Source organism: Sander lucioperca, chromosome 2 (assembly GCF_008315115.2).
Source record: "Sander lucioperca isolate FBNREF2018 chromosome 2, SLUC_FBN_1.2, whole genome shotgun sequence".
NCBI classification, from domain to species: domain Eukaryota; kingdom Metazoa; phylum Chordata; class Actinopteri; order Perciformes; family Percidae; genus Sander; species Sander lucioperca.
In genome coordinates, this window is record NC_050174.1 from 39,630,002 (window position 1) to 39,918,359 (window position 288,358).

The 288,358-nt window shown below is 40.0% G+C and overlaps 6 protein-coding genes and 1 long non-coding RNA gene across 19 annotated transcripts in view; 3 read left to right on the forward strand and 4 right to left on the reverse strand.

Moving 5' to 3' along the window:
- Nucleotides 1-2,795: 2,795 nt before the first annotated feature.
- Nucleotides 2,796-137,106, reverse strand: rasgef1ba (RasGEF domain family, member 1Ba). Of its 3 annotated transcripts, none has more exons than XM_031305173.2 (16): nt 136,796-137,106; nt 116,489-116,536; nt 105,584-105,637; nt 28,262-28,444; nt 27,798-27,920; nt 27,488-27,625; nt 20,255-20,470; nt 18,313-18,387; nt 17,157-17,252; nt 16,297-16,399; nt 13,856-13,935; nt 12,175-12,270; nt 8,261-8,356; nt 7,570-7,693; nt 6,161-6,237; nt 2,796-4,455 (listed from the first exon to the last, which is right to left on the reverse strand). In XM_031305173.2, exons 1-16 carry the CDS (start codon nt 136,862-136,864, stop codon nt 4,423-4,425), a joined length of 1,611 nt encoding a protein of 536 aa, XP_031161033.1. In that variant the 5' UTR covers nt 136,865-137,106; the 3' UTR covers nt 2,796-4,422. The 3 variants fall into 3 exon arrangements, with proteins under 3 accessions (XP_031161033.1, XP_031161034.1, XP_031161035.1); XM_031305174.2 differs by having other exon boundaries at nt 6,165-6,237; nt 136,796-137,105; XM_031305175.2 differs by lacking the exons at nt 105,584-105,637; nt 116,489-116,536; nt 136,796-137,106 and adding an exon at nt 36,464-36,773.
- LOC116053948 lies at nt 44,370-48,874 on the reverse strand. Its single transcript, XM_031305176.2, has 3 exons — nt 48,740-48,874; nt 46,519-47,157; nt 44,370-45,924 (listed from the first exon to the last, which is right to left on the reverse strand). Exons 1-3 carry the CDS (start codon nt 48,786-48,788, stop codon nt 45,419-45,421), a joined length of 1,194 nt encoding a protein of 397 aa, XP_031161036.1. The 5' UTR covers nt 48,789-48,874; the 3' UTR covers nt 44,370-45,418.
- Nucleotides 83,804-87,547, forward strand: LOC116053949 (probable DNA double-strand break repair Rad50 ATPase). Of its 2 annotated transcripts, none has more exons than XM_031305177.2 (2): nt 83,804-84,360; nt 86,914-87,547. In XM_031305177.2, exons 1-2 carry the CDS (start codon nt 83,903-83,905, stop codon nt 87,455-87,457), a joined length of 1,002 nt encoding a protein of 333 aa, XP_031161037.2. In that variant the 5' UTR covers nt 83,804-83,902; the 3' UTR covers nt 87,458-87,547. The 2 variants fall into 2 exon arrangements, with proteins under 2 accessions (XP_031161037.2, XP_031161038.2); XM_031305178.2 differs by having other exon boundaries at nt 83,804-84,449; nt 87,018-87,538.
- Nucleotides 119,205-130,406, forward strand: LOC116053950. Of its 2 annotated transcripts, XR_004896320.1 has the most exons (4): nt 119,205-119,293; nt 121,051-121,061; nt 126,630-126,633; nt 130,343-130,353. It is a non-coding gene; the product is annotated as an uncharacterized LOC116053950 (long non-coding RNA). The 2 variants fall into 2 exon arrangements; XR_004896321.1 differs by lacking the exons at nt 126,630-126,633; nt 130,343-130,353 and adding an exon at nt 130,396-130,406.
- Nucleotides 137,107-171,388: 34,282 nt separating the features above from the next.
- Nucleotides 171,389-182,159, forward strand: tmem175 (transmembrane protein 175). The gene is made up of 10 exons (XM_031305196.2): nt 171,389-171,725; nt 174,271-174,309; nt 174,496-174,593; nt 174,724-174,775; nt 176,224-176,259; nt 176,368-176,451; nt 176,731-176,895; nt 178,701-178,779; nt 178,940-179,075; nt 179,540-182,159. The coding sequence occupies exons 1-10, from the start codon at nt 171,522-171,524 to the stop codon at nt 180,210-180,212; spliced, it is 1,566 nt and encodes a 521-aa protein (XP_031161056.2). The 5' UTR covers nt 171,389-171,521; the 3' UTR covers nt 180,213-182,159.
- A 52-nt stretch (nt 182,160-182,211) lies between these two features.
- Nucleotides 182,212-217,332, reverse strand: cds1 (CDP-diacylglycerol synthase (phosphatidate cytidylyltransferase) 1). 3 transcript variants are annotated; one of them, XR_004105969.2, is made up of 15 exons: nt 216,980-217,332; nt 201,403-201,560; nt 196,764-196,860; nt 196,429-196,526; nt 194,434-194,573; nt 192,951-193,009; nt 192,004-192,086; nt 191,509-191,596; nt 190,784-190,852; nt 189,453-189,605; nt 188,987-189,106; nt 187,679-187,782; nt 186,433-186,627; nt 183,192-183,718; nt 182,212-182,762 (listed from the first exon to the last, which is right to left on the reverse strand). XR_004105969.2 is itself a non-coding variant. In XM_031305198.2 (13 exons), exons 1-13 carry the CDS (start codon nt 217,046-217,048, stop codon nt 186,492-186,494), a joined length of 1,374 nt encoding a protein of 457 aa, XP_031161058.1. In that variant the 5' UTR covers nt 217,049-217,332; the 3' UTR covers nt 185,348-186,491. The 3 variants fall into 3 exon arrangements, 1 of the variants encoding a protein (XP_031161058.1); XR_004105968.2 differs by having other exon boundaries at nt 182,212-183,718; XM_031305198.2 differs by lacking the exons at nt 182,212-182,762; nt 183,192-183,718 and having other exon boundaries at nt 185,348-186,627.
- A 3,889-nt stretch (nt 217,333-221,221) lies between these two features.
- Nucleotides 221,222-288,358, reverse strand: part of wdfy3 (WD repeat and FYVE domain containing 3) — a 110,972-nt gene continuing 43,835 nt past the window's right edge. For 2 of the 7 annotated variants that reach the window (XM_035997339.1, XM_035997331.1), the window contains exons 12-68: nt 287,748-288,019; nt 286,987-287,184; nt 282,981-283,064; nt 279,768-279,957; nt 279,220-279,434; nt 276,616-276,728; nt 274,257-274,494; nt 270,268-270,368; nt 266,131-266,349; nt 265,396-265,580; nt 262,947-263,178; nt 262,603-262,763; nt 260,390-260,501; nt 260,057-260,247; nt 259,169-259,321; nt 258,667-258,740; nt 258,334-258,495; nt 258,022-258,116; nt 257,714-257,834; nt 256,749-256,966; nt 255,553-255,749; nt 254,384-254,518; nt 252,863-253,042; nt 251,973-252,206; nt 251,740-251,839; nt 250,351-250,511; nt 247,689-247,918; nt 244,686-244,795; nt 243,698-243,880; nt 243,013-243,170; nt 242,833-242,910; nt 242,307-242,537; nt 240,351-240,416; nt 239,255-239,423; nt 238,951-239,114; nt 237,823-237,971; nt 236,341-236,461; nt 236,012-236,097; nt 235,356-235,436; nt 234,901-234,955; nt 234,674-234,793; nt 234,448-234,565; nt 233,883-233,989; nt 232,392-232,545; nt 232,177-232,268; nt 231,874-232,086; nt 230,864-231,005; nt 230,475-230,629; nt 229,757-229,915; nt 229,487-229,666; nt 229,148-229,330; nt 228,672-228,765; nt 228,378-228,521; nt 226,867-227,109; nt 226,521-226,632; nt 225,109-225,306; nt 221,222-223,567 (exon numbers count right to left, since the gene is read on the reverse strand). In XM_035997339.1, coding sequence (XP_035853232.1) covers nt 223,447-223,567; nt 225,109-225,306; nt 226,521-226,632; nt 226,867-227,109; nt 228,378-228,521; nt 228,672-228,765; nt 229,148-229,330; nt 229,487-229,666; nt 229,757-229,915; nt 230,475-230,629; nt 230,864-231,005; nt 231,874-232,086; nt 232,177-232,268; nt 232,392-232,545; nt 233,883-233,989; nt 234,448-234,565; nt 234,674-234,793; nt 234,901-234,955; nt 235,356-235,436; nt 236,012-236,097; nt 236,341-236,461; nt 237,823-237,971; nt 238,951-239,114; nt 239,255-239,423; nt 240,351-240,416; nt 242,307-242,537; nt 242,833-242,910; nt 243,013-243,170; nt 243,698-243,880; nt 244,686-244,795; nt 247,689-247,918; nt 250,351-250,511; nt 251,740-251,839; nt 251,973-252,206; nt 252,863-253,042; nt 254,384-254,518; nt 255,553-255,749; nt 256,749-256,966; nt 257,714-257,834; nt 258,022-258,116; nt 258,334-258,495; nt 258,667-258,740; nt 259,169-259,321; nt 260,057-260,247; nt 260,390-260,501; nt 262,603-262,763; nt 262,947-263,178; nt 265,396-265,580; nt 266,131-266,349; nt 270,268-270,368; nt 274,257-274,494; nt 276,616-276,728; nt 279,220-279,434; nt 279,768-279,957; nt 282,981-283,064; nt 286,987-287,184; nt 287,748-288,019 — 8,757 coding nt within the window. In that variant the 3' untranslated portion in view covers nt 221,222-223,446. The remainder of the gene's footprint in view (nt 223,568-225,108; nt 225,307-226,520; nt 226,633-226,866; nt 227,110-228,377; nt 228,522-228,671; nt 228,766-229,147; nt 229,331-229,486; nt 229,667-229,756; nt 229,916-230,474; nt 230,630-230,863; nt 231,006-231,873; nt 232,087-232,176; nt 232,269-232,391; nt 232,546-233,882; nt 233,990-234,447; nt 234,566-234,673; nt 234,794-234,900; nt 234,956-235,355; nt 235,437-236,011; nt 236,098-236,340; nt 236,462-237,822; nt 237,972-238,950; nt 239,115-239,254; nt 239,424-240,350; nt 240,417-242,306; nt 242,538-242,832; nt 242,911-243,012; nt 243,171-243,697; nt 243,881-244,685; nt 244,796-247,688; nt 247,919-250,350; nt 250,512-251,739; nt 251,840-251,972; nt 252,207-252,862; nt 253,043-254,383; nt 254,519-255,552; nt 255,750-256,748; nt 256,967-257,713; nt 257,835-258,021; nt 258,117-258,333; nt 258,496-258,666; nt 258,741-259,168; nt 259,322-260,056; nt 260,248-260,389; nt 260,502-262,602; nt 262,764-262,946; nt 263,179-265,395; nt 265,581-266,130; nt 266,350-270,267; nt 270,369-274,256; nt 274,495-276,615; nt 276,729-279,219; nt 279,435-279,767; nt 279,958-282,980; nt 283,065-286,986; nt 287,185-287,747; nt 288,020-288,358) is intronic. The other 5 variants (XM_035997333.1, XM_035997336.1, XM_035997345.1 and 2 more) reach the window with 5 other exon arrangements.

The window sequence follows — 288,358 nt, forward strand, 5'->3', positions numbered from 1 at the left end:
TTGTTGTTCCTGAGTACTCTCAGGAAGTGCAGGCGTTGCTGTTCCTTTTTAATGATAGCTGTAGTGTTTGCCGTCCAGGAGAGGTCGTCAGAGATCATGGTGCCCAGGAAGGTGAAGGTGTGTATAGTATTTCATAAAAAAGTCATAGTACAGCATGTCATAAAAAGTCATAGTATAGTATGTCCTAAAATTCATAAAAGGTCATAGCATAGCATGTCATAAAAAGACATTGTATAGCATGTCATAAAAAAGTCATAGTATAGTATGTCATAAAAATTCATAAAAAGTCATAGTATAGTATGGTATAAAACGCCATAAAAAGTCATAGTATAGCATGTCATAAAAATTCATTAAATGTCATATACTGTATAGCATGTTATAAAATGCATAAAATGTCAGTATAGTATGTCATAAATATTCATAAAAAGTCATAGTATAGTATGTCATAAAAAGTCATAGTATAGCATGTCATAAAAAGTAATAGTATAGTATGTTATAAAAATTCATAAAAGTAATAGTATAGTATGTCATAAAGATTCATGAAAAGTCATAGTATAGCATGTCATAAAAAGTCATAGTATAGTATTTCATAAAAATTCATTAAATGTCATATACTGTATAGCATGTTATAAAAATGTATAAAATGTCAGTATAGTATGTCATAAATATTCATAAAAAGTCATAGTATAGTATGTCATAAAAAGTCATAGTATAGCATGTCATAAAAAGTAATAGTATAGTATGTTATAAAAATTCATAAAGTAATAGTATAGTATGTCATAAAGATTTATGAAAAGTCATACTATAGTATGTCATAAAAGTCATAGTATAGTATGTCATAAAAAAGTCATAGTATAGCATGTCATAAAAAGTCATAGTATGTCATAAATATTCATAAAAAAATAAAAGTAGTGTATGTCATAAAAATTCAAAAACGTCATAGTACAGTATGTTATAAAAAGTCATAAAAAGTCATAGTATAGTATGTTATAAAAAGTCAAAAAAGTCACAGTATAGTATGTCATAAAAATTCATAGTATAGTATGTCATGAAAAGTCATAACAAGTCATTGTATAGTAGGGATGTCCCGATCAGGTTTTTTTGCCCTCGAGTCCGAGTCCGAGTCATTTGATTTTGAGTATCTACCGATACCGAGTCCCGATCCGATACTTCTATAATAATTCAACTTTATAATACCTCCAGACCGCAGACATACTTGCGCTTTCCGCTTCAAGCTGCTTCCGTGTTCTACTTTGCCGGCATTTAACCAATAGCGTCTCTGCAACAAAGTGATGTCATGCCGCACGCGTTGCTGTTTCTGTGTGGAGTCAAAAGGGTCTAACTCTGTGCCACCGCATAACTATAGATGTGTTAAAAAATAATGAGAATATATATACATATATATCCGAGTCCTGATCGGGAGGTAACGTCCGATTCCGATCGAGGCTGAAACCACGTGATCGGGCCCGATTTCTGATCACGTGATCGGATCTGGACATCCCTATTGTATAGTAGCTCAAAAATTCAGAAAAATCATAGTATAGTATGTCATAAAAACTCATAAAAAGTCATAGTACAGTATGTTATAAAGAGTCATGAAAAGTCATAGTATAGTATGTCATGAAAAGTCATAGTACAGTATGTTATAAAAAGTCATGAAAAGTCATAGTATAGTAGGTCATAAAAACCCATAGTATAGTATGTTATAAAAAGTCATAAAAATTCATAGTATTGTATGTCATAAAATGTCATAGTATAGTATGTCATAAAAAAGTCATAGTATAGTATGTCATAAAAAGTCATAGTATAGTATGTCATAAAAAAGTCATAGTATAGTATATCATAAAAAAGTCATAGTATAGTATGTCATAAAAACTCATAAAAAGTCATAGTACAGTATGTTATAAAGAGTCATGAAAAGTCATAGTATAGTATGTCATGAAAAGTCATAGTACAGTATGTCATAAAAATTCATAAAAAGTAATAATAGTATGTCATAAAAAATCATAGTATAGTATGTTATAAAAAGTCATAAAAATTCATAGTATAGTATGTCATAAAATGTCATAGTATAGTATGTCATAAAAAAGTCATAGTATAGTATGTCATAAAAAGTCATAGTATAGTATGTCATAAAAAAGTCATAGTATAGTATATCATAAAAAAGTCATAGTATAGCATGTCATAAAAATTCATTAAAAAAGTCATAGTATAGAATGTCATAAAAATGCATAAAATGTCAGTGTCATAAAAATTCAAAAAAAGTCAGTATAGTATGTCGTAAAAGTCAGTGTAGTATGTCATAAAAGTTCATAAAAAGTCATAGTATAGTATGTCATAAAAAGTGATACAAAAGTCATAGTATAGTATGTCATAGAAACTCATAAGTCATAGTATAAATGATAGAAACTAAATTGTATTTGACTGAGCAATAAGTACTACTTACACATTTATTTTGAAAGTTATTTATTCCTTGGTAAGATATTAAGCTGTTCATTCTGTCAAACATAATGTAACATTTATCTTCATTTTTTTAATGACACCTGAGCCAGCTCTATTGCTTTATGAAGTCTGTGAGATGCAATAGAAATCTTAACTGTTGTATTTAAAAAAAACTCCTGAAACACCACCTGTTTACCACAGCCTACAACCTCCTTTAGCTTAGCCACAGTAATTCTGTAAAGTGTCTTGGGTTTCTTGAAAGGCGCTATATATTTATAAAAGTCATTATTATTATTATTACGTTATATACACTTCCATGCTCAAATCATTTAAGAAACCCACGATACACTTAATACTTTTGAACATTTTTTATTAACTTTCTCTTTTAAACACTACTAACTCATTTACAAATGGTTCCTCTTTCCATTTTTAACAGTCCAAATACAAATGAATGAACACAGGAAGGGGAAAAAAAAACAAACACAGTACACAATAAATCACAACAGCACTCTGTTGAGGGAGGAGCAGTCAAGGCAAAGCAGACATCAGTCATTTAACATCATACTCTGAGCTAGTACCTTGAAAAATAAGTCTCATACAAACTTGTATATAAAAATAATAGTTAACCCAATACCTGAGGACTACTTAAGCATGTTATGTACCTAGTACAAAATTAAATAATAAAATAATAGTAAATATTGGCATGAGGACATAATGTGACTACACAAATATATTTATAAATAAAACAAATATGGAAGAAACTGTACTTTTTTATAATATATAAAATAAAAACATAAAAAGGATATGATTTAGCATGTTTAGGGTTTAAACAGAAATCCTCAGTGCACATTATTCGACCACACAAAATCCATTCACTTTTCAGACTGAACCACCAGGGGGCAGCACAAGCACACTCATTTTCTACATTAGAGCAGGAGCAAAAGGGGGAAATATGAATGGTAGCCTACAGCCCAGCTTATCTTCTCAGCAGCACTGGGGCTATTTTAACAATAATTATCAGGAACAACAGGAAACACACCTTCCATTTAAACTCACTGCTAAAGGCCTCAGTAATGAAGTGCTCGTCAGAGCATCCAACAGTGTCTCAAACCCCAATTCCTATGTTGGAAAGATGCAGGGGACGGGGGTTTCAGATGCCGTTTAACCAAAGTGTTTCCTCGTATGGTTGAAGTTTACTGAGGCCTTGGGTGTGTCAAATATAAACGGCAAGGAAGTGTTACTTCCTGCTTAAGAAAATCACAAAAATGTATACCACACAAACAAAAAAAACTCATCACAACAAAAACTCAGTTACATCTTCTTTAAAATGCAGCCAGCGCATTTTCTTACACATCACGATTAACAAAACCTTCAGGAACATGAAGTGAGATATACTCAAAGGAAGGAGACAAAATAAAATGACAAATGATGGCTAGCTTAATGATAAACAACAGTGTTCCAAGTTTTGAGTTCTCCGTACAAAGAACGCTGGCTTATGAAACCAGCGAGTAAAGCGTTTCTGTTGAGTTAGCCAACCAGCAGCTAACTTTGTAGCTTCAGTGGGAAAAAAAAAACTTGTTGAAAACTAGCGGGGTGGACAAACAACCCCAACAACTCCATTTATGCTCACAGAAGGTTTATCAGGGTGAAATGCTTCAGAAAAGAAACCTTGGCACCCCTTGGCTTTTACTGTGAAGGTTTGTAGCATTTCTCTTTAAAAAAAAAAAAAAAAAAGACTACAAAGTCATACAAAGAGGAAAAACAGCTGTCCTGAAATATACAGCACAAAGAGCGAGAAGGTGAGGAAAAGCAGAGCTTGATAGAAATCTGAAGCTGGGGGGGAACACAAAAGATCCTCGCCAGCCAAAGTAGAGATTGTCGTTTCCCTTCCAACACGTGGATACTTCGTTTAGACAACGGCGGCGTTGACAGGGCCCGGCTCGCTTGTCAGGGGTTTGTCTTCATTCTGATTTCTTCAGATTAGAAGTTTAGACCCTGCTTAGCAGAGTGGATCTGTGGAGACAAGAAAGAAACCGCTGTTAGTCCTGTTAGTTAAGCTTATCGTATGATGCTAACTGAAAGAATTCAGAGCGTGTGTACCTCCACCACCGCAGCTCATAAAAGCAAATAATTGATTAATACTAGGCTATAGTATAATTCTATAGCTGACAAACTTGGTTTACAATACACTTATTGGTTTTACCGCAAGTGAACATCAACACATTTTATAAAGTACTTAAGATGTGGTTGTAGATCAATACTGTTGTGGACATTGGGGTTGAAACTCAAATTTAGTAAGTTGCCTAAAATTTTGGAGTTCTCAACTTTTTTTTTTTTTTTTTTTACAGTGTACTTAATGTTACAAATTGGACAACCGCTAAGAACGTCTCACTCTTTCCCTCCAGCGATTATATTAAAAAAAAAAACAGATAGATTCTGCTTTTTGAAATTGCTAAGTGGCAGCAACAGTTTGTCTTTAGTAATGGATTTCCAGAGTTGATTAGAGAGACTGTCTGTGTTGAACAGTCTCTCTGATCTGAGCATCACGTTTTGCTGACGCAGCTCGGCTAGAATAAAGTGACAGATCGTGGCGCAGCGGAGGCAAAGCTCAGGGGGATGCACAGAGGGTTGGCAGGCACACACACTCACACACACACACACACACACACACACACACACACACACACACACACACACAGGCTGGGTGTAACCCAACACTCACAGGGCTCTGAGTCCAAAACCTTCTCTCACCTCTGACCCCTGCCAGCAGATCTGAATTATACGTCTACATGTGGGCGGTTGTGTGTGGGGTCTGTCTTTGACAACCTGCATTAAATAATGTGTTCACTGTCCATAAATACTGCATTTATTTTTTATATGTCTGTCTTGTGTATTTTCACATTCCAGTTTCCATGTTTTGCTGTTCTTTATTCCTTCCTTGTCAGATTTCTAAATAAATAAATAAGGGTATACAATCTGTTCTGTGAGTAAAGCTTTGGGGAAACTGTATAGATGAGTTTAAAGAAATTACAGACAGCTTTGCCCAAAGGAGACTTGTGGCTGAAGATATATTTTTAATTACGAATATTAAAAATGTATATAATGCATCTTAAATTATTTTTTATTTTTTTTAACATTTTTTATATATATATATATATATATATATATATATATATATATATTTTAGAACAATTTTACAATAAAGAGATGCACAGCCCTTACTTGTGGGTACCTTGTTATGTGGGTATCACTACTAGAAAACTGTTCTACAAGCACAAAGCAACTTAGCATTAAACTGGAATTGTATTTCTGTCTTTTGTTTTTATATCAGTTTTGGCCTCTCCAGCTCCTGAGGGAAATATCTGAGTCTTTAGCTGCTGGATTTTTACAATTGTGCGTGCGTGTGTGTGCATAAGATGTAATTGTGTTAAAATGACTGATGTCCTTTGCGTATGTCTATGCAAGTGACGGTGTGACAAAGAAGAATGATGAGCACCTGTGTATGTGTTCAATGCATTAATTGAATAGCGTGCAGGTCAGCATCAGTGTGACCTACATCCCTCTGGGTCTGCCTGGTCAGCGGAGAGGCAGGATGGGATGTGGGGTGACAGCCATGATTGAAAGACTCCAAAGCCCAGAGGGGGTGTGTGTGTGTGTGTGTGTGTGTGTGTGTGTAGAGGCATACAGGGGTGGGTGGGGGAGAGGGTGGGGTTCTTACACACCTCAGAGACTTCCATCTGTCCTTCTCCATGTTGTTCTCAGGACCTTCGCTCTCGTACGATGCCAGATACAACGCTGCAATGAGAAAATCCAAGAGAACATTATTAGCTTTTCTAAAATGTCTTAATAATATTCAGGACTCTGGCTAATATTTATTATTATTAAAGGTTTATTTAGATAGGGACAGATACAAAAAAAACATAGATAAGCTTCAACAGTCATCTGATGTATGTATCGTAGTGTTTTTAGCCGAAGCTAATTCACGACACTGGTCCCTATTTGCAGTCTACTTGCATTTTCTTCAGCATTTTTTTGTGATAAATGGTGTGTAACACGGTGTGCAAAAGACAAAAACATTTTAAACTGCACTGATCCATTTTTGTGGTTATTTCTTTGTCCTTTTTTCTTCACTGCGACTGTCTTGGCTCCTGTGAGATGTATTTTTGTTCTCTTAAATTAGCAATTAAGCAATGAAATCAGTCCTTTACTCTCACTCGCTTTTCTTCATCCTCACTTTTACCGACTGGCCCATTACATGTACTTTCTGTATTGACAGGTTGAAGCATAACCATTACAGGAATTAAAAAAAAAGTAGTAGTAGTTACAGTAGATTCTTTACTAATTCTTACTTTATTTAGAGCCTAAACAGTTTACCTTAGAATATGTGCATCAGCGGACTTTTAGGAAACAACAGTAACATATCAATGAACCCTCATTTAAAATGAAAAGTCATCACTTTCTCCCACACTCTGAGTCTCTGTTTATATGCACAAATTGGTTGACAGAAGGATGTTCACTATCACCCAACACCGTCTCCCATGAATGATAAGTGTTGGCTGTAGAGGAGCAGAGCACTCACAGCTGATTGGTCAGTTCGGTTGGTGCACTTCAATGTCATGAGGATTTTACAGACCTTCCTGTCTCTCTCTGATAAGACGGTGATAAGAGCCGGAGCCAGTGACACACGACTTTGAAGTAGATTAAAGGACACCGAAACTATCAGTGCTGTTCCAGTATGAGAGCCAAGGTGAACTATAATGTGTGTGTGTGTGTGTGGGTGTAGGCTTTGTAGAAAAGAGTCAATCTGTTGTCTACTCTATTTATGGCATATGGGTTGAAAAACAAAAACAAATCTGATTAAAAATTTGATTTTAGACATCTAACTGACCAAAAATATTGGCATGATAACCATAAAAAGTAATGATAGTTAAGTAATAGAAGTTAAAGAGTATTTACTGACATGATAAAGTCACTCTGTTGATTAGCGTGAAGCTTTACTATATGTTTCGGTTTTACAGCTTAATTCCATCTTCTCCAGCCTTAATCTTAAAAGGAATAGTTCAAAATTTTGGGAACAATTAAATAGGTTCCTACATAATTCATGTATTCATTCATTGATAAACGTACCATCTTCAGTGAATACTGGAGCAGTCAGCAGGTACTGCAGGATCTTACGATCCTTCTCAAATGGACACTCAACTTTCTTCCAGGCCATGAACTCGCTCACTTGTTTGGCCAGTTCCCAGAATTTCTGAAATAAAACCCAAAACAGACACTCCAGGTTAATGTTCAGAAGGAATTAACATGTTTATGGATAGTTGACTTGACTATTACTCCTTTACTTTAACTGGGCATTTAGGGGTCCACTGAAGCTGCCCAGTGACCTAACATACTGTGGTTGTAGTCAGCTGTCCTGAATGTTAATGTGTTCAAATGTACTGTATAAACATCATAACAGAGAAGGACAGAAAAAGGAATCAGCAGTTTCCAAGAATAGAATGAATCCTTAAAATAGTGCCTGATTCAGTGTAGCTGTGACCGAAGACCAGTGGAAATAATCATGAGTCTTTGGTCACTGGTCAGTGTGTTTGTTCCATGGAAACAAAGCTGCACTTTACACATTCAGGTCTTACTTCTTCATTCTCTAACACTGTTTAGGGAAGTGGAAATAAATAGCACCAAATCCGTTGCCATGTGTAGTAAAATATAGTAGTAATACATTTCTGACAGAGAAGTCAGCTGTGTGGGGAAAAAGAGAAAATCTGGTGTAATCTGTTCAAGAGGAAACCCCCCCCGGGGATTTTAAAATTCTGTTTACCTCAAAGTTGATGTGTCCGCTCTGCAGCCTGTTGGCACATCCCTCGTTGAGGAAGTAGAGGTCTTTTATGAGCAGACTGAAGAAAGGGATGACAATCTGCAAGAAACAGAAAGAGAAAGGGATTTAATTTCACTGAGATGTGAGGGGGGATTTCCACTTGACTTACAGGTGTGGGCTCTCTATAAATATTGATTCAAAGGAAAAGGATTAAAATTGACAAAGAGGATCTCTTATAATGGTATTTCCAGGGAAGACAAACACACTCTTCTCTTCAGATCAGAAACACATTCTCATCAAAGAAACCCGCTACCTTTCCATTTTTACAAGCGTGTAGCATTGTGTACAAATACAGCCCCTATTAACCGAAACCCAATTACCCAGGACAAAGTGAGACTAGAGTAGAGAGGGTGTTTTCCAGAGGATAAGAACTCCCGTTTAAAAAAATCCCTTAAATTATTCATCGCCAACCTCATGCAATGATTTAGGTCATTGCGTGTCTGGGCGCAAACATAGAGGTAATGGAGAGCAAGGCGGGGAAGAAGCACCAGACTCCATTCAAATACCGGTAAATTTTTACGCTGGTAGGATTTTCCCTTCTTCTCAGGCACGGAATCAACCATCGGGAAATCAAACTGGCTGGCTGGTTAAATCTGGCATTTGCTAAGATCAGTTGCTATGGCTGCTAGATAAACACCATTTCTGTTCTTGAGTGTCGAGATTGCTGCAATCTGCCACAGTGACCAATAACCAGACAAACTTAACATATCCCCACCCAAGATTATCAAACATTCATGATGGTGGAGCTTTTAAAAGTTCAAATACCAGAGGGAGAGCAGCAGATTGAGCAATTTGTCACATGCACATTTTTGTAGCATTTTGTGCTTTATTTAGCCAAAGTCATTCAGATTGTGTCAGCAGTTGCTCTTGAATAAGCCACATACACCCGTTCCTCATTAGTTCTTTCCCCGAGCCAGTGAATCCTTCTGATGTGCTTGCCTTTAACTCTGTTCATGGTTGACCTGCATTGTAAGCTTGCTTGTGTTAAATTGTGCTTCCACACCATCCTTAAACAAAATGTGGGTGCAGCTGACAACTAGTTAACTCGGTGTCAGTGAAGTCAGAAAGTCTGCACATAGTGTACTCTGAGGGGTCTGTATGGGCAGGATGTTGTTTACAAGCACATGCTGCTTGTATGCATGATCTGAAGACTGTTGTCATGCGTGCAAACACGTCTGCACACACATGTTCTGCTTTTACAGAAGAAAGTGCCCAGCAGGAGCAGAGAGGAAGTCGTTGTCACAGCTGGGGATGTTGAGGGTCTGGAGCCAGAAGGGCACCAGGTCTGGATTTGTTGCAAAAATTAGATCTACTGTAGAGGACTTCACATGTCTATTTAAAACTGTTGAAATCTTTTCACTAGTATTTATTTGTGTTTATAGATGGTTCAAAAGATGTTTAAACAGCTGAAGTGATTTTTCCTTCTTTGTAGAGCTAAAACAAGTTCTTAAAAGATGTATGTATTAGCTGATCAACAGAAAATGTATCAGCTGCAAACTTGATAGATAATTTAAGTCATTTAAGAAGTAAAAACGCTTGAATTTTGGAACGTTTATTGGACGAAACAAGCCACCTTGAAGACGAACTTGTGATGAGCATTTTTCAATATTTTCTGACATGTTATTAACTAAACGGTTCATTGACCAAAAAAAAAAACAAGATTAAGATAAGATTAGACAATAATGAAAATATTCATTAGCTGCAGCCATAATTCTCAACTCTTTTTCCTGGTTTTATATGTGCTACCTGATCATAATCTTCACTGTTCCCATATGTTTTTTGTTGCCTTTTGTAAAGCGCTTTGTGATCAATGGTTCAGGCAAGTGCCGCACAAGTCCAATTTTATATTATTATTATTATTATTATTATTATTATTATTATTATAATAAAGTAATTGTCCACGGAGTGTGAATCTCCTCATGTGTTCACATAGAAACTATCTGCTGCTTTAGGGCCTTTCGTGTGTCCGTCAAACCGAGAGCTGCTCCTAAGTAAGTTTGCCGTACTTGGGCACATTATTTGGTGTAACTGGGTATAATTTGGATTATTTTCTACATTCTTGTTTGTAAAATATCTTTGCCAGCGGTTGCTGCACAACCAAACATGTGATACACCAAGTCTGCCTCAGATCAGCAGTTTGGCATCAAGTTAAAATGTTATTTCAAGCAAATTAATCAAAGTAGCAACCACTGACAGATCATCTAAAATCGTTCTGCCCTCACAGAAAACTACAGCAAAACAGGATGAACGAAGCATAAATGCCGGCTTTGTTAATGCTTTGACAAAGTCACCAGCCCAGTGGATGCCTAGAGCAGATCATAAACACCCCCCCCCAACCCTCCCTAAAAGGAGAGGTCACAAAGGCAAGAACATACCAGACTTCTTGGGAACTTTCTGTTTCACGACCCCGACCTCTTGTCCGGGTATGTTTGCATTTCTGAGCTCCAGAAAAGAATCCCTCACAAACCCTCAGGGAGCCAGAGACATATTGACAGTACACTCTGTCTCCTCACTAACACACTTACTCAACAAATGATGTATGAGGGGAGACTAACCACTAACTTCTGGCAGCCCACGAACTCTATGCTGGTTCATGTTCGGTCAGGGCGGGCAACTCAAGAAGCAGAAGAGAACACTATGTGATCTGGCAGCTGCCCATGTGTTCTTTTTCCTCCCTCATTAAAGGAGAACACAACATGTTTGATCAGGAGGAAACCAAGACCCTTCTCATATCTTGACCCACTTGTTGCGCACGCGCCCTCCTTGTCCCCTCTGAGCTACACTGTTATGCAACCTCTGTCCCTCGTCCAAGTCCACTACAGTGGCTCCTGATGCCGTAAACACGATGGGAACGCAGCTCCCAGACGATAACAAGGCACAACGAGGGACAGCGCTGTGGTTTGCTTTTCCCGCTTTGCTTCAAGTTCGTTGCTGCAGTGCGTGAAAATAAATTCGGTGTGATAACCATCTCAACTTCTTCTTACATTACTGTAATCAGCCAGAGTGCTTATTCTGAAATTGAAAAGTCAGTTTTGATTCCTCCAACAGCTGCCAAGTGCTCTTTAGCAAGACACCAGACCCTTGACTATTCACTGTAAGTGGCGCTGGATGCTGAAATGTAAACCAAAGTCTGGAGTGCAGAGGTTCAAACTATTGAGGTTTATATAAACGGTGGTTAAGGGATGTGTCACAAAAGAATTGTTTGTTGACTTTTTGGCAAATTGTTCTTCATTAGGTGCCATTGACTTGAGCAGACTTTCTCCAATACTTGACCTGGTTTCCCAGTGGTGGTGCTGGTGGTGGTTTAGCTAGAATTTCAACCTTTATTTAAATGTCAGCATGGAAATTTAATGTTCCCTCCACAGTGCATTCAGATGGGAGCTGAACTACAGGGGAATTGAAAAAGCTGAGACTATATTCGTATATATTCACAATTCAGAACAGATGTACTATGAATAGGTACTACCAAATGTGATCCTACAGCTCATTACAGTACAGTGTAGGGTTGGGCATCGTTTTATTTTTAACAATTCTGATTCCAGTCCTGATTCTTCCTTTTGATTCCGGTTCTCATCAATTCTCGATTGCGATTCTTTGAGGGGTGGAGTTGAAACTGGTCACATGCTTATTTCACAGATCAGGGGAACAATTTATTTTGATTCAATGATGATTTACAGTTGTACCGGGTTTATTCAATGTAAAATAAAGCCACACTTTAGAGTGCCGCTTACTGTGCTCCATGGCTGCAACGATTCCAATAAAAAACGATTCCATTGGAAACGTAATTTTTGAAACGATTCCAAGTTGGAACCGGTTTTCGATGCCCAGTCCTAGTACAGTGTGTGTTGGGGCCTCACCTTCTCTCTGCTGCTGTTGGCGGTGATCGACCGCTGTGTGGCTCCTCTCAGCGCTGTTCTGTAGTTGTAGAAATTGCTGGACGGATCCATCTGGTGCTATGGAGGGAGGAATACAGTGTCAGTTTGAGCACAAGCCAACCTCTGATCTAAACTTCCCAAACAAACAACAGGTGAGGCGATCAGACGAAAGAGGAGTGGACGTCAGGGGCCAACAAGTGGTCGATTAAACATATTTAGTTGCAATCCTGTGACTCGGACAGTACTGGTTTGCAAAGAAAGGAGAAGTCTGGGCCGCTAAGAACTTTAAATTTGCATTTCTGACAATTGTTTGACATTTCCTACAACAAATGATTCATTGACCGTTATGGATTTGAAATGATAATGAAAGTAATCGTTCATTGCATAATAAAAGAAAAAAAGAGAAAAAATGCATTACATTTGTTCCTTCCTTAAATTAAGTAGCCCAGTCCGGTACGCAATTTATTAACTCAAACCCTCCGTGTTATGACATAAGCCTGCCTGAGTTATGTGAAGGTAATCAGAGGACTCAGGAGATAGATGCCATCGAGTCTGTGCCCTCGAGCAAACTGAGAAGCACGTTAACTCCACACAGCCATCGCAGCAAATTATACGGCAGAAAGCTCAGGATTCAGCTCACATAAGGCTCACAGGGAAACAACAGGAGGCTAAAAGGAAATCATCAAAAGGGTAAAGAGCTGAGGTGTGTGATTGACAGACAGAGAGACAAACACAAGGTGAGGCACGGAGATGAACTCTGGTGGGACATGAAGGGGAAATAAAGAACTAAGTCTTTGAAAGCTCTCAGGTCCCACAACCTGACTCGCCTCCACCTCAGATCTCTTCTTTCAAAAGGGCCGACTGAAGGCCTGTCTTCCCTGCAGTATCTGGGGTTTCCTCGGGTACCATACGTCTGTATGTATGCATAGAGGGTGATGGTGGGTTAGGGATCTGTAATTTTTCTTTGGAAAAACTAATTTAAGGCTTCTATAATGTGATTTTTTTAACGAGCAATCATATAAAACTGGGAGAAAATTGTGCTTTTTTTTTTTTAGCTGAAACTAAATCTGGCATATGTTTCCTGTAAAGTAAAATAAAATGCTTTAGTACGACCACATCTTTTGATTAGTAACTGCAGAAGTTTCAACCAGAATATCTATGTCTTTAAATGTTCAACGATGCTGCCCTGAAGTAGTGGAAACACATCGATTCTAACTGTGTCACGGTCAAATCTTTGCTCTCCCATTCAGATCCATGATCGTATCAGCTTTCAGCACGACTGTGTTTCTGTCTCTGTCATTGCACTTAACCCAACATTTCACTGACAAAGGAAAAAGCTCCCCCACACGCCTACAACATGGTTAGTCATCAGTGTCGAACACAACAAAATCATAGCGCTGCCAATATGTGTGGGCACAGGAAAACACACACTAAGTGCGAGAGTTGGACAATTAAAACCGAAGAGCAGATAACATAAAATGTGGAAAACTGATGATTTTTGATAGGTTTTTCCTTGGCAGAGGGATCTATTATGTCCATAAATCTTTAACGTTAGGACATCTTTTTCCCCACTTTGTGTCTTTTAAGTGCTGCAGAACCAAACACATGCACATTTGTTGAGTTTCACAACTGTGTGTGTTTTAATCTTTTCAGGCAAACTTACTTCTAAGATGTCAAACTTGGCCGTTTTGACTTTACTCCAGGTCTTCTTGAGCCGAGACACAGGACTCATGTTCATCCCAGCTGCAAGGGGGACACAACAACAAGGGAAAAAAAAACAATGAGAGAAATATCACACATCCATGAAAACGCCCAAACATGGTTGCATTAACACATGGCATTTTCCCATTCCGCCAGACAGACGCACATCCCCTCTGCCCTTCCTCCCATGTCTTCCTTTAACATCCCTCCACCTCCCCTTTTCTTTCTTTCTACTGTTGTTTCTTCTGATGCAGCGAGGCAAAAAGGCCGCAGCAACAATGGAGTTAGCGCACGCCTCGTTTCCCCTCCCAGCGCTCTGCTTCCCATATGGTTATCCTCTGTGTGTGTGCCTGGTGCAGGTTCAGGCACCGAAGGTCACCGCCAGAGCAGAACAACAACACAAAACAAACCCTTGAGTACAAAAGAACTCAGATCAGCAGACAGAAATATAAAACTCTAAACCGCTAAACCTAATTTCCTTCCTGAACTCACTACATTTCCCAGGAGACAGTTTGAGTTTAACATGAAACTTCAGCGCTGCGGGGCCAAAATGAATAAAAGTGCGACCACAGCGGAATGTGAATGTGTGTGGCAGATCGTGTCTTGACTGGGAAACGGTCTCATCCGCTCACAAAGACACCAGTGTGTGTTTGTGAGGACAGGTGTTGGCTGTGGTAGTTGCCCCGTAGGGACACACACTCCCCTTTATGAGAACATTAATATAACGTTGAGGTCTTCTCCTTTTCAGCACCAACACAATGCCGCAGAAGCAGATAAGAGACACTGACGGGGCGTGTATTTTTCATTTTAGGTACACCTCAGTTAGGTTATTTCACCCAAATTCTCACTTACTTCTAAGGTATCTAGCCATGCAAATAGTTTGGGGGTCTTATCTGCCCAAGTTTTAAGAGATCCGTCTACACTAGAGGTCTTTACTGATCTAAGACACGAGTCGGGCTAAGCCCAAATTATATTCAGTCTAATTTATAATCAGGTAGGGTTATGGTCTTTGTGGGTCTGGATATCAATATGTCGGATCATCTAAGAACCAAAAGCTATCTTCCTGGCTATATACAGCTAAAGGTGAATAAGAAAATGTTCTCTCATAATTTGGGTGAACTAGCCCTTTTATTAGATCACTAATTCTCTCTCTCTCACTCTCTCTCTCTCTCTCTCTCTCTCTCTCTCTCTCAGAGAGAGAACAGCTGGCACTCCAATATCTTCTCCTCGCCCCCCTCACCCTCCCATCCTCCCTCTCTCCCTTGTGTGCTCTCACTCTCTGGTCAGTGCTGACCATCTGCCCGGATGGTTTGCTCTGCGTCCCCTTCCAGCTGCCTCCCCCCTCTCTGCTCTGGACACACAGATCCCCGCCCCAGGCCTGTGAGGATGACCAGATGCCCTCTCCTCTAAATACTGGGACATCTTTAGGATCCCCCGAGCCCGTCGGCTGGACCTCCAGCGAGGTCTCTAAACCGTCTGAGGTGCTTTAGGGCTCTACATGTGTCTTTTTTATGAACATATTTACACACATTCACACCTGGAAGCTGCACTTATAGTACAACTAGAGTTTAATCTGTGGCCTCTGAGCAACTCCACTGGAGCAGTTAATGGTTAAGTGGCTTGGGTAAGGGTGAGATGAGAAAGAGGCAAGAACTCCTTTTTCAGTTTTCCTTAATGAAATCAGCAACCAACTAAACTCGGATATTTTGTACTTGGATTTTATACTTTTGAGAGGTCACATCTCACACAACACACAGTAAACGAAATAAGTAGGCTCTGCACACTTGGCTGCAACTTAAGTATTTAACGTTCAAGTCAAGTTTTCGGTCACTTGACGTTCCTACAGTACCCATGACATTCAGCTGCAGCTACTGTGCGAGTGTATGTGTGTTTCGGCAAATACAAGCAGTCGAATGCCAATGCCAGAAATCTATGGGAAAAATCACTGAGAGAATTATCTGCATGAACTGCTGCTTCGTTCCCTCCGCTGACGCCGAGTCATCATTACACTCAAGTAAATCACGTATGTTGGAAATGAACTGGGACAGAGTCATGAGAGGATACTGCTACAGGGGGAGAATACGTCGCTGCACGAAACTCTCACTGAACAACAAATTGCATTAACTACGCTGGTCTGATTTACTGATGACCGAAAGAAAAAGTAGCATCGCAGTTCGGAGGGAACAAGTGCAGAGAGAAAGTCAACGAGAAAAATTTTTAGAAATGTGACACCCATTGGTGCAAATCATTTCTTGGCTGTTGAATATTTTCTTGAACCATTTAATTATAAAGAGTTCTAGACTTCTGAATGCCTTCAAGTTACAAGGAGCTGTCCTGACTGACAGAACAATAAAAACATAAATCACGTCATGTTATCTCAGAGGAAAGAAGAACACAACTCACATATGATGGCCATGAGGGAGTTAAAGTTGCCGATGTTGAAGCATTCGCGCGCCACGTCGATGAAGAACTCGACGACTCGAGCTCGGTGTTTCTTCTTCACAGGCTGTTAACAAAATGAGAACATTAGAAGACTGGATTAGCCCTCAGGATTGACTGCACTGTCTGGTAAATGTGTTTGTTGGAAATCAGGTTGTTTACTAAAAGTGCATTACCATTTAAGTACTATGCAAAAATAAAGTTTGTTTGTAGGCCTACTTAATGGGACATTCAAGTTTTTTTTGGTCATGTATTTGAGGCGGTATTGTTGCTTTTATTACCCTTTTGATGCTGAAACAAATAACTTAATAAGCAAAAACATTCATTGGTTCCAGCTTCTCTAATGTGAAGATTTGCAGATTTTCACTGTTTTATATAATTGTACATTGAATATATCTTAAATATTCTCTTTTTTTGCACACATTTCATGCAACTAGTAGTAATGGGTACTTTGCCTCTGTTATGTGTACTTTGCCTCTGTACTGGCCCAGCTGTATCCAACGGCAACAGAATCAATCAATTAATCAGTCAAGTCAATTGTCAAGCAAGAAATGCAACATTTGTTGTTTCGAGCTTCTAAAAAGTGAGAATCTGGCATGTGTCTCTGTTTTTAAATTGAATGTTTGGGTTTCAGACTTCTGAGCTGACAAAACAAGGTTTTTTTTTTTACTTGAGCTCTGGGTACTTGTGATGAGCATTTTTCACTATTTTAATTTGATGAAAATCAAATCAGCAATTGTAGTCCACTCTTCTTTTTTTCCCCTGATGCACAGCACTAATGTTTCTTATTTGACAGTGGACTTGGCCTCATGTTCATTACTTACCAAGCAGATTTCTGTAGCCACCAGATAACTGAGCCTGTTGAACCATTCGACATAAGCTTCCAGGTTGCTGGCCTTCTTGTGATCACTGAAGCAGCTCTGTAACGTCAACAACAGACTTTCAATTAGCATTTCAGCTAATTGCAAAGCAAAAATAGTGCCGAACTGGAAAAATAAAGCTGAGATTAGCATTTTTTCCCTTTCCTCAGTCAATGCAGCACTGAGCATAACAAATAAACTCTTGGCTAAGTGGACGCTCTACTTCACTCTGCTTCTATAAGCCCAATAGTGGCCAATGTTATTCATATTATGCACGCTGGTCCTTTGTGTGGATTCCTCTTGATCTAATTCCACACATTCCTTTGGCCTTACGCCACTCACCCCCTCGTTGTGTTTCCCATCAGTGGAGACACACACACACACACACACACACACACACACACACACACACACACACACACACACACACACACACACACACACACACACACACACACACACACACACACACACACACACACACACACACACACACCTTTTCTAAGTGGCTCACTGGAATACAAGTCAGGCTAGCCGGAGGCACAAAAGGCAGCCTTAACCCCCCATCACCTCGTTTCCAAAAAAGGGGGCTGTTGCTTAGCAGCCGAACGCCAGACAAGAGAACCCACCGCCAGACACACACATTCACAAACTCATACACCCCTTCCAAATCAAACCCTTGGCAGCAGTGGTTGCTAGGAGATGAGGTGCATGCATGCCCATCTCATCCAGACACTGGAATGATTTGGGGAAATTGTCAGTGAGGTGTGTCTGAGTGTTTGAGTTTTGTGTGTGTGTGTGTGTGTGTGTGTGTGTGTGTGTGTGTGTGTGTGTGTGTGTGTGTGTGTGTGTGTGTGTGTGTAAGAAGCGGATATTTGGTCTGCTGCTACAGTCTAGAAATCAGCTGCCCTCACTTTGACCTGTGCAGTAGCCAGTCTCTGTGTTGTGTAAACTTAACATCTGTCTGATAGAGAAACTAGACCATCTCACTTCTAACCCACACCAGACTGCAACAGATCAGGTCTGCACACCGGATTTCAGTCAAGAAAACACTGCATAACTATTGTATATGCTTCTCTTATCTTGCAATTTTATTCTTAGTAAAGCATGCAGACGTTACCTTATCGTTGTCCAGAGGGTCTTTCTGGACGAAGGCCTGGACGAATTCTTCAGGTCCAATGTAACTCAGTCTCTCCTGAAAAGGAAGGAAAAGGAAAATCAACTCTCTGCATCCATCTTTAGTTCGGTCAATGCTGATGAATGTTCTGCAAGAGTTTGCATCACCTTTAAAATCACCACTTAAAAATGGCATTTGAGGAATTAGTAAGGGTTCCAATGTCTAATGTTAGCAAACTTTAGATAGACATTGTTTAAGAGACATCATAGACTCTGTGACTATATGGCTCTCCTTTACTTGCTTAATTTCTATTAAATGTTGTGACACGAAGTACATTTCTGAAATTTCTGCTAAATAAAATGTGAATCTGTGCTTTTTTCCATCAAGTATCTTTATGCAAATATCTTCAAGAGGATGTAACTGGATTACATAATTAATCAAGCAACAGTAACACTGATACTGTATATCATAGGATTTCAATCCTGCATTTCTTCCGATCCACATGTTTTGTTTTTTTATCAGTGAGGATTTCACAGTACAATTAAGTACAATTTATTTTTGGGGATTTCTAGTGAAAAATTAATATTTTGACTACAGTAGAGAAAGCAGAGGAATACTCTAATTTCAAGGTTAGTTTGAAAAAAAGTTTTTAATCAGCCTTTATTGCATCTTCTCCTTTTTTGAAACCAACTTTCCCAACTCAAGTAACCATAAACATGTTGTATTTTATTTTCGAAGTTTCTGGAGCACAAACTAAAAATGTGCCTAAAAACAGCAAATGGAAGTTAACCTTTTGGATCTTGGCAGAAACCCTTGATCAACATCTGTATTGGTTTTTTTTCAGTTTGACTGATTTGTTTTTTCAAAGGCAAACTGACATGTAATGAATATAAAGCTGTGGTCAAACACACTGCTGTTTAAAATCAATGCTGTGGTAGGTTAGATGTGGGAGGAGCTGTGGCGTTCGGTTCACCTTAGCCACGACACTGATTTCTAATCCATCATACGTCTCTCATATGTTCTCCTCTCACAGCATCGATTTGGTCGTGTTCTCTTTGGCTCATGTGCCAATATGAGTGCTAGTCATTGGCAGGACCTGATTGTTCTTGGGAGGATAACATTTACATCTTAATTTGGTTTGACGTGTCGCAACAAATGATTGATCTGATGTGATGTAATGATTTAAACTGATTTTGGCTCAACTACAGGTTTCTGCAGACCAATGGACACTGCGACACTGCACTATAGACGGTGTCAGACAGGAGGATGTTGTCCAAAATACACTCCATCCTGGACTTCCACCTCCCACCCACTCCACAATACATTGGTCAGTCTGAGGAGCACCTTCAGCGACAGACACCGACACCCACAATGCACCACGGAGCGCCACAGGAGGTCGTTCCCGCCTGTGGCCATCAAACTATATAACTCCTCCCCATGAATGTTACACGCTTAGTGTCAAATCTGGACTCACAGCACGCATCTCCACATCACATCTCAATATTCTTGGACAATTATGTACAATAATTACTTGGTACAATAATTTATCAGCTACATGTGCAAAGATGTTTTTTTATTCACTGCTGCTACTCATTATTCACACTGTACTTATTTATGTTCGTACTTGTGTTTATGTTGACACAGCACTACAACAGAATTTGTACAATCCCTTTGAAACAAGCTTTTCAACCTAATCTTACTTGTCACTTAATCTCACTTTACTTCTACTTAACGTTTTAATCATTTCTTACCTTATACACTTATTGACTTGCTCTTTCCTTACTCTTATTTTACCTTGAATTTGACTGTGAGCAACTGCAACCAAATATTTCCCTGAGGGGATAAATAAAGTATTCTGATTCAAATTGTGATGACTGTCCTTGACAAAAAAGGAACACAAATAATAGATCTAAATGAAAAATAAAATATACATGAAGGGGCCTACCAGTTCTATGTGTGTGAGCTGTTGGGCGACAGTGAATGGGTCGTTGCAGATGGACAGCATGTCTCTCTGGATGGCCGCCTGAGGCTTCGCCTTAACAGCCGTCAGTCGTTCAGCCGCCGTGGCGTTGATCTTGACCAGCGCCTCCTCGTACTGGCTGAGCACCGTCAACCTCCTGATCAGACCCTGGCTCATCTGGCCGACTGCCTTCCTGTAAACCTGATGGATGGATGGGGGAGGGATAGAGCACGGGAAGGGGAACAGTGGAAAGAGATGAAAGAAGAGAATCAGTTCAGAACTCACATATAGCACATTAAAAACAGGTAAGCAATAAAACCAACACATAAAACAAGCATATTAAAAGCAATTAAAAACAATAAAGCCAGTGACTATCAGGTGAGAAATGTAAGACTATGGTATGTGGAAAGCTAATCTAAAGAGGTGTGTTTTGATTAGTGTTTTAAATGTGTCCAGGTCAGTACAGTCACAAATGTGTATGGGTAGGGAGTTCCAGAGGGAGGGGGCTGCAATGGTGAAAGCTCTCACATGACAATCATGACCATCATTGAGGAAAATAAATAGCCCCCGACTCTTTAACACAAACTATGGTTTTGTTTTTTCCTGTTCTCCAACTCAGTATGAAACACAATGGAGACACTGCTGTTAGACACAGTTATATCACTAAGAGCACAAGGAACACTGTAACAGAAATAATAACAACAAGAGAGAGCAGAGTGTGTTATAAATCTGCCCAAAATCTCCAGTAGCATGCGTGCAGCCACTTTGTTTAGCTCAGCTGTAGGCATTTTAGGTTAATCCCTTACCACTCATCTGTGGCAGAGGGTGATTACAACCTCACTGGAATTTACAACACACATGCTGACTACATGTCAGCAGAACTAACCGCAAACTGATGCCAGCTCTGAGCCCAAACCACAAAACGACCCTCAAAATGTGTCGCCTCTAAGTATTTATTTAGCAGGAAAGCATCCTTTTGGTCATGCACTGGGAGGGTCACTCACAATGTTATGCAAGCCGCTTCCTGCCGGCCTCATTAAGTCCTCGCAGCTCAACAGAGAAAGAGTGAGACTCCCTGGCCTCAGAGTTGGTCCTGTTTTGAACTTTCCCCTGGACTCCAAACATGCCACGATAAGATAAGTGTTCCCTCACCGACACAGTTTAGCACAGAAGTCACATAAGAGGGTCTACAGAGGGAAGGACATGTGTGATTGGTTTTTGTGCATGTGAAGGAGACTGTTATTGTATGAATATGGAGGATTCTGTTGTGGCCTCTTTCCACACCACCGGTATGAACTGCCCAAAGAAATCTGGGGTGACGAGGCCCCTTTTCTCATGACCACATCCCTGCTCCGTGAACTTTCTGCCGAGTCAGCCTCCAGAATCTAGGTTCTGCAAACAAGACTCCAGTTCACCCGTGTGGGGAAAAAACACAGCTAGCCTTAAAATGGATGTGGAGGCCCGGTGCCTAGACAGCAATCAAGTGTGAGGAGTTGGTGCGGCTCTCAGGCACTTGGGAAAAATAGGCAGACTCTCATCACTCTCCTGGAAACAGCCAGGGCAGGACCCTTTCTGAAATTCACTTCCCAGGGTGTGATTAATGGATCTGTATGTTGGTTTTGTGGCTGTGATAGGTGTGATGGCACATGAACAGACACATTCGCTTGTCAGCCAATCAAGTGCGACTCTGTGGATATTGCAGTTTTGGCAAGGGCAAAGTGATTGCAAGAGCACAGGACAGAGAGAAAAAAAATGAAGTTGTAGAAAGAAAAAAAATGAGGATTCAAATTGTAGTGGGAGTCAAGATGGTCTGGAGATCAGAGAGAAAACTTTTCCTGAAAACTACTCCTTGGCCAGGTGTACAAAAGTAATTGATGATTGTTGAAGGGTGTACATTTTCATTATTAGTTCATTTTTCCGATTAATCAATTTAGTATGTGTCAAAAATTATTAAAAATGGTGATGGCCAAAGTGACGTCTTTAAATAGTTTGTTTTTGTTTGAGCAACAGTCTAAAATCCAAAGATATTCAATTTACAGAAGCAGCAAATCCCCACATCGGAGAAGCTGGAACCAGAGCCTCCTTAACTGTTTTGTGTGACTGAAACGATCAACTGAGTATCAACGTTTTTGGTGATTTTTTCGTTTTGGCATCAGATCTTTCCCCTACGCTACCAGTCCTGGACACAGCAAACAACGAGTTACTTGTTGAAGTCAATAATCAAGCACAAATGCCAAACATTCTCTGGTTCCAGCTTCTCATGTTAGGATCTGACACTTGTCTCTGTTTAATATCACTATTTTGATTTTTTTGGGACTTTCCATACGACTTCTTTGATTTTTGGGACTTTTGGTTGGACAAAGTGAACAATTTTAAGGCGTTGTGTGGGTATCCCAGAAAGTGTGAGGGAGCTTTTTTACTAATAAGCGATTCACCCAAATATCATGGAGAGATTAAAATATATTGAGAATAATCATAAATTGCTGTCCTACATGGAATACCTCTATTCAGACATTTTAATATCAGTGTAAACACTGTACACACTCAGCTAATGCTTGACCACACTCCTGCACAGTTGGACAACAGTGAGACCATCACCAGTGAAAAACGCTCCAGTTGCCACTTCAAAAGTCCGCCATCTGCCGTAGCTTCTGTCCCCACTACAGAGGACGGGCCAGGGTCGGATAAATATAGTCACAGATCTTCGGGACAACAGCACGCTTGACATTTCTAAGCAGAGGGAGTCACATTTGCTCATCAAAACTATTGGCGTTACGAATGAGGGGGCCTAGCAGGGGTGCGCTGTTCCCTGCGCTATTGACCCTGGCAGTGATCCTGAGGTGGCAGACGGCTGCTCAGTACAAGTCACCGCGACTGAGCGCGTGGTTGCTTCATGCCATCGTATCACCGGAGGTCCTGTTTTTCTTGGCTGAGTGCTGTCACTTCCTGTGAAGCACCACCTGACCCACACAAAAGGCCGGACTGTTTATAGCAGGTTAGCCGAGCAGCACTAATGAACAGATAGTAAAATGTGCAGCGCGCAGGATTATTTTATCTACAGACAGATCCATGTTGCCAAGTCACGACGGTGCAGAAATACTTTTACCAACTACCTTAGATGCACTAGCATCCAGCATTCATTTGCTACAAGTCCAGGTCTTTTCTTGAGTCATTCCAGCCAAGTCCATGTGAAGTAGACTAGTCTCTGAATGCTGACCATTTAAAGTCAAGTCTTTAGAGTCAACTCTCAGAACAGTCAAGTCTCAAGTCCTTGTTTTTATAACTTAAGTCCAACTAAGTCTCAAGCAAAGAAAATGACTTAAAGCATAAGAGAGGAGTCTGCCTCGTAGTTCAAAGTGCTCTCATAGTACTTTATGTGTTAAGTTTGTGTCTTATTTTTCAAAGCCTTGGTTTTATATTTTACAGTGCCCTGGTGTTCTTTGATGGTGCCAGTTGTTCTTCCCTTGTCAATGTTGTCTTTGCGAGCTAGAGACAACCTACCAACCTAGTGAACAATACAGTTGTATTTGATCCTTTTCTTCTATAAACAGGAGCAATGTGTTAACTTTTTTTATGAACCAAACCAGACAAAAGACAACTGTTTAAAGTTCATATTTCTCAACTGTTACTTCATTTGGAGCGACTTCTATCCAGATTTTGAACTTCCAAGAGCAACTTTAAACCATAAAAGGGCACTGTGCATGCACCATTTGGATTAATGACAGAATTGTCTGTCCAAAGATCTGCCTTACATCAAGTGTACCAGGCATCCAAACTGGATATATTGTGGCATCTGTTAAATCAACCCCCCCAAAAAATAGTGCCAAATAAAAAACTGCACATTTTGAGGGAAGGCAAGAACTTGGTACCATCAAATGAGGTCAGATCAAGATCACAGCGCTTGTTTTCTTCTCAGCTGCTGCTTCCCTATATATCCAACCACATCCATAATGACAGTCTTACTACAGAGATCAAGGTCCTGGAATGTTTTGAGTGTGGTCTGGACACAACTTTGACCAGATGTTCGGGACATCTATTCTGGACTCTAACCCAAAGTTCCCAGAGTGCTGCGGTCGACGCTCTGAAGAATCAGCGTCTGACTCTGTATTCAAGACCTGCTAATGGTTAGACATTTGTGTTTTGTTTTCAAAACATGATTTGGAGAATCAGTGAGAAACATGAATGCAAATTAGTTCTGATCAAACCAGTGGCGTTACGCATCAACAGCTGGACTTCTTCGAAGAAATGTCCCATGGCGTATGCACTACCCAGAGGAAGGAATCGTGTTTGATTATCACGGGTTATCATCTGAATGAATAAACAATATCACAACTGAACTTCCTCAACATTTGCCTTGTGGCGATTTGTGAAGCGAGGCATCAAAGCTTTCTAAGGATTAATTCATTCATGTGAAAAACGTACTTGGTCACACTGTGCTAATCATGAGCACACATGCTTGTGGCTAACAGGATATCACAGCACATCTACAGGGTGTAAGTATTGTAAAAGTTTGCTTTGTCAACACAGCACACACATCTAGTGTTTGGAACCTTTATCTACTCACAGAAAGAGCTTTTCTTCTGTTATTGTCATAGGTCAAAAGAGCTGTTAATATGGGATCAATCAAAAGGCAGCATTTTGCTCACACAAATTATTAAAGAGAGTCCATGATTTTAAGGAAAACTCGTGGTATTTTTGAGAAGCCATCTATCAGTTACGATAACATTTTTTTAATTAAAAATATTTTTGCTGAGGTCTGAGGATGCTGTGACATTGATGCATAACAGCAGCATAGAAACTCCAGGATCACACAATTTTTTTTAAAGAAATTGAAAGCAAAAGTTAAAATGATTTTGCAATCTGCCGGTTAAACCAACTTTCTGGTTCAACTTTCACCTACCATAGTTACTGTAACTTAGGTGCTCTTGAACACAGACTTTCTATGAGGGATTTTAAGCAATGTTTATGGTGCTTTCACTTTCAATTTAACCTCCAATATGTGGGTTATTGTGGGGAACAAAAAGACTAAACCTGAATAAATGAGTGGAGAAGCTAAACTACTGCAGATGCTTTCTAATGACTTCTGAGGGGGCAATTCCTCGGCATAGTTTGGATTCACTTGTCCACATAGAGTAAAGGATCACTGCAAATCAATACAACAGTAAGGTGGGCCTACAAAGATGATCACTTAGAATAATAAGACGATGCTCATTGATTTCCGGTTGTGAAAAAAAAAATAAGATAGGGCAAGGCTACACTATTACCTAATAATGTTGTCATCAATAAGCTAAAAAGAATGCCTGTGGCTTACAAGTATTTGGATACACTTACAGAAAATGAGGCATGCGTCATGTTATTTTGTTAAATGTACCGAGCATTTTATCACCTAAAGGGAAAGTACCAGGGAATCTTGTACTACGTGGCGTTCTGTTGGCTCGAGGCCAGAATTGATTTCAACCATCACAAATATCTTTGGAGGGGTTGCGTTAATGCCAACTGCAGCCAATCTACTGTGAAATCAAAAGATGTTTGCGTGATCAGCAAAACACAGCATCCGTGCCTATGAGCATGACTGAGGGAGTGTGTATTACTGGTGGTCATATGCCCAGTGTGTTGCACCACAAGAGCAGACATAGGGAAGCTGTAAATGAGTGTCATGTGAGAAACATATTGATTTCCAGATTAAATCAGGATCAATACTCGTGCTTGTGCTATTGATGAGTCATGTGAAAACTGCATGAAAAACAGTGGGGATGGGTGGGTTGTGTGTTTTTCTTGTGTTGAGCGGTGAAGGAGGGATGTCTTCTATCAGGACAGATGGATGTTGTGTTCTCCATCACTGTCTGGTCCTAACAAGCCCCCGCTGGTTTATCGTTAACCCCCCCCCCAGTTATACACACTTAACTCGGACACACAACTCATTCCCAAGCAGAGCACGCTGAAACACGTGAAACAATCAGGACAGAAAGAACCCTGATTCATGATGACTAACCCAATTATTTGTCCAGACCTGGGAAAAGTGAAGTTGGGACGCTACCACTGGTGACATGGAGGAGAAAGAACATTTGATATAAAGTCTGATAAACCTAATTGGAGTTGTAAAAGATAAAGAGCGTTTGTGAAAAATCACACAACACTTCAACTAAGATGATGGTTTAGGTACATTTAGCGTGTCCTGGGAGGCAGGGGGAAACAGCTAGTTAGTCTGGCATAATTTGCAACCCTTTGAGGTGCTGATAGGTAGATTTTTTTAACTTCAGCAGGCTAGCCGTTGTTTTCCTGATTCCAGTCTTTATGCTAAGCTTTTCTTTTTAATGCTGCCTTTTTTTAAGTAATTGTTCGTTTCCTACACTGCACTGTAACTTTTATTCTTGCATTTCATACCTTTCTTATTCTATTTTAGCAGTTTTTTATTCTCTTTAACAAATGTTTTTAATTGTTTTAACGGTTTTATTAATGTTTAATGTAAAGTACCTTGAATTGCCTTGTTGCTGAAATGTGCCATACAAACGGGCTGCCTTGCCTTGCTTAAGCTAATCGCCACCCATCAATCTTCTCATCTAACTCTCAGCAAGAAAACTAATGTGCTGATTTCCCCAAAATGTTTAGCTATGTACATGTAATTTCATGTTTGCGGTCACCATTTTGTTGTGTTGGCTTATGTTAGCATTTCCTTTCATAGCACACAAGAGCATGAGTCACTGCTTGTCAAAACAATGTTTCTCTATCTAAATGTGGAGGGTCTGCATGTGCATCTGCATGTGCAACAAAGATAACAGAGGCTACAGGACAAAAACTAACTAAATAAACTTGGATCCAAACAGCGCAGCAGAGGCTAATGGCACGCTAAGCCAGTGACATTCAGCTCTGCAGCAGTGAAACAATTCAAATGCTGCCTAGGAAGGACCGCCACAGTGACGACAAAAAAAGCCACCTAGCCCGCGAACAATGAGGCTTTTCTCTCAACTCAGCCAGCCTCAAAACTGCTTTGTTGCCAGAGATACTCCCCTCCACCTCCGTCTAATGCTATCTGCAAAAAATCTGCCTGTGTATGTGGCTTTGCTGCACGTGCGGTCTACAAAACAGCGCGCGACGGCTTGCGATAACACCTATTATCTAATCAGCAGCAAGTCTTTTGTTACTTAACTCATTTAGTATGAATATACATTTTTTTGTTGCAAGTCTATGGCGAGCAGCATGAAGAAATTAAAGTCTGACCTCGTCTCCAATGGCCAGCCGGTGGGTCAGCTCCTTCAGGCTCCGCATCATCCTCTCGTCCCTGAAGTCGTATGAGAAGGTTTCTGTCCACTCAGTCAGCAGCTGGAGGATCTTGGGAGCGATCTTCCTGACTCTCATCTGAAAATGCAGGATAAACACATAAGTGTTGAGTGAACAGTAGGGAAAACCAGAACTAGGATGTGTAAATGTCTAGTAGGCTCACAGCTAAGAGCCCTGTTGGAACACACAATATTCTACTGATAACTAAAATTCACGAAGAGGAAGTCGAATTTTAAGAAATATAGGGTACCTTGTCAGCTTGGGGGTCGCTGAGTCGCTGTTGCTCCATGCACAGGTGACACACCTTCGTCATGAGTTCATATGGGCGGATAAAAAGACGAGAGCTGAGCAGGAAGGTGAAGATGTACGTCCTCTGTGGGGGAAAAAAAGATAATATGTTTACTGCAAATGTAATCTCATGATGCCAAATTGATCATTTAAGTTTGAAAAAGGTCTTTAAAACCACATGAAATCGGGGGGGGGGGGGTGATACCTAAACAACTAAATATCTAAATAGCAAGTAGAGGGAATTAAAACTTTGAAAAAGATACACAAGAAAGAAAGACAAAAACAGAAAAAAATAGACTTTGGCACTTAACGGGGGTCTCAGAGCACCAGAGCTTCTCAGACAAAACAAAGAAAAAGGGTTTACCTCCTTACTTTGATGAAACTGCAAAAGTATCCACCAGTGATAAAAAAAACAACAATACTCACATCTGGATAATAGTCTGCAGTTGGGACCAAGTGGTGAATGAGGGCCTCCAGTGACCCAGACGCCAGGTTGTTGTCATGATAATAGAGGCCGGGGTAGCTTTCCTCCTTGGTCTGGTACAGGTTCTTGTTGTAGCCGCCGGTGTTCAGCTGCCCCGTGAACGGTGGTGTCTGAGGCATGTTGTCCTGCAAAGAGAAAGAGGACAAACACAGGAACGGTCAGTCAACACTCTTAACTTCCTGTCCGATAGATGTTTCACCGCAGACGCTGATGCAGGGTGGTCAAACAAATCCAAAATAGCTCTCAGACGCAAACACAGACGGCAAAGGTTTGGACACAGTCAACCCACCCTTCCTCCTCTGGATCCATGCTGTTCATTTTAAGGTTTCTGGGTTTGGGTTTGGTTTATTTGGACGTGCAAATGGTTGACTGAAAAAGTTGAAATGCAAACTGTGGTTGAGACACAAAAAGCATGAGAGAGGGAAAAAAAGCAGGAGGTTCATGAGTCATCTGCATTACAATGAAAAACACTAGAATAGAAAGCTCACAGATGCTTTTTGACCCCACTGAGCTTTTGCAGGGAATTGAATCCTTAACCCTGGCAGTATTAGTGCCTTGCTCTATAGAACCAGTTAGAGCCAAACTATAACTGCAGGCTAATAGTGTGCATCGTCTCATGAGCAGCAACCTTTAACTGCTGGAAATAAACCAAATTCTCAAGAAAACAAGATCAATGGAGGTTTCAGATTCACATTTGATACTTTGCTGGGAAATCTTACAGACAATTCATTCATTCAAAAGGTCTTCTGACTCATTTAACGCCAGTGCTTAGGAAGAAAGTTCTCGATATGTTTTTTACACCAAAACGTGTAAGAGCTTGTGAGAGATTCTGGGTCAAACTGTAGCTCTGCCACGTGTCAGGACACTTTGTTTACCCTTAAAGCACACTGTATGACCACCTTGCCTGTTTACTTCCACTGCTACTTTCTGTGTGTGTGTGTGTGTGTGTGTGTGTGTGTGTGTGTGTGTGTGTGTGTGTGTGTGTGTGTGTGTGTGTGTGTGTGTAGCATAACAAGTGGAGGAAACCGTGTGCAGTCCTGTGCTAGGGTGCAAACGTCATACTAACACTGAACAAAACATTACCATAAAAACTTATTGATTCATATGTTCCAAACTATTACAGATTTATCAGTAAATCAACACCAGATATGGTACTTCAAAGCTTGTTTCTATGTCTAGTCAGATTTGTATTCTTGTTAACTTATTCTTTGATCAAATAGTTTCAGATTTAAATACAAAACTTGTGAATTTTTGACTGTATTATACTTGGTAGAGCTCTTGTGTTTAGACATTTTACAATTGAGGACAGTTTATTTTGTTAAATGAAAAAAGGTTGTTAAGGCAAGATAACAAGAAAAGAACAGTTTGATGTCAGATGATAAACGAAGCTTAGAGAGAATCTGTAACTTTTGCTCTTTACTTTCAAAGAGCAATAGCAAATGCTCAAAACGTAGATTAACAGTAGTACAAGGTCAGTGAATTCAGTTATTAATTAACTGCTTGTGAATTAAACCTGTCATTTGTGAATAGGGATAAGGAATGCTTGAGCTATGTTACTGGTTACTGGTTGCACGGCGTTCGTCGTTCGACTGATCGTGACCGTTTTCCCAAGATGGCGCCTGCCTGTATACTACATGAACAGTACAGTCTTTGTAAACTATCTTTTTAATAAACTGTCTGTACACTTACAAAGTTCTAAATGCTTCGGTTTACATGTAGGGACCCTCATTATGCTACCGTGGAAGTGTGGTGCCATTTTGAGCCTTGTTAGTGGTATAGAAATAGCGATTTTAAGCTAATTAGCAGTTTGCGCTAAAACTGATCACATTCGATTAGCATGAAAACATATCCCAGAGAACGGTTGACTCGGTACAAATGTGTTATTAACCCCTAGGTTCATTTTGCGCCGGATTTCTCCTTTAACCCTCAAACGTGCCTTCAAAGAACTGAGGACCATCATAACGTGAAATCACTCTGAGGTCTAAAACTCAAACTGGTCCTCATGAAGATAGAACAATAAGCTCAGACACACACACTTTCCTCTGCCAGCCTCCTGACCTCTGAACCTGGCACTTCGGCTCAATCCCATGCCAGGCAGACTTATGGCTGGGGAAACACAAAGGGTCTTTTCACACTGGGGGGGGCAACAACCCCACCCCCACACACCATCACAACCCTCCACACCCCCACCTTCTTGACAATATGCTGCCCCGTGGCTGCCTGCCGAGTCAGGAAGCTTTTAAGGCTGATGCACTGCGGTGCTGCCAGGGACGCCTGGAGATGCCAGGAGGTATAAATTGCACCTGCCCACACACTGCCACACGGAGTTCAAACACATTCTGAGTTTCACTGTCCTGTGATGTAATTTTGGTTTGCAGAGGAAGCTTAGATAAGAAAGAAAAAAAGGAAATCAAAAAGGGATAAACATCTGCTGATCAGACCAGAGACGGAATTAAAAGGTATTATTTAGTAGCATTTAATGGTCTAACACAGAAGTCTTGAGCTTAACCTTTAAAAATCACAAGACACAGTTGTGTTTGCTTTTGCAGGATCACATGGCTCGAAACAGATACCTAAACAACCCGTTTATTCATTAGTTCACTTAAAGCCCTCACCCACACGAGACAAACCACCCACCCTTCCACTTTCACACACATGCCGCCCCATACTGCACACGTGCACACACAAACCATCGCTATTATTCAGTCAGACAACCATGGCCATTTCCATGAGAAAGGCGAATGTGAGGAGTCAGAGCACAGCGGCCCGAGCATCTGCTGCACCATGTGGCTTCCCTCCAGAGAGGGAGAGACCGGGAGATCACAGGTCTGATGAGGGTTTTATGCTGAGCTGAAGTGCTCTTTTCTTAGCAGTACTGTACCACAGATTGATTTGAAGTTACAGTATCTCACCAAGTACAACAACAGACATCTACTGTCCACAAAGCAGCTCTCTAAACACACCACTGGGGTTCAGATGAAGAGAACATCAACAGCAGCAGGTGATCGAGGACTGAGAACAGTTCTCATTCAGTTTTCCCAGCTGGGATCTAAACCACCAACTCCCTGATCCCACGCTTGCCTCTCTCACCATTAAGGTGGGGGTTGTTTTGGTTGGATGTGGAGCTCAAACGATTAGCCAATCAACAGAAAATGTGACAATTTTAATACTCCCTTCATTGTTTTGTTTTTTATTCAAGTAATTTTACTATTTACATTATTTTTGATTTACCTAACTAAGTAAATCTTTGTAGATTCCACCTTCTCCGATGTTAGGATTTGCAGCTTTTTTTCTATCTCATGGCATTATTAACTGAATCCCACTGGATTTTCATCTGTTGTTCAGACAAAATGAATTGGAAGAGGACATCAAGAGCTTGGGGAAATTGCCATGAGCATGTGTACTTATTTTCTGACATTTTGTGGACTGACAATGAATAGATAAAGCAAAATAAGATCAATGCTTACAGTAATCAACGATGGGAATCTGTACGGGCAGAAAAAAAGCCATATAGGTGCACTTCTTCTTGCTGCCTTATTTGAACATTTCACTGGTGGCCCCAGTTCTATCAGCCAGTTTAGGGCTGGGATTAATCTTAAGATATCTTCGACTTGTTGATGCTGTTTCAGATCTGTCGAGTCCAAACCTTCATCCACCAAACTAATTAAATCCACACATACTACAGGTGAAACTAAAATGGACCTCAGATCACAGAGCACACACGGTGAAAGACTTGGCTTTATAAAATCTAATATTGTAACAAGTTGTATTGAATCTTCAGTATTGTGACATCACTCTCCCTCTCTGATGTCTTTGAAAAAGACATCAGAGAGGGATCAATATGGATTAATCTCATGCTACCGGGGGCAGGTAAAGATAAAAGCAGAGTCTCTAATGCAAAAGAAAAAAAAACTCAGAGTAGACTATGACATCTGATGTTGCACTTGTCCTCTTCTCTAATCTCTCATTCTCTTATAAAAAAGCAGAACTTTTGCCTACCATTACATGCGGGTCAGTATTGGGTGCTTAAATCTCATCTTAAAGACATATTTGGGCATTTTATTGATTGTGTTATCCTCACTGAAACAAAAGAAATAAATGAAATAAAACGTTTTACTTATTTACAAAGATTAGGGCCACTTGTGGCGATAACTAAGACCCTATTCTCAGGCAAAAAATGCTAATTAGTTTGGTTTTGTGCAGTAAGAGGATACCCCCACCACCAACACCATCTCTGCACTAAACCCATGAGTGTCTGTCTGTTCTCCACACATGCCAGCTGCAGCCTTTACCATCATCCTAAAAACTAAGTGCAGGATGCTTTCAGGCAGCAACAACTGAGACACAGGTTTACATTTGGCTTCCAGGTGTTGTGTGTAGTAGTAGTAGGAGTGATGGTGAAGGATGGGGGGACCTCTGGCCTGACAAAAGCAAACTCTTAGCACGTTGCTGTTGGTTTAGCGTGCCGCTGGCTGGGTGGCAGTAGAAGGTAAACAAACAAAATGCCACAGCTTGCCTCCCCACTTTTTTTTGGAGTGTGTGTGTGTGGGGGTGGAAGTGGATGTGTGTGTGTGTGTGTGTGTGTGTGTGTGTGTGTGTGTGTGTAGCCATCTGTCTCCATGTGTAAAAAGAAGTCTGGTTTGGACTTAAATTGGATTTAAAAACAGAGAATATTCAAATTTCTGTCTGTTTCTCCTCAAAATATGCTATTGTACTCAGCTAAAAAGCATCAAGCTTATAAACTGACATACACATTGTTGCTTTGGGGTTAAAGTTTCTTAGAACTAAGGAATTTTTGACATCAAAATGAATTAGAAACAATTATATGTCAGAACAGTCTTAGCCACCATCTTTAAACCATGGTTTTCTTTAAATATTCAAACCCTGGCCTATTTTTACACCCATGCACACACTGTTCCCTTTTTTTATTGGCTAAAGACTAAACCGCTGATTATCACATGGTACTGAGTCTCTCCGATGATTCAGGTGTGTCTCGTGGTAGTCTTGAGGGGCTGGGACTGTCTCCCCTTCTTCCAAGTACATACTGGGGGGTAGAACACTCAGCTGAAACAATGAAAACATCTTGCACTGTAAAATTCCCTTTATACTTTTCCTTTTTGAACTGAAAGACAAAATAAGAGTTTACTTGCTAAATATAATGTGCAAAATAATCGTTTTTTTCTCCATTACTCAGTTTTTGTGAACATTAGGAGCCAAAATTGTAATCACAATTAAAATTTTGATTAATTAAATAGCCCTATTTGGAGGTAAAACGAGTTGATGAGAAGGGTAACGATGAATTTTTAGTTTCAGGCCATGATTACCTGAAAGGTTAAATAAATGTCAAAATAGTTCCCTTTTTTGCCCTGTTGGGAAATTTTAAAAGAAGGGCAGCAGCTTAAAAAGCAGCAAACTTCCCCAGGCACATGTCATATCAGGAGTAAAACCCTGCCGTTTACGTGAAATTCCCTCCAAGCTGCAGAGCCATCAATGACACAAGCTTGCAGGTCATTTTGCCTCCCAACACATGGGTGGGGCTGCTTCCCTAGAGGGAGAATGATGGAACCTGGTCTCCTCGCTTACTCAAATTACACGCCTTTAAAAAGAGCCGATGGAGGCTCTTCCCGCTCCGCCCGCAGTGTTAACGACCGCTTGTGATGGGCGCCCATCAGCAGTTCAGAGGCTGTAAAGAAAAAAGCCTGAGCATACAGAAAATCATTCCTGTGGTTTACGAGACGTACACAGGCAGGCAAACACTCACATTTACTGTTGAAGCACTTCCCTGATGCCATTTTCCTGAGAAATGTCTAAGATTTTCCTGCAACCACTGAAAAGTGCACAGGTCAAAAGCAGTATAGCTCTGGGTTTAGCGGTGTAATAAAACTATTTGATCATCACGCTTAAGAGAAAAAGTAAAAAGGTGTTTTGTTTTTGCTTTGTTGGGGTTGGAGAAGGGGGTTATATCAATGGGGGAATGTGGTGCAGGCACAGAGACACTTTGAGGTACCAACAGTAAATCAACAGCCCCCCTCCACTATGTAAACCCTTAAAGGCATGAGGAATCTCACTCATCCATGGCTTGAGGAAATGAGGGTGAGAGATAGCTGAGTGGCTGCACAGGAGGGTGAAGAGGCCACAGTGGAATAGTGGAAGTATAGTCTAAATAAAGACGGCTGGTTGGTAGTGTTGTTTGAAGCTAGTGTGCGGTCAGAAGTACTTAAAACTAAACTAGGCAGAAAAGTATTTGGTAACCTTTCCTAGAGGGCTGCAATCAAAAAGTCGGGCTAGAACATGGAAAAAAGCAGACAGCAGCAAAACGATAACAGACCAGAAAAGAGAGGGCTCGCCACAGACACATCTCAACCTTTTAACACCCCTCCAACCACAACTTCTTGACTACATCCACAGCAGTAATGAGTGTTTTGACAGGGTAATGTTTGCAGCTGTGGCACAGAGTGGTAAAAGTCACAGCTTCCATATAGGATTCTGTCAGCTGGCGTAATCAGTCCTTGACAGCACATGAACATCCCGCCCCCCTGCAGACACTAAAAACACTGTGAACAGACTGGTTCGCTACAGGAGAAACATCATCTTTATGGCTTCTACTTCTGATTCTTCTCATAAATCTTTAGGAAACTAAGTAAACGGACAGCTTCAACAACTATAGGTAGGAATTAGATACTAGAAATGTCAAACAACCAAATTTCAACTTGTGTTTTGAGGTGCGGTGACACTACCACAAAGGGTAAACAAAGAACTTAGTGTATTGAGGCATACTTCAGGATGTGTCTGGACTGGGACATTCCTGACCTCAAAGACTTATCTGTAAGCAGTGATTTGACAATTTGCAGGTCAAAAGATGCCCATGCATCTATAGGCTGGAAACTGGGCTGAATTTGGTTGAAAAGTGGATTTTTTTAATTTATTTTTTTATACATCTGCATTACAAATCCATTGATTCACCACATTTAAAAGACTGTATTTCAGCGTGTAGTCAGCCCCTGCTTTTAAGCCATTTAAACACAACAGTTGCATATAATCAAGCTTTCACTTGTCAAGCAAATTTAGTAAAAAAAAGTGCCCCACATAACAGCTCCTATTCCATAAGAACTGGGCAAATTAAAATTGTATGAACAATAAATCAGTCAAGGTTTAAGAAATAGATACAAACACAGCTAAACTATAGCTGGGAGCACACTTCTTAACTCCCAAAGGTTTGCAGACTTCACACCTGTTTTTTTATGTACAATTCCATCACCGCTTGCACCACATATTAGGCTCCTGTGACTTTAAAGACCCATTTCCCCAAAGCATCCATTTGTCTACATTTGCACAATCAAAGCCCACCACAACCACCTCTACACAACGCCAGAGTACAGTAGCAATCATGTAATCCACTGCAACAAAAACCCATTCAAGTGTTTCCAGAGGAGGCACCCTCACATTGTCAGCCAGCCAGAGTCCTGCCAAATCACCAATAAACGGATTTAACTTGTCAGCACATTAAGGAAACCCCAATGCATGCTTGTACTACAGAACAGTGGAACGGAAAGCCATGGAGAACAAGCCAGGGTTACTCATGAGAGATGTGGGATTAACTTCACTGATCCCTCACTGTCTTGCAGGAGGAGGAGAGGTGGGGTGGGGGTAATCCTCTTAACCAGAAGGTACTGGGGGTTAAAAATAGTCCGCCACTGGTTTCAACAATCCCACTACTGTGCTACATTATAGGAATCACTTAGGGGAAATGAAAACACAGACACAGCTACTTAGCCTATATAGACTACACAGCTAATTTGGGGTATCATGTTTGTTTTGATTCTGGAGGAAACAGATTTGGATACAGTCAATAAAGGCGCACTGCCAGCACTCACACTAAAGGGGCCATTTGAACACTAACTGAAGCTGAAATGTTAATATTTGCAGACAGTTAAGTTGGGAAAAGAGCATTTATATCAGTGATCAGTTCGTTTACAAACGCTGCCTCTTTTGCTGGAAATAAAGTGCGCTCTGTCCACCCTTTGCGCGCATTGTGGACACGCTCCAAAATGCGTCTCCAAGGTGCACAAACATCATAACATTCAATAAAAAAATATCCTTAACCACTAAATAGGCTCTTTCCTCAATCAACCCGCACAGCTCACCTTAACAAGCAATCCAGGTGCGAATCTCCCTCGTAACCTTTCCCAAAATGTGCGAAACAGTCTTTCAACAGCCGAGACTTTTTCCTTTTACGTGTGAATAAGCCGAGGCGGTGAAACCCAGCAGACCCTCCCGGCTCCAGTCACTCACTGCAGCACTATTCAGGTAAATGCAGGAAAGCAAAAAGTGTATTCTCGGTTTCAGAGCAGCGGGTTTGTTCGGAGAAGCAGAATCCGAATGAATGAATGACAGCTCCGGCTGCGTTGCTGTTGCTGTTGCTGCGCCGCCTTCTCTTGTGTCTGTGAGCTCCGAAGCCGCGAGCAGCCTCAGGACTTTATTGTGAGGGAGAGGCAGCAGCCAATCAGAGGAGAGAACTCCTTCCACCCCACCCCACCCCCCCTTCTCTCGCTTTCATTTCTCTTTCTCCATCTATTCTCACTCTTTCACTCTCACTCTGACGTTCCTTCCATCTGTGTTGCCAACGCATCTAAATCCAAAATGAGAAATTGAAACACAGCATGACAAACAAATTGAAATTCTGTCTGTGTGTATGTGTGTAAGGTTGTTTTATCTCTTTGGGTGGGCTGTTTTTTCTCATATTCTTTCACATTTTGTTGTGTTTGTGTTTTTTGTATGCATTTTTTTATTTAAAGCACACAATTATTTATAATAAGATGTGCAGTATTAACAAAAAATATCTCACCTTGAAATTATAACAAGACAGAGTCTACAGGTTGGGCTGTTTTGTTTACCAAATTCACCATCTTAGTTTAGCGTGTTAGCATGCTAACATTTGCTAATTAGGTTTAAACACAAGTCATTCGTTTGCAGGTTGTTCATAAATCAAACTACTGGACAAATTAAAATGTTGACATGATGATGGCTCTGGATGGAAAGTCAGAGGCTCCCCAAAGTTATTACAATTCATTCTGAGGGAGACATAAATGTCCGTACCATATAATAACAATATATCTGAGTGCTCAAGATAGTGCTTAAGATATTTCACTAAATAACACAAAAGTCAATGTTATGGTGGCGCTAGAGCAAAAGTCAGGGGATCAAGAAGAAGACACTTTATTAATCCTGCAAGGGGAAATTACATTTTCAACGAAGTCAGTAGAGTCCCTTTTACATATGCACTGCAAAATTGAACTTATCTAAATATTATCTGGAGAAGCTGTAAGTAACAATGTCCGAATCGATTGGACTGGACATTAAACAGACTTTACCCTGCCAGCTCCCTAGTACAAAGTCAGTGTAATGTCCGATTGATCCGAGCAGGTCATTGTCCAGAGCTGGGGTGACTCTAGGATCAGACCTTTAGGGGGGCTCAGCCCCTAATGAGAATGTGACACGGATACAGTGCCTTGCAAAAGTGTTAACCCCCCGCTGCTAAATCTAGGGATGCACCGAATCCAGGATTCAGCCAAATATTGGGCTTTTTGACGGTGTTTGGTTTCTGACGAACCGTAGAATTTTTTTCCACCGAACCCTACGCTTGCACTGCGTGTGCTACTCTGGTCGACGTAATGTAGTTGGACTGTTCAATGCAGTAGGCTGTGAGAAAGTGAAAATGGAACTCGCGAGCAGAAAAAGCGCCGCCCGGCAGCACCCCCAGCCAAAAAAAGGCGACCCAAGCCAAGCCACACGCCCAACCCACAATGCCGACCTGTCCCGCGGCGGCAAGAACCCCAAACAACAAACAACATTGCCGCTGCCAAAACACCTGCACACGAAACATCTGAAAGAATACGAGCCGCGCATCAAGGAATCTACAGACAGCATCCAAAACGCAGCAACCCCAGGTACGGCAAATGGAGGACAGTCACAGCTAAAAACTTGTGTTAACCAGACAGTGCCTCTCCCGGGCTGTCAGCTATTCTCTTGGCAAGTCTCCCTACAGTGGGAGCTGAGCGACCAAACGGCCGGCTGCTGCTCGTTAGCTAACGTTAGCTTTCTAATTTCACCCACCCAACATGCCTTCATCATACACTGGTTAGCGAAAATTTGCCAAACAAAAATGTCACTCATCTGGCGATAGCGATGTGCTTTCCTACGATGTAAAAAGAGCGTATGAATTCAACATTAACTTGTTAAATTGAACTATTTTAGACGCTATGGACGTTGTTTACTTCATTAATGTGTTTACTGTGGATGGATGTGGACGAATGGACTGAGGATGGGAGTAGGATTCGGTATTCGGTTTCTGATTCGGCAGAATCTTAACCAGTGGATTCGGTATTCGGCCGAACCCCAAAAATCTGGATTCGGTGCATCCCTAGCTAAATCAGTAATTTCATAGGCCGATAATCTCTGAGCTAGCTACTGAACAACAACGTCAGCTAAGGTTTTTTGACACTATTAACACTATGATGGAACTAAACCTGACACTTTATAAGTCACAGTAATAACGACCAATTTGACACAATGTTCTAACATTCAGCAATTTTAATGGCGGGAGTCTGGCACAACCACCTCCGATTGGCCAAAACTACGTTTCTGTTAACCATTTCCTTGACTGGGTTACAGGCTTGAGCCCCACTAAAAAGGATCTAAAATCACCAATGGTCGAAATAATTCCAAGCGAGTGAGTGATGTTGATCAAGTTCCGATCCTTTTTCAAAAAAACAGAAGAAAACAAACATCTGAGGGTGAAGAAGAAGGTTGTTTTCCACAAAGACAGCAACAAAAATGTCTAACTGGAGAGACAATGAGATTCTGGAACTTCTGTCGGTAAGGGCAGACGCCGAAATCGTCAGACATATTCAAGGAACGGCAAGAGACTCGGTTGTTTATGATGAAATTACGAGCCAGCTACAGACCTGATTCCTTGGACATTATCCGGCGTTCATATGAGAAAATTGCTTAGGATTCATCTTGCCCCCTTCCCCCTTTACCCAGCCTTTCTCCCATTCTCATCTCCATCCCTCCCCCCACTCTCTCTTTCTGTTTTGTATGTCTACACGCCTCATTCTAAGTTCAAGTCATGTAAATTGAAGCTTTGTGACCACCGAAAGAAACAAATTCTAAATGTATAGATCATATCAGTGAAAAAGCTGTTGCATAAAATGAAACCGGACAGCTGAGTCTCTTACTTTGTCCCCAATACAACAAAACGACCCGCTTAGTTCTTCAAACCAACAGTGATGTTCATTGTTTGTCCAAATAATTCAAGGTGACAACTGTTTAGAAGCGGCGAGACATAAAAAGGAAGCTGCCTTTCGTAGGGTAATCAAAAACATTGGTTCACATATGAAAGACCAGAATGGGACTGAATCATTGGAAATAAACATGCAATGCACAATCATATTTAAAATGTATTAAATCCTTTGATGCAGTGTTCTCTGGAAAACCCTAATCTCAGAAATGTCACCGTGTCCTATCTGCTGAGTTAAGAGGGCCACTGTGTGATTATTAGTTCAGGCGATTTGATTTATTTAGCTTTCATTTATCCAGGCAGGTCAATTAAGAATGAATTCTCATCTACAATGGCAACCTGAAAAGAAGAAAAATTGGAGACAAAAAAACCTAGAAATAGCTCTGTTACTCTTTTAACGCAAAAATATGTGTAACACAAAAGCTTATTTTCACTGAACAACAGAAAATAAAACAAGGCTACAGAATGTTTCCCTCTTCTTTAAACCAAACTTCATTGTAGTTCAGTTAACCTGAACAGTAAAGAAATGTGATTTATAAAAAGACTACATACTAGATGTTTGTTTAGCCGTAAAATTGTTTGTGCATGGTTGACTTCCTCCTCATTTCCGAAGCGGAGTAATAAGGCACGGTAAAATAACAGCAAACCATCCCAAATCTCGTTAACATCCAGAGGCATTACGTAATCTGGTATTACTGCAGATTTACATATATGCACTAATCCAGCTTTTCTCTCGCTTAAATGACTGCCCAGAGGTTGACCACAAACACAATATATGCCGGCAGACACCACAAACAATGGTCAGGCCTGAACCAGAAATGTTGGGCATTCAACTAAATGTATGATAGAGATGATCAAGAAACAGTATAATTGTGTGTATTTGGAAAGGGTTAACAAGGCCCTTGAACCAAATATCGTTAAAAACAAAAATAATTTCCCCCTGGGATTATTAAAGTATTTCTGATGCTGATTCAGTTTAGGTCATGGTCTTTTTTTATTTACTACAACGACCGACATCCTCTGAATGTGACAGAGGAGCAGGTTTTAAGACTGAACAAACTGATCAGGAAGGCTGGCTCCGTTATTGGCTGCAAACAGGAGACATTTGAAGCTGTGGTGGAGAGGAGGTCACTGAACAAACTGTTATCTATCATGGATAACCCCGACCACCCTCTCCACCACACACTGGTCCAACAGAGGAGCACCTTCTCTAAGAGGCTCCGACAGCTTCGATGTCGCACGGACCGCTACAGGAAATCATTCCTACCACAGGCAATAAAACTTTTTAACACTTCATCTCTGAGTGTTAGATAAGACTCATATACATCACAACTGCACTGAATGCACCTTGCACAACCTTGCACAATCATTACTAGTGAAACAGTTGTACATTTTTTCTATACAGTTAGTTTCTACAGTTTATCTATATCTATTGAAACAGTTGTACATTTTATTTCCAAATTGTATATATTTTAAATATTGCTAGTGTATTATTCTATTATTTCATGTATATTGTTTCCTATTATTTAATGTTTACTCTGTATGTGTGCTGTATGTCTGAAATTATGCTGCTGCAACGTTATTTCCCATTTTTTTGGGATCAATAAAAAAAATCTATCTATCTATCTATCTATAATTCCCAAATTACTAGCATGAAAAGCAACCATATTAAGAAGAGCAGTAGCAAGAAAAGACAGACCTTATTCTTTATTTTTCTTATTGTCAATGTCAACTAATCCCATGAAAAGACCCTAAACCAGCACTATGTTAGACCGTATCTCAATACTTTCTGATTTCCCTACTCTGTCTGTTGCTCTCAGCCCAAAGCACACGTGTTCATACTTAATACGGAAGATATAAATCTTTAAAAGAAACACCTCAGAAATATTTATTTTTAAAAAAGGCTCAGTGATTTCTTAAAACTGCTTGGCACTGAAATTTTTAACATACAATACTCAAATGAGGAAATGCAGCATTTTGTTGGGGACTATTTTCAGCAGTGGATTAATCCACATCTGGTGCTCTAGTGAGCATTTGAAGTAGCGGGACAGTGTATGTGGGATTGAGTCAACGTAACCTAGATCTGTACCTACAGTATGTAGCTTGTTGTGTTTTTAATATTTTTGGGACAACAATGGATCTATATGGCACAGATGAATAAGATGTAGCAGGCTTTAAATACACAGGTAATACTAGTTAAATACATTCATTGTTGGTTTTGGTCTTTTCATGGGATGTGTTGACAATAAGAAAGCCATACCCTTTAAGTATTCAAACATTTCCGTATAACAGAATACCAGCCTGACCAGTGTTGATTACGATCTGGTGTCAGCATTTCAAAAGCTAAAGGAAGTGGGGCATTTCCAATCCAACTCGATTACGCTCTGCATCTTCAGGGCAGCCTGTGCTGAATGGCAGAGTAAAAGATTACCAGTTTGTCTATTCAGGTAACAATCGGCATGGGGCAGCTACAGCCTAGAGGCTTAATAAATAGGATTCCTGTGAGTGTGAGTGTAAATCGATGCGTTGCAGGAAGAAAAAACTCCCATCACAGAAAAGGGCACTATGGGTTAGTTAGAGCTTTACCAGACCAGTCACGGTACTGTAAAAATGTGCATTATTTCCACAGCTTCATTAACATGCTGTGTGACTGAAGACATCAGATGTTTACTCTTGGGAGAAAGAGCCTGACTGGAGTGTCAGAACTGTGCTAAAGGTCTCTTGTGCAAGCGTGACATCCAGACTGATGTGCTGGATTTGAAATCTTCCTGCAGGGAAATAAATAAACCCTGACTTTATGTTTGTGCTACATTCCCCATATAGCTTCAACCAAGCAGTGAAGATAGGCATCAGGAATTTACAGTAACATGTTTCCAATTTGTGCCACCCCTGAAGCAGCCAGGTCACAGTTCAGTGTCTTGCTCATGGACACTTGGACAAACATCCTGAATAATGACACACACTTCTTTTCCGTTGAGGGAACTAAACTTGTGACTTTCTGGTTAAAAGGGCAGATTTTCTAGTGATGGCAAAGCAATAAATAATTCTTATAGTCAGGATAGTTATGTTTTACTACTATGTTTTACATTAACGTCAGAACTGTGACATATCAACTCTCCGTGCTAAGGTTATATTTCACGTGTCAGTATGCCTTCTTTATGTTACAGGAATACATTTCTCATGTAAATCTAATGTACTGACATTATTTTACAAATCTAATGTATTTACATACATTGACAGATTTAGGTTTAGCTTGACAATTGTGCAGTTTTGAGCTTAAATTTTAATATCAGGTTTAGTGTAAAACTTTTCGAAAGGTTTTCAGAATCAGAGCATGAAATCAGTTAAATCCCCTAAATTTAGACTGATTCTACTGTACAGACTACAGCTGTTGGTGGTACATTTTAGCCTGCAAGGACAGTCAACTGTAATAAATGATCAAAGGTTATACTAAAAGCAAAAAGCCACAATGATACCTGCCAAATTTATAACTACGACGTAATTTTTGTCTTATTGGAATTGTCCCGCATACGGTTTACTTGTACTATTGCTCAGTTGCAGGATACAGATGGAATTTGTGGCTGAGATAGCATAGCATTGCAGCGAAAAAGGGGTGAAAATTAGCATTGATTTCCATCACTGCAAATACCTGTGACTACTGCAGAGTCACTTGTCCCAGGAATGAATGCTGATTGTAACCTTTCCCAGGAAAGACAAAAGCCAGATGTTAGTGGGCGTTAGTGTTAGTCCAGTGGAATAGGGAAGTGATGAAGTCGTCACATGCGTTGTTGAGACTTTAGCAACGTGTCAATATTGCCAACCATCAGTAGAGATTAAGACTTTTCCCATTAATGCCAAAAGGCTTTCCTGTTGACAAACAGATTCTAGTGGAAAACAGAAACTGGTTCAAAATCTGTTTATTTTAATTTATATAAAAGTGCATGAAATGTTCCATTACATTTGATGCAATCAACGGACACCTTAAACCCTCTCACATGCAGTGGACATAAAGTCTACACACCCCCGTTAAAATGCCAGGTTTTTGTGATGTAAAAAAAATTTAAATCTCTGAGGGGGGAAGAAAAAGAAAAAAAAAAAAACGTACAATAACCTGGATGCATAGGTGGCACACCCTTAAACTAATACTTTGTTGAAGCACCTTTTGATTTTATTACAGCGCTCAGTCTTTTTGGGTAGGAGTCTATTAGCATGACACATCTTGACGTGGCAATATTTGCCCACTCTTCTTTGCAAAAGCACTCCAAATCTGTCAGATTGCGATGACATCTCCTGTGCACAGTCCTCTTCAGATCACGCCACAGATGTTCAATTGGATTCAGGTCTGGGCTCTGGCTGGGCCATTCCAAAACGTTGTTCAGGTGAAGCCATGCTTTTGTGGATTTGGATGTGTGCTTTGGGTTGTTGTCGTGCTGAAAGGTGAGCTTCCTCTTCAGCTTTCTAACGGAAGCCTGAAGGTTTTGTGCCAAAATTGCCTGGTATTTGGAACGGTTCATAATTCCCTCCACCCTGACTAACAGCCCCAAAGCATGATGATGCCACCACCATGCTTGACTGTGGGTATGGTGTTCTTCGGGTGATGTGCAGTGTTGTTTTAGCGGCAAACATACCTTTTGGAATTATGGCCAAAAAGTTCAACCTTGGTTTTATCAGACCATAACACATTTTCCTACATGCTTTTAGGAGACTTGATGTTTGTTTTTGCGAACTTCAGCCGGGCTTGGGTGTTTTTCTTTGTAAGAAAAGGCTTCCGTCTTGCCACCCTACCCCATAGCCCACTCATATGAAGAATACAGGAGATTGTTGTCACATGTAGCACACAACCAGTACTTGCCAGAAATTCCTGCAGCTGCTTTAATGTTGCTGTAGGCCTCTTGGAAGCCTCCCTGACCAGTTTTCTTCTCATCAATTTTGGAGGGACATCCAGTTCTTGGTAGCGCCATATTTTCGCAACTTGATGATGACTGTCTTCACTGTGTTCCATGGTATATCTAATGCTTTGGAAATTCTTTTGTACCCTTCTCCTGACTGATATCTTTCAACAATGAGATCCCTCTGATGCTCTGGAAGCTCCCTGCAGACCATGGCATTTGCTCTGAGATGCAACTAAAAAAAATGTCAGGAAAATCCTACTAGAACAGCTGAACTTTATTTGTGATTAATCAGAGTCACTTTAAATTGTGGCAGGTGTGTAATGACTTCTATTTAACATGAGTTTGAATGTGATTGGATAATTCTGAACACAGCCACATCCCCAGTTATAAGAGGGTGTGCACACCTAAACCACCAGGTTATTGTAAGATTTTTATTTTCCCCCCTTGAAGATTTCAGTTTGCTTTTCAATTGAATTGTTCACATTATAGGTCACATTAAAAGTGGAAAAAGTTCTGACATGATTTATCTTTGTCTCATTCTTTTACATCACAAAAACCTGGCATTTTAACAGGGGTTTGTGGACTTTTTATGTCCACTGTATGTTATGACAGAAAACAGAGAAGAACAAATTCTCCTTCACACTTCAACTATAGTTTCATCTTCTAAGCTTTCTGAGCACAACTCGTTGTCAGTCAACAATGATCTTTTTATACTCACAGACTCTTGGATTTTGAGGGTTTTTCCCTGAATTTGGTTCAATTGAAATTTCCCTCCATATGACTCAGGGTTAAGGCCTAAACTAAGCCGTCCTGAACGTGTCTGTTTGCATTATCAGTTCCGTTATTTGGTTCCACCTGAGGTTGAATACCATTCCACTGTAAAAAGAGATCCTTGGTGTGAGTGCATCCTAATTTCCGCCTTTGTTCATGGTATGATTGGGACCAGTTGGTGCCTCCGCTACAGTCTGGCTGCCTCCACATTTACAACCGTGTTCTCTGGCTAGACTGGTGAGGAGCTCCAGGACTCTGATCTCATGCTCCATGCGAGCTTTCTCCCTCCTCTCATCCCTCTCAGCCATCTCTCTCTGCCGGCGCTCCTCCCTCTGCAGCCACTGGGCCAGGAGGTCCTGATGCCAGCGAGCCTGCTCCTGCCGCTGGCTCTCCAGCTGCACCAGCAGGCCCCGCGTCTCAGACACCAGCCGCTGGAAGCACTCCGTCAGGTGCTTGAGGGCGGGTTCCAGGCAGGAGGACTCGGTGTGATGGTGGCCAGAGGTGGGGAGGGTGTTGGAGCTTGGATCTGGGGGTGCAGGGAGAGGAGAGGCAGTGGATTGGGTAGGAGGGGGAGGGGGAAGAGCCGGTGGAGGTGGTGCTACATGTGGAGAAGGAGTGCTCAAGATGTTTTCCACTGGAGTACCTATGACACAGGATATGAAACAGTACAGGTATGATTGTTACTGATGACAGAAATATCTTTGGAGCAGAAATGATGGGTCAATTAATGGACTAGTTGAACACTAGAAAATTAATCTGCAAATATTCTGATAGTTAAAATGCCAAAAATTCTCTGGTTCCATCTACTAAAATTTGAGTATTTGCTGCTTTTCTTAATCATATGTGACTGAATATCTTAAGGATCTAGACCAGAGAGGGGGGTCCTCAGAGTCACTGCAGGGGGGGTGCCAAATTATTGTTAAAATACTTTTTTTGAACATTTTTCCCCCAAACAGTTAAAACATATCTGAAAATATACATTGAATCCAACATAATATTAGCAAAGATAAATCAGCCTATTGTTTGACATTAAAACATGATATATGAATATGTAAATAGTAGGTTAGTATTGTAGGGCACCATAAAAAGGTGTTTATAAAGGCTTTAGACCACACAAATATATGTAGTACGGGGTCCCTGCTCGTCTCTCTTTCAGGTTTGGGGTTCTTGGCCTAAAAAACGTGATATGCACAGAAAAAACAGCTGCACTTCTAAAATGACATTTGCTCCTACATACCACTCATTTCACGATGGATGGATGATTCCAGATAAACTTCATGGTGTCGCTGTGGGAATCCTGTATCGCTGAACTCAAACTCATCTGTTGAATCTTCTCTGTCCTCCAACTTGACTTCAGAGTCGAGCTGCCAAGACTGAAGGCCTCCTCTCTCCTCTAAAGAGCTCAAATGTTGTCTTCCTGTCCTCCCCAAAGAACCAAAATTGTGTCCACTAATCTCTGTATTAGAATTTAAATCTGGCTTGATACTTCCTGTCCTGTCAAGGGATTCAAGGTGACGCTCTGCCGTCCGTTCTGGAGAAACAAAATAGGGCCCTCCTTCCCCTCCCGCTGACCTCCGACCCAACACAGCATCCATCTCGGCAAAATATTTAAAAGTGCAAGGCTGCGAGCTGTCGATGCTCCTCTGTAGCCTGGCTCTCCCATAGTTAGCCTTCAGAGTTTTGACCCGAAGACGGCACTGGTGTGGACTCCGAGAGAAACCCATTTCACTCATGCGGGCTGAGAGGTGTTTGAAGACATGGCGGTTGCGAAGGTTTTCTGCCAAACTCTTCTGGATGCGCTCGTCACTCCAGGCGCACAACAGCACCTGAGTTTCCTCCACTGTCCAGTTAATCGAGCGCTCAGCTTCTCGTTTCCCTGAACATACAGAAACACAGCTGAATACAGTGAATAACTTCACATATGATGTTAGTGGTATGGAGTACATACTGACTCCAAACCACAAATTGAATCCAATTTATTCCAATTAGGATCAAACTGTGGTCCATTTAGCAAAATGGAGAAAAAAGTAATCAGTGTTTTGTTGTTACTTTTTCGCTGGTAGAAAACTACACTCAGTTTTGCACCAAACCAAACAGCCCTGCAATAAATGCTACCTTCAAGACGGTTATTTCCATGTTTAGTTTTTGTTAAAGAGAGGTGTTGATTCAACTGTATGGCAATTTTGTAGGCTGCAGTTTGTGGTGCTGTTGAACTATATTGTGATATACTGAGAGGGGTCACTTTCTAAATAATTAATGCATCCTCACTGATATGAAAGGGGTGAAAAGTATTAGAAACACCTTCCAGTGTGATGCCATACTAAAACGGCATTGGTTTTAGCTGATAAACTGAGTGGACATCACAGTCTGAAATGTACAAAAGGTTGACTCCACAGCAGAGTACCAACTATACATACAACCAGCAGGCAATATTCTCTACATCGTTAACTAGGCTATGTGATCTTAAATTGAGTGAAATAACCAGAAAATGTAACTATGACTCAATCATTTTATTTATTTTTTAAAGTTGTACTTGCACAGGCGTCACTTTTTAAACATTAAGCTGGCATTACTGCTGTTTTTTTTCTTCATGGTACTGCTTTTATTAATTTGTTATATTTTAAGTTCATCGAGAGAAGCTATGCAAAATGTTATTGTACCTGAGTTTAATGACAATAATTGTTATTTTGCTTGGCTTTACTCTGGAACCTTCTCATTGACACTTTACGTTCCCCATACTGCACATTAGCGTCTTACTAGTAAGAAATGAAAAAACATTCAAATAAGGTGAAAATAATCTGCAAAATCAGTTTAGGTAAAGACTGGTCGACGTACTTGGCAGCTTAGTTTTAACGGTAGAGTGGTAGTTTTTTATCTTTAGTATCCTTATCATGACACCTAAATATGCATTTAAATAAAGGCTAAGTAACTAAGATATTTAATTGCTATCATAACACAGTGTGCATGGCATGTATTGCAGAAGTAAAGCTCTAAGCGTATCTACAAATGTATCAACTGGCTTCAATAACATGACATAGTCACGGACTGTGCTATAAACCCGGTTATGTTAGACATTTAAATCCATGTCCATCTTTAGCAAAGATCATATCCTCACATTACTTATGCTTGCTAATTAGCCAGATAGCAAGCTGTTAGCCGACATAGCTACTAGGTGAAAAGTTGAGTTAGCCAGCACGCTAATTCAGATACATGCAGAATAATAATAGCCTTATAACACAGACGGCGAGCAGGACAACTAGCAACGAATGGTTCAACAGCTTAATAACGGAGTAAATCTAAACTAGAAAGCTAGTTCTGCTCTCTGTAACAAACACAGCTAAGGTTAGTGGCTAGCAGTTACCTAGCTAACATAGCTACATGAGTGTTTGTCGAATTTTGACTCTCTGCTGGCTGTTAAACAACAAACAACACATGTCGGTTGCTTAAACAATTCTTACTTTTGGTCGTTGAAACGGAGCTGGTCGAGTTGATCATCGGTGGATTCATTTTCACGGGCTACAGAAAATGTAAACAATCCACACACACACAGACACTCCTCTCTTCCGGGTGACGTAGTGTTCAGCGCGTAACGTCGATTGACGTGTTGCAGAGTTGTGATTGATTCAGAAAATAAAAAAAAATGTATGGCGACAATTATGACAAATAACACAAATCACGAAATTATTAATGTTATATTAGTGCATAATATCAATTATTATGCACTAATTGATTGTGTGTCTCTATATCTGCATATACAAACTCCAATTAATGCTGTAAGCAATATCTCCCCCATAATACTCATTTACATATTGTACTGCAAATGTATTACATATTCTTAAATTATATATGGCCCTAATCTGCAATGTTCCCATTTGTCCTATATTCTATCTGTACAAATCCTATAGTTATGCATATTTCCTCTGGGATCAATAAAGTTTTATGTCATTGTATCTAAGGAGGATATGAGTTTAACATCACATATTCATTCTTTTTTAACATGCAGTACATTCATATGGTACAGTGTGTTGTACAATATTTATTTAGACAAGTGCACCATTGGTGTTTGTCGATATAATGTGCAACAATTGATAAAGCTGTGGTAGTTTTTTCTGTGGTAAGTATGTGATACATTTCACAAACAGCTTATGGTCAGAGTTGATACATAATGAACATAATACATATAGTAGCCTATCTCTTACATGTAGTATCCCTAGAGTCATGATGGAAGATGGTGCAAAAGGAAAATTATAGTCATATCTTTGGATATTAAAGAAATGTAAATGTAAATCTGTTTCTATTTGGGCAGTTTAGGTTAATGTACATAGGAGGAATTTTTCAAAAGCATTAGGAGTCAAAATCAAAATCAAAAATTGCCATTATTCAATTTACAATGAGTAAAGAAGGCATAAGTTACTGTGTTAGGAGTTAGAAAACAGAAATGACAGCAGCAGGGGACTGAGTTATGGGAGTGGGTGTTAAGGTATATGTCATATATGGTATACTACCAATCTGTTCACACAGACAATAGCAATGCATGAATAAATGCAGCCATCTCATTCATTTCAAAGAGACAGCAGTTGGCACAATTGGGTCCCAACACGGAGGCCTCAGGCAAAGAAACTAATACAGTATTGTTAAGCTAAACACTTTAACCTGGACCAACCTTTGGCACAACACAGTCGCATGTTATGCGTCAGGCAACACAATGCATAGGACATTCCAATACATGCAAGTACACATTCCTTTGTAATGTAAACAGTGTAAGTCTACGGTTGACCTTACAATCATAGTATAAAGTGGTGTGCAGTGTATTGGCCCCTTTAGTATTTTTTACACTGCTATTTGTGATCTCCACATGACTCTACCTGACCTGCTCTTTTTTGGTTTTCCATTAGCAAAAGTTGTGGATGGTACCTGATACTTTTTATGGTACCACTTTGGTCAAGGTTCCAGGCGAGCTGAGTCGATATTAAAAGGTGGAAGTGAAGGTGGACTGAAATTTTTTTTAAATGGCAGCCTGCTAAACTTCACGTACGAGCATTCAACAAGTGTCCCGTTGAAGATGATGTCACAGCAGTTCATGTGGCGGCGCTATGGTTATCAGTTAAGAATCCCGCCTACACTGAGGGGGCGCTTAACACAGTGGAACATGATAAGAGAAACGTACTGGTATCAAAAAAGTAAGTTGAGTTGAGCAGAGCCACACCATACTGTGGAAACACGGCATAAATGCCCGTTAAGAACCTGTTAAGACCTTGCTTCTTGCATGCATGTGCCATAGTGCCGTCGCATAAAACTGCAGTGACATCATCAACGCATCATTTTTAAATTTGTTTAACAAATGCTATGTTCCCTGAAGTAGAACCTTATTGAGAGAACTACACACCGAGACAGCTATATGATTGCAAATCCCTGACAACCACAGAACATGAATTAAGCACTCATATTCCAAATCTAACCTCAGTGTATTTTGGGCACAGCTACACTTGTATTTAAAGCTGTCCACATGCGATCCAGATGCATTTTAACTGCTAAGTGTGAACACGTCCCAAGAGGCCGCAAATTCATCTCAACTTTAAATAATAAGAGGGAACCATTTAGAGGAAATAGCTCCTAAAGAGGCAGTGAGGTGCTAATGGGTCGTCTTGTGCATTCTCTGGATGTCTGCTGAGAGCATTAAGATATCTGGTTTACCTCCTCAGTCTTTCATGCACAAACACAGCAATTAGTGGGGGGTGTCCTAAAGTGCTGCTAATGCAGATTCAGTCTGCTTTCCTGCAGTGGCATTTGCATTTTGAGCTTTCAGCCTTTGTTCTGTTATAGAGTGACTTTAACTGCAATCTTAAAAGAGAATGTTGGTGTCGTTTACACTTACAGCCCATTTTCTTATGTCTACATCTTCTTCTCTTTCATACCACCTACCAGGGTTGGGCTAGGGTTGGGCGATCAGGGTTCAACCCAATTCAAACCAAGCCAGTCTACATGGTCATGACAATTCAGAATTATTATTTTTTTTTAATCGTTTTTTGACTATTTTGTAAAGTTAGGCTTTGCTGTTGGCTTCACAACTTTAAAAAAAAAAGAGAGAGATTCGCGCTCCCCAGCAGCCGCACTGAACTGCAGTGTGCAGACGGGTGTCTCGTGCCAGAGAGAAGGAGTAAGAGCGGCGGTGCAGAGAGAATTAAACACATCTTATTTTCATACGTTTACATTCTAACACTGGGTTTTACAGGCAGTTTTGCCTGTAAAACTCCCTGTCCTACTCACTGTCAGTGGACTGTTGGGAAATTAATTAATCCGCACCGCTCTGCTGTTGTTGAAGCTGCCTGTAAAAAACCTAGTTTTATACAATCTATGGTGAAAACTCAGTGTAAAGGCCCTGACACACCAACCCGACAGCCGACCGAGTTGGTCAAAAAAGTGCCTCAGAACACACCAAAGCGACGCCGACTTGAGCGTACGTTCTGTGCGTGCGTGAGACGTAATACGTCTCCATAACAGCAGGTGGCACTAATCTGTATTGTCACCCAAAAAATGAAAACCGGCAGCTGTTTGGACAAACGCGTCACGTGGTTCTGGCTGCTCCCGGATTTTACAACCGAGCATAATGGCGGCTCATTCAGAATACGATCTCATATTTTACGAAGACAGTTCACCGAAACGTGTTTCTGAAAACATTTTAAGAGAGAAATAGGCCATGCAGTTGCTGAATCTGTCTTCATTTCAGATCGACAAAGGTCAGTTTAAAAGATTTTCGTCAGATTTTGAGAGCCGTTCGTCACGCTAACATAAGTGCACTGATTCGCTAGTCAAGGGCTAGAACTTCACCAATCAGATTGGTCATTGAGTCCGACTGCCCGCCCTCCGACTCAGCAAGTCAGCTCGGCTAAAATGAAGGCCGACAGACGACGGCACGGAACACACTGAACAGACTCGAGTCACTGACCTCGCCAAACTGTCCGACGGCCGATTATCGGGTTGGTGTGTCAGGGCCCTAAAGCACAGTGAGACAAAATTTATTTTGTTGATTTTTCAAAGTGTGCGGCAAACAGAAGCGATGACCTGTGACAACTGCCCTACTGTCATTTCAAACCAATCACATCATTTGTCCCACCCCCGTTGTTAGCGACCGAGGTCGTGCGCAATTCACATTGGAATTGACCCTAGTCATATCCTGATCAAACCCGCCTAGCAACCTGGGTCATAAAGCCGAGTAGATCGAGGAGGGTTACCCCATTCAAACACACAGTCGACCTGGGTATAACCCTGATTGAGCCATTGGTGTGAAAGGGGTATCATTTGCATCTTGCATTGCCAGACCTATCTCTACAGCGCCGTGTCAGCTTTGTTGCAGTGCATGACATATGTAATAGTTAGTCGTAAAGAACGCATTTTTGAGAATTCTCTTATTTGCTGTCTTACCAAGATTTTTTTTGCTGAATTAGATAAAATCCAATTTCATCTCTGTGTGCTTAACACATTGATATCTATAGTGTTTAGTCAGCGGTAAACTGCTGGCCTTGCTTTCTCGAAGGTGGTGTCCAGCAAATAAATTGTTGTTTTAACAATTAAATGTGTTTTTAACACAGAAAATCATATGTGTGCTTAAATGAGCAATAACTTTGTTGTTAACTTTGTCTGTCCTGTCTCTCCGCACCTTTGTAACTCTGAATAAAACCAAGCAGAGTTTGGAAGTTGGTGGAGGACACAATATAGATGAACAAGTTATTGTATGGTGACATATTTTGAAAGATTATCTCCAAATGGAGACTTTTTTTTTTAGATGACAGGTGAACTCAACTCAGCACCAGAAACTCTGAATGATCTCACAATGAGGAAATAAGAGTTGAAAAGAAAAGGTAATGGGGAATTCTAAGCGTACTGTACTGTATGTCAGCACATGTTGAGGAGGAAGATATAGGGAAATACAAAAGCACATGAAAAAGTCATCTTGTTATACTGTAAGATGGGCTCTCAGAAACTTTCAACCACAGGAACAAAGTTTTAGTTGTGGTTCTAGTTCCTGCACCCAGAAAGCCCGTGCTGGGATGGGACTTTCCAATGACCCAGGAACTATCGGGGTGGAGTGTTTGTCACTGGTATTGGTATTTGGCCTTGGGAAAGGAAATACTTTCAATGTTGTTGACATTTAAATCACCATTGTGCAACCAGCTTTCCAACTGTTTTACTAAAACAGCGAGATAAAAAGAATGGGCAAGTGGGACTTCCTGTTTCTAATTAAGTACTTGACTTCCCTGAAGTTCCTTACATCTTGGGACTATTTTTGGCAAAAAATGTCAGTCTGGCAAATGTGATTTTCAAACTATAAATCTCTGGACAAGTACTGATTGACAACCCTTACAATATGTTGGGGACATTTTGTACGACCTGTCTGAAAAAGTCAGATTTCGAGGTTTTAATCTTGGAAACAGTTATAAGACGTAGAACTGCAGGCTGAGATAAAGGGTTGTTCTTTACAGCACAACACACAGCACTGACTGCTTGGAAGCACACACACAAACGTACAAATGATGAGTTCGCCACAGCATAGGTAATTACAGAGGAAGAGGGGAGCCGAGACAGTCGACTGGACATTCATCTCATTACTCACGGGCTGTTCCCTGCTGGCCTACTGAGGAACATCACACTCTCCTCTTTCACACAGCTTCCAGGCTCTCGCTCTCTCTCTCTCTCTCTCTCTCTCTCTCTCTCTCTCTCTCTCTCTCTCTCACACACACACACACACACACACACACACACACACACACACACACACACTGGCAAATCCTTTCCAAAATACTCATAACACACCTGGACAGTCAGGGTCAAGAGATTGATGCATCTTTCCTTATTACATCACTACCAACCGGAGCTGGCTAATTAATATTCATGAATAATCTTTAGAGACAGTGGGCACTGTATGACTGGAAATGACATCCAGGATTTTTGCATATTTCTACAACTTAGACCATTAGCGGACCTCTTAGCAACCTACAAAATGTGAGCAGGAAGGATAAAGGCAGTATTCCTGGTGGACACATACATTTTGCAGGAAAATGATGTTCAAACGTGATCTTTCTGGTATGGGAGAAGCTGTAATTATTAGTCTTTGTTCTCTTGGACTTCAGGGGATGGATCATTTAGAAAAGAGTCTGTACACCCGAAAGAAAGAGCCATGCTTTTAATATATGACCGCAATAAATAAATAAATGCAGAGCCTGCACTGTCTCCTCCTCTTTCCCGTCCTCAAAGGCGTGAGTCAGGCTGTAGATCTTCTTTCAGTGTGATTTGTAGTGCAGAAAACCAGGTCAGTGAGCACACAGCGAGGTAAGGTGGGGTGCAGGCGGCTCACACGCTGGAGAACGGTTACGTCAGTTGAGGCTGCAGGAGAACTGAGGTATCCCACTGTGGAAGCTCAGGATCTCTGCCTGCATGCTGCTCTTTGGCGTGGCTCCATTTTCCCCTCTTTTATGTCTCCTGACAACCAGCAGCAGTAGCCATGTTGTTTAGATCAGTGGCTCGCAAACTTTCACACCAGACACAAACAAAGACTCAACATGGGAGCAGTGCAGCAATTCGTGGAATCTGTGCTTTTTTCAGCTTGTGGACCCCTGAGAACCAGAGTGATGTCAACAGCCTGCAACTGGAGCCCAAGTTGCAAGCACTCCTGCTGACTGACAAGTCAGTCTTTTTTTTAACTTAAGTATTAGCAAAATTATAATTTCCACATTCCACAAGTCAAAGCATCAAAGCATCCCTGAGCTAATGAAAAAAAACATGCTTCATGCACAGCTTTGGAAGTTCAGTCACTTTGACTTTTGATGCTGGAAAACAGAACCATGGCCTATATTTTCTTCTTTGTATTGTTGCAGTGATGTGACTAGCCAATCACTGCCTAAAAAGAAATTATATGTTGCGTTTGACATAAAGTGAAACTGAGTTGTTGAGTGCAATTTGTAGTGCCTTTGAGATGCAAATGTCTGCTCATATAAGATAAGATAAATATGTAAACATGCATATGTTTACATATGATAAGCTTACTCAAACTGGCCATAGAGGAACATGGTTCATCTTCTCACCAGCATATGTTGCAGCAAGACCTCACCAATCAAGCATTTCTTTAAATGCAGTGCTATTGTCAGACTGAATGCCCACTTTTATTAATCTTGCAACCCACATATCCCTCATTATCAATTATCATGGTCCTTCTAGTGAGCAATTAGAAGGCCTATTTCCAACCCTGCAGAGACAAAACAAGTTAAGACTTAGTTGAGTTTGTGTTGATGGCTATGTATGTGTATCATTTGCAGATAATTTCGACAGAAGCCAGGGAATATCATGTCTTTTGGTGGTAATCATAAGCTCATCATCGCCTGTTGATATTACAGCAACCCATGCAGAAAATGTTCCCCTATAGCTGTGATTTGCAGCTGCAAAGCACATGCCTCTGCACCAGGGTGGGATGCTGAACCACAGAGTTTCAAAACACACATGGAGGAACCACGGCAGGTCATTTATCAGCCATAAAAGTTGGCTTCAGAGCTGTTGTGATGTGGAGTTGCGAGCCTCTCTGTTTTTCAAAGCTTTAATCCAGTCTCTCAAATGAATTACAGAACTCTTGGTCCCATGCCTGGATGCCCTCTAATTTGCTTGCATTTTTATAGTAGCCACCAATTTGCAGAGGCCACTTTGACCAACAGCGAACTTATGGCCAAGCATCTGTGCTTCAAAACACTTCCTACGAGCACCAGATGCCTATATGAGAAAAACACTATGTCCACTGTAATCTATTCAACAACACAGAGCAATCTGAGATGAAGTGCAGGAGAAAGATCATCTGGGGAGGTGTGTGGTAAAGGTCTGGCTTTGGGAGAAACTCGATGTGAACACAGATTTCTTCAGAACTACACTGGAAAGATTGAGTTCAACCACACAGGTCGCATGCATCAGTGAACCTTTCTGTTTATTAGCATGTGAAGCTAAAATCATCTTCAGTCACACACCACACTTCCTATACGTCTTATTTGAGTCACAGTCATCGGCAAATCTGTGTAACTCTACGGGCATTTCCACCTTGAGTTCCTTCTTCCTTTGTTTGCATGGGCAGTAGCTTCAAACAGGAACTGGCGAACTAAAAGTGGAACAAAGACTTAAAAGATTCCAAAAATTCCTCCACATATTTGTGCTCGTGGATAAAAGGTCACATTCCACAAAGTCCTACCAAAAATGGTAGGACGTTCTTATGTAAGGGAAAGCTGTGATCCTTTACATAAATGGTGAATATCGGTCAGTGCTCTCTGTCCACTGTCCGTCCATGAGCCTGAGAGTGAGAGCTCGCCGGTTACAACACAGGGTCGGTCACCGTGACACTGTCATGTAGACGAGGCCGACTAAGGGATTAAAACACGTAAACAGCTGAATGAATGATTCCCTTGTCATGCCTCCACACTGTCGACCTGCCGTGATGGTCTGCAGCTGAGAAAGCACATCCACTGTGGTTAATGATGTTTGAAGTGTCCTGAATCAAGAACACAGTGGACTGCATTTCACAGTGGACCCTCAGTCATTGTAAGACTAAGCTTGTAGAAATAGACTGTCTTAGATATCTATGCCAATATCTAGATCGAAAAAAGCATCCAGATATTCAGGTTAAATACTGTGCTAAATTAAATTGAACAAAGCAGTGATGGACAGCACTGTACTAAGTGTATTTGCTCAAGTACTCTACTTAAGTACAAGTTTCTATTTAATGCCACTTTATACCTCTACTCCACTTACAGATGAATATTTTCTATACAAAACCTACTGTATGACCAACTTATAAAATCTGATGCCTTGTTATACATTAAACTACCCAAAATCATATAACTAGTTAAATTAGCTCCACCAGCTACAGCATTATAATGCTTACATGAATGGAAAAGTTACACCATTAACATAAAACATATAATATTATAACACTCTGAAAGTACATTTAGCTAATCATACTTCTGAAAAAAAATCTAGTGCCTTGTAGTGTATCTTCATATTAGGGTATTTCCACAAATGCAAAACATCAGGATATTTACTATTTTTTCAACATCTAGGTCATATGTAACCGTGATAGCATTTAAATGACTGGAACTGCTTCACATTGAAATACAGTCAGGGTTATCTGTTAACCGTAGCATCGGTAGTTCAAAACTCCTTCTGTCCATACGTCAAAATGTTCTTAAGCAAGACACTGAACCCCAACATGGTTGTGTTTATACAACAGTATGTGTCTGCATACATGGATGAGTTTGTCAGAGTTAACAGTTCCTGTGGACATCGACCATTAACTAAATTTCTGTAACTTCACGGACCATTGTGGCCAAGCTGATGCAGAAAGTATCATTTGGGCGCAAGTTGCTTTGGATAAAAGCACATGCAACAGTTAGAGCATTTCAATGACTATATTACAATATGTAGGTAGGCACTGTCTCGCACTGAAGTCAGGGTTACCTGTTAATCGTAGCATACAATTCAAATTCTTAATGTCTAGAAAACTTTGATCACTTTTGGCCCAGTTTTAACAGCGAGACACCTTTTGACCTGCAAATCACACAATGAGTGCTTATAGACAAATCAATCCAGATCTTCTATTATGGGAACCTCAAACTCCTTGAATTCGGTGCTCCAGACCCCACCACCATCGAACCTCCTCCGCTTGGATAACAGGGATTGCGAGGAATGCGTCCCACCTAAGTTACCGAGGCGACCCCCTTTTGGTGGCTGAGGAATGCCTGGCGTTTCACTGCTTGGACTGTTTTCACAGTGCGCACAAGCGTCCGCATTTCTTCTGGTAAACTGATCCCGACCACACAAGAGGAGCCCCTCTCCTCCCCACCTCCCTGTACAGCCACCTCTCCCACATCCACCACCCCCCCGCAACTACCGTCAATCAACACCTAATACTCCAAGCACAGCTGATCGAAACCACTTGGAAGGACTGCTGGTTCCAATTGAACCAAGAATGTGCATATACAACAGTAAAAAGTGGGCCATTTCCATGGCTGTGAGAGTGGTATTCCTATGGCTTTGAACATATAAGAAGCAGACAGTTGTGCAGTTCAAAGACCAAGAAAAGAAAGTTAGCTGAAGGCATGAAGTAGTAACATGAAGCATTAAATCAAGCCAGAGCGATCCTTCGAAAACCCAGCCATCATTAACAAGCTGAATGATAAAAATAACACATGATATGACACACACATGAGTCTGTTTGGTAGTTTAGGCCTTGATGAAAAGTCGATTGCAGCTCGAAACACATTTTTTAGTCTCATTTGAAAATAATAGTATAAAAAAAATCTCATGTTTCATAAAAAATAATTTGTTCCTTTAGACTGTTTGTAAAGTGAATACAACTACAAGGTTCACAGAGAGAATGCTGATATACTGAGATACTTTAACGACTCTGTTATGTCAGAGGCTGAATGTCTCTTCATACACTGACAGTGTTTTCTGCAGTGTTGACTGGAGCAGAGAGAGACAGGTTGCAATAATAGCTGCTTCAGATTGTGTGTGGGTATTTAAGTTTACAGCCCCTCAGTAGAGAATCCTGCAAGTATGTCTTTATATACACCTCAAATGAGACTCACATTTTAACCCTCAAAATATTATCACTTACAATATTTTATTTTTTGCCTCTTATGCCAGTGTTTTGTGTTTGTATGGTTAATGAGACCTATGGGAGCAAACCATTTTCACTCTAGTAGTCTGCAGAGAGACGTAGAAATTGAGTGATTAAATAAACGAGGGACAATCTGTGAACCAAATCTGTTTCCAAGCTCGCCTGTCTGCGTTTCTCCAGCTGTCCTTACCCCCCGTCTGGACTCACAAAGTGCCCAGACTGTCCCTCTAAACTGTCATAAACAATGTCTATCCCACCCAGACACACTCGTTTGTACAGATCAGCCTCAGATTGTGCTCGTGGACGAGGACTGACACTTGTATGTCAGGCGTATTTGCTGCTGGTATTTGCAGCACCTGAGTTTGAATGCCATTGTTCTTACCTGGCTGGACAAACTGCACTTAGTGAAGCCTAAACATTCTTTAACTAAAGAGTAAACAATTTTAGTTATTCTCCAAACCTGCTTAGAGTGCATTCTCTGTTCAAGAGTGTTGGGGGGAATCATGTCACAACAGGGTCACAAAGCTAAAATGTAACCCAGATTAAAAGGATCAGGAAGAAGTGGGAAATAGACAGTTTGGGCTGTAAACTCTGTGAAAATTAGTGTTTATTAATTTAGTTATTTAGTGTTTTCTTTAATTGGCTCCCTGTTAATTGATATTTTGGCAATAACTACATATCCTGGGGTCTAGCAAATAAGTTTGTTTTCAACCAATATTAATCATATAGATTTGTTTGCAGTGTTCTTCCGCCATTTCTGCAATATCCGCAGCTGACAACTAAAATATGTTAAAGTTGTTGATCAATTCGTCACCATGAGGAAAAGATTGTAGTCCTGGTTCGATAATGACATTTAAAAAATGTTAGTATTGGCTAGTAGAGATGGTAAGTCAAGCCAAGACAACAGCACTGAGGTTGCAACTTTTCTCTTTGTTGTTGCTACTAAATGTGAATCTCTGCTTCAGAATAACTGTAAAAAATGAAGTTAGTTCAGTAGCAGACAGGGTTGCATCACTGCCAGACACACCATTGGGTCCGTGTTTAGAAACTATTGCTCAAACCTATACAACTTCATTTTGAATTCTAGTGAAGACCCCAAAGGTTCCAAAGATACAACAAATGTCCGGATGAGTTTTTGGGGAAATGTGCACATGAGGTGAGCCTTTTGACCTTTTCACATGTGGTCCATTTGCAAGGGAAGAAACATTTGTAGTGCCCTGTAGTAAAACCCCTCCTGCATCTCCTTGTCTGGAAAGTAATAGAAAAACATTCAGCCCGGCTCCTGATTGCTCTGTGAATAATAAATTATTGCCAGACTCATTTATCCACCTGCCGTCAGCAGTGTTCGAGGAGGCAGGTGCAGTGGCATTAAGAGCAGCGGTGGAGACCTAGCAGTGTCGCCAAACAATAATATCATTAAACTGCATAAAAACACAGAGGAGCTCGGCTGGAGGGCCGGGGGTCACTGGTCTGGGAACGCTTGTAATTAGCCTGAGCAGCTGGGAGGCTGAGGGGTGTGTGTGTGTGTGTGTGTGTGTGTGTTCTCTCCCTTTTTGTCATTTTAACTCATTTGAGTTCAATTTAATTCACTGACGGCTTTATTGGTTAGACACAATGATACAACACAATGTCGGAGCAGAGGGCGTCGAATGAATTATTCACCAAAGAATATAATAAGACATTATTCATCTTTTGTTATTTCAAATATAATTCATCTTTTTGATGCCTATTCAAATGCGAAAATGAAGATTTAAACAAGAAATAGCATTTGTGATTATCAGCCAATTTGTTTCAAGCATTTTTAGTTGGATCAAAGAACCTTTGCAACCACAACTACAGAAAATAAGCCAAAGTGGATTCAAACATTACAGTTTTTATGTTGTTGTACATTTTATTTTCGTAGTTTTTTTTTCTAGCACAGCATATCTGAAGGTTCTTACTTTAAGCTAAATGTTTTAACATACTGTAGGAGTCCACATGCTGAAACAAATAAATCTATCACATAGGCCATTAAATGTCTCAGTGTGTTGGCCTGAATTCTCTTTCCAATACGATTCTATTGAAATAAAATGTAAAGATGTTGAACAATACCACCAAAAGAACAGCTTTTCAGCAACGTCAGTCGTGAAATATCAGCTTCTATCTAATCTAGGCAACAGTTCAAATATTTTGCACTGACGAGATTGCTGACTTCAGAGAACATTTGACTCCCTCTCTGTCTTTGTCTGACTGTGTCTGTTTATCTCTGTGTTTATAACATATGTGTGCATAATGGGGGAAGTGACTTGAGGAAACCAAGGAAACAATGAGCCACCGCCAAGACAAACCGCCCCACCCAACTCGACCCCACCTCCCTCTTTTCCTTCACTTCCCCATTGCCCTCCTCCCTGCACAAGGACAGCAGGGTAAGAGAGGAGGTCCCACCCTGGATCAATACGAAAACCGTCACAGTATATTTACATGCACAAAAGAATTGAGAGATCCAAGAACTTGTTTATATACACTGCAATAACATGACTAATGTGAAATCTGTGTTCAAATGATCAGTCTGATTTCTTAGAGGAGATATTGCTTGTTTATAAAAAAATTCTGATGTTTAAAAAAAACACATTTAAAACCTGTCAGGCAGGTCTTTTGCTTTTTGGTGTTTTAAAAGAAATCTAAAAAAAAAAAAAACAGCATGGAAAGAAAAAAGAAAAAGATTTTTTTTTTTTACCTCAAGTGGAGAAAAAGCTCAGAAAAGCTAATTACAAGCATTACGAGCAACCTAGTATATATCCACGACGTTTCACTTCTGGGATTGCTCCGTTGCCGCCAGAAATTCCGCCGTCAGTTACCTTCCGCTTTCTTTGTGTTGCCGTTCTAAACTCCGGTGGATTTATGAGGACTATGGTGAACTGCTCCTCAGATCTTTGCAGGGTAAATCCAGACAGCTAGCTAGACTATCTGTCCAATCTGAGTTTTCTGTTGCACGACTAAAACAACCTTTGAACGTACACACGTTCCACCAAAACAAGTTCCTTCCCGAGGCTATTTTGCTGCGGCATCATGGCTCTGTCCGGCGCTTAGCGCCACCCATGATGATTGTGATTGGTTTAAAGAAATGCCAATAAACCAGAGCACGTTTTTCCCCCATCCCGGAATGCTGTGTGGACTAGCCAGACCCTCCTTTGCAGCGCTGTGGAGGAAGGTCTGGCAAAGCGAGACTACAAGCAACCCAAGTTTGCTAGCCGGGCCAAATGTGGCAGAATTTCTGTTTTAGAGGAACAAACAGTTAAGTGGGAGAGGAGGTGATCCAGTTGGAAGAGGGTGACAGGAGTTATTCCTTAAATGTGTTTCTGGTAAATGACAGATGATGGGAGTGCTTCTGTTCCATTACCCAGACCTTCTGTCAGTATTGGCTGAAGGTCAGGTATTACAAAAATGGCTTTTCCAATTTTCTTGTTAAATGAATCTGAAGTCGTCCAGTTTATCAGAGAGTTTTTGAAGGCTGCATTTTTCTGTGAGATGGAACGAATGGCACGAAGGCTCAATCATGAAGCTGACCCTGCGCCTTGACCTCTGAGTGAAAAGACACATTTTACACAGTGGATCAATCAATCTAACAATATTTGTATTTATGAACCGATTTTTAAAGTATAACTTTGACTTAATAAAATATCACAGAAATTCAAACAGCATGTACCATGAATATTTGAAGAAGAACAATCTCTCAACTATGAATACAGTATTTATATAACTTTGGTGAATGCTGTGGGCGGCAACTGATGTGCATCAAACGAAGCAATGCTATATGATACCCTGTCACCCAGAAATTATGTTTACGAGATGAAAACCTGTCTGTAAAAAAAGAAGAAAAAATGCTCTACGTCGTGTGTACTGTATCAACCAGACTGATTAATGACATGATGTAAACTGCAAAACATGTCAGAGCTATCAGAGGCCTCCCAGTGGAGCCTCCCTTGTCTTTGAATCATCAATTTGGTGACGCACAGAAGGAAACAGTGGGTAAACAGTGGGATTCTCAGCATGGTCATGTCTCCATTCTGTGTGTGTGTGTGTGTGTGTGTGTGTGTGTGTGTGTGTGTGTGTGTGTGTGGCCTAGCAGGCAAGTATCGGCATCACAACTAATGAGTCTCAGGCCCAGCGGGTTGCAATTCCAACACATCCTCCCAAACAAACACAAACTTGTGTGCATGAATTCTCTCTCTCTCTCTCTCTCTCTCTCTCTCTCTCTCTCTCTCTCTCACACACACACACACACACACACACACACACACACACACACACACACACACACACACATTCACCCCTAACACTTCATCACCCACTGACACACGTATGTTGCTCTGGAGGACAGCCTCTTCAGTAAAGTGCACTGCCCACCACAGAGACTTGAGGCTGCCATTGTCAGCCACGGCTGTAGAGGAACACTACTGTCCGAAAAACAAGCACTAATCTGCCTGCTGGACGGATACACTCTCTCTACACCTCCTTTCATATCCAGCCTGGAGAGATGGAACCACCCACACAAAGAAAATGGAAGATTACATAATTTGGAGGCTTTATGTAACAGCAAGGGCGAGTCAGTCACTTGGAACAGGCCTTTTTGGGGCTCTTTTCTCTCTCTGACTGTCTCTATTCGCTATTTCCTTTTACAAGAAGATGGATGAACGGATGCATGGATGGATATATGGAAGGATTGATGGTTGTGTGCCACTGGCGATGCCCCATAGCGGTACCTCTGTGACAAAGAATGGCACAGATGGCGGCCCAGGGCTGGCCAGCGTTCAGGGTACCAAATGGCATGCCACAACAGGTCCAGATGGACTCAGGCTCTCTGTTTTATTTTTGCCTTTGAATAGATGGTGGATAAACAGTGACACAGACAGAGGAGTAAAGAAATAAAGAAAAACACAGTGAGGCAGGAGGGAATATGAGTAAAGTTTAAAAAAAAAAAAAAAAAAAAATGAGGAAAAGTGGGTGTGTGAAAAAGCAACAAGATAAACAAATCAATCAAGCTAACTTTCCATCTGCCCACTTTTTGTTTTTCACTCTTAAAGAAATCCACCAGCTGCAACTTTAAATGGCCACCAAACTCTCAGCTTAGGAGTTTCAGAAAAATGATGCCTGATGCAGAATTATCTGACTGCAGTCAATCAATGCAAAGGAAATATGATGGACAGCAAATCCGCAAAACAAGAGGAAGTTTAGCTAAGGGGCTGAGAACAGTGGTGACGCCAGTAACTAACCACAGCTCAATGTGTTTAAAGTTTTAAAGTTTTTTTCTTTTGAATCTCTCCTTGTTCCATGGGTACCTCAAAAGCTTTTACAAAAACTAATGTTAAAATGTGTTTTCAACCCTGTCTCCCCCAAAATTTTATAATCTGAAATAGCAAATACGTTTTGTAAAAAAAAAAACATGATGCCATCCGGGTTGGAAGTCTTCACAGATGTCATTCCAAATTTTTAGAGATGAAAGAAGACACTTTGCCCATCCCCGCACCCAATGGAATGGGTGCTTGATCAAAGAAATATAATTTCGAGCCTCGAAATGTTACAGCATTAAGCCAATGCTACTTGGTGTGCAGATTTGTTTTCTATTCCAAAATGTTAGACCTGATCTGAAACAGACCTATTGAAAACCAAAATCTGACATTTATGTATTAAATTAAAAAAAAAAAAGTCTGAACCAGTCCAAACAGACCTGAGAATAATAAATTAGATCAGCTCCCAAACCAGTAGTCTTAAACAGACCCAAATAGAGAGAGAACAACAAACATCAGAAGCAGCATGATGCATGACCGGTAACATTTTCTTACTGAAGCCGTTCTGACTATTGGTTATGACAACTTTGCACTTGCGACCACCAATGTAGAGATTTAGTAATAATAATAATAATAATAATAATAATAATAATACATTTTATTTATGGGCGCCTTTCATAGAACTCAAGGTCACCTTACAGTTAAAACAAGCAAAAATACAGTTAAAAAGGCAAGTAATAAGTAGTTTGGTTATCTTGGTGAAAGTTTTCCCGGACGTAGATCTCTATGCAGCGAGCTACATTTGATAACTACATACAGATTTAGAGTGTTTGACATGTTTTTATGTAAAAATGAAGTTTATTTGGAAAGCTATAGAAAGCTTGCACTGCCTGCCTCGAGACCAGGCTCACATATAACATGTCAAACCCAGTCAGAAGGGTCACAGTTGCAAAACCGTTGCCAGTGAATATAATAAAAACTGTATAATTGTATTTTGTAGTAGACAGGATTGTGTGGTTTTCACAACCATACAGTAAGACGGCTTAGCTGGTGGCCAGTAAATATTAGAGAATATAATCTGTAGGTGTAACAAACTAATACAATTATAATAGGGGTCAGAAAGCAAATTGTTATGGCAAATTAAACAGCTTCCAGAAACAAAGTTGTCACTCGCTGCTTATTTCCATTTCACCCAGATAAGACCCCCCGATAGCTGCTCGAAGTTAAAACCTGAGAAGCCAGCGGCGTTTACAGAGTGAGGGAGGGAGGGAAAATTACTCCTTTGAGAAAATAAAAGCAACTCCGTCTCACGCCTATTATGAAATATAATTGTCCGAAGGCTGTGAGTGATTGAGTGTTATTTCACAGATCACCCTTCATGGCAGCATCTTGGGGATGGAGGCTTCATTTGGAGGGAGTGCTAAGAAAATATTTTCCCCTGCAGAAAAAAAATCACTCTAGTGAAACCCACACTTTTGAGAAGAGAGAGAAGAGAAGTCGTATTAGTGTCGGGTGTCCTCAAAATTATAACCCACAGGAAAAACTCAACTACATCGCAGCCCTGAACTTAACCTGCGACAACCTATGTGCATGTGTATCAAGGGCAATGTGAAATCTAAGGATAATATGGTTTTCAGAAGGAATTCCAAATAATAACAGCGCACAGCAGAAAATATTGGCTAATTTTTCATCTGAATACCTCTGAACGGAAAGACTCTGTGAGGGACATCTGTCCGCTATTGACATTTGATGTTACGCAACCTTTGAAAAATAGCTCTGCAGTTCACAGGTTACTTTTGTCTATTCATTTGAGGAGGTAAACCCACTGCTCCCTAATGACCATTCACAAATTACTTCACATTCCCTGCAAGGAAAAACACAGAGCAGCTCATTCTATTCTTAGATAAGCCATTCCCTCGCAATTAGCATCTATCAGTGCAGACTCTATCTCTGTAGTATAATCACAAATGAAGGTCTATTCTGAGGGCAGCACAGGGTGACACTCTGGGTTCGCTGGGAACAGTGGTGACGCCAGTAACTAACCACAGCTCAATGTTTCAAATTTTACTTTATTTGATCTTTTTAAGGTTTTCTTTTGAATCTCTCCTTTTTCCATGGGTACCTCAAAAGCTTTTACAAAAACTAATGTTAAAATGTGTTTTCAACCCTGTCTCTGACACTCTGGGTTCGCTGAAAAAAGTGGGAGAGTAAAAGGATGTTTGGAAATAAATGGGTAGTCCACAAACACTATGTAGCCACAGCATGGCTATCATCTGTACCTGGACGTTTAGTAGCTATCCAATTTTCTGAAGTCACCTTTTGAGTTCATTCATACAATTTGGAAATCAATTTCACTGATTGAGGTAAAAATCATTGTCTATTGATAGAGTAACAATTATTGACAGTTGTGTTTCTTTAAGCAGGATGACTTTTACATTGGACATTTAATCAAATATTGGTTGTTTATTGAAAGAGTTTGAAATGACCCACGTAGGGGGATGTTTTTATGCTGCTGCAAAAAAAGCTATAGGCTCAGTGTGGATTAACAGGCCAACAAAGCATCTGACGTCAACACTGGAAACCGATCAGGTTGGGTCAAGTAGATTTTCCACCCCAGGGCCTCCAAAAGCTTCAGCGTGACTGTTTAGCAATAGATATGTGGTCATTTGATTAATTGTTTGCGAATATGGGACTATGCACCAATAAATCACAATATCAACTGACATGATAAGGCCTTAGGTGGGTCCTGCTTTATCACCTGATCCCGAGGCCCCATTTGGAAATAAGTTTCCTTGTGTCAAAGTTTAGATCTTAATTATTTTCAGCTGACATTGTGCTTACATTCAGCACATAATTACCTTTTTTATGTTTCAATTTAACACACCACACACACAGCAAACCCAAGGTCATGTCCATCATAAAAAAGTGTACAAAAGTCACAGCAATAAGGAGGAACTCCTATATAATTGTTGCGATGTCAAAAAAAACAGCAGTGGCAACTGCGTCACGGCAATATTCGGGTCATTTGAACGACGCTTTACATTCTGATCCTTGCACGTTATCTTAATTTTGCTCTAAAGTTCTTAACAAAATGAGAAAATACTTTTCATTTGTCAAGAATTTACAAAATACCCATGTGGTTATTTCCTATAGACCATTTATTTATTGAATTAGCAGAAAACATTCTATATCGTGATATATGTCGTTATCGAGATAGGAAATTACCTATATCAAGATAAACAAGAAAACATTTTGGCCATATCGCCCAGCCCTAATATGGACCCATATTTGCCCCAGGACTCCCTATCAGGTTAATGCAGCCATATGTGGTTGGGTGTACAAAGCATCCTGTTCCCAATCCACAAACTTCTACCATGAAATTAGCGATGTCCCTTTGACCCTAACCAAGTAGTAGTCTTAGCTGCCTAAACTTAACCAAACCTTAACCACTGAGGCGGCAGATCAAAAAACGCTCAGGAGTTATTTGTCGAGTTACATATACAGCATATTGGCTGTTATGGATGGCACTATGATGACTTTCTGTTGCCATCTTTAGGTGTGAAATCTGGAGCTTGAGAAGGAACAAGTTTTCTAGAGATTGAGGCACAACCTTCTGATTCAAAACTGATGCTATAGCTACAAAATAGCTATAGCTACTATATTTTTTATATGCTGCAGCTCCAAGATTTGCACATCTTAAAGGCATGTTCGGAAAGTAGACCACATGGAATAAGCAATGAATTATTAAGATACAGTAGTATTCCTCGCAGATAAGGCATAACTAGGACACATTCCAGCACTGAGACTGGGGGCTGCTGGGGGTTTTAAGGTGGAATGTGCTCAGCAGAACAGACTGTACCTGACTGTACTGTAATGTGCTGCCTCCTCTTTCTCTGCATCCTGTTGAACCCTGTTTGAGTGTGTGTGTGTGTGTGTGTGTGTGGTACCAGCCCACGTGGGTCGGTGATGTTATATTTTGCCTTGTTGGCATCTTGTGGAGTGAAAAGGAAGCCTGGCCTGCGTAACACCCTAACAACAATAAGATTCCATATTCTCATATAAATTACATGTACATTCCCATGCTCACGGAATAGGTTTTTGACGCAGGTGTTTTAGAATGCCAAACCCTTTATTTTGACATGTGTGAATTTAGCTACAAGGAGAGACAGATGAAACATGTAAAGTAAAATATCCATTGGCTGAGATGTTAGGAAAGCCAGAGATGGAGCCTCAGTGTGGTGATGAAATAGAATGATAATTACTTGCCTAGTTGAACTTGTGCTAAAAGCTTAAAAGGGGCTGTACTAGATATTCAGAAAAAAAAGTGGTTTGGGATTGCCTCCACACGGCTCTCACAGACCGTTCCCCAACTCGTCAAATACCAATGCTTTGTCACGGCCCGCAGCGTCTAATCCTAACGCACAAGGCAAAAAATAGGACGGGTGAGTTCATCGAGGTCTGGTTGAAGCCGTTGTCAGCAACAAGTATTTGACGGATAGCAGCTCTAAGAACAGATGTGCAGTTTAAAGTAGGACCAATATGATTTACTGCTCAATGCAGTGACAACATGAAAACATGATGTTTGAACATGAAAAGAAAAGAAAAAACTAAAAATCAACACAAAAACTTGCAAACACCATCAGCCGTCCAGTAACTGTGCTTTGTGCAAAACAAGATCACACTGTTTTTCCCTCTTTGTAGGGAGGAATGTTTTCACACCAAATTGTATGCTGAAATTTGGCAGTTTCATGTTTACTTCACTCATAACAAAAACCCACACCTCATCCAACATGGCTTGAGATTTTTGGATTCATCATATTTTTTCTAAACACTGGCACACGTCCAACCAAACAGCAAACGCTGCCATAAAAGTTCCACTTAAAAAAAGAAACAGGTTCAGCACAGATGTACCGTTGTCTTCAACTAACAAAAGAATCTGTGGGAAGGAACTGCAAGCTGTGACAACCAGCTTAAAAATCAACACAAAATGCAAAAGTACAAAAGATGAGTTAAAAGCAATTTGCATCATTTTCAAGGCTGGTGGAGAAGCACAGATTTAAATCTGTCAAAATGCAAACATGTTCTTTACTCATAGGAGCAGAGAATAGAACTGTAAATCACAGTCCTTTGTCTAAATATATCTACACAAGTATACCAGTGGTTGCTCTCTCCCTCAATAAAACAGTTTGTTTCCCAGCTTGTTTCCCCAAAATGTATTCAAACTAACAACCAATTCCTATAAAAGTAGCATGCTTTAAACAAATTTCTGAAATGTCGGCTAAAATATGTATCAGCATGCATTTCCATCATTCCATCTTTATGTAAATATATTCACGAGGGTATAAGAAGAAGAAATGATTAATTATGCGCGGGTAACTCTGATAATTTATAGCTTTTTCCGTGCTGTTTACCACCGACAATGCATTTGTGTTTATGATAAATTATTTTGTCTTACTCTCTTTTTGTCAGCTGCTGTGTCGATAAGAGAGTTAGGGGAGATGCAACGAGAGCCCTTGTCTGGACTCAAAACCAGCATGTGATATTAATGTGGAGGCCTGTGACAGTAAGTGGCAGCATGACACGCTGAAAATCTTTGGTCTACAGTAGAAGACGCAGAAATAACATCTTCTTCACATCTTCTCCATCTCGGTATGACAGATTTTCTACTCAGCCAAATGTAAATACTTTTTTTGCGATGATTAGGCTTTTATTATTTCTTCCCCTTTAGGCACAAATTGAAAATGCACTAAAAACAGGTGCATGGACACTTATTCAAACCACTGAGATGGGCCTCATCAATAAACTGTGGATCAGCTGAATCAGGTCAGTTTCTGGCCAAAAGAAACAGACAATCTCAACCAAATCATCAATTAAGAAAAGCCTGGATAGAAGTAATACAACTCTAAAGCAGTGCTGTGGGCTTAGAGATTTTTTTTTAGATAAATAAATGATATGGTAATAATATAATAATAATGGTTTTTGTCTCTCATCAATAACAATTTAACAGGACTTTGAGTTTACGCCTGGATCACTTTCAGACACTTTTATTTCTAAACAACTAAATTAAATGAACTTTCATCACAAGGACAATGCATTCAACGCATCAAGTGCGACTGTGCTGGGGCGACCTCTAGCTCACCCAGTAGAGTGTGTGCCCCATGCAGGCTGAGTCTTTGGCAGCGGCCCGGGGTTTGAATCCGACCTGCGGCCCTTTGCTGCATGTTGTCCCCCCTCTCTCTCCCCGTTCCTGTCTTCAAGCTATCCTGTCGATTAAAGGCCATAAAAAACCAAAAAAATAATCTTAAAAAAAAGAAGTGTGACTGTGACGTACAATATACGACAGAATGTTAAAGAGGTTGATAGGAATATGAGGAAATGTTCTGAGTATGATGATCCCCGGTACATTTTATAATCGTCAGCTGGAGCACATTAAAGAAAGAGAGGATGCTCCTTGTGGATTACTCCCCACTAAAAGACCGCAGTCTGCCTCTCCACATAGAGAACCATGTGTTAGACATGGTTTTAATGTAAAGAAATGTACATAAAACACAAAGTGGGAGCACAGTAAACAAAACCATCCCATCCTAATAAACGTAAAGGTTCACCCCGTTTCCCCGAGCAAACTTCCAGGCTGATTATAACATCCAAGAAAGTCAAAGTCAATACGTGTGCCCTTGTGGGAAAAGTTTGTCTGAAGTTGTCTCAAAGAAAGGGAGAGTTTCTTTGCGAGGGACTGACATGCACATCAATTAAGTTCTTGTTCTTCCCGGCTGTTTTAATCTGCTCCATGCTGCAGACTGTAGCGATGCTCAGACCTGATGATGCATCATTTGTGGCAGAGAAGCTCAGGGCTTCCCATCCATTATCTTGGCTGCATATGATGCACCTTGGTTTAGCAAAAAAACTTTGGTAACACTTTACTTGAAGGTATCTACATAAGAGTGACATGACACTGTCATGAACACATGACACAGTCATGACACAGTCATGACATATGAACCCTAACTCTAACCATAACTCTAACCATAACTTAAACCGAATGACACTTACTAAAAGAAGCATTATGTCATAAACATTTGACTTGTTTATAATGTTTATGACACGTTCATGACAGTGTCATGTCACTCTTATGTAGATAACTTCAAGTAAAGTGTAACCCATACTTCCATGATGTTTTTCTCTCTTCTGTTTTGGAATCAAGTTCAATGGTTAGACATTACACAAAATGTGTGGTGGTGATTTTCTAAGACAAAGCCCTTATGTTGACATTCTCCCTGCAGGGATTTTTGAAACAAACTGTGCTGATCCTCAAGCAAAAGCTGAACTCTCTCATAAAAACAGTGTAAAATCTTGGCACACAAAAAAAGAATGCAGGCCATTTACAGTAACAGACAGCAGGTGCTTGATCATGAGGGACATGCCACTCTGCTGGAGAGGGGCAGCAAAACCTAGCATTTGAACATTTCACAGGTACAGCTAAAGTGATGAACACTGGTCTGGTTTCAGGTGTGGACACTGGCTCATAGCCAGCCCAGTCCATATCTACAATATGTCGGCAAATATTGGCCTCGAATGGGCCAAAGGCGGTGTACATTTGGTCCTCTGGTGCCAGAACACAGTCAAGTATGCAGACACTCGGCTGCAATCATTTTAGAAAGACTTGTTACTTGTGTTAAGGTGTGGTAAGAAAGAATGTATTGCAAATAAAAAAAAATAATTGCAATTGCATACTATGTCAATGGAAATATACAAGGGGATGCAAACAGATGCTTCCGATACTCAAGAGCACAAAACCTGCAAGTTAGGTGAAGTTTGGATCTGATATAATCCTGGAACAATAAAGAATAAAATACACAGTGATGAGCAGCTTCGAAAGAACAATGTTTAAATATTGTGTCATTTCCTGCATTCAGACACCTGAAAGACAAGCAATTTGCCTATGAAGATTTGTGACTTGACTAACTGACTGGGACTTGCCCTTAAGGACTTGAGACTTGACTTGGGACTGGCTCTGACAAGACTTAAGACTTGACTTGCCCATGAAGTATCAGGTTACAGATGTATATCCCTGACAAAGAACGCTGTGAATGACATGCAACATTGTAAAGGAAAAAAAATTGATAATTTCATAAGAAGCATAGTGAGGCACCATTTGTGTATGGAAATATGTAATAAAATTACAGTTTTTCATCTCATTGTCACTCATCCAACATGTTGGCACATGCCACTCGTAACCATTGGATACCAGTCTCCAAAGCTGCAGTGACAGGCCTCTAATTGAGAATCTGGATTCCAACCTCTGTGGTATTTGTCATATTTTTTTATCTCCTCATCTTCTCAGCGTCTCTTCTTCGCTCACCGGGGAATCATATCCTGACAAGCCTCCCTGTGGAACGCCAGGGGATGCGTCTGCCTCTCTGCGGGGAGAATAATTAGCCTCATCTTCCTTCGTTCTCTGTCTCCTTCATACCCTCTTTCATGCCTGTGGCAATGCGTGTAAATGAGCTGCTTCCTACTTTATGTGCCTGGGTTCATCTGCTAGAAAGCTCGCCCATGCTTCGCCTGCATAACGAAGAGTTCAGCTTTTGTTTTATAAGGGAGTCACGTGCCTACGTGCCCCAGATTTACACCTCCTCAATGTCACTCTCAAAGAAAACCAATAACTCTTAGAAGTAATCAGACTGTGAAAGTAGCCAGGATTTTAGAGGAGACAGTACTGGCAGTTCAAATACTGGTTGAGAAAATCCAGAATAGGAACATGCTCCGTCAACATCACCTTTAGAAAGAGGATAAAACAGACGACTGTGTGTTTTCTTTGCACAGAGAATCAAACCAGCAGTCGTCACATGTATCTGAGGAAAGACGGTGTTCATGGTCGGTGGAGGCAGAGAGGCATTTTAAAACGGGTCGTCTCAGGTTTAAACAAATAACAGCACTGAGGTGTGATTTGTACAGCACAAGACTGCAGCAGGTGCTATTGGGGTCAACAAAGCACAGAAATACCGGTGCAACCTTTATTTAAATGATGTGCTTCGATTCTCATGCTCATGAACCCTTCTCCTATATTGAAGGAAGTCACCCTATTTCTCCTCATAGACCAATTATTTATTTAAAGCTCCCATATTATGCTCATTTTCAGGTTCATAACTGTATTTTACGGTTGTACCAGAATAGGTTTACATGGTTTAATTTTCAAAAAACATCATATTTTTGTTGTACTGCACAGCTGTCTCTCACTGCTGCAGCTCCTCTTTTCACTCTGCGTTCAGGTCTCTGTTTCAGCTACAGAGTGAGACATCACTTCTTCTGTACTATCTTTGTTTGTAGTTGCACATGCGCAGTAGCTAGGTAAGGATCATGTTAGCTAGCTGTTTCCATAGACAGTAAAAGAAAGGCTGTTTCTCCAACTTCGGTCAGTTACAAGGCAGGATTAGCCGGGAGGCTTATTCTAGACAAGGGCGCACACGTAAGTAGTTCTTTTGTAGATTATGGTGAACTTGTGTGAGTTCTAGCAGTGCTTTGCCATTGAGAGTGAGGTAAGCCGTGCAGATTGTGAACAGCTCGCCCGGAGACTGAAGGCAGGACACATTCAGAAACCCTTATCTCACTCAAAACAGCATGGATGGTTTTTTTTCAAAGTTTGTATGTGTGTGGAAGCACCAGAGACACAAAATAACACCCCAAATCCCAGAAAAAGTGATTTTTTTTAATAAAACGGGCAGTTTAAGCTTTATAGTTATGTAAAAATGTCAAAACAGACCCTTATTCAGCTTATGGTATACATTTCACTATTTCAGCTGCAAGTCAGAAAACCTCCACAGACAGACAGAATGAGGTACGGCACTGTATGTATTTTCTCACCATTTGGGTCAGAGAAATATACAGAAGATCTCCTGATACATTTCAACTGCTGAAAGATTATTAAAAGACCGTCTAAGACGACTAATGCTTTTTCTCACACCATAAAACAAGTTCCACCTGTCCAAAGTCATCGCTGACTCAAATTTCTTTGCATATTTAAAATCTGATAAAAAAAGAGTGTCAGATAGATTCCATTAAACCAGTGGGTTTTGACAGAATGTCCCTTTATCCTGTCAGTTTCTTTTAAATGTCTCTCTGCACAATAGCAGATGACATATCTATCTCTACAATAGGGAAATAATAAAATGTTGATCGGAATCGATCAGCATGGGGGGGGGGGTATTGACACAGGTTGGACATAACTGAAACTTGAATTCTATCTCACTTTTATATGCAACATATTTTAAAGACACAATTATAGATAAAGAAATGAAGAATGTTAATTTAGCAAAAATGCCAAAGAGAATTTTTTTATTGCAGGATCATTATTTCCATCCTCCTCTGAATCTTATGTATACTAAATATCACACACTGTGCTGGCTGATCCTCTGGCAGGGCAGCAGCTGTGGTCAGCTCTTTAAAAGCAGCATCGTGGAATGATTGTGCTTAAAGCTGACAGCAGGAGGTTCAACTGTGGCCTTTGCAGATCAAACAGCTACCATTGCCTCGGGGCAGCGAAGGCCAGGCACGCTGAACAATTTTGAGCTCGCACAGTAAGGCATGAATATGTAGCTGTGAGTTTGTAATGAAAAAAGACTTGACTTCCAAGGCCGAAAAAATGAAACGGAATGGGGGTTGCAGAAGGGGCAGCGGTAGCCTAAAGTCAGAGAGGCGGACTGGTGACTGAAGGCTTGAGCCTGCCAGGAAAATCTAACTAGGGAGATTACGAAATGCTGTCCTACCTCAGCTCTGCTGTTAAGTTGCCCTTGAGCAAGGTACTAAATCCTCTATTGGCCTACTGCAGCTTTGGTAATTGTACTCAGCAGTTTCCAGCTGTGAGTGCAGTAGGAAACATTTAATTCGAAAGATGGATGTTGCAGAAAAAGCAGATACGCTCATGTGACCTACTGTGGCTGAGTACAATTTTAAAGTCATGATCATTACATAAAAAAAATAACTAGCTGTGTTTTATAGCTGACTGATAAAGCACAACACTGATGCAACCTGAAGCCAGTTTATGAAAGTGTTTTCAAATTGCTGTGCTGTGATGTTTCTGTTGGAAATCAACCAATAAACAGAAAATAAGATGTTTTTTCTTTTCTTTCTTTTATTCGGATCCCCAGTAGCTGCTAACAATGTAGCAGCTACTCTTCCTGGGGTCCACATAAAACAATCACAACATATACAGTACATAAAAATACCATACGTACAATTTTACATACATTTTAAACAAGACATAAAAAGAATATTGTGTACTTGTTTCTTAAATTAGTGTCAAATTGAATAACATCCCATTCCAACAATAATAGCCCATCATAGTTAGATGAACTAATGTTTAGTTATTGTTTAAGTGTTTTCTAAGTCTTTTTACTCGGTGCCTCCACTATATTGGTTGGCAAGCTATTCCATTGATGACGTAGCATTAGGTTGGACATTTTCTGGCAGTATCAGTTTGGAATAGGCAGAAAATAATTACAGTAGGTAGCTAATATTAAAAGTGAAAGCCCTCATGTATAAACAAAGAAAGAAACTCCTGCAGAAAATCAAACTTTAATATCAGAAAACATGTCACAGTGTTAGAGGAAGTAGAAACATGGGTGGCTATAGTACAATAAAGACATTATTGGCTGTCGGACAAAGATAACAGTAGAGACCCATTGAACATTGTGCAGACACCTAAAGTCATTTTCTACGGTCATCCAACCAAGAGAACATGATGTGAATTATATGCCAACCTGATCTCACAGAATTCCATGAAATGAACACGGCCCCTTAACTCAAAATCTGTGGCAGTGTCACAGAATCGCTGAAAATTCCGTGATGGGCCCACGGAAGAATTCCGTGAAATTAACACGGCCCCTTAAAAGTCCATGATGGGCCCCCGGAATAATTCCTTGACATGAACACGGCCCCTTAAGTTAAGGAAAAGGTTGTGGGTGGGTGGGAAAACAACGGTTTGCGTTTAGGAAAAGAAAAACGGGACGGCCGTATACAGCGGACGGGTTGAGTTTAGGAAAAGAAGAACGGGTTGGGTTTAGTAAAAGAAGAACGGGATGGCCGTACGGCTGACGGGTTGAGTTTAGGAAAAGAACGGGACCCCAACCAACTTCCTTACGTGGATTTTGAGGCTTTCATACTATTCGCTACTGTAGTCGCTCCTAATGCTACGTCATCATCTCATTGACTTTACTTTGGCATTGTTTTCCGTGGTGGCCACACAGAATATTCACACATTCCGTCCCACCACTATAAATGCAACGCGATTAAATGTTGACGCGATTGCATATAATGTGAACGCAAAGTGAATACAAAATCTGGTTAATTCCACGGTTTTATCCAATCCAAATGTGAATGTACAGACATAAGAAGAAAATGTTTCAAAGTTTCTGAATCAGTCAGAGGCTGAGCTGTCACACAAACACACATATGGGAACTAGCTCTTTATCAAACCTCATTATTTTATTAGTACTGACCAAAAGTACTGAAAGCTGATATCAAATGGTTGGTGTGATTTGCAGTCTTGTCTCCTTTTTCTTTGATCAGCTAGCTCTCGATTTTAACCCTCTGAGGTCTAAGGGCATTTTCACACATCTTCTTAAATTCCTCCTTTTTAGGGTATTTGCATAAAAATGATCGCCATGTGTTCCATATCAAAATGTTCAGAACAAACTCAGCTTTCCGTATAGTAAGACCCAAATCTGTCCAAGAGCAATGTGTAAAGAGATAATTTGGCACTAAAGCTGAAACGTTGATGTTGGCTTTTTGAAATTCCTCAAATCTCTTTTGAAAACAAACCTTAACTTATGAGGTGTTGTACAAATTCTTTTGGTGCTTGAAATGAGTTTACAAAAGTCTTTAGGTTCATAAAGTAGTGTAATATATTGATAAAAAATTGTAGATAGAGGTCTGAAATGAAATTTTGTAATATCACTTTTTGAGTAGGAGTTTTGTCAAACATCGTTTGGACGCGCCGGTGTGTCTTTCGTCCTCAGAGGGTTAATCAGTTTCTTCCAATAAACTGAAAATGATTCAGGGAAAGTTCTTTTATGACTGCTCATGTTTAGACAACATTGGAGAACTTTGGCTTCCTTTGCCAAACAAACATTTTGTAAAAATCATGTTTATATCTCCCAAATTAAGATTACTTAATATTATTGGGGGGTATTGGAGTATTTGGACCCGTCCGCCATGCCAACATAATTTCTCGTGTTTCTGTTTCAATTCACATTGAGGATATTGTTTAAAGACACAAAAAAACTGGGAAAACACATTCTAAACCTTGTCTCCTTACATTACAGTTGAGTGAGACCTGTTTTATAAAAAAAAGTCCCTTTCCTCATTCATAATGTGTGATAGTGGAGGAGGGTGTGACATTATTGATGACCTGACAAAAAAGAAAACACGTCTTGTTTCTGTCTGATTATTCTGTAATGTTTCACCTTCCTGGATGAGCCCCAGGTGTTTATGCTTCTCCCTGACATCTAATTGGTCAATTAGCATTATTGTGTGGTGGGTTGCAGACATACATACAAACCCCTCCATTATTTATTCTGCTGTGGAGGCAGATAGTGCACTTTTCTCGCCACAGCCCACCTAAGGGAGTTATTAGAGGTTTGGGAAAATGACTCCCTTCCTGCCCTCTCTGTGTTTTCCCCCTGCCTCTGTCTCTCACACACTCTTGTACAGTACAATACACTAATATCCATCAGGAATAAACAGGAGAGTAGTGCAGAATAAGACAACAAAATCTCCTTATTTTACAGAAGAAATAATTAAGAGTAGGGCTGAACGATTTGGGGGGGGAAAAAATCGAATTGCGATTTTTCTGCCAGATATTGCCTTTACGATTCGATTGGCGTTTTTTTTCTTAAAAGTTTAGCTAAAGTTCAATATTCACTGTGTAACAGAAAAAACATGTCATGGTGCATTATAACATGAGACACCATGAAAACTGCTCTATATTCTTATGCAAGGATGAGAACATAGATATGAATTGCCAGCAATAAGTGTTCTTCTTTTAATAAGCATGGAACATTGAACACAGAACATTTATTTTATAATAATACAAAAACAATTCCAATAAAAGAATATCAGTAACCTTCCTGTAAACTGAAATTTCTGATACGCTTCAGTTCAATAGCAGCATCTATATATTGCTCCTTCTACGATCATGTTGAATAAAATAATAAAAAATGAATGAGAAAGCCACTGAAAGTAGGACATTTCTGTAAACAATCTGTGTTATGTATATCATAATAAAAAGAGGAATAAATAATGTTAAACCAAATGTTACACCAAACATTCAACTAAATATTCACATTCGATTAATCGCAGTCTTCACGATTAGCTAATCGCATTCTTTCAAATCTTGATTAATCGTTCAGCCTTGATTAAGAGTAAACCTGGAATGTCATTGTCAAATCTAATCTGCATTGTGTCTTAATAAAATAAAAATAAAAAAAATAAAAATATATATATATATATATATATATATATATATATATATGTGTGTACTGTAATCATCAAAATAAAGTCATTATCATATCTACATAGGAGTGAAATGTGAATATATTCCAACAAATAACTGTGCTTCAGTTATCTTCTGTCTGAGGACATTCTGGCGGGCGAAGGTCAGGAATGTTGTCCAAGAATGTGAATGTGAGTCCAAGAAGGAGATGTTCCTGATGTCTACTGAAGAAAATATGTGGATATCTGACTATAAGGATGGAACAAGATATTCCCTTTTAAAGAAAAGTGATAAAATATTTTTGGCAATACTTCATGTCCTCGTTGACTGGAATTTCAAAGACTTTTCTTTTGTCCTTTACTCCCCTAAAAGACATCAGCGGCTCCTCATTCCCTTTGTAAAGTCACTGAGCATTAACAGGAAGATGATACTACTGGATATCTGATGCGTGTGCTGCATAAGACTTCCTTTCATGTCCTTATATCAGAGAAAACTACAGTTTTGAGGTATAAGTAAAACATTCTACAAGTTGAGGAGTGTGCTTCTTCGTCAGCTCTGCAAAACGTTTGAAGAATTTTCTATTACACAAATATTAGTTGTGCTTTATGTAGTCTATATTGATAACGTTTCATTTCTGGGATCGTTCAGATGCCAACGGAAATTCCGCAGGATGTTCCTCATTTCAGCCGGATGTCCGTCACCTTCCGCTTTCTTTGTGTTGGCATTTTGAACTCCGGTGGATTTATGAGGACTATGGTTAACTGCTCCTCAGATCTCTACAGGTTAAATCCAGACAGCTAGCTAGACTATCTGTCCAATCTGAGTTTTCTGTTGCACGACTAAAACAAACCTTTGAACGTACACGTTCCACCAAAACAAGTTCCTTCCCGAGGCTATTTTGCAGAGGCACCGTTGCTTCGTCAAGCCCTAGCGCTGCCCAAGACGATTGTGATTGGTTTAAAGAAATGCCAATAAACCAGAGCATGTTTTTCTCCCATCCCAGAATGCTGTGTGGACTAGCTAGACCTTCCTCCACAGCGCTGTGGAGGAAGGTCTGGCAATGCGAGACTAGTGTAGAAGTGTATGCATTTAAAATTTATAAATAATCTTGAACAGCCAGCTCTGTTGTTAAGAACCAGTGTTTCTATACATCTCAACATACATTACATCCACAGACTCCACTGCTCACTACTTTGGTACGTAAGCATCCACTGGCATGTAAGCTTCAGCTGCTGCCAAATGCTCTGCATGTTGAGACAACAGAAACATTGTGCCTGAAATAGTGACAGTGATGTCTTTTCCTTCCAATACCAATAGATTTGTTAGAGCAGAATATGTCAAAGAAACTCATTTCCATAATTGGATTTACGTACTATGGAGCCCCTGAGGGGATCTAAATAAAGGTGTTCTTTGTTTTATACAGTAAAATAATGAAGAGCCCCTACAGAGAAAGGTAAATATCTGCTCTAGTTATTACTTTTTTTGCTCATTTCCTCTTTGCGGCTCCAGATTATTATCTTGACAATTTGCCTGTTAAAACTTACAGGAAAAATTTACTTTATCGTGCACTATATTTACTATCCACCATTTATTTGATTCTCCATTTATGTGATTATCCAGACAGTGCCCTCAAAAATTCACTCAGTCCCAGGGTTCAAAATTAGCACCATCTACCAGCCAAATGCTAGTAAAATATGCAAGTGGCTGGTAGATTTGCTTCAGTCAACAGCCATATCAACAATGTTAATCTATAAAGTGGCTGGGAAAATTGGAACATTCTCTAACCATTTGGCTGCTGAACGAAAACGTTAATTTTTAACCTTAAGTCCATGTACACTCGACGCACAATTACAGCCACGCAACTCCACAGCTGTCAAGGGATGACTAGGACTGGGTACTACTACCTTTAAGGTATCACCCAAATAACCCAGTAGAGAAGTATCAAAACTTCTTTAGTCAAACAACACTTGCAAGCGATTCTATTTGTACCCAGATCTAGAAAACAATTACTATTTGTATGGTTTTGCTTGCAGGAAATCATACTTCCATTCACAGGATGGGAATCGAATGATGTAAAAAAAGTTATCAAATGAAGGGTAACTTTAAGGGTGCTTTCACACCTATAATTCGGTAGACTCTGTGCGATTCAGGGGTGAAGTTGCAACATTGTTACATTTTTCATTTGGTTCGGTTTGCTTTCACACTGCACTTTGTCAAACGCACCAAACACTGTAAACAGACGGTCGCTTGTTTATTGGACAGAATATATGAAATTTGCCACTTTTGGTCTCAGAAATAATTGAGCAACACCACATTTATAACGCCTTGAGTTTTCTGGTTCTGCTTTAGTGTTTCTAATTTTTGAGAAGAAGGCGATCAATCTGAGCAGCTGAAAGGCAGCGAGTGAAGGAGAGGGCGGCCCTAATGAGAGAGAGATGGTGATGATGTCACACAGACGACCAACCAGCGATGTGTGCTCAGAACAGCTTATGGATCTGAAAGTTATCATCCCTTAAATCATATATAAGTTTGTAAATTGTGTGCAAAGTTGAAATTGCAGGCTAGTAAATGCTCTGTATTTGGTTCACTTCCTGTATTCGGGTCGGATTGCGTTCTCACCTGAAGTGAACCGAACTCTAGTTCACTTGGAAGCGAACCGAGACCCCCATTTTCAAGCGGACCAGAGTTTGTTTGATCCGCACCAGAATTCGGATGAGCTTTCACAACGAACTGGACTATCTGACCAAACAGCTCCAGGGTTTGTTTTAAACGGACCAAACGAGGTAGGTATGAAAGCAACCTAAAGGTATTGTCATCATTTAGACAATTCCCAGCCCTAATGATGACCATGATTTATAAATGTCCGTAATCTTAATTCCCTGCTCAGTATAGAGTAAACTATTGAGTGTCTATTATATAGGGAATAGTAAATGAGTGCATGAGGGAGTAAATTCAGACACAGGCTTCTTGAATGTCCCCATAAGACAGCGTTACCAATCGTTATCAATTAATTTACTTATCACGTACTACGACACAACTTTAGCAGAACAAGTTGGTGACTAAATACAGATAACAGATGAAAAAATAAATTGTATGTGTACAAGATGAAAAGAAATGAACTGCCAATGAAAGGCATTATCAGTGGACTTCTCTCCACCCAAAATAAGATCAATTATTCCAAACAACTGGTTGATACAAATCCTATTTTCATTTCATCTGTGGTAATATTATGCTCTGAAATCAAGTGCCAACTTTTTATAACTGGGGAGCTTGTTAGTGATTATTATTCAATTTGCTTTAGCGTCTTAAGACTTGATTTATAGTTTGCAGCTGATGTTCATGTGGGGTTTAAAAAAAAAAAACCTTTGATGAATGATTTGGTTGATCAACTGTTAACAGTTAAAACTCACATGGGAATGATGTAAAAGTTCATAAGTTCATCTTTAATGTGTTTTCACAGGTTTGACTTTGCTTCATCGCCACGGCTTTCACTCTTTCAACTCTCAGCCAAAACATTAAGCTCCTTTGAGTATGTTGTCGAAAGACAGGACTGTTGCACAGAGAGCTGTCTTTTATGTCACTCCAAAGCCGCAAATAAATATATTTTTCTTGCTCTGCAATATTTAAACAAATAGCAGAGTTCAGCTGGAGGTCATATGAATATTGATGAGTCGGATGCCAAAAACATCTGGATCACCAAGAACTGCGAATTAATAAGTGTAGCAGAGTTTGTGCAGTAAGAGAGGACATACAGATACAAACAATGCCCATACTATTGTATACATTTTTATTATGTATTAATATATAGTTGATAGTTATATAAATCGGCTGATGAGGTGAAAGAGAGGCTATGGTTTGTATCATTGCTGATGTTGGTGAGAGTTTCAGGTTCTCATGATCCACCTTTTCCATCCTAACCTACGTTTATGTTTTATATTATACATGGTCCATTACAAATACATACAATAAACAAATACAATTCTGGAGGAAACACTAAATCCCTTCTTTTTGGGGTATTTCTTCCCATGACAATGGTCACATTTAAAAACACAAAGAGCACAAAATATTGGCTATCAACTGACAAGTTCCTCTGCCTTTAAACAACAAAGGGTTACAAGGTGACAAAAGTCTGTTTGTCCTGTTATTACTCATATTAATGTCAGTTCTTTCGTTTAGTTTTGGTAAAGGTTAAGCAACTAAAACTGCTTAGGTTTAGGTTTAGGTTATGGTTAAGGAAAAAAATAGGATCGATAATCACACACATAGTTGTGTGGTATGTATGGAGCTAGAACCAGCAGTAGATTAGCTTAGCTTAGCATAAAGAGTGGAATCAGGGGGGACGAGCAAGCCTGGATTTCTTCACACTTCAAAAATATGCCAACCAGCAGCTCTTAAGCTTAATATAATATCATTGTTTTATGTTGAGTATTGCTATAAGTATTTTTTTGGAGACTAGTGGCCAGAATCCAACAGCTTCCTTGCTGCTGAGACTGGAAAGTCATGTTTTGCACAAAAGCACAGAACAGAAAGGTCCAAGGTTAATTTATTGCCATTGCCAACACAGGGTTGCACAAATAATGCAGTTGTAGTTCCATTATGCTACACAAGAAAGAACAGTAGTGCGTTCCTGTAGCACATTTTTTGAATTTGCATCAGGAGGAATGTAAACAGCAGCAACAGATACACTGGTGAATTCTCTGGGCAGATAACATGGCCACCGCTTAACAATAAAGCACAAGTAGGTATGCATAAACAATAGATGCTAAGGATCACAAAAACATCTGTATGTAACCCTAATTGAAATGCTGAATGTACTGTTTGGAGATGCAGTGTTTTATATCTGTGCACAGTCATTGCCTGAAACAAAAATTGTTTCAAGACACTGAACCCCAAATTGCTGCAACTGTGTGTGAATGTTTATCTGATGAGCACCTTGTATGGCAGCCTCGGCCACAGTGTATGAATGCGTGTAAATGGTGAGCGCTTCAAGTAGTCGTTAAGACTACAAAAGCGCTATATAAATACAGTCTATTTACATAACCAAAAGGTCAGCCAGTGTAACATAAATGTAATCATTGAAAATTTTGGAAGTCACAGCAACAGTTGCCTGTGTGTTATGACAACAGCAGATCATCACAACACACCAGTGTGAGAGAGAACAAAGATTCAACACAAACTGCAGTTCAACAGTAGAAATTGGAGGATCTTCCAGCTACAAATGGAGAACGGCAGGAGGACCATGGTCCTCGACAGGTTAAACAGAAGGTTTAGAGACCGCGACCCGGAAAAACAGGCTCTTGAAAAGAAAGTGGAGAAGCTCAGGGCTCACCTGGAAAGGGCTAACAATAGCTACAGAGTAGTGGAAAACTTGCACAATCAAGAGGAAAGTGGCAGACAGCAGGAGAAACCCAGCAACCCGCAGGAATTGAAGAAGCTGAATAACTTGTGGAGGCAGGTGCATGAAATATACCTCCGAGAGCATCAAATGGGGCTGCAGCTCAGCAAAGAACTGGAAATGACCAAACAACAACTGGCTAATGAGAAGGCTCTCAAAGAAATGTTCATTTACAAAGTGTTTGAAGCAGACAATGAACTGGATAGGCTGAGGAAGAGGCTCTTTAATAACAGAGAGACCACGGACGACATGGAGATCGCCACTGGAGTTCACAATGAAAGGAAGCTCCTTCAAAAAGAGTTGGAGGAGCTCAAAGTGGCTCACAAAATCAGCCAGCGAAAGTTCTCAGCAGAGCTCCAGGTTGAGAAAGATAAAATTACAATTTTTCGACAAGAACTTGAAGCATCGTATCAGATCGACCGGAGGGATAAAAGGGAGCTGAAGGCTGAAAGAGAAGAGAGCGACGGCCTTCAGGAAGAGCTTGAGAATGAGGTTCCAGAGAAGATGGAGGTCATGAAGCAGCTGAGGGCTGAGGGGGACGCTCTGCTTCAAAAGATAGAGGAGGAGATACAGACCCTGCACAAACAGACCCTGACCAACCAGGAACTGGTCAAAAAGCTCCAGGCTGAGGCCGAGGTCAGTCGGGACCTCCGCTCTGAGCTCGCCAAGCTCAAAGAAGAGCAGAAGGACGAGACCGGGAATCAGGAGACTCCCTCCATGATGATGGATGATGGAGGAGATCAATTACTCTAAAGAGAAGCTTGAGAAGAAGAAAAATGAAAGAATGAATGAAGAAAGAAACGCTCAGCCTGGGAAAAAACAAGACTCAAAATCTTGAAGAAAAAAAAGCATTAAAACATTATAAAATACTCCCTGTTTTATTGTATTTTAGTTGAGTTGGAAACACAACATTCCACTTGTGCTGGGTCTATTCTGAAATCAAATCTTTTCTCTAATGAGGAGTCAACTTTTCCTTTACCTTTTCATATGATTTTAATGTACAATAAAATCATAAAACTTGTGGCCGGGTTGGGTCAGTTGGTAGAGCAGGCGCACATATACTGAGAGGTTTATGCCTCGACAGAGGTCCAGGGTTCAAATCCGACCTGTGACGATTTCCTGCATGTCTTCCTCCTCTCTCTCTCCCCTTTCTCATCTAGCTGTCCTGTCAAAATTAAAGGTGGAAAAAGCCCAAAAAAAAAATCATAAAACTTGCCATGGACATAGTCAGCGTTATCCTGAACAGGAATCCTTCGACAATTTCAAATTTAAACTTTTTTTAAATCTCCACTGGTTGCCTGCTAACCTCAAAGTGATGACAAGGATTAAAAAATGCCTTGCTGCTGTATTATTTGCACAACTATATGAGGTTGTTTATCAAAAAAACATGTAGGTTATTTTACAAGTATGCAAAAACAATCGACACTGACATACCGGCGGTGAGGATCATAAAAACATAATTTAACCCTACTTGAAGTGCTGACTGTATTGTGTGGAGATGCACAGCCACTGCCTAAAACCAACTAAACAGTAACTATTGTGAAAAGTTCAGTCAGTGGTTGCATCTGAAATTGCATACGAACATGCTATTTAGTAGGCTAAAACAGTATGTGGGATTTTTTGCATGTCCGAAATCTTAGTATGAAACGCTGGACACTACGCTGGCATAAGTATCCCACAATGCAATGCGGTAGTAAAGACAACGTTTACTGCGGAAAGCAGCTCCGTAACGTCAAAAATGCTTTAATTTACATTTCTACAAATAAAACTCTGTGATTTTGTCACCTGCGACTGTTGGTCTAGTTGCTTACCTTTTTCAGTAATTTATGCATTATGTGGCAATGCCGCTAGAGCTGAAGTCCGCGGGGGTTACCATAGTTAACGTTAGGCCTCTCCAACAAGAAAGGAGGCTCTCAGGAAAGTGAGGTTGAAAATTACAGCTTAGTGCATCCGGAAAGATACACACTACTGTTTATTTACACAAAAGTATGTTGACCGATAGTACACATATTGAGTATGTAGGGCATAGTATGCGATTTCAGACGCAACCAGTAAAATGAATGTAAGCATTTAAAACTGTGGAACTCGCCTGAAATAAACAGGAAAACCTATGAAAATGTCAGTCAGTACATGAATGTAATCATTTTAAACTGTGGAATTCTGGAAGTCGCAGCAACAGCTCTCTGTGTGTTATGACAACAGCAGGTCATCACAACACACACCAGTGTGAGAGAGAACCAACACAGACAGGCAGGCAGACAGAGCTGTTCACCAGTGACAGACTGCATCCACACCAGTCGAGAGATTTGAAGGATCTACCAGCAATAAATGGAGAACAGCAGGAGGCGGCCCCTGGTCTTTCACAGGTCAACCAGAAAGTTGAGAGCCTGTATGATGGAAAATGAGGATCTTGAAATGCAGGTGGAGGAGCTGAGGGCTCGGCTGCAATGTGCTGCAACCTACAGCGGCCGTCAGGAGGAGAAGGTGAAACAGCTTAGCATCCAACTGGAGAGACTGTTGGAGAACACCCGAAGAAAGAAAAGCAGCAGTCAGCCGGAGATGCACAGCACCCTACAGGATGAAGTGAGAAAGCTGACTGATTTGTTGGGGCAGGCGCATGCCAAAAACCTCTGGGAGCATAACAGGAGGCTGCAGCTCTGCGAAGAATTGGAAAAGACGAAAGAACAGCTGGCTCATCAGAAGGAACTCAAAGAAATGTTCATTAACAGAGGGAAGGAAACACGCTATGAACTGGAGAGGCTGAAGAGGCTCAGTGACGCTGAGACCATGGAAGCCATGAGGATCGCCACAGAAGTTCACGGTGATGTCAAAAAGAAGCAGAAGAAGGTGATTCAAAAAGAGTTGGGGGAGCTGACAGCGGCTTACACAATCAGCCAGCAAAAATTCTCAGCAGAGCTCCAGGTTAAGAAAGATCAAAATAAAGCTCTTCAGCAAGAACTCGAGCAGCTGAAAGTTTCACATCAGATCAGCCGGAGGTATGAAACTGAGCTAAAGGCTGATAGAGAAGAGAACCACAGCCTTCAGAAACAGCTTGAGGATGAGATTCAGCACAAAGCCGAAAGGATGCCAGAGGAGCTGGAGGTCATAAAGCAGCTGAGGGCTGAGGGCAGCGCCCTGTTTCATCGGATGGAGGAGGAGATCCAGACCCTGAGGAACCAGAGCCAGGAGCTGGTCACTAAGCTCCAGACTGAGGCCGAGGTCAGTCGGGGCCTCCGATCTGAACTTACCAAGCTCAAAGAAGAGCAGAAGGACGAGACCAGGAAGCCTGCCAAGGAGACTCCTACCATGATGATGGATGATAGAGGAGACCAAATACTGAAGAGAAGCTTGAGAATCAAAAAAAGAAACTCAGCCTAGAAAAACATGTAATGATAGATCTATAAAAAGTCAATAAAGCATTAAAAATGACTATGTTTGCATGAAATGTTTTCTTGTATTTTAATTGTTTAGTATTTTTAGTTGGAAACAAAACATTCCACTTGTGTTGGGTCTATACTGGACTTGTTTTTAAAAGAATCTGCTATAAACCTTTTAACTCATGAGGAGTCAAAGTTTCCTTTGAATCAGATAATAATAATAATAATAATAATAATACGTTTATTTGATATAGCACCTTTCACAGACAGTCACAAAGTGCTTCACATGATACCACTGTTAAAATAATACCCAAACAGTAGAACGATTAAAATAGATATAAAATACCAATGGAATAAAAATTACAAAGTTTTAAAAACACAAACCTGAGCCAAAGGCCAGATTTAACAGCCAGTTTTTGCTTTTTAAAAGCATCAACAGAGACCACAGAACATAAAAGAGAAGGAAGGGCTTCCTGAAATGAAAATACTGAAGATAAACACTGGGCATTCTAGTCTGCTTGTCTTTATTTATTTTAATGACAAATATGAGACTAAATAGTTAATTTCCAAAGTTCTGCGTTTGGATAGAAACAGCCAAGCCAAGCCAGCCAGGAGAGTGCAGCCACAAAGAGCTGCATGCACCTCCAACATGCATGAAGGTAAACAACTCCTTTTAATCTCTTGAGTAGCCGCCAAATGTTATATTATTTATCATTACATTTTTTATACACAGTTTAAAAGGCCCCTTTTCTTTACATTTGGATTACACGTTCTGTCCATTACAAATGTAGAAATAACTCTAGCTAGCACCTCCTTCTCATTAAGACTCACAGCGGGAAGATTTGGTTTGCAAATCCCCACACACACACACACACACACACACACACACACACACACACACACACCCTGCCCTGTCAATCAACACACAGTGAAAGAGGAACAGTCAACTTCAGTGACATGATGGATGAACACAAACAATAGAGCTGCTAATTACTCAGTCATTAATTATCTGGCAGCTTTACAATGTGGCCCTCTGGATCAGAGAATTGAAAACAATCGCTCTTATTACGCCTCTGCAAACAACTGTGCACTTGACCTTTCGAAATCAATGAAAGCAGCTCTGTTGGCATTTTGCAGAGCTGCCAAAAGGAAACTGTTCCCACCTCTGGGAGCTCTGAGCGAAGTCATTTGGCAGCTGCAAGGCCCAATATGGGTTGTTGATAATATATGCACATGCAGTATGTATCTAATGTAGACGATCCACTTTTTACAGTTGATCAACTGGCTGAGAAACACTAGTGTTTATTGGGTTACACTTTACTTGAAGGTATCTACATAAGACTGACATGACACTGTCATGAACATGTCATAAACATTCTAAACAAGTCATAAACGTTTATGACATAACGCTTCTGTCAGTAATGTCATTTGGTTTTTGTCATGACAAGTTAGGGTTAGGGTTAGGGTTCATGTGTCATGACAGTGCCATGTGTTCATGACAGTTTCATGTCACTCTTATGTAGATACCTTCAAGTAAAGTGTTACCGTTTATTGTCAATGTATAGTGACTTAATGTCATAAAGAAATATAACGACTGCATTAGCATCTCTGCGTAAACAGACAAACAATGGCGTCTGCAGTGGTTTCCTAAAAATGTGTTTGGTTGTGATGTAGCTGAAACTGTTTTAGGGTGAATTTTTTTATGCATCAATTTGTGTTTTTCCTGCATCAGTGTATGGTGGAAATGTCATGGTATTTTTGGCTTCAAACATAATTCCTTCATCTTCTTCCCATTTAATGTTAGATTGCAACCATTGCCTTTGAGGTTGCTTACAGCAACCACCTACTTTACCGGAGGCATTCTTGCGTCTATGAGTCACGTTCTAGCAGTTGAGTCAAAATAAAAGTCCTCTGCTATTTTTAGGTTTTTACTGGGGGTGGGGGGGATGTGTGCCTTGCCTATGGTAATATCTGTCCAGGAATTACAAGTAAAAAATAACCTTTTGCCTAAAAAAAAAAAAAAAAAAAAAAGCATTAAATAAATAGCTTCAACAGCTGCAATATCATTAACCAAACCACACAATGAGGGTAAAATGTTCATGAAACCATTCTCTGACTCTAATAACTGCCACCAATCAGGAACTGCACTTTAGCCGCAGGGACTAAACGATTAGTCGAACGACTAAATTAACCAGCAACTTGATAATCGAATAAAATTAAAAACATCTACTGGTTCCAGCTTCTCAAATGTGACTATGTGGTGCTTTCTGTCATACATGATAGTAAACTGAGTTGAAGCCGTTTGAATCTGTTAAATTATAACAGACGTTTGTCTTTAATTTCTGACAATTGTTACGATACACGCCTTTGTCTCTTTTAAGAGAAATTTCTCTTGGGCATTTGAGAGAATACAGGTGACATCCCACAGCCTATAAAGCCATACCATATATCTGTATACATGTACAAACAAACAACAGTTAACATTTAGTAACACACACACACAGTACTTAGTACTTATACACAGAACAAACATACGCACCAAGAATATTGCATGATACCGTACAGTACACCATATATGTTGCACAACGTTGAATATTGCATGTATAGACAACAATTAGTTAGTTGCAGTCCTAAAGTACATCAACTGAATCAGTCTAGTATCTGCAGTCCTCACAGATTCGGTCACTCCCTCTGAGCTCTGTGCAGAGGCGGACTTTACCATTAGGCAAAGGTCGGCAATTGCCTTGGGCCCCGAGCTACCTAGGGGCCCCCAAAATGCCCCATTAACTTATGCTTAAGGTTTTCGCAAATTATATATTTCTAAAACTCCATTTGCGAAAAATGGCATCAAATCATTAGTTTCGCAGACCGGAGGGGGCCCCCCCACCTCACTACATGATTGGACTATTCCATTATCTCACTTACTGCGCATCTGCGAAAGTGACAAGGCTGTAATGCGCCAAAATACGGAGAAAAAAAAGTGACAGACAGATAGGGTGCGTATGTAGAGTGACAGACAGTGTACAGAGTAGAGCTATAATGAAGCCAAACTACCCAAGTGGTGCTGAAAAAAGGAGGAAGCGGGAGGAAAGCAAAACGTTTTTAAAAAAATTGCCGAAGTTAACAAAGTTTTTTGTGATGCCTGCCGCTGACAATGACAACAACGCTACAACCCATGCCACAACCACCATCACGACCGTTAGCACTGCTGCTAGCGAGGAGGAGCTACCTGTTGCTGCCGACAGTACCAGCCCAGGCTGCTCAAGTGATATTGCTGCTAACGTTATGGATATGGAATCAGTGATAGCAAGATTTGCTGAGGCCAAAGCTCGCAAGGTCAGATTATAGTGCTTTAGACATGACAATACAGACACTCACACACACACAGACACTCACACACAGACACTCTCACACAGATACACTCACTCACTCACTCACACACAGACACTCACACATAAACACTCACCCACTCACTCACTCACACCATCACTCACACACAGGCACTCTCACACAGATACACTCACTCACACACAGACACTCACTCACTCACTCACAGACACACTCACTCACACACAGACACTCACTCACACACTCACTCACACACAGACACTCTCACACACACACACACACACACACACACACACAGTCTCCTCCCTCTGACACTGTGTCAGAGTGAGGAGACTGAGAGAAACTCGAGGTTTCTTCTCTCTCATTTCCTCATTCATTCATTCAGTCTGTATCAGGCGCATTTTAATGCAGTTTGTTATCTGCATGAATAAAAACTTAATACATAAAACTTATTGTTAGGCAGATTATAAAACGTTTTTTTCTCAAACATGTCATGTCCTTTTGTCGACGATCCCGTTGATGAAAAAGCTGTATTACTTCACAGAGAGTTTACGTCGGGAGATGATATTGAGTCCCGACTAAATGTATTTTCATTTCCACATAACCGATTTGAGAGGTATTTTTTTCACAGTCCATCAGATATGTAGATACCTTATCCGTCCTCATATCACTAACATCCACCATCGTGGACATGCTTTAACATCCCAGCAGATTCTTTGTGTCGCATTACGTTTTTTGCAAACGGCAGTTTTCTTTATTGGTGATGCAGATCATTCTGTAGGCTAATAGTAAAGCCACTCGTCAGAAAAGTGTGACCCGCTCTGAAACGTTTTTTAAAAGTTTTTTGTATTGTTCCCTGGACACAAACCAGTGAGAGACATAAAAAAGAAATAAATGATTATAAATTATAGTTCTGTTAATGATCATGGTGCTGCAGCCTCAGAATGGGATATAGTAGTAGCCTAGTAGCTTACATTTTCGCCAGTAGGATTGCACCCAAATTAAATTATAGGTGTAATACAATTCCAGTTTTCACTAGTAGGCTAATATTATAAGTTAACTGTGATTAAATATGAAATTAATACACTTTTAATGCTTACGCATTGACTCGAGCAGCAATTTTCTCCCACACCAATTCTCTCTCTTTTGCAGCAGCAGCCGCCGTCTTACTTTTTTAACTAAATACATGTTCAAACTCGCTGTTTGTGCGCATGAGTATTTCCGCCGACCCGTTTGTTTGTGGTTGTTACCATGGTGAATCGTAGAATCATGGCTCCATTCATGCTGCCTTTTTATTGTGGTGGTGCACGCGCGTGAACCTACTCTGAGTTGATTGAACCAACTCATATCAGCTGTTCTGGAACCGAAAACTCTTCCCATCTCAGGGTAAATCAACTCAGACATCAGGGTTAGACTCAGAGTTTGTTAAACCTTCTACCTGAAACTGACCCCCGAAGTCTAGACATCATTGCTGTGTGAAGACTGCTGAAGAGAAGTTACAAGTAGGACTTTCTTAGAAAAATAAGGATTGACAAAAGGGGGGAAACATGAGATGTAGAGGGCCCCATGTCTGTGTTTGCCTTGGGCCCCAAAATGACTAAATCCGCCCCTGGCTCTGTGACAGATGCGCCAACAGCTACGCCATTTGTGTCACACACTGTGTGTAAATTTAGCCTTATCCTGTTGTACAATTTAACAAATTACTTAACAAATGTAATCTCACTTAACTGAAAAAAACCTTTTCTTGCCACAGGACAGGATTTATCATGAATAAAACATGAACCAACCCCTCCGCTCCTTTAATATTAAAAAAGAAAATACCCTCCTTTGAGGCTAACATTGTGATCTGTGTCTCTTTACAGTACAATGGCACAGACAAACTGCTTATTATTCGATCTGAAATCCCATTTGTTTAATAGCTGAAGTATGCATAGTGCAGCTTTGAACATCTTTAATGCATAAATTTAAAACACAAATGTTTTCTGAGGCTTTGTGTTGGGACATGATAAGAGGAGCTGTTTTTCTGCTGTTCACCCCGGGCATCGGGCGGCATTTTTACTGCTTTTGATAGTAAATGACAATTTGGATAGAGAGAAATAAAAACATTTTGACTGCAGGGCTGTAAATCAGTAGAAACTGAAATGCATCTTTTCATATATACATTTGAATTGATCAATGTCTGTATGTCCTACACAGTAACTGTACTGTAGGGCAATCGCAATGTCAAGTTGCAGAAAAAACACATCGCAAAAGGCTGCGATGTTGCACACAGGGATTTCTTTAATTAGTTGAAAGAGAGTATCAGAAGCTAACTGACCTTTAAAATTAACCTATCATTAACCTCCGCCAAGGAGGTCATGTTTTAGTGTCTGTCTGTCTGTCTACAGGATTAAGGAAAAACTACTGGTCCGATTTTAATGAAACTTGGTGGAAGGGTGTAGCATGGGCCATGGAAGAACCCATTCTGGAGTGGATCCGAACCACAGGGGCGGGTACACAAATTATTTTTCACTTTAGTTAACATTTGCAAGGGCATTTATGCTGCATTCATGTGGTGTAAAATGAGTTCCCGACTAGAAAAATTCATGTAAACGTAAAAGTCGGAAGGTTAACATTGGAACATTGGAAGATAGGGCATGCCTTGGCGGCAGTTTGCACTCTCCGACTTCCCTTCTAGTTGTTTTTTTATTGGTGCCTTTTGTGTTCAGTTCAAAGTTCAATTTGGTAATAGGACTTATAACAAACATTGGCACTCCACAGGGATGCGTCCTCAGCCCCATCCTCTACACCCTGTTCACCCACGACTGTGTCGCCTCCCACAATGTGACAAGGAGCTTGTTAACTTGTCATGGTGGCAGCAGTGCCCTGCAGTGATTTTGGTAGTTTATTGTACAAAATAAGAAATAAAATACATTTCTTAAGGTTCTTTCTTTCTTTGGATTTTCTTTTCAGTTACACCGTGTCCTTTTTGTCTCACACTTTCACTGTGCTATTATCTCTTGTGCCAGGCTTTTGTTATACAACACTGCAGGAAACACATCAAACAAACAGACACACATTTAAAGCCACAGAACTGTTGACAAATGATTTTCTTTCTTTGCATACAGTAATATCACATACAGTCGGGGTTCAGTTAAAACAAACATATTGAATGGTGTTGATTTGATTGTTTTTCTATCCAGATGGAGTGTGGCGTATAATGCCAATCCCATAATGGCGGGTGACTAATATGAGGGCTTACGGATCACTGCCTAAACTCATTACCCTCACTGTTTCTACCGTGACTGCTCAGAATTAGAGTTGTCTGATGTTAGGATACATTTCAAATGGTTATCAAAGTACACAAATGTGATATTGTTCTAAATGGTGTACATCCATGGTACAAACAAAATGTAGACTTTTAGAACATTTCTGAAAGTCGTGTTTTTTTTCTTTCGGACAGCAGGTGGTTACATATGTATTGTATACAGACCCAGGGGCGTAACTTTGTGTTCAACATTGGGGGAGGGGGTTGAGATCTCCACCAATCTTGCGAGGCCGTTTGTTTCATCATTGGGGGAACAAATTCTAACCGGGGCTTCTTGGGGTTCTTTGAGCATTCCTGTCTAAATGTCTTAATGTATGTATAAATAGTATTATTATTATTATTATTATTATTAATTCATTAATTAATTAATCTCCGGTATTGTTCAAAACTTTCTGCATATTCAAAACATCCCACGTGTAAACCGTTATAACATTTTTCATTCATCATTGTAAGATAAGATATTTGGGGGATTGCACTGGCCAGTTTGGATTATTGGGGGGGTTAAATTACGCCTATGTACAGACCTAAATATGTTAAATATTAGTTTATGTAAAGGACTTACAACACTTAAAACAGCCACATACGTAAGCAGGTTGAGGTGGTGGATGGGTCAAACAAACAGGACTTTCACCCAGGAGACCGGGGTTTACATCCCCAAGACATTCTCGCTTTCCCATCACGTAAAATACAGACGCTTGGTCATGTTTCTTTGGTGTTTGTTATTCACGCTAAAAGTCTCCTTTAGCGTAAGGACTCTTGACCTCACTTTTGACGCTCTGGGTCGGGACGTACTGACTGACATGCGGCACAAGAACGGGATAGTTAGGTTTAGGAAAAGCTTGTGGGTGGGGTTAAAAAATGTATGTTTCTTTGACACGCATGGCAAGAACGGGACATGAACCTCGGTCTCCTGGGTAAAAGTTGTGTGTTGTTTGACCCATCCACCCCCCCCCAACCAACCTCCTAACGCGGCATTTCAGTCTTTCATACTACTCACTATACCGTTGTTGCTCTTAATACGTCATCTTACAGCGCATGGTCGCACTGCTGCTCTGCCCCGTGCGTTCCATACACACGCAGAAGAGTACTTTTTGCGTCGTATCTGATGCTGAGAGCCACTGCCCAAGTGTCCGTATTTTACGAGTTGGGAGTGAGAACGGGTTGACATCCTATTTGAAAATAAAATAAAAATGCAAGTTTTTTTTTTGTTGTGACTTTACTAAACAAACTTGGCTACGTCACATTCCCTGTCACATGCTTAACCGGAAGTGAAGTAACATCGGATTTTAACCCAAAACACAATCTTCTTCCAAACTTAACTAAGTAGTTTTGGTGCCTAAACATAACCAATCTGCGACTGGTTCACAATATTAATGACAAAAACGTGTTTAGATATGGGGTCGTATTTCCTGCCACCGTTAGGGGGCTTATTTATAAAACGATCCCATGGGTCGTATTAGAAGGTAGGAATAAACTAACTTTATCGTTGTATAGTTTAGAGGACTTGATGATGCTTTATATTTTTCTTCTGGTTCATTAAATCCATGTACCTAAAACTACAACTACCAGTGGACATACAGCCAATCACTAATTAGCCTGTTCCTAATTAATCCAATTAGCTGCACTTGTAGTGTTTTGTTTGTTGCTTGTGAGTTGGAGTAACAGCACTAGTCTCTAACACTGCCATGTTGCTTCTGCCATTTTCTTCTTCTGCGATTTCAACATTAACAGTACAGTAGCCTCCTAGAGTATCACTATAGTCATGTTTCCATCAACGTATTTTTATGCGCATTTTGAAGTATCGCATTAGAAAATGTTGATGGAAACGGCAAACTTTGAAAAAGTTTTTACGCTCCCTTGAGGTTGTTTTTGCCTTTTTCGAAAAAGAGTTAATGGGCAAAATGGGAGATGGAAACAGCTTTGCTGAATACGTTGTGACGTAGCGAACATGTAACTCACATGACTATAGTCCCGGTATCCATTGGATGGGGGAAGGATCGGGATATGGGTTCCATCCAGTGCACCGTACACTTGTGGCACAAGGTGCATAGTGGAGTTGCGGTGCGCTATAGCCTGTCCCTCAGCCAGGTCGGGTAAATTGACGAATCGGTTCAACAGCTTGAATCGTATGGCCCTGCACACCGCGTATACACAGTGGTGAACGGTTGTCTCGCTGACACCAAATGTCTCTGCCACAACCCTGTATTCTGCACAGGTGGCCAACTTGTACAATGCTACCTCTCTCCATTTAGCCAAAGAACTTAGGTCCTAAACTCTTTGATTGCAAGCCGGTTTGCATTCTACAACCATGCGTTCAACGCAACGTCAACTTGTGACGAAACTACGCTATGAGTAATCTAGTTTATTGGCTCTAAACCAGTTGATGGAAACGCTTCTAATTTGCATTTCCTTTTTTCCTTTCTTTTTTCCTTTTTTTTTTTATAAGTTGCTTAAAATTCACTTGACAATTGGATGGAAACATGACTATTGTTTAGTCATGTTTTCAGTGTGCAGATTAGGAATTTCTCAAGTTGGATATATAGTTTATGCTCATGATTCAGTTATAATATGACCCCTAATGGATGTACTTTTTGAATCCTCCAAGTACACACAGAGTATGCAGGAAACTATATGAACTATGCCTTTCTTTATTAGTAATTTGCTGCTGCTCGTCTGTTCAAATAGGTGAAAGAATCTATATTTGGTCAACTGTCCAGCATAACTGATAAAAGTAGGGAGTTGAAAACACGTCTACTGTGTTGTAACCATAAAAGCCTGTCAGATATTTCGAGAATTTGAGCGGAAATCACAAGTTGCAAAAGCTTTTTTTGAGCCAACATTCATTAATGATCTCCCTGTATTCACTCATATTCATAGAGTCAATGTGTGTATAGCTTCTAAAGTCAAGCTTTAATAAGATAACCCTCCTTATTGGGGTTAATCAGCTTAAACCGTTCACTGCCGTCCTGTGTGGCGCTCCCTCCGCAGACAGGTCGGAAAGTCACTAAGCCAATTTCATTTCCTCTTGGATTACTGGATTTGGAGAGAGGGGGTGCAAATCTGAATATGCAGTAACCCTCTGTCACACAGAAAAGAAACAGGAGGGGAGGTGAATTCCTATTGGTTGAGTGTGGGAGGTGTGTTATTTAGCCTTTATTGTTAATGTGACACATAGAGGGCAACTCCTCTCTGATCACTGTTCTGTCAAACTGCAGAGGAAACCTTTTAGTGTGCTTTGATGTTTGTACTCATTCCACAATTTAAAGTATATGCTTATTTGCTAAAACTAACTAAATATAATCAGACTTTGGTTGAATCCCCATCATACAGGTAGGATTGTAAAAGTGATCTACTTGCAAGGTGCATGAGAGGTAGTCAGAAGGACCAAAGAAATGTGATTTATCTAAAACTGCATGACCATACAAATTACATTCATGACCACATGTAGTATGTGTGAACACTCCCAATCATAATGCATCTGGGGAGCTGGGGACCTTTGTTGCATATCATTCCCCATCTATCTCCCCTCATTTCCTGTCTGCTCTGCACTGCATACTATGTAAAGAAAAGCTAAATGTCCCCCTTAATAAATATTTTTTGAACCTATTTAAATGTTGTAAATAAAGTGATGTCTGACGATCCTGATGAAGGCCACAAGCTGAAACATGTTGGTTACATAATACATTCTAAAAGGGTTGCTTGAGCGTTAGTCTCGCTTTGCCAGACCATTAACACGCTGCGTGTGGAGGAGGGTCTGGCTGGTCCATATAGCATTCCGGGATGGAAGAAAAACGTGCTGTGGTTTATTGCCATTTCTTTAAACCAATCACAAACGTCATGCGTTGCGCTAAACTCTGCACAGAGGCACTGTAAAAAATAGTGGTACGAGAGAAAACTCGGATTGGACAGATAGTCTAGCTAGCTGTCTCAATTTACCCTGCAGAGATCTGAGGAGCAGTTAACCATAGTCCTCATAAATCCACTGGAGATTAAAATTCCAACACAAAGAAAGCGGAAATAAACAGACATCGGCGAAAATACATGCATCCGGTGGAATTTCCTGCGACACCGGAGCAATCCCGAAATGGAACGTCAAGGATATAGACTACTTGAGCGTTGACACTCCAATAAAGGAGAGGACAGTAAATAAAGTAAGTACTATAGTAAAACTACAGGGTATAGTATTAACTCCAGTGTTTTTTTTGTGTTGACAGCAAACGAGTTGCCCTCTAGAAATCCATATCCCATATTGTATAATTTAGAGCCAACAATAATGCATATTTAGAAGATGTGACGTTGTGTAATTGGACAGTTCAGTAAGCTTTTCTTCACTTAAAATGTGTGTATTTGGTGACAGCTTCACAGTTTGCCATCTGCAGATGTTTGGTTGAAGATAAGACTCTAAGGTCATGAGTCAGAGGGCAACTTTGTCTTTGTTTTCAGACCGGGAAGTTAAGTGGAAGGAACTGATGTAGAGGTGTCAAGGCTAGAACATCCACCTTGAGCCTTTCATCAAAGCAACCAAGTCGTCAAGTCACAAGACAAATATTTACAGAGGAAGATCACTCTAACCATCAGCAGGTTTGTGGAAAATGTACAATTTAAAATTTATCCTGAGATTTTCCTGTTTTTTTTCCATTATAGGTGTGAAACACGCAAGTATGCACAACTAGGGTTGGGCATCGTTTGGATTTTAACGATTCTGATTCCAATTGCGATTCTTCCTTTCGATTCCGGTTCTTATCGATTCTCGATTCCGATTCTTTGAGGGGTGGAGTTGAAACGGGTCACATGCTTATTTCACAAATAAGAGGAAAGTTTTATTTTGATTCAATAGTGGGTTGCAGTTTTACCGGGCTTTTTCAACGTAAAATAAAGCCACACTAGAGCGCCGCTTACTGTGCTCCATGGCTGCAACACAACAAGCACCTGGCTGCTACGGAAACCAAAACTTGCGCATGTTAAATTTGGAACCTGTGATCAGATTTGAAACCAAATCCTCCAAACGATTCCAAACGATTCCAATAAAGAAACGATTCTACTGGAATCGTAATTTTTGAAACGATTCCAAGTAGGAATCGGTTCTAGATGCCCAACCCTATGCACAACACACAAAATATGGAATTGTGTCCCTGGTCTATTGCAGGAAACCTGTAGTGAGACTCGGACTGAGTATCGGTCAACTCAATATACCTTTAAGGTATCGACTGAAGTAACCCAGTACCAAGTAGTATCGAAACTTCAAATGATACCTGCATTCCAACAGTTTTGAGCTCAGATCTAAAAAAAAAAACTATTTATATGGATTTGCTCGCATCGAATCACCACAAGCGTTCTTTGATTTAATGTGACGTGTGATTGGCCCTCTACCACAACAGCATAAAACCATACAGTCTGTAATGTGGTGGTGTCAAGCCCAAATAATACATTGCACAGTTTTGTAGTTATTTAGTACATATTTTAATCATTTGAACAGTTTCAAAATGTATTTGTGTAAAAATACGCAACTAAATGCTTACATTCACATGATGGGTATCAAATTAAGTACTCTATTGGTATTGGTATTATTTTGAGGGTACTCGTATTGGTACTGGCATCATCATTTTTTTAAACGATATCCAGCCTTAAGTGAGACAGACAGCTATGGAGAAATATGGACTAATTTGGGGTAAAAATAATGCAAATAAATGTCAAAAGTTGGCATTTTATTTAGAGGTGTCTTTCTTGGTGGTTATATACTCAGAAATTGTTACAATGTCACATATGGGCACAGATATTTCCTCAATAACCGAATTGTAACCCTTTACAGAGAGAACAATCAGTGTGTGTGTGTGTGTGTGTGTGTGTGTGTGTGTGTGTGTGTGTGTGTTAGTACAGATACTTCCTTCCTTTAGTTCAAAGCACAGGCATGTGGAGGATTATCGAGCATGTCATGGAACACTAGGTATTAGATGAGCAAAGCATGAAGACACACATTTAAAAAAAGTACAGGCCGAACTTGAGGCCCAAAGTCCCCATGACTTATAATCACAAGACCAACAGGCCCCTGCTTGCAAGTAGCCAACCATTCAACATAAACAAATCCAATCACATACAACAGATATTCTCACTGCTAGCCAGCCATCTAATTCCATCCCTGTGACTCAGTGTTCGTCAATGTGTGTATGTTTGTGTGAAGAGACGAGCAGCCTGCTATGGCAAGGTTACATAACATCTGAAGGCATGTGTGTGTGTGTGTGTGTGTGTGTGTGTGTGTGTGTGTGTGTGTGTGTGTGTGTGTGTGTGTGTGTGTGTGTGTGTGACACCGTCTAGTCTGATGCCAACAGAAGGTTAGCAGGGATCACACACACAAGGCTCAGAGGCAGCCGCAGGACGAGGTTGTGCAACCGGTCTGTGGTTGGTCTTACCTTAATTGATGGCACAAAGTCAAAGATTACATAACGCCTGAGATCGGACTTGAAGTCCAAGAGGTGTAAACACCTAGACCATTGTTTGTTTTCTGTTTCCAACAACACTCAAAGTCGATTTATTTTAAACCTGCCCTGTCATTTCCCAACTTTAACCAAACTAGTGCAGTGCGCATTGAAAATGTGCATTGTTGGGAAAGGGCCGATAGCTAGGCCTCAGGTGTTGCTGCTTGCAGCTTTCTTTCTTAAACTGCTCATCCAAACAACTTCACACTCAACACTGCACTTCCTTGGGTCCTGAGCCATACACCTGGCATGACATGGTTAGCTAACAATGCTCTACGCACTCTTTTTTTTTTTTGGACCAGGCTGTTCCCAGCAAGAACAAAAGCATTCGTTCCGAAAGTTACATTGAAATGTTTGAGTTTGCTACAATGTAACATCTCCGGTCTCTCTTTCTTTATCTGTTCTTGCATGTACTACTGCGGAGAGCGAGCTGTACCCAGCATTCTATTAGGCTGTGTAACAATTTATTGGGGTTTCCTCTATCAATACACTAGACAGTGTGTACATAACCACTACTAACCAAGTTTTGGTTTGGTTTAAATTGTTTTTTTGTCAGCTGCTCGGCTGGTGTGTCTGCAGGAAACAACGGTAAAAGGTACTGCCATTCTTTTTAATAATTAATTAAATGAGTGGATGATAACACATCCACACACTACACTGTGGAGCAAACCAGATGACATCACACTGCGTTTATGAACATCTGCCATTAATATAATAAATTCAACAGGGCCATGTGGAGCCCTGTCCCTAATGCAGCCTGGGTCAGGAGTTTAATTCCCACTGTGACCACCCATGTTAAAATGTCAGCACTCATGGTACTGTATGGTGCTTTGGAATAATCTGTCCTCCAAATGGCATTTATCACATGTAAGCTCTAACAGGATTACATGCCCAATTGGACTAAAATGTCAGTGGCGTGTCAAAAAATGTCACGCTCTAAAGTATTTTACAGACAGCTGTCCTTGTCTGTGCTGTTCATCAGGTTTGACAGTTCAACAGAGAAGAGACGTTATGAATGCGGTGTTGCTCCATTATTTCTGAGACCAGAAGTGTCAACAAGTTTCAGATATTTTGTCCAATAAACAAGCGACCATCTCGACCGTGTGACGTGCGTTTACAGTGTTTGGTGCGTTTGACAAAGTGCAGTGTGAAAGCAAACCAAACCAAATGAAAAATGCAACAATGTTGCAACTTCACCCCCGAATCACAGAGTCCACCGAACTATAGGTGTGAAAGCGCCCTAATACACTCTGTGAGCATTCTTGGTCAATTCCTGTTGCCAGCTATGTTACACACAAACAAACGGACAAGGAGGAAAAATGCAGCACTCTGGTTTTGGCCCACATCCACGTTCCCAGCAATGGGTTGTTGATTTTGGAAGAAGATCAGGCCTCTGAAGGAACGCACTTTGGCTTCTGATTTCTTCGAGAAACACGTTTACATAACCAGTGCCCTTATACCAGGCTTATGCAACCATCCTGGATTTTAGAGTTAAACACACATCGTTCATGTGCCACACACTTATTATACCTTTCTCAGCATGGTTTAGGAGTTATGTAATGGAAGCTCTGGGTTTGTGACATTGGCAAAGGGTGAAAAATGTGAAAATGAAGTACGCATAAGAACATGTTTACGTATTTTGGCAGCAGGGTGGCCTCACAGACAGAAAGATCCCAAGTGCACTTCCCTGCAACAGACACTGTTGTGTCTATCAACAGGGATTTGTCAAAGTACCCTTGAGCAAAATGCTGAATCCTAACTGGCTGATGCAAACCACATGTATGAGGATCAGTTAATTGGCTTAACTTCAGTGAAAGTTTTTTTGCATAAATAGTAGTTCCTATTAGTGCTAAATCAACGAGTAGTTCAGTCGATTAGTCAATAGATAGATACATCACAGCTTGCATAATCAATTAATCGTTTCAAGGAATAGTTTACTTATTTAGGAGGCCATTAGCTTAGCTTAGCATGAAGACTAAAAGCAGGGGCAAACAGCTAGCCCATCTCTGTCCAAAGGATGAAATAAAATAAAACCTACAAATCAACTTATTGTGTCTCATTTGTTGAATCCGTGCACAAACAGAAAGCTTAAAATGACAGTTTTTCCTTACCGCGTCCGGCTCTTCAACAAGAAATAGTTCCAGGACGTAACTTTGTTTAAAACCACAAATTTCTGTCTGTGTACAAATAAAGATACATTGAGTAAATTAGTGAGCTTTAGAGGCTTTGGTAGGCCTCTTTTAAACTTCGGACAGAGCCAGGTTAGCAGTTTCCCTTCACTTCTATTTATTATGCTAAGCTATGCTCATCGCCTCCCAGTTCAGGCTTCATACTTCATGCACAGACACAGAGTGGTACAGATAATCTAACTCTAAGAAAGAAAGTAAATATGCTGCTTCCGGCATCTTTAATGTGGTGATTTGACGTTTGTCCCTGTTTAATGTCTCTGCAAACTAAATATCTTTGGGTTTTGGACTATTAGTAATACAAAACAAGCTATTTGAAAATGTCACAAAGTGATCTGTGAACTTGTGATGGGCAATTTACATTATATTAATATGTCTATAACTATAGTACTAGAAGTCTCTCAGACAAAGTATTTAGTCTTTATAGCAAAGGACTGTTAACACAGCTCCTATCAGGTTTAATGGGAGAGACTCAATCCGCTACCAAAACCCAACCTTCATTGAAATTCACCGTATTGCTTCCTCAGTCGGCATCCTGCTTTCGTTGTCATGGAAAACAAATCCCTATTAATGGGCAAAGGCTCCCGATCCATTATAAGCCATTTGGTGCAGTTTTATTCATCCGTTTATTCATCTTTAATTAAAAACAACAAACTACACGACTGTCGACAAATGACTGCAATAAATTATCTGTAAATTACAGCAGTCATCAAATTAATTACAGTTGCATTAAAGACTTATTCTCATCAGGCTCCATATCAGATGTTGTTGCTTTGTGTTTATGTGCCTCTCGAGTCTGAACACAACATGCAGGAAGTCTAGGCTTTTTCTTCCAGTTCTACTTTACAACATGTGATGATAGTGTTCATCCCAGTCAAACCTCTCATTTCAGTGATAGAGGTTCATTATCAGAGTCAAATGCAGCAGCATGTTGGATTTTTCCACTATACAATGATGAGTACAATGTCCATAAGGGTGAAAAAAATCAATTCAGGATTTAGGCACAACTCTGGCTTTATTATTAGATTAATCCCACAAAGCCCCCTGATGCATGAGAGTTAAGCCGTCTGTGGGTATATCATGGCGGCTGGCTTCTTCTGGCTGCTTGTCCCACTGAGAGTGCTATTGTTCGGTATGCATAATGTCAGCATAATCCTCGGCCAGCGCCTGCCCCCGTTCCACCTGGGCCTTCATAGTTTTGAGGCCAATGCAAAATCCAGAGGAGATTTCCGTCAGAGAGGAAGAGAAAACTTCACCTGACCACACAGTTCTTTAGGAAAAGGGAAATGAACCCAGAGTGGATTATCTGCACGACTTAAACCAGCTACAAAGAAAGCCTGGCATTATCTAATGTGGTGGTTCTCAATAGCTTTAGCCCATAAACCCTAAAAAGTCTGATTCATGACCGCCCAATGGGTACACATATGCAGAGTGGGGTGATGAGTGTCAGGGATTTTTTAGCGTCTTTTTAAGCCATATTTCAGTCTTTGCATTTGCCTTAACTACTTCACAAGAAGGCTTTGAATGATTAGGCATGGAATAAATAGCTTTTTAAAATAAATTACCTCATAACTCTTGTAAAATCATTTCAAAATTCCTTTTAATTGCATCAATTATGTTGCATAGACAAAACTCTGCTCACACAGCTACATTGCATATGGGGACCCACAGTACTGTAGTTTTTACAAGGTTTATTATTTATTTTAGGAAAAATTGGAAGTTTTGATTCAGAAATTATTATTGTAGTAGCATTAAAGACAATATTTGGGTTTATGTTTTAAAAATTATTTTGTACCAGTAGACTGTAAATTTAAAATGTGTATAAACAAAGTTATAACCATTAGGATCAGTGGAGTCTTTATCTGCTGAACATGTATCAACAGAGGGTTTCGGGTTCACATCTTTCCTCACAATAACAATCCAAACCTTATTAATCAAGTGCCAGACTTTGTTCCTCTGAGCAGCTGAAAAAAACGGACACATTCCAACAAATGCCACCAAACATCAATACGTCAATCTGGCTTTGGTCCAGGTTTGGCTCTTCAAACTCTCAAAGGGTTTAAACAAGTTTTTCATGATCAGGCTCTCCTATACATATTGTACCTGTGAATCAACACTGGACCGCCCACCCACCTGCTGCAGTCCATGACTTAGACCAGACTGAGAAAAGACAGAGGCCTATATACAGAGCATCCTGCTTAATGGTCACGGGGCCCAGCAGTGCTTTGGAGACAGAGCATAAAGGGATGATTTTATTGTTTTTTGATATATGGTAAATGGACAAATCCATAAATCTGCTGAATTCATTTGGTGCCGCAGGGCTAAGTAATTAAATAAGTCATGTGCTAGTTGGCACAGACTCACCACAGACTCCCCTCCTCCGATAGATCTAGCCAAGAAAACAACCGGGCAGCTTGATAATTTCCTTTGTCGCTGGTTAATTGGCTTTCTGTGGCGACTGCCATCGCCATTTGCATTACACGACTACACAGTCAGAGACCACCTTTGTGTTTCACCAAAACATGGTATCATCGACAAAGAGACAAGCTTTTTGCCATCTGTCGTGCAGGGAAATGCTTGAATGGTGGACATATTTAAAAAAAATTATCAATATGAACAAATACACCACCATATTTAGAGAGTAAACTCTTTAACACACACACACAATTTTTATCCTCAGGAATATTATGTTAATTAAAATTCCCATTACTTTCTATTTTTTCAATTAAAACCCAACTTCACCCATACACCCTCAAAAAATAAATGGCCTTTTTGTTCAGTAAAGAAAAAAAATGCACATCGAGGTGACTCACCAGTCTGTTGTCAAACAGCGCTCTCTCATTGGTTAATGTCCCAAAGATTGTTGGCTGAAGAGAGGAAAGAGAAGGTTCTGTTACTTTTCATGCATGCACCAAAACATGGTAAGAAATCATGAATCATCGGTATTGATCGGCACACTTTAATCTGACACATCGAGTATATTGTGCTCATTTTATGCAATGAGGCAGGAAAATCACAGTTATTGATTCTCCAAGGAAAGTAGACTGAGCATGCTTGTTTTTTCTCCAAACAGCAAATTAATGGCTATTAAACTTGGACTTAGAGTCTGTCACACAACACAATAGGTTTATAAAGGGACTTTCTGAGTTTTCTGAGCTGAAAGGTCACCTAACTCCCCTAACACCTAAATGTTGCCAGCCACAGACCAGCCCTGCTGTGCAACTGGGGGATGAATGCCTTGCTAAAAGCGCAGTGGTAGTTGTTTTCTCTTGAAAGACCTACTATAGTGCACTTAGACTATAGACAATAAAAGTATTTAGCATTTCATTACCAGTTTTATGTCTGGCATAGTCCTATAAAGGACCATCATGCAAAAAGATTAGACTAAATTACTTCTAGTAAGTTATGATTTAACAGTTCAATTAAAAAAACTTCAAATCAAAATGGTTTTAGGTGAGTGGGGTTTGGGGGAAATTCAGACTCATGGTCTCCAACATACGAGTCTATGAGTGACAATGGAAACACTGTATGGCCTGTCTTTGTTGTGACTAGACCTCTTTGACAGTACAAGGCAATATATTATTGGGTCTCTGCTGAACAACAGTCGCTCCCGTATCAGCCAAGTCTGGCGGACACAATTGATCCAACAAGGTAAAACAAATAAATCTGTTGGCAAGAAGATGCGACCGAGCAGAAACCTGCTGAGCTGTGCAACTGATGGCATGGGGGAAATAATGACGCTAATAAAAAATCAAAATTTATTGCGGCGGGACAGGTGCCTTTGCCGAGAGTAATGGTAATCCTCTGCATCTAATGTGGACCTGGATGTGCGCAGCACATGCACGCTAATTAAAGTTAAAAGTTTTAAATACCCGAAAAAGCAGACAGAGCAGAAATAAGTGCTTCCCTTCACAAGTCAGATGATGACCCGACACTGAACAAAGAGACGTAAACCAGCCAGATCTCAGGGTGTTCCTCCACACAGGCATACAGGCTCTACATGCAGAGAAATAACTGGATTAAAAGAAACGGTGAGCTCTCCGAACCAAGCATGTAATTAACAGTGTTTGTCCCAGCATTCAGAGGCAAGGCGATGAGACTATAAACAAATACGAATTATGGAGAGCAAACAGAAGTGCTTTTACAGACGGTTGATTCAGCTCTCTTGTGATTAGCACCCACAACTCTTGAGCTTTACAAATTAATCAGTTAGGGAACGGCAGCCAAACAAACAACAATTGTTTAAACTCTGTATCTCCGTGAGTATGGATAAAAAGTCAGATCTCAAGTAAAGTTTCTCTCGCTTGTCCAGCAGAGTGAAAAACAGCTGAAAATGACCCTGCAGCGCCCACTTCCATGTGCTGCTACTGTCAGGGTGGGCATTCGCTCAACTTTAATCTCCTCCAGTTGAGCACTGGCAGAGATTTATGGGTAAAAGCCTACAGCTGCATGCTGTTGCATAACTCAACCCTATTAGCCAACCTGTTTCTCTGTGACACAGAAACAGGAAATCAATGGGAAAGGCCACTTTGATGCTACCACGATAGATGTTGTATTCTCCTTTTGGTAGAGGTATGCAAGTGTGTGTTCGATTTGTTCGTTTGTGTGTCATTACGCTTGTGGAGAAAAAGAACCCTTGAGGATATTTTTACTGAACAATAGGGTCAAACATATGATGCTGATATTATAAAAAAGGAAATGATCTCTGCTCAGGCAATGACTTGCCTGATGCCATAATAACATATAGAGGAAATCCTCTTAAACCACATTAGCGAAAAAGAGGGATTTAACCGATTAAATCCTGGAGGTTGCGAGCCATTTGCATTTTCTAGACAGAGGATCAAGAGATCAACTCTGAAAACAGTCGTCTTTAACAGTACCATGCAGCCTACACGAGCCATTACACCGAGCTGTAGCAGACCATACACTGCATGAATGACACACGTAATGACCAATATAATTTACAAGTCCCTTGGATGATACCAGCAGAACTGGTCCATTTTTACTCTTGGTCAGATGGCCTTCTGCGTCAGGAGTGGACATTTTGTCTCGGCGTGATCAGTGCAATGTCAAACATTTTTGACCCTCTGCTAAGCCAGCGTACCAGCTGTTCCATAATATCACTTATTCTTATTAGTTATTAATACAGGCTCCGGCTGAGTTCTATGAATCTTTTATGGGGTAGTGCAGAGAAATATGAAATAAAAAAAACATATTGTACAGATCATCAGTTCAGTTTACTTTTTAGGAATTATAAGGGGAAAGCAGTGAGGGCTGCTGCAAGAAAAGTCACAAGGTTATTTTTTTCAGACTGCAGCTATGGACAGGGTATTCATAAACAGCCTGTATGCAGTAATTATAGCAAATTTAATGTTCTTGTTACAAAATATTTTCTTGTATTTCGTAAGAAGATGCTTGGACTGGTTAAACGTATTTTAGCAATATAAAAAAGGACCACCTAACAAAATCAATATCTGCTTAAGTGTACGCTACATTTAGAATATTTTAACTTTCTGTATCACTCTCTTCAAAGCCATGAGACATGAAACAAGCTAATTAATCAAGGCAGCGGTAGACCAACAACTCATGTGTTTGAGGTAAAATTACTGGTAAAATTACTGTTTTTGTCAAAAGGAGTCTGGTGGCTTTGAAGAGAGTGATATAACGGCTTCAGTTCACTGTCAGAAAGGGTTATCTGACAGCCAGGGAAAGCTGTGAAAAAATTCTAAACATAGCGTACACTTAAACTGATATAGATTTTTTTTTAAGTGGCTAAAATACGTTTAGCTGTTGCTGCCCTTCCAAACGGGAGACGTGCTGACCGTCATCTACTAATACGTTGACTATGGATAAATACCTCATACAACCCCACTTTAAAAGATCCAAACTATCCCTTTAGGACCGACTTGAGCCCTGCATGAAAACGCTGCCTTCTCATTCATTGTCCAGTGGTGCAGCATGGTGCATTGCAGGGGGGCTCTGGCAAAACAAAACGCTGGGGCGTCCTCTACACTGATGGGAACTGTGAGTTTAACGCATGGAAACATCACAATACTGTCAGTCATTTGGAAGGGCAGAGTAAATGACATCCCTGGTCATTTCAAAACCAATATTACTGCAGACAACTTTATTGCAAAAGCTGCCTAAGGTTGAGGAGTTAGAGAGAGATTGTGAGAAGGAAAGTAAAATGAAGAATAGCAAAAGAAAGGATGATATGAGGAAGGAAGCAATAAACAAGCACACATCTAGTGAACAAAAACAACATTTAGACCTTCCTCTGTGCCACTCAGCACTTTCCTTTCCAGTCATAAGATAATTGCTTTGGGGTCTTGGACCTCAAAGCAGTACTACTACCTGTAACCCCTGACCTGTGACATCTTACAACCACACAGATGCTGATAGAGGATGACCACTGGGAGACCTCTGATCTATGACATCTGACGGGTTATTATCTTGATGACAGGGACTGGTCTGAACTCAAGATGACCCGGTAAAGTTGGATTTCCATGTTTACAACCTACAACCAAGTGGAGACCCATAGCCTTTCACCCCACTGACCTCTCTTCTGCATCCTAAATGATTAGTCCTGCAAAGCCAAGTAGCATTCTCTTTTACACAAACACTATGTTGAGAATTGATTATGTGTTTTTCTGATTTCTCACTTAAATCTGCATACTAACCCTGTAGTGTACCTGTATATAAACAATTTCACTAATTGCTTTGTACATGCAGCAAACGACCACGGGTCTGACTCGAACCCGGGCCACTGGGGGTAAGGACATGAGGCACACACTCAACTAGGTGAGCTACCAGGGCACCCCAGCTTTGTCTTTTTTGCCAATAATTGTGTCAAGATCCTGCAGAAGTTGTTACATATTGACGTGTAGTCATCAAAATACTGTTAAAACACTGGTTATACGTACAGTATAAGCAAGATGTGCAAAAAAAACTTTCAATTTCAACATAATGTAACCCTTTTTTAATAGACGCCTAGAGGTCTTCTAACCTGCAAATGACCAGAGGCTTTTGAGTTTTGACTGAATTCCTCCATGCCAGTCTAAGTTGCTGGTGTATGAAAAGTACATGCACACCAATATTCCACTATTATTCCAAATGATATCATGTAAACAGCATATTCAAGTTGGATATTCCAAATTTGGCCTTTTTCCGTATATAGTATTTTCTAATTAATACATGGGATATATTTTATTTTTATTCGGGTTTTAGAGGCATTCTTTGTACGTGTATACAACGCATTCGGAATATGCGTCTCAATCTGGGTTTTTAATCGTGGTTTACGGCCTCTTGCCTGTTTACGGTTTATGGTCAGCTCTGTGCGTTGCTATGGTTGCTGTAAACAAACCAACCAGCCAACAGTTTGCAAGGCTGCAGACCCAATAAGAAGGAGAAACACAGCTACTTTTAAAAATTATCAAAGACTTGGATATCAACAGGTTTTTGGATATTCGCACACATCGCTACGCCGACTTTTTCGAGAAGCTGGTGGAAGGAATGAAAGAGGGAGGCTGTGTTCGCACGGTCCAACAAGTCCGCCACCGCTGGAAAACTTTGAAAAAATCCTGTTTTGCACGGCTACACGTAAACGGGAATATTAGTGGAATACTTACTTTCATTAGCCATGTAAACAGCTTAGTCGGAATATCGTCTTTTTCGGAATAAGGGCAAAAACTGGAATATTGTGCATGTAAACAGTCAGTGATACTAGGTTTGCTAATTCTGATTCAAAACGATCAAATATCAAATAGGAGTCAATGTTTAAACCTGAGCCACACTGTGATCAGCTGCTCCAACAGCTTTATGATAAATAAAAAAGCTGCTGGTAAGAATGTTTGGAGGCCAAGCTGTTCAGTACAGATTTAGACTAGTATCTTGAGGAGCTTTCACTACAAAGGGTCTTTAACTTACGTAACAACAACCATCTCAAAAAGAAACAGGCAGCCTGTGCCAACACAGATTATGTCAAGAGTATGCACTGAAAAAAGTCTCCATCTCAAAATCCCCCAATACTGCATATCTCTGCACATTATTTGCAGCACATGAATTCCTGAGATGTCCAAAACCTCTCCCGCTACCTGTCCAATATGTTGAGCCTTGAGAAGGTGTCATGTTTATACAAAACTGGGTCAAAGTTTATATAATTTGTGCAACAGCTGCCTAGTTTGAAAAGACTTCTGGAGTATGTGTCTCGGTCCATCATAAAGCAGGTCATACTGAATGTGCATTTAGAGTCAGTTGTATTATTTTGACTTTGTTTAGAGACTGACTACTGAACCTTTCATTTGCCATGTAGGCCGGTTCTTCAATCCCTTATTCTGATTTCTGTAAAGGCTTAGAATGACAGTAAAATATGTATGTATGTATGTATGTATGTATGTATGTATGTATGTATGTATGTATATATGTATGTATGTATGTATATTTAAATCAAAAATCCATAACTGATCAAAAAAGAAGAGATGAAGATATTTTCTACATATATTTTAAAATCGTATTATTGAAATGCTGATTGCTGATGTCAACAGTAGTTCCATTTTTCCTGCTCTTGTTACAGTCTAAGATGAATAAAGATAATCCACTTTGGTATCAAACAACATCAGTTCAGAAAGTAGCTAAACACAATAATAAAAAACAAAAGGTATGTTGCTTATCTTTGCAAAACACAAACTAATCAGGCTACATTGACCCTTAAATGCACTCCATGGGCTCGTTCTGAAATAACACAGCAGATTGATGATCAGCTTTTTCAGAGCAAACGTAATCAGAACGGAAAAGTGTTTACCTTGTGCTATATAATAAAAAACAAAGCTGACTACACAATGTTTAAATTGGAAAATAATCTTGTGGGCTTTAATGCAGAGATGGCATGCATACTGTAGGTCTGGGAGGAAATTAAAATGGAATCAGGCCTCTGCAGGAAGCCTTGTATGAAGCAGATTTGTCAATGAAGAGGGAAAAGGGGGTCACCCTGTAGAGTTATTGACAAATGTACTGGTTGGTGAAGATATAAACTCTTGTACCCGAAGTTCCTTATTAAAAACAGTTAATGTTCTTTAAAGAATCCTTTGCTAATTGTTTGTTTGTAAAACTAACCTTTTTCCAGCAGTTGCAGCATCAATATTGGCCTTATCATGAATGTTGCTGCAGGTGGGAAAGGAAATAATATGAGAGCAGTTGCACACATCGCACAGATAGCAGACTATCAACAGCATTCCTCAAATTAAGATGTATACATATACATCTTTATCTATTTGTATCACTTTGTTGCTGTTACCCTCTATCAATGTCATTGCACGCACTGCAAACAAAATAGCATCATCATATCAACAAGAATAGAAACAATTAGATGCTTTCTGAATGACAACTCAATCCCATGCACTCTCTCAAATTTGGACAAAACAAAAACCTGGACAATGATGAATCTTGAAATTTAGCAAAGGTCTAAAGTTCAATTAGAAAGACTTCTTCATGAAGCAAACCAGGCACAATCAATGTGTGACACCTGTGTCTCACTCTGTTCATTACTGGAATTAATGATGAACGGATTTTTACTATGATTACGTCTTTAGTCATCCTGACAAAGCTAACAGGAAAGTGACAGAGATGTCAATCAAGCCCCATTTGCACGCATCCACATCATCCTGAGAAGGTGTCTAATCAGGCATGATAGGTGAAAACCCCTGAGTGAGTAAGGCTTTTAAGATGGGCAGACAATTATGCTGCAAATCAGAGTCCAACCAAATAATTAGGAAAACAACAAATTAGGAACTACACTGTTTGTGCCACACTGGGATTCTTTCTTTTTTTATGGAAAATAATGAGCGCCATTAATATTTCAAGAATGGCTGGTACTGCTCCCGTCCTAAAATATACACTGAGGGCCAGATGTATGTACATTTGCGAATGTAGCGTTATCAGCGCCATGGTCAACCCGCAGAAAGCGCACGCTGTGATACTTCAGCTTACGTCGTATTTACCAAACCTGCAGTTCATCGGGTAATCAGCGCCTTTCTCCGCCCACTATACCGTAAATTGCGCTGTAGCAAAGCGTTAAGTACTTGTGCTATGATACAGCTGACTGCAGACTGCGATATTCCCACTGCTGATGCTATGACTGTTTGAAATGATCCTGATGCCAATATTTGTAATGTAGCGAGGAGTTTAACAACTGCTGGAATGGAAGGTGAACGCTGAGTCGGAGATTCAATGTCATCTTTGATTTCTTCCAGTAGCCTAACTGTAATATTGCATGGCTGCTTAATCTGCAACGCTTTAATATTTCGTGTTCACTCAACTGAAAAAGTGGGATCCTTGTGGCAAAAACTCTTTCAGCTCGTCTCCTTGGCCTATGTCTTCGTCTTGCTCGGATTACTGCTGCCATTTCACCAGGAGGCATATGAGAGGAAACCCGCTTCCAGGTTTACACCTGCTTTTAAGAGGCGGACAATTTTCACCGCAAAATAGAGATGCGCTTTCATGGGAGGTTTTTGTACATACCGCGGAAAACATAATTAGGCAAACTTTACGCTTCCCCTCCCAACTCTTTATGGAAAACTCCCACTTTCCCCTTGAGCCTCCCATGAATGCATATGCAGGACACGGAAAAGCGCAATTTGCCATTTTCAGTTCCCGCGACAGGCAGTCTGCGCTTTTACCTCAGTGTGGCCTGTTTGTACATACCTCGCCATGCTTTTACGCGCACATTGCGAAACAAATACCCCTGAAGTGGGCGCAAAAGCGTTAGTACATCTGGCCCTGACTGTAGAAAAAGTTCCTGTGGAGACAAATATAGCCAATATAAGCCAATATAAGTGTCTTAAACATGATATATATTACACATGTACATTTGTGACCAAAACACTACAGCCTCAACCAGGTGTGTTGTCATATCCACCCAGGACATTGGTGTGAAAAATGTTGTTTGGGAAATGTCGTTTCCCATGAAATATTTTCAGTCTCTGCTGACGTGTGGGTTTGTAGCGGTTTGTCCTCCTGCGGTGGTTTGTGTTTATCGCCTGGAGAATTCCCAAACAGCTGTGAAGCCATCAGTCTTCAGAGCGGAACAGTAGCAGCAGTTCCGTATCCACTGCCCTGAGTCTGTACCAACTCCATCTATCATGGAAAGGTTAAGTTCTAAACATATAATAGCTCAAATGTCAAACCTGCACTTTATTCATCCTCCAAAACAAACCTTTGTGTCCAGCTGACAGCTTAGGCGTTGGTGATTATGTCTTCTTCTTTTTTTACATTGATTTTACAATTCTAAAGGCCTTTTACAGAATATACTGTATGATGATCTCGATTTATTTTAGTTCTAACTAGGGCATTTTTTACTTTCAATGTCTTTATGTCTTATTCATCCAGTTGTTTGTATGAGTTTAATTTCTTGATGTAATTGGGTTTCTGTTTTGCATTCCACCAATGTTTGACATTTACATTTATTATTTCCCTCTTCCTTTACCTGAGGCATGAGGCCTTTTAATGAAGTGCTTCAGCTTTCTTTGCTTCTTCTCTAGAGCTCATATTTGCCTCTTTTGAAGTTCTTATTCTTTTCAGTTCAATTATCGGTTGTGTGGCTTATGAACTAAACCTAAAAAGGCCTGCAGTATAACACACCCTATGCATGCAAATGCAGACATTTCAGTCCTACGACAGGATAAATCTATCTTCTTTGATCTGTGCTTCTTTGGTCTAAGACGACTGTTATGGCAGTCCAGTCTGACCAATTTCTTGCAAGATCTAGAAAAGTATTAATGTTTAGTTTTCTCTCTTTTTGATGATCTAATTTAGTGTTAATGAATACACTAACATTTAAACTGATCCAATTCTCTTAAAGGAAATACAGGTCATTTTGAATGACCTGTAGTAGTAGTATTAGTACTTTGTATTTCTTCTCTGAGATTAGTTAAACCTGAAAATGATGAGCCTTTTGTATCATGCTACCTTAAGAACACAGGTGTTTTAGTTTCAGAGGTAAGTTTTAGAATACAGTAGCCATTATTTATATACAAAACTGTGTTTGGAACATGATAGCCATGTTTTTGTACATTGGTAAAGTATGTTGCAACCCTTTAAAAAAAAGTCACAAATTTATACTTTTATTTGTTAAAAATGTCTACATAATTTCCCCAAAACAGCTAGGCACTGTAGTCCTAATCAAACAGCATCCAAACAGGAATATATCATGCATTTTTTTGAGACTATTTTCAATGGTGGATTAATATACATTTGGCGCTTTAGTAGGCTAAGTATTTATGGCAGCAGGACAGTGTATGTAGGATTGAGTCAAAATAAACTACACTGTGTGTGTGTGTTTATGGTAATGAAGGAACATGTTACCCAGTGCAACTGTGTGGCTCATTGATGTGTTTGGACGACAATGGAGCTCAAATCATATTTGGTTTTAGTCTTTTCATGGGTTTGTTGACAATAAAAAAAAACAAGACTTATCCTTAAGCAGTTGACGCAATGGAGGCACTACATAGTAGCAGGTTCAGGCAAGTAACATCTATCCCAACTGTTTACTTGGCACAAGCATTAAAGAAACCTCTCCTGCCTCTCCGTGTCAGTAGCACTCCTGGGGTTTCAGCAGACCTGGCCAGAAAGAAAACAAGAAGCCCAGTGCTGACCTCATGCTTCTCAAATGATCAATGTAGGGTGTCTTTCCTCTGCTTTGATCCACAGATGAGGTAACTGCAAGCGATACACCTCCAAATGCCCAGCGACCTCACAGGGCCGCTCAGTGAAACACAAACTGACTCAGTTTTGTTCAATACTCACTAGAATGTTAAATAGAATAAGGAGAGAGAGTAAGATTAAAGATGTGTTTGGCTGCATTCCCAGACAGCCAGTGATTAGCTGAGAAACACAGAAAGAAGAGCAAGGGGGAATTAGCCCATTCATGAGCTCAAGTGGCCGGATTATTATTTACAGGTTCTACAAATCACATCACTAACTTATCTGGTTCAAGATGATGTGATAGAATGGTATTTTTATGCCAATGAAGGTTTTCTGAATTTTGTGATACTGTATGATATACTATAGATAAAAAGGGATGACATTGGACAAGAAAGGGTAAGATAAGAGAGAGCAAATGGGGAGGATGGCAGTGAAACATGGAGAGAAGATCAAAGCAGTGGCCTGCAGCATTCAGACCTGAGTGGAAAGCACGCATGCGTGTAAATGTGTGTTATACCATCTTCAAAGGCGCTCAAGCATGTTGCCCACTGTCCATGCTAACCTCATGAGGTCTTCCACACACACACACACACACTTTTTGATTCACACCTTTGGTCAGCTTAAGGTTGTTGTGGGAATTCATTACCTCAATTCACTCCCAGCAAGGCTCCACACAACTTTAACTTGATCAGAGGTCCAATCTTGAGTATAAGTTACTTGTAAAGGATGTATGAAAATTATGTGTAATGCTGCATTTAAACCCTCTTTAACGTTGCAGCATCACAGACTTGCAGTCTACGTGATCACAGCTATCATGTGATGTTTTGAGCCACGCAGTGTTTAGTGTGTGTGTGTGTGTGTGTGTGTGTGTGTGTGTGTGTGTGTGTGTGTGTGTGTGTGTGTGTGTGTGTGTGTGAGAGAGAGAGAACATCCTGTTCCTTGAGCGTGGAGAACACTATGGGAGAACACAGAGACACAAAACAAAAACAAGAAGTCATTTAAGGATTCCAGTGTTTACTTACCCGCTGTTTGGAGGAAGACCTCCGCCCGAGATGGGGTTGGCCCCGGCACTACAGGGAGGCAGAGGAGACAGAAAACTATTATGGAGAATATCAGTATAGAGTGTCATCAGAAATATGTATTATTTCATATTACCGAAACAGTATTTTTCTGTTTTAGAGAACCTCCAACAAGGAGGTTATGTTTTCGGTTTGATTTGTTGGTTTGTCTGTTTGTTTGTTAGTTTGTTTGTCTGTCAGCAGGAATACGGAAACTCTACTGGCCCGAATTTCATGAAATGAAATGTTGGAACGGTGAAGCATGGGCCAAGGCAGAACTCAATACATTTTGGAGCGGATCTGAATAACGGTGCGGATACACAAGTGATTTTTCACTTTCGTTAATATTGCGAGATGGAGCATGGCCTTGGCAGAGGTCTGCGCTCTCCGAGTGCCCTTTTAGTTACTACTACTACTACTACTACTACTACTACTACTACTACTACAGTAGTAGTAATAGTAGTAGTAGTAGTAGTAGTAGTAGTAGTCTCTGGTGACACTGGTTTTAGCTTTCATTCATGTTGGTTGTTGCTTGGAGGCTTCTAATAATCATGTGACCAGACTCTCATTATCATGACAAGAGATCTAATGAAATGAATGATTTTGATTTAATGATAGAAATTGTGAAAATAAAACATCTGACAAGGTAAGAGAAGAGAGGAGTAGAATGATTTATTTCTCTCCATTATAGCCATAGATAATTGGGCTTGATTCTGTCCTGGCTGCCCTCACTCTTAGTTGTTTTGTTGCATTAACATCACATAAATGCTGAAAAATGTAAGTGGCTGCATTTAAACTGCGAGCATTAAGACGAATGGAGCTATTAGTGGCGTTTAGAGACGAACATGTTCAGATAGGGGACGACTAAACAACGAATCCTAATGAGTCTTTAAAAGGCTCGATGTGAAGCTCCCAAAGGAGTTATTTACAAAGAAAAGAACTCGGCAGAATGGTAATGAATTCCCATGTGGGGACAAACACACACACAAATACACCCAGACAAGAACACACACATACTTAGAGCACTAGAAAGACATTATTTGATCTAGAGATTCTAAGATTTCAACAACCACCCACACCCACACACATCTTCAAGTGGCAAAGATATTGTTTGATGTATAGATTCTCTTTTCTTTTAAAACACAGAATTACACACAGACACACACTCTTACACTCAAACCTTTGATGATTTGATGTGTTGTTTCTCACACACAACACACACAAAAAAAAAAGAAAATCGTACACGCCTCTTCTACCCCAACAAAGATATTATTTGATCCAGAAAGAAAGAAACCAGGAATCAGCCGTAAAACCTTCAGGAGGAAGCAGGCTTTTATTTTACGAGCTGCACCAGATGGAAATTTTTGGGGGTATGAGGGAGAGTAGGTGTGAGATTGGGGTGAGGGAGGGGAGTAAAGGTGACAGTTGAGCAGGTGGTCAAATGCTGCCCACATTTCTGCTGTACACTAAAGCAGCAGCTTTCAGCTGACGGGGTCGATGGCTGCATGGAGCTGATTTATTTATCCCAGACTTGGTTGATGGAAACTGGGGGGGGGGGTCTATCTACCTTTGATACAAAGAGCCTGACATCTTTTCTCCGGGCTTTGTGTAACTCAGTGGGTTTTCTCATGATGGGATGGTTTCTTTCAGGAAAAGCTGAAACATGTTCCTGGAGGTTTTAAGAATAAACTGGTTTTCTTTTTGTTTTACTCAGGCAGACAATTGCTGTGACCTTTAGAGGAGTATTACAGTGCAGAGAGGAGAGAGGCACGTTGGCTATGACTGAACGTATCTTTGATGGGAGGAGAGGGACGAGGTCGAGGAGACGGCAGGGCGAGGGAAATGAGAACTGGGGGAATGAGATAGAGAGAGAATTGCATTGTGTCTTTTCCATCTGATCACAAGCACAGCGTGACATTTTGGTTCTGCCGTTTTAGTTCCAGACATCTAATCTCCCATCTTTTGTCATCGGGCCGCGGCTGATGGCTGTTTGTAACATTCGCGTCAAATGAGAACGCAAAAAGCTAGCAGAGTCGGATCACTTGTGTGCACAGACACACAAAGAAAAACTGAAGACGCAAGTTACTGGCTGTGTTCGAAAAGTCTTTCTTGCTTAGGAAGGTTCCTAACTGAGTGAAAATATCAAAGTGTAAGCCAACCAAGAGCTGGTTGAATTCTCTAAATGCAAAGGAAAGGTGCTTCAATGCTTCCTTTCGTATCTCATTTACTATACAGAGTACACTGAACTATCCTTTACCAAAGGAAAGGAGATAATGCCGTCCCACAATTTACACAGCAACACTTAAAGCGACGCACCATTCGGCCGTTTAGGAAAACAAACTTAATGCCTACCTTGCATAAATTGAACAATTTGTTATACAGTCATAATAATAGGGATTCATGTGGATAAATATGAGTGTTGGGCAATCAAATACACCTTAGGAAGGCCAAATTGTGGGCCGAAACGTTGTGCATGAAGCTGTTGTGTGGACTTCACCTTCTTTGATAAATATGAGTGGACAGGAGGGTGAGTATTATTTAATTTCACTTTTGTGACTGGTAGCTTATATTCCTTTTTTTAAATTTAAATTCCAACCTTGGTAATAAAGTCACATTTTTCACCTTGGTTGTCCATGTTTATAGAGCATGCATGGAACAACACAGTAATGTACAATGTACAACATGTACAAATCCTCAAACCTTTTCGAGTTTGACAAAAACATGGTTACTGTCACAACAAAATTGTACACATTTATGAAGTGTGTGTGTGTGTGTGTGTGTGTGTGTGTGTGTGTGTGTGTGTTTGTATTGGGAGAGGTAAGGATTTTGATTGCATAGCTTTGTTGGAAAGAGGTGGGGGGGGGGTTGGTTTTAGGAAGGTGGAACAATTGAGCACATGATAGTTTTAATTGTAAATTAGGTGTGACTGTGGTTGTAAAATAATTGTATATTTTGATGTTTTGTATTTCACCTGCGTGGAATCTTTTATTGTCTAACTGACCTGCCAAGGGACTGCGGGCGGAAAATAGCACTTGTGCTACAACCTGGTACAATGCATCTCTCCTTGTTCTTATACAAGGTTAATGTTAACTTGTGCATTGTCCCTGTTTAAAAATAAAATAAAATAAAAAAAAAATTAATAATGCCTGGGATGAAGTATCTAAAATTCGCTTTTAGTAGATCATCTTCGCAACATTGTAGTTTCACCATGCCAGGCCCACGTTATCATCATCCGCAGTCGCATAATTACATAGCCTATAAGTGCAGTCGGATTCTGTTAGCACAGCGGTTGTCTTTTCCTTATGAAGTCCTTATGAATTCTCCTTCACATCATTCCTTGACTTTGACATTTTCCATCGAGGCCAAGGAAAAATGGTTAGGAAAAAGACGTAATTTTTTTTGGACTACTTCGACCGCAGCCACTATTCATCAGGAAGAAAATAAATTAGCTACAAAGTTAGATGTAATAATTATACACATAAGGGTGTCCAGCCTGATGGTGGCCCTATAGCAAAGATCACCAAAACCCATGCATTTTTTCTTCCTGTTGGGAGTGTGCACACCCATGTTTCCGTCTCAATGACAGTCAGGTCAGGAGACACGCTCGTTACAAAAGTGAGAAGTGGAGGGAAGATCACAGCATCACTGAAATCAATTGGTTTCTTTTTCTTGGGAGTGTAAATATGTCCTTAGTTTCTCGATATTGGTCACAGAGTTTCTCGATATTGGTCACAGAGAAACTAAATCAATTGACTGAGGTGAAAACACACCGTCTCTCTTTTTCTTTTGTATTCTCTCTCCGTCACTCCACAAGAAATTAAACAGGCCAACAAGAAGTATGTAAAGAAACTGTAATTTTAGGGTATTTTTTGTTGTTATTTTTATGCTTCCCTTTTTAAACAGATTATGTATCCCTTATTGTGAAAACTTACTATTTTTGGTAATTAGCAGTGGGTGATTAGAGTGGAGGCAGTGTAATATGCATATATTGTAGATGAATTAATTTGTTTGGCAGGTATAACAGGATTTGCTTCTCCACTTTGTATATTTGGGTATATGATAATTACGCTTATGTAAAAGAAAAAAAGACCTCCACATTATCTGGGTTTGGGTTGTAAATTGTGTGTCCTCTATTTATAGAAAGGTTTACTGTTACATAATAGTCTCTGTCTGGTCCCATTACATTTAACTAAACTAACAGAAAACACATTTATTTCACTTCTGTTTATCTGGGAACCAACTGCAGATAAAAGTCTTTTGTCAATGTCAATGTCTTTCGTCTTGAATCAACCAATCTAATCTGCTAAACGTGTCCCAGTGGGAGGCGACCCCGGCAACCCCTCACTGCTGAACCCCCTCACCCCTGCAGGTGAGCCAGTTCAGTGGGTCACACACTCATCAGGAAGTGTGCTCGCCTGCTGTGGAAGGTCAGATGCAGAAATGTGTGTGAGAGAGAGTGAGAGTGTGTGTATAAAGGGCACAAGCGACCTAAGTGCATCCGTCGTCCTGTGGTAATGAGGTATGAGGCGTCAGCGGGGTCACGGCGGCGCTGTGGGGGGGGGAGCCCCCCTCCTCCCAGCTTAACGTCAACTCAGTGAGCTTTTAACAGTTTTGACTAACAGCATTAACATCAGCGCTGATGCAGTTTGGTGACATGGGTTTATTGACGGAATTAGACTAAGTGGATACAAGTCAGTGTTGCTGTGTGTGTGTGTGTGTGTGTGCGTGTGTGTGCGCGTGTGCGTGTGCGTGTGTGTGTGTGTGTGTGTGTGAACTGATACAGATGTAGGTCATCAAACGGTTTACTGGAAAAAATCTGCAATGCATCAGCAAAAGGAATAGTTTACAACACGACTAATGGGCTGTCTTCAGTTCAGTTCAATTTTTACACACACGCACGTTTAAAAACAACCATAGTAGACCAAAATGCTTAACAAGCTCCAAAAATCAAAGAGATAATATACACAAACACTACACAATATACAATACAAAATAACCAACAGTAGAAATATGTCAAGATATCAAAGCTCAACTTCAATTGAAAGCCAATGCAGAGTAATGGGTCTTAAGCAAGGACTTCAACTTTTCAATGGTCCGAGCTGTTCTTACATGAATAGGTAGACTATTCCAGAGGTTAGGAGCAGCCACTGCAAAGGCTCGGTCACCTTTGTTTTTTAACCTGGATCTGGGCACATCAAGGACCATCTGATTGGAACCCTAACCCTTTGACAGGTGTGTGGACATGTAAGAGCTCCGATAAATAAGAAGGCGACAACCCATTTAAGATCTTGAAGACAGTTAATACAATTTTAAATTCAATCCTGAAACAAACAGGAAGCCAGTGGAGCGTGGCCAAAACCGGTGTAATGTGGTCGCGCTTTTTAGTCCCGGTTAAAAGTCGAGCTGCTGCGTTCTGGACCAACTGTAACCGACGAAGGGATGACTGATCCAATCCAACATACAAAGAGTTACAGTAGTCTAAGCGGGACGTAATGAATGCGTGTATGACTCTTTCGAAGTCTTTGCGTAGCAGGTAGGGCTTGACCTTAGCCAAGAGTCTCAGCTGGAAGAAACTGGTTTTAACAACAGAACTAATCCGTTTGTCAAATTTAAAAGCACTGTCAAAAATCACACCCAGATTCTTGGTAAAAGGACGAATATGGGAACCTAAAGTACCAAGAGCATCTACACAGGCACTAAAATGTACAGCACGACCAAACACAATTTCAGTCTTATTATCATTGAGACAGAGAAAATTCTGATCCAACCAAATTTTGAGATCACTCAAGCAGTTCAACAAAGGCTGGATAGTGTCCTTTTCATTGTTTTTTTACAGGCAAATAGATTTGTACATCGTCTGCAAAACAATGGAAAGAAATATTATGTCTTAATACAGAGTATGTTAAGTTTGGGTTTGCACACTTGGGGGGGGTTTGACCTCGGCAAGTTCAACAACTAGAGGACAGAGTACGATCAATTGGGATAACAGATACGCCACCTGCCTGCTCAGCTCAGGTGATTAACTCTAACCAGTGCTATAAAAAAAAACTGAACTCCTAAAAGTTCCATTAACAGACTTTTTCGGAAAATACATATTCATATTTCATATTCATGTGTAGTAACAAATAAAGCAAAATGTAATACACTGTTCTTCCTCTGTTTATTTACATATATATTTATATTTTTTTAATGAAACTCAGTGACATCTGTACATACTGTATAAGGACCCCCAAAAACAACAGACTGTTCAATAAAAATATGAACTTTAGAGACAAACTCATTCCAAAAGGAAGTTTATCATGCATCAAAATGCTACAGACATCAGAGCCAGCGGTAAATTACCAAAGGGCTCGCCAAGATAAGACTGCTCACCACAGGATGACGACACACATTGACTGGCCGATCATCCAGAGAGCTGGGTTGCTAGCTGCCGATAAGACGTAGATGTTGTCCAAACTCCTAAATGTCCTCAGTGTGAATGTTATGATCTGCTATAACTGGCTGCAGAGTGGGTCACAAGAAATGTGAGTTTAGGTTGTTTTGCACAACACTCTCAGCCTTGAATCTCACTCTTCACAACATTCACTGTGTGCAAACATTGTGATTGTCTGCACTGAGACTCAAGCTACTATTAACATGCACATATTGACAAGGGACCCCCTCTGCTATTGTGTGCATGTAGGAAAATGTATGTATGCAGAGCAGTGATTTCAGCAATGACTGTATATCTGTGTGTGTGTGTGTGTGTGTGTGTGTGTGTGTGTGTGTGTGTGTGTATGCGTGTTTGTCTGCCCATGAGCCGTGTGTATGAGACACTGTTGTGTGCATATGAATGGCAGGGGGTCTCCTCTTCCTGAATGCAGAAAGCATCGAGAATATCTCATTGCTATTCATGTGAATGAGCCTCCTGGAATCAAAACCACAGCCAAAAGTATATTTGCACAGAGTTAAAATGCATGCTGTACTGGAACAGAAATCTACCAGACTTTCCTCCAAAATGAAATCTGCCTCACTCCATCAAGTCGCCTAATGTTTACAGTGTAACTATTGAACAATGTAGAGAGAGATGTTCCCACCATCTTTACATTGTATTATTTTTATTTTTTACATATAGCACTTTCTGTGTCTGGCTTTGAATTCATTCCACCAACTTTACTTTTTTCTTTTAAACTTGAGCTAGAGAACTGATTAAAAATCAAAGCAAACTCAAAGCACACGCTGAGAAAAAATCTCAAAGTTGCTGTCAGGTTACTGTAAATTGATGTATTGACTCTCTGCAAACCTACAGCTATGAGTTAGAGTCAAGTCTTTTACAATTTTAAGAAAAGTTAAACCCAGATTTTATATTTCTCTGATTTTGGTGATACTTTTAGTGTGCAGTGCTCTTTGTTGATTATATTATGTACATGCATTTTGCTAAATTTGCATGATGAGGTTTTCGGTGCATGCCGTTATGTTGTCTTTTCTGGTATCCATAGCTACGGTATCTTTTCGGTTTATTCTCAGCAAGGTGGAAAAAAACAAAAATCTTTTTCTGTATTCTGTGGTGGGAAAATGTTGTTACTTTACATATATCTAAAACGTATTCACAAAGATAGAAGAGCACTGGAGTCTGGAGAGTCCCTGATCGAATCCCTTGCAGAGAGGTCAAATAAATGAAACATGCATGCTGTGGAGCAATGCACTGAACCTTCTGCTGCCCGGTGACCAGCAGCGGTGACAGACAGACTGCTTATACAATGACCGACAGCTGGTGACGCCCCCTTACTGTCGTGTGAAAATCCTCATCACTCCGTTCCCTGCAGAACCCCGCCACGACTGACTCCCAATGTTTCCTTCCCTCTAACCTTCCCTTCCTTTCCTCCTCTCCTTATCCTCTCCCCTGTCATGTTAACAGTGAAATGATAAAAAGGGGCTGTTTGTGTGCATGTTCTGCAAGGCCGGCTGACAAAGGACTAGATTTCCGACAGCATGGGAACAGCTTACTTATTATCTAGTGTGCGTGTGTTTAGAGCTAGCGATGCAATAGGGGATTTTTTTTTTTTATTGAAAGCAACAGCCCTGATCCAAAGAAACATGAGAACAATATCTCTTTGGATACACAGTTACAAATATATAAATCTTATAAATGCAGTATAATTTACAGTAAATCTGTTGTGTCGTTTTTCTTCAATCACTTATTGGTTGTTATTTTCGCAACACAGCTGTATGATTTTACTACAGCCGATGTTCTTAATTCATCCTAAATTATCATTTCGTCAATAACAATACATGGAAATTATCATATTTTTTGACAAAGTAAAAACATGCAACATAATACTATACTGTTTCCTCAGAGTCAGAAAATGAGAAATCACAGTCGATCACCATCTCACTCTCTGGACCTCCTGCTGACAAAAGTTAACCAGTGAGCTGCACTTGGTTTTATATGTTGCACTCTGCCCCCTTGTGGTTAAACCCTCAGAGGGTAAATACATGGACAAAGCCATGTATTCATCACATGTATATACAAACAGAATGTGATTTCTGTGCCAAACACACCCACCACATCAGTAGGTGTTTTTCTCATCATTATTACTTTTTGTGACAGCATATGAGAAGGCATTTCATAAAGCTCCAGCTATTGAGTCTATGAGAAATAATCTCATAAAAGGGCTTGTTATGACTCAGTATCTTGTTTGTCATGATGATATTTTATCAACCAGTTAATCAATAAATGTATTTGTCACATGAAATCATAAAAGACAGCTCCAGTGAAATGCAATCCTGTCAGTTCCTACAATTGATGTAATAAATATATGTTGTATGATGTATGATGGGGGACAGTCATATTGACCTTCATACATAATAATAGGACTTTATTACGGACTCATGGTCCAATAAAATGACAGCACAATACACACAACACTTAAAACATAAATAATCCCAGAGGCATAATACAATTTCATTTTCATATATATATATATATATATATATATATATATATATATATATATATATATATATCTTAAAAAACTAAAAAACTATACTCTTAAAAAGAGGCATTTAGGTCAGTTTGCCAGTGTCTCCATATCTGAGACTGACAATGAATCTGATGTTGGATGTGACCAAGATACTCTCATTCATACAGTATTTATGACTTAGTATTATGAGAAACTTTCACATAATTCATGGCCCCAAAAAATGCTCATTTCTGATTAGGTGCTACAAGTGTCCGTTAAAACTGTATGGAGCCTAAACTTGTATTGGTTTGAAAAATGCTTGTTTTTATGGTCTAAGTGGTGACAGACAGACAGACAGACAGACAGACAGACAGATAGACAGATCGATAAAAAAGACTCAATGGATTGGATAAATGGAAGAAAATGCCATAACTCCTCCTCGTTGTGTATCATAATATAGGATGTAATATAAGGAAAAATAGTAACGTTTTTAACAAAAAATCTCAATCATGAAAATTGTAATTTTTTTGTTTGTTTGTTGTTGTTGTTTTGGGGGGGGGGGGTTCTTTACAAGTGGTAGAAATTATCTTCCATACCTGTGGGTGTGAGGAAGAGGAGTTTATTTTAAACCTGGATTTGAGTTTACCACTTGCTACCATCTTTGTCAGTTTTCTTTTCAGCTAGAAAATCCAAATTATTTGTATTATTATTATTATTTATATTTATTTGTATAGGGACAAGTATGTAGCATAGAGCTATGCCACACACCACGGCATGTATAGCCTAAGCTAAATTGCAATGCACGTCCCTAGATGGACCGTTAAAATACAATAAACTCAACACTTAAACAGATAAAAGACAGTACACAACACAAACTCAACAATAGATACATACCTTAAAATGCAAAACTCAACAAGAAAATACAGACAAAACTATACAAGACACAGATTAATACAATTAATCTCCAAAATTTGCCGAAGATGATGAATCCTGCCTGAAGGTGTGGTAGCCAGAGTGTCAGTGTCAGAGATCTGCCAATCAAGGCAATCATATCCCAAAATATACATCTCTTTAGGCCTTCAATGTCCTCTTAAAAGGGAACAATCATTTTATAAATTGCCTCCAAGACTCTCAGTAAAAGAAATCAAATTAACCTTAGAAAGCCAAGTTTTTGGAGAAGATGAGCTTCCTCTAGGAAAGTTGGGGTTTAATCGACTTCTGAACAGTTTTCTCGGAGCTGGTATTTATCAGCTATTGATGAAAGTGCATCTTCAGGGACAGCGGATGGGCTTTGTCATTCAGCCGTGATGGTTGACACTTGACCACAAATGGCTGTGGATAATGGGAAAGCTGGTCGCTCTCGTGCTTGGCACATTTAGAGAAAGCACAGCTGTTTTGTCATGAAGGGAAAGGAGGCTCTGATAACAGTCTTCATCAACAGTCATTCCTCTGCCAGGAAGGGGAAAAAAAACTCCCTGATTAGCAGTTAGGTTTGATAGACACCTCGATCTAAAGGGACTTTCCACTGAACAACTCTCCTGTGCAGCTGGCATAGCTCAGACCAGGCGCTTCAGTCCTAACTGACCAAGCTCATATACAGGATAATCTATATCCACGACCTTCCACATCCGGGATTGCTCCGTTGCTGCCGGAAAATCCGCCATATGTCCTTCTTTTTGGCCTGATGTCTGTTACCTTACACTTTCTTTGTGTTGGAATTTTAAACTCTGGTGGATTTCTGAGGACTATGGTTAACTGCTCCTCAGATCTCTGCAGGGTAAATCCAGGCAGCTAGCTAGACTATCTGTCGAATCTGAGTTTTCTGTTGCACGACTAAAACAACTTTTGAACGCACACATTTCACCAAAACAAAATTCTTTCCCGAGGCTATTTTGCAGCGGCGCTGGGGCTCCATGCGGCGCTTAGCGCCACCCATGACAATTGTGATTGGTTTAAAGAAATTCCAATAAACCAGAGCACGTTTTTCTCCCATTCCGGAATGCTGTGGGGACTAGCCAGACCCTCCTGTGTAGCGCTGTGGAGGAGGGTCTGGCAATGCGAGGCTACATACAGGGAGACCACAAGTACATCTACATCCACACAAAAAAAAACCTTCCTGCACAGAAATGTGTCACACAGACAAGTTAGACTCCTCTAATGCTGAAGTGAACCAAACAATGTAAGGAGATTCAGAAATAAATTAACTTTTTCTTTTCTTAAAAAATGTATACATTTTGTTGTTTCTCTACTCTTCTCTCTGTTGCTGTCTCTACTTCCTGTCTTGTCTTCTAGACTGACAAAAAAATCTACACACTGGTCTGTTCCTCTTCATTCCCATATGCTCTGTACATAAAAGCATCCACTTTATACATATGGAGCCGTCAGTGTGATGGATGGACTTCCCGGTATGATCTCCCTCTCAGTAACACAGAGGAGCTACAGTAAAACATGATCTGTTCCTCACTTCATGCTGGGGTGTCTGTCAATGTTGATGATTTATAGCTCACTTTATGATTATATAACTCTTTTTACTCAGCAATACCTGAAAATAAAACATTTCACCAATGTCTATAGAAACTGTTACTTTATGGGACGTCTTGATTTTAGAATTTCTGTCTTTTTGTTTGTTTCTTGTTTTTGTTGCAAGTAGTTCTTGTATATTATTATTATTATTATTATTATTATGTTGTTAACATTTTAGTTCTTCTTCTAATGGAATTTATCCCCTTCCTCTCCACTATCCATTTTGTAAGGGCATCGACGCATCTGGGGCTTAGTACACCCAGGAGGGTTGTGATTGGTTTAAAGAAATACAAACAAGCCACAGGATTTTCCCCCTATCCGAGAATAGATAAGCAGCGTTAGAGCTGTAACAATTCCAAATTTTGCTGTAGAGTTTTTGTCTCCTTCAGTCAAATTTAAAAATATTTATTTTTCAAACAAATAAAGTTTAGAATGAATCCCAGGATACATCTTTTGGTTATATATCACTGTCATGTGACCCAGATGATGTAATAATAACAACACAAATACACAGCCGATAGTAAAGAGGCAATGTTTACTTTATCATAAAACATTGTATTTTTTCTTAAATTAACATAAAATTGACAATTACCATCAACAGTCATACCCCTTAGGACCTTAGCTAATGTTAGCAATTTATTGCGGTTAAACAAAGAAATGGTGATTATGTAAATATTGCGATTAAACACTTATTAAATCATTGTTACAGGCCTAAGCAGTGTAGCAGACCATACTGCAGCGCTGACACAACGCTGTGGAGATAGGCCATGCAAGACTAATGGATAGAGAGTATGCAGCCACCATTTAAAAGCCCTGTGTGACAAACTTGTGATTTGAAGCTACATACATGTAAATAAACTAGAGTTGACGTACAGTATATTATGGGTCTGTGTTTGCAGGCTTTAATTAGTACCTGTAATGTGGCACAATGTTATACATCTGATAACCTAAACTTGCCTTTTCTAATACAGTTACAGTAATGATCATTAAAGCAGATATACAAGTTTTTAACTGGTTTTTAACAGTCTCAATCCAAAATTAAATTTCCTTGTAGTCGCTTTAAAGCTATAGTGCGTAGTTTCTGTCTCCCCCATGAAGAATACAAAGTAATGACAACAAAACTGTCGGCGCGTCTACATGATACAAACCTTACGTGATCGCGCACCACCCTCCTCCACGCAGTTGCTAGTAGCCAAGGAGGACACGGAGGATTAAAAAACCATGATGGACTCTTCAGAAGAGGTAATTAGCTTCACTCGAGTTTCTGCGCGGGAAAGTCACCGGACGCCACAATCTTCTGAACATAGCCATACTGAGAAATACAGAGAGAGTTGTGTGGAGCTGACGGTCTTAATTAGCTTTGTAGCAACTCATTTGGCAATGATTTGAATGTAACGGACGTTCATTATTATCAAAAAGTTACGCACTAAAGCTTTAATGTGCACTGTCCATAATATGAAATGTTTTATAACCATCTTACAATCGTGTGAGACACACAATGGTGTGTCAGTCCAAAGCTGAATGTTGAACATGCATTTGATGTAAAGACTATATGTCTGTGAGAAGACATTCAAAGGGCAATATTGAGGCCAATTTATTGGACCAAAAAAAAAAACACCCGACGTAAGATGATCGGCTCTGATCTATAAAACCTGACAGGTATTCACAGGTTTAGTTTCCTCTGGCTTTCTTTTGGACATGCAGACACTCTGCCTCCTCCTGAATGTCACTGTCTATGAAATGCAGATGCTGGGAAAGTAAAAGTTCAAACTGAACCCAAATGAGCATGACATTCCCACAAATATGATATTATGACACAGTAAAAGGTTCTAATAAAACACAACTGGAAAATGTCCTGAACTGATGTGAGAGATATTTAGTTTCTGCTTCTTTAAGTCAACTTAAAAGTCTCTGTCTGGACCACGTGGTATTTCCTTGCCTTATCATTAGAGATTACATTCCCTTTCTCTTTTGACAGCTGTCCTCTCATACAGTTCAATTACCATTTACCTTAAATCTTCTCTACTAAAGTTTGCCTCAAAAGCCAGCGTGGTCTGAGCACGAAATTAGCACATGTTGTGTGTCAAAAGAATATTTCTGCACCATGAAATTATCACAAATGAATAATTTCTGAATATCATTACACATTAAGGACATTACTGCAACTAAGATCTGCATTACTGTCAAGGTTTCGGTCCAGGAATTTCTCTCCTGAACTTGGTTGTCATCAGCTGGGAATTTGTTGAAGTTGAAGGTGAACCACCGCAAAGAGAAGTATTCTAGCTGAATGCTTCAAATGTGACAAGTTTAAATTAAAAAAACATCAACTCAACGGCGTCTTCTGTTATCTGAGTGGAAGCTGTGCTGCGTCTTTGCTTCATTGAGAGATTTCAATGGTTGTCATAGCAATGGAAGCTTTTAAAAGTTGTATTTTTAAGATTACCTTGGATTTCTTTATTCTTTAACTTTCTTTTATGCTTGCCAAATACCCTCTATCTCTCTCACTCTCCCCTGCAAACATTTTCACATAACAGAGCATTTTGGCCTTTTTTCTTCACTTCAACACTTGAAAAAGGCGGTTGATACTCAACTGAATGCTGGCTCTACACAGAGCAGACACACGCACGCATGCACGCACGCATGCACTAGTATCTGAGTTAAGAAACATCACTTAAAAGAAAAGTGATAATAAAGTGACAAACAATTCTGAGCACTGTGCAGACATGAAGCTGCAATTAAGTTGCTGACGAACAAAAAACAGAAACATCTCATACAGCTGCAAAATTAATTTAAAACTACACGGGGGGAAATATCTATATCTACATACTAACAACTAGCTCAGTTGACATAGTAGTAGTATATATAGTACAGTAGTCATTATACTCTAGCTGAGTGACATTACTACAAGATTAATAGTGTCATGTTTGCTAGGTAGAAGCACCCTTATGTACAGTACATCACCTCCTCAACAACCAACACAATATAAGACTTAGAGAACCACAATATACTACAGTGGTTGTTCTGTTACTGTAATTTTTTAACATTAGTGTCCCGTCTTACATGCTGTAACACTCCTCTAATGTGTTGTCACATTAAAGATTGTGTCTGGACAGTGTTGCATCCCAGTCAGTACCCATACTTAGGCATGGCTGTAGTGCTACAGCAGAGGTAAACTAGCAGACCATTCAGGGTGAAACACACTTAAAACACTGAATGCAGTGTTCAGCTGACATGCAGACGATTACAAGCAGCCAGAGAACAAGCTGCAGTAGCAAGAGAAATGACAAAGGGATTCTTTTCACTCTAACATGTGTCACAGTTAGCCTTGAAATACAAATCTTTACTGCAGTGAGACATTTTTGTTGGCTTTTCTGTCTCGGATTGTGTATAAAGGATCGTTTTTAAATTACAGATCAATTGAACAGTGTGTTTTCTGCAGCAGTGTAGCAAGGTCAGCTCTGAACATGTGAAGAAAAGAATGTGGAGAAAACATTTCAAACAGAAAATCTATCACTATGGCAATGTAAAGGATCTTAAAAAGACCATGCGTCATGGAGTACAAAGAACAGCCAACAACTAATACGACTTGTGGTAAAAAAGGCTATTCATTTAAGTCCAATTGATATTCTAGCAACTTCTCCTTATTCTCAACCCATAGCCCCTTGATTCATATTCAACAACATGCCTTCATAGTCTTGATTTGTGACAAATTACAGAAACATAATTATTGGCATAAACATTATAAAACAAATCCACAAAAGTTAATCTCAACAAATGAAGCATTAGAATTTAATTACAGAGAACATGATGCTCTGATAGTCCTTGTCCTTTGAAGACACACACACACACACACACACACACACACACACACACACACTCGTTCACTTCCCCTTGGCACATGAATCTCGCCGCCTTCATCATACGTGTCATTCCATTTGTCTGAAAAACGGACGTGAGCTTTGTGAGATCGACCCTAGGATGGCTGAGGGGAGCGACTGAACAACGATGGTCACTCCAGAGGTGGATATCACCCACAATTCCTTGCAGTTATGCAGTTGGTGCAAGGAAAATACATCCATGGTTAGGTGGCAGAAATGTAAGAAGGGGAAGATATCATAATCATGATACAGATTACAAACCGAATGCGTAAATCAGAAACTTATGCAGCCAATTACCAAGTGCCAACTTATTGCAATAATCGGCAGAAGACGCACGCCTTCGCATCATTGAAATGAGTCTGCAGGTATTTCTGATGATTTGTAAAATAGGAGTATAGCGCTAAGCCTAAAAGTGCAGGTGCGTTACATTTAAATCTCCTGCTCCTCCCAAACCCACTTTCCCTCTGCTCTCCAAGTGGCCTCCACGCGTATGCTGTTACGTAATACCAACAGCTGGGGGTGAGGGGAAGTGGAATTACCAATGAAATGCAGCAAAAATGTCATCTCTGAGTCTGGACCAAGACAGACAGTTATGTAACACTTGATCCCTCATATGATTACATTTGACAGTTTAGTGATGTCGGATGATGAAAGTGCGTATTGTGTTGAAGTGTGTGTGTGTGTGTGTGTGTGTGTGTGTGTGTGTGTGTGTGTGTGTGTGCCTGTGTATGTGTAGGTGTATATGGGGTACAAAACAGGTATTTGCACGAGTTTCTACTGACTGCATAAACGCAAAGAATTGAAGAAATGTATACATTTGAGTTTTTATACTCAACAGCTTTTCCATTGCATCACACTGAGCATAGAATACATGCATGTGCATTATATACTTTAGTATTCTTGCAGTGTAACTTATTCTCTGATGTCACAATCAACGTCCACATATTTTTCTTAAACTCTCCTCCACTGAAAACCACTTCTTTGGACTTCTCTGAATTTGCGCACACAGCTTTTCAAAACGTGCAGACAAGCCTTGATAGTACAGTTATGATCTTTTTCTTTGCCCTTTGAAAACCAAAAAAAGCTCCCTGCCATGAATAAAGCCTCGCTTTTAAGGCTGCAGAGAATAAAGAGAGAGAGGCGACAGGAGGCCTGGCAGCAGTAACAGACAGTACTGCACGTGAGTGAATGACAAGTTCGTAACTGAGAGAGAAAGAACCTGAAAGAAGAAATGTGGCAAAGTGCAAGGAAAAAAGTGAGCACAAGACAAAGAAATGCAGAGGAGGAGAGATGCAATTGAATGTTGAGTGAAGAGAAATGTGGTGACGGTTATAATTCAGAAATGATAAGGTAGAAAGTATAAATGTTTTTCTTTTTTGTAGATGAGAAAGAGAAACTTGCCTCCCAGGGGACACATTTGCTTATGTTACAACAGTTTAATTGCATTCTAGTAGCAAATAACATGTTTGTCTTGCAACTGCTGCATCTTGATTCTCTAGTTAATAAAATGGAAGTCCACCCTAATTTGTGAATAAACAAACAAGGCTTCACTATTAGAAATGCAAATCTGAGCTAAGGATTTAGCATTTCCTTTAAGCGAACGAAAGGAAATGTTAAAATTGTTTAAACACAAGTAAGTGCTGTACTGCTGGATGAACCTCCCAGAACAGGTACATTATCACTGGACACCGCATCCAAGAACAGTCCATCCTCACTAACTGCTCTCAGCCTTGTCTCATGTTTACATAATGCACATGGCAGTCTAATTATAGCCTTTATTTGGGAAAGGTCAGCATTACGTATTTGTGACATCTGCTCGCAGATTTGTGCAGCTAAGACCTTTGCAATCCTCAAACAGTGGTTACTTCTAATGTTGTGGATTCAGAAGTATAAGATTGTTATTTTTCACTTAGAAAACTATCACCACTGTAGGCAGATATATAACTGGATAAACAGAAAACAAAAAGTTAAAAGGGGTACCCCAGTGATTTAGTCTTTTACTTCCATATTATGGGAACTCACAAGAGATCAAAATTGGAGCAGCAGAGGCCGAGTTATCTTGACTTTTGGTCGTTAAATCAATCTCAAAATGCTTGATCCTACATTTCCCATAATGCAACACAATAGTCTCTTTTGTTATACATCGTTCACGTCAGATGCGATGGATTGTAGTGATGTTTTACTCTGATTAGTTTTATTTATTTATTACTTCATTTATAGGGACCATCAACCTGTCAGGGACTAAGGATGGAAATTAGCCTTTGGCTATAATCCTGTATATTTACATTCTTCGAAATGTTCATTAATATACACTGTCCCTTTTTGAAATAAATAAAACTTAACATAAATGACATAATTTCCGTTTCCAAAAATGCTTTGTCTCAAAGAAATGTCAGCAGTGCGTCTATTCAAGAAATTCATGGTTGAAGGTGGAATAGTAAATAAGGTTTTATATAACAGTCTGTGAATCTAATCTTTGTCCACTGTAAAGCCGAACAGAGCAGGTCATCAATTAATTTTTCCAGAAGTTACGATGATGATCCTCTGACACATTTCTGAGATGATTTTAACGTTGTGTGAGTCAGATTGCGATGACGCCTGATGGATTAACAATCCTGTGGTGATTGTGGATTACAGCTGGTGGTTGTGTGTGTGTGTGTGTGTGTGTGTGTGTGTGTGTGTGTGTGTGTTGAGAATAAATCTAAAGCCGTTTTTTCATTTAAACCTGGTGTTATGCAATGCCTGTCAGGTCCCATTTTAAACAAGGACTAAATCACAGAAACAAAGATGTATTGTATTTTGTTTTTTGATTATTTTCATCAATGGAGACGGACATAAAAGTCACAATATTACACAACATCATACAACACAACTATTCGGTTTAATTTCCATGTCCTATCATCCGTGTTACTTTCCTCTTTGGTAAAAATATGTCTGTAACCTGAGAACATTCATAAAATGAAAACATAAATGAATAAATGTATGTTTTAAGGATAATTGGGGTATCTTCCTGTGTTACCTTCTTACCCAAAGTCAAACTTACTGATGCCTTTTCTCCACTTATGAAGACAGTAGTTATCAGTGTTTCTACAACTTTATATTGAGAACACAGTGTAGCTAGTCCCCAACACAGATCCATTGCTGTGTCTAAAGTGGTGAATTATGGTGCATGCAATTCCCATGCTGTCCTGTACTGTGAGTTAACAGTGCAGCTGGAGGCCTTAGGTTTACTCGATCGCACTCACAGCAATAAAAACTAGTCTAGTGCTACAAATGTTCCCAGTTCAGTCACTAATCTTGGCACCAAATAAGGCCAAACTTCCCTTCAGCTGCATCTAGCCACCTCTCCAGTTACTCACAAGGGAAAAAGCTAAAGTTAGAAAAAAAAATCAGGGACAATAATACTGAGCAGTTGTCTCATAACCCCTGAGACTACCAAGGGGAAATCATCAGCCCTTAGTACAACACATTGAGGTGTGGAACACTTCTTACATTCATACTGCACCTTCAAGGTTTTCTGCAGGGCTGCAATACGGACTATTTTTCAACTAAACTGTTGACTATTTCATTAATCAATCATCATTTATTCAATACAATATCAACAACTTCCAGTCACTTGTCCGACCAATGGCCAAAAGGCATCCAGTTTACAGTGAGGAGAAGAGGTGGAAATCATGAATCACTTTCAAATTACTTCAAACTTAAACTCGAATTACTACGTTCAGTTCAGTTCAAAGATTCGTAGTCACTGACTATGTAGTTCTTCAGTATGTACATCAGTGAAGGCCCCAACACCAAGTGAATGCATATATTGATAAACGTGTTTGTACGCAGGGGCGTCGGACTGGGGGGAAGGAGGAGGGCCCACAAAGATGCTAGAATGAATAGCTGTGGATGTGGGGAGGGGCCCATAGAAAATGCCTTTCTACAGGGCCCAGAATTTTGTGCTACGCCCCTGTTTGTACATGTAGTGAACACCTCTAGCTAGGAAAGCATTTCATTTGAAGGAATGTAACCAGCATATCACTGGTATTTTATTTGATTAATGAATGCAATAATAAATCTGTCAAAAGTGCTGATAATTCACTAATCTATTAAGTCACGAGCCCTTAAGCACTGGTTCGGTGTATAATTATATGACACAACAGCAGTCCTACAGAGAACCACCTGAAAGGGGACAAAACAGTTCTACTACAAGACATTTTCTTTCACAGCAGATTTATCCATCAATCCAGGTAGAGCTGACTGTGTGTGTGTGTGTGTGTGTGTGTGTGTGTGTGTCACACTGACCCAAATAAGAGCAGCTTTTGAGTCCCTGCCATTTCTTACAGAAACCACTTGCTGCCACATGCAATACAGCACAAATCCCCACTATATAATGTTTATAAATCATGCTGAAATCATTTTTGGCAGGATTGAATTCATTTAAAAATAAAACATCCACTATGACAACAACACAGCGTTAGGATAGGAGATAGAAAAATAACCTACCACTAAAGTAAGACAAGGTCATTACAAACTACTCTTTAAGAGCGCCAGAGATAAACCATAAGCGGATATTTTGAATTTTCGTGAGCGTAAAGACGGAAATAATGCGCATTAATCCGCAGCCCGCGGAAATACTCTGGATAAACATCTTGTCACCGTATGAAACGGTGAGTGTGCAGAGAGCACTGTTGCAGCAGCACTTTCCAACCTGAACCCGCTCGCAGGGATCATTGTTAATGAAGTGCTTTACAGCATAGCAACTGTCAATCATATTGATGAACAAAGCCTTAGCCTCCTGTTGCCATAGAGAATTCATGAAGTGAACAGACAGACAGCCTGTGCCTTTTTATCCATGGATAAAAACTCAGCATTAGATTTGAGTATTGGTGATGAATTCATGCAGTTGGGGGTCTAATAAGTGCATTTTAAAGCTTCCTTACCTCGAACAAAGGTGGAGTGCCCTTGTCTGGAAGTGTGCATCCCAGTAATTCAGCCAGGAACTTTGCCATATAGATGTGAGAGGTGTGCTCCTGAAATGTGCCGGGTGAGGTGAGGAGAAGAAGAGCTGAATCAACAGGAGAGTCCTCTTTCTGTCAGCCTCGTGAACTTATTTGTGGCGTTCAAAGACCCTGCGCGCATCCCTCCTTACTTCTTCTCTTTCTTCAGTGACGAGGTGCAAAATACCGGCCGAGTGAGCGATGTAGCCGCTCGATGTGGAGCGTATAGCCTGTTACTCTCGCCTGTAAAATCCTGTGTCGATGAATGGTCTCACAGCGGTGGGGACACATGCAGGTGGGGCCGGGCGGAGGGGGAGTGGGCGGTCCAACGAGTTGTCAGGTGGTTTTCATCGACGGGGTTAGCCCCGCCATCCAGAGACGGGACTGGAAGGTAAACATGCACCTGAAATCACTTTAGCTCCTCAAATTCATTATGTTATTAGAATTGTTGGACGCAATATCTTAAAGTTTGACCACAAAATAACCCAATGTTATTTCATCTTCACTACCTGTATTGTATTTGCTGGCTGTTTGAAAAAAAAGATTTGACATTGAATTAGGTGGGAGAACTAGGAGTAAAACTATACTGCCTTTAAAATGAATAAATAGAGTTTGAAGAAACAGGTTAAACTTGACGTAGGCCTAAATATGTGCACGGATGTACTTTGCAAAACCTCAAAAACCTTTCACATTTCACTGTTTAAATGCTGGTGTGACTGAGCCTTGAGAGCAGCATATTAATGCCTGCTATTTAGTTCTGAGTCTACATTGTGTGGGTGTCTACATTTGGCCATAAAGTGGGTTTATGTAATCTATCAACTGAGGTTTTTTTTTTTTAAACAATCTTTCTTTGTAAATTACATCATAGCCCCATGTGATTAATAAAGAACTCTTTCTATCTCTCTGGATCTACTGTATTACTTATAAATGAACAATGAGCAGTTTACCCTGTCACCAGAGGTTTGGTTGAGTTGCATTTATTGAATAATAAAGGGCTCACAGGACACCTGGCTGGATCAGGAGCTATTGCTGTGCACAGGGTGGTGGGCTTTTAACATTCTATTTCCGATTTAGCATTTTATTAGATTATTTTTCACAAGTTTACTGTTATCATGTGAGACAATGATGCATATGTGTGTCTCGTGTTGTTAAATTATAGTCGTTTTTCCGCAATATTCATCAAAAACTCATAATTCATTCACAGCTTTTGTTTTTGTCCCGGGGTCAGGACGCCTCGTGGGGTGAGAGATGATTTTGGTTGGCATTCATGTAATGCAAAAATATCCTTTTTGGAATTAATATTTGACTCACACACAGTGTGTGTTAGGCAGATTCATTTTCATATTTGTAATTCATCTAAAAGCCTGTAAATCGTTTGACTCATTTTCACATCTAGGCATTCAGGAAGAGATTGGGAGCCCTGCAGTAAGTCCAAGGTTGCAAACTAAAAGTGTTCAGAGCAAACGGCTGATTGAATTGCCGAACAGACAGAATAACGTGACAGAGGCTGATAAAATGGTAACTTTTCAGTACAAGTAGTTTAAACTATATTCAGTAATGTAATTCTAAGGATTAGTGGCAAAACCACTCAGAAGAGTTTTGGTAAGCCATACATATAATCATCTTTTGGAAATTGATCTTAATGCCTTAATTAAAAAAATTTGGAAAAATCCGACCTTTTAAGGACACCAATTTCTTTTGTGAATTAATAATGTATAGAGATTGGCATGGTTTTATTTCAGTTAGCCTAATAGCTGGTTTGATTTGCATTGGTATGGATCTTATCTCAGTTAACTATTAGGCTAACTGAGATAAAACCATGCCAATCTCTAGGTATGGTGAAGGGGATGTGATGATGTGGGGCTACTTTAATTCCAAAGGCCAAGGGAACTTTATCAGGATGCATAAGTATCCTGGATCCATGAAATAACTGGCCTTTAAAAATAAAAATCTGCCTTCCTCTATGGGAATTTAACATAGGGGTATGTATAATTATGGCCCCTGTATTTTAAGGAAGAACATTTATTTATTTATAATACATTATTCATTCACAAAACAAATTGGTGTCCTTAAAAGGTCGGATTTTTCCTCATTTTTTTACTTAAGACATTAAGATCAATTTCCAAAAGATGATTTTTTTATTCCTTTTTTTAGTCAACTTTAGCATGGGTATGAATATGAGCAGCACTGTATATATATATAACAGATTTGGCACATAGTTTTGATGAAACTCAGTGATACAAGCCAATTGGGTATCTCGCGCCACCACCCCATATGCATTTTACTTTGCTCGACAAAACCCAAAAATGGTCCCCGAACCTTTTCGAAAGCGTCTTGTTTACCCTTAACCATATATGTTTCCACTGTAAAGCAAGGCGACATCTCCTTAAGCCATTGGAGCTGACAGCTTGTTATGCTCATTGCTTTTTCTCAGGGTCGCTGCCTGAAGAAGAGCACTAGAAGAATGCTTAACATGTATTGCTCCATGTAATATTATTGCGTTTTTATGTTGATTATTTGCATCTTAAGTGCTTTTATATAGAACCAAAAAAATGAAGTTATACCGACTGTCATTTCGAACCCTGTCTTTCCTCATCGAGTGCAAAATTTAGTTTTACTTTATTTTATGTCTTGCCATTTTTTTCTGTTATTGGACTGTTTACACTTGAGATTGACAGGAATGCATGCATACAGAGAGCAGGGTGACATGCAAGCAAGTAAATGAAGCAGGGATCATCACCCACAACAAGACATCTTACTCATTGTTATATCTATTTTATCCATCCATTTAGGAGCAAAGGAATTGGAAACACCATGTACATCAAGTTGTTTACCAAATTAAGGTAGTTGTATTTGTGGCAGGACTGTTTAATGGGATTACAGTGTTGCATTGTACCAAGGGTACACCGTAGCACCTAGAGATGGAAGCCCTTCAGTCACATTTTATTTCAATTCAAACATTTTTAGAATAAATATAGATCTTATTTTCACATCACCACAACCTGCTCTAACCTCCTTTTTGCAATTTACTCCTGATCTTTCTTGAAGTAGCACTACTCTGAAATGCAGCATGCATGCTCTTCATAAACTGCTCATGCTCCCCAGGTATGCTCTTATTCTGTCAAACATCGTTCCTTTACTCCTTCCAACCCCCACCCCTCTTCTCTCTCAGATCTGTCAAAGACTTTCAGCGTGTTTCCTCTGCGACGTGGGATTCATACATGTTCCTGGTCAGAGTGAAAGATGTCAAAGGTCAGGCTGAATGAAGTTGTCAAACTGAATACATAAGTGAATAAATCGCTGAGACCCATCTTCTCTTCTTGCGCCACAAAGGACAGTGAATGTAACTGTTCTGACAAGGGCAGAGGAGGCAGAAGAGGGACCATGAAGTCTGAAGAGGGGAAGTGTGTGGGAGAGAAAGAACCAAAGGCAGACTGCATACAGTTGTGTTTGTGTATCCTGGGTTTTAACAGGGTGTTATTTTTGTGAAATGATCACTATGTAGATTGGGTTGTCAACAAGTTATGTGAACATTATTCTCCACGAACAGCAGCTGGATTATGTGACAATATTAAAAGTTAAATGATGATTTGGATTCCCTACTGTAGACTGGTGTTTTGTTTTTAACTGACCACATTAGAACCCCAAAGGCAGCAACAGTACATTCATATCAAGAAAGTGTATTTTTTCATTCATTCTTTATTTCTTTTCAATCACTTCAGTTTACACTTCTAACATAGAATTCCACACAAAATATAAGCTTTAATATGTAGGAACATAATGCATATTCTATGAAAGAAAAGGAGCAGGGAGAAGAAGAAAATAGATAGCAGAGATAGCTGAAGGGGAGGAGAATGCCTGATATCCGGCGTGTAAGAAAGTCCTCTTAGGTGTTTGTACTGCATCATTCAAGCAACACCCGTTAAAAAAAAACTTAAGTTCTCCCAAAAGTAGCTTGCTGGTGATATCGACCCTACACAGGGTGCAAAGTGCAAAATTGTCTTAGCTGTTTAGGAAAATGTGACAAAAGCAGACACAATACTTCTATGCAGAAACAGCTTCTTAACAGGCAAAGTATTGTGTCTCATACTATGTTTTTGTAAATGCTGAGGGAAAGTAAAAGTGTCCTTTGAATGCTCTGTTATTTTTTTGTTTTTCCTAGTAGGGAATTAGGAAATCCTGTGTTCCTGCTATTTATTTAAAAAAAACAAAAAAAAAAACAGCATTATTATCTGTTAAGCACTCAAATTTGCAGACTGGTGTTCTGATCTGCTTTTATTCCAAATGCATCATACACTAGAACTCCTTTATGTACAACTTGTCTTAAACCACACCCTTTGTATTGTAAAATATGTATTTAGTGCACACGGCTGCAGAGTAACAGATGTATACTATAATGATACACAATGCTTGTTGCCTGCTGTCCACTTGTATTTACTAGACCCTTTATTACGGTGGCCAACAGGGGCAAACGCCCTGCAACTTAAGAAAACGCACGCAAATAGACAAAACACAAGCAAATTAAGAAAACAACTTCATTAATTTGACAACACATGCGCAGCATTCAGCAAACGCGCTGCAAATGCACACAACACAACCAAATACATAAACGCGCTACTAATACACACAACACAACCAAATAGATAAACGCGCTGCAAATATGAAACAATGCAAAAAGAAAAGCACACAAACCCAGAAAACAAATGCAACAAAAAAAATGCAGCATCCAGATTACACAACGGAAGTTCTCCAGACCTTTAGAGGGAGCAGCTAAGTGGAACAGCTTGATTTCAAATTGTGTTGTGTGCATTTGCAGCGCGTTTGCTGAATGCTGCACGTGTTGTCAAATTAATTAAGTTGTTTTCTTAATTTGCTTGTGTTTTGTCTATTTGCGTGTGTTTTCTTAAGTTGCAGGGAGTTTGCCCCTGTCGGCCACCATACTTTATAGATGTAATGGGGTCTTGTTCTCCTTTTACTGTGTCTGTCACGCAACTGTTTTTTTCCAATTAAATTGACAGTGATTACAATTTTGGTCTCACCCCATGCACACTGCACACTCTGCTCTTGTGTTAGTGTTTCCGTCTTCGTAACCCTGCAGTAATTGGTGGACCTGTAATAGCCTGCATCTATCACTTTTATCTAGAGGGAATCTCTTCCACCCATAAAAGACTGTGGACACAGGCAAATGACTCCAGCAGACATTTCAACATAGATTACTACCCACTCAACACATACATACTGTATGTACAGTTGAATTTGTGCAACATATAAATCTTTTTGGTACTGGAGAAGGAACAGAAGACAGTTTTGCTGAATAATGGTAACATAGTATTTAAACTACTTTGAGCCCAGCCATATTTATCCACAGAGTTTCAAAAGAGAGATACACTGTATTTTTGTTGGACCGTTGCTTCCTTTTCATTTTACCATTTTTATCCTTCAAGGTTATTGGAGTAAGAATCTGCTGTTTGTTTAACACCTAGTAGGGGAAAAAGAATGTATGTCAAGTAGCCTACTAAAGTGTACTACCCAGTCAAAAGCTGTCATTTTCAATGCTTAACACACTTTATTGGCTTAGAATTACGGCAACAATCGGTAAACACACTGGAAACTCACGGTCCTCTCTTCCTGATGTACAGCCCCTCTCTCTTGGCTTAAAAAAACTCACCATTACAGCCTACACATTGTAAACAGCTATGGCCACTTGCCTGGTCCTCCGGTAAAGTTAGCAGGGTTAGCATGGCGGCATTAGCCAGGACCAGTCGGGATCACTTTATTGGCTGTGTCTCAATTTGTTTTTGCGAGTAACCAACTCGGGTACTCTAGCTATATAATTCAATGTCAGTAAACAAATGTTGAAATGACATAAAATGCCCGTCCCTTGTAACCATGATAAATTACCCTGAAGCTTATGCTTACCTGTTTACCCGGGGTTTGTTACGTCTCTGGTCGTGCCAGTTTTTTTTTTAGGTCGTGTAGAATTTATCTCTGTTGATCCTGTTTGTTTATTTGCTGCTTTCATGGCTGTACTAATGTTACAGCTGTAGCGCGCTGGATTTACGTTTTTACAGGTATATCTGACAACCCGGCCTGGCTGTCAAACTGGGCAGTTGATAACAACACGCAGGCCAAAACACAAACAGAATTTCCATCACGGAACGTAAATTTCAAAAGGAGAAAATACTGGCATTAGCATTGTTGTCAGAAAAGATAGTATTTCAAATTAGCATGTTTCCTTAATATCTGATGACGCATTGGGGTCATTTTTGGATTTATTACAATAAATATATTACTTATTGGACCTTTAAGTAGTCAGTGTAAAAACAGTCAACGTTAACTTTGGGTTTCATACGGGACACAAACAGCGGTCTCCTGGGTGAAAGTCCTGTGGGTTTTTTTTGTGTTTAGCTTTTGTGGGTATACAACCTGTAACCTTCAGTTCATATTGGTCTCTCAAACCGCTAGAGCACCATGTAGGTTTGGCATGTTTGCATTAGTGTGACCCAAATGACTTTGATGTGACAACCTGCTGTTCCACCTGCTGCCCCGATGTTACCACATTATATTACACAAACACACATATACAAACCTCCCACACCCCAAAACCTAATTAGTCAATTTTGAGATGAATACACCATATTTATCATCGAACCTCCAACACAAAAACGCCAAACTGACATCATGCACTTCCCATGAAAGAAAATGTTGACAAAAAAAAACAGAAATTAATGAAGCAATCAGCCTACACCAGACAAGCCTTTCATTGACACCCCGCTGTTGTATGAGATTTTAATAATGCCGTTTAATGACATGCTCCGTGTTGGCTGGCAAACGCCGCTCCATATGTTGTTACAGCTGTGGGGAGCAGGGAATCTACATGATCGACACAACTTCAGAGCATGGCCCCCTGCTGGGGTCGAGGGCTTTACGTGTGTGTGTGTGTGTGTGTGTGTGTGTGTGTGTGTGTGTGTGTGTGTGTGTGTGTGTGTGTGTGTGTGTGTGTGTGTGTGTGTGTGTGTGTGTGTGTGCGTGCTGGCTGGCTGGCAATACACTTGACTTGGCCCTCCAGAGAATTCTCTTAGACTCCTTCCTCTTTTACTTGCTCGTATGTGCTTCTGTGCTGAAGTAAGAATACAGTAAGTGTTGTGCTAGAGACGTGTTTTGAGTTCACTTCACATACATAGACTCATTCTAGCGCGATTAATTGCACAACATTTAATGTAGTAAATGGTTGGTATTACATTTTTTCTTTTATCATCTTTGGTGCTCTCATACTCAGATCAGATTCCGATGCAGAGACCAAACGCGAGTGTCCAATCCATGTTTAAAAAAAAAAAATCTAAAGCTGTAAAGTTTACCACTTTGGACTTTGGGCAATAAGCAACAATAAGCAAACATGCACATATATGCTACATATATGCAACTACAAGACAGGAACACCACACCGCATTAAAATAACTACAATAAACCAAGACCAGCATGCAGCAGCTATTTGTAAACATCAATGTACCAAATTTGAAAAACCACTAAGAATACCTATATGATTTGTGAAAATCATTTGTTCATTTATCAACAAAAGAGACAATTTAAAACACATCACTTTTTGCAAACCAGATGTAAACATAGAGGGGCAGCTTCTAGCTCACCCAGTTAGAGCGTTCGCTCCATTCCGACCTGCGGCCCTTTGCTGCGTGTCTTCCCCCATCTCTCTCCCCCTTTCATGTCTATCCACTGTCACTATAATAAAGGGAAAAGCCCCAAAAAATAATAATAAAAAAAAAAAAAGATGTAAACATAGAATTCTAACTACTTTGAGCACAGCCATATTTATCCACAGAGTTTCAAAAGAGAGATACACTGTATTTTTGGTTTCATTTTACCATTTTTATCCTTTAAGGTTATTGGAGTAAGAATCTGCTGTTTGTTTAACACCTAGTAGGGGGAAAAGAATGTATGTCAAGTACTAAAGCAAAGGTGCCATGCCACAATGTAAAATAACCTTACAACAGGCCTGCATTTAAAAAGAAATACTAGTAGTCGAGTGTACTTCACAGTCAAAAGCCTCAGTGGTAGAGCAGGCGCACATGTACTGAGAGGTTTATGCTTCGACGCAGAGGTCCAGGGTTCAAATCCGACCTGTGACAATTTCCTGCATGTCTTCCCCTCTCTCTCCCCTTTCTCACCTAGCTGTCCTATCAAAATAAAGTTAAATTTAAAATTATCTTAAAAACAAATAAATAAAACCTTTCACTTTCAATGACTAAACTATTAAAGTGTTAGCTTACTTTTTACATTACCTTTGGCAGATGCTTTTGTCCAAGGCAACTTAGTTATTTTCCTTAGCACATGAGGAATATTCAGGGAGCTCTGTGTCAAGTACAGACAGAAGGAGTTTGGGATCAAACCAACAATTATTAGCTGACTAGTCTGGATCGACGACAGTTCATTTACAGGATAGTTCCCCTCGCCACCGGAAGTTCCGCCAGATGTCCCGCACCTTCCGCTTTCTTTGTGTTTACGTTAAGGAGATACAGACATTTCAAAAGCATTGCACATATCCCAACAACAGAACGGATGAGAGACACATTCTTTTGTTTACGGTGCTATCTTGCGCTATATCGTTAATAAAGACAGAAAAACACTTCTTCAGCCGGGACGCCAACTCCGGGCTTCCTTAATGATAGCTGTCAATCAAGGTAAACTTGAAAGTGACCAATCATAAGAGGGCCAGTGCCTCCTTGGCTTCCGCCCCCAAAGTGTCAAAAGTCAGTTTCAGAGTTTACCTGCGAGAGCGTGTTCCTCCACCGCTCGCAAAGTAGATACTCGCAGGCACATAGTGCACTGCACCGTGCTGCTTGGTCTAATACATGCATTTACCATTCTTTGCCTCTCCCTATGTTTCTTTTCACGCTCGCAGCTACCTGTACAACTTTTGATTGTTGAATTGGTGCGCAAAGAGTAATAGCTGCACGTGTGAAATGATATAATTTGCTCATGAGCATGTTTTATTGCGCTCGAGAGATATGACATAATCCTGACGCCATAGGTCTGGCAATGCGAGACTAATGTTGTCAGACACTTAGAATATTAATCTGAGCCTGTCAATGGCAAAACGAGCACTTTTGTGCAAGCTGGACAATTGCCCTATTAACTTACATTGTAGCTTGTTTCGCCGCTTGTTTAATACTGGACCAATTTTAAAGATAGTTCCCATCAGTCACTTAGACACAAAAACATCGGAAAATAAGGTCCAGGTTGAAAAAAAACGATAGTTACCCTTTAAGCATCCAGTACGGTGGCCGACAGGGGCAAACACACTGCAACAAAAAAAAACCACATGCAAATAGACAAATCACAAGCAGAAAACATCTTCATTAATTTGACAACACATGCGCAGCACTTAGCAAACACACGGCAAATACACACAACACAACCACATACATAAACGCTTTGCAAATATAGAAACGATGCAAAATGAAAAGCACACAAACCCCGAAAACAAATGCAACAGAAAACGCTGCAGTTGTCCCACAACAGACTACAAACCATGCTTTGTCGTTTCTGTAAAGTTGAGCTTTACACAAAAGTTTCTTACAGATTTACTTTGCCCCCCTGAGTAAACCCACTGGTTGCAGCAACTTCATTGAAATTCCAATGAATTGACTTTTGAAATTTTGTCCAACAATTTAGACTTAATATATTGTTTAACTACAATGAGATAAAACATGGATTTAACTTTGTAAACTCCTCATGGGGGGATAACCAGGCTATTTCAGAATCAGATTTAGTCTGTTAACACAAATGATGAGAGAATTTTCTTACAAGCAGTCACTTTAATGCCAGAATGTATTTTTTGCTGGTGAGTTCCCTGCTGAGCCAAATGACTGGGTATATACATGAGATGTGTTTTAATATGCACGTGTGTAAATTATGCTCTGTGAAATGTGTTGATACTGCGGTGCTTGTGGTTTTTAAGCCCCGCAGTGCCCACACTGTGCAAATATTAAGAACAAGGACACACTCATCTTCACTGCAACCTGATATGACTGTACACATAACATAAAGCAAAGTGAGGCTTTCATTTATTCAACTGCCCTCCTAAACAGCCAAACCATTTTTTATTTAGTTATCTGCTTGTTCCATTATTCATGTGGATGTGTCTTACATTTTTCTGTGTATTTGTCAGTGCATACCGTTTATTTTAAACACTGTCTCAAATATGGACAGCACATATGTTGATATTCAAAGGCTAATCATGTCAATACTGACATTTCGTATGAAAAGTGAAAGTATGAAAATGCCTAAATTCAGTGTTTCAATGACTCTAAAGGCAGACTGAGTCTGACCCAACACACTTACATAATTCATGGACACAGAATACATTACTGCCTGTTAGTTAAAGGACAATTCCGGTGCAAAACGAACTTAGGGGTTAATAACGGATGTGTACCCACTCTGTCGTTCTCTGGGACATGTTTTCATGCTAATTGATTGTGTTTGTAGCTTGAACGAAGCTAGCGCGGACCGCTGGTTACCTTACAACGCTAGTATTCGGGGCACAGGGAAAGTAAAACCAAATCGCTATTTATACCACTAAAAAGGCTCAACATATCACCAAACTTCAACGGTAGCATAATGAGGGTCCCTACATGTTAACCGAAGCATTAAAAACTTTGTAAGTGTACCGACAGTTTATTGAACGAAGAGCTGCGGGAGCTCCGTGAAAGGTCTACCAGAGAGAGCTATGCCGCAACAGAGCCTCGTACTTTGGGAAACTGGTGGTGTACCTGCGGACATTGTGAAGCTATGGCCACCGAACAGGAGTAACTGTGTTGCACGGAGTGGGACCTGTTGCGTCGCAACACCCAAAAGATGCAGTGTTTTGTACAATCTGAAGATTCTCCCTCTCTGATGAACAGGGAAACTTTTTTCCATGTCCCGAAAATAAATTAGAGAAGGCGACCCAGACCGGAGGGACAAGATGGACAGTTATCCACTGAGTAAGTAAACTAGACAAGTTATGTTTTACATCAGTGCGATTATTTCAGATATATTGTGCAAATTGCTTTTGATTTTAGTTGGCATTGCCAGCTGTAAGTCATGACTGGTTTCCCGAAGTACGAGGCTCTGTTGCAGCATAGCTCTCTCTCTCGTAGCCCTTTCACGGAGCTCTCGCAGCTCTTCGTTCAATAAACTGTCGGTACACTTACAAAGTTCTCAATGCTTCAGTTAACATGTAGGGACCCTCATTATGCTACCGTTGAAGTTTGGTGATATTTTGAGCCTTTTTAGTGGTATAAATAGCGATTTGTTTTTACTTTCCCTGTGCCCCGAATACTAGCGTTGTAAGCTAACCAGCGGTCCGCGCTAGCTTTGTTCAAGCTACAAACACAATCAATTAGCATGAAAACATGTCCCAGAGAACGACAGAGTGGGTAACCCCTAGGTTCGTTTTGTGCCGGAATTGTCCTTTAAGAATGAAATCATAAAAAACAGTAAAGTTGCAGGGCCTTAGGGCCTTAGGGCCCTGCAACTTTACTGTTTTTTTTACTGTTTTTTCAAAACATTGAGCTGAAAGATGCTAAAATGATCCATAGAGCTAAGGGGAACTGCAGTCATGAGGTTGTGTTTTTATTTTTCTTATAAAATCACTTTGCTGAATCGCTTCTTTCAATTTAAAGACTCGTAGTCACTGTGTAGTTTGTTCACTTTTTTCTAACGCATCACTGTTTAACTGCACTTCAGTACGTTCATCAGTAAGTGAACCCATCACCGTTCTGCCCTGTTACCCTGTCTTCAGCTCAGTAGTGCATTCAGTCTGTTGTCTATTATAAGGTAGCTAGCGCAGCAGCCAACTATTAGCATAACTATTTGTGACGAAGTGACATGCTGTGTATTACGGCTGAGCTGACCACGGTGCTCTCAGTCAACAGTGAAGGGAGCCCCACTGCTAAAAGTGACTGATTTAGTCATTGACAATGGTGATTATGTATAGTCCGTTCAGTCTGAAGATTTGTTCGTACATATACTAAACACTTCTAGGGGGTTCTACACTACAAGCCAGGGGTGTCAAACTCATTTTAGTTCATGGGCCACACCCCTAATTTGATCTCAAGTGGGCCAGACCAGTAAACCACTCCAGAAAGATCAGAAACGTTATCTTCCACAGAGTTTCTTGTCAGCTTGATGTCGGCAAACGCAAGTTGCTTTTGCTAAGACAGCATTCTAAGGCGTTTGTAGGGGAAAAAAATAATGTTACTGACCCGGGACAGAGGGGTAATATTCCAAAAAAAACCTCTAAGACTTCTAAGATTAAAGTCTTAAATTTACGGAAAAAGGACTCGGATATTCGCTGAGATTAAAGTGGTAAATTTGGAATTTGAATTAATTACTTCTCTGCAATTTTCACACTTTGCAAAGTCATCCAGTGGGCCTGATTGGACCCTGGCGGGCTGGTTCTGGCCCACGCGCCGTATATTTGACACCCCTGCTATAAGCCATTCTTTTCACATAACACTTGGTCAGGAAGTGTTAATATACATGGATTAATAAAGCTTTAACAAATACATACAGTAAAAATAAACTAAACATTTACTGAACACTTTGATTGCATATGTTATAAACTAATGATGTCCATGTTTCTACAGAGCAGCTGATGTGTAAAATAGTATCATATAACTGAATTGTGGCTGCAGCTATGGAAATAAGGTCTAGGTTGTAAAACAATGTCTTTTAATAAAAGTCCAGTATACGTCTCTGATCTTGAGGACTCTATTCCAAAAATTCTTAAGATCTTCTTCGAATATAAATTCTATAAAATTATAAAATATAAAAAATATATATAAAATAATAAAAAATTAACTGGAATAAATCTAATCTTTCTTTATTGAACAACAGGCATGTGGCATCAGCCATTAGTGTTACAATACCAACCCAAAGCAAAATTACATATTTGAGCATTACCATACACGCATCGCTACAGCGAGTTGTCCAGGACAACTATGAAACTATATTAAGTAGTGTTCAAAGGGATCTGGCCAATTGGTCTGCGCTGCCGGCATCACTACGGTCCAGGATTGCTGTTGTTAAAATGAACATAGTTCCTCGTGTGAATTTCTTAAGTACAATGACCCCCTTACCCCCACCAATACATTTCTGGAAGAAACTTGATACCTTAATTCGGCAGTATATTTGTAAAAATAAACAACCTAAGCTAAAATACTCTATCCTGCAACGTACCACAAACATGGGAGGCTTGGCCCTCCCCAACCTTAAAGTGTATCACAGAGCCTTTCAGCTAAGGGCCCTCAGAGTGTGGATGGACCCCTCATCTATAGTTCCATGGAGAGACATAGAGCAAAACCTCACAGAAGTCTAAGACTGCAAGACCTTGCTTTTGCAGGTGTGTGTCCAAAAAAGTGTATGCTAGCCTATGGCCCTATTATCACCAACACATTGACCAACTTTAAACAGGTGGAGGAGAAAATATGCTACACCAATAAGTGGCATTTGAATACCCCAATATGGCACAATGCACACTTAATATCTGGTAACAAACCCTTTGCTTGTAAGCAGTGGAGTGACAGAGGTATTTATACTTTAGACCAGCTATTCAATGAGAAAGGTATGTTGAGTTCTGAAGACCTGAGAGCTAGTTTTGAGGTCCCCAGGACATCTTTCTACCTTTAGTTTCGCTTCAGATCAGCCCTAAAATGTTATGGAGTGCCATGGGGAAACAGTCTTGAGGTGCACCCAGTAATCAAATGGTTTGTTGATTTTCCTGTGAGAGGATTAGTGTCCAAGATTTATGCTAAACTGATGCAAGTATCCATACGAGAACTCCCAATAGTAAAGAAATGGGAGCGAGAGCTGAGCCCTTAGGGGAACGCAATTAACTGGGAGACAGTTTGGGACAACATTTTCCACTGTTCCAAGAAACCAAATCACCAGTATATCCACTTCAACATATGTCATAGGACATATTGGACTCCTCAGAAGAGATACTGTATGTCTCTAAAGTCATTCCAACTCCCTATTGCACGTTCTGTCAACCTGAACAAACTAGAACTTTCCTGCATATGGTCTGGGAGTGTGAACAGGTGCATGAGTTCTGGAATAAAACAACATCAATAATATCTGATGTGATAGGATGTTGAATTCCTACTGACCTGATTGTTCTGTTACTTAACAACGACTCTAAATTACACCTGCTTGGGAGACAGAGGAAAATTTGGCTAGCCCGCTCAACTGCAACCAAGAAAATGATAGCTCAACGCTGGCTCCCCCCCCCCTACTCGCTTTGTATAAAACAGTGGTTGGCGTATTTTCTAGACATACAGTCATGTGAAAAAATTAGGATCCAGGATACTATGCATCCTGAGTTGCAAAGTTCCCTTGGCCTTTGGAATTAAAATAGCCCCACATCATCACATACCCTTCACCATACCTAGAGATTGGCATGGGGTACTTTCCATAAAATCATCTCTCAATGCAAATCAAACCAGCTATTAGGCTAACTGAAATAAAACCATGCCAATCTCTAGGTATGGTGAAGGGTGTGTGATGGTGTGGGGCTATTTTAATTGCAAAGGCCAAGGGAACTTTATCAGGATGCATAGTATCCTGGATCCATGAAATAACTAGCCTTTAAAAATAAAAATCTGCCTGCCTCTATGGGAATTTAACATAGGGCTGTACTTACTTATGCTATGCCCCCTGTATTTTAAGGAAGAACATTTATTTATTTATGATACATTATTCATTCACAAAGAAAATTGGTGTCCTTAAAGACTGGATTTTTCCTCATTTTTTTAATTAAGGCATTAAGATCAATTTCCTAAAGATGATTTTTGTATTCCTCTTTTTAGTCAACTTTAGCATGGGTGTCCTAATTTGTTCACATGACTGTAGTTATGCTTGAGCTCTTTACAGCAAGGATTAACAAAGCTAAATCATCAACTATAATCCTACGGAAAAGCGCAGCAGCACAAATATCAGACCTAATGACCTCAGCGCCACAAGAACTAGAGGAGAGTGACTAGGCAAGGTGTGATTTCTGTTTGTTTATTTGTTTTATTTTCCTCAAGACCGCAGAGGGTGGGGGGTGGGTGAGGGTCTTTGTTCTTGTTCAGTTTGTGTTTCTCTGTTCTGTATGTCTGCATATAAGAAAAAACAATAAAAAGTTGATCTAAAAAAAGAAATTAAAAAATGAAAGTCCAGTAGAGGTCTAACAACACATGACCAAAACACACACATGCTCTCACATCCCCTACACCGTGACACTGCCTTTGCTCCCTCACACAAACCTCCCTCTGTTCACTGCAGCAGCTGCCTAATGTTGCATCAAAAGACCCAGCCGCTCACAGCCAAGCCTGTGATGAAGAGTTTCTTTCTTTTTTATCACCCTCTCTGATGGATCTTCACAGTGTTAGTGCCAAGCTGCCGCTCCATCATCAAACCCCATAAACTATTACACAGCTCCGGAGAGAGTGTGAGGGGAACATGAGAGAGCAGAAAATAAAAGGGAGGGAATAAAGAAGGGGACAGAAGAGAGGAGACCAGCCACCGTGACTGGCTGCACTCTCCCTGCACTGCACCACAACAGAGGGTGTGATTTATCCGTCAGTTGGCCAGGAGGGAGCCGGGTTCCACCATTAGCAAATGAGCCCTAATTCACCCAGACAGAAGAGAACTCACTTCCTCTAGTCTTTGAGTTCTTGACTCACAGCCCAAGACCAATGCTGCTCAGGAAGCTCTTTCCCCTTGAAAGTTCACACCTGTAGTTCAATTCCCTCAGACATGCAAATAAACAATTTTTTTCTTTTAGGTGGTCAAAGTTGATGCAGTAGATCAGTGCATCCTACACTTCCCATAAAGCAACTCAATAGCATCTTTCTGTTAGATCTTCCTTGCCTAGTAAATGCCCACGTCTTCCAAACTCCACACCCCCACTTCTGCTTTCTGTTAAATATTCTCCAAGCCCACTAACTACTACTTTGAAGGCAAGGCAAGCCAAGGCAGCTTTATTTGTATAGCACATTTCAGCAACAGAACAATTCAAAGTGGAACAGGAACAGATTATTCTAACATTTCCCCCTGATACCTGCTGGACTCCATTATAATGTTCAACACATGGACAGGAGTCTCGACTGACTCCTCAGACTGCAAACATGGAAAGCCCCAGATGATTCCTCACAATACTCAATTATGCTGGGATCAATCACCCTGACAGTTCATAGACAATATGAGTGTTGGTCAAATAATGCATCTTTCTAAGAGTCCCCTATAAACCCTAAGGTGCTTATTGACACCTTTTGAATCCGATAAAAACCTTCAAGAATCCCTCAGTTTTGATACACGTGGACACCTTTTATCAGTATCTTTAGTACGACTAACACTAAAAGCGAGTTTACACTACATGTTTTTAAAGAACGCTGACAAAAGCCCCAGATCAGAGGCAAATCGGCGCTAGATCCTGTAAACGATGATCGGTATGTGTGAATTATCAATGACTTGATCAGAGAGATATCCAGCAGGTTAATTATCTGGGCCTGTGTGAAAACAAATCATGAGCTTGTCGAGCTACAACATGAGCAGGTAGCTCCCTGCATTCATTGCAAAAAAAATGTATTCACCTCCAAATCTCTCTATGCACAACAGTCAATCCTCACTGCCTGCGTCTCCTCAACCAATCTCTACATACAACAGTTAAGAACCATGCAACTATAAAATGGTCTCTGGTGTTTTTGAAAACTGGGTTTATACCAAGTACCGCAAGCCCACAGATCACAAAACACATCCAGTGCTTAAAGGATTTAACTTTAAATTCAACCAAGAAAAACATAACCACTGTTGTGTTTTTTTTTTACCCTGCAACTGCAGCAATGTGCTTCTTTCTGATAAATCATTTATGAGGAAGGTTTTGAGGGAGTGTGCTGGAAGCTCCTCACTATTAATAATGTACTGAAGACAGAAGGCAGATAAGAGAAATACAGTTTCCCCAAAATATTTCTTCTGAGACATGTCAGATTATACGGAACAGATATTGTTGAGGTTTTACAGGTTAGTCTATAACGATTTCAAATTATCGTAGAAAGCTCCAACTATAACCATGTGCTCAATACCTCATCAATCCAGATAATCTGAATTGCACTCATTTTGGTTTTAGTTCTGATTTGGCTGACACACAGAGATTCTCTAACCCATGAGCATTTTAATCTGGTTTATATGTAAAAACACAAGCTAAATTATTGCGAAAAGATGTGAAATACCAGTGTAAGACAATTTATGCTTTCCTAAAGCCAAAGTGACAAAAATGAAGCAGAGAAGCTACCTATAGCAGCTGGAGAGATTTAACCTACAGTTTCTTAACCTTAGGGTCGACTACTCTGCAGCCAGAATCCATGACATTTTAAAGACTAAAGTAATATGTGTTTGCTATATTCTAAACAGAAAAAAATTAAATACATTACCAACCACACATAATATCTTTGGAGCTTACTCCATGCTTGTAAAAATACTAAACTTTGCTATGGACAAATTCACGTTAACCTGTAACCTGTCAAAACGATGACAATTAGGCAACCGGAATCAAGGACCAGAAATCCCTTCTATAATGGAAAAGTTGTAATTTTATTATTAAAGGTCCAGTGTGTAACGTTTTTAGTTGTTCGTTATCAAAATCTGTGTTGCCCGTTTACAAACTGTCCTTCTTCATGAATATTTACCACCACCATCAATTCCAAGTATTCCTTTTGGCTTGAAATTTTGCATTTGCATTTGCATGAACTGGGATAGACGCTCCATATTCATGCGCCATCTTGAAATAGGTTAGCCGGGAAGGGACATACAGGACATACTGCTCCGCCTTTCGTGTTTTCGCTGTCACATGATAAACTCACAGGTGCTGCTAATGCTGCTAATGGGTATCATAGCTTCCCGGCCCCGGCAAGTTTGAAGAAGGAAACATGGAGGACCACACGTATTCAAAATCCAAATTTCAGGAACAGGTGTGTTCTTCTTCGCCCAGAAAAAGAAAAAGGATATTGAAAAGAGCAAGAGAAAGGCTTTTTGAAGCGTGAAGGCTACCATAGCTGTAATACGTACTTTGAACTGCGTGGTGCGAGAGAGTTGATTGAGATATATGATCTCAACGCTAAATGGGAGAAATTCCAACACATTGGACCTTTAAATAAAATATATATTTTATTATTTATTTCAGGTCATTCTTAAATAAAAATGTTACCGAACTGCTTAAAATGTAGGTACAAAAAAACTTAATTCTACAGGATAATGTTTCTGTTTGACATACACAGTGACGGCTGAGGCACAAGCTTTCAGAAGAGCTTAAACCCAAAAGGCATTAATTCTGCTTAAAAATGTATGAACTTGTCAAAGTCAGATTCAGAGCACAGAAGGGAAGCCGTGTTTGTGATGTTGTCTTATTTGATATATGTGTGTGACAAAAGAGTAGAAACATTTTTTGGGGGGATCAAGACCATAGATGTTGTGTTGTGGCAGGTGAAATCATTCCCAACATCAAACAGACAGCTGAGCTGGCAAACACTGTAGCACACACACAAACACGAATGATTTCCCTTTCCATGAAATTTTCATCGAGGAGGGGAGCTCGGGTCTTGATTAAAAAATTCTGGTCCCAGGATGGCGTCCCCCTCCAAGTGAGATGCAGGCAATTTTTCGGGTAACGATGTGAATTTTGATTCATTACATGCATTGAGTGAAACCAGATGGATCCTCCACTCCATCCTATTCCCCACTGGCCGGCTGAGTGACAGGCACACACACACTAAAATATGTCAAACCAAATGTTAGCGAAAACTGCTGGATGTAAGAGGGCTATTATTAGAACGCGTGCACACACACACACACACACACACACACACACACACACATATACACACACACACACACACACACACACAAGGTTTGTCTACCAACACACACATCGGATGTGGGATTTCCGCTTTCAGCTATTTCGTGTCAAAAAGGAAATCTCAGGGGAAATGAAAATGTCAGATACAGAGGTAGCCACTGACGTTTTTCTTCATGTATTATCTCGTGTCTTCAGTCAACACAAATGAACTGTAACACAAACATTAAGTGTCCATCAGCCAATAAGTCACCACAACATTATTTGAATCTCCTGATAGACAAAGGACATTCCACTTCTATTATTTATTTAAGTAGAAAAAGATCACACATCTTCTTCTTTCTTCTCTTTTCCATCCATACCAATTTGTTACACTTCATCTCTTTCCAAGCCTCATTACCTTCAATTTCCCATCCACCATCAATCACTGTTACACACACACACACACACACACACACACACACACACACACACACACACACACACATACATATAGTGCGTTTCACTATCTTTGTGGGGACCTGTCGTTGACACAATGCATTCCCTAGCCCCTTACCCTAACTTTAACCATCACAACTAAATGCATAAACTTAACCCTTACCCTAACCCTAACCATAACCTAATTATATCCCTAATCCTAAAACCAAGTCTTAACCCTCAAACAGCCCTTTGAAGTTGTGGGGTCCAGCATTTTGGCCCCACAAAGCTGTCTGGACACCACAAGTATACTGTATTCTCGGTTTTTGGACCCCACGAATATAGTTGAACAAGAACACACACACACACACACACACACACACACACACACACACACACACACACACACACAGACACTCACAGGTAAAAGTGTGAGGAAGAGCAAGAGGAAGAGAGAATCTAATTGAAAAGGGTAAACAAAGATGTAGTGAGTTGTCTTGTGTATAATTACTTCCCATCATTCCTCTTGTTCCCTCCTCCCCCTCCTCCCTGGAGGATGTTTTTAAACGACAAGAGGGTCAATCGAGTTTGACCGTGCAGCGAGATGAGGCGCGATACATCTGTGATTTTTCACACACCAGATAAAACACTGTGGACACAAGTCAGCTTTGGGCATCGACTCTCAAAGCATTGAGAATGTTTATTTCTGATATAAAATTTCAAGAATTGAGAATGCATGCATGGCGAACAGCAGACTAGTGTGAGCATCAAAACTAAACATGTCCCAAAACTCCAATATGCCATGTTCAAAGGAATAAATATTTTGGGAAATCTGCTTATTCGCTTTCTTGACGAATTAGATGAGATGATGGAAAACATTCTCATATCTGTATGTCTATATCCATCCTTTGTGGCCAGGAGCAAGGACTTCCGGGAGTCTCTGCTGGTTGACTGGCAACTTCATGGTGACAAAAAAGTTCCAAGATGTCCCTGAATTAAGTTACCTCACATAACTCCCCGTAAAACCACATCTTGTAGTTTTTACATTTCTATTTGTATGCGGATTACAGCTGATGAGTTCCCCCTGCTTCCAGTCTCTATGCTAAGCTAATCATCTGCTGGTCTAGCCTCTCCCCAAAATGTCAAGCTAGTCCTTTAATTCCATATTACGTGAACCGTTTTTTTCAACTTATAAATAACTTTCAAAAAGCAAACCAATATGGGTGCCTCATGTCAGCCAAAGTCGGTCAATCAAAGTAATTAAACAGTATGGGACCTATTTTAACGATGTAAGCACTCAGGTGCATTCAGGGCACGTACAAATCCACTTTTGCTAATTTAACGGTGGAAAAAATGCGGGCGCATGGTTCAAAAGGGTTGTACTTAGTGTCTTCATTAAGTCATGGGTGTGTTTTGGGCGTAACATGCAATAAACCAATCAGGGTGTCATCTCGCATTCCCTTTAAAAGCCAGGCGCGTTTGTACCTTGGCACATTGCTATTATGATGGCAGATTTGCTAAGCAGGAAGGAGAGATTTTCAGGAGAAGAAACTGATCTGCTCGTGCGTGAAGTGAAAGCGCGCAAGCAGATCATTTATGGCACGAGCACTATGCCCCCAAAACTATTTCACATTGTTATATTTTTATTGTTAATCTTTTGCATGTTTGTGTGCTGCTGCGTGTCCCTGTGTGTGTAACAGGCATAGTGTGCGCGCTGTGCAGAAGCCTAAAATATTTACGCTGTTAAATTAACAATGAAATGCTGCGTTATTGACTTTAGACAAGGTTTTTGTTGGTCAATGGCGCGATCACTTTCCGCTGCCTCAAGATAGCAATACGCCAAGAATGCACCTGAACACACCTCCCTGTAAGAGCAGCACGCCCATGGGCGCACACATGGGCGCAGGTGCATTTGCTGTTTAAACACTGTGGGCGGTCTCAAACTAGCAAAGACACTTGTGTCGGGCTTTGCGCTGCGCCGGGTGCAAGCTAGGACCCTAATTCAATGAATAAAGTGCTATACTGACTAGCAGTCATCAACTGTCGATTAAAACTAATCAACGCTGTTTATAAATAGCTAATAAGTGTGTTTTGTCAGCAAATAGTTTAGCTTATTACTTTTGATTTACCTTTTAATTATTTAAGCGATTATTTGTGCTTTCCGTTTCTATTTGTTTTCTGTCCCATCTGTTCCTTATGTGAACAAAGCATTATTCCCTAAAATGTTGGACTATCTTGTGTCGTTGAGGTGGTATCCTATGATTTTATTTATTTTGACAGAAACACTTGATATCAGAATAATATCTGCATCCTCTTCTTTCTTTACAGCATTCACATGATTATATAAAAAACATTTCAAAATGGGGGTATTAACTAAATAAACCAACAAACACTAGAGTAGTTATTTAGTTGTGTGACATGCAGGCAACTGCAGCATATTGACATATGATTCAAAAAATAATATTGTCTAAAATTGATGATAATGATGCTGATTGTCTCCACATGGTGTAATTTGTTTCCATTGATGATGATTGAATATAGGCTTTTACAGGATTGTGCGTTCTGCACACACCACTCATCTCAGTATCTGCAGCGAATGCCCGGCCTTATCTATCAATTCTCTCATTACTTTTATCTGCTTTGTCAGGTCTACTTTGAAAACAAGCCAATTAACTCCCACTGTTATCTCAATATATTCCTGTTGATAATAAATCAGCAAGCAGCTTGACTCATAAACTATATTTCCTATAGGGGGCCTCACTTTGAAACAGGCTTCATGTCAGTGTCAGAGAATGGGACAAGTTTAAGACTCAAGAGTCAATTATTGAGTACTGCTTACAATCTACCTAAAAGCTACACAGGCAGTTTATAAGTCCAAAATGGAAGCCATGACTACTGAAATGAAGAAGACCTCAAGACCCAGACTGAAATTGACAAGTTCCTGCCTCTCTCTCCACACCAAGCGACACATTCGCAGCAGTAAACGTATCTGAACTCAGATATCAGATGTAGGCAGACAGTCACTCTGTGCGATACTTAAAGCCTTCCCCTGATGCTCTTTAATGATAACATCCTCTGTGCTGATCCTGTCTTACCCTACTGTCGCTGCCCTTTCCACAGCCTGTTCACCGGCTGACCCTCACCCTCCGGATGATCACATCTTATCCATCAGAGAGTAAAAGGAGTGGAGTAAAAGTGGAGTCAATGTAATGGTGACCCACTTCTGGGAGAGAAGAGGAAACGGGGAAGGAAAAGGAGAGGGGGAAAAAAGGGGAGGAAAGGTAACAAGTAAATAGAAAACTACAGAACTTGATAATACAAACCAGTAATGTACAGTATGTTTTACATCTGATGATAGCACATTTAAGGTTTCATGTGAAGCTTTGACCTCAACGAGCACTATGGAGCTAATTTTCTATGAGTGGGTCTCCGTTTTGTTTATTTTGTGCAGGCACCCATAACACTGAAAGATAATATAGGCGGTGAAGAAGAAGACTGCAAATATGGATGTAAACCATGCTGGGTTAAAATACAAAAAAACCCTCAAAATTTGTTTGACGTCAAGGATACACATTTCTGTGTCTTCACTTGAATCTAGAATGTTTGCTTATTACAAGGCTTGGTGGAATACTTGATTCTGATTGGTCAATCACCACATTCTGCAGTCTGCTATAGAGCTCAACAGTGTTGTTCCGGAAGTAAAAGTCCCATTCATTTTCTCCATAAGGATTTTGATTTTTAGCCATTATGTCTAAATGGCGGTTTGTGGTCTGGAGGTAGAAAGGTTACCCCATAACTTCAAGGTTGGTGGATTGATTCCAGGCTCCTCCGACTGATGTCAAAGCAACACAATGAATCCCGAGATGCTACTATATGTACCATGATATCTTACAACTTTTCTCAACATACTATATTGACATTTTAGCGGGTGGTGATGGCGCAGTGGATATGCCACATGCCTTTGGTGTGGGAGACCGGGTTCGATTCCCACTGCAATACATCAACCAATGTGCCCCTGAGCAAGGCACTTAACCCCTAGTTGGGGTTAAGTAGGCACTTAACCCCTAGTTGGGGTTAAGTGCCAAGCGTCAGCTAAATGACATGTAATGTAATGTAAATCATACAAGGTAGACTTACCACGAGATTGTGAAACGAAGGTTTATGCCTCTGTAGAAGCCACAAGTCTGTATGATATCAACCTTGTTATAAGAAATACATGTTTTATACAGAATGTCATGGAGAAGAACTACACTACACAATCCTAAGCACAACAGCGACATCTCTGATTGGTGGAGCTCGCTGTTACCATGGAAATGTTTACAGCACCCGTGAACCCGTGAACCCGTGAACCCGTGAACGGCTATAGCGAGCTGCTACCATTGAAGTCTATGATCGTTTATGTACACAGTCTTGTACCTTTGCCTTTTAGGCCGTTTCCGAAATGTTCTTTTGCGCCGAATCAAATGTTTTATGGTCACGATTCATATCGTAGCTGGTTGGCTTGGTTCCAGGCTTAAAACTCTTTATACAAGCATTTAATGAAACGTCAATGGAGATATTGAATGGGGAAAATCACTTTTTGGAACCAGAGCTTTCTACTGAAGGGCTCGCTCTACATTATCCCTTAAATAATTACTCTCATTCTTGGTCAGTCCTTTCTTGACTTCCATAAAAGGTTAATTTTGTTGTACAAAGCAGATTTGCAGCAGTGTTGATTGGTTGCAGTATGAATTTTTTTTTGTTAAGACAGAAGCTGTAACATGATTTTACATAATCCTGTTTTTTTAAACTTGCTATACTGATGTATATGTACAACTTCAGAAAGACTTTTCCGGAAGTAAACCTGACTTGATGACTCCTGAAATCCATGTGTTATTATTGGGATTATGGGCACTTCACTAATGTCACACAGTGTCACTAATCAGTTTAATCTCACAATTTAATTTTAATGTATTTATTGTACATTGTTTGTGTTGTGTTTAAATGGGCTTTGAGTCTGACAATAAAGATTAACCGAACTGTTCATCAATGATTGACTGACCACCATAAATGTGGCTCACACATAAGTACATGCTGCACTCACACACAATATTACCGATAAGCTTTCACAGCCTATGGGCACAATCATTTCATCCCCTCGATGAGTAATAAAGCTCAGTTCGCGCTGGTGAGAGAAACAATGGCATTGGAGCATCGCTAATGTCTTTATGGTTGTGCTAAAGATAGAAATGGTGTGACCTTGTGTGTGGAGTGTGCAGGTCAAGCTGCCTTTAACTCACAAGCATCTATGAGATAACACAAAAGAATAGTCTATATCTATAGAGCCTATAGATGTTGTGAATTCTGCACGGGATGTTCTACTTTTGTTGGTCTGTTGCACTTCTTGACATTGTTGGGTGAAATCCTATTATATAGTAATGCTAGTGATGATACTGTGGAGTAGTAGTTGTTGTATACAGGTGGGCAGGATAGTCAGGAAGGACATAGTCACTGCTTCATATAGCATCATTTTCAGTTTTATACCGCAATTCTGTTATTCTCTAACAGTGGTGGAAGAAGTATTCAGATCCTTTACTTAAGTAAAAGTACTAATACCATACTGTAAAAAGTAAAAAAGGTCAGTAAAAGTGTTGCATTGAAAGTGTTACTTAAGTAAAAGTATGTAAGTATCATCAGGAAAATGTACTTAAAGTATTCAAAGTACGCAATGCAAAAAATACTCACATTTTAGAAACTGGAAACGATCCAAATAGTTCTTCTCTCAACTAAGTGTTTAATGGTCTAATCATTTCAGCTGGACTTGTAGGCCGTTATTGTTGGGTAGTTTAACTTATAATCAAACATCGTATTTTATAAACTACATGTGTTTTGTCTTAATTTGTAAAGTAACTAGTTAAACTGTCAGATTAATGTAGTGAAGTTAAAAGTACAATATTTCCCTCTGAAATATAGTAGAGTAGAAGTAGGAAGTAGCATGAAAAGAAGACTCAAGTAAAGTACAAGTATCTCAAATGTGTACTTAAGTACAGCACCTGAGTGAATGTACTTAGTTACATTCCGCCACTGTTCTCTAATCCTGTTTTTCTACTTTACTTCTACTACAAAAATGTAGTAGAAACCCAGTAAAGTGGGTTTCTACTACATTTTTGTTTCTACAAATGTTTTTTTGTGAGTGGTGCTTGTGTAACCAAAAACAAGAGTCTATGGGTTGAGCAATGTTGTATGTTTCACCGATTCTAAACCACTATGAGACAAACTTTTGATTCTGGTATATATACACTTGGCTTGATTTGAATCTCACTTTTGTCCGGCCCCAAGAATAACAAGCTCTTTGAACTCTTTGTTAAAGACACAAGCCAGTTAGTTTTCTACTGGACAGCAGATATGTTATAAGTTTTGATCATGCACAACAAAACAAAAGATATAAGAATGAAATCCCCCTTTCAATACCATATTGGATATAGTGCCACTCGGTTAGCCATGCCAAAACACCTATTTATGAACTTCAATATCCAATGGAAAATAATTTCAAAATGAAATAGCACAACGTGGTGTCAATATAAAAGTCCGCGGGAGCGTTTTAATCCAAACCACGATCTTTTTCCTAAACTTAACTAGTCGTTTTGGTGCCTAAACTTAACTGTCATCGCTGTATGACGCTCAATTTTTTTGGCTAAACTCCACACCATGGCACCTAAAAGCACCGTTATCTGGCGGTGCCTGTAGCCGGCCCTCAGTCACCTATTGGCGGCTAAGCAACTGCCGCTGGTAGTCGGCGTCCCGGAGCTCTGTAGCAGCTAAATACAACAGCCACTGCTGTTTAAAATATTTCTATTTTAGGTATTTAATATATGGTCTATTGGTGAAGTAGCATTGATCACTTTGAGGGGGGGGGGGTACATTTCTCCCCCCCGGAAAATCACACCCTGAATACACCAACCATATCCTACCATATTGTATGTAACTAAGATTCTTCTTTTTGGCCATTACATATGGCTGCTTAAGAGGGTTTGTAGAATTTTGTAGAATGATCTCAAAATATGGAGGAACTTAATACTAGATGTAAAACAAACTCATCCAAACTAAAATTAGATTACCAAAGGTTAGTGTGACTGTCTAATACTCAAGTGTGAGTGCAGCATTAATTCAGAATAAATGTATGAAGAGGGACTTCTGCAGCAAGTACCTCAGGATAAACATAGACTATCTAGGGCACACAAAGCTTTAGCTCCAATCACAGAAACAGCCAGTAAGCCAGTGTACTGGCACTTGACAACAGGAAATAGTAGCAGTGACGCAACAAAACTTGTACTGGATCTTCAGGCAAGAGACCAAAAATAAAAAACAGAAAATATTTCTACGAATGCGTACACAGATACTGTACGCACTACCCTCTCCAATCAATATGCCATTTGTGGGCATATTTTGTTCTCATTTACTTACACATCAAAGACTAAAGTAATTAAATCTGCCCTACACAGGTCATAAAAGTTTCTTCAGGATTCTGAAAATTTTATCTCATTAAGTTCATTTTCTTGCCAAATTAATTACTTCCATCTTCTCAGAGGAGTTGTTTTAACCAGCCAAAGAGTAAGAGAGGAAAGAGGGAAAAAAAAAAAATATATATATATATATATATATATATCATTCTCCGTTTGACCAAACTGTACGGCAGCCAAGCATGGTTGGGCTGGGTCTCAACAAAGACTCCTGGGTAATAGGGTTTGAAGTAAAGGCTCATTACCTCCTCTATTTCCTTCTGACCAGCCAAAAAAACACGGCAGGCCTTCTGGGTAACTCTGAAACACAGACTGGGTCCAGATGTGTCTGGGCTTAGATGAGCTGAAGTCCAATTGAATGATTTTATTCTACAGAAAAGAGAAAGAGATTAGACCATTTCAAATGTAAAACATTTATGCAACATTTGTGCATTCTATTGCACCGTTAGATATGACATGCATAAACCGTTTGATTAGATAATAAACCAAAATGTAACTTCCTGGTTATCAGACTATTCAATTGAAACTCTTGAAGCTCAAAATAGAGAAAAACACTTCAGTGAATTCATTTAGAGCTAAAGCATGACTTTTATAGCCTGCTATTCAGGTATAATGGCCATTTCAATACAACATTATCTTTAATCTGACATTGCATTCTTGTTTCTCTGTTGGGAGGACCAGGTTTTGCTAAAACAAATCAGCCGTCAGTATTGACCGTACATGCACTAAGGTTGTGACAATACCAGAATTTTAAACTTAGATACTAGTATCAAATGTATAATTAATGATCATTTTAAACATGTTATCGCTACTTTTGACAACCTTATCTTACCTTACCTCGTCATTACGTCGGCCAGTGTACCGCGCGTAGTGCAAGCGTAGGGTTCGGTGGAAAGAAATTCTACGGTTTGGCAGAAAACGAACCCCGTCAAAAAGCCCAACATTCGGCCGAATCCGAATCCTGGATTCGGTGCATCCCTGTCACGCACAGACAATTATCTGGTTATAACAGGGTTCATACGCATTTTAATCAATACTTTTCCATGACTTTTTCATGACTTTTCGGCAAATTTCCATGACTATGTATTCCCGAAAATGTCAGTCGACATTCTACAATAAGAATAAAAATCTGTGTTAAAGTTTAACCTCAGAGGTTTAACAATAAAATGAATGTCAATTTATGTGGTTCATAGTGGGATTCGTAATATCGCGCCCCGAATAGAACGTTGAGGTTAGGACGACTATTATTATGCTGTGTTAAAAAAAAATTCCATTACTTTTCCAAAACTTTCTGGGTCTTTTTATGTTTCCAAAACCTTTCCAGGCCTGGAATTTGCATTTTTTAAATTCCATAACTTTTCCAGGTTTTTTCAAAACATATGAACCCTGTTATAAGCTTAAATTTGTGTTGATTAATTCAAGACAAATAATTGAGGCCATCAAAAAAAATGTGTAAGACTGCACCTGTTGGAAAGTATATCTTCATTAGAAAGTAGTCCCTATTAAAACTGCTCAGTGGGTTCTGTGGGTTATCCGGAGTAAGTCATCCTTAACTTTAATGTGACCACTGCATTGACATTAAGGTGGTCCCAAAAAAGAGGTGCCTGAACAAAGTTTAACCTGAGGTAGCTTTGCAGTGCATTGGTGTTTCTACACCAAAGAAGCAGCCTGTGAATGTGGTGATGACAAAAGAGCATGCTTTACAAGCACAAGTGTCAATGAAGTCCAACCTAATATCTGAGCCGTGCTCACTCTTCCAAGAAGCTGGATGCAGGTCAAAGTGATGAGCTCAATCTCTCTGCAGCCCAGTGAGTTCTGATCAAAAGAGCAAGCCTTTCTCATCTCAACTCCAAACAATCTCTCAGAGCGTCTGCCTCAGGCTGAGGCATGTTGACACTACACAGGCCAGGTGTAATGGAATTGACCTCCACCGCCAATCCGCTCCCGTTTTGCAAATAGACACATCAATAATATCCGCTGCGCTGGGCCGGTGCAGCACGAACTGTAAACTCAGCAGATTGTAAATAAAGGTTGGACGGCTGCGGCAGCAGGACCGAGCCTTCCACTCTTTCAAAATGTCTTTTTAGCTGCAGGACGAGCAGGGAACTGTGGACTTTTATATCCAATACAGTAGTGAAATGAAAGGAAGTCAATGGCTCAGCAATGTAAAAAGACATATTAGAAAACATTTATTTTATGCCCTGGAAAATGGTCAGCAGCTATTAAAAGAACATGCTATCTAGTGTGTTCTTTAATATTACTTTTGCAGAATAATTTGAAATTAAAATAATCAAAGATAAATAAATGAATATATAAAATAATGAATATCTGCATTGTGATCGGCCTTCACCTTGCCTAATTCTCCTACAATATCTTACTAAAACCTGTTGAGTTTTTTGATGTATGGAGCATTTTCTCCCAAAATGGATAATAAGGCCTTCGGAAGAAAACTCCTCATTTGGGCCGTTCTGATGATGTAAGAACTGGTCATTATTCTTTCTGTGATAATGTCTTCCATTTTGTTTCTCACTTTCAGAGTCTCTGATGAATGGCAGGAATTTATAATCACACCTCAAGAGCTCTGACATTTAATCTTAACAAGTGACATAACAGGGAATAAAAGCTTTTTCCAGTCAGACCACTGCTAGGCACCAACACATGACCAGAACATAAATGAGAAGCGACTGGACAGAAATACAGAGCAGCAATTTAGACAGACTTAAGTCAATTGTGTCATTTAGGAAGAAACAATACCTTAGTATTAGTTATATCTGCATAATACAATGATTACATTTTCAATAAATTAAATGTACAGCCGCATTAAAATGCTGCTCCGAGGGCTCGTAATTTTTTTTTCCCATTTAAACAAAGTCTAGTCTATATACAGTATATTTGAATAAGTTATTTTGCTGTTTTGCAATTGCCAACACAGATTTGGGAGAGAAAAAGGTCTGAGTGCAGGTGATAAAAACAGACCCTTAAGGCAGTTTATGACTTCCTCTGAACCGCTCTAAAAGTGTTAGAAAGTCAAATTGTGGCACCAAAGTGAAAAGCTGCTTTAATTTCCAAAGTAACACCTCAGTTCATCATCACTTCAGTCACTAATGGCGCTAACGATGACAGGACCCTGAGTAATATATCCGTATTAGTATGTGTCACCTCTCATCTCGTCACCCCACAGCAGAACTGTTGCCACAGAAAACCACCTGAAGCCCTCACACTCCTCAACCTGACCTTTGAAAGTTGAGATGGTGTGTCTGTTTTGTGGTTACAACAGTACTCCAACATATCCTTTACAACAAGTCCTCCAAACCATATTCCTACCCTCTAATAAGACCCATAGGAGCGTTTCCTGTCGTGTCTGTAAAAATGTGTTTGTAATAGACTGGCACCCTGTCCAGTGTGTATCTCTTCTATCACCCAATACATGGTGGGATAGGCTATTGCTTCCCGCGACCCTAAACAGGATCAGTAAGTACAGAATAGATGTTGGATATTGTTTCAGAGTTTAAACATGGACTACAGTATCTTAGAAAATACCCTAAAAAATTTAGTGTGGATGTGTGTTTGACTCAAAACCCGACATTTTCAAATGTATCCACATCAGTGTTTACATGGCCTACACTAACCCAGTGTTTTTAACCTTGTCTATGTAATGAACTGTGGTCAAAACAGGGTTTTTGAAGGAAGGTGCCACCCTCAGCAGGCCTGTTACATCTGACAGAGTTTATTAAGTTGAGGTGAGAGCTGCAAACCCAGACAGCAGGGGTTGTGATGGCAGCCACGTCTCCTGTCAAAACTGATTAAGGCATCAGGGATCATGTCTGGGGAAGGGAAGGTTGGGTTGTGGGAGGGGGTGGCAGTCAACAGTCTGCATACAATATCCCAGACTCAGTAATGTCTCAATAATGGGATGTGAACATTCAGATGGGGATGGCTCAAGGAGGAGAGGAAATGAGGGAAAGAGGTCAGGAGGATGGAATGAGGAGGGGGAAATGAGAAACGAAGAGTGATGTGCTATCACAGAGATGAGTCCTCAACAGATGGGCTTCCACCTGCGTGTCTCTCCAGGGAAATAGCTTTTGATGTGATGTCAAAAACTGAGGAAAGGGCAGTAGGCCAGGAGATACCTTCTACTACTTTTCCCAGGGTAGTGGTGGTGTCTGATATTTTTGGGAGGTAACAGTGAGTATGCTTACATGCACACCAATATTCCACTGTTATTTAGAATATGACAATATTCAGAAGCATATTCCGAATAAGGCCTTTTTCCGAATATAGCATTTTCCGATTAAGACGTGGGATATTCCGGTATTATTCAAGTTTTAGAGACAGTCTTTGGACATGTATACAGAGCATTTCGGAATATGCGTCTCATTCTGGGGTTTTACCGCAGGTTTATGGTCAGCTCTATATACAACAGGATATCAACAGGTTTTTGGATATTTGCACACATCGCAATACCGACCTTTTCTAAAGGTGGTTGAAGGAATGAAGGAGGGACGCTGTGTTCGCACGGTCCAACAAGTCCACCACCGCTGGTAAACTTTGAAAAAAAAACACGGATACATGTAAACGGGAATATTAGTGGAATATTCACTTTCATTAGCCATGTAAACAGCTTAGTCGGAATATCGTCTTTTTTGGAATAAGGGCAAAACCTGGAATATTATGTGCATGTAAACGTAGTCATTGATAAAATAAAAACAAATGGTTTTTGAATAATTCCTTTGTATTTTGTAGGAGATTTTACTTTTAGGCCATATTGCCCTGCCCTATTCTCAGAGCGTTTTCACACCTGCCTTGTTTAGTTCAGTTGAATCGAACCCTGGAGCGTATACCCCCTTGGTGCGGTTTGTTCGGACAGATGTGAACACAGCAATCGCATTCGGGTGCGGACCAAATCAACCAGACTTAGACCAACTCCTCAAGATGGTTTCAGTCAGATTACAAACAAAATCTGTTATGCGTCGGTACGTTTTTTTTTGTGGTGAGAACGTGATCCAACCTTGATCAGACCCAACTACTAGTTTGACAGACTGATCTCATGAAATGGCGTATGTATGACATGCCAATTCGTATGCCATTATTGGCGTGTTATCAAGACGCATACTCACATTTTAGCGTGTTTATCAACGCCGTTTGGCCTCCATTGACTTACATTACCTTGCGATTGCGTGTGAATTTACGCCGTAGTGAGTAGTATGAAAAGGGCGAGAACACAGGACTTTCACCCAGGAGAGTGGGGATCGTGTCCCACGTGTGGCGTTTCCTTAAAGCCAACCCCGTTGTTCTTTTCCTAAACCCAACCCCATTCTTTTTTTCCTAAACTCAACCTTCGCTTTCTTCTTTTCCTAAAGCCAACTCCGTTTTTCTTTTCCTAAACCCAACCGTAGCTTTCTTCTCGCGATAACACGTTGTTCTCGCGATAACATGTTCTTGCGATAACACGGCAAGGCGGCGACAACGCGCCAAGTGGCGTGTATGTTTAGCCCGCTGTATACAGCGTAGACATACACGCGGATAGCTCAAAATGCGTACAGATAACACGCCACTTGGCTTAAGAAAGTCGGAGTGTAGTTTACGTGAAGTCATGATACCACGTTGCATGAGTTTGAGCTAAACAGCTCCTGTAGTCAGGTGAACTTTGCAATCTCCGATGCGACAAGATCATGCAAACTGTAGCAGCTTATAAGGTTTCTGTCACAGAACGTTCTTGCATGGTAGTGATGCATTTTGGTTCACTTGGATTTTTCTGCATGGATTTTTTTCATGTACGGGAAACACTGGGTGTTCATGCTTCTGTGTACAGTGGTCGTTAATGCCTACTAAGCTCAAGCATTAGCAATGATCAACCCCCTGCAGCTGTACTACGGTCACGTTTTGCTGCTAAAAACTTACTTTTTTCCCTTTTAAAATGGCTACATGATTAACCTGGTGCATCAGTGGAGAGATGTGTTAGTAATATGCATGAGCAGGGTTCAGGGAGGAGGACCCCAGGATGCAGAGACATAATTAGAAGAGACAGCCTACGGTGTGGCCTAAGGCACTGGCTGCACTGGCCGAACCTGGGTCAAATAAGACTGGTTGAGAAACACCGGCCTGGAGCCAGACTCAAGGCCCCTGATCACCCCAGGCTTTGCCCCTCTGTCCCTGAACTCCAGCTCACAGCTCTACTGGGGGCCTCCTGAGGCTGACAGAGCCAGCTGCAGAGTCAACACAAGAAGGGAATGAAGCAAAGCGGAAGAGCTTGGTTAGGTATTAAAGGGTAAATTCAAAAACCTTATCCCTTACTGCCTGCCAATAAACATGTCAGTGTCAAAGGAATATTACCCCTAAAAAGAAAGAAAACATTCAGATTGCCAAGGTTGTCCAAGCTAAAACAGTACAATATAGGAACAGAGAATGTAAAGGGACAAATAGGTATGTTACCAACATACTTATTTTAGTTAATACAGGTGTTTTACCTTTTGTTTTTAATGATTGTTCTGCAATTCACTGTTATAGGAGGGAGGGTTGAGAAAAGAGCTTTTTTTGTGCCAGATACAGTATGATGTCTCCCTCTAGAGGCAGAGGAGTGCTTCACATGTCTAATCGGCATTTGGTAGAGTAGACCATCCACATCACTGTAGTCGAAATAAGGGACTCTCACTCCACTCCACATTTCATAAAACTTTTTCAATTTGGAAGCCGATCTGAGTGTGTCATTACATTCAATTTAGTAGCTGACATCAAAGTAAAACGAAGTGCTGTTGACTTTGTTCTGTCAGGCCGGAGGGTCTGGCAAAGCGAGACGACGTTAGTAGGGAGGGACATGACGTTTCAAGGTGGAAAGAAATACTGGGGCAACAGCTAACGTACTCTGGACAGGTGCATGTGCAATGCGTTCTTTCACAAATTTCTGACTGGGCACATACCTATTCTCCTCAACGTTATACTGCTCAATTCCCAGTGCTACTTTCATGTTTGCTGTTGAGATTCTGAAAGCCTTCTTGACCAACCCCTCCGAATAATAACACACGGGAAGCATACATTGGGCCACAGACTAAAGAAAATGACACCAGCCGAAGTAGCAGTTAATCCAGCCGGCGGTGAGATGTCGCTGTTAGTAACGTTAGATTGGTTTCTCAAAGACGCTAGCAAAGCAACATAGTAGTATACCTTACATAAACTAAGTCAACGTATTTGGGCTATAGACTGTATATTGGGCATGCTTATTGTTGCGTTCCCACACTTTGGGAACTTTCCATTGCGAGCAAGTCGATTCAAACACAAAGTAAAAACACCATTTTAAAACGAGACTAAAAAGTCTAATATGAACATGGCATAAATTCACAGCAAAAACACCACTACTGCCTCCCAGTGGCAGGGTCCAGGTATCACAGTTCACTTTAATAAGTCTATCTACGCTCAGTCAGCACAGAATGAAAAGTCTGTTCTTTGGGAAATTAAACTTTGGCAGTATCACCATAAACCACGAATGTGTTCCTCTATTATATGAAAATGTTATATGGCATCGATATAGATAAACTAACCTAATAACGTTCTCATTTGGTGATGGGACAGACATACAATGTGAGACATCAAAGTACAATTTGAAACCAAAATTACACCAGCCAAAATAAAATATAAATATGGATAAATATATCCACAGAGAAAAACCTGAATCCGTTTTTGGTTTTTAACTACCGAGTGAGTACTCTTCCGTAATCAACGATCTTTGCTGACAACAGGAAAACAACCGGGCAGCAGCTTCCGGTTTCCCCGCCCTCAGTCAGCTGTCGGTTGTTTGCAAACAGTAAGTTACCGTCCACCGGGTCCATGGTCCCTGCTGCGTCCTCTGCGATCCTTTAGCTCCTCCGCGATGGGGGAAAACGACGGCAGCGAAATCATAGAGCACCACGTCGAGGAGGAGATGGAGAAGAAATGCACGAGGAGCCACGCAGCTTCCTCCTCGTTCTTGGAGAGCGTCACTCCGTCCGACAGAGAGGGCCACAGCGGCACCCAGTCCTCCCACAGACTGCTGGCCTACAGTGATGCTCTCATCTCCATTATCGCCACCGTCATGGTAAGACTGAAATAACCAGAGGGTTCGGGCTTCAGGGTGGTGATGGGAGCAGTTGGCAGGGATCAATACACAATCACATTGTTATGATTATTCCCTGAGTTTAGGCTTGGGTCATACACAAGCAGGTGAAACATTCATTTTACTACTTCTGTTCAACTACATTTCAGAGGAGCAATGACACTTCTACACCACTACACTACTATTTATTTGACAGCTGTAGTTAGTATTACATAATGTGTCCTCTTGCAGGTTTAGCCTACCTTAATAAACGTGAGATAAACTTATCAAATACAACACAGAAGTAGATGTGCTTACTGTACATACTAATGCAGTGGTAATCCAGCCATTTTGTCTTCATAATGAGTACTTTTACTTTAAACACATGTCCCTGATAATACTTTCATTCTTTTGCTTGAGTAGAATTTGGAATGCAGGACTTCTACTTTTATGTAATGCAGTTTATTTATGGTGTGGTAACTGCTACTTGTACTTAAAGGTCCTATGACATGCTGCTTTTTGGATGCTTTTATATAGGCCTTAGTGGTCCTCTAATACTGTATCTGAAGTCTCTTTTATATAGGCCTTAGTGGTCCTCTAATACTGTATCTGAAGTCTCTTTTATATAGGCCTTAGTGGTCCTCTAATACTGTATCTGAAGTCTCTTTTATATAGGCCTTAGTGTCCCTATACGTATGAGTCCTTTTTATAGCTAGTGGTCCTCTAATACTGTATCTGAAGTCTCTTTTATATAGGCCTTAGTGGTCCCCTAATACTGTATCTGAAGTCTCTTTCCCGAAATTCAGCCTTGGTGCAGAATTACAGCCACTAGAGCCAGTCCCACAATGAGCTTTACTTAGGATGTGCCATTTCTGTGTCTGTAGCTTTAAATGCTATTGAGGAGGAGAGAGGGGGGGCAAGGTGGAGGCTGGGGGTGTGGCCTTGACCAACTGCCATGCTTCTTGTTTTCAAGCCATGTTGTCTCCATAGACTGTATATAAGAATGGACCAATAGATCCCGTTGCTCTGGACGGAGACCAGTGAAGGCCATTAGAAGCACTTTTCCGGTGAGCGCTGAGCGTTACTGCGCAGCCTCCAACTGAGAGAGACGACGTAAATGTGACGTGAGCAACCTGTCTGAAAGTTGTAAGTCTTCTGGTAGCTGTGCCAAGAGAAATCTCAGTCATTCCCAATCTTGCAGAGACGGAGAGCGTAGGTATATGTAAGGAGATAACATAGGCACATGCTAATTATTGCTAACTAAAATGCTAGTTAACATTAGTAATTACACTTAAACAGCTAATGTGAGACGAAACTGCCTGCGCGCTTCTCCTGTACTATACGGTAATTCCTCTACTATGCGACAGTAAGTCGCGTGGTTATGACACAATCGTTAGCCTATTTTTACAAAAACGTCTGGTACGGAGCCATAACGTGAGGTACAAGGTAATGGAGCCTTTTATACATTGTCGTGTTTCTTTAGAAATAAACAATGGACAAATAGAGTCTTTAAAAGCTTCAGATGTAAAGTTATTCGCTGTCAAAGTGACGCCAAAATGAATGGCAGTCAATGGAATGCTAACGGGGGGGTGATCGCTTTGTAGCATTAAAATGGCGCCATAGGAGGTTCGCAGTCCGAGGAGAGGCTTACCCCCTTGGTTGTCTCTCTCTTTCTCATGGGTGGGCCAAATTCTCTGGGCGGGCAAAGCAGAAAAAGGGGAGGTAACCTTCCTCCTTATGACGTCATAAGGGGGCAGATTCCAGATCGGCCCATCTGAGCTTTCATTTTCTCAAAGGCAGAGCAGGATACCCAGAGCTTGGTTTACATCTATCGCTATTTCCATTTCTAGCCACTGGGGGACCATAGACAGGCTAGGGGAACTCATATTAATGTTAAAAAACCTCATAAAGTGAAATTTTCATGCCATGGGATCTTTAAATCCAATTATCTGAATGCTTCTTCCAAACTGAGCACACGTGATCAGACAAACAGGGTTCACAATATGAAACATGGATTAGGTAATTTCCAGATCTGTAAAAGTTTAGAATTGGAGTAAAATTTGAGAGAGGTTTGGTACAAATATGTGAGTTTGACATTTTATGGAGCCATAGGGCTAATATACATGCTCACTTTTCCAGCCATAAAGTGATTATGGCATGGAGTGCCCCGCAGATTAAGTTAGTTAAGCTGTTTTCAAGTCAGTCTGAGGAACCTTTAAAACTAACGTCTCCTGTGACCTGTGGACAGCATAAAACACAGGTATGCTGAGGACTGTCCAATCCTTCCATATAATTCACCTGCAGTGGTGAGTTAGTTTACTGTGTGTAAAGTAGTTTGCCACAACCTGATAATGTACTTTTGACCAGTGACAGAAATTTTCTAATTTAAGGTATAAATATATGGTTTAAATCAGCCATGATAATATTCATATTAGGGCCCTTAACATACAGAGAACCGGTCAAATCAGATTGTCTCTACAGATGTTTAGTAACGTGTCTTTCTCTGAACATTTGATATTTCTGCTAATGCGGCTTCCTTTATTCACAGATATTACCTGTTGCCCATACAAAGATGGAAAATAATGAGGTAATGTTTGACAAAAGTAATAGATGTGTAATGTTATTTTCTTCCTAAAAACAGCTGTAGAACAATGACTATTTAGTTCCAGAGTGGTGATGCAGTTCTACAAATCTTTTAAGTAATAATGTAGAAATGTGCTGATAGGATTTTAAGATAAGCCACATGTTATAAATCTGTTTGTCTGTCTTGCAGGAGTTGAGGGAGAGTGTTCAGCTTCTGCTGACAACAAAGATAGCTGTTTACTTAATGACATTCCTTATTGTGACTGTTGCATGGGCTGCGCATATCAGGTGGGTTATTATTATAAGTAGTAGTAGAACAGCAGTTTTGAAGGTTTATAATTATATATATATATATATATATATATATATATATATATATATAATATCATTTGCTCATTCTTTGTGTTGAATTTCACAGGTTATTTCAAGTAATTGTACGCATTGATGATTGCCTTGCACTGCTGAACCTCGTAAGTACAGGATCAGTGAGATCACTGTGTTTAATCAATTTTAATTAATTTCATTTAATTGAAGTCTATCTTCAAGTAATAATAATTTGGAGTATCTTGAATATTATATTAAGGAAAATTAAAGCTGGGGAAGGTAGTTGTTTTAGCGTCATCAGGCAAAAAGTCCTTAATAATCTTTCAGCATATTGTAATTCAAGTAGACTTCTGCACATCCTACAAATCCAATACAAAAGTTGTTATTCCAGCACTGGCAACAACTGCCTACACTGCAAAGCGTCCCAAAAAAATAAGGACGGACTTCTCTAAAAGGGAGTCTGACAATAAATACAATGAAACGTGTCAGTAAGCATTTAAGAGATGGAGAGAAAAGTTTGCTCATAGGTTAGCCTTCTGCTAACCGTAGCCAAAGGCTCACGGCTGTGGCTAAAGCTCTCGGTTACGGTTAGCAGAGGGTTAACCTATGAGCAAACTTTTCTCTCCATCTCTGAAACGCTTTCCCGATATCGACCCTTGTTGTATTAAAAAAAAAAAACATGAACTTGAATCACAGTATGTCATCTCAAAGGGCTTTACAGGCCCACACGTTTGCAAAGAAAACAGGACTGTAATTCTCATAGAATTAAATTCTAAATTAAAAATGTCAATTTTATATTCTTCTTTTAAGTTATACGCCATGCATCACTAGTTGGTTATATTTCATGTCTACATACTGTATGGAGCACAGAACAATGTTAAGGCGTTAATTTATATAGCATCACTTTTAATAAACATAGCTGGACACTATGTCCCTGTAAAGTTACTTTCTTGTCCTTTATCATCTCTTTGATTTACAATTTAATTAGCTTATTTGTAAACGTTGATTGTCCATTTAGTTTAAAATCCAATTAAAGAAAGATTTAAGGTTGGATTTCTGACACCTGCACTTGAACTCAGACGTACAATATGTGTCACATAAATCTGCTTGTTGTTAACAGATTTCCTAAACAAATATGTCATAATTAATACTCAATAAAATAGTAATAATCTTGCCAATTCCCCTGCTAAGAGGAAAGAGAGACACATTTTCAGTGTGGTTACTTAAAGGTGCTGTAGGTAGGATTGTGATCCAGGACTTAGCCAAAGAATTTGAACATCGACAACTTCTCAGTCCCTCCCCCCCTTTCTGCTAAAGCCCAAACGGCTTCCTAAGCCCCTCCCCCCACAAGGGAGAATGAATGTGTATGCATGAGCCGTGATTGATCTGGTGGTGCCAGAGGAGCCAGATTTTTTTTAAATGACCTGCTTCATATAGTTCTACTGGAACATAGGGGCAGTTTCAGCAAATATGACAGAAAGTTAATTTTAGAAGTCTTACCTACTGCACCTTTAAATTATTTTACTTGCAAATGAAACTTGTTTTGAGCATCATGTGTCCTTTGTGTGAAGTTCTGCTTTCGGTTCTATTTCAGGCCTGCATGATGCTGATAACCTTTCTACCATACACAGTGAGTAAAAGTCACTGCAGCGGCTAAATGGCAGTTGAATTAATCACACAGTTTGCACAAATACATATTAAGTTGGCCGATGGCATTCAAGCTCTCTCATCTTTGCAGTTCTCTCTGATGGCGACTTTCCCTGAGCACATCCTCGGCATTTTACTCTTTTGTGGTTGTGTGATGGTGATGGGCGTCATTCAGGTGAGCCAATTTAAGTGTTTTTCTACAGTCATCTTGAAATTAATCAGTACATCTTCCCAAACATCAAATAATTCTGTTCTCGAAACTTTCTTTTGTTCTTGATTAACAGAAGCAAACTGAAATCTAAGTTAAATATGGATGTCTTTAGTGACACTTAAGTACCTGTATCTACAGATGGAGATGTTTGCTGCATTATTGTTGCTTTCTTTCTTTCTAGTGGAGCTACTGAAATTCTGTGTAATCACATGCGTCATAATCCTACATGCCTTGTTTCCCTAGTCGGTGATTGTGTTATACGCCTTCAGCCGTCCCTTCCTGCTTAACGAGCAGATCCAGATCTCCGAGAACCAAACCTACTACAAACACCACATCCTCAAAGTCATCATGCGGGTTCCCATCATGTGCTTTTTCGCCAGCATCTTCTCCTTCATCTTCTTCCAGCTGGTAGGTTTTCCTGCCTCCATTCCTTCTTTTCTTTAACTGTTTAAATATGCTCCATTTAACACAGTGTTTCCTCTATGTTGATTTTGTAGTGGCGGCCCACCATGGGAAAAATTCTGCCACCACGGTATCAGAAATAGGGCTGTACAAAAAATGTAGTTGGTTGCCTTTTAAATGATCCTGCCAACATAATGCACCACATTGCAATTCAACAAGTAGAACTATTTAGAGGTTATTGGGCCCGTCCAGTTTAACTCCACATACTGTTGTGTTCATGTAGTTTATTGTCAAAACGTTCGCTTTCTTCCGAGTCGTCTATTGAACGAACAGCTCCACTAAAACATCACTGCGGTGGGTCCGTTCTAAGTGTAGACCCGTTGTAGATGTTAAGTACCCTTAACTTGACTCCGCCAGATGGATTTGCTCGGCATATCCATCTGGGAACTTTCCGTTGGAGAACTTTTGGGAAGGGGCGAAAATACTGGTTAGCTGATTGGATAAACCATCTGTCTATCACCACCTATGTTGGTGATAGATGGGCCAAATCAACCAATCAGATCAATGATATATCAAACTCATGCCGAAACAAGTTGGGAGAAGAGCAAAAACATCTTTTCCTCCGAGAAAAGCCTCCAGTGCCGTTTTTTGCTCTTCTTTCAATGAAGGAATACTTTCTAATTCGGATCAAACTTGCGCGATAGCTACGCTCATCTCATCCGTGGAAGCCGCCATGTTGTTTAGACTGAACAGTCGCTTCTCGTTGCGTCACACCTAAACCCGCCTCAAAACCAACGCAGATTGGTCGGTCGTTTGGCGAACGGCTCCAAATTTTCTCTGTCTCAAGATGCCAGACTGATCTGCGAGTGGAAAACTGGAGCTCTCGAGATCAGGACGGTCTCACGAGGCTAAAGTACCCTATAGTTCCTCAAAAATACAGTTCAATCACAAACAATATGCCTCATTGTGTGTGAATAGAGGTGAATAAATATATTAGTTGATGTTGCAGCGAAGTGTCAGTTCCGTTTCATATGTAAGAAATTTGGCGACGGCGTGTTCAGACAGACCTGCCCCCACTGCTAAAAAAATCCTAAAGGAAACACTGTAACATGTTAACATCAGTAGATGATTAAAGGTTTAGAGATGGTCTGTCGTGAGGGATGAATTCATCTTGTAATATGTTGTAGGGCTTTATTATTATAGATTAATATACTGATTGAATGACTTTTTGTCCTTGACCTTTGACCTTTTCAAAAATGGATTTTGTTTGGCTGTTGACAGTAATTTGTGGAGGCAAACAAAAAGATATCCAAAATTAACTTTTGTTTTTGATTGAAATTGAATTTTGATCCTGGCTTTATCCATTGTTCCCATTTACCTGATACATTTTGCTGATTTAAATCCAGCTCTGTGTCATGGCAGTGTGTAAACACGCTGGCCACACAAATATGTCACAGAACTGGCTTAAATTAGATAATTATAATGCCTAATTTGCATATTTAAACATAAAAAATGTCTGAAAATGTGTAATACAAAAAAATAATTGTCTTAATGTAAGTCACCAACTGGGGAAGTTTCATGGTAATATGTATTAGTTAAAATGTTTACCCCATTCACTTGTAGTGTCTTGCCTTAATCATTAAATCTATGAATGTCAGAAAATTGTGAAAAATGCATCACTATTCCCTGGAGCCCAAGGTAGCGTCTTCAAACCTTTGTTCTGTTCAACCAGCAGTCTAAAACACAAAGACATTCAATTTACAATAATATAAATCTCTTTCTTGCAGTAATGTTTTCATTTTGTCTTTCAGTCTTACGTGCTGTTGGCAATCGTCATCTTCCTGCCGTACATCTCCCGTTCTTTGAAGTGGTGTCGCAACAAAGCAATTGGTAAGCACTAGATTTTACATTGACATGTAGGAGAAACATATTAAATATGTGCTCACCTCTGGCCAGGTATACTTTGCGTGTTGATGTAGATTTATTCCAGAATGGCCCGTGTCATGTGCATCACATTTTTAAAACATAAACCAAATCTTATCCATTTCAGGTCAGGTGGAGGAGACTCCAGACTCCATGTTGTTTTACACCTACCTGCCTAACGAGCCCCTCAGCAAGGACCGAGTGGAGGCTTTCAGCGACGGAGTTTATGCCATCGTAGCAACGCTTCTCATCCTGGACATATGGTGCGTTTGACTTGTTTTCCTTTAGTGGGTAGACATAGAACAAATGCATATAAATATAATAAATGCATATACAGTATTGTGTATAGAAAAGAGTTCAGATTGTGATAAAAACAATAAGCTATGCATCAGGAGAAACCGTTATCAAATTTAATGAAACCATAGTGTTGCTCCAAAAAGAGAATCTTATGCATGTTTGATTTACTGTATCTATGCACCAGTTATACCTGCATTAAGTGCCCCATTTCTCAGTGATATTTTCAAAGTTGCCTAGAAATGGTCAGATCCAACACTAAACATACCTGATTAGTTTTGTACAAATATGACTGACTACAGGATGTTTGTAGAAGATTTTGCTTAATTGCCAGTAGCATTAAACCATTATGGATCGAGTGTGATTAATAGTGTGAGAAAATAGTGCTAAGAAAGCCTCTTAACGTTTATCGTCTCTGGTTCCTTCTTGTTAGCGAGGACAACGTTCCAGACCCGACTGTTGTGCAGAAGCAGTTTGGCGGGAGCCTGATAGCAGCTCTGCAGGTCTACGGCCCAGAGTATCTCGCCTACTTTGGTTCCTTCGCCACCGTCGGCCTTCTCTGGTTTGTGCACCACTCGCTCTTCCTCCATGTCACCAAGACAACGCGCTTTATGGGCCTGCTGAACACCTTCTCACTGGCGTTTGTCGGAGGTTTGCCTTTAGCCTACCAGCTAACACACGAATTCCCACACAACTCTCGCAACGAACTTGAAGCCATTCAGATCAGCTGTGTGATAATTTTCTTCGCTGGTATATTTCAGCTCGCTATTTGGGTTGTCGCTCTTTACAATGAACAGGAATCCCTGCACCCTTATGTGCGATATGGTGGACGCGAGCACATATTTATGCTAGCTAAGCTGTCTCTGTACCCCTGCGTAGCTCTAGGGACGTTTTTCCTAACTTGTATTTTGAGTAAATTTAGCTCCTCAATTTTCCACCTGATGGAGATTACGGTGCCTTTTGCTTTCCTCGTGTTGAGGCTGTTGGTGCGTGTTGGGCTAGCATTGCTACGGCTAGTTTTCTGTCCTGATAGGCCTGACCACAGGGTAATTGTAGAGGAGGGAGATGACGAGACAAGAGTGCCATTCAACGCTTTGGTCACCTAGCAAGCTTGAAGGGAAGCGGCCACAGAAAATCAAGGTAACTGCCCGAGAAGTGAGGCATTGTTGCTAAAATGCTTGGTCTCTGAAAGAGTTACTATAATAGACTGAATTGAAAATCAAATGAAGAAGATTGTTCTCTGGTCGATTAGACGCGACGTCACAAGTTGAAGGCGAAGTATGGAGACAGAGTAGTGACAGCAGGTTACTGACAGCCGAAGCCTATCCATTCATTAGTTTTGTTTTTAAACTCGAAGAATATACTTATGCTGTGACCCACAATAAGGTTTCACTTTGATTTTAAAGCTCAGATGTCCGGAAGTAGCAAAAGGTAAAAAATGAGAAATGTTTTCAGTGATTGGCTTGAAGTCATATATGCTAGCTAGCTGATTATACACTTCCATTAGAAAAGAACAGAAAAGAACAGGTTTTAATAATAGTTCAGTTTTTTATGCCAAGTAAAGGTGTAAGCTGAACAGTCCGTCCAACTGGTTTGGTTTCAATTCAGCCTTTATTTATTATTCATTTCACCTCTATTTACCCAGAGAAAATTTGCGAAGCATGTTCGGACATGTTACAGAAATTCACACATGAGGTAGTATTTAAGATACTTTGTGTACGACAAGAAAATGTTTTGCTTTCTCATGTTCGTCTCCTTTCAGACTTTTGCGCCAATATAAATGTTGCAGTTTACGTGTTAGCCAACGAGCTAACAGGTGTAGTCAGTGTAGTGTTTGTACTTCAAGCATTTTACTGAACGGGTATGGCCATACAAATGCAAATTGCACTGTTTTAAAATATTTGGATTCAGATACTTGTTTGTACTAATCTGTGGAATGTAATTTCACCTTTTCAGTTATGTCTCAATGTTTTTTTTCTCTACGGTTATCTTTAATATGATGGGATAGTATGTTTATTTAAATGACCCCCACAACTGTTGTTTAACAGTATAAAAAGGCCAGATTGTGCATGGCTGTTGTTGATTTTAGTTTCAGTGATGATTTTTTGTTTTCTGGAAAACTCTTTCTTTAAAATGTAATGTTAACCCAATGTTGTTATACAATACTGACATTAGAAAGAAGTCAATTTATTTTGTTTTGTTTGTTTTTATGAAGAGGTTTGTGAAATCAGGTGTAGTACATTTCTCCAGAAAGGGTCACTGTTGTTTCTGTAAAATAGTACTGAATCCACTTTCTTGGCTGTAATGATGATGTGCTGTGCTATTATGTACACCTGTGTGTCTGATACTGACTCAAATCTGCACTTTAATGGAAACCTGTCAGGTGATGGAGAAGGGTTACATATATCGAAAAATTGACTAAAGAACACAGAGAGTTGAAAGAGTGACAACAAAAAACTGTCAAATTATTTTAAAGACATAAAAATACTCAGCTGGCTCTGAATGTGTGCAGGTAAAAAGCTTGTTTATGATTGGTTGGACAAGCCATATTTTTGGATTTTTTTCTAGTTTTGCTTGTCATGTTTTTATTCTGTTGATGAATTAACATCAGCTTCCAGACCTAAGCTGCATTTAGAACCAAGTATGGTTTTATTTTATGTATTACTATTTGTATCTAATGATCTGTAATCAGCATTGGTTGATTCGAATGGGAGCAGTGTAATGCATCCCAAATAATGAACACAATTTCATCATGTCAAACATTTTTACCTTATATAAAACTGCATTTGTATATTTTCCAAATCATAACCATTTTATTGTCATTCCTCCAACATGGTGGCTTGTTTGTTGAGGCCAGAAAGTCCTCCTCAAAATATTCTCTTTGACAGATTTATGTTTTTAATTTTCAGTTGTTTGTTTGTAATGGCTACATGAGTGCAAATGCTGCATTTGCTCTTTCACACACTGTGCAAAATCTTTTTTTATATAATTAAATGTCAAGTCACAAACAGTTAAGCTTTGCTCTGTGAATAAATCTGAAGTTGTTCCTTCAATGTGAATGCAAATTCTCCTTTTGTCATTACGAAACATGACAAACACCAATTTAAAGAAAAAAAAATTCTTTATTTCACCTCCATACAGTAAACAGCTTTACAATATCCCTAACAGGTATCAATATTTGGTTTATACATGACTTTGTATTGCCCCTATTATTAACAGCATACTTCCTCAGTGTCATTTTTAATCATATCCACTCCAAAAGCTATAGATCTTCATTAGAAAACATTTCTGCTCAAAGCAAATCAAACATACACAAACATGATAAATTAAAAAAAGACAAGCAACCAAACATCTGCAGTGCATCATAACCTGACATCTGGGCTACTTAAACTACCTTTTTCTTCCCTACCTTTACATTTGTGTACCACAAGTGTTTTACCTTCATAACTTGAATAAAAATATAAATTAGTCCACACAACTGCGATCGAATTTGAACTACAACTGTAAATCTGTGGAGTCTAAAGTGTGCCCATGGAATAATACACTTAATTATAATCAATCATTCACTCATGCATTTAAGTGACACTGTATAAAGTAATGTATGTATTTTGACAATTAATAGTTTAACTTCATTATTGTCTTTTAAAACTAAATTTCTTAAATGGATTTGCAAAATACGTACAATTTTCTTCTCTTATTTTGTTTGCATGTCTTCTAACTAGAGCTGAAACAATTAGTTGATTATTGATTAACTGACATATCATTAGCAACTATTTTAATAAACTATTTACTGAGTCATTATCCTTCAAAAACTCTCCTCAAGTGAGAGGATTTGTAGACAAAACAATAAACTGACTGATTAAAAAGTATTTAAATTTAAGTCATTTTAAATGTAAACTAACTAATAAAAGCAGAAACATTTGTACATTTTTTTTTTAAATTCATTCAACACTATTTGAGACATTAGATGACAATTGTATAACTTTTTATAGTTTCCATGTTTCAAAGTTTTTGAAATAGCATAAATGTAAACATTTCAAATAACTTCATTGATTTTTAATGCTTTTGATTAATTTACCAATAACAATGTTTAATTATTCTGGTGGCACACTCCAGACAACAGCATTAAAAAAACAAAAATCTAAATATTTGACCATCTGCTGTTTGTGTTGAGTTTTGGTCTGATTGCTTTAGTGTGAACACTGTCCACATGTCTACATGCTTTGCCTTATCATGTTCAGTATGTAGGTTGGACACAGACAAGCCTGTAAAGCAGTAGTGTGGGTTTTGCCTCAGATGGAGACTTTAGTTATACATTTATACAGTACAATACAGCTGGTCCCAAAAATCCACCCAGCACCCCCATTCACTTTAAATGGAAAACACCCTAAAATGCACTTCTATGTATGAGGAAAACATGAACAAAACAAACTGGACAAATACATTAAAACATCCTCTTCGTCCAACAACTAAAGGAAGTGAACAGAACATTGCACAGGCCACGGATGCAAATGTTAGCAGTCCAGTCTGCAGCCCAGTTCCAAACTCGCCTCATTTTTTTTCAGTTTTTTGATGTCGAAAGGAGACAGATGTTTGGACGTAGGCCCTGGAGCTTTTTCAATAACGGAAGGAAATCAGTGTTAATCAGACAGTGCTTTGGTAAACATTTCTCTCTAAAAAGGTCTGGATTCAATCAGGGAATTTCATCGGCCCCGTCTGGTGCCTCTTCATTGCCAGACCGATCTCTACAGCGCTGTGTTAGCGCTGCTCTATGGTCTCAATCACAAGCGTACTGGGCGGCGCTAAGCCCTGATAGCGGAGATAGCGAGAGTGGAGGGACATCCAGTCAGGCTTTATCCCAGCAATGTACATCCGTTGAGCCAGACTAGGTGCCTCTTAAAACGCTTATAATGCATCGTCTTATTCATCACACTGGTGAACATCATAAACGCATATTTCCTGTAGAATTCAATGATCGAATCCACATTCTAAAGGAATCAAACTGCAACTTGCATAAGATATTGCAAATAAAACCACCGGCCATCAGATTTTGTATATACTTAAAGATATGTGTGAATACAGTGCTGTACAGTACACATATTGTACAGTATATAGGCTCCAAATGTACTCAGGTCTTATATTGCAAACTACATTCAAAACTTAATAATTTAACAGTGATTTAATGCATGAGAAGACTTTAAAATAGCAAGATATTTATTTCAACAGTCTGACAAACATTGAGTCGGAGGAAGTACCCCACCCCACCCCCTCAGTGCAACTAAAATCATTGGTTAAATCGATAAAGGAAGCAGTCTTTTTTTCTTTTTATTAAGGAATAGTTCACCATTTTGGGAAAATAGTCTGAGTTAGATAAGATCAATATCACGCTCGTGCGTGCGTTTAGTATGGATTCTAGAGCTAGGTGGCAATTAGCCTAGCTTAGCATTAAGACTGGAAGCAGGAGGAAAAAGCTTGACTACCGTTCTTCAACGTTACGCCTCTAACAGCTCACAAATTAACACATAGCTTGTTTAATCCGTACACAAACAAACATGTAAAAACTACAACTTAAAGTTTTCATGTGATGTATCTTTCTTGATGAACAACAGATAATCAATTTGTGATAATTTACAATCCAATGTAGTCCATAGCGTCCAAGGTAGCTGCGCGCGTTTGGTCGTCACTGTGACAACTATGGGAAGTTACTGCATGCAACTGTTGTTCACCAACATTGTGTTAAGTGTTGGTAGGCCGATTTTAGAACTTTGCTGTTTCACCATGCTTCCAGTCTTTAAAGTGCTCATATTATGCTTTTCCCTTTCCTTTATTGTGTTATATATCTTTTTTGTGCATGTTATAGGTTTACAAAGTGAAAAAGCCCAAAGTCCACTAACTGCGCATGTGCGACTCCCAACAAACATGGAACAGAAGTGCGATGCCTCACTCTGTAGCTAAAACAGAGAGTTCAACACACAGGGTGAAAAGAGGAGCTGCAGCAATGTGCAGTACAACAAAAATATGGTGTTTTTTGAAAATTAAACCATGTAAACCTATTCTGGTACAACCTCTAAATACAATTATGAACCTGAAAATGAGCACAATATGAGCACTTTAAGCTATTCACCTCACGGCTCAAGGTACATACCCAACACACAGACATGAGATTGGTGTCGATCTTCTGATCTAATTCTCGGCAACAAATGTTTTCAAATGTCAAACTATTCCTTTAAATACTTTTTTTCCAATCTCTTGTATAGGTTCACCCAGCACACCCTCTAAATGAGCAGCAACCTCAGATCAAATCTACATCCCTACCTCATAAAAATCTAATTTGTTCATGCTAAAGGCTACAAATGAGTTACATCTCTTTTTTGCATATCATTTTTCATAGTTTAAAAAGTGTTTTTTTTTTGTTTTTTTAGTATGTATTACGTATTTGTGCAGCTAAATATATTCAGTATATTTATGTACAATACATTAACTTGAGTGCTGATGCTCTAGCTTTTGCGTTAACATGCCTACAGTCAATCTGGATTGACTTTATTTGTGCAAGTTATTTAGATTTAGACAGAAACCTAAAAGCTTAAAGTTCCCTCTGTGGAAGAAGAGAATAAACATGGCTAAGTTAGCTGTAGCCCAAGACAGGACTTGCGTACATGCTACATGTTTTCTTATGCTGTGAGGTTAGGACCATTAAATAGAGCATAGTATATAAAACAGTGTCTATACTGTAGTATTCTGACAACCCTGCTGCATCATTGCTTCGCCCACACCCAAACCCCAGAAAGACAAGTCTCAACAGTCTGTTTGCTGTATCTCAGGTCCACGTGCCCAACACTTTGGGCCCAGTTTATGCTGGTAAAATCTTTTTAAATCCTTTTGTTCAGCTTAAGTCAGTGCAATATTGTCTGTCCACAGGGAAACTGCACATCCACCATCCACCTGCACTGAGAAAGCTATGTGCTTTAGGTTCCGTTTTGTTCGATAAGACATTTTATCTTCAGTCTGTACGCTTTTAGGATGGGGACTGCCTGTTCGCTCGTGAAGCGTGTTGAAGATTATGTGCCGGTCCAAGTGGAAAGCAACAAAGCCGCCTATTTTGTTGTCGTTGGTATTGTGTTGTTGTTGTTTTTTACTACGAGGTTATTCCACGTACACTCGAGAGTCACCTCAGGTTCAAAGTCGTGATTATGAGCTGGTTGGAAGTCAAATGAAGAGTCGGCAGGATGACGCTCTGAGAGAGGCCTGGGATCACACACCATACAGCCATACCTAAGAGTGTGTGTGTGTGTGTATGTGTGTGTCTCTGTGTGTGCACATGCTTACACAAACTTTCCAAACCATCACACACTCTGCAGTCATCACCCTGTGAAGCTGACCATCTTTCACTCAGCCTGGGCAGCAGCTTGGGGGAGCATGCCCCTCTCTCTCAGCTGGGAGTGCAGAGTGTGGAAAATACTGAGCTGCTGTTCAGGCCGAAGCATCAACAGCTGCTGTAGCACCTTGCTTGGGTTCGGTCCCCTGCAAGACAAACAATTAAATGTGACCACAATGGAAACAAGAGTGTAAAGAATCCCAAATCTGGAGCTACTTCATCTTATAACCAGTACAAGAAACTGGAAAAATTTAGGAATAATAAACCCAGCAGCTCAGATGCACCAGAGGTTCTAAAACGCTTTCTAATACAACACACTGACTGTGGGATTTAATGATGTTGTTTTATGACAGACAACAGACCTACACTTTCAAGTATTTGAGGAAAACATTTGAGTGTTTAGTTTGGGATTCAATTCAATTCAATTTTATTTATAGTATCAAATCATAACAAGAGTTATCTCGAGACACTTTACAGATAGACTAGACTACTACCACACTATATAATTTACAAAGACCCAACAATTCTAGTAATTCCCCCAAGAGCAAGCATTTAGTGCGACAGTGGCGAGGACAAACTCCCTTTTAGGAAGAAACCTCGGCAGACCCAGGCTCTTGGTAGGTGGTGTCTGACGGTGCCGGTTGGGGGTGTGATGAACAGTGGCAATAATAGTCACAATAAAGATAATGGAACAGTGACTACAAATGGTAGTCGTAGTTCATGTCAGGGCGTTACAGGATGTAGTGTGGCACAGCAGAGCATAGCTGGACGTAGCAGGACGCAGATAGATTCAGATATTCATTTTTTTCCAATACTGTAGAATAACAGAATGGTTAAAAGTTAATGCCTTTTATTAAACCGAAAGACACGTGTTCCAGTGCAGTGTTTCCATTTCAGCTCAGTGCGAGTCTCTGTTTCAACGACGTTAAGCTGAAAAAACATACATGCAGTCTGAAATTCACCGCGGTGTTAGGTTGGGATTAAGCCGCTAGATAAAGGTCTGCTAGTTGCTGGCTAATTTACACAGTGTAAACACTGACACACAAGTGTTCCTTTTATTTTACCGTCATCTGAAGCTTTACGAGAACTAATATACAAACTTATGAAACTTGAAATGACTGTAAGGAACTTGATAACACATATTTCAGATTTCACTATCAGACACCTCTCCCTCGCAGCCTCCAGTCCTCCTCTTACCTGATGAAGCTGCCTATATAGACGTGTGTGAAGGTGGCCATCAGGTACTGGCAGTCGAATCGATCCATGATGCCACCGTGGCCGGGGATGGTGTTAGCAAAGTCCTGCAGGAGAAGAGAGAGCAGGGTGCCATTACATCTCAGGTACATGCTGAGCCTGGGATTAACAGGTGTGACATTAGGAGTGCGGGAAAAAAATCGATACAGCAAAGTATCACCACATTTCCCGTGGCAATACTGTATCGATACATGGACGCCAAGAATCAATCTTTTATTATAGAAATTGAACATGAGAATTTAACTTTTTAGTACTGAAATAACTAAATCTATTGCTTTTTCAGTCCACTAGATGGTAAGATGAACAAACTTAACGAAATTTATCTTTTTAGATAAAACGTTGACAAAGTTTTCCTTTGGGGACATAATTTAAAGTTGGAAAACAGGTAATAAATTGCAATACATCGAAGAATACTGCAATATAATTAAAATCGCTATAACATCGTATCGTTACATAAGGATCGTGATAATATCGTATCGTAGGGCCTCTGGTGATTCCCACCCCTATGTGACATGTATATGTGGTTAGCAGAGTATGATTTAATCTCATTATTGTCTTCGTTCTTTTTTTTTTTTTTGGTGCTGTTTGGGTGTTTCCATGCGGCAATTTGCAAGGATCACCTGTCAAACACATATGGTGTCACTAGGTGGAGATATGCTACAAAGGCCGTCAGCGAAATTCAGAAACACCGACTACACAGACATTTCACAGCTGGGAGTCCTTAAACAAGGCGCTGAAACCCGAGGGACAGCAGTGGTGCTGCTCAGTGGCTGACAGCAGGAGGCTGCAGTTTACCTTGATAGCCTGCAGTAATGACTGTGCCCTGCTGTGTGAGGGAATAAGCAAAGCGTTGCTAAGATACCTGTCACTTTAAGTAAAATCTCTGACCTTCACCACAGTTGAAGTGGTCCAACCAGTTTCTGCCATATTCAAATGTCTCCCTTCCACTATTCTCGGTGTCTGTGAGCTTGTAGCTTGAGGTGGAGCTCCAGCCAGCTGAGTGAATTTACTTACAGACTGCAGAGATGTAAGCTACTAATTTGTGACAAGAAAATGAAAAACAATGTGCACATTCAAATCTCACCTGACAAACAGATTAAAGTGAAAACTGTACCGAGTGGAAGATAAAACAATAAATAAAATGGTACATAAAGACAAGGGAAACAAGACTAAAACAACATCCCCAATGAAGAAAGTCAATCAGAGATGAAGTTAGCTTGTTGACAAGAGAGGAGAAGAGATGTGCTTTACTTTGATTTTGAAGGCTCGCTTGAAGCCGCTGGCAAAAAAGCCGCCGAAAGGCCCGATGAGAGACCCGAAGGATGAAAGGAAGATGCTGTGGATCTGGAAGGGGTACAGGTTTACCGTTTTCTAAAAGAGAGATGAGGAGAAACATTGATAAATGCCCCATTATGATCTTCTCTCTCCAGGTACTGGCATAGGAGAAATACTCTAAATAATGCTCAGGCATCTCTGTAATGTATTATAGTGATTTTAGCATGTCTGTGTGTTGAACAGATCATTTCTAAACAAGCTTAAATATGAAAAAAATTTAAAAACTGAAGTGTGGTTATTGTTTTTTTTTAAAACAATTTTGTATCTGCACAACAAGAAATGTTTAAAAATATAATTAAATATCTAATTTAGAACATCTATTATATTTCAAATGGTCTCAGTTGATGCAAACAATTTTAGATTAAAAAAACAAAAGTCTTACCCATCTCAGTGTGTTTTGTACCACAGCAGGAAGAGTGTATTCGTGCATCACAAATATGTCAGAAGGCTCACATTCAACTGTAAACCCATTGGTCTCACTGTTAACGCCCACAGGACACACAAAGTACTGGAACTGAGACAGGAGGTAGGCCAACTGAGGGTCAAACAAGACACAAAGTAAAGATCCGCTTATAACTCCGTATTTGGACAACATTAAAAGCACCAAAATTGTTGAAGGATCATGCTTTTGTGCAACCTTCACTTCAAATTTCCACCGACTACATGCTGATCAACATCGATGACTTATAGTGAAAGTTGTCAGTAAATGTGGAAAATGATTTCCCTTCCTGGTTGCTTGCTTCCATGTTATTAAAGGACAATTCCGGTGCAAAATGAACCTAGGGGTTAATAACATATGTGTACACAGTTGACCGTTCTCTGGGACCAGTTTCATGCTAATCAAATGTGTATTTAGCTTGAAACAAGCTAGTGCCAACCGGTGATTAGCTGCTAACGCTACCTTTCGGGGCAGAGGGTAAATCGCTATTTTATACCACTAAAAAGGCTCAAAATAGCACTACACTTCAACGGTAGCATAATGAGGGTCCCTACATGTAAACCGAAGCATTGAGCCTTGTTAGTGGTATAGAAATAGCTATTTACCCTGTGCCCCGAAAGGTAGCGTTAGCAGCTAATCACTGGTTCACGCTAGCTTGTTTCAAGCTAAATACACATTCGATTAGCATGAAAACATGTCCCGGAGAACGGTCGACTGGGTACACATGTTATTAACCCCTAGGTTCATTTTGCGCCGGAATTGTCCTTTAAATCTTAAAAATAAAAATAAAAACATTCTTTGCTGAGACTACCACATTGTCTGGCAGTAGTGAGCATGATGAAATAGTCACAACCTTTCTAATCTACACTAGAAGCTTAGCAGATACCATCTCATTTTGTATAAAAAAAATAAATAGCTGAGATATGTCTGTTACTGCAACATGCTGTTGTTTTATGACAGACCTAAACTTTTAAGGATTTAAGGGGAAACCTTTAAGTCTTTAGTTCTCTAATAATGATCCTTTTGACATTTGCAAGTTTTTGCATTGTTCAATCATAATTTGTCTAAACCAAATAGAGCCATAGGCAGGTTGATTTACACAATGTACTGTTCTTCCCTTCGTTTAAGGTGTTTTAATTATTTTCCAGACAGTTGTTTCATGTGCTTCTCTACCGTTAATCTTTTTCTTCAAAGTTAAACAAGCTAGCAAGGCTACCAAGAAGAAGAAAAACGGACCATGTGAGTGAATTGAAAAGCAAATAAAGTGTACTCACGATAAAGCCAAAGACCACAGTGGCAAAGAAACCTCCGATGAAGCCCTCCCAAGTCTTCTTAGGTGAGAGCTGCAGGAGGGGGGGGGGTTGAGACAGAAACAGAGGCTGTCTTTCACATAAAAATTACATCAGCGTCACCACAAGCTACATGGGATTTAAAATAAACATATTTTCATCCTGCTGTCCCAGTTACTGAATAGCTAATGTTGAATGATGTACAGCAGTAGCCATCGTCAAAAGTCTATTTCACACACTTACCCTGTATTTAATCTAGAGTTGAAAAGAATACAAATGGATTAATTTAAGAGTAGAGTTTGACCCAATTTTAGAAAGTAGTTTAAGAAAGTCACAGAATTGGTCATTTTCAAAGAATTCACGTTACATGTCTGTATCACAAAATGGAGTTATTTATTAGCAGGTTTGTTTGACTGAAACACTGCCGGTCGACTCGGGGCTGATGAGAGAACAGTTTGCTGTTGAGTGGCAGAGATGTGCTGGAGAATATATGGAGCCAAACAACCCGAATCTGTTCATGGTCAACTGGTATAGACCGAGTCTGATACAACACCTGCATCACAGCCGATGCCGCACCTAACCCCCCCCCCCCCGCTAATCTGTTCATGTATGCTCTCTGTACTCTTGCACTTCTTAAAGACAGTAGTAAAGGCACTAAATGTAGATCAAATCAGTAAAACAAGAACATCATAAGACAATATTTGATTTACCTTGATCAGTGGAGTCCTCCCAAAGAAGAATCCAAACAGATAGGCCATAATGTCATTGCATATCACAATGGAGATCGGGACAATGAACCTGGAAAATGGAATTTCCACAATGTTAAGAGGTGATGGGGGATGTTAAACCATCCATAAGCTGAAATCTGTCTGTGGCTGGAAAATGTGTCTACTCCACTATGAATTGATAACTGCCACTGTGGCAGGAAAAAATAATGTGTTACATAAATTGTGAAAATAAAAAGGTGATTATTATGACTCTAGTTGACTAAATAATATTTCATCTAAATAGTTATTTTTTTACTAAAAGCAGTTCATTAAAACATAACATGCTTAATTTGTATATATTCTACTTTCTGTTGCATTACTTTAAAAGCCTGTATGAAGAGCAACCACGACAGTAAGAACACAACTGTGACGACACACGTGCAGCGATAGTCAGAGACAACAAGGCGTGTTCCTCTGGACTGTCTGTGTGCTGCTTACCAGATCATTCCTTCAAACAGGTTCTGAATGACAAGGTGGGACTGAGTTACCACAATCAACAGGGTCACATGGGTCCAAGCAAACTGGAATGGCAAACACAAACACAAACACCACAGTGTCACTGAACTGGAATGTAGCCGCGCCTGCTCGGAAGTTGGCTCGTGTCAGAAATAGTGGATTCATACAAACAAACGGACAGACGAAGTGAATGACACTGACAAAGCAAACGTATAGGATAGTGTGAGAAGAGCAGGCAGTGGATGGAAAAGCTTTGTCAAACATTTTGGCACTAGTGTCGCACATTTCTGAACGTATTAAAACAAGAATTTTGCGGAATTGCATGCAACAAAATAATTGAAATAACTTCAAAAAAAACAATAACACAGCAGCATAATAAAACCAAACAGGACTGAGTATTCAAGCTGAGAAAGTGCCACCTTTTGCCAGTAAATATATTACTATGTATTAACCAAACCGCCCTTTTGAACTTTTGGGTTTATGATAATGTACATACTGCTGACAAGGGAATTCAAAAGTCTAAAAAGTGTTTGCACTCATGAGACTTCAAAGCACTTTCTATACATCTGTCTGCAAAATAAACTTATGAATGAAAATGAAATGAGTCAATACATGTAAAATACTAATAAATTAAAAATAACAATACATACTCATTAAGTTACTAATAAAGTTAGTTTGGAATTAAATGAAATGTGGTGCATAAAATCATCAAATTCTACATAGTAATGTGAACAGCTACTCTGTGAATAAATACAGTTTAATATGACAAAAACTACTTCTACAATGGCAACATCAGGGCACAAGATAGATGGGTTTAAAAAAAACCTTCTCAGTTAGAGGGACATTACAGGAAGTAAGAAGCCGTGGAAAAGGATAGATAGGAAAGTTAGCAGTAGAGTAGAGGAGAGTGTTATTTGGCTGATACACACCATATAAAACTGCAGGCGGTAATGTTTCTTCACTAAACTCAGCACAAACATGCAGAAACCTGTGAAAGAGTAGACAACGTGCTGTCAGTTTTTACTCCAAGTAAAAAAAAAAAGTATACGGTAGATTAAATAATATGCATCACATTTAACACATTGTTTACTGTATACTGTATGGGGAGATATGTGTAGCATTCCTGTGACTTAACAATTCACATTTTTCTTTCATGCAAACATCTAGGGGCTTTTTTTTTTTATTTGACGATTCAGATTTGACACCGACTTTATTTCAGAGTGAATTTGAAATGAGGAGGCTGACGGCTGAAAGCTCCTGTGTCAGGTTTGTGTACATAAACCTGGGGAGGCCCTCAGGGGAGCCGTTCCTGCCAAAAGATTGTGAAGATGCTGTCTTGTACTACAGAACGTCCTTGGAGCTGAAAAGTGCCGCTGACGTCGACTGAAAGTCAGCAACACTGAATGTGTTCACCCAGCTTCAGAATGAAACCTAACACTGAGAAATCAGTAGACAGAACCATTATTCATCCATCCCAGAGGGAAACTTACAGCCACAGCAGCAGCTATTAAAATCAGAAAAGCGGCTTACTGATGTTACTAGTAATTATTTTTCAACACATATGGAAAGGCCCTAAAAAAACACATTTTCTCAAATCAGCTTTTTATTATGCGCGATGGCCTCATTTTCTCCAGTTACTTTTATAGTTATTTCACATGAGAGATTTCTGCATTTGGTATTGTCTGTGCTTTTCGCAGTTGGAAAAAGTGATGCTGCGTACTTTCATGCCCATTAAGATTGGTTGGATCAATTGGATAAGTCAAACCTGATCAAACCACACCTACACAGTCTTAATGAAGCTGATCAGCTGATTTCTTTGAGTGCTAAACTCATAATAAATAATTAAGGATTTTCTTTTGCCAAACTTTGAATGTTTCTTATTAATTCATGATTACTTAATGTTATAGAAAAATACTTTATGCGTATGTGTAAATAAAAAAAAATACTGGTATGATCCATTAAAGAAAATTGTTTAATTAGGAGGGAAACTTTCTTATTAATTTCCTTTTTTTTACACATTGATGTATGTGACTCATTAGTTTAATGAGTATCTAGAAGCCACAGCTCAATGTATGTGGTTTTATGGCACATCCGGCTGCAGTTTACCAGAACAATAAACCGCCTAATAAACTCTTCTATCAGTAAAGCTCTGAAGAAAAAGGAGAGGTCATTGTAAATCAGTTGGTAAACTCATGAGTTTGTACTGCAAGTCGCCCTGAGGTCTTTGCTTTTCTTTTTGTTTAATTTTCTCCCCAGTAATGTGATTTGTATCAAGAATCTACTACACACATGCTGTATCTGGTCAAATCTAATCCAGACTTAAAAGTAAAACGGGAGTGGAAGCAGAGGGGCCAAAGAGCGGGTGTGTTTTTCCAGATACAGCAGTCGCGCTGTCCTGAAGGCGAGACCCACCTGCGAGGTACAAAGCGAAGGAGATGAAGCGGTGATAGCGAGCCAGGAACTGCAGAGGCTCCTCCCTCTGCACCAGAGCCCCAAAGTAATCCGCAACAGTTTCCCCATAGAAGAAGTAGTTGACGCATATCAGGAAGTACCTGGGGCAAAAAAACAGAGGGAATTAGTTTTTCTTCCCACTTTTTGTTCTTTTTTCCTCATTGTGTTTGTGTGCTTAAAAGGCAAGGGGCAATGTTGTTAGGCTTGATTTATCTGTGTACAGTATATACCGTATGCAAGAGATTCTGGTTTTGTGCACTTCAATCTGTAATGGGTGCTAATGTACGAGTGTTCTTGTGTCCGATGTGTGTTGTGTGGGTCACTGAATGTCTACCAGTGTTTCTGTCCTGCTGTACATTGACCTCTTGTGTGTGTGTGTGGATTTTTTATGAGTGGCCTTGGTAAAGGGGGCAAGTTTCAATTAGCCTTCATTTGCTTCCAACATGGCAGTGACCTTTGCTCCTGGCTGCACTGAGTGCTGCTGTTCCGTACTGTGGCGGTGTATGCAAAGGCAAGGCAAGGCAAGGACCAGGAGTGTTAAATGGAGTTTGGCTAACAAATGAAATGCTACTTTTAAAAAGAGAGATTCTGTCCTTTTCTGGCTTTTTAAATATACTTACATATTATTATAACATAAAAGACGGCTCGGAATGAATATAGACCATTCAGCCCAGATGTAAAAGTAGGGCTGGATATCATTTCTTTTTCTTTTTCTACTAGTGTTGATACGGTTTCTCCACATGTACCAAAATTATATATTTTCTGATACCTTTAAGAAATTAAAATTTTTATTTATGTGAAATATTGTCTAAACTCATGCAGCTGCTTTGGCTAAATAAAATACATACATTACATAACTATATCTAAGCACTTCCTGGTCTGTTTATGGGTTTTTTTCATCTGAAAAAAGTTCCAAAGGACTTACTAATCTTATTTATAGTGCATCAGACCAAACACTCATCTTATTCCCTGAAACATCCTTACTTGCCTAAATATTTTACAGACTATCTAGACTGAGACTTCCTGTCTGAAATACAAATAATCCCCCTTTTAAAATACCTATGATCAAAGGGATTGGTGCAATGTCAATGTGTGTTCAGCAACACGTACGTACGTACTGTCCTGCTGAAGTGTCTCTGAGCAAGACATTGAGTACATGCACCAAGTATTCCAGTTTTTGCCCTTATTCCAAAAAAGACGATATTCCGACTAAGCTGTTTATATGGCTGATTAAAGTGAATATTCCACTAATATTCCTGTTTACATGTAGCCGTGCAAAATAGGGCTTTTCAAAGTTTTCCACCGGTGGCGGACTTGTTCGACCGTGCCAACTGCCAACACAGCCTCCCTCTTTCATTCCTTCAACCACCATCTTGAAAATCTCACCGTTGAAATGTTTGCGCATATCCAAACAGGTTGATATCCAAGTCTTTCATAATGTTTAAAAGTAGGTGTGTTTCTCCTTCTTTTCTTTTGGGCAGGCATCTCTACCGCAGCTTTGCAAACTGTTAGGCTAGTTGGTTTGTGTACAACAGCCATAGTAACGCACAGAGCTGACCATAAGCCTTAAACAGGCAAGTGGCCGTAAACTGCGGTAAAAACCACGATTGAGACGCATATTCCAAATGCGCTGTAATTGTCCAAAGAATACCTTTAAAATCCAAATAATACCAGCATATCCCACATATCCTAAATTCAGCAAAAGGCCTAATTCGGAATATCCAAACGGAATATGCTGTTTACATGACCTGTATCAAATTCAGCATAATGTCATATTCGGAATGATAGTGGAATATTGGTGTGCATGTAAACTACTCAATGGTCAAACAACTGCACCATTTGAGTCACTGAAGAAAAACACTAGTTAAAACAAACTGCTACAGCGAGATTTGAGCTAAGTTAAGTTAAGACATCTTCAGTATATCTGCTGTTCACTGTGAAATCCAATCTCCTTACCAGCTTAGTGTCCTGAACCAAGGCAGCTCATAGGAATGGTAAACTCTGTAGCCGATGGTGATGATTTCTTGGAAACACTTGATTTGGACAGTCATGACCTACGTCAGATGATGGGAACAGAGCAGAAATATAACCAGAAGGTCTCAGCCTGAGAAACAAGCCGAGAGTCAGTACTGTTTTATTTTCAATAGCATTTTTTTAATATCTCTCTGTTCAGCCATCAGAAAATACAAATATCAGCTGTAATTACAAAAATGTACATGTACATAATGGACAGTAGGATTAGTGCATTGAGGACTCATACAATTGCTACAGTATTAATTCTTCTCACTTACCACTAATATAAGAGCGACAGGTCCCATATAGATGATGAGAAAAAAGCCTGAAATCATGGCTAAAGACAGAACTCCTCGTATCCAGTAGTTCTTCCATCTGTGGAGAATGGAATCTTTTCATTACTTGCTCCTCAGCATTACAAGAATATTTCATTCACTGATTTATGCTTCATTTGAGTTTTCATTCAAAGTGAGATAGAGAGTGAAACGTATGACACAGACATATGACTCGCTGTCTGGCTCCATGTGTATATTTCCAGCTATACAACATGCATAAAATTCAACATCAGAGCCATGAAATTATAATAGTAGATCATGAGCAAAGCCTTTGAATTTTGAATTTACAGAGCTGACGTGCTTATTTATATCAGCTGACTAATGGAGTTAAAGAAAGAGAAAGCCTAAAGGCAGTGGATGAGGCATTTGCCAATGGTTGTCAGGAAAGAGGACAATATATGGTCAGTCATGATCACTGGTTTTAGAACTGTGTAAAATGACCAATACTTAGCCATGAGATATTAGCTACGATCATAAGTATGTTCTCTTGCACAAGACTAAGAGTCTACAGAAATGCTAGCAGCGGTACTTAGGCACAACGGTACTTTAAAATTGCGAAATGCTAGCTTTAAGGTTCTGACACAATTCTGACAGGGGACATGAATGTGTGTACCAAATTACATGTGACTTTTAACTGAACCTCAAATGTCAAGCTAGAGGAAAAGCCACAGGATCACCAAGTCATTAGAATACACTGAATGGGCGCCATAAATATCTATACAAAGTTTGGTGCCAAATCCATCTCATAGATGTTGAGATATTTCACAGGACAAGTTAAAACTTTCACCTGCTGGTGGCACAAGAGGAAAAGTCAGTCCATGATATTTGCCATTTTGACTGGATGCCAACCTCAACAAGAATAGTCTTATGAGCCAGTCTGAAGCTTGATTTATGTTTTTGTGTTGAATCTACGCAGTAGGGACATGTAGATACTGACCATACGCCGTAGCCTGACTTGCACCTCCCCAGAAATATAACTACATGTTGCGGCGACACAGACCGACGCAACTGTGATTGGTTCGCTTTGCTGGGCATGGTATCGTTGCATTTCCCCCTACTCATTTCTGGGTTCTCTTTCTCCGTAAACAACATGAAATTAAGGAGAGGGTTAACTTTTCCTGCTACACCTTTCTAACCATGGTCAGAAAGCACAGGGGAGACACTTTGTTTCTCCGTCTCCACCGCCGGAGTCGGTACTCACTCCGAAGCTAAGGCCTGTCACTCTATCACCCTCTCTACCCCACACTTCCCAGCATACACACATACCAGCTCTCTTAAAGGGATACGCTAGAATGACGCAGACGCACCAGCGCACAATTAGGCTATGGCATATAGAATCAGCCTTGAGGGCAGACGCCAGAGGAGAGCAGAGATATGGAAACATGAGTGCGGCGTGTTGCAGATGTTAGCAAGGAACAACTTTCAACTGTGATGGACAATAAATAAACTTCATCCCTGAAGTATTTTGGTTTAGTTTCTGTTGGGTTGTTAACCAAAATGAACTGAAACCATTGCTGGCTCAGTGCACATGTGGTGAGACAAGAAGAGGAACGGGGCAGGCTGGCTAGAGATGGGAATCGAGGACCACTTCCAGTCCAGCCTCTTTTAAATTGTCCAATCAATCGGAATCGTATGCCTGCGAGCTTATCAATTCGTTTTATTCATCCCGGCATGTTTTTCTGACAGGTGCACATTGCAAACCAAATGACGTCAAACTCATGTGTCTACGCTGCTGGAAACTTGCAACAAAACAAAAGTCATGGCAAAGAGGAAGAAACGGTCCAAAGCACGGCTTCATTTCACAAAGAAAGATGACAACAGTACGGCTTGTTATATCTGTATCAATAAAATATCTTATTGATTCCCATTCCTAAGGCTGGCACAACCACACAGTGAACAAGTGGGACGATGGTGGAAAGCTAGTCAAGTTCCCTAGGAGCTCTAATAAGGTCTGCATCCTTTCTTTTTGTTGCCAATCAAGGTATTCAGCATATGTTGCCATAAAGCTTAGTGGTAATTTATACTCTAGACCTAACAACAAATCATTTTGCCAGTACTACCTGTGTCGTGACACTAGCGAGGCTAAAAATGTGGAACAAGGCCACGTTCCTCTGGAGTGTTATTCACAACACATCATGCAGTGTGTGTTGCTGTGAGGCAAACTGCTGCACTGCCTGAGAGCAAAACAAAAGAGAGGAAACTGCTAAAAGCTGCATAGGAGCCAAGCAGGGCAGAGAGCCTGGTGCCTGCTGTATGAATGGAGAAGTAAAACAGCTGCATCATGGAAAAAAAGCTGCCGCTGCTTCCACCTAGAACTGTGGGCTCTCACACTCTCTCTGATCATCACACCATCACTCACTCACTTTCTCTCTTAAACTACCTTCCTTCCTCCTCGCTTCACCTTCAAGTCCATCTATTCATCCTTCTCTGCTGTGTCATTTTGCTCGCTCCATTCATCTGCTGCAATTCCTCCTCCTCATCTCTACCACATTTTCCCCATCCCTCCATCTGTTTTTCTCTCTCTCTTCTTCTAATTTATTTCCTTCCCTTTTCCCATCCCCCTCCCTCTTTCTCTCTCTCTCTCTCTTTGCAGTCTGTTCATCCACATGTCTCTCTGCGGCACAACGGCTCCTATGGCACCCAGGATTAGTACCTCCCTCCTTGTGAGCCTTTAAGCCCTGTGACCTGGCCGTCACTCATTGGTAACACCCTCCACTTCTCGTCTGTATATCAAACAAGACCTCCTTAATTTGTGTTCAAGTTGCTGCTGACTCAAATTGGCAAAGACTGCCAAGTGTGACAGTACTGAACTGCTGGCAAGAAGAGTTTACTACTATACAATACTACTACAAAAATGTAAGATGTGCGTTTAAAAACGTGAGAAGGGGGGGCCTGATATAAGCTGAAACTTCTGACCCTACCCTTTGGTTACAACCAATAAAATTCATTCATTCCTTGTGTAAAGGGTTACTTTCAGCCTTCAATGCATTTACCAGACTTTACTATGTTGTGCTTATTTTAAGGTTCTGACACTCAAACAACTCTTTCCCCTTCTAACTATGCCATACGACTCCATAAATGAAGGGTAAAATATTTTATCTAAAGAGAAACATTTCCTCTATTATACCAGAAGCTTTGTGTGCACAAAATGATCAAGTCTAGGAAATAACGTTTTTATTTTTCCATATTCTTTCATACATATGTTGAAAAACCTAAAAGAACAGTACCACTGTAAGTTTTGCTAACTGTTTGCATACTACCAGCCATCAATGCCACCCCAAAATATTTTTTCTCTCCCACAGTCAGTGAAAAGTGTTTTTGCATGCTGCTTCATTAAGGACAAAGTGGTACACGTTTTCGTGACACTTGAGTACAAGGTAACAATACTTGACAGAACAGGTTGTCAGCACACCTTTTTCAGAACATGACATTTAGGTGCACAAGGAACAGTTCAATGACTCATTGTAGGTGTCAACTGAGAGAAACTGGATTTTTTTCTTTTCTTTCACAGGCCTTGTCTTAAAATCTACTAGCTATTTTACCCACCACAATGTACGTATTACTATGTCAGCGTTTTGTTCATTTATACATATGGTATACAGTACATGATCATTGTAGGGTTGAACCTTAACATGCCTTACTTACTCTACTGTTGTGAACCACTCTGAAGAAGGCTTTCGGTTGAATTTCAAAAATATAAATATATCATTCTGTAACTTTGGATTAAATTCAGAGAGGGAATTAAAACAAAATCAACAGTTGTCGCTGGTCAAATGCTCAGAAGATCTCTGTGAAAATGGCGAAAAACGTCCACACAGAAAACCTCCGTTTGGACAGAACTTTTCTGAAATCTTTCAGCCACTATGCAAGTCCTTTGGTTTGCTGCAAATTCACTAGCTACTGCATTTCCTTCCCTGTATTAATACAAGCATGTTCAGACATCTCTGCAGGATCTATTTCTGGTCCAATTAACCTACATGCACAGGGGAAAGATGATCGGTCAGGCTCAATACATGAAAGATGGAGGTCAAAACTGCTTGTTACAGCAATATTATGGCTGAAGTACATTTGAACAAGACCTCAGGCGTCTTTGGTTTAAGGTTTATAAAATCTTTATAAAAATGTATCTGACCCCACATTTTAGACCCGGTTTAGCATTTTTTGTAAAACTAAAACCTTGAGTCCTGTGGCTGTTGAAGTTTGCAGGGTGACCTCTACCAATTTACACTAGTTCTTCTTCCTGCTGTGGCTGGCTGTGGAAAAACAGCATTATCTAATAGCAGACCAACACACATGCATGCAAATATAATCTCAGTAAAAGTCAGAATTTAAACTTTTATTTGGGGCTGCGTTTCATTTTCTGAACATGAGTTACAGTTCATTTTTTCATTAGCTTGCTACCATCTTGGACAAAGCCTGTTGAGCTAAAATAGTAAGGCTAAGTGCTAAATGTTAATAGATCCTTGTAGCTTAATTCCTGTGAGATGTCTAAGCAGTGAAAACAACTCCAGGATGCACTTGAGGAACAAACAATCTATTGGCATCCATCTCTTGTGAGTATCTGTGTTTGAGCAGTGTGTACCTGGGCGGCAGACCCTCCAGAGCTTTGTTCAGGTATTGTGGAGTGTTGTCTGTGTCTGCTGTGGGGAGAGGAACATCTGGCGTGTCTGCTTTGGAGTCACCATCACATTCTCCCTCTGCATCACCTTGCAAGCCCAGCCTGTCATCCCCATCGGCCTCCTGCCGGAACACACAGACACACACAGATATTCAAATACAGACTTAAGATAGAGAGCTTTCACTTGATACACAGGTCGGTGTAGAAAACAGGCAGACAACAGAGCAGTGTAACAGAAAAGCATAGGTATACAAGCAGCGTCATCCTATCAATAAAACAAGATGTACACTGAGAGCGCTTCTGAGATGCAAATGACAAGTAAATGTTGAGGTAGTCAAATAGAGTTCACTCTAAACTGAGAAGAGGCATACAGGACTGGAAGATGGCGGTTTAATTAGGTCAGAGTTTAGTCTATCACCTGGGAGGGAGAGGAGACTATAGAACTGGTGCATGTGTCCTCTAAGCTTGGCTGGGATTCAAGTAGGCCTGCAAGTGGATGTGGAGGAGTGGGCTTGTTTACACCAGTGACAGCCTCTAGGAATTCAAAACCATCAGACCGTCTATGACTTAATTACTAAATAATAGCTGCTAGAATAGGACTGGAAGTATGACACAGATAAAGGATTTACTGTCTGGCGCCATGTGTATATTTCCAGTTATAATATGCATTCAATTCAACATCAGAGCCATGAAATTATAATAGTAGATCATGATAAGCAAAGCCTTTGAATTTACAGGGCTGACGTGCTTATATCAGCTGACCAGTGGAGTTAAAGAAAGAGGAAGCCTAAAGGCTGTGGCTGTGGCTGAGGCATTTGCCAATGGCTGTCAGATCTAACTCTTCAACTAGAACTAGTGAAGATGAAAAAAAAAAAAAAACACTGCTTCTGTAATTCTTGTGCATATTTTTTCCAAATAAAAGCAACTGCGTAAAATCTGATAAAAAGGCATTTCTGGTGGCTGGGTTGGCTCAGTGGGTAGAGCAGGCGCACATGTACTTCGAGGTTTATGCCTCGACGCAGAGGTCCAGGGTTTGAATTCAACCTGTGACGATTTCCTGCATGTCTTCCCTCTCTCTCTCTCCCCTTTCTCACCTAGCTGTCCTATCAAATAAAGGCGGAAAAGCCCTCCCCCCAAAAAAAAGAAGAAAAAAAAAGGCATTTCTGTTTCTTTTTAAATCTAACTGCATATATATTTTCAAGGCAAACTCTCAAAACAGTGATTTTTTTTCTTCTTTCCGTCACTTGACACGTGACACGTGACTTTGCTGCGTGCACAGTGTTTATAGCCTATATTCCCACACCATGAACATCTTCACAAATGCATCTTAATGTTTGATTGACATTGTTACAGATCTGATAAACATTTAAAAAATAAAAAAACAAATGTCCAATTGCTTTGTTCTTTGAGATCATTCTACTAAGTATTGTGTTGCCTTCATGTTTATCTAGGAATCTGAACATAATGATTCCAAATATTCCATATTTTAACAAATCTCCATAAAAGGAGAAAGTTTGATTCCAACCTCACCACAAAGCTGGAGGATTAGTGGCTAAGCATGACGGAGCTGAAAGTCTACACCTGGTGTCGGCAGGTCAACAGGCTGCTGCCCGTGAGGGCAAACATCTTTATTGGCGTTAATGAATCTTTAATCTGGATTTAAACCCAGTCAACAGATACAGCCTCTATAGTTGCATGTAGAATGGCCAAATGTTACAGAGTGATCACTTTATATAAAGCTTTTCATCACATCTGTTGGGTCCTCTTGGGTTTCTTGTTGTAGTTGCAAAAATATTCATAATTCACCATCTGGTTTTGTAACATTGCATTTTTTTCTCCTTCCGCTTTAGTGTTATTTCAAGGAAAACAATCCGGCTTGTCATAACTTACAATAAACAGAATTGAGCTAAAAAGATTTCAACATGTATTTATTTGTGTCCCACGAATCCAGAATTTCTGCTCCAAGGAAAAGAAAATGCAAATAGACTGCTGATTATACATAACAGATGCCCAAAAACTTCTTAAGATATAGATGAACCACTGTAGCCCAAGTAGGTTAAAAAAATAACGTGATGATCGGCTATATGAATGCACAATATAAACAATCACAGTCAGCAAGATCTGGGAACAACTGCTAAGCAGTAGAGCATATGCCATATTTATGAAAGTCATACATCAGCACCTTGGTCTTGGAAAATGCTGGCTCAGTGAGAAGGGAAGGTCCAAACGGAGAGAACATGATGTATTTTCAGATTTAGCAGCATTAGTGTCGACTAGGGCTGCACGATATGAGGAAAATATCTAATTGTGATTATTTTGACCGATATTGCGATTGCGATATGATTCATGATATTGGAGGGAATGATCTTTTTTTGTATAATATTCTCATTTTCATTGAAAAATATAAAAATAAAAGAAAAAGTGTCATTTTTTGTGAGGATCTGTACCAAACAAAGATTTTTTCTTTAGTCTGTAGGATACGATTTGTAGGCCGGGATGTCTCTGCAGCACCACAATACTTTATTTTAGAATGGTTTGACACATATTTTGCCTTTAACAAGTATTGCACCCCCTGCGATTTGGATATTGCACTAGTTCATATTGCGATTTTGATAAAATTGCGATTAATTGTGCAGCCCTAGTGTGGACATGACTTCAGGCACTCTAACATCATTAATACGGAAATAAAAGTCAAGTGACATCCTACAAATTAGGCCGGACACTTTGATGTGAGTACACCAGTAATGGTCTATCACAGGGGTCACCAACACGGTGCCCGCGGGCACCAGGTAGCCCCCAAGGACCACATGAGTAGCCCTCAGGCCTGTTCTAAAAATGAAAATTGAATATTGATATTATCTGTTTCCCACCTTGTTAAGTCATTGTTGATAATTATTGTGAGAAATCGTTAATGTGATCAGTGTCTTCTTCACATAGATGACTATCATTAATCATTAATAATCATATATAACTAAAGTCAAACTGAGCAAATTTGTTATTTCAGAAGAGTGTATCAAACTGGTAGCCCTTCGTATGACTCAGTACCCATGAAGTAGCTCTCAGTTTCAAAAAGGTTGGTGACCCCTGGTCTATCATGTAACAAAGCAGCGAGTGAAGATGCTTTTTCTGCCCAAAAGAGGCTATTTTTAAAACCAAGTGAAATTCCTCCTGAGATCATGCACAGGTTGTAGGAGATTAATCTTCCTTTTGCACTTGAGCGGCTCGCTGATGCTCCTGGACATTTTTTTCCTTTTATGGTTACTTTCACTCAAACGTTGCTAAAAACGGTCAGTGGGAGCATCAGGGTTAAATCAGAGAGCTTTGGATAGTAATTAGCAGAGAAAGTGCAGAAAGTGGGAGCAGGTTGGAGTTGAGGCAGAGGGGGTCACTTGAGTTGGTGTTGAGAGAAGAGGTGTAATTGAAGATTTCTACTCAGGTTTTAATGAGGAAACATTGAAGCCCGCAGATTGAAACAGTGGAAAGCTACAGTACAGGTTCCTCTCTCTGACAGTACACGTGGCTCTTGTCTCTGACACCCTTTTCCCAGTGGACAAATAAACCCACTTCCAGCCACAAACAGTTGGCTTTTGTCTTTAGTGGGAAAGCTCACAATCAGCATTTATTCCCAGGACAAATGGCTCGCAGTAGTCACAGGTATTTATCAGCTACAGCTCTGACTGGCAGTGAGGGTGGACATTATAATTTTCGCCCCTTTTCCGGCATGATGCTATGACGTGCGTTGCCTCCGTTGGTAACTTCTGTCAGCTCGGCCACAAATTCCATCCGTCTCCACCCGAGCTCAAACACTGTTCCAAATTAGTCGGCACAAAGTTTGAAAGACACTGAATTGAAGTAACTAAAATAAAAAAGTAACCACTGTTTAACCACATTTTCACTGACCTTCATGCAGCTTTCTAGTGTTTACGGTTTACTAGTCTGGATCAACGGAAGTACATTTTCAGGATAATTGCCCGACATCCAGCGCATGGCTCACGGCAGGCCTGCTTGATTCTTTCAGAGAATGATTATACAGATTTACAGAGAATATGAAAGTAAGAGCCACAAAGTCTGGGAACGTAATGTGTACGCTGAACAGATAGGGGCTACAAGGTCACCCTAAACTATCTGTTATTTCTCCCTGAATAGTTGAGACTTCTCACATAGTTGAGATAAACGGGATGTCTAAACCTTGGGGTAGAAAGTGGTACAGAGGGCAATGCTCCTGAATGTCTGACTATGTTTGATTGTAAGAAATGTTGAGTCATGTTTGGAAAGGGGGGCATGTCTTTCTATCTCACTGAAGATGCATATATACTGTGCGCTTTTTCTTCTTCGTTGAATACATTTTCCCACACTGGGCTGCTGTGCCTTTTGTGAAATTGTGTTACTCCTATATTCTTGCAAGTTTATAATAAAATACAAAAACCTAACTTGGTTTAGTCTTCGACTGTCTTTATTTGTTTCACTTTCCTATTTTTAAAAAACCTACACCTGCTGCAAACATGAAAAGTTTCCACCACAACTGACACTGGTATGAGCAAATTACATTTAAACATGTATCAGCCAATTTAAATAGCTCACGTTACTGTATTGTGTGAACAGTTACTTTCATTTATTATTGTATGTGGCGTTTTCTTTTGGTGCAAATGTTCCACCAAAACAAGTTCCTTCCTGAGACTATTTTGCAAAGCTACCGTCGCTGGGTCCGCAGCTTAGCACCGCCCAAGACGATTGTGATTGGTTTAAAGCAGTGTTTCTCAAATGGGGGTACGCGTACCCCCGGGGGTACTTTTGGAGTACTACAGGGGGTACATGAACTTTTTGCAAAATGCTTAAAAATATGTCATGCATAATTCCTAAAATAATTATACTATAATAATGAATGAATTACTAAGTGATGGACTATGAACATTTGAAATGTAGCATTTAAATGTTTTTCAGTTACAAGGTTGTTGTTTAGTAAATCTATCACTGCCGACACTGTATTGTTGTTTTTATATAGATGTAAAATGTTTTTGTACTGGTCAGGGGGGTACTTGGCTTAAATACACAATTCATAGGGGGTACATTATTGAAAAAAGTTTGAGAACTCCTGGTTTAAAAGGAATGCTAACAAACCAGAGCGTTTTTTTCTCCAATCCTAGAATGTATGTGTGGTGTAGCCAGACCTTACTGTGCACTGTGGAGATAGGTCTGCCAATGAGAGACCCTGTTTTCCGGCGCGTTTGTGATGTCAAATGTGACACACCAGAAAAAAAACAGAATGGCATACTCATCTACTGGCAATGGAAAATGAGTCTATCGCCTATTTTTAGCAGGTACAGTCGGTCTGGAATATGAAACAGGCCAAGTCAGCACATTACTTCATACGCACAAATGTGTGACATGCAGAGCGCCACAGTATTACGGCCTAATCTGGGAGTATGTACTCAAGCGCGTTAATTAAACTGCCAAACAGTATAAACAGTCATAAACAGTAAATACAAAAAGAAAAACCTGCTGAGAGAGCATGGAATTAAACATGTAGGAAGCCACAGCAGGTGGTGCATCCAAAATTTCACTTTCACTGTTCATAATTTTCTACTGTCTGTGAGTTTGACTGTCCTTGAAGCTCAGCTCACACTATCGTCTTTGTCGTCCTCCTCCTCCTGGTTATTAATGTCTTCTCTGCAGAGATGTGGGAGGAAGAGGGAGGACAAGAGGACAGGTGACGAGCAGCTCAAGCCACGTCTACACTGAGGCTGTGTTCATATAACCGGTACCTGAGGCAACGCAGCCTCTTGCAGGGTTGTTTGTGTTCTGAACTAGGGCTGCATAATATCGTGTTTTTATCGCTATCATATTGTACGATAAACACATCGGGAAAGACTGCAATATTGCACTGGGATTTTTTGAGTTAGTTGAAAGAGAGTATCAGCAGGAAATGTTTAAAGCTGAACTAAAATTGCACATTTTGTGTTGAGTGCAATGTCCAATTTGTTCAGTTAGGAATGTTGGAAATTATTTCACGCAATGTGTTGCATTTTGCAGTATTCTGAAAGCAGCAAAAAGGCAGAACTGAATACACGTTCATGTGTTTATTTATCGCAAGTAATATCGTTAGCGCGATATTCAACATTATCGCATACTTTCCTCATGACGTGCAATCCTAGTCTGAACAGCTAAATATGAAAAAAAAACAAAAAAAACTCTGCTTGTATGTAGAAACAACTGTTATCTATTTTTTAAGCTAAAATACCACACACACAAAAGTGGCTTATTTTTTTTTGCTAATATTTGCTAGTTTTAATTTTTTGATAGTAAAATGAACAATTTGGGTTTTGTATTGCTGAACAAACACAAAAAGAAATGTGTAAAGACATTAGCTTGGGCTTTGGCAAATTGTTTAACAACAACAACATGGTGACTAAAACAACCAGAATTTCACTAAATATAACAGTAAAGTGTAACTTTCAGAATACAACAGGATCTCTGAACAGCCACAAGCAGGTGGTAGTGGTACAGTTGAAAATTTCCCCAGCCACAACAAAACATGGCTGCATTTAGAAATGAACCCAAAGTGGTGCAGTTACTGGTGCTGCAACCAGCCACCATCCAATGAATCTATGGGGCATTTAACTTGATGAAAAGTGACCAAAAAAGGTGCAAAGGAACAGTGAACCCCAGTCCTTTTCACCGTCTTAATTGAGACACCTATAATTTAGCCTGGAAGGGTCAATAGTAGTGAGAGGCTGCAAAGTGACATTCTTACCACAGCACAACAAATAAACCTACGCACCTGGACGGCCCAGACCAGCAGACAGCAGCTGGCTCTGGTCACAGGGGAGAGCATCACTGAGTAAGCTACAGCCTACATTTGCTCACTCCTGCAACAAGGAATTAAGCTAATCAGCACTGATGCTAGAAGCAACTTTTAGCTTACAAATTTTAGCTTACAACAGCTCTGCCTTTTTCCAACTGCATCACAAAGCAAAAGGGGCCATTTTACAGGAGACACCGCGTCTATGGCCGCAGTGATGGCCCTGTAAGAGAGTGATGCTCATTATAGAAATCAATATTGAAACTAAAGGCCTTCCCACATTAGTTTTAGAGGTATACATTTTGACCTTTTGGTGGCAATACATTTAAAGTCAGGGGATCAAGCAAGTTCTAGAGGATTTGGATTTATCTGGTGAACATGAAGGCCTGTATAAAATGTCATGACAACCCATCCAATATTTGTCAAGAGATTTCAAAATGATACCATGTTGCAACACAACTAGCAAAACCCTAATAATATATGCTGTCTTTTATATTTACCTCACAAAGCTCGAGGTTAAAAAACTCCAAATGAACGAGGTTATCTGAATGCAGAGCCACAATGCAGAGCAGATAAGACTCCTCTGCTGTCCAAAGCCATTTCTAACTAGGGCAGTGCAGAATGAAGCTGTGACTAACAGAGCGTTAAACGGCCTGCTGCCACCACCACTGCTGCTGATGGAGGCTTCATGGACGGCCAGGCGACCAGCAGCCAGCGAACCAAGGTCAACTGTCACGTGGAGTCTTGAGCATCCGCCAACTGTCCCGGCAACAGTATGCAGGACCATGAAGGGAGAGCAGCCGTGATAAGAGCATCGGGGCAACACGTGAATCAAACACACACTGCTGGGTATGTGTGTGTGGCTGACTAATTCATTAAAGTGCTCATTTTCAGGTTCATAATTGTATTTAGAGGTTGTATAAGAATAGGTTTACATGGTTTAATTTTCAAAAAAACACCATATAGTTGTTGTACTGCACATTGCTGCAGCTCCTCTTTGCACCCTGTCTGTTGAGCTCTCTGTTTTAGCTACAGAGTGAGGCATCTCTCACACTGTTCCATCCTTGTTGGGAGTCGCACATGCGCAGTAGCTAGGTAAGGACTACTACCAGGGTTTCCCCTAGTGTATTGCGGGCCTACGTTACCCCCCACCAGGCCTAAGCCACTGGGAATTTTTTAAGGTGTTTTTAAAACTACAGTTACAGTGGGGCGACTCGGTTGTAAACGTAGACGTAGTCACACCATGGAAATGTTTACTGTACCCGCGAACCTTGCAAACGGCTAGAGCAAGCTTCTACCATTAAAGTATATGATAGTTCTAGTACGCAGTCTTGTCACTTTGCCTTTTTTGCCATTTTCAAAATGTTATTTTGAGACGAATCAAAATGTTTTATGGTCACAATTCATCTCGTAGCTGGTTGGCTTGGTTCCAGCTTAAAACTCTTAATATAAGAAGATAAGGAGATATTGAACAGGGGAAAACACTTCCAGAACCAGAGCTGTTAAAGAAGTGGTCACTGTTGAGCTCTTTTAGGGCTGCAACGGTTTGTGTATTCATAACGAAGTCATGGTGTGGTGCACACGGACACACGCAGAATACACTGTATACAGTATAGTTCATAAACGGGATTTCGGCATTGAAACCTTTAGCTGTTCGCCATTAGCAAGGTTAGCAGATGATCGGCGTGCGATCCAGTAACACTATAGCCGCTTTTACACCGCAAGCATGAAACTATCTTGACATTACCCGGCCGAGCTGTATGTGAGAACGCAAATGTCTGAATCAGTCGGATCGGACATGAAATGGTCCTTTTCCCTGTAATTTCAGATTGAGCCCAAAGTGTAAGGATTTAGAGCAAGCGAGTGGGCGTTTTGATGATATTTCATGCCACTGTGGCAAAACCGGAAGAAAACAAACATGTCATCCTGCCAGGTCAGGGATTTTGGCAGCTGGAACTCAAAACAAGCCAGATTCCTGTCTATAACCCTGGCTGAACCTGATAGCTTTGCCCTTTATTAATTAACCTGTACTAGGCTTTAACCCGAGGAACTACTGGCTACTGTCATCGTCAAGTGTCAGTGTCTTTTACCCATCTCCTTTTACCCATAAACTCTCTTTCCGTGGTGCTTTCCTCAAATGACAACACTAGTAGGGCTGTCCCAAATGATTATTTTTTAAACGATTAATCTAGCGATTCTTTTTTCGATTAGTCGACTAATCTAACGATACATTTTTCGATTAATCTAACGATTAATTTTTCAATTAGCGATTATTTTCCCATTGCTCAATTACTAACAATTTACACAAAACAAATTTCAATAAGGTTAAAATCTCTATTTATTAAAATAGTTTAACACTGCACTGTTCAAGTAAAATTAATTTTTAGTGCAACCTGAAGCCAGATGTAGGCTATCAATCCCACCACAAAATAAAGTCACTTTCAGGAGGAATACAAAAATAAAAACTTAAAGTAAACAGAGCAAGTGCAGAAACAGTAGCCTGTATTTGCTTTTTTTAACAGTAGTAGGTAAAATAATGAATAAGCTCTTGTTTAACATCCAAGCTCTTCTCCCTTTAATCTTACAGTAAAAAAGTGCAATTGTAGCAACATATGAAATCAGATGTATCAAATAAATCCAACATAAGGCAAGTTGCAGAGTGTCTAATATAACAGTCTGTAATCGATTGGGTCACTCATGATGATAAACGTACCGTTGGGCTAGTACTGGGAACACATACCGTGATACTATGTTGATAATCGCACATGCTTGGGAGTAAAGCTTAGATCGGGCACAAAAAAATCAAGCCCGACCCTACCCGAGCCCGTGCACGTTGTGTCCGAGCCCGGCCCGGCCCGACACATTAACTGGAATTATGAGCCCGAGCCCAATTTTAACCCGACAATTTTTTAATACATGGGCCGTTATAACTGACGTTATAAAGGACTCGTGAGATATCTGAAACAATCTGGCCTGATTGCGCAATTATCGAAGACAGTGCTACAGATGAGGGAGACACAATTTTAGCACAGTTGACCTCCCACTCAAGTCAGTGCAGGACATATACCCAGAGCTACGGGAGAAGCTGGAGAGGCATAGCTTTCTCCCCACCCAATTAGGCTATAAACACAAATGCTTGATCAAGGGCCCGGCCCGGGGATAGTGGCAGGAAATATCGTCCCGAGCTGGCCTGTGGGTCAAGTTCGGGCTCGGGCAGAGAATCTAAACTCTACTTGGGAGGGAAAGGGAGCAGAGCAAAAAGGTGAGCAGAACTTATGGTGTTTTGCTGCTCCTGACTCAGTGATGCATTTTACAAAGTCTACAAACTACCACGTTGTTGTTGGCATTAAGAGTAAAATACTCCCACACTTTAGAAGACCGTGTGCGAGCCTTTTTCTCTCTTCCCTCTCTTTGAACTCGCGAGGAATCCATACTTGTGCTGTTGCTGGAGGCAGCTATGTTTTTTTTTTCCCTATGCGTGACGCGTCGACGCAAATTATTTGTGTCGACGCATTTACTACGTCGACGAATCGTCCCAGCCCTCAACACTAGTATGTTCACTTCTAATGGACAACATTGCATTTCTCCTAGAAGCCTCACATTTTGAAGCATTTACGCAATTTGAATGGTACTCTTCTCTCACCTGCCAAAACACCCATAACAAAAAGAGTAAATACTCCAGGACAGAAGGTGTATAGCTAGTAGCAGTATAGTGTATGTAGCTGGTGTATCCTATCCTGTATCATTTCATAAACTGCTTTCACTTAAGACACCAGCTCGATGCTTTCAAGAGAGGCAGACCTGCATATGGCAGTTTACTAGAAGCCAAACTCACACTTCATAGCCATAAACATGAGCAGCATTGATCTTGTGGCTGAGTGGCAATTTGCCAACATAATAAAAAAAACTACAGAGGATAAAAATGACCTCACACAGAAAACCTTCATCTCTCATTAAGACGTTCCATTAATGTTGAGTTGTGTGGATATTCATTTGAGAGTGCTGTTTGTGTTTATAAGAAGTTCATTAAGAGGAGTGCAGAGAGAAACAGCAGAGTGTTTAAGAGCGAAGCAAATTTTCACCTAGCGTCATTTGCTGGTTGTACCGCAGGAATGTTTGGGTTTATTCGCCCCAAACAGCCAATGTGTGTGCTCGAAACAGAGAGCACTTACACTTTGATTTGTCAACTGTAAAATGTTGTAATAAGTTAAATAACCAACTTCAAGGGAGGGGAATATCGATATCAGCCAATGTCTGGCAACAAACATCTATGACACATCATAATAGCAGTGTGACAGAAGTGGAAAATATAACACTGAAATAGCAAAAGAGAAATAATGTGTGATTTAATCATAAACAGTATTCATTGGCTGCCTCATGAAGACATTAACAGATTTGAAGGACAAGTGAGGTGAAATAGCATGGAGTAGAGACACTTGTGCCTTTTTAAAGATTAACACAGCACCATTAATACACGCACGGTCATTTATGGGTCAAACAGCCTTTAACTGGAAGTAGAACAGTTAGTTTGAATGCCTCAGTATCACAAACAATATTATCTCAATACTAATGGCCAGAGTTTCGACAATGATAAAATCTTGCAAAAGAATGTATTAGCCTACATTGTTGGTTGTTTTTCCCACCTCTAATAACTGAAACTTAAATCAGTATGATACTCTTCTGTAGATGTAAACCAAGGTTGGCTAACAGGGTTCGCCCTGCACTAATTTGTCTCGTCATGCTTCTCACGTCGCATGTATTGGGACAGAGGACTTCCTTGGGACAGCTGAGGGCCAAAAAAGGACCTTGAAGGAGGTGAGGAAAAACAAGTTGGGACACTAATGAGACGTCAAGTGTGGCACTGTGCCTGAATGACCAAACTGTAAGTCACACACAGCCAGGCAACAGTGACCAGGAACTATACATATAGGCTTAGATGTGTTGATGTACTTCAGTTCCACGAGTCAATCTGTTTTAGTATGAGTGCCCCTCTAGTTGGAACTCAAGACACAGTCAGTTAGAACCTGGATAATAGGGGTGTAAGAAAAAAATTGATACACTTGGGTATCGCGATATTTTATTTAGCAATACTGTATAGATTTTCAAAAAACACAATATTGATTAAAAAAAAACCCTACTGCTAGATGGCTATGCTGAAACACACCACTAGTGTCCTCGCCTAACAGTGCCTAACAGTGCCTGACTTTTTGCTAGAAGCTAACAATGTACCTATGGCTGAACTTTGGCCTACTTTATACAAATTAGTTCACTAAGAACCGGTGAACCACTGTGTACTGAATTGTTTACCTAAAGTAAACTTCTTTGACTTTTATGCACATCATGTCTTTTTTTTTTTATTAGTTTTTCTAAAAATACTTTAAAAAAATCCCAATATATCGCCTTTCGCACAGTATCAAAATATATTGCAATATATTGAATCGTGACCCATGTATCGTGATACGTATGGTATCGCCAGATTCTTGCCAATACATGATGCAATTAACATATCTTATAATGAACAGGATTTATATAACAGTAGGGGTGTAACGGTACGTGTATTCGTACCGGACCGTTTCGGTACGGGGCTTTCGGTACGGTGCACGTGTGGACCGAATGGCCGAACGCAATCTTTTTTGTGCCGAACATAGGTCAATTTTCGTGTTTCCACACAAACATATTAAGTGGCGGAAGTCTCCGCGTTCAGCGCAAATCCCGCCCTGCAACTGATTCTAAAGTTTTCATTGGTCATGTCAATATGTCAATCACTGTACAGATTGCCTACACCAAACACTGATCTCTACACCTACCCGCCGTCACTGTAACCTAAACCAATGAAATCGACTGCAGGGCGGGATTTCCGCTAAAGTGGTTTGGGGGAAAAAAATAAAAATCACACACCGCGCGCTGTACAACAACATACACGGCACGCTTTAGCCCAGCCTCTCGCTAGCTAGCGTCATGGCCAATGCAGACAAGCCCATAGACAGTACGGACAAGCCGGAGCATGAAGAGCCACCCATATCATTAAGGTCTCCTGTTTGGGAACGCTTCGGTTTCCCAGTGAAATCCGTCAACGGACAAAGACTAGTCGATAAGACGAAAGCAGTGTGCCGACGTTGCTCAGGAATGATCGGGTATGTTTCTGGCAACACTTCAAACTTGTTAACGCACTTGAAAAGGCATCACGCGAGTGTGAACATCACTACTACAAGGAAAAAAACGACCGTAATTCAAACGCAGCTCCCGTTGGCATTTAAACAGACCTTTGCTGGTAATTCCGATCGGGCCAACGCAATAACGAAAGCAATTGGTGTTTTTATAGCAGCTGATCTACGACCATACTCGGTTGTTGACAAGCTGGGATTGATAATGCTGCACTGTAATCCATAGTTAGTTCATTATATTTTATTATGTGATATTGGTTTGAGACAGAGTATTTTATTTAGTGGAGAACTTTGCAGCAGTATTTTTTTTATTCTTTTTTATTTTATATATATTTTATTTATTATATTTTATTAAAAAGTGTTAACAAATTGTTAAAAAAAGTTTATAGTAATAAACAACCTGCAGTTTAATGTTTGCATTTCTTTCCCTTACTGTACCGAACCGTGACTTTAAAACCGAGGTACGTACCGAACCGTGATTTTTGCGTACCGTTACACCCCTATATAACAGGGGATTTCACAATCTTAATGTTTGACTCTATAAAAAGGCTGTTTGATGTGGTGATGTATAAACCTACTTCTGATGAAACTATTAGTAGATTATTGTTTAAGCAATCGACAGAAAATAATTCTGTGACAATTATGATCATTTAGGTCATTTTCATGCAAAAATGCCCAAAATTCACTGGTTCCATTCTCTAAAAAAGTGGATATTTAGTGGTTTTCTTCATCTTCTATAACAGTAAACTAAGTATCTTTGACTGAAAAAACAAAACTGGAGAGAATTTTCTGGAGATGTTTGCCAGGAATATCCAGTGGAAAAAAACTCAAACTTTCAGGCATCAAGGTAATATGGAAATTGGTTACTGTGACAGCACACTTCCCAAATAGGTGACATTGTGTAAAGCAAACATACAGTAGCACACATGTGATTTAATGGAGGTCTGCAGAGTTTCTGGGCCATGTTAAACTCCTTAGCACAGTTTCAGAGACATTATTCAGAGTATCAGTGATACCGGTGAGATAGCTCTTTTCTCTGCGAGATGAGTTATTCAGTGGGCCAGGTTGGATTACTCAACGCCCCCTGCATGCATTACACAGGGGCTGGTGGTAGGACGCATGAGTGGAGGTGGGGTTGACTCTGTCTAACCTTTGAAACAGTCCCACTGAGGGGAAGACTAATATGGTACCTAAACCCAAAGATATTTAATTAACAATGACAAAACAGAAAAGCATCACGGTTGAAGCTGGAGACAGCAAACGTTCTGCCTGAACGTTCTACATTCAACCACCAAAATGAAATATATCCAAGTTTAAGAACGAACTGCCAAGCTAAACTTTTGAGCCAACATGGATGAAAAGTACTAAAAATGTTCCAATTAACAGAAAGTTATACATGTACAGTTCTATGTCCAATCTTAAAAGAGGGCTCCCTTCTCCTTGTATTGTGGAGAGTGTATGGCTAGAGGGTGTCCTATGTTGTAGAGATTGTAGTCATCTGAGGCAAAGTAAATAAAATTAACTTTTTTTTCTTGATTGAGCTCCAGAACAAGTGAGTATGAGTGGAGAGGGGATGTGTCATTGTTATTGATGCTTAATTAAGGAATTGCACTGTAATCACTACTTAAAAACAAAGTGAATGTTGCACCGCTTCGCATTTCCTAGCTGCTTTTGAAATCTTGCTTAACAATGAATCAATTCAATCATCAACCTAATTTTAATACAAATACATTTTAACGTCACAAATTGTCTGTTTTACAGTAAATCTGTATGTGTTATTGACTCACTTACTGTATGGAAAAGTATGACATATGCCATTTCAGTCAATGCAGCAAACTATGCAGATATTGTATTTGGTGGTTCAAATAAATGGCTAAAGAGGCCATTATGTTATAGTTTCTTTTACATTTATTGTTTATTCCCTTTTAATATGTTTATGTATGCACCATCCACCAAGAAAATGTTTCGTGTAGCCTGAGTGTTAAGTTACTTAATTGGCAATAAATCATTTTCCAGTTCTGATTCTGAAAAATAATGTTATTTAAGGCTTTTAAATCATTTTTTGTTTAGCACTGGACCCCTCATTTCCCCTTTCTCTCTCACACAACAAGCCAAGAGGCCTTTCAAGCCTTGCACCTGCTCTAATGCTGCAATTCAACTACACAAATCAAACTTTGAAGCTAAATATTCAGCCGACACTTTATTATACTTTAACGTTATTATAATAAGGCTCTGACTGAACCAGCAGGAGCATGACATTACTTAGTCTATTCCATGATAACATTGTGAACATATTGTGACATTCCCAGCAGCCATGAGGACGTAAACCACACACCAAACAGAAGTTATTTCTTAATACGGAGCGGTTTCCGTGATTGATGTTGTGGCAGGATTAACCCGGCTGCAAGAGCCAGCAGCTAGCTAACTAACTAGCTTAATTAGCTCCCCTGCTAACCTGACAACCCAGCTAGCTTGACTGGTTGGCCAACGTCTGACAAACCTGACTAACTTATTTTGAGGGCGATGTCTCCGGGGGGGGGGAAACCGTCGTGTTTTTACTCGTAACGGTTCAGTTTACCTTATCGCTGATATTCTCGGTGCTGTCAGGGTCTACTCCGCCTCCGCCTCGCTTTCTCAGCTCCGTCATGTTTCGCTCGTTTCGCTGCCCGGGACGTTAATGTGTCACATAAGCTGACACCGGGGGGAGGAGGGAGGGAGGAAGAAGGGGACACCAATCCTGGGGTTTTATTAGATAAAGTCCTGGATTTTTAACCCGGTCTTGACTTTAATGCTTGGTCCGTGAAGAAGGTCAGCTTTTCTGAAAGTCATCCGGTGCTGCCAAAGCGTAGCAACAGAGCTCGACAAGATACTAACGACAGCACTGCGTGTGTTTGTTTATCACCGCAGTCCCAATCCCTGCTCCCCTCCTACCAGAGTCAAGCTATTTAAAGTAAGGGCACGCAGCTTCCGATAGTTACTTTCGAAGTAAATGCTTTGCTGAGGAATACGCTGCTTCCATTTATTATTATTATTCTTCAATCTATGCTGACTCTGCGCCAGTGGTTGAAAGTAACTAACTTAGATACATTTACTCAAGTACTGTACTTTAACTACAATTTTGAGGTTACTTGTACTTGATTGTTTCTATTTTATAGGTTTATACCACTACATCCATTGGTGGAAAAAGTACTCAGACCATTTACTAAAGTTAAAGTAGTAATACCTATAATCTTTGACAAGGACAGTAACCCAAGTGGACTTTGAAAGAGAATAATAGAATAAAAAAACACAACTTGGGAAAAAGAAAAGATACATACATTATGATATATATGTATGATATGTTAAAAGTCAATAAAAATGTTGTTGGAAAAAAAAAAGTAGTAGCCTAATACCACAGTGTAGAAATATTCTGTTACAGCTGCAACAAAATGCAACTGCAACAAAGTCCTGCATTCAAAAACTTACTTGAGTAAACGTATGAAGCATCAAAATATACTTAAATTACTCAAATTAAAAGTACTTTTTATGTAGAATGTCCTGGTTAGGCTTACTTGTTAAATTTGTTGATAATATTTCTTCTTCTCCTTAAGTAAACTTTTGTATTCAGGACTTGTAATGCAGCATTCTTACACAACAGTGCTGGTTTAATCAAGTAATCAAGGTTCTCTCACAAATACATAATTTCTTGAATAAAGTGAAAGATTTTTTTTTCATTATATGAAACAATTTTAAAGGTCTGCCTGTGATCCTACCATAAACTCAACCACTGGAAAGAAAAATCTAAATATTGTCAGAACTTCCACTAAACAGGAACTTTCAGATTTTGTGACGGTGAAGGTTTGTATTTATGTGAAGCATCAGATATTGCACTATTCCTTCCCTCTCTTTTGTATATTTATTTGAAAATTGTAAATTCTATTGTATTATATGTCTTACTGTCATTTCTGTTTTTATTTTTTATATGTTAAGTGAGTGTTGTACTTTGAGAGCAAAGATTAACCAGAGTCAAATTCCTTGTTTGTTTACGCAAACCTGGCCGATAAAGCTGATTCTGATTCTGATTCTGAGTAAACACAAGTAGCAGAATCCTTCACTTATGTCAAAGTAGTAAATTACCAAAAATATTAAAAATAAATTTCAAGTAAAAAAATAGCCCTTCTGAAATATTTGTCTTTAAAATCTCTTCCAATAAGAACATGTTTCCTCCCACATCACTAACAGATTGTATTTTATCTTTTATTACTGTAAAATGTGTCTTTCATAGAGCCATACATTTGTGGAGTAAACATTATTATCTCCCTCTGAAATGCAGTGGAATGAAAGTAGAACAAAAGTTGTATTTATAATTTCATATGGCCCATGATACAATTATTTACCTGTCCGTCCTATATTCTATTAATTAATTCCAATGTCTCCCATTGAGTGTAGGGTATATTGCTTATTTTAGGGGGAGGTTTATTTTGAAGTACAAGCCACACATTTTCCGGTCTTAGTTTGTGTTTCTCAACCTTACACAGGTCTGCTGGTGCTGCTGCGGTGGAGACAGCCCCTCTCTCTCTCTCTCTCTCTCTCTCTTTCTCTCTAGTCAATCTATACTTGGTTGACTGACTTGCTTCATGCATGCGGTAGGTAACTACCAGTAATAACCGGTGCCCTAACGTAGACCCCTTTAAATATCATCATATCATTGAAAACGGCTAACTGTGGAAGCCCATTTCTGCCAATGTGATGAAAAAGAAATCCTGTAAGTCAGAGAAATAATGAGTAAGTTTAGCATCTAAAAATAATGACTTAGTTTCTTAAAATAATGACTTAATATCTCAAAATAATAATAACTTGGTTTCTCACAATAATATGAAACTTTCTCAAAATAATGACAGTTTCTAAAAAATAATGAGAAACTATCAAAATGAGTTAGTATCTCAAAATATACTATCTCAATTAATTTGTCATTATTTTGAGATTGTACAGTATCTCATTATAACTTACAAGATCTTTTTTTCTCATCACATTGGCAGAAATGGGCTTCCATACTTAACTATAAAACACATCACCCACTTTCGTGTTTTATCTGTGCACTTTTTCCTGTTTTTTTCCTTTTTTTATTTCCTTTTTGGATTTCATCAAACAAAACCAGATTGTGCTGTTTCTCAGGATTGATAGTTATAACAGACATTAAAATAACAGTATGGGGTTAATTACTTCACATTCATAAACATGAACCTTAGTCAATACATTTCATTCAAAAAATGTTTTGTATACACTTTAATTTTGTTAAATAAATGACTTAAATTTGTACAAATTTATATTATTTTATATTTATTAATATAATATAAATTTATATTATATATATATATATATTAAGATATCTATATATATATATATATATATATTTTAAGATATCTTTTTGGGTATTTCAGCCTTTAATGGAAAGAACAGCTAGATGTGAAAGAGGGGGAAGACATGCAGGAAATTGTCACAGGTCGGACTTGAACCCTGGACCTTCTGCATCGAGGCATACACCTCCATGTATATGCGCCTGCTCTACCAACTGAGCTAACCCGGCCACCGTATATGTATATTTTTGATACCGTATTCAGCCATTATAATTTGCAGATTCCTTTATTTCCCTCACATTAACAATTTGTGCCCACAATTTACAAAAGATTACCTAACACATCATGAAGACAACTTGCCCCAAAATTCAAAATAAAAGAATTGACTGTGTTTTTGGTGGTAAACAGCAATTATTTATTGAAATGAAATTAAAAAGAATAAGTAGCAGATCTATTGCATTATTGTAACATTTTGTTTCTGTAAAGGGGGGGGGGGTTACTCTACGGGTTTTTTTCTCTTGTAGGATGTAGTGAACACAAATATACAAGAAACATTCAGCTATCACAGATTGCACACCAGATACTGTAGTAATGCAGTCTAATACAAGACCACCAAAATAATCCAAGATTTTCTCTTTTTTTTCCTTCTTCTTCTCTCATTAGTCCTTAAATTTCTCCATAAAGAGTAGAAAAGTCCACCCAGAGTTGGGAACGTGATCTCCAGCTCTGTATACAAACCTGTCAGTCGGTCATTAGGGACAACTCATAAGACAATGTATCCAGCCAAACAAAAACAAAGAACAAAAAGAATAAAACCAAAAACAAAATATAATGCTTAAAACATGTACAATGCACTGACACAGAAAGTCAGCTGTGTTAATAGACATGCAACAAGTAACAAAACTTGCTGAAATCCAAATAATCATTTAAAAAAAAAAAAAAAAAATCTAAAATCAGTTATAATTGCATAAATACTTTGTACAGTTCATTTATCCGCTGTGAAATGCACCCTTCTGTTAAAATAACAACATAAAACGGCATTCAATAAAAACCTGCGATTCCTCTTGACTTTTCTTTTTTTAGTACATGTGAAGATTCAAAAAGAACTCTTGATTGATAGAAGCCGACATGGCCTTTTCAGCTAGATGGCATGATTGCACACTAAATTACAGTACATAAATGCAGAATGATCAATAACAAGAGTGCATATTATTATTATAACATCATGGGAGCTGTAGGGGCAAATATTAAAGTATTATTTTTCGTTTTTTGACACGTTTGAGACTCTGTGAAGACGAGTGGGAAACAAAAAGAAAACCGTTCTCTCTGGGGAAAAAAAAAGAAAGCAGCACTTGAATGCACAGTTATTGCCCACAAAAAAAAAAAAAAACTTTAACACATGTATGAAGAGAGAGGAGGGCAGAAAAAAAAAAACATGTACAGACTTTACATAAAAACAAAAACACTTTTTTTTTTAATGTTCAACTATTAAACCTAGCAGCAGCAGCCATCCAGCAGAGTAAATGGGGATAAATTATGAACTTGTATCATTGCTAAACTGTTGTAAACATATAAACCCCCTGATATTAATGTGTCAATATGGAAGCATGTGGGTCAATCTGTGCCAAAAAGTTACTGTATATCTTTCTGTTGAATTTACATATCTCCTTGCTGTTACTAAAAAGTCTCATTGACAATCATTTTAAACATGCTGTGATCACATACAAATGTTAGATATGTCTGTTTTTACACGTGTGCTTAACTACTGTCGTTGCTTAATGTTGTAGCAACAAAAAAGCCATTGTCGTGTATTTGCTTGGTCATTGTTATTATCCCTGCAGCGTGTCCATCATGATTTGTGTCGCTTTAAGTTACTCGTCTGTTTTTCTGACTACATAATAATGATTAGACGACTAGTCATGTCATTTTCTTTAATTCTGTCCTCGTCATTTTTTTTGTCTTTGTTTTTTTTTTCTTTTTCTCATGGCCCATGTTTTGTTTTTGTCCGTTATATGAATTTATGGGACGACTCTAAAATGGACAGTGACACATCAGCAGTGATAGTAACCCGGCAAACTCAACAAAAGCCTAACAAGTGGGAACCGTGAACATTGACGAATATACAAAATCAGATTTTTGGCACAAATTAAACTTCCATAGATTTATTGTCACAGGTAATTCCTCTGACCTTCTCAAAACCTTCAATCAACTAAATACATCTTGAGCCGACTGATCTCAGGACACCTAAACTAAATGAACTCAAATGATTATTTACATATTTTCCAATGCTTATAATCATTTCATTCTTTACTGCACAGACTCTTTACAAGGTGCTCGGCTGCTGCTCCTGCAGTTTAACATCTTTTGAAAGGACTGAGGATAAAGTGTGTTGAGTGCCACATTTCCTAATCTGCTGTAATAATGCCACAGGGTCGGAGTGAAGGTCTGCAAACCACAAATCTGAATAGAAACCAACAAGAAAATAAAAACCACAATATACACTACAAATCCCTTTTCTGTGTGCATTCAAAAAGCCGCTTTCACGCTGTACAGTAACTAAATAAGGCTACATGAAAGAGACATGAGGGAAAGTTAATGTGTAGCAATATTACGTAACTAATTTGTCTTTTTTCACAGCTGATGAACCCATGATGTTTTCTCTCCCTAGACAAAGCATCTTGAAATAAACTGAGTGATATGGTTTAAAAATAAAATCAAAGTAAAATCTGAAATGATAATGGGTCCAGTCTTTTGACAGCAGCAGCAGCAGCAACAACAACAACAACAACAACTCTCCAAATGGGAATTCATATAAAGGACCGATTATGAAGAAGAAAAAAGAAAATCATCATAATTGATACATCAAAACAATTTGGCAAAAAAAAAAAAAAAAAAAGGATACAAAATCTTTATGATGGTGATGGCTTGACACTGTGGGCAACACTTAGAAAATCAACTTTGTAAACAACAACTACAAAAAATGATCAGGAAATTAAAAAGAAGTAATTTTGCATAACTAGACTCACTAGTAAAGTCAACCCACAGACATTAATTATTGACATTCATATCCCTTCCTCTGGACTCGCCGTGACTCGTGACGCAGACTACACACAATCAATTTCCTTTTTTTGTTTTTAAAGCCAGGAGTGGTTAGTCACAACGCTATGTTACAGGCAATATGTTTGTTTTTTCTCATTGACCTTATCTTTTGTTCTGTTTGTTCCTCTTACAGTTAAAAAGGCCATGATAAGTATTTACAATATTAACAAGTTTGTTATGTCTTACGGTGAAAGAGGAAGGAGTTTTCCCTGTTTCAAAGCAAAAATGGCGAGTGATTGATTCGAGCGTGCCGAATCAAGGTTTGTTTTTTTTTTCTTCTTTTTTTTCTTCCTTCAGGTGAGTGCAGGTGGTAAAAGTGGTGATTGAGTTTTTTTTTCTTCCCATTTCCTTTCAATCTGTCTTCATCGTTTTTTTCCCCCACCTCGTTCGCTGAGACAGCCGACTTTCCCTCCTCTTACAAGCTGTCGGTGTGTTGCAGTACATGTGGTTACTGGACGTACGAGATATAGGATAGAAGGGGGTTTGGAGGGAGAGCGTTTCGGGATATGTGAGAGGTGTTGAGGGAACGACGAGGCAGTTGGAGGAATGAAATGCTCATCACTTTCTGAGTCCGCAGCAGGAGGGGGTTTCTTCCGGGTGGAGGCGGAGCTCAGTTTCTGCAGCCGTCCTCGGCGCTTCGCTCATGTTGAAGGTTGTAGTAACAGTTCTGACAAACTCGCACCGGTGACGAGATCTTCAGCCTTTTGATCTCTGATTGGAAGCGACTGCACCTGCAGAACAATGTGAGATGAGGTGGACATTTTAAAAAAGAGCGATAGGCGGGAAATTCAGGTTCTTACAGGAGAAGGATGCTGAGAAGTAAAAGGTGAGAATCAAAAAATGGAAGAAAAATTCAAATATATACAATGACCCCTTCAGTTTTAGCACACTTTACTGTGACATGAAATTAATCTACATTATAATAAATTCACTTTTTCCACACAATAACCCCATAATGACAAAGCAAAAACCTGTTTTAGAACTTTGAAAAATGTATTCAATATCCAAAACATCTCATATCTCATTTACATAACAGACTTCTTTAAAAGCCAGTTTATATGAGCATAACAGCTAACAATATCAACAGAAGTTGTTGAGTATAAAGCTGCAATATCGTTATTGATTAATCTATTACTTATACTAAATAAACCATAAGCAAAGGCTAAACAAGCATAACATATGCATGTCACAAGTTTCCAGAGCCCAAATTGATCTTACAATTGCCTAATGTCATATATTCATTCTCAGTCTACATTATCACAGGATAATCACTAAGACCTGTAAATACATCTAGTTCTGCCACTTTCTGCTGAGACGATGACCTACAGTAAAAACATCAGAAACATGTAGCTGCACTAGGGATGCACCGAATCCAGATTTTTGGGGTTCGGCCGAATACCAAATCCACTGGTTAAGATTCTGCCGAATCCGAAACCGAATACCGAATCCTACTCCCATCCTCAGTCCATTAACACAGTAAACACATTAATGAAGTAAATAGTCTAGGTCCTGGGTATGATTTGTATGCACTTCATTTAGTGGAAAATATCTCAACTGTGATAGACTAATATGACCCCATTGAACAACGTGGGATGTGTGCCAAATCTCTACCCGGAGTAGTGACACTATTATCACACTACAGGTGAATGGGACTTTTTTCCCTTTATAGATATGCTCATACATTTCTACCAGTTTAATCTTCATATTAAGAGAAATACCTTTGTATTACACTTTGTCTTAAAAATAAAATAAAATATGCAAATTAGGCAATATCTCATTAAATATGCGTACATATAAACTCTTGAAGCTACAGATTTTCTGAGGTGATCACAATGTTTACAATGACCATGATTATAAGGTCATAGAAGAGTGTAGGCATTCTGATTTGATATAAAGAAAATGGCTAAAAAAAACAGTCAACCTATTACATACAACTAGCAACATACAGGAATTGCCAGTTATTTATTAACCTAAACTTTAAAAGCTTACATTTCCAACCTGTTCTAAATATTGCTGTCATCACCTCCAACTTTTTTTTCCACAAAAGTTTACTTGGCAGCCATAGTGACCTGAGGTCATAACAGAGCACATGGCTGTCAAGCAAGATGACATTTAGCCCGAACCCCGTCAAAAAGCCTAATATTTGGCCGAATCTGAAGCCAAATCCTGGATTCGTTGCATCCCTCAGCTGCACATCCTCAGTAAGTAAAAGTAGAAGTTAAAAGTAGAAGAAGCCATGCTGGAAAGTGTGCCGTGTTGCTAATGTACTTACTTTTGGCAGAAGAGCTGCCCGCAGTTCCTGCAGTGGTGGCGTCGCTCGGTGAGGGAGAAGCGCACCGTGCAGCCGGAGCAGCTGTCAACCACCTCGTCCTTCACCCAGTGGTCGGCCGCCGAACGGCCCGGCTGGTCGCTCACCGACCAGCTGAAGACTCGGCCACGACCGTCGCCCACCAGGATCTTACTGTGGTCCCTGTAGAGAGGACGTTAAAAGAGGGGGAAAGCAGAGAGAGGTAAAGGGTGGAAGGGAGAAACAGGGGTGGTTTGTGAGACAAAGAGGGAGGAGAGTAATTCAGAAAGGACATCTTCCGGGTCTAAAATGTTTGTTTTGACTGGATTTGAATTGTGATTTGTGTTCGCTAGTTTCTACAGTTTGAGATGTTAAACAGACTTAAAGTGCTCATATTATGCTAATTTTCAGGTTCATAATTGTATTTAGAGGTTATATCAGAATTGGTTTACATGGTTTAATTTTCAAAAAACACCATATATTTGTTGTACTGCACATTGCTGCAGCTCCTCTTTTCACCCTGTGTGTTGAGCTCTCTGTTTTAGCTACAGAGTGAGGCATCGCACTTCTGTTCCATCTTTGTTGGGAGTCACACATGTGCAGTACCTAGGTAAGGACTACTACTCAGTCAGAAGCAGAGTATGAGGGCGTGCCACGCTAGCAGCTAGGCGAGCATTATAACGTGTGTTACAAAGTGACGCACGTTCGTCTCTGAAGTAAAGGCTGGACTACAATAGAGCTGTTTGGAGCAGTTTGTGAACAGTGTTTTCTGTTGGAGATGGTAAGGCCTTTGGGCTTTTTCACTTTGTAAACCTATAACGTGCACAAAAAAGATATATAAAACAATAAAGGAAAGGGGAAGAGCCAAAAAAAGCATAATATGAGCACTTTAAGTTATCGTTTATCCCAACCTCTATCAAGCTGCTGAACTTCAATAGTAATTCTTAGCACAACAGAGAAAAGTGCAACAAATACACCAGCACTTTTCGCTTTAATTATTACAGTCACTTTTGAATTATCGTATTGTCAGTCATGTGTCCTTCCTTCATGTCCAAAGATGCTTTCGTCGATCTTATGTTGTTTTTATGTCGACTTTATGCCGAGTTTAGAATGTTCTTTCTGTTACATGTTTGTGTTGTGAAGCAACAGATTGTGGCACTATGCCCAAGCCAAATTTCCCCTCGGGGACAATAAAGTGTATTCTATTTTATTCTAGATAGTAAGAGTTTTGGCAATATGGCAACTACAGTATGTCACTAAACATCTTCTATTTATCTAAAGGCAAATCATGTGTGTAAAAGAAGCTCTCCAGATGGATTATCAAATGAATATTTCACAAACACAAAAATAAAGAATTCATCTTTCTCAGTTGGGTGCCAGACACTCGGCTCTCTTACTTGGAGATGGCGAGGGATGTGATCTCTGCTGGTTGAGCGTTGTCCTTGCGATCAAACGCCGTGTGCATGGTGAGTTTGCTCCGGAAGACCAGCTGGCGCTCCCATCTGTAGCCTGTGAACACAGAAATAAACACTTGAAACAATGCGACAAAGAGAGTGTCCTCAGATCAGTGGATCTTACTTTTTAGGATTTGTTTTTCTTTAATCAGAGAAGAACTCCTGATGAACCCTTGTTCTTCTGTAGTGTTTTCCTAACTGGCTTAAGAGCTGTAAAACCTCGTCAGAATATTTATTTTTAACCTTGTAATAAAGGAAAAAAGAAATTGAAGGATCACTGGACACCCACCGGCCCTGAGCTGGTTATACGTCCGTGCGTCCATGGTGGAGGGCTGTGGCACTGAGCCCTGGCCTGGATGAGTCGGGTGAGGGTGAGGATGAGGGTGAGGGTGAGGGACCCTAGTTTGGCCCTCAGAGTAGTTGACGAACACAAAGCCGTCCTTCTCGTCGATGCTAAGGGTGTCTGACCAGCGGTGAGAGTCGTCAGAGCTGCTGTCCATCGACCACGAAGCTCCCGTTCGGGCTGAAGGACCTTAAAGGGATTTTTAATGTCAGGAATGTGAATTGTAGCCTGGATTGAGATTCACGCCTGGTTAAGGGGAGTCTATATCCTCAGTAAACATACGTGGGAAATAGAAGACACATTAAAATGACCAGAAAAAAGGTGTAAGTGGAATGACAAAGCAAGAGAAACTTTTGCGTGATTTCGTACAAAGTCGTACAAAATTTGTTTCCAGAGCAGCTTTTGTTTAACTAAAACCAGCTATACAGTGAGCAGTGTTGGGCAAGTTACTTCCAAAATATAATACATTATTGATTACTAGTTACTGTCATTTGAGAGTAATTAGTTATATTACAATATTACTGCCTCTAAGGGTAATGCTTTACATTACTTTTGCGTTACTTTTGAGTTACTTTCACCAAAATAAAAGCGGAAGTATGACTTGGCAGGTAGCTTGTGAATTTCACCACGGGATCAACAAAGTCTCATCTTTATCCACTATATACATCATAATTTATTCATATTATTTTGTATTATTAATCTGAATCTGCAAAGTAACTAAAGCTATAAAATAAATAGTTAAGTAAAACGTACAATGGCCTACTTGGCCGACTGCGTTGTGGTGGACTAGAAGTAGCCTAATAAGTAGGAGAAAATGAAAATACTCAATTAAAAGCACCTTACAATTGAATCGAAGTAGCCTACGGTATAGTTACTTTCCACCGCTGATAACATGTAATGATATTACGTATAGCAAGACTAAACATTAATTCCTGACATGTTGATATCTGTCAGTTGCCCGGTCACATTGCTGTCGGCACTGACAGGACACAGATGTCCCTAGCCTACCGTCTGTGGTTCTGGCTCTGACCACGGCAACAGTGACGGGACAGCTCGCTTCAACGCAGCGTAATAACTCCTGAAAATAATGTCCATGTCGCAAACGTATCCGTCTCTGCAGTCATTTCAACCACCGAATCCAGCAACAGGAAATAACACTTTTTTTTCTGTGCCGAAATGTTTCGCGGTGTTGATGAATTCTTAAAAAAAACAAACGCCACTAAATATCGGGTTAAAATGCGTTGTAAGTCGCGTTACTGAGATTGTAACGGGTATAATATTACCGACATTTTATTAGTAATGTGTTATATCACTGCGTTACAGCAAAAAAGAATACATTACTGTAATTGCGTTACTTTTGTAACGCGTTACTTTTGTAACGCGTTACTCCCATCACTGACAGTGAGAACCCAACAACAAAGTGTAAATGTTGATAAGCGGAGCTGTTGGTTGAGTACCTCTGGGTTTGTGGACGGCGCTGCCCGGTTGGCTGCCTCCACCTGTTGAGGGGTTGCGTGGTGCTTTGGGCTCCTGGCTCAGACTGGGCTCGTCTCCGTCCGACTCGCTGCTGTCCTCATCGCCGTTGTGAGTCTCGCCACCCTCTGTGAGATGGATAAAATGAGGAACTTTAATAATACACATGTCCATAGTGAAAAAATTCATTGTGCAAATACTTAAAAGAAATTAAATATACACAGGCAAAGAAAGGTGTTATGGGACATGTCACTTTAATACTGCCACAGAATTCTCACCGATTTTCTCCTCACCACAGCAGTCAGGCACATCTGGCTCTACCGGCTCTGGAGCAGGGGTTTCTGGGACTTGGAGGAACTCCATTCTCCAAAACTGCAAGATTTAATTAAGCTTAGTTTAGTCAAAACTAAAACTTAAGTTAGACAAATTAAGTCACAGCACAATTAAATAAAGTAGAAGTTGAGTTTAGCTTCTTCATAACGAATATAGACAGACTTTCCTCTTTAACTTGGCAGGAATAGGGATAAGAACATTCTGCAGTGCTATTTGCTAACTTTTAATTGTTACCTGTCTTATATTCTATATGGTTTTAAGCGGACCTACACACATGCACTTGCAAAAAGTTGGACAAAAGCCCTGACAAGTGAATACTTCTGTCTGCAACAGACACCACAAGCAGCATTTGATTTAAAAAGACTGAACAATAAGGTATTATCAGTATGATATTCTGTAAGCTTAAAGTGGGCAAGGTTACCCTGACAACGCCATCCGAGTGTCCTGTAACGATGACGTTCTGCGTGTCCCACTCGTTCATCTCCGAGACGCAGCAGCACAGGATCTGCTGGCTGCGCCCTGTGAAGGTGTTGGCGCTGGCGATGGGGCTGCCGTTAATGCTCCACACGTGAATGTATGTGCCTGCGCAGGACACAATGTCCCCCTACACAAACACAAAATATGTTGAGTATGTATGAGTCATGATGTAAATGATCCCTTTCTGCTCCTTAGCTCATATTTATTGTTCTGGAGTTTAAGTACATATGACATTACTAGATTTATTAAGAGTGACAGAGAAGAAATTCATACTGCAGCTTACCGTCAGTTCATTGATACACAGAGCGGAGACGGGCGCCCGGTGTCCCCTGAGCTGCGTGACGAAGGAAAGCTTGTTAAGGTCCCAGATGATGCAGGTTCGATCCCGCGAGCCACTGACAATAATGTGGTACGCTGACGACGCTGTCAGACATGTTACGGCGTCCGTGTGGCCCAGTAATGCCTACGATGAAAACAGCGGGGACAAAGACTCAACAACAAATGTCAAGCCACTGCTCCAGGACCTTGTATTGAGTCTTGTTTGTGTTTTTACCTGTTTGAGTGTAAGTGACTTGGCCCTCTCCTTGGAGGTTCCTGTCTCCCACACACAGATGGCGGTGCTGGTGCCACCGGTGATAACCAGCTTCAGGTTTGGACATATGGCACAGAGGACCTGACCCCACTCTGACAGACACTCGTACACCACCAATGCCTGAAGAAGATCGAAGATTAGGATGAGGAGATTGGTTGGCCGAGGGGTGCAGAGGTGAGGAAATGTATATGGAGGATTCTAGCTCTCTAACTTTGTTTATATCTCAATAAACAACCCTTTCACCCTGATCAATATTTTTTATTTTTACAAATGTAGTGAGAGTATGGCAATAAATCCAATATCAGAAGAACTACATTAGAGACTTGTGTAATGGCTGCTGCTTTCCATTAAGGAAAGTGCATTTTTATTCAAACACCAGCAGGGGGAAACATTGTCTTTAATCATTTTTAACATTCACTTGTCAACTTCAAGGTGAAATAAGCAGGAAATCTACAGTAGTCCATGTTTCAATTAAGTAGCATTGTTGAAAAGCAAAAACTCTCTCTCTCTCTCTCTTAAAATATAGATTGAACTGTTTCATTACAAGTTACTCTGGATGAGGAAGTCAACCTAAGTACTATATATAATCAAATAATCAAATTATACAGTAGGTATAGCCTAAATATTAAAGTTAAAATCTCAGAGAAACTGTGTCTGTTATAATAACTGTAACTGTTACCTTGTCAGATTCATAGTTAGCCAGACGACAGCTGAGGTCGGCGTAGCCCCAGGCGAAGGTCTTGCTCCAGGTCGGGGGAACCAGAACTTTGTTTTGCTCCACGGCAAGTATACCCTTGTCGGTGCACACGATCTGTCCCACAGGCTCCTTCAGCTCTAGACACGGGTAATACAAAGAAATATGAGATCTGAGTCTGAAGGGATCCATGCACCTTAGGGAGTTTGTGCTGCACAGAATAATGGAGTGTGGCACTGTTTCAGTAGAAGGATGGTTAGGGCTTAACTGGTACTTACACAGATAGATGCATAGATTTGAGTGTGTGTGTGTATGTGTATGTGTGTGTGTGTGTGTGTGTGTGTGTGTGTGTGTGTGTGTGTGTACACATGTACCTTTGACAGGTGCTAGAGAAGGTCTGAGATTGTCCAGATGATGGAAGAAGATCTTGTCGCTGTTGAAATTTGGAGGAATGCTCGCGATGTCACCGTTGGCTTTGCTGCGCACCCGTTTAGGAGGATGGGGCTTTTTAAACAGCTGAAACACAAACACATCAACAGTCAGTGACTAAAGAATAGGACTTAAGATTTACCAATAGCCAAATAATAATACATGTTGGCTGTGGTAGGTCAATTTGAAAAATAAAGAGCATCCTAGATTAAAGCTGCTAAAACTTAATTGTGAAGTATTTTGGCTGATGAATCTGTTAATGAATAACTCTCTAACTCTCTTATTCTTTATCTGGCCTAAATATAGGATGGGATATGCGCAAAACTATGTTTCTGCTGTTGTCTAGCAACCAACAACAATTTAGATGTCTGGTTATATTCTAGCAAAATTAAAAGACTACAGCCACCCGTGCAGCCTGTGAGACTGTAGTGATAATTACACCCCCCACCCCCTTCTGGCCCACCTTAAGAACGTCCTCCTTGGGCTAAATAATGCTCCAAAGTTAGTCTAAAGGTTGACGAGGGTAAAACTCTGTATGTCAAAAGTTTTTAATACCAAATCACAGCATGGATTTTTCAGTGGTGTTCCTTAAGATCTTGGTGTGTATTTGGTACCCCTAAAGTCTGAGTATGTGGCCCCAGCCTGGCACCACCCATTATTTCAAATGTTCTAGAACCGCTACTGGCCCTAGCATGTTAGCGGCTGCTAATATAGCTTAAACATAGCTGATGGTAAAAAGGACACTAAGGATGCTATCTATATATATATATATATATATATTTTTTTTTTTTAGAAGCTTTGGTGGTACTAGCATTAGCGCTATGACTGTTGTACTACTATATATTGTAGTTATATTGTAGTCTAAGTTGTAAAGCTATTATTAGTGGCAGTAGATGTTCCATTAATCTAGCGTGGAGAAGTAGTTTTATCATATTAACATCAGCCAGTATTTGACCTGTTTGGGGATTTGCCCAAAGTTGTTGATGAAGCCGATGGTGGCCGTCTCTTTGAGCGGGTCGTTGATGTTGTAGATGTCCACCTGACCCTCGTAGAACAGGTGGTGGAAGACGTTGACCGCCTCCACAGCCGGCGGACCCTGCTGCTTGTAGCCGAAAATCAGGTCGATCCATTCGTGGAGGTGGGCCGATACATAGTCGCACTCCAACGCCTGGGGACAGGTAGGAAGACCAGACAGAGGTTTAATGGGTACTCACTGAAACTCAGACCTAAATTGTCACGAGTGGGTTCAATTTCCTACATCTCTGTGGACTCTGATGAACTCTCGGGGGTCGCCCTTGGCCCAAGGCGGCAGGATGACGTCACCCAGCTTGGTGCCGTTCTGCTTGGCGCCTGGTACATCAAACAACAGCAGGCAGACAGAACATTAATACTGTATTCATGCACTCAATTATGTTGGGCTGTTTCGACTCAGGCTCTCATGTGCTGTTATCGTCCACGTTTCCTGATACTGACCCAGGTCGAAGTTGTTAGCGTTGAGCAAGAACTCAGGCAGATAGAAGAACTCGGGGATGAGCTCTTTGACGTCGGCCATGTTGTGTTTGGAGGCCGAGAGCCAGGCTTCACGCACGCTGTGGAACATCCTGTCAGCCAGATCAAAATGACCTCCCTGGTAATCACAGACACACACACACACACGCAGACAGAGGGTTTGACATAAGGTCCAGACACTTGAGAGCAGCAACAGTTTGTCTTTGGGGGTTTTATGTTAACTTACTAATGTAAAATAATATTTTTTTTGTAGATGCTAAAAGGATGACAATCTTTTCCATCAGGCTTTAAAGGTCCAATGTGTTGGAATTTCTCCCATCTAGCGTTGAGATCATATATCGCAATCAACTCCCTCGCACCACGCAGTTCAAAGTATTACAGCTACGGTAGTCTTCACTCTTTTTTTCTGATGACGCCGGTCTCTTGCTCTTTTCAATATCCTTTTTCTTTTTATGGGCGAAGTAGAAGACTCCTGTTCCTGACATTTGGATTTTGAATACGTGTGGTCCTCCATGTTTCCTTCTTCAAACTTGCCGGGGCCGGGAAGCAACAATTAGCAGCATTAACAGCACCTGTGAGTTTATCATGTGACAGCGGAAACGCAAAAGGCGGAGCAGTATGTCCTGTATGTCCCTTACCAGCTAACGTATTTCAAGATGGCGCATGAATATGGAGCGTCTACCCCAGTTCATGCAAATGCAAATGTAAAATTTCAAGCCAAAATGAATACTTGGAATTGATGGTGGTGGTAAATATTCCTGAAATATTCACAAAGTTTGTGAACGGGCAACACAGATTTTGATAATAAACAACCATCCATGATCAGATGTAAAACTGGTATTGTCTTATTAAATAAACCATTTATTACACCCCAGGTGTCAAACTCAAGGCCCGCGGGCCGAATCCGGGCCCATCGCAAATTTTGATCCGGCCTACATATCAATTTAGGTTCTCAATACATTTTGGCCCGCCTAGTTGTGCGCCAAACCAAAAAGACAGGAAACTGTTTTACAAACTGCAACTACGCGACATTTAACACAGTTTTTGAGAGGTAAAAATTCCCACACAGCCTGTGAAACAGCTTGTTGTTAGTCAGGTAGCTTACTTTTAAATATGTAATCAGAATGCTTTGTTTTTCTTGATTTCTAAATTCTTTGAAGAACTTTATACAATACAGCCAAAAATATTTTACTTTTCGATTAAATAAAAGCATGTCAAAAAACTATACATGTCTGGCTCTTGATGTGATTCTTATTTTCCAGTGTGGCCCTTATTGACATTGAGTTTGACACCCCTGTATTACACCATTTAACTGTGCTTAATGTCAGAACAACTTTTAAATTTTTTTTAAATACAATCGTCTGACTTGTATGACATTTCAGAAATGTCTTGACCAGTGGGAAAATGTAGATGATAAGTAAAACATTCAGAAGGCTAGAAGAGTTTAGATCAAACCTGAAGTCTGAGGAAGATCTGTGTGAAGGGCTCCATCCGAACAAGATAAGAAGCTACTATCATGGCTGATGAGTAGTGCGTGCCGTAGTGGTATGCTGGGGTTTCACCTGGTAGGAAGGAAAACAAGAGATTCACTTACACTGGCCAATGAAAATACAACTTTGACATGAGCATACGGTTCTGAATGACATCCAATAAGAACATCAGTAGCGACAATAAATAAAAGAAAATTAGGTGCCACATTTTGGTAAATTTGGTTCTGGATGTTGCAGGGTTTGACATTTTTCTGATGCCAATTTGTAAAACAACCACGAATAGCACTCATTGTTTATTACAGGCCTCATGTATGCATTTAAAAATTTGACATTTTGGATAAAAATAACAGATTTAGTGTGCAAACGCCTTGAGCCTGACTGGTTCGAAATAAGACCTAGCCGGTTAGCTGGATCTCTTTTCTTCAAGTCTTAACTCTGTGTCTATTTATCTTGAAATAATATAAATAAAAGTTATCTCCATTACTCCATCCTGTTAAATGCAGTCTATTGATTCCTCTCTAAGATCTCACCATTGGGGTCTTCCCAGTCCTTGTACCTCTTCTTGTACTGCGTCAGTCTGTCGTCAGTCTGGGCGCCCATCGGCTTGGCGAGGTTACGGAACGTCTTGGGGTTGTTCAGGTCCAGTTCCTGGTTTACATCCACAAAAACAAAAACGTCACCAACGGACAGGCATCTGCTTTTTTCTTTGTAGTTAACACTGTTAATTGCCACTGATGTCCCAAAACCTGCAATCACCTCCGAGTCGAAGTCGGCCAGGATCCAGGGGAAGACGGGATACTGCATCAGGTCGTTGTAGGATCGTCCTGCCAACGTGTTCAGATGCATCAGGTACTGGAAATTACTGATCTCTCCTCGCTGGGAAACAGATGGTAAACACATCAGTTAGGCTTATAGTAGCTTATAGTGCGACACTTCTAAACTTTGAGTTGTTAAACTGAACAGCAAGGAGTCTAGGTTCTTACCTCCCATCTCTGAGTCACTGACTTTTCACCGACCAGCGTGCTGAGGAGCCCAGATCTGACAAAAACACCAGGACAGAGTGGACATTCAGTTAAAACAGCACAGTACTTTGCTGTTTTTCAACATGTCACATGTGATATATGTAGGAAGGTGTGGTGTAATACCAAATGAGACTTTTTCTTTATTTTCACTTCTAGGTCTTAGGTTCTTAGGTCGTTCATTTGATTAATTACTACAGCAGCCCATTATTTAGAAAAATACATTTAAGACAAAGATAAAAAAAAAAAAAAAAAAAAAAAAGTTAATTGATATATGAATATGTAACTGCATATTCCATAAATCATCTAACAACCTCTAAAATGGTCAAACATTTCCCAGAGAACCAGTGGAATTAAAAACTGTATGTTGGAGATATAGAACACTGTTTGTGCTGAATGAAGCATAGAGGAGGTGTTACCCTTGTTCGACGCTGGTGTTGGGCCTCTGGCCTGAAACCGACTCTGAGCTGTCGGCCAGTGAAGGCACCACTGCCAAGAACCTGCAGAAAATTCATAATAATTAAAGAATAATTAATATACATCTCTATTTTTTTTTTTTAAACCAATTTTTTATTGATTTGCATTTGCTTGTCCCCTCAAGTCTTCAAAAGATGGATTGTCACCATCTGACTATCTTTACCTCGCACATAAACCAGTGTAACCTGATCAAAATGACCGGTATTACAGTAATCCACTCAAAGTAGAAATATTGTGGTGACATGATGGTTTATGAGAGGCTTACAATCTCCTCTTTGAGGATTTTATTTCAATATCACACAGCAGTAACCTTTGTAAAATCCCTCTTTTCTGCAAAAAACAAATCCAGCCTAAATCAGTGCTAAATGGTATGCAGTGAAACCGAATAACCCAATTACTTTATGATATAAAACTGCAGTGTGTCTTAAGTTAATAGTACTAAATCATCGCTTGTCATTTCTGTGGGATGGAAAGAGGAAAACAACTTTTTTATCAAACTTTTTTTTTTTTTTTACTATTCTTTGTTCCTGAAAAGTTGCAGCAGTGGCAGTTCAGCAACATGCAGTCCAAGCTCCGTGTTTATATTTGTATTCAGTACCTTTGGTAAACTTTGTTGCGGACTCCTTTCTGGAAGGCTAACAAGTAGTTTCTCCCATCTGCTGAGAAGACTTCTACTGCCATAGGCTGAAAGGGGATGACACACAGGACATTTAATACAAAAAATTAAAAAAAAAAGTGAAACACTAGAAATGCAAGAGGTGGGGTGTTAATTCTGTCATACCCCAAACATATTCAGCTACTTAATATAAATATCTTCTAAATGTTTAAACTCAAATGTGTGTATTGGGTTTATTGGTGCTGCAGTGTGTGTGTGTGTGTGTGTGTGTGTGTGTGTGTGTGTGTACACTGTAATATGTGCAGGCTGACCTGCAGCAGGTAGCGTCTCTTGTGCACTTCCTTGATGTCCTCATAGGCGAAGATGCTGCAGGTTCTCTTCAGTAGACTCTGTCCCTGTCTCGCTCCTCTGGGGATGATGGCCTCATGCAAACTGGACACAGACCACAGACAGTGATGCATTTATCAACCGTCGACTCAGTTCTACATTTACCCACAAAACACTTGTATCTACAAAGGCTTCAGTTCACGAACAATTACAGCTTCCGCTACAGGAACATTTAGTACATTCCTTTACTAATGATACAAACCTCATGACCAATGTGACTTCATATTATGGCCAAGACTAATGCAATTACAAGTCAAACAAAAATGCAGGGGACAATAGGGTAAATCAATCTGGCAGTTATTTCAATAATGTATTCAATGAATAATAAAATATCCAGAAGAGTGTAAAAATCTAAAACGGCCGCAGCCTAACATGTCTTTAAATGTGCTTCATTTGCTTAAATTAACAAAACTTTAAATATTTTGATGTACATATTGAGCAAATACTCTAAAAACTCTAACTTTAAGAAGTGGTTTTTTTTGTATTAATGACAACTCATTCATTACTCAAGTTGTCATCCTAATTTATTTTCTTAACTGATCTATAAGCTAATTGAATTCTCATTTCAGCCCTCACAGACACCATGTTTCTATTGTGTAGGACTGTGTGGATGCTGATGAGAGAGGGTAAAACACCTGAGGGGGAACACAATGCAATCAGAGCAGCATCTGTTAGTTGTTTTCACATTGTGTCTCAAAGGAACAGACAGAGCAAGTTCCTGAAAAAGATCAAATATGTCACATCTCTGCTGAGTTTCACAACGCAAGCTCTCTCAGCAGCATTACATCATTTCAGCAGCGGGAACTCCCCACTGCAGCGTCCAGAGGAATGATGTCATCCTTTATTCAGGGAGGGAAAGTACAGTAACTGTTCCGTTTGTCAGCAAAATCTTTACACAATTTACACAAATGATGGTGTCCAGAAACCGTGATGTGAAATGACGGATACAGAATAGAGTGCTGATCGGGCCGCATTTTTCTGTCCTGAGCCTGGCCCGCGTCCGACAGAGCAGTAACCGAACCCGACCCGAGCCCGAGAGGCATTAAGATATTTATGTCCGAGCCCGACCCGAGCCCGACACAGTTAAAATCAATTTTTTTTCCCCTCATACTAATGACACATGTACGTTCAACATTTGTTTGTGTGGAAAGCCCGCTTTTATTAAGCAACTGTAGGAAGGCATTCGGAAATGTCAACAGATGAGCACATCGGGGCACACGGGGTAACAAGCACACATTAACACAGGCACGCACAAGAGGCCCAATCATATCGTGCTGATGTGACCGAGCCCGACCCGAACATCATTTCTAAATATTGTCCGAACCCGGCCCGGCCCGTCGGGTCCCATTGGGTCCTGTCGGGCTCGGGTCGGGTATCCATCCTCTAATACAGAAGCCTGGACCTACTTGGCAGGCAGCGTGTCGATGTCCCTGATCTCCCTGGACACGGTCATAGTGTAGCCGTCGATGACGTAGAAGTGCTCTTTCCCAAACAGCAGCAGACCCTCGCTGGTGTCCAGACCCTGAACCCTGGCACAGCGGTACATGTGCTGAATCTGGAACAGTGAATGTAAGAAACAAAAGAAAAGGTTAGTGTTATACTCATGCCGGTCTCTCAAGGCATATAAATGAGGCGGTACACTGCTTTGTTTCAGAGATCATTAGCTTGTGAATGACAATAACATTGCACTTATAAGACCGTTGCAGTATTTTTTAAGAATTACTACACCAAAGAGTGAAAGAGATCAATCCCAGCAGCTCAGCAGGGACATATTTCTAAAAGCAACAGTGAGCCGTGTTGACAACTAATCCTGTGGGTTGCATTTACAAATTATTTTGGGTTATTTTGTAAACTGCAAAACAAAAAAAAGAGCTGCGCCAGCTGCAGAAGAGTTTTGAATAATTTGTACAGAGTAACCAAAATCTTCTATCCTGATATATGTCATTTTAGATCTCGGTAATGAAATAAATCACAATAAAGCATGTTTTCCAGTAATTCAATAAATAAATAGTCCATATGAAACAACCACATGGTGAAGCCTATTGTTGTATACTCCTGTGCGAGTTAAATACTTGACAGATGAAAAGTATTTTCTCATTTTATTAAGAACTTTACGTGCAAGGATCAGAACGTAACGTGTTGTTCAAATGACGTTAATATCTCTGTAATGCAGTTTGGCTACTTTTTTTTTTGACATTGCGATAGAATCAATATAAATTTGTTATTTTTTTACGATAGACATTTTTATGTTGTTTTAACGATACACAGTACCAGTCAAAGGTTTGGACACACTTTCCCATGCAAATGAATGACAAAGCGTGTCCAAACGTTTGACAATATTAAAGAATAGCAGGTGCGGCACGGTTATAAAACTGATTTATTTCTGCACAGATAAACTAAATACATTTTCTCCACCACAAAGTATAAAATCATTTTTAAAAAGTAGTAATTTTAGCCTCTAGCAATTATAAAATCAGAGTAGGTAACAATTTGATTTAATTGTCCGGACTTCTGTTTGTGTGTCCCTTTCTGACCTTCTCTCCCTCCTCCAGGAGGCGCAGCAGGGACGTGTTGTCGGTCCTCTGCTCCTCCTCCGGGCCTCCTGACTCTAACAGCTGCTCCTGAAGCTGCTCCTGACTGTCCTCGTCTGCCCCGTCCGCTGTGGACCGAGACCTCTTCAGAGGAGCCTTCACCAGGCCTGGAGAGCACAGCACAGCAGCGTGTTAGAGAGGGCTTTCTTGGGGAAGCAACACTCCCAACAACAATAGAACAAGTTGTGCTTTCCTAATAACATTTTGAAGTTACAAGAAAGTCTTCCCTGGTATTGTCTCTGTGTACCTTTGACTCTTGCGATGGTGTCCTCTCCGTGCTCGGGCTCATGCTGTGTGGTCTCTCCCTCTGTGCTGTGCTCCACGGAGTGCTGGTACATGCCAGGGTTTCCAGACAGCAAACGCACAAAGTACTCCTTACTGTCGTAGCTGATGGCTCGCCGGTAACGGAGAGGCTTCTGGAAGGGGGGGGGGGGGGGGGAAAAAAGAGAAGTATTTGTGTTTGTGGAACAACTGACTTCATCACTATGGGGAAAAGGCGTTTGGCTTGGGAAAGTTGGCATAGGGTTAAAATTGTAATAGTATATAATAATATTCAAGAATTGCTTTCCGGTGTATTATTGCTAAATTGCCAAATAAATGCATGAAGGAGGATTTCTGTAATCACTACCGCTGCACCAAAGCCTGGCAGATGTTTTTTTTTTCTGGAAGCAGTGCATTAACATCAGAGCCAGGCCCTTCAAAGTTTACTTATCATATTTAGTTGTAACTGAAAGGTCAATATATTGATTTGAAAGTACGAGGATCTAGGACGAACTACTGAAAAATTAGCAACAATCTGCGTCACTTACATGCAAAATTCATTTTCTATTGTAGAGTAGCCAGGATGCATTTTTTCTTGGCAGCCACGCTCTATGCATTTTATTCTTTAGTGTATTTTTAATACTGGATGGAATACAACTTCAAAGTCACAGCAAAATATACTAGTACTGGGTCAGCTGAACATAAACATGTTCACATGCCAATGTACATGTACATACAAGTAAACATATCATGCTGTAAAAACAGCACAGAGAAATGTCCTGTTCCTTGAATGTGGCAAAGCAACACATTTACAAAAAACACCTTTTAACCTGCCAGCACACACAACACAGGGTGAGTTTTAAACAGGAGTCCACGGCAAGTCCATGTTTCTGTCGCACAGTTGCAGAAAAAGCAGGATAAGGCTTCATAACTGTCAACTGATAGAGAGCACTGCAACAGCAGCTTCCTAATGAATACAATTTGGATTTACTCTTAGGGCATGTTTGTTACTATCATGCAGTCAAACCAGGCATCAACAGGAGCATAATATTTTATCCTGTGGACTTCAGGACTTCAAGTACCTGGGCACGGTCAAGGACCCTAGCCAGGGCTGAGGGTACCAGGGGCACCAAAAGGGGGGAAGAGGGCTGGAGAATGGAAAAAGAGAATGGAAATACTAAGAAAATAGGGAGAAGATGAAAAGAGGAGAATGTAAAAATAGGGAGGATGGAGTGTTTAAATGTCAGTTCAGAACCCTGCCAACTTATTTGTAAAGTCTGTGCAGTAGAGATTAACACTACAAAGACCAGGGGCAATACCATCTGGTACCATGATTCTGAACTTGACACTGTATTTCCATGTATTTTGCTGTTTTGGTAAAAAAATGTTGACCTCTTTCAACAACTACTTCCATTGACACTTTGAGCAAGGCAGGAAACAACTGCTGGGCTGAAATACCCAAAGACCAAGTGGAGCAAAGTCTAAAAAAGCTAGTAAAAGCATTCATCTGCACAAGTGTATGACTTTGTCAGCCACCCTGCGACTACCCCCCGAGCATGTTTAAATTATGTATTATGATCAAGCCTGGGGGACTTTGGAGTTAATTATACTGGGTCGATTTATGAGCCAGAAATCTCTCCGGCCAGAAGGGTTCTAAAGAGTCTGGTGAACTCATGGTTGTTACATCCAATTCTACCGACCAAGTTCATATTATGTGATCAATCCAGGGCCATTAGGACACAGCGCCACAGCATTATGATTTTCTTTTCTTGAATGACTTTTGGCTGCTTGTATTGTTGGTAAACTAGACATTCTTTTGATTTTCTCTGACTAATCTTGCCAGCTGAATGCTTCAAATGTCAAAATGAGATGATGACTTGTGTTTGAAGAAGGCGGACATTGATACAAACCTAAATGGACACGCCTGTGAGCTCTCTCTTTGTATCTTCCTGACCAAATAAATTATTGTGGAGTGAAGAGAGGCACCCCGTTGGCAAACAGAGAAGAGGGATTATTTGTAGAGCAAACAAAGCTAAATGTGTCTTGGCCGTGCCAGGAAAAGTGAGCCACCGGCTGTTGGTGTCACTTCCTCCCCATGACACCGACGAGCTCGTCCAAGAGCAGCTATATTTTAGGAGAGCTTTTCTAACAAGTTCAGGGGATCAGTCTGACTTATGGAGACAAAGGAGGAAATCATTTAAAAAACAAAATAATTGTGGGATGTAATATTTGCAGTCAAAGCTAATAAGTATTTAAATGCAGGTGTTGGGCCATTATATCCATTACTTTACATATTATACTTTACTTGCTTTAATAGGCTCATTTTCGAAAATGATTTCAACCTCTCTTTTCTGCTATTAAGTCTGTTACTAACAGCTAACATGATTATTGTGGAGTCACACAAATACTGAATATTGCTACTTCTAATGTTTGGGCCTTGTGACTGTGATGCTTGCACTATTTTGGTTTTTGGATGCTAGAAAAGTTGGGGTTAATGGATTGGATGCTTTTTCTATGACCATTCTTACTGTAAGTTACTCTGGATGGGAACATCAGCTACATTTCTAAAATGTAGATAGAGAAGGAGTCTCTCTCTGTCTGCATCACTGTTTAAATTGTGCAGAAAAGATGCAGTTTAGTTTTCAACACCTCTTGCCAGTGTCCTTACTGAAAGAAATACTTACTATACAGTATATACCTACTCAACTAAACACCACTAAACTGTGCTTTACTATGCAAATGTGTAATATTATTTATTCATATACAAGTGCAATACATCACAGTCGTACGGACAAATATTCGGCTGGAAATGATTTATTCTGCTTTTATATATATATTCATAGAGCTATTTATTTCCCTGTTTTGAATCTGTTTTTATAAGGAGCAATGCTCATAATTTCGTTCATCCTTTACATTTTTGTGTTTTGCTTAATAACAATAAAAGAATCTTGAATCTATGACTCCCTTCATGTAAGGTAAAAGTGCTATAGGGGATCATGGGAACGTAATAATCCAGATTTAAATTTATAAATGAATACCTGTGCTGAGTTGGTGTTTGGCTCCATCTCAGGGATGTATGGGTAGTGGATGTAGAACAAGTCATTGCGGACCATCTTCTTCCTCATCCGGCAGGGCCCCTCCGTCATCTCCAGCACAAACTTATCCAGGTGGGAACCGATGGGCGGGCCCCAGAGCCCCCGTTCACGCAGCAGCTCGTATTCGATGGACGCCCACTCCTCTGTCACGTACTTGAGGGCGTTCTGCTGCCGCTGTGAGATGGAGGGATGAGGTGTGAGTGGTGAGTTACTTTAAAAATAATATATATTATACATGCTGTCACAACTTCTACACCAGCCTGTAAAAATGAGCCTGCACTGTGTTTTTATTTGGTTTAGTGTCCCACAGTAACATCCCGCCTGCACTGTTGCATAACAGTCTGTTGGTTTGTCCTGCTGCTGGTTTGTCAGTGTTAGTGTGCTTTATGCACCGCCTGTGTTTAGAAAAAATTAAAGAAAGTTATATGTGCTTAATTCTATGCATTAAATAATGATGCAACTGCCATACCTCTTGATATTCTTTATACTGCATGGCCACCAAGTCTCGAACAACAGCGATGTGTGTGAACATCCACTGGAAAGTCTCCTGTTGATCAGATATACAAGATTGTAACAAAGCTGAGTAACACATGACTTTATATATTGTGTACATCTGCTACAGAGTGTCAGCTGTTTTTTGTGTGTGTACCTGTGCAGAAAGGCTGTTCTTGTTCAGGCTGTTGTCCCTCTTGTTGCGGCGGACGCCGGTCAGCTTGGAGAGGCCGAAGCCGCTGCTGACTCTGGAAAGTTTGGACTGGGTTGCCGGCGCCACCGCCTCACCACGACTGATACACTTCTTCTCGTGGACTGAATAGCAGAGACAGAAAAATAAGTATGTTTTCTTAAAAAAATAATAAAAAAAAAAACAGGTCACAAACCGGTTTCTGTCTCCATCCCTATGCAATGAAGAGAGTTGAACTACCCCCCAAAAAATAGCACCAAGAACATAGGAAACGTTTTTGCACATTTTGAGAAATTCTTTAACTATATCTGGTTACTTGCCAAAGTGTCTGGTTCAGCAGACTGAGTCAAAACTTCAGCAGGAGGCTGGTAGTAATTCACCGCTCTGCTTTCATTAGCAAAAGTACAACACTGATGAAGTGTGCAAGAGAGAGACAGAACCATCAGCAAAGAGCGGAGATCAGCAGTAATAGGCCCTATTGGCAGGGCTTCAGTATTTCCTTCACAAAACAGCAAGAGGAGCTCCCAAATAGTTGATCTAGATCTGGATAAGCCCCAAACACTCACTCCTCAGGAGATGTTTAGCTAGTACACAGCAAGTCTGTGTGGTTTATATCTCAGTGTGTGAGTGTGAGTTTCTTAGTGTGCCTCACCCAGGTGGTTCTGCCAGCTCTTCAGGGCTGGCTCCTCCAGGGCGGGCCGGGCCGTGGCGATGTCCACGTGGCCTCTGTCGTTGCAGGGCAGAGACACTTTGAATATGTCCTCAAGCATCTGGCGCTTGCTGTGCATCAGCTCCGTCCACACCCGGTTCACCGCCTTCAGCAGCAGCTGCCGCCCTGCAGCGGGAGGACAATAATCATTCTTCATAACAAGTCAGTCTGCTTTAAAGACCCTAATGCACAATGCTGTTGTGTGGCTGTTTGGTTTCTGATTAAATTAGTTATCAGTCTGGTATGAATCACACTCTGTAACTGTATACCTGCAAAAACAAATTGTCAAATTCAACGCTGTCTTTATTTGTGGCACATTTGTAAAACATCTTTATATTACCAGACATATTCATTACAATCTTTCTGCCTCCCAGTTTGCAATACACCTCAAGTCTCCATGCAAACATTCATGAACACTTGTTCCAACACAAGCACTGAATAACATACACACTATACAACACATATGTGCACTAAAACATACACACACACACACACACACACACACACATACATATATATATATATATATATATTTCATGTCGAAAAGGATTTATTTAAAATAAGTAAAGTAGCCCATCCAACATGAGTAAACTGGAGAATATAAATCTGAAAAAAAATTGGAAGAAAATCCCCAAATAAACCAGCTGTATCAGCTAATACAGATATACTCAAGACCAAAAACTGTATTAAGTGACAAAGACAGTTTCAAATATGTATTGAAAAGACATATTTCTCTTTTTCTAAAATGCTCTTTCTAACCAGAGGATATTTTAAGATGGTTGAAAAAAAACAAAATCTCGACACCACACACATGCAAAAAGTCAGCAGAGTTAAAGAGACTCACACTCCCACACACACACACACACACACACACACACATACACACACACACACACACACAAACACACACACACACATAACAGTGTCTCACCCTCGCTGACGTCATGGCTGTGCGTAGCGTCAGCCTCGTTCTCCGTGGGCATCATGACATGCCAGGTTGTCATCCTGGCCTCCGCCTCCAGACCGAAGCCCTCCACGCTGCTGCAGAGACAGACACACAGCGACTTAGTGCCAACCTACCACGTAGAGACCCGACGGTGGTGTCACAGAGAGAGTTAGATTGTTTGGCTTCTGTGCAGCAGATGAGTCTGCTCTCTGTAGCTGTACAGTGTGTCCTGTTACAGCATATTGTGTTCCTAGCATGGTAGGAAAGTCACATCTCTCCCCACCTGCTGCACTTGGAAACTATCAGTACTTCTGGCAGGACACAAACACAGGGGCACAAGCACACAAAAAAAATAAAAATAAATAAAGACAAGCCACGATTTCACTTCCATGGTGTGTAAGTGGACACATCACAGTCTGAGTCACAGAAAATGGAAAAAAACAAAGGCGTGAGACTCTGTGGTAAACTGGTGTTTTAGTTGCACAAACATTCCTCAAAGTCAGAGCTGCCCAGAAATGATCAAACAAACTATTAAACAAAATATGATAAAAAAAATATACTATAGAACAGAAATGGTGATTACTTCCTTCATGTTACTCCCGTTCAGACTATCTAGCTCATAAATAAATAGCAAGTAAGGATATAAATACATTTTTTAACTTGGTGGTAGTATGACTGTCTGTTCTCCTACGCACCATTTCATTCAATGTCCTTTTGTCTTATATGATTTAGCATGAAAACAGGCAATGATTTATCCCTTCGTCAGAAACATGTTTTCACATCCTTCATCTCATCCTCCGCAAAGAGTTCTGCACAGAAGCCATGAGAGATGAGTCAGTTATGAATCATGCATGCTTCACATAACCAAATCTAACACTTGGACTAGAGCTGTAACAATTCCAAATTTTGCTGTACAATTAATTGTCTCAGAAATAATTGTGATTAACAATATAATTGTCTCTTTCATTCAAATTTAAAAATATTTATTTATTTATTACTTTTTCCAACAAATAAAGTTTTGAATGAATTCCAGGATACATCTTTTGATATATATATATATATATATATATATATATATATATATATATATATATATATATATATATATATATATATATATATATATACAATTAAAATAATAAGAAAAATATATAGTCCGACCAATAATCACTTATATTCACTACCGGTCAAAAGTTTGGGGTCACTTAGAAATTGCCATTCCACTCCATTACAGACAGAATACCAGCTGAGATCAGTTGCATTGTTTTTTTAACCATGGCAGCAGTTTTCAGATTACATTATGTGCTTACATAATTGAAAAAGGATTCTCAACTGTTGTAGAAAGAAGTGGCTGATATTTAATGCAATATCTACATTGCCCATTATCAGAAACCATTCATCCAATGTTCCAAAGGCACATTCTGTTTACTAATCTGATATCATTTTAAAAGGCTAATTAAGAAAACATTGGAGAACCCTTTTGGAATTATGTAAGCACATAATGTAATCTGAAAACTGCTGCCCTGGTTAAAAAAAACAATGCAACTGATCTCAGCTGGTATTCTGTCTGTAATGGAGTAGAATGGAAATTTCTAAGGGCGTTTTCACACATGAAAGTCCGGACCAAGGTTCATGTTTTTGTTACATTGTATACATTTGATCCGGTAAGTTTCGGTTTCACACTGCAGTTATGCAAGCGCACTAAAGATCTATACGTGACAAAACTACGTCCTGCCGTCATCACATACGTGAGCTGCGTCTCCAGATATTTATAATTGATTGGTTTGTAGACGGGCTTCCCCGTCCTCTCGTATCTTCTCTCTGTGTCGGAGTTTTTCAGCTGAATGCTGCTCTCCCATACGGCTGCGGCTCTTTTTGTTTTGTTGTGATGTTGAGAAGCAAGACACTGGAACTTTCTGGAGAATTTATTCAGAGACAAACGGAAACCTACACTGTACATTTACTACCACTTAACAAATAAACTGCTGATGTATTCTCTGCTCTGATAGCCGACAGCTGTCTGCTTTGAGCGCATTCACCGTCACTCTCACTCTCTCATGTAGCCTACACACTAAGCACCAAGCTATTCCTTAAAGGAGCTTCCCCGGTCTTGTAACACAAGGAGAGCCTGCCAGAGCTTCTTCTATTTGGTCCGAAAGTCCGAACCATCCAAAAAATGCTTTCACACTGTAAACGAACCGGACCATGGTTCAGTTTGGTCCAGACCGAGATCTCCTCTTTTGGTCGGACCAAAATTTGGTCTTTTGATCCGGACCATGGTCCAGGGGAGGTTTCACACCTGTAATTTTGGTTCGGATCAAACTGAAAAGTCCTAAAGTCCGGACCAAATGAGGTATGTGTGAAAACGCCCAAACTTTGTGTGACCCCAAACTTTTGACCGGTAGTGTATATATACAATTTGGCATATCTAAACAATATCAACAATTACCAGTCATACGCTTTAATGTTAGCAATGAATTGCCGTTAAACAACGCAATTATATAAGAAAAATTGACAATAAGACAATTATGTTATAATTGTTACAGGCCTAACTTGGACCGATTTATATTCAATCGGGACAAAGTAATTGTAAAAGTAATTAATTGCTTAATTACTGCTACATGTTGAAACGCTAAATAACTGCTTTACAACTAATTACTGATCTTATTTTTAAACTTATTCAATTAAATTCAATTTTGTTTAAAGTATCAAATCATACTGTAACAAGAGTTATTTCAGGACACTTTACAGATAGAGTAGGTTTAGACCACTCTATAATTTACAAAGGCCCAACAATTTCCCACGTGCAAGCATTTGGTGCAACAGTGGCGAGGAAAAACTTCCTTTTAGGCAGAAACCTCGGACGGACCCAGGCTCTTTGTGGGCGGCATCTGTCGCTTCTGGTTTGGACATAGACACGGATACAGATATACAGATACAGATTTAAAAACTCTTCAGATTTTTTTAGGACTAGGACACCCTGCTTACCTCCCACTGTGCAGGCAGATAAAGCAGTGAGCCAGACAGGCCACAAAGTCCTGGTCGTGGTTGCCCGGCCCGAGCACCAGGTTACGGTTGACGGTCAGGACCCGCAGGGCGTCCAGCAGGGCCACCTGCTGGGCAACCGTCTTGTGGGGTCGACAGAGCTGGTAGAGCACTGTCCGGTTCAGACAGTGGTAGATGGTGTCGAGGGAAAGGCCCTGGGAACGCCTCTTAGACTGGAGGAGAAGAAAATGGAGGAAAACAAACAGGCGGTAGAGGAGGTTAGAGGGAAAGTAAAATGTTGCTTCTTTAGCTGTGATATGGATATGGAGAAAGCGGCTGTGGAAATATTTCAGCAGAAAGAACATTTGTTTGAGCTGAACTGGGTTAAGTCGTTAGAGGGTTGTGAATGTAGCTTTGTTATTCCGGTGTTGTTGTTTCAGTGTTTTAGGTTGTACACATGTGCAAGAACATACTGCAAGGACTGGGTACTAATTCCTTCTGAATGCCTCAGCTTATTTTCTCTGATCATCTGAATCACTAATCACATCAGGATATTTCCACAAAGGCACATTATGGATTGAAAGATTAATTTCAGAGCATAATCTTCTAATCTTCTCACTTGTACAGTAGTGTGTACAGAAGCCAGTAGAATACAAAGTCCACACACAACACTTTAATTGGATATCTCTCTGGAAGTCTCTGCACTCATGTTTTTATATATATATATATATATATATATATATATATATATATATATACACACACACACACACACACACACACACACACACACACACACACACACACACAAATTTACTGGGGGAGTTCAAACATAAATGATCATTTATTTATGAAAAATGCAGTCATTCAGTGAAAGAATGACTAACCCAAAACATAAACTTACAAACAATAAATATTTAGAAGAAAAAAATCAGATGCATCCAGCCACACAGACAGACACACTGTCAGTCAGTCAGGCTCTAAATGGACTAACGGCTATATCTAATTTTTGTGCCTTCACAGGCTTAAATGATAATTGAAGCTTGCAGTTAGATGCATGTTGCTTATCTAATTTAATCCTGAGCATGTTCACTTGTTACATTAACTGGATCAAGACTCATAGATGGACTGTTATATTTCTCCATCCAGTGCAGGCAGCACTCAAGACACCGCCTGGTTCATTTCGCTAGGTGTGATAAGTTTGTCTATTATCCTTTGACTCTGGTACATAGCCAAACATCAGTTCTTTTGTAAATGTAGTCTGACTTCTTTATGCCTCCAGCAACATTCTGCAGGTACAGGAGTGGAAACCATAAACTGCCCTAGAGAGATGCAGGCAGTTCCAGTTCAATTTCAGCAAGGCTTTGGAGTAGTTTAACACCAGGCTAAAAAGCATTGTTCTGCTGCCCTCTCTGGTTAAAAAGTGTTGGGCCTGTTTCACCTTTGACCACAACCAGCACTGATAGGTGTAGTTGGGTGTGGTCAGAAGGGTGCTTTTTGCACCTGTAGCTGCACCCAACAGTGATGTCACCGGGTACTGGAGTACACTTGTACTTCACTGTAGCAAGCTGAAAAGTTAAACCACTGAAGGTCAGCAAAGACGAGATTATCAGAGGGCATTCAGTTACTCTTTAATAAACCTTTCTGAACATTCCTTTATTTATCAGACTAGTTTCGTTTTCAGCACAGCTTGACCATACATCTAACTAAACACTGCATTTACAGCTTGCAATCTATGATAACTAGCTCGCTAACACCGACTTCAATTGTTTTTCTGAACTTGATAACTTGAGTCATAGGCGCCAATACTGTCGGTGCTCCGGAGCTCGAGCACCCACGGAAAATACTGAGCACCCACGTGTGCCAGACTGCCAGTAGGCTACATTCATTTAAAATTAAACATTGCAGTTTGTGCTAAGTGGCGCTTCTGTCATAGTGTGATTGGTTATGTCGCTGTCAGTCCCCTGCTCCATATCCTATCCACCAATCACAGCGTCTCTCGGATGAAAACGCCTCTTTAGTGACCCCCCTCCATCCCCCCACTATACAGTGCGTGCATGTGCATTAGGTAATCAGAGTGAGACTAAAACGGACAGGTTTGTTATTAAAAAAGCTAAACCTAATGATGCAAGTGCATCGACATCCACCACCAGTGCATAGAGTTCTTAATTTCCCACGAAGCTGATCGCGGTTACGTGTCAGTTAAACTTTTCATCTCCAATCCTATCTGTATTTGTGAGAAGTGGCGCTGTCCTGAGTTGAAAGAAAGCCTACTTTACGGCTTTATTATCGAGTTAATAGGCGTGTGTGTTCGTGTCGGCCGCTGTCCATCGCCTAAGGTTCTGAAATGCAAACATTTTTTGACTACTTTTCTTTTAAAGGGCGTGCGCCCGTGAGCACCCACGGAGGAAAACAAAAATCGGCGCCTATGACTTGAGTGAACAGAGCTTGTAATCACGACCCTCCAGCTGGAAATGTCTGTTGTCCAACTGCCTTAACACAATGCAGTACTATTTTAAGATGTAATTTGATAAATACTTCTCAAGTGCCTTGATGTCTTTGTCAGGGAAATAAGAATATTCCATCATTTTAAAAAACGGATACATATCAATTCTTTAACCATTTGGGTTAATATGTCTATTTTGGACAGCGGTTTGGTTTGTACCTGTCCTATGAGCTGCACAATGAAGTCCACCACCAGCTTGGAGTCCTTGTTGAACATGCCCTGCCACAGCTTGTCCACCACCCGCTGGCTGAAGTAGAAGACGTTGTTGACCAGAATCTGATAACTGCCTCCACTGCTGAGGGGCAGAGAGGCATCTTCACCTGAATGGAGAGGAACAGCAAGAGAGGCGATTAGCTGCCATTTGCAATTTCTCCTTTGGTGCATTTACCCGAAATGTGATACTGAAGGATTATTCATCTTACAGTAGAATCACATTACTGAACAAAGTTAGCGCTTTAACAATTTAACAACAATTTACACTGGTTTCACAGACTGGTTTTAAGTATAGTATTTGGAGACTTGTACGAATAATATTCTCCTATAAGGATAGTCTTATGTCTTTAGCAACAGACAATAGCTTCCAGATTAAACAACATAGCGTGCTCTCAGTAATATGTGCTGCACTTGTTATAGATTATATCCTCAACCTTACACCCTTATTCTATTCACTGTAAAACAAGATGAAACATTATAACCAGCTCAGATACATTTAGAGGTAAGAGGAGATTTTTTCAAAGGACAAAACCATATTAAATATACATTTTGCGTATCGTCTTATAATGTACAGTATATCTGAAAAAACAAGACTGCAGACTAAACATAACACAAGTAGCCGTGTAGAAAGCTGAAGATGCTTGCAGTTTTCTGGGCTTCTGACTGTTATTTGCTGACTCATGATGCAGCCATCAGAGCATCTCACAGAGCCAACTAAGAAATCGGTCCAAGATGTCCTGCTGCAGCATGCTCATCCAGGCCTTTTTCTGCCTAATCATCAGCTATTTTGGTTAATAGCCTCTGGCCAAATACTCTTAAATTAAGTGGCGGGTTTGTCTTCTCTACTAGTCACTTTGGTGGGTAGCGAACCATTGAGGTAAGATGAGACAATCAGTTGCATCAAGCTGCATGAGGGAATTATTTGAAGGTTTTTGTTTATCTTAAAACTATAGATTACTGGAGTTGGCAGGTGTGGCAGTTAAATAACCAGTCCCTCCAGAAAAACATGATTATGCGATCGCATAATTCAATGCATATGGATGCACACGCGACGTGAACATCATCGAAAAGCTGCAAACCCCGTGATGAAGCCATGAGGAAACCACAGTTTTTGCAAGTTCCCGCAATTTTTGCAAGTTCCCGCAATTTCATCGCATAAAATTGCATAAATATCCCGCATATTCCATCGCATTTTTTAAGAAAACGTGCCGCATAATCAAGGATTTTTGCCCGCAACAATCACAAAAAAACTCTGCATTTTTCTGGAAGGACTGAATAACAAACTTGAGACAGGCTGCATCCCTCTGTATGAGGGATTGAGGACTTTGTTCTAACCTAGAAGGACATCAGCGGCCAGAAGATGCTCCATGACGCCGTCCAGGATGTTGGACTGAAACTCCTTCTGCTGAGTTCTAGTGGAGCGGTCCGGGGAGGCCTAGTACCAAAAAAAACACATATTTAGGACCATTATTTTTTAAGAGTTATGATGAGAGACCAAGTTTATGGGTATTCTCTCATTTCAAATCAAGATATCAGATGACACCCCCCCAGCCTGGTTATGTCCTCACCTCCAGCAGCAGGTCAATGATGGGTGTCTGCTTGCTGGCCGGGGTCATACAGAGGTTGTCCATGATCAGGACCCTCATGAAGTCAAAGACGTACTTTTTGGCTGGGTGGTTGGTCAGGGACGTCTTGGAGCCCACGTTACAGTATTCAGACTGGCTGCGGTTCATACCCGAGTCCCCAGCGAAGCCCTTGAACTCCTCGGTGGGAGACCCCGCCTCGTCGTCCAGATCACTGACCTGGAACAGATGGATGGATGGATGGAGTGAGACAATCAAATCATTTTTCTTTCATTTATTTTTTACAGGACAGCATTTTAGCAAGGTTTAAGATCAAATAATGACATTTTATTACAGAGAACTGTATAAACATTTATTTATTTTTAAATCCTACAGTGCAGCCTTGCTTCCTACATGTTCATGTTGCTGTTTTTTTTGTGTGGCTCCTGGCATTTTTCTTTGACCAACAAGCCATTATCTTATTAAGTAAATGGTCTGAAAACACAAATTTACTCTGAGACAAAACTGCAGTGTCTTGCATTTTGTTTTGTTGCATTTTGTCAAGATTACAGTGCCAATGGTTTCAAAGGGGCAATAAGTTAAGGTTTTTATTGCCCCATAAGAGAGAATCACAATTTAGCTGCAGCAGTTTGATAGGATTTCTGATCAATATCTGTGATTACTTGCTCTGGTGATGAGATTTTTTTTTGCTTTTAAACCCAATTTCAGACCAATTCCCTCAGAACAAAAACCCCTTTAATCGCTTGAATTTATAGTCTTGAGACAAAAGATTTGTGTAGAGGAAGTTAAAGTGCTTCATCTCCTTCTTATCACCAGTACAGGTCACAGATTTCACATTGCTTCTGAAAAGAAAAAAAAAAAAAAAAAAGCCATACCATCTCAGAGTAGGGCCTGATGTTGAAAGGGAAGACAGATGCTGCCAGGGCACAGAGGAACTCAGCACTGTGCCACATCGGTGCCAGGTCAGGCACGTTGTGGTAAAGATACCTAAAGAACTGCATGAGGGTGACCGGGTACTCCCTCAGCCAGGAGCCTTCCTCCTCTGACTGCCACGGCTGGAAAGAGACACACAAGAAAACAAATCAAGCACTGACTCGACAGAATCAAATATATATATCAATGAGGAAAGTGACATTTTTTTTTTATAAAACAGGACTCACTCAACTGTAATGTAAGTAGACAAGGTTTAGAATGTGTTTTCCCAGTTCATTTATGTCTTTAAACAATATCCTCAATGTGAATTGAAACAGAAACACAGAACTCTCCCAGACAATGTGACAATCCTGTAGCATTAAGTTAAGTATTTTAACTTACTTTTCTGAGAAATTATGTTGGCATGGCGGACGGGTCCAAATACTCCAATAACCCCCAATAATATTAAGTAATCTTAATTTGGGAATTATAAACAAGATTTTTACAAAATGTTTGTTTGGCAAAGGAAGCCAAAGTTCTCCAATGTTGTCTAAACACGAGCAGTCGTAAAAGAACTTTCCCTGAATCATTTTCAGTTTATTGGAAGAAACTGATTAAAATCGAGAGCTAGCTGATCAAAGAAAAAGGAGACAAGACTGAAAATCGCACCAACCATTTGATATCAGCTTTCAGTACTTTTGGTCAGTACTAATAAAATAATGAGGTTTGATACAGAGCTAGTTCCCATATGTGTGTTTGTTAGGGGTGTGCAAAAAAAATCGATTCACATTCGAATCGCGATTCAAACTCTACCGATTCAAAATCGATTCATAGAATTCCAAAAATCGATTCATATTTTTAAATAAAAAAAAAAATAATATATTTTTTTTTTAATTGTATGTATAAATGATGGATGGAAAACTGTGAGGCGCTTAGTTCGCAGGAGGTCGAGTGAAGCTTCTCAGCAACCAGCAGCGAGCTCTGTGAGATTCACGAGAAACTCCCGGGTGTGAGTGTGTGGATATAAACAGCGAGTGTGTCAAGTTATTTTTGTTGGATTAAATGAGCTTAAAAAGACACCTTTAAAGAATCCAGGCAGCAACTGCTGGGAAATCCTACATAAAGAACCACTCACATACGCTCTCTGTATGGGAGTGTTCAAAAGTAATCTGCTTTTGGGAAAAAGGTGTTTAATTTAATTAGTCAAATTATGGGTAAAGGGGTTTCTCTTAAGCCTGAACTATGCCATTGGAATATTGATCCTGTTAGCATTATTTCCTCACTACTACTACTCTCTTCTTTCTATCAGCTGTTGGAATTTTTGTTTTTTCTCTCCATCTATTCATCCTATAGAGCACGTTAAATTAGATCTGAGCGTTTGCCTTGATAATTATGCTCTTCTTGAAAATGACAATAAAGATAAGATTGAAAAAGAACTTCTGACAACGTTTTTTTCACACTGTAGGCTGAAGGGTGGTTCTCACCAGGTTGAGCATGCTGCGAAGCATGGCCAGCAGCAGGAAGGCCGCCTCCGTGTACACATTGTGGATGGAGGCCACTACTGTCCCACTGGACGCCGGTATGCCAAAGATGAACGTCCAGAGGGAGTCCAGGTCAAACTGAGAGGACAAACACACACTGGGGTAATACACAGTCAAATAAACACAACACATACAGTATTATTTTATAATATTATTGTCAGAGATGCACATTTGAACAGGCTGCGTGTGTTTTTTTCCATTTATGTGTTGTTTTTACATCTGAAAACTGATAAAGTATATGTATGTGTATATCTGGCATCAAGAATTGACGTTTTCATGTGGTTACACTTGCAGCTTTTTCTCCTGATTTGTGGTTAATCATGCTGGATAAAAGTGGGTTGCTTAACAGGAGCTGCAAACATATATTACCATTAGGAGTGGGGGAAAAAATCGATACAGCATAGTATCGCAATATTTTCCGTGGCAATACTGTATCGATACACAGACGCCAATATTGATCAATTATTATATATGTGTTGGTCAGTTTGTCTGCTTGACAATCCCATTTTGCAGCAATAAAATTGAAGTGAGATGAACAAACTTCAAAATCTTTTTAGATAAAACAGATGTTGACAAAGTTTCCTTTTGGGGACATAATTAGAAATTGGGAAAAATTTGAAGTTGGAAAAAAGGTAATAAATTGCAATATATCGCAGAATATTGCAAAATGTTTTAAATCGCAATAATATCGTATCGTGACATCAGTATCGTGATGATATCGTATCGTGAGGCCTCTGGTGATTCCCACCCCTAATTACCATCAACAAACAGTCAGAATCTGATGGCTACTAAGCTGTCAGAGACCATTATGCTGGTACATTTGACTCATAGGTTTACTAAACATATGCAAATTATATTATTTGCATCTAAAGTAGCAAGGTCGCTATTATTCACTGCATCATTCCCACAGAAGAATGATTAAAAACAAAATCAAGTTAAATTTAAGGAAGACAGAAATTAGGTATTTCTTAAAGACATTAAAGTATGTTCTTTAATTTCATATGTATCGATTTTAGTGTATAACATTCAATAAATATTACTTATAGATTCAGAACAAACTGAGCAGATCCATTAGTATTAGTAGAAGTAGAAAGAAGGTTGGGTATACTAACATGTACCTGCAGGCTGTCTGGCAGCTCGGTGACGGGCTGCTGCAGGAACAGCGCCATGAGCAGGAAGTAGAGCTCCGGCACGTTGGTGTGTTTGGGTAGCAGGGTCTGCAGCACAGGCAATCCTGGGAAGTGGCAAGCGTCCCGGTTGATCTCTCGCACTGTTGAGCGCCCACCAGCACTGCGGCCCACGTTGAAGCCTAAAGAGGGGGCATGGAGAGTTAAGGGAGGAGTGAGAGTGAATGTTGCATGAAGGCAGACAGGTGGTATTACCGCACACACCCTCTGACTACAGCATCTACTGGAAACTCTGAACACAGCTATTAGGGCAGGTTTATCAAGGAGGTGGTTATAATAATAACCCAGGACGGTAAATCCTTTAACTAAGATAATCAGGCAGGATTCAAACTGGAAACTAAGCAGTAGCAAAAAAAATTAAAAGAGTAGGATTTGGTTGAGCTGGATGACAAACTCTAAATCTAAATAAAATTACGGGTTTCACCCTGATTGCATACATTCAGACAATGCTACAGCAGTGGCAATTCTGTTAGGCCATGTCACTAGGTTTTCATAAGCAAGGTCAGTGGTTCTCAACCTGGAGGCTGGTAAGATGAGATTGGTGAGGTTGTAACGTAGTTTAAGGCAGTAAAAAAAAAAAATCTAATATAGAAATCTGTGAGCATATTCTTGATTAACACGTTAATAATTATAGCATAAAAGTGCCTGTAAAGAGAATAAAAAAATCAAGATTTTAAGGCAAGAGTTAACAATTATTTATACCTACAAATACTTAAAATGACGAACTGAGCAGGTTGAAAACCATTGAGCTCAGGAGGGACTACGGTCGCAGCAGCAGGGAGTGCAGGGAGGCAAAAAATATGAAGACGAACCCTTGGCTGTAAGGCGCACAAACTGCGCAGCTTTCTGTTTACTGAACGATGGCCAACTCCGACGGAAAGCGTTGCCAGAGTCTGGAGAGGCGTCTGCTGAGCCATATTACAACATACAGTATATACACTGCACATTATTGTGTAGTGTCAAGAATTAAACAATAGTGTGAGCTATTATCAAGCACACGTCCTTGTAAGACAATTGCCTAAAATTCACTAGTCTAGAACTACAACTACTTCAGAGTTAATATTGTTTCCCAGAGTTTGTTTAATTAACCGTCAAGTGCCAACGCAGGCTTGTGCACTCACCCAGCACTGTGCCGATCTTATTGGTCAGGACAGAGTCGGTGTGGTCCAGCCAGCCTCCTCCACAAAGGCCCTCTTTGAAGCGGTTAAGGATAGATTGGTTGGAGAGCAGCACCACCAGGATCCACAGAGCTGCCGTGACCGTGCTCGAGTGAAGGTGTTCCTCCATGAACATCAAGAGCCAATCAAAGCCCAGCGTCCGCACTAGCTCCTCACACGCCCTGGGGGGGGGGGGACAGAGAGCTCATGGGGTGAATTGACGCTCTACAGCTGGAGGTATGTCTAAAACTAGTGCTGTCAAACGATTAAAATATTTAATTGCGATTAATTGCATTAATGTCATAGTTAACTCGCAATTAATCGCACATTTTTATCTATTCTAAATGTCCCTAGATTTCTTTTTGTCCAATTATTTTTTCTCATTTTAATGCTCCTATCAACATGGAAAAGCTTTGACGAGGGGGCGGAGAACTGGCATCAGCTGTATGCTTGGCCATCAAGAGGTATTTCAGACTGGACGTGCTGCGATGACAGCTCAGTTCACAACGACAAAAACACACAGATCACTTTGGTCTTGTCAATGGAATCATTTGGCAACTTTTTAAAAGTAAACTTTCCATTCAGAATCTTATTGGCATCCATTTCGGCGTCTCGCGCTCGCCATCCACTCAAAACGTAACAAGTGTGTGCGGCGTGTCTGTTGTTTTGTTTCCGGTCTAGCTAGATCCGGTGTGGTGTTGTAGTTTTTCTAACGTTACTAGTTGTTGCAACAGCATGTGAAAAAAACTACTAAGTTTGCTATGCCAAAAAGAACGTTAATCTCGTGATAAAAAAATTGACGCCGTTAAAATGGGTTTGCGTTAACGCCGTTAATAACGCGTTTAACTGACAGCACTATCTAAAACCTTTGTTTTATTATAATTTTATTACCCTCACAACCATCTCAGGTTACTTTTAGCGTTACTTACTGGGCATTGACTGTGCACTTCTCTTTGGTGGTGAAGAGCAGTCGGAGCAGGTTGTCCAGCAGTCGGTTTCTCAGCAGAATGAGGTTGGCTGACAGGAGACCGCCAAAATCATCGTCATTAACTGGAGGCACAAAGATCAGTCATATCAGTTAGAAAGTTTGTCAAACCACAGGCCCAAAACAGGCTGAAAAATCTGAATATGTATGCATTTATATTACGAGCCGAATATAAATCAAAATAACTGCTTTTGTATTTACCAGCATTTGGCCACGTAAACAAGGATGTAATGTATTTTTATTTATTGTTACCTCCATCGATCTTCTCCTCATTATTGATTTCCATGACGACAAACTTCTCACACACAGCGAATGTGGGAAGAGTCGAGGAGATGAACTGGCCAAACCTGTGTGGTGGAGAACAAAAGGTTTTGTTTTGTGTTTTTGCTTTCCGTTCTCCAGTTTTTGCAATCAAGCATACGGTAATAACTAACAAATGCAATATGCATGTTAAGCTCTAGTGCTTCTGGTAATATACTAATTCTATGGTTACTTTATCCTGCATGAGTTAAATGTACAACACGTTTACTCCTTGTGGATAGGTATGTCTGAACATGTGTTTACCTCAGCAGATCATATGGGTTGGGGAAGCCCTGCAGCAGCAGACTGAGCACGTTGCTGATGGCAGCTACGGTCGGCTGGGACAGCGAGGTATCTCTCAGGGTCAGCAGCAGTCTGGGGATCAGCTGGAACTCCCTCAGCAGTTTGGCATTTTTAGCCGCCTCACTGTTCAATACAGGAAGTGGTACACACAGTTAGTTTAGCTTTATTGCTGACATGTAATTAATGCTGCCAATAAACGTCTTCAGTAAAATAATAATAATGAGCATTTACTATTTAATCACTTTTTGTTTTATTTTGGGCAGATGCTAAGGAAAATAAAGTGTTGACACTTGCCTGGATTCTGTCAGCAGTTCGATGAAATGCTCAAACAGAGACAGATGGAGCTCGTAGGGAGCGTGGAGCCATACCTGAGGAGCAGAAGGAGCAGACTGAGATGACACAAGTTGTGTTTGGCAACACAAACTACTGGCGAGGACAGGTGGCACCTTGGCACAGAGTGGCCCAGTTTCTAAAAGGTTCAACAGCCGCGTAAAAAAAATGTTTGGTTACACTTTACTTGAAGGTATCTACATAAGAGTGACATGACACTGTCACTTTAAGTAAACTGTAACCAAAACTTTTTTTCTCATTATGTCACAGCAGCCAGCACATTTCAAAATATACCTGCGACTCTCACTGTTTCATCAGCCAGACAGAAGCTGATGAATGGTCAGTTGCCAAAATGTTTCTTTTAACTGTTAGACTGCAATAATGCTGTTAAATGGAATTCGTTTGGTGCTTTATTTCGTAAGAATTTACTGGCATTGTGGTTTTATTTGACTCCCCAAGGCCTCACCTCAAAGTCACAGAGCAAGTCCTGGAAGGCGGTGGAGTTGGGAATGATGGAGGTCTCGTGTCCACTGTCAACTGTTCCCACCAGAGAGAAGGTGAGGTGGAGGATGTGGCTGTTGAGCAGCGAGCGCTTCTTCTTCAGCAGCATAGCCAGCAGCTGCACGGGACAGACAACAGCAAAAAATATTTTAACCAGCGTATTTCATCGCCTTTTTAATGTCACGTCGCATTTCTGTTTTATCATTGTAGAAAATAAAATACCAAAGTTTTACCAAACTTATTAGCTTTCCGTTTGTGATTGTGCAGCCAAGAAAGTAAACAGTAGTTTTAAGATCACAGCCAACAGAAGACATGAGAATTAGAAAAAAAGAAATAAGAAACAAAAATACTAAACTACAGCAGCAAAGAGAGGCGAGTAAGTGGAAATACAAATAAAACTTAAAAGAGTATTCATTTCAAAACTAGTAATAGGACAGAGGGCTACGTACGTAGGGATATGACGAAATATATCGTCAAAACGATATGAACAAGTCTAGCGGATATATTTTTCCTATATTATTTCTATCACAACGTCGAACAAAACAGCAGCCGAACTATGTTGCGGTAATATTTATGACATTTGGATGACGCTTTACGCTCTGATCCTTTCACATTATGTTAATTCTTAATAAAATGAGAAAATACTTAGTACTTATCATTTGTCAAGTGTCAAAGTGATAAAAAATCTCAAAAGAAACCTGCCTCCTAACAGTCAGTTATAAAACCCACCACACCATACCTGTATTTAACAACTAAGGCATTTTTGTTTCCCTGCCTTTTTTAGCTACAGGTAAAATCCAGAATATGAGAACTTGTTGTGTGACCGGTGTTAAACTGTAGAATTGTATCTAACCTGGTAACCTTTGATGCGCTCCATCTCCTTACTGGCCAAAGGGTTGCTTTTTACAACGCACACCAAAGCTTTGACAGCAGCATACAGCCCCTCCACATCTGACGCCATGGCAACCAGGCCCAAGATGGCCGCCGCCCCACCCACATACTGCAGGTTGGTGGCCACGGGTTTGGCCACAAAAACACGGACGCCTGAAGGGGTAAAAGAAAAAGGAAAGGTGCGTTTCCCTTTAGTAAAGCTGCTGCATAAATATGACATTTCAAATGTATGAGCTCGTCACAGAAAACAGGATTCGTTGTTGATTTTATGGGTTATTTCACAGACTTGGCTTACCTAAATATCCAATGACAGCGGCTCCAATGGCACGCGCTGGCCCGTTGAGGTGGCCGGCGGCATTGTGAATCAGCTTGACCGGAGTGGCGTTTTCATGAGAGGACACAGTGAGCTACAGAGGGAGGGAAGATGCTCAGTAAAGAAATCCAAACCAAAAAAACCCACAAACACAAAGCCACTCTTCCTTTTCAGGTTTTTTCATGAAGCCTTTTCCCTTACTCTCTCACCATTCTGCATGATTTTCTCAATTGCCCTTGTCAAATGTATCCCATATAGTCTTTGCTTATAGACTTTTTCTTTTGTTTTGTGTAGGGTTTGAATACTGCTTGATGTGGTGTTTTTATTCAGCCAGTTAGAATGAAATAAGAGAACAATTTAGCAAGTGAAACAGGTGTGAAAAAAAACCTGCCTTTATGTGGCATTTTCCTAGTTTTAATGAGAAAGAAGTGGTAATGTTACGGTCTGTATCTTTAGAAAACAAAAACACTAATGTATTATCTTAACCGCTGGTACTATAAACCACTCTCTTCCTATTCTACAAAAGGTCCCTGCGGCAGCAGAAATGCTGCCTCTGCACTTCTTTGCCGTTTGCTTCCTGCGAGTCGCTGTGGGCCAAGGCTTAGCAGGGAGAGCAGAGCAGGCTGGGAAATGACTTGACAGGTGGGAAGAGAGATAAGGACGGGGAAGGGAGCTCATTTGGAGCTCAAACACACAGAATGGGATGGTGTGTTAGTTACTGTAAATGCATATTATGTGTAAATGAAAAATCATGCAAGTAGATTAACTGCATATTTTCTGTTGAAGAGTGACTTTGACCTTTGCATGCCACTATGCACCTGCACAGGGACGGGCAGAGACATTTTGGGCGGCAGGGGCTTAAGGGAAAAAAGGCCTAATAGTTGTGAAATTTAAACAAAACACTAAATATATTAACACAACTCTGACTACCTTACAAATTTATCTTATTTCCCTTAGGCAATTGTTTAATAGTTTTTATAAATACAGACGTTTTAGTATTCACCAGGTTAATCACAAACAGCAAAGGAAACTCTGCCACAATGTGCATGTTTTCTTTGCTACTGCTAACCCTTTTTTAATAAAAAATATCAACAAAAATCTTGACACTAAACTGAAAAAGGATGTTGCTGCAATTTTGTTAATTTTACAGGAAAAAACACTGCACCAATAATGAAAAAAAACTGTTATTATTAGATGAGGAGCCTACGTCCTGTTTAATGCAGGACACTTTTCTCATGTTTTGGTAAATTTTAAGACTTTGGTCTAATTTGCTTCCATGTCTTCTTTTACTTTAATTTAATTAAAACTTCCAAAATACATATTTAGATGGTATTTGTTTTAGGCTGCATCTGTAGATTTCTTCTAAATTAATCATATTTATACCTAAAATTGAAGGGGGTAAGACTCTTAACTCCTTAACTGGGGAAGTTCTGTGGTGATATGTTTAGTTATTTTGTTTATCCTGTTCACCTGCAGTGCCTTGTCGAATGAATACAAATTAGCGCATTTTACTTAGTTAACGCCTAATTTCATTGCATATCAATGTGGCGATTGTGAGGACGTTATTAGACACTGATTTTACTGGAGCTGTTCACCTGGAGTGTCTCCCATAAGTATAGTACATTAGCCTGTATGGCCATGATGCCTCAGCTAAACCTTAGCTAACTTATTACATTAGCAAGTAGCTCACGCATGTTAGCAAGACAGAAGTTAACGGTTTGTTTTGTCTTTCGGGTAATTAGCTGTAAACTCGAGGCACTGGCTGCTTAGTCTTTTCAATCTTTCAATCATCACTCACCTCCACACAAGACAAGAAAAACTTTCTGGGGTAGGAGCTGGAAGGGACTGCTGCCTTTCTGTCTGTCTGCCTCACTCTCTCTGTGTGTGTGTGTGTGTGTGTGTGTGTGTGTGTGTGTGTGTGTCTGTGTGTGTAGCGCGTATGATCGAGTATACGTTTCTCCAATGATAATATTTTGGAAACACTCATTCTCCATTTTTTAAGGCCATTGTGAGGCTTTATTCTGTTGATTGCTCCAGTCTATATGCTCCTTTCAGCACATTCTTCCTTTGTTAGGCTCCATGATTGTTTTTGACAAAGTTCCCAAAGATGTACAGTCTCAGATTCTACACTGGCTTTAATAAAATACAATACAAGCACGGTGACTTTCATTCTACAGAGCAGTGGAGTGTCTGACCTGTTTGGCGATAGCTTTGCTGTCCAGTTTGTTGTAGACTTTCCTGATCTTGGCCACAGAGAGAGTAGTGACAGAGAGCGCATAGAGACTGAAGGACACCTTCTCCTCTGGTACCAACGCCACTGGGGAGGCAGGTGCTCCCTCTGTCTTCGAGTCTTTACCTGGGACAATAAAAAAGACAGACGGGAGGTATTATAAAGATATGACAAAGATGTGAGGAAAGGGGATAAAATTACAAAAGGCAAGGATAGAAAAAAATGAAGATGGCACACTAAATTAAAGAATATGAGAATTGAAGAGTAAACTTGTCAAGGCAGCAGAAGAGGACGGAGCGGCCCACTCACAGGGCAGGTAGACGGCCTGGAAGCTGCCCACGTAGTTGGGTCCCAGTTCGTAGATGGCGGCGACGCTGGTGGCAGGCAGAACCTCCTCCAGGAAGTGGCTGGGCCCCAGGCGCCACACCAGGCTGGAGAGCTGGCGCTGTGCAGGCGGCGTCCCCACATACCCGTACACAGTGCTCAGCACAGGAGGGTTGGTGGAGCCGGAGCCGCCTGGTGCACTGTGGACGTAGTGAAGCTGGAGGAGAGTAAAGGGGGAGGGTAATGATGCAGATGAGTGATTTCTATAAGGGAATATCACATTCAGAAATTGTCCCCGAGTGCACACACAAAGATGGAGCTGTTAGATTTCAGCCACACGGCCAGTCATTTGTGTCATACCAGAACAGTGAGCAAAGCTATTTACTTTCATGTTTTAGAAATGTGTGGGCAACATTTAAATTTGAGCATTTTATTATAATAGCAGCAGCAGAATGAGTAGAAATGAACAAGGCAACCAATTTGCAAATTTTCGAGTAAGTGCAGAATAAAAATCCAAGCGTGTTCTAAAAATAACTAACTTTTTATATAGGTTTTAATAAAATATATCATTGCAAATTCGATATGTTTGGGTTTCAGACTGTTGGTCACTTTTAGGCCTGGGAACTTGTGATGACCATTTTTCACTATTTTATGACTAATGCATAAATCGAGTAAACCTAAAAATAATTATAGGATTAAAATATAATCAAAAATAGTCACCGGTTGCAGCCCTTAATGATACACAAAAGTGGCCAGGGCTGCTCAGAGGGTTAAGATCAAATGCAGCCAACAAATACTGTCTTCGCTCACTACCAAACAGCTTCTTAACAGTTCTTTGAACAAACATCTATATATGTTAGAGATGTGTAAATCTAAGGTCAGGGTTACAATACAACAATCTAAAGAATTGAGTTAAAAAGCTGCACAATGTATCATCTATTCATTATTCATAAATCATCCGTTTGAGGTACTGAATGTACCATTGTTCTTGTTGTTACTGGGTAGATGCCGAAGAGCACCGAAAAGATCCTTGGAGACTGTATACTTACAGTAAGAGCGAAGTTTTGTGCTTTACAGACACCCATTCCCAGAGGGCAACAAACACAACCACAAGTACACTCTTACATGCACACAGACACGCAAGATACATATGACTAGCTTGTTGTTTCCTGTATGAAGACCTTAGCAGGAAATGAAGCCGCCGTTATCAGCAGTGCTAAGAGGAGGCTGGGACTTGTGGTCTGCCACGCCGTTTCCATGCTCTGCTCTCTAATCTCAGGGGAATCTAAAGTCACTAAACCACAGGCCACATCACAGTATGCTGACTGCAGATTTTAGTATATGTGAGAGCAATCGGATATCTACTCTGCATATTTCTATCCACATGTCCATCTACATTATATGATAATGAGAATAGGAAATGATACACATCAGCATATTCGGAACAGGACTGATATTTGGATGAATGCCCAAACGAACCGCCTGAATAATTTCTTGTCGATTGTGAGAAGATTTATGTACAACAATAGTGATAATCAATTAATCATTTGCAAACATACAAATTCAGATTCTTTAATGTGATTATTTTCTCCTTAGCTCTGTTTTCTTTTTTCTTTTTTTACTGTAAATTGAATATCTTTGGGTTTTGGGCTGTTCATCAGACAAGTTTGAAGAAGTTGGTTCTAGTAATCTGCGATGAGCCTTTTCCTTTGCATACTTTTAACAGTTTTCACCTCTGTATTTATGTACATATATGTATAATATATGTATTACATTCAGCTTATTATCATTTGCATTTCTTCCAGAAACTTACCTTACTTCACATTTATTATGTTATATTTTATCCCTATATTTTAAAGCTATAGTGCATAGTTCTTCTCCACGAGGATTTTTAAGTACTGACAACAAAACTGTCGGCGCATCCACATGATCCAAGCCTTCCGTGATTGCGCACAACCCCCACCTCTCCTCCACGCAGTTACTTGTTACCAAGGAGGACACGGAGGATTAAAAAAACATGATGGACTCTTTAGAAGAGGTATCTTCACTCGAGTTCCTGCACGTGAAAATCGCCGGAAGACACAATTTTCTGAACATAGCCATACTGAGAAATACAGAGAGAGTTGTGTGGAGCTGCTTAATATTAGCTTTGTATCAACTCATTTGGTAACGGCTTGAATTTAACGGACGTTCATTATTATAAAAATGTTACGAACTAAAGCTTTAACTTGCACCATTTTATGTCTTAGACTCTCATTTAGTTTTTTTACTAGTGATTATCATTTTATACCAATTTGATTAGCATTGTTGGGGGGAGGCTAAGACCACACACACATGTATATGTCAGTATTTCCATTATATGCTCAGTCCAGCAAATTGCTGAGGAAGACTTTTCCTGAGATGTTGCACATGTATGATATCACTCAAGTCTTACCTTGACAGTGCTTATGAGCTGGCCGTCGATGTACAGCGTGGCCATGCTGTTCTTCAGCATGCCTTTGCTCATGACCAGCACCAGGTGGTGCCACTGGCCCTCGGCGATCAGCTCGCCGCAGCGGAAACGAGCACAGCAGGGCAGGATCTCATAGAAGGAGGCTTCTTCACTCGACTCATCCGCTGCTTGATGGGGGTAGGGAGAGGGAAGCAGGGGCAGTATCGATGAGTCAGAGGGAGAGGGGCAGGCGTAAAAACATGACCTCTGGGTTACTGACTGAAATCCCACAAGGCACAGCTTTATAAGGTGTAATAGATTGGCAGACTTCTCGCACTAACCACCCTTCAAAACACAATATATAAACAGTTTCTACCTTTAAATACATACTGAGATGATTCAATCCACGGTTGATATAATATTCTGTCATCACTGATATCTACAACAACAAAAGCGGGTTTAAAATTGTATATGCACTGGACCAAACCATTGAGAAGCCACATTGTGTTTGCATGTCAGGTTTACACAACATACGAAATATCTTAATTGCTCAGAGTCATGTGTAAATGTTGACTTCCCTCACCGCAGAGTCACACCTGTGGCCTATTCTTTAACCAAACTGTGCCACATTTGTATTCACTTCTACTTTGCTAATTATTTGGACTCAATTTCATGTAGAAAATCAACCATCTGATGCAATACATGAAACAGGTTGTTATATTCTACTGCTGTACTCACAGTAGGTCTGCAGCAGCTCCTCCTTGGTGGAGACGGTGAGCGAGCGATCTTTGGCGGACAGCACCACCGCCAGGCAGACATAGTGTTGCTCTGAGGACGTGGCCCGACGGACGACGGTCAGCAGTCGCACCGGGTGGGCCTGTGGAGCTGCGCTGAAACGCTCGACGCAGAACCAGGTTGAGTAGCTCAGGCCTGACGGAGGAGGGAACAAGCGCTCCCCTGGAGGGGAAAGAGGGAAAGGTGGAAGAAAAAGAGATCAGAGGACGTGTAATTTTCTTTAACCAAAGTTCAGACTGTTATGTTCTACAGTACGTTTTGATTAGATTTTTTTTGTGTGTTACATATACGACAAAATAAGTAAAAAAGACATGCAAAGGAAACCATGAAAACCCTCAAGGGGCTTGGCATGTTGGGTTCCCTAAAATAATGAAACAAAAGGTAGCATATAGAAAATAAAAAAATAAAAAAGTCTATAAATAAGGGACAGAAGAAAGGAACAATTAAATGAGTAGAGAAAATAAAGAATGTAGAACATCAGAAAGGGAAAAGCAGTCATAAAAAAAACATAAAAAAACTAAAAACTAAAGACAGGAGACATGTTGTCTGTTCATCACAATACTTTCTACACCACATCCACATATTTTGCTCTGGGATTTCCAAAACAACACAAACTGACCCATGTGAGGCGCTACCTACTATTACATGTACATCTTGATACACTGAACTGTGTAAAATAGGACAAACACATTCGTTCTCTCCACATATTGGCCTCCAGGACTTTTGGTGTGTATACACCATATTGGGTTTCTAACATTTGCAGCTTTCTGAAAAACATTTTGTCTGTGAGACATTTTCATTTATTTACAGAGTGCCCCAGATATTATAGTTTGGACTGATGACATGTTTACTCTTGTTTTCGTTGCTGCTGGCACCTACTTGATGTTAACAGCCAAAATTGAGCTGGAATTGTGGCAAAAAAATAACAACAAACATGTAATGTGAATTCTATTCATGCATTACATCAGCTTGGCTTTATTTTGTTTAATGCTGTCACTCTCAGTTTGTCTAAATGTAATCTATGATCTTGAATGTTTTTTTCTTTTAAGGTGAAATACACCACTAAGCCCCTTAGGTCGTCTTATCTCACCACTGTACAAATTATACAAAACATTATTTTAAATGTGACAGAGAGAAACCGTATTCGGGATTCAATATTCCAGTCTGTCAGCGCTGTTTTCAAACGCACACCTTCAGACTGTAAAGTAACGATGTAGGGATTTGAAGTGGAGGACACCCCTTATAAACTGGCTTCAGATTCTCCCAACTCACTAAAGACGCTAATAATGTTACTGTAACTGCGTTTGATTTGCGCTGATCTTTATGAATTGGACTGTTTTTGCAACAAGACTCTTTTGTGCCAAATATATGCATATTACCTAATTTAAATACATGCAAATAGCACAATAGTACCCAGACGCTATTTGCGTGGCAGCACAGCACCCTTTGCGGGTGCTTTGAGAATTGCACGTTTTCTTTTTGGTCTAATTTGTGCAGGTATAGAGATCCATACTCAGCCTTCAGGGCAGAATTAGGTAGACAATGTTTTTGCTATATAAAAAAAATAACTCAAATTATGGAGCAACATCCAAATAAGTAACACTGCTCAAACCTGAAGGCAATTACTGTAGTCTTTGAGCCACATTGTCCGGCTGTCACTCAAAAGGTTTATAAAACAAATTAAAATTGGGCAGAATACCATAATTCGCTGTCTGCTGGCACACCTCCATCTGCTCTGAGACCGACAAGCAAGGATTGATTTTTGCATTAGGCCTTACTGGAGAACATACCCAACTACAAGCCAATTGCAAGTTCACTGATACTATTACATTACTTCTTACTTGTGGAGCTGACTATGGACTCATGAGACTTGGATTATAGAAATAAAAAACCCATAAATGTTGCAGAAAAAGCTGCAGCAAAACTGCTGCAAACACCGAGACACTGATGAAACTGGTTTGAGGGAATACATCTATTTCTATAAATCAGTAGATGGTTGATACAACAGAGGTGCTATGAGTTCCTGAGGAGACGGAGGATACTTTGATGAATGAACTTCTTGATGATGTCATCCAAGGATATGGGTCAGACAGGAGTGGTATAGGAAAGGGAAGAAGGAAGGACAGAGGAGGGGGAGGAAGAAGATTGAGACAAATGAGGCAAGAAAGGCAAGAAGGTAAAGTGACAATAGGAAGAGGGATGGAGAAAGAAAGACAAAAAGGTCAAGGTTTAGAGACAGAGAAAAGGAAGATGTGAGTGACAGAAGAGATGAAGGGGAAAATAAAAAGGGCGAGGTCTATAAATAGTGTTGGGTGACTGGCTGGAGAAAACAAAAGGAGAGCGTGGGGTGGATGAGTGCATAGGGAGCTGATGAATAGGTAAACAGATGGAGAAATTATAGTAATGTATGAGAGGAATTGGGAGAGGAGAGGAGAGGAGAGGAGAGGAGAGGAGAGGAGAGGAGAGGAGAGGAGAGGAGAGAGGAGAGGGGAGGAGAGGAGAAGTCTAGCTGTGCTTCATAAATACTAAATGAGGCTACAGACTAGAAAATCAACCATAACGTCACAGATTATTTCTATCTCTGCCTTCAGGTCTTTGGGTTAGACTGTTTGGGTTTTTACGTGTTGGAGTTTTTCTTTCGCGAGCACAAATGATGAAAAATAAAAACATCAGAACAAATACACTCTCTGTAGGTGAGATGAAGAAATCCTGAGAAGTTTAAAAAAAACACTGTGCCCCGAGACAAAGGAAGAAAGTGAGAAACAAGAGGAATGCAGATGAACTGGGGAAAACAAACGAAAGTGATGAGGAAGATGGTGCACAAATAAAACACTAAAGATGTAACAAGTTAACACAAAGACGGCGTGTACGGTTTAAGAAATGGGGCAAAATGTGCATGTTAAGTATTCGAAGAGGAAGATAATGTGTTTCATGTGTTAGGATTAACAACAGCTGAGTTGGGCAGGAGGAAGAAATATGAACACTTCAAATATCAAAATGTATTCTTACTCTTTCACTGCTTTACTGAAAAAAATTTTTTTTATACCTCAATCATTTCTGTAACAATGACGAACATGTTAATACTATTGGGGCAAGAATAAAAAACTTATTTTGCTAACTAACAGCTTGTTGTCTGCCAAACCTGCTGGTAAAGATACGCCATAAAGTGACTGAAGATGTATTCTGAATCAAAATACAACACAGGTTCAACGACATACAGTGGCTTGCACAAGTGTACACACCCATGCTAAAGTTGACTAAAAAGAGGAATAAAAAAAACATCTTCTGGAAATTGATGACTTAATTAAAAAATAGCCCCTCATCATCACATACCCTTCGCCATAACCGAAAAAATTGGTGTCCTTAAAGCTTGGATTTTCCTAATTTTTTTAATTAAGGAATCAAGATCAATTTCTAAAAGATGTTTTTTGATTCCTCTTTTTAGTCAACTTTAGCATGGGTGTGTAAACTTATGCGAGCCACTAGGTAGTAATCACTGAAGCAAAATTGCTAGTTTAATTTGACATGTCGTCTCACACACAGACTAAAGTTGCGTTGACTGTGTTGCATCTCGTTAGTAGGGCTGCATGATATGAGGAAAATATCCAATTGCGATTATTTTGACTGATATTGCGATATGATTCACGATATTGGAGAATGATCATTTTTGTATCATTATTCTTATTTTCACTGAAAAATATTAAAATGAAAAACGTCATATAGTGTGATTTTTGCGAGGATCTGTACCAAAGAAAGATTTTTTTCTTTAGTCTGTAGGATAGGATTTGTAGGCCGGGACATCTCTACAGCACCACAATACTTCATTCAGACTGGTTTGGCACATATTTTGCCTTTAACAAATATTGTGCCTCCCCTGCGATTTTGGATATTCCACTAGTCCATACTGCGATTTCGATAAAATTGCGATTAATTGTGCAGCCCTACTCGTTAGTTCACCAACTAGTCCGGCAAGTAGTCAACATGTCTCTACATTCCAAGGTGAAATGTAGAGGCTAAGATGGTAACCCCTTGTACTATATTATCCAACTGCAAAATAAAGAAAGTTTAGGCTGTCTTTACCTGTACCCATCCCGCTCAGCACTGCGCCGTCGCTGACACATGAGGCGTTGGTGTTGTTGGTGGGAGCGTTGTGTGGAGCCAGGCTGGGCAGAAACAGGCACCTGCACAGGAGGACAGAGGACAGATTCATGACTGTTATCTAGTGAAACAGCTGTAACAGATAAGTAAAGTAAATCTCAAACCAATTAATTTCAATGCCATTCCTCCTAACATCCAATATTTAAAAAGAGAGCAAGGCTTAGGTTATTGTTCTTATGTCGTTCTCTGTAGGAAAGAAAGCCAAACTGCAGCAGCAATTCAGGACACATGGAAGAAATGAGCACAATTCTGGAAGGGCTCCTCCTGCAGGTTAGCATCACATTGAGCGCAGTCAAAACACAATTCCCCTTCTGTTAACTCACACAAACATCTCTACACCATAACAAAAAAAATATAACTGTGCTGAAACGATTCGCCAGTTACTAATTAAGTGTAAAAGAAATTCGATAAAAAGACCAAAACTGAAAAATGTGTTAGTTTGTTTCTCAATGCTTTCAGACTTAGCCTAGCAAACCATTCCCTAGTTTCAGGCTCTCAAACATGAGTAAATTAAACATCTTTAGTTTTTCGATCCTTTGTTGGAGAAATCACACAATCTAAAGACATTCCCCTGGACTCAGTGGGGATTGAGAGAGTTTTTTTTTTTACTAATCTGACATTTTATATTATTAATAATTGATTATATGCATAGATGACATAAATTATAAAAATGAAAAAGTGATAGTTGCAGCTCTAGATATAATCTACTTACTATAAGATTTTTTATTAGCTCTATAAATTATGCATTTTGAAATAGACACTGATTGAGCCCCAAAATTACCAGATTTTTTTTGTTGGCTTTCTCTTTTTGTTTTGTCCACCTGGACAGGAAGGTCCGAGGTCAGGGTTAGCTACAGGACAGCGTCCCTTAAGCTGGCAGGGATTCAATGACTTATTCGAGGACACTTCTCAAGGGCAGACACTCTGGTCCTTTGTTTAACAGACAGTCTGTCGAACTAGCAAGAACACCACACTGCTGCTTCATAGTAGCGACATGTATGCTGTCTATTTTCCCCATTATCACCTTGATTAGGTTAAAAAAAAAAAAAACACTAACACACTAATTTTTCTTTTCCCAGTCAGAATGAGATGCAGTCTTTTCCCCTCCACCTCCATCCACCCACACTGGATGGGGGCCCTTGTGAGACGGCTGGTTGGGTGAGTGTGCATTGGTGTGTCTGAGTGTGTGTGCGTGTAAGCATGTTGTGCATGATAGAAAGTGGATATGTGCATGTGTGTGCAAGAGAAGAGAGTGCCTGTGTGTGATTCCTAATAGCAGCAGAGGCATCAATATTTCATGGTGACAGATGGGAGAGGAAGGAGGGGCGCACGTGTGTGTGTGTGTGTGTGTGTGTGTGTGTGTCTCCTCTTTTTATGCTGAGGAGAAAGTGGGCCAGTGCCTCGTTGCCTGTGTGCTGCTGCTTTGCTGTGTTTTCATGGGGAAACTCCATGTTCTATTCTGACACGGCTGCTACGACCAGTCAAATGGCTTCTCATGGGTAAAAGAAACAGGAAAGATGAGAAATTATGGACCAGGAAATATGGTCACTGGGTGGGAGAGGGGTTTCTAAAAAACATAAGTCAAAGGCAACTGATCTTGCTGTTAGGTCTTGAAAAAAGATGCTTTATTGAGTCTAGTAGAAGTCTGTGGAGTTCACAGATGTTTTTGTTCTGTTTAGCATCTGAGTATATAAACCTGTAAACTCAGTGCAGTATATTTATATTAACTAATAGGAGATGACAATTGTTTTTCTTTAAAACAGGACCTTTTCTTTAAAACTGGTCCTGCCCCCCAAATATACCCAAGTTTGGGGCTGAATCAGCACTGAAAACAATGCCAACATGTTGGAGGCTAAACTTTATGTCTACAAGTTAAACGCACAACAGAAAAACAGAAGCAGAGCAACGAGAAACCACAGACCTGCACAAAAGATTCAGGGACATTGGAAAAAACAATGAGAAAAAATTAGTTAATTTGATATTCATAAAACATCCCTTTGCTGCCTTGGTCTACAACAGCATAATATATTCACATAATCCAAATCAAAGTGATGCCATCTAGTAATTCAATGCTGGTCAGGTAATCACAGGAAAAAAACGTTGACATAAACTGGCAGAATAAGTCTAAAATGACCTTTTGCAAGATGCCTCCCTCTTTCTTAAACCCGTATCCTTATGAATATTAATAAGGAATATAACATATTATAGCCGTAAGTTTCTCGTAACAGTTGTTTACTTTGTGTCAGTGTAACATGTGTGTCATGTAAAGTGTGTGGGTGAATTGCCAAGGTCACATCCCACACGCCACTGTGCCGCTAACATACAGCACGCAGCACGGTGTGCAGCAGAGCCTGTCAGCAGCAGCACCCACAAAGCAAAGGGTGTCGTCGGCGGAAAATAAGCCTATTTGTATGCGTGGCTCCAGAACTGGAGGCGAATAACAGCCTCCTGCTGAGACAGTTGCAAGCGCTGCTCAGCAGTATAAAAAAAAAACAAAAAAACACACACAACCTGTTAAATTGTAGGGAAAATAACACGTGGCACCCAGAGGTGTGTGTCACTGGTGAGAAAAATTGCTCCATAAAGAGAATGATTTAGAGTAAAGTGGATTACAGAGGACTGGCAACATCGGTTGCTGCAATAGCCTCTTTAAAAGCATGTAATGAAGACTGGTCCAATCCTGGAGTTCTAAAGTTCTCAAGTAAATATTTATTATATTAACAATGGATCAAATGACTAGATGTAATGAATGAAAACATAAAATGTGTTGCTTGAAGTGACAAACTCGGAGAACTATCATCAGCCCTGTTTCCAGCAGCAGCAGGCAGCTGTTTTCAAAGAGTAACGACTAGCTGGTGAAGAAAGTGGAACATTTAACAGCTGGAGAGCCAGATATTATAATAATAATTGGTGGAGACCAAACCGGAGCTTAGAGAATAGTGAATATTGGAGTTACTTATTCATCAGGTGTACACAAACACAACTCCAAATCAGTGTGAATGTTGCTCCGTGTCTGCTGAATGTGTAAATAGGGAAATGTTGGCTAACATATTAGCCATAGGACTAGGGTTGGGTACTGAAACGTGGTGCCAATAGGGCACCGGTTCCGATGTAAACGGTAGTAACGAGACCGAGTAAGAACGAAAATTTTGGTTCCTCATTTCGGTGCCTGACTCTGACTGACTTTTTTTTTTCAGAAGCAGCGCTGCACGGGACGCTACGTTACCATTAGCTAGTAGCTGGATTAAACACAATGGTTAAAATGCTGACAGCTTATGTTAAGCGGTGTAAAGTGTGACTGTATTTCCCTGTAGACTGTTATATTTCCCCAGTCCAACACCGGGACATAACAGTCTGACTGCAGCTGTCGTCGTCGGAAAAACAATTCACTTGAAATTCACCAGCTTTGTGGTGCATTTTAAGTTATTGTAAAATATCCTTTTCCCATCTGGTGCTTGTTTTTGTCATTTACCAGCAATTTACTGGTGAAATAAGTCATTGTTATAAGTTATTGTTATTACATTATTAATCAATCATTTCATTTTGGCCTTAGCAATAAACAAGCCATTCTTTAATGTCGCCAACTGTCAATTTTATTATATACACATTATAAATATATTATATATATTTCGGTTCAGGCACCAGTTCAGGCACCGGCACCGTTTTAAAAGTATCGATTTAGCACCGGTATTGGGGAAAAAAAAAAAACGATACCCAACCCTACGTAAGACCTAAGATAGTATGTTAGTGCAGTTTACATGAGGAGTGTAAAGAACATGTGACCCACCCCTATTCCCCAGGGTAAATAATTGCAACAAAAAAAGTGCAACAACAACAAAAAATGTTACTGCATACTAATGGGAGACCAGATATGTAAACACTCAAAGATTTTAATGTTCGCGCTGACTAACCCGAAGCCCTCCAGCGAGGTGTCGAACTCAACAAATGAAGGCGTGACGGCCGATCCGTGCAGGCGTATGTCATGGGGCGTTGTCATGGACACCAGGCACTTGACTCGGGTGAGGGGTACGGTGCTGCCCTCAGCGGAGCGCACGAGGCTACGGCTGATGCGATACTGGCCGTTGTCTTCCGCTGGCGTGGCGAAGACGCTGTCAGGACCGAAGCCCTCCATGGACATGGTCATACTGTCTGTTAAGTCAAGAAAGGACAGATTAAATACAATTAAATCCAACATCCACGGTGGGAAACAAACTGACCTTTATTTTGTACATGTAGTTTGGCTGTGATTAGTAAACATGTTTTATCTTGTAACTAGCTATAATTGGGCAACCAATGTTGATCCAATGTTAAGGCATTTTCACATCAAATGTATAAGTATAACTTTTCACTCCAGGTCGAGTTTGGAGTGAAAATTATGACACCTCTGACCATACCACCTCTTGCGTTTCTTGAACGGAACCAAGAACTTCATAGCCTTCATGTATTTCTTTTCCTTTTTCTTTGCTGCTGCATGCCAACTTGACTATTATGTTGCTGAGGTTTCTCTACTTTAGGTTATGACAGCATTTTAGGCTAATCAAGAGAGCATGTTTATCAGCAGAGATTCTTTATGATCACACCTAACTTTCATATACAGGTTGTTGATAAGTTTCAGATAGATACTGTAGACAGACAGACAGACAGACAGACAGACAATTAGACAGACAGACAATAGTTTACCTTCTACTAATAACTGCTGTTATTTGTTAAGAGTTAGCACAACTGGCAAAGACAAAAGCGATCAAAGCAGTTACTGCAACACCCAGCAATGGCAGCTAATAAGCCATGCTAGATTACCTTCTCACAGACAGAGACAGATAGCACTGTGTGTTCTAACAGTAGCAGCTTGTAAAGAGCAGTAATTAGTCGGGACTTAATATCCATTCTCAGCTGGGAGGAGACACAATAAGCAATTAGGACATGATGAGGAGCCTACAAAATTACAAACATTAACGGATGTTAATAGAAAACAAACCATTTGTATTCACAGTGGAAAGCCAATCTTTGTTTAAACAGGAAGTTTACACATTAACTGGATATTAATCAGAGGCCAAGAAGACAAGAAGGTTTCCTACAACTTGCGGATTTGCTTAAAAAAAGAATGCAGGTCTATTCTACCTGCAGTGCGGCTGTTAAGCACACCATGTACTTTTTTTTTTTAAAGAATATTTAAGCAGAGAGTTTCCCATATCTGACAGTGATACATTGTGATTAGTCAACTCTGAAGACGAAATAAATTGCATAAGTTGGGTAAAATGTAAGGGTTACACATACTAAAACCAGGCTATTCTTGCATCTGAACCTTTCTGAAAACCTACAGAAACGTAACCCTTTTCACCGCCAAGCTGGTGCTAGCAATTTCAACCGGCAATTAAATGGCAACGGAAAGCTCATCCCCTGCAATCACAGCCTATTCACCGGAGGATTCGTCCCAATGTGCTCACAGAGAGAGCAAAAAAACAAAATGAGCAGAATTCCTAGAAGATTGATGGCCTTTTTCCAAGCTTTTAGCACAGAACGAAACTTTCTCCCAGGAGGTAGCTGCTATCACTGTGGCAGATGGGAACGGCTCCCAAATGACATTATCATTTCATAAACGTACTGGAGGACTGCTATGGACTAAACTCTTGAATTCTCAGCTATTAAAAACTGATAGGTGGACTTATAAAGACAATTCTTTCCCACATATTCAAATAACACGTAAATAATAATAATAAAAAATAATCAAATAATCTGTGATAAAAATATACACTGCCAACTGCATGCATATATAAATATATATATATATTCTTTACTAGGTGTCTGTTCCCTCATCTATTGGTTTATATAGACTCTACGTTCATTTCATATTCACTAGAAAATGCATTAAAGCAGTTTTGGGGAAGTTACATTTTAATGTGCACCAATTCCACCTCAAAAAATTACTTGACTGTTTTTCTTTACCACTTATAACAAAACATTCAACCAATAAAAAATGTCTGTCAATATTTTTGAGGGAAATACTGCAGATACAACATAAGAAAATTGCTGGTAAAACCCCACTTTGACAACATTAATTTGAGAGCTAAATACTTTAGGTATGACAGTGTTTACAAAACTAAATTATAGATCACATGAAATGTCCCCCGCTGTTGAATACAGCGTGTCCCCCTCGGTCAATTTTCTATTTTAAAAAGATCTTGTTACACCAGCAACAGCATTTCCTCTGAGACCCCTAGCACAGTCACTAGCATGTGCTCGAAACTAGGAAGAGAGTTGTTATTGTCTTACTTCTCATCTCGGCGTCGTAGCTGAGAGAGCTGGGTTTGTGAACCCGGTACTGCTTCAGTAGCTTCTTGTCCCAGGCGCCGCAGTTCAGAGGGTTTCCAAGACGCAGGAACTCCCTGGAGGGGGAAATTACCAGGATGTCAGGAGTAAAAATATACCAACAAAGGGAGGAAAAAAATCCAGCATGAATCAAATGGCAATATAATATTACGGTTATTCTGAATTCTTGATTATTATAGATAAACTTGAAATCTGCAACACCTGTATTAAATTCCTTTCAGTGGCCGAAAAAAAGAAGTACATGTTGAGCATGCAGAGAAACCAAATGCAGTAACATGACTTTGGCTAAGGTAAAACTAGTCTTTTAATTTACATAATCATCATAATAATGCATTTTTGTATAGGAACTTTGAATAAAAGATAAATATTGAGTTATTTATTACCATAATATAATATTCACATTTTACAATAATATTTTTTAAAGCCTGTAGTGGCACACGAGGTGGAGTGGCTCCAACACTGCCAGGTACAGTTGTTGTATTCCCAGAGGGACTACCATCATAAAGACGTCATTTATGTTCTCTTGAGACTGTAAAGCACTCTGGATAACAGCATCCATTTAATCGTATGTAGTATGGCAGGCCAGCAGTTATTTTGCAGGTTGCCTTCTCCTCCTCAACAGCTGTGGTGAACGGTATGATTCAGTCCGTTTAAAAAGTCAATGATAAGGTTGACGTGACTAGAATGCAAAGAGTCCCAGCGGTTTGTGTCAGTTGTCAGAGTGCTGCTGAGTGAGCGACACAAGACAGCTTCAGAACAACACCAAAGAAACAGAAAGACTCTGGAGCTTATCTGGGCCTGATGTTAGCAAAGCAGAGACAGGATGACAGAAAAAACTCAGGAAGGAGGAGAGGAATTATGAAGGGAAAGTGACAGAAGAAGACTGACAGATCAAGCGTAAGGCAGGCAGAAAGAAAGGAGAGGAGGGTGGAAAAAGATTGACAGCTAAAGATATGTTTAGCCCCAGCACAATGACGGAGAACGAGAATATCAACCAGGGATTTACATATAAAAAGAGCCAACCATGTGCATGTCAAATAACTTTCCCCCGGTCCCTTAACCCCAACCTCCCATCTTACTTAACTAGTCAAGCGGGAAATGAGAATCAATCCGTTTAGTCTGCATAAATAGCCCACTTTTACACACTGAAACCTGTCAAAGCAGATTATGCTTCTCAAACGGAAAACCTCCCTATAGCTCAATATGTAACGCTAAAAGTTAGCATGTTACCAAGCTAACTGTTACCATGTTAATATGCTAGCAAGATGCTGAATATTATTGTACACATGTTGACACTGACATGGGGCATGGGGCGATTCCCCAGTTAGCTGGGGGCCTTTGGTGCATGTCATTTCCCATCTCTCTCTTCTTTTTTTCGCATTTCCTATCATCTTTCTGCTGTCGGCTGACAAATAAAGGCATAACATGCCCCAAACAATAATAATATAAAAAACAGTAACATAACAGCATGCTACTGGACTAACATTAAACATTTCATAGTAAACGTTAGCAAAAGCTAAATGTTGCAAGATAAATGCCAGCACGCTACTATACCTTTAAACATGCGTGTTAACATGAATGTTTGCTGTATCCTATTAGCATGCTAATAGGTGTGTTCAGCCTAAAGTACAATTTTGGCCAGGTCGTCGTTATGATTAAGAATTTGTTTTCAATCGGCCCACCTGGTTAAATAAAGGTTCAATTTAAAATTAAATAAAAACAGAATTTTTTTTTTTTTTTAAACAATAAAGGCTGATTGAAGGTGAAAAAGGAAGGTGAATTTTCTTGTAAAAAAAATAAAGTTTCTTACATGATTTGTTATAAAAAACGCACCCTGTGTATTCTTGAGGCAATACATAAGGTGCTGAATTATTTTGTAAAGGTGAATACTTTTGAATCCCAAAAACATTTTAATAAAAAAAGAAAATTGCTCCATTGCGATCCATAGGATGTAACCAGCTGAGATGTCCTAAAATGGCCACTGTATAAAAAATGACAAACTCTTGATATATGTAACAACATTGTTTTTCTTTAGGCACTACTCTCAGGCCAAATATTTTTCTCACTTCTCATCCATGCAACCATTTTGCTTTCTGGTGTGCATTATAAACATGAAAGTTTTCCTGTAGTCAGGACCTATTTTGCAAAGTGAAGTCTCACAAAACATTAGGGTAAAGAGACAACCTAGGGTGATGTTTAGGTTTGGCTCTATGTTAATGAGGTCACACTGGAGCTGGGATAGTACCTAATCCGAATCAGTATCAGAAAGGACTTTGTTGCCACAGTAAGTAACACCTATGTGGAATTTGCCTCGGTGATTGGTGCATACATACACAAACAAACATATTAAACATTAATAAGAAATAAACAAATACAGAAACAGAAACAAATATATACACAATTGCTGTTTAGTATAAGAAAAAAGGAGGCTGAATGGGTTGAGTGCAGAATGCAAAAATAAGTCCAGGATGAAGGTTTGTGCAAAGTGTAGTGAATAGGGATGAGGGGGGATGTAAGAGAGGTTAAAATATTATCAAAGTGCTGTACCTGAGTGCCATCGGCTGCAGGGCCTGCGAAGCCAACCTCTCAAACATCCTCTGCAGTGGAGGGTGCAGCGGGTGGTCCTCATCGGCCAGGGCCTGACTGCAGCGCTGCAACAGCCGCTGGTGGAGGCAAGCTTCACACAGCACCTGCTGGTTCCTCTCACTGTTCACCAGGAGCTGGAGGATGTTGGCCACTGCCAGCTGCAGGTCCAGGGCATGCTGGAAGGGGAAGCAGAAAGTGGATTTCAGTATTCCCTATTATATTTGATTTACAGGATTGTTTTGTCAATATGTTTAAGTTGAATGTGCAGGCAACAAATGTACTTGATTATCTATAAACAATATCTCAATCCACTCTCCATAAAATGTACAAAATTGCATGCAAATGGCATAAACTATCTGGTTCGCTTTGACATGTAAAAACCATTGTGTCCAACTGGCAAAAAAAAAAATAAAAATAAAAAAAAGGTACTTCCCTGCACTGCACGTAACCCCTTTACCCACTATAACGGGAAGTGCATGTTAGCACATTTCCTTCTTGTGTTTCCTCACCTCTGGCTGACTGTCGGAGCAGACGGAGGGCAGCAGGTCAAGGATGGCCAGGACGGCCCCCGGGTGGATGACCACCATGTCAGACGAGGACGAGGAGGAAGCGGGGTGGGAGGTGTTGGCTAAGTGGAGCTTCAGGTCTGTCAGGGCTTTGACTGGGGCGGGAGGACCCGACGTACCGTAGTAGCCTTGTCTGGAAGCACAGGGAGAGATAAAAGTCACGCTTAGCTAAGTCCAGTTGACTCAAACCAGCGATTACGGAAGGCTATATTAAGTGGACGCGCTGACAGTTGTCATTACTTGGAATTCCTCATGGGGGAGACAGAAACTACGCACTATAGCTTTAAAACAATTTTGTTTTTGTCAGCTATTTTTTTCGGTGTTTAGCATTTTGTTTTGCCATGGGAAACCATGCTGATACATTTGAATATGGTTATGAGAATATGCTGATCAAGACAACATTAAATCATCCTTATTTCAGTTCAATCCATGGTGGAATATTAACACTTGCCGCTAGTCTGTTTACTCTCAAAGCCTTGACAATTATTTGGAGGCCCTACTTTACTGTAAAATATGTATCTGGCTCACAGAAATAGTGAAAGTGGCTGATAATATTCAGATTCACAGCTACAGTGTAAACCAGAAGAAAAGAAAAAAGCTCAGTGGAAACGTTATTGTAACTAGGACAGAAATAATGACTTACTATAATCACTTAATCAATGTAAGCATTGTATTTAACACTTTGACTCCAACTTTATTTAGCATGAGTCAGCAGTCCTCACACTTCACAGATTAAGGTGTCAGTCAGCTACGGTTTGATCTAAAGCACCGAGCATGTGCAAACAGCAGAGAGCAGGAGATCTGCTGGGGCCTGCAGTCGGGCAATTAAACAAATGGGCGTGTTGCTGCGATGCAAATGACAGAGTGGCAAATCCCCCCTCAGAAGAAATGCAGCGCTGGAAAAGGCTGGAGTCATCATAAAGTGCTGGAAGGATTGGGTGTGGGACAGGAAACTAACTTGTTTTTTCTTGTAACAGTGGCTGACCGCCTCTTTAATTGTTTTTCAATATTACAGGACTCCTGAATTATTATCTGCTGCGTTTCAAGACACGAGAGGATAAAGTTTCCAGCGACAGACACAGCGGACAGTGTGATTGGCTGCTGGTGGGCTACATAAGAAGCTCCAGCGGGAATTTGATATGTTGGTAAAAGCTTGCACAAAAGAAAAATAATGAAGGGGGGACGAGCAGTGGGTCCACATTTCACAACATACTACTTATAAACAGTGTATACTATACATTACTTGTCTTAGTATACGGTTTTTGCATTTAGTACACAAAAAATAAATATACTTTTTATTCTACAAGGAAATGATACAATACCTGCGCCGATGCATGTCAGTAAAACTGCAAATTTAGGATGTCATTGTAAATTTAATTTCACAAGTTGACATCCAAATGTCTTTTAAGAGAATTTAGTTTAGTAAATAAGAGTTAATAGTGATTTTACCACAATCCACAATTTGTTTACATTTTTAATGCACTCAAAAGTCAAGTCTTTTTTAGTCAACTTTGAGTATAATATTTTGTCAGACGACTAAACAGATATTAGAAACAAATAGAAAATATGTATGAGAACTATATCTTGATGTTGGCTATGATGACGGTAAGCAGATTAGCTGTGATAAACAGTTTTGTAGTTTTCTAACTGAAAGTAGAAAAGATTTAGCCACTTTCCTGTTACTCAGATGTTTTAGTGGGGATGGAAACAAACTAAAAACGCTGGTGTTTTCATACATGGCAACTGTTTTTACATTTAACCAGATCAGTGTGGACATTGTCTGGCATCAGCAGCAGTGAAAACCTCCTAATATGCAACACTGAAAGAGTCTGTGTTTGTTTTTTTAGACTAAAAACTACATGTGTTTAATCTAAGGCTCTTGCTGCGTGACCGTCACAAACTTGATAATCACAACACCGATTGCTGCAATTTGCACATTGCCAACTGCTGCCATTTTCTTCAAGGAAAAGCTCATTGCACAAGATGCCTCGGAGCCGCTGAGCATCATTTGGATGGAGATTAAATCACGGGAGATGTTTTCGTTTGAATCAAATCAAGCAAATCCTGAGCAATTAGCATTCCTCACATTTTGACTAGAATAATTTTGAGTACAGAAAACTGTTAAATCACAAAACCTTTTATATTGTTGAATGATGGCTTTAAAGCAGGAATTGTGTTTTTAAAATGCAATTAAGTCCACAAAGAAGAGCGTACAGTGAAGTACACAAACAAGGAAGGGCCTTATCATCTCTAATTGTCAAATTAGTCCACCTCATGAATATTCAGCCTTGGAGCGGATCCAGACACACAGAAGGGGAGACTACTGAGAGGAGACCCCCAGTTTCACCTTGACACCTTGACTTGAGTCATTATAGTTTACTATGGCAGAGTTACATTTAAAACGGCCCAACCGTTTCTCCTTTTGTAAATCAAATTCAAAGAGCAGTAGAGTCTGGGTTTAGATGGGGGGGAGGCAACTTCAGCTGAGAGAAAAGAGAAGAGAAGGAGGGGGAGGAGCAGGAGAGTAAGGAGGAATGTGATGAGAAGATAAATGCTACTTTAGACTGAGAGCAATTTGGCTACTTCTGTACATGTTTCCCTGCCTGAGACTAGCTGTGGAAAAATGTTGCAAATAAAGACATTTCTCTGTGGAGGTGAAGGAAAAAAAAATACACTTCACTTAAGTCATTTATCTCATTTTTTGGTTGGTTTGTAACATAGAACTGGTTTCTGAGTGATTTCCGCTGCTCCAACTGCTTTGACAGGCGTCACCAGACAGAGTTTTCCAGAGAAAGGAGTGTAACATGTCATTTTCATCACTCTGTCAATACCCTAAGATGGTTTTCCTCCCATTTTTAATGTGAAGAATTAGAAGAGATCAATAAATTATTTCAAAATGCAGTCAATAGATTATTAGATAATGAAAATAATCATTGGTTGTGGAGAATAAATGTTGAGGAACATCTGTAAAGTGTCGTGGATGCCTGTTTCATCTCTGGAAGTGTACCGTACCACATTTTCATGATTTGCTAAAAGATTCATGTGACCGTTCATGATCATTATGGCCACTTGTGGTTCCTCTTAGTGCCGGGTGAAGGTGAGGGAAATGGAGAGGAAGGGATGAGGGTGAGGAAAGTGGCAGAGCGCTGTAGCTACCTCTTCCTGGCGAGTGCTGGCGTGCCCCACGGTGAGGGCAACGAGGTCTCGTGAGTCAGGCAGGGAGGCACCTGCTCCGCACGACTGCATGGCAACACACACACACACACACACACACACACACACACACACACACACACACACACACACACAAGCATGTGCATACACACCCAAAAATAAAGTGCACACATGCAGACACAAACACACAGAAACACAAATACATAAAAACACAGGTGTACACACACCCATACACATACACATATGCAGCCGCGCAGATGGACCAGGCCGAGGAAGAACAGCCAGACAACACCAGAGGTTAGAGGAAGAAAAAGAGACAGAGAGAAAAGAAAAGAAGGAAAGAAGCTGTTAGTGGAAAGCTGAAAGGAGATACAGGATCAGAGCTACAGCTGGAGCACAAGCATGACGCCAGCTAGAACTACACATGGGCTGGGCACGCATTGTTGTCACGATGACCACAGACTTTAAGTTTAATACAGCTGGCAGGCATTGCAAAGAGGAGTTTAATACTTTCAGCAAATATGTTCTGCAAACAGAAACTGCTTTTGATTTTGAATGGAAAAAGAGGATCGTAATCTATCAAGTCTGTTTCTTAAAGGGAAACTTCAGTATTTTTTTTTTAACCCAGACCTTATTTGTGTCTAAGTGACAGAAAGATAAACCTTTTTTCTCTGTAGGGTGCTTTCCATAGTGTTGTCCTGGCCACGTACGAAACGAACAATCTGAGCCCGACAGTGGAAAAAACAAGCACTTTTAATTAGAGATGGTCCGATACCGATACCAGTATCGGTATCGCCTCCGATACTGCCTAAAGCGCTGGTATTGGTATCAGGAAGTACTGGAGTTTATGCACCGATCCGATACTACTTAATACAGCCCTAAAGAAAACTTACCTTAAAGTAGTTTATTTATGTTCTTTTTCCGTTATAACTGACTGTCAAACTGGATAATAAAAGAAAGTTCTGTGGCATTCATTGTTTGTGTTTGTTCATGTTTTACAGAGAGTTTAACCTGAGCCAGACTGACAACAAAGATAGAAATCATATCACATCCATACAGGGATAGTAGTATACAGTTGTTAAAACATAATAAAATATGTGACACACTGGTATCGGATCGGTACTCGGTATCGGCCGATACGCAAGTTCAGGTATCGGAATCGGTATCGGGAAGCAAAAAATGGTATCGGGCCATCTCTACTTTTAATGGACGTACATTGACGATGCAATATTGCCTCAAAGGAGTACAATGCAGTTACGTTTCATGGCTGCTGGCTGCAGCGCTCTCGCTCAATACTGGACGAATTTAAAGAATTGTTGCGTCCCCATTAGTCACTTAGACACAGAAACATGGGAAACAGGTTGAAAAATACAGAAGTTTCCCTTTAACTGCAGTGGTCGACAAGTCCAATCAATCAATTGAGAAGAGCATCAAAACAGTCAGAACACACCTTCAACTCGATCCCAGCCCACATTAATATGTATTTATAAATATAAATACATATTTTCAACAATTGTGATGTTTCTTCATGCTTGCTATGGTGTCACATTAGTAATTCATTTCTTTAAATAATCATTTGCACTGATTTCACACTCATTCTGCTGTCATGACAACACCACCAGGCTGTGCAGCTGAATCCCAACCACAGTGAAGCTTCTAGATTAAATGTCTTGACGTCTAAATGTTGGGTTTTCAGCTGCCACAGTTCAGCCATGTGTGTCTGTGTCTCAGATGAAGAGGTCGACTGAGTGGGAGCGGAGATTGTGCAGTATGACCAGGCTGAGGAAAACACAGCTGTGGACCTGCTTCTACACGTTCCCCTGACTGATCTGAACTGACAAAGTGAACCTGTTCACTTGCACAAAAGACTTTTTTTAGTATCGATCTTATCTTCACTGTAGCTAAGAGTGTTGAAATAAGATGCAGTGAATTAACCTTGTATCACAAATAATCTACATTAATAACTGAACTAATAATTGTATAATCACCTAAGATTACTCAACCAATCAAGTAATACATGCAAATCTAGAAAACAGCATAGATTTAAGATGTCACTATTTCTCACTTGCTTCACTTTGTAGCTTAAACATTTTTGTATGACACTTGAAAACACTGTTTTTCAAACACCAACTCCCCTCAGGTTTAATAAACTGAATCCTGAATCTTGAATGTTAAAAAATATCCATTTAGGGTTCTTTTAAGATTCAAACAAAGCCAAACGGACCATGAAGGTCACTCAAGAGAAAAAGAAAAATACGTTTTACCAAGAACTTCAACATGTTAGAAGACCGTAGAAAAACATGAGTTTCTTGATCTACTACAGAAATGTTCTTTGAGGAACATATGGCTGCAATCTGCTGAACTCCAACTAAAGGCTCCTTTACTGTCTTTCACATTGAGAACTCACTGACCCACTCTCACATAAAAACTCATTCAGGAATGACAGTCATTAAACTGTTGACTTATTTAACCACCAACAGTAAATGAATAACTTTTTGACAGTGTGTTAACAACTACTATGCTTCTTTAGGGGTGTGCAAAAACATCAATTCACATTCGAATCGTGATTCAAGCTCTACCGATTCAAAATCGATTCAAAGAATTCCAAAAATCGATTCATATTTTTGAATTATTTTTAAATTAAAAATGTATGTCTACTGCAATCACATGGGAAAAGTAACTACATTTACATACTGTGATTCTTTTAAATCGAGAATCGTTTTTGAATCGAAAATTTATTCTGAATCTAACCTTGAGCCTCAAAATCGATATTGAATCGAATCGTGACATTTTCTGAATCATGCCCCCTATGCTTCATCCTTATTTATTTAGTAGCTCATGGCCTGACTACAGGCAAAGAGATGCAACTGACCCTTCTGGCACGATTTATGGTGCAATATATATATATACCACATATATCACTAACAGGCACTTTTAATGGGTAATTTCGTTTTTTTTCTACCTGGACCCTATTTCCCTATATTTGTGTGTAAGTGACCAATAGGAACAACTATCTTTGAAACTGGTCCAGTATTAAGCGTGAACACTGTAACCAGCAGCCACAGTCCGGGCTGCAATGTAACCCTTTGGGGCAAACGTGCATAGTCAATTTTGTGACAGGCTCAGATTATTATTCTAAGTGTCTGACAACATTATGGGAAGGATCCCTACATAAATAGGCGTTTTTAAAACCTCTTTCTGTTTAACCATTAACAGCTCTGAGGTCGCTAGCGCTAAACCCACCAGACTCCATTTAAAAAAGCAATACTTTTAGTGTGTATAGAGCCAACATATTTTCACATGTAGATCGGTAAACTATGTTTATTTAAACCAAAACTAGAGTTGTGATTGTTGGAATAGTGGAAATACGACCCAAAACGGCTTTTCATAGTTTAAATTAGTTTCATTTGAATTTGAATGAAGTGTATTTTACGATGCTAAAATTACTGTTTATTTACATGGAGTCTGGTGGCTTTAGTGAACGCAATTTCGCGGAATATTTTATGTTTAAAAAAAGGATTTTGTTCTTTAAAAGAAAGGTCAACCTCTTTAGAAATCCTTTCCATAATGTTGTCAGACACTTAGAATATTAATCTGAGCCTGTCAATGGCAAAACAAGCACTTTTGTGAAGGTAAATACAAACTGCACAATTGCCCTATTAACTTACATTGTAACTGGTCTTGCTTAATACCGGAGCAATTTCAAAGATTACTGTTCCCATCATTCACTTAGACACAAAAACATAGGAAAATAGGGTCCTGGTTGAAAAAAAAAAACAATGTTACCCTATAATTCACTCAAAACACATGATCTGTTGGCTATTGTTTGAACAGAGGAGAGTGATTTCCTACTGTAGATGGTTATATTTTGGCATTTGGCTCTAGGAAAACTACATTAGAAACATAGTGGAATTCATTATTTGCAGAACATAATCTCGCACATTAAACAAGTCACTATTTAACTCTGGGGTTTCTGTAATCCTCTGACCTGTCAAACGAGTCGGTGGCCATCTTGTACAGGTAGATGAAGAGTTTGCTGCAGTGTTTGAGTGTGGGACAGACGCTGTCTCCTGCGCAGCCTCCAGGGGCAGCCTCGTCCTCCAGCAGCCTCTGGAAAGGCTGAGCATTGGAGGGGAAAACACTTGTGGGACCCAGCTTCTTAGTGTCTGAGAAACAGCCCAGCAGCCTGATGGCAAGTAGACAAAGTGGTTAACGTGAGAAGAGTTTGGTTTTAAAAAGGGCAACGGAAAGCATTGAAAAACTGAATTGTGTTTCTCTTTGGACTTTGTTGTGTCTCCTTTTAGGTGTTTCTCCCATTGCAGGAAAAGTCACAACATTTTCCAAAAGTTATTTTGGAAGTTCTTCATGCATTATTCTGCCTCTATACTTCATTAGTATGGTAGTAAAGCAGTACTAAATAAAGCCCAATCTGTACTGGACTACAATTATTTGGGAACCTTTTGTGATGTAGGATTTTAACTGCCATATTCGTTAAGAAAATTATTTTTCTGATTGTAAAAAAATGTGATAAATGGCAAAAATATTTTTTAACGATCGTTTGTTGATCGTTTGTTATTGATAATAATACATTCTGAAAAGCAATATGACTTTCAATATATGGCTTAATCTGTGTAAAATTAGTAGAAAGTATGTAGAAATGTGATAAAACATGCCCAGATGATCTTTGCAAATAATACAAATCGCAAAAGAGGCCTCAGGTATCACTAGTTCTTGGCAAATAGACCTTACCTTATAGCATCAGCCAGCTTCTCATACTGGATCTCCGTGCGGAAGAAGTGTGAGTTGGCGGGCTCGTAGCGCATGGCGGCGGTGAGAGTGCAGATGACGGTGTGCAGCAGCTCAAAGACTTGGTTCTGGTTGACGCGCTCCCAGCCGTGTCGCGGCGGCTGGCACAGTGAGCGCTCCATGGCCACCAGCAGAGAGGTGACGTAGACAAAGCCGCCCACCTTGCGGAACACCGTCCGGGTGCGGTGGCTCTCACGCAAAACCGCTAACAAAGCCTGAACAGGAGGAGAAGAAACAGATTATTTATTTAGTCAAGATTTACACAGTTCAAATTCTTTACTTCACAAAAATAATGAGCTGTTTACAAAGACATAAAACACATTACATGATAATGTTTTCAAATCAAAAATCGCGATTTGAAAGAATGCGATTAGCTAATCGCAAAGACCGCGATTAATCAAATGTGCAATATTTTGTTGAAGGTTTGGTGTAACATTTGGTTTAACATTTTTTATTACACTTTTTATCATTATATTTACTATTAAATAAAATTATTTAAGATAAATGCTGGAATAATGTTACATATCACGGATTCAATGTTTAATGCTTATTAA

Coding starts and splice junctions, on each gene's coding strand:
- LOC116053948 (XM_031305176.2), bottom strand. CDS start 48,788: ATGAATCCACCGATGATCAACTCGACCAGCTCCGTTTCAACGACCAAA. Junction 47,158..48,739: donor CTCCGTTTCAACGACCAAAA/GTAAGAATTGTT, acceptor CTGTATGTTCAG/GGAAACGAGAAGCTGAGCGC. Junction 45,925..46,518: donor CATCCATCGTGAAATGAGTG/GTATGTAGGAGC, acceptor CCTGTGTCATAG/GTACTCCAGTGGAAAACATC.
- LOC116053949 (XM_031305177.2), top strand. CDS start 83,903: ATGGAGAACGGCAGGAGGACCATGGTCCTCGACAGGTTAAACAGAAGG. Junction 84,361..86,913: donor ACTGGAGTTCACAATGAAAG/GAAGCTCCTTCA, acceptor TGATGTCAAAAA/GAAGCAGAAGAAGGTGATTC.
- rasgef1ba (XM_031305173.2), bottom strand. CDS start 136,864: ATGGCAAAGTTCCTGGCTGAATTACTGGGATGCACACTTCCAGACAAG. Junction 105,638..116,488: donor GGTCTTCCTCCAAACAGCGG/GTAAGTAAACAC, acceptor TCCTCTCTTCAG/CCAACAATCTTTGGGACATT. Junction 16,400..17,156: donor TGGCTACAGAAATCTGCTTG/GTAAGTAATGAA, acceptor TTTTGTTAACAG/CCTGTGAAGAAGAAACACCG.
- tmem175 (XM_031305196.2), top strand. CDS start 171,522: ATGGGGGAAAACGACGGCAGCGAAATCATAGAGCACCACGTCGAGGAG. Junction 174,310..174,495: donor CAAAGATGGAAAATAATGAG/GTAATGTTTGAC, acceptor TCTGTCTTGCAG/GAGTTGAGGGAGAGTGTTCA. Junction 176,452..176,730: donor TGGTGATGGGCGTCATTCAG/GTGAGCCAATTT, acceptor TTGTTTCCCTAG/TCGGTGATTGTGTTATACGC.
- cds1 (XM_031305198.2), bottom strand. CDS start 217,048: ATGACGGAGCTGAGAAAGCGAGGCGGAGGCGGAGTAGACCCTGACAGC. Junction 193,010..194,433: donor CTTCGCTTTGTACCTCGCAG/GTGGGTCTCGCC, acceptor ACTCTTTCACAG/GTTTCTGCATGTTTGTGCTG. Junction 189,107..189,452: donor TACAAAACACACTGAGATGG/GTAAGACTTTTG, acceptor TCTCTCTTTTAG/AAAACGGTAAACCTGTACCC.